We start from the raw sequence: 288,358 nt of genomic DNA on the forward strand, positions 1-288,358 counted from the left end.
GGGGAGATAAAATACGATTTTTGCCTAAATTAGATTTAAACTAGCTAACATCAGATTTTTACAACAGGCTATTTTAGAAAGGACATAGAAATGATAATAGTTGCAATCAGCAGCAGCATTAAATCAATCTGTACATGCAATTTAAACCAAATTAATGTCATTACTGTCCTACACTAGTGTCAGAAAATATGGTTCCCAGAGCTCAAACCGTTTGTCATGTAAAAACTACAAACTCATTAAAATATTGAATCTACTGAAACTTAAACTAAACAATTTTAGTGGGGTGTGTAGTTTTCTTTATCCTCAAATCGAAGCAAAACTCATTGTCCCAGTGCAGTGGCACCTTAAAAGAGAGGATGGCTGAGTGGAAGCAGCTCTGAATGAGTGGAAGAATATTTAATAGCTGTGAAGGAGTACCCATCTGTTTGCTTCCGATATCTGAAATGTCAAGGATGAATATATGAATTTACTTTGTATTTCACCTGAGTGTTTACTTTCTATAAGTTCCCTCGTCCTGCGTCCTTGGTTGTGCTGGTGATAAATCCTTGGCTTAAGACAGGTAATTCAATAAGTGCGGAGGAAAGCATGTTAAATCGCGGAGATTGTAATTGGGTTTTGTTTTTTGTTTTATTATTTCAGCTAACCTCATTGCACTTATCACATTGTCTAAAACTTATAATACGTGGTGGTAGTTTCATTCCTGTGGAAAAGATTGACGATTGTAGCATCATGCACTGTGACTTTTTTCCCTCCCATGTAACTTTATGGACAAATTGTCCCATAATCAACTCTAATAATCACATTTGCATTCGAATAGAGGCCCACATATTAAATTGTTATACTTGGTGGAAAATACAGGACACCTCAAACTGATCAGTATCGAGGATTTGTTCATAGACATGTGCAGCTTTTCCTCTTTCTCTATGTTCTAAAGCAAAGCATGTTGCTGTGTGATGTAGCTTCTGCAGGTGCGCTATAGCAAAGGTGATAAATGTTAAACTTGTGATGTGTTTGTCTATATTTTCACTCTATCTCTTTGTAATGATCTGACAGCAGGAGGACGAGCACCATAGGGATGTAAAGCTTCAGGTGTAGAGCAAACGATGTGGCGCTCATGCTCGACGAAACTGAAATCTGATGTATTCTCAGGGGCTCTGGTGTCACTGTTGCTGTAGAGGATAGAGCCATGGTGGGTGTCATGGTGAGGTTAGCAGATCATGTCTATTCTCTGCAGCCAGGCTCTGATCAGATCTGGGCCACATTCCACACCTGGTCCACATATCGCATGGAATGATGGCACTGGACACTCCTGTTGGCCAGATCTAGGCCACAGGTAAACCATAGCAATACCCCATGTCAACCAAAGGTGGCCCGAATTTGTTTTGTGCTATCTGGGCCATAAAGGCACCATTTTGTATATGAGCCGCTTTGTGTTCATGTCCGGATTACATCCTGCCTTTAGGGCCAAGAAGGTTTGCCAAAAAAAGGCTCACATTTGTTTTGGGATATTTAGGCCACATTTGCTTCTTGAGGTGGCAACATCCTTGCATGAAATAGCCTACATCCTTATGCTATCAGGCTGAGGTCTTTAATTGTCTTGGCATTCATCTAATGGTCTGCAATATTAAGTGAAGCGGTATGATGACTGAAAATTAGTTTGAAACTCATCAAGTCCGTGCAGGCTCACTGCTGCTTAATGTGGCAGAGCCAAGGAAGCTATTCATTAAAAGAAAGAATTGCAAGTGGCTTAGACAACACCAAACAAGAAGGTCACAACATGATTTTGGTAAAAAAAACAAATTAAAAGGACGTAAAACGAAGACTGCCATCAGTCTATTCAATTCCAATCTACTACTAAATTAATCTTGTTTCTCAGCACTAAATATTCCTGAATTTTGCATTATTGTATTATTTTCTTTACCCTAAGCCTGCTACTTCTAAAAATTAATTATCTCCCAACATGAAACAAAACTATCAAAGTAACATGACCACAGTTGATCATAAAAAAGGTGCCCAGACATGAGAATTCTTTATTTAAATGACTCCCTTTTATTTGCCATGTCAATACATTTTTTTCTGCAATTTATTACCAATTTAATAGGAAATGCAATATGATGCATAGAAGACGCAGGCACATAAACGTACTGTGTGTCTTCAGCATCAGTGCAAGAGCCCATTTCTAAAGGCAACACATACAACTGAAAGTGAAAAAACAGAGGATCTGCTGAAGTGCTCAGTGGCCATTTGACTGATGAGGACCCACAGAGACGCTCTCACCACATGGTGCCATGAAAAAAATGTCATATACGAATAAGTGTGGCTCTCAAGAGCACATGGTGGTCGTCAGAGGCTCTTACACTGAGCACCAGATATAAAGCATTAATGTTTCCATAAGCATGCATATCCAAGGTGGAGTATTTAAGAACAAAACCAATCAACTATCCTATCTATCCGGTTTTTGAAATCAAGTACGATATTTAGTCTGGGTTAAATGTGTAATTTGACTCACCAGTTGAAACCTAAATACTTGTTAGGCTTTGTCCTAGATCCCTGTTTACTCAAAGGTCTAACAATCATTATCCCTGAAAACATTTTTTTTTTTTTTTTTAGCAGAAGCTTCTTAATGAACACTGTTTTTGACATTCCATCCATTATGCTGTTATTCATATTTCAGGAACTATTCCTACCTTGATATACTGACTTCAGAAACTCTGTCTTCATTTGACTTTTCATGGCTATATAAGATTTTTTCGAAGCTCTAAAACTACATGAAAAAGTAATTCAAGGCCAATGGATTTTAGCACTTAGCCTATGAAAAGCATAACACACTTATTTGACGACAGTAATTTCTGTGCCTTTTGGGCTGGCACCTGCTATACTCTGAGTTGAGCATGCCAGTTATTTTTTTTAGGCTTCATTTTATAGCTCGAGCACAAATTCTGCAGACATGACTTTTGGCAAATGCCCCAAACCCTGCAGTGGACCTCTTTTACAGACTTGGCACCTCCTGTCCATTATTTTTAGTGCTGAATGCAAAGGTATTTATTTTTCCGAATATACTTCCTGCAGAAGAATATCTGCCTTTTCGAGGTATGTTCTCAGTGGAGTCCCCAAAAGATAGAACAGAATAGATGCTATCGTGAATTCCACCGATTCCACCTGTAGACCTGTTGTTTACAAGTATCTGTTTTATTCTCTCTTTGTCTTGGTAATATTTTGCAATCCTATAGTTTTTTTTTTTTAATGCCCTGTTTGTCATGTCTATGTCTACAACACACCTTATTCATATTTACTGATTTTAGAGAATGAGCCAAAAAATCCAAAGGAAATCATTCCGTAGCTCCATTCCACAACACCTGCCTAAGTTATTTCCCCCGAACTCTTCCTGCCATCATCATCCAGCTGTTAACTCTTTAACCGTGGGGGTTGTTGGAGTTGGTTACCTGTTCAAGTTCTATAATATCAGCCATGAGCCAGACTTTAAGCCCATGATTCACTCCAGTTGTGATGGGAATACCAGATAACCCCCTATCTCTTATGGGCTACTGTATGGTAATGTCACAGTTTTATTGCAAAGAAATATCAAGGCTCAACACTGACACATGTGACAAACCATAAACAAACAATAATTTATAATATTAGTTATAAATAGGAGTGAACTAACGACTGGGTTACTTCTTGACGTGAATGTGGTTGGAGTATTAATTCAAGTATACAAATCCGCGCTGTCAAAGTGTCAATAAACAAAATGGGTGCACAATCACTGGTCAGCTACCGGAAACCGGGGCTCACTCTGTGATGGAGCACGTGTATCGGCTATCTAGCCTGTGCTGAAGTCAGCAGCGAGGAGGTAAGCTAACATGTAATTTAGAGGCCAAAGCAAACACGGCTCCTGCAGCAGAAGCCATCGAAAGCTCAGAGATTCAGTAGTTAGCAAATTAACGTTTGTTAAAGACCTGAGCCAAGAACAAACCGCAAGTAGAAAACACCGCCACATGGACACAAACTCAGAAGTTTAACTGTTTTTTACAGGTCATTTACTCGATTTCTGTTGGGAATTCCGTATGAACCTTTTAAGGTTCAAGCATGTGAGCCCAGAAAATTCAAAAAGGTTTATTTGCAGTTGACACACCCACATCAAGTAACACACAATGTATGTCACTCTCAACTCTCACTCATCAAACTTTGTTCACAGTGTTATTGTGATTTTAATACAGATTTGCTTAAGCAAACACAAGCATTTACATAACAAGATCCAGTGTGTTATGCATGCACAACTGTATTTTACAAAATCCGTAAATAACTGTTTTATTTTTGCTTAAATAAATTGTCAGAAGGTAATCATTGTGCCTTGTTGTGTATTTATTGAATCAAATGAATAATATTCTGGAAAACACAAACTCTTTACATATTCTTTTGTTCGTGTATTGGCTGGGTGTGTTTTAAAGCCATAAGAAGAGTGACACAGTGTGGTAGGAAGTGGGACCTGCCTCTCTACCTCCAGTCAAAACAGTCTGCTACACACTGTAAATACTAAAGTACAGAGACAGTGCTGGTTTAATAAGATCTTATATAACTGTGTTGGTTGGATTATAATTTTAAACAGATATAGAGAATACAGACAATAGTCAGAAATAGAAATGATGATTATTGTTATTAAAAACACATTGCATTAACAGTACACTCTATATACATCACTATCATACATTTGGGTTGATATATCTAAAGATTTTTTGGTGAGTGTGATTGAATAGTAGTGAATTATTAACAATTCATGATCAGGTATAGACATTCAAGAAATTTGCTGTGGTGGGTTTGTGTGAGCATAAATATATATTAGATATTTACACTTTGAAAAAATACAAGTGCATCATAAACTGTAGAATGCTACAGACTGAGAAGCAGCGTTCAGGTTTAAATGCTTCACATTTTCATTTTTTTTTTCTATATTATCTTATTGATCTACTTCTTTAAGTAAATCCTTGTTGTTGAAATGTGCTATACAAAAAACCTTGCCTAGCCTATAATGGACTTTTGGTATATAAGCTCAGCCCTTGTTTTTGGTCTGATCATAAGATAAGTTAAGATATAATAAGACAAGATAACATGTTCCTTGATTGATCCTCTGTAGAGGAAATCCACAAGTGACCCAACAGCAAAAGGAAGTAGCAGTGCAAGGGCAAAATATGGTCAGAATATGAATATGAATACAATTCATTAGTCTAGATTAGATAATATTTAGAAAATAATCAAACTCTACAGAAAAACAGACGTGGGTAATATAAAATGTACCAGATATTTAAAATATGAAAACAAATAGAAATGCTATATATAATAAAGTAGAAATTATACACTTAACAAAAGGTAATGTATACAAACATGTACTGTGTAAATGTACAGTATAAATGTAAAATGTGTCCCATTATTTGTAATATACAGTCTATAAAAATGTTTTTTATGAGCACAACAGCTGTATAGGTTCCATAACCAGAGCAGTGTGATGGAGAAGCAGGTCACACAGCGATGATGGCGCTGATGGTGCTTGACGGTGTTCGATGCTGACCCGCTGCTGCCTCGGTGCCTCCGTCTCTACTGTACAATGCATACAAGGCAAGCCCGTGCGGGACTGTCCAAGAAACCCCATCGACGAGACAAAACTCGAGGCGTGAACGTGGCAGCCATTTTACATCATCAAGAGTGAATGACTGGAGCCGGACCAGTGCCGGGAGTTTTACACTTTTTCTGTCTTTTAAATATCACATTTATCTTCCTAAACACTCAGCACCGTTCGCGTTGGTGAGCCGGCGGCAGGTAGGGCGAATGCTACTAACTGGTCACCTCATTGTTGCTGCATTGATTGCTGTAAAGTCCGAAATCGTGCTGTGCTGTTTCAAACAATGTGGGAACTGGTGGTGGTTGGGAACGAGTTCTCCAGACCGGCTTTTTGAAAATGGACTCTCCCTATGTGGCGGCACGTTGACTAACAACGCAGCCAGCGGGCTAAATGCTCCGGCTCTCAAGGCCCCGCTGGCTCTGGTTCAATCTGAAAGCTGTGGTGTGTTAATTTGCTAAGTCTGTACCGACAAGTGACGATGTAACAATGGCCTCGCCGAAAATCCGTTCGCATTAGCATGCTAGCTCACGTTAGCCTATTTTGACAGATCGCGGAGTTGACATGCTCATTGTCATTGTATGCTAGCAGGCAGCTAGCTGTGGCAAAAGCCACTTATCATAGCAATCCCGTGTTGCTGCCCTGCTAGCTGTCATTCATCTCGCCGACTGAAACACTAGGAGCAGAAGTATCCGCGCAAAGTGCATATTAGCGCCTCGTGTTATTGTCTCAATGAAGGTCCCCGGTTAGCTTGGTTAATGCTAGCTGTGCAAACTAGCCCGCCAGCTAGCTAGCCTCAACGTGTGCGAGTCGGTCCCTCCCCGCTAAATCCAATGTGGCAGTATTCTCACGTAAAAAGAATTGAATCAAATAAGTGTGTGAGCGCTACAGGTTGAAATACTAAGGTCGATTCATCAGAGGGTTTAATCTGCACTTTTAACGCTGTAGAAATGTTCTAACCACATAAAGCACGTGCTCACTGATATAACGTGATCGATTAGCAGGCACTACACAGTATTGATGGCATGATATGTTTACGCTTATATTAGCTACAGATAACGTTAGCTGAGGCAACGTTAGGCCGAAAATTAAGTTTGTCGTCCACGTTTCGCTGAGTCCAGCGTTGTCGGATCCAGTAATGGGAGCAGAGATCAGTGAGATTGCTGCTCTCCACGAGCTCTCGCCTCAGTTTCTCTCAGCGTCAGCAGGAGTGAACTAACGACTGGGTCACTTCTTGACGTGAATGTGGTTGGAGTATTAATTCAAGTATACAAATCCGCGCTGTCAAAGTGTCAATAAACAAAATGGGTGCACAATCACTGGTCAGCTACCGGAAACCGGGGCTCACTCTGTGATGGAGCACGTGTATCGGCTATCTAGCCTGTGCTGAAGTCAGCAGCGAGGAGGTAAGCTAACATGTAATTTAGAGGCCAAAGCAAACACGGCTCCTGCAGCAGAAGCCATCGAAAGCGCAGAGATTCAGTAGTTAGCAAATTAACGTTTGTTAAAGACCTGAGCCAAGATCAAACCGCAAGTAGAAAACACCGCCACATGGACACAAACTCAGAAGTTTAACTGTTTTTTACAGGTCATTTACTCGATTTCTGTTGGGAATTCCGTATGTGCATTGTCTGCTTTTGTGCAATTTTAAAACATCTGTGTCGACTGCCTATATGCAGGTTTATGGGCTTCTACCTCATGCAAGCTGAGAGCTGCAAGTGTGGGTCATGACAGTGAAAAGTCTCTAGATGTTACAGGACCAAATTACCACGATAACTTGTTTAACTCCTTTTCCCTAATTTATGCATAATAACTTGTCAGACACCCCCTTCAAAGATCATAAATGGTCAATTCTTTATTTGTATGCATTTTTTTAATGATTTACCTGTCATGTCTGAGACTTTGCAATCTCTTGGACACATCCCAAGTCTTGCCCATGACCCAGGATTAATTTGGCTCATTGCATTTACACAGATTTCTGGAGACATGGCCACAGAACATATTAATGGAAATGGTCCAGAAGATCCAATGGACACCTCTGCTGCAGTTACCCATTCTGAGCACTTCCAGACTTTATTAGAAGCTGGTTTACCACAGAAAGTTGCTGAAAAACTAGATGAAATTTACATAGCAGGTAAGGAACAATGAATTAACTTGCATATTGAAATATGCAAACTTTTGTTTATCAATTTCTTGCATGTACTGTCATTTATCACCTTTTTGAATGGGGAATTGGGATCCTGAAGCAACTTTTTGTGGTTTCCTACCAAAATGGGTACTGCAGTGCTACAGAATATTAAATTACACATTTCTGGTGAAAATGTGTACATGACGGCAGCATTTGCATTCCCAACATGGTTGCATGATCACTGGTGTCAGGTTGAATGAATTGTCATGGAGTGACTTGGTGAGCCGGTCCAATCTCTGTTAATTTCTATGTAATTTCCTCACATCCCATACAATTACTGAAGAGGGATGAATATATGTAATTATGATGTCAGCTACAGCCTGAGTATCTGTTGCTCTGATCAGATCTTAAGTTTGTATAGAGCTGCAGTGCCAAAAATTCAGGGGGTCATTTTAGGACTTGTTTGGTCGGTCAAATCTAGAAAAGTACTAGTCTGGCCTTTCAGCCAGATGGGACCGAGGCAGGAACAATGGCAGCAGCTGTCTGGTGTGTGGCTGCCTGGGACAGGTGACGGCCCCTCCACAGAGGAGAATGCAGCCCGGCTCATTAGAATCTCTTAGCCACAGTGTAGAGAGCAGTGGCATATCGAGTTGCACTGTCACATCTGTTGTGATTAGTTCTGCAAAGACATGCTGTTTGGAGAGTAAAGTGCACCCTGACCACTGAACATAACTTTGATTTGGCTGGTCCAACTCTTACCCATAATATATTATTAAATAAGACATATAACACTAAGTAGCTCCCATTTAATAAAAGAAAAAATCTTTTTGTTATATTTGCTGTCTTTGAATGACTCTTACTGGAGCTCTTCATTTCTCCCTCTGCATTTGTCCCCCTTCCTCCAGGTTTGGTGTCACACAGTGACTTAGATGATCGGGCTATTGAGGCTCTGAAAGAATTCAACGAGGAAGGTGCTCTGCAAGTCCTTTTGCAATTCAAGGACAGCGACCTCTCACATGTTCAGGTATGCGTGTGTAATTGGTGTATTGCTTAGTTCACTTCTGATGCTGTGATACAAAGTAAAGTCAACTTGTCCTTATTGTTTGATCATACTTTTTTCGATTTCAGAACAAAAGTGCCTTTCTTTGTGGCGTGATGAAGACGTACAGACAGAGAGAGAAACAAGGGACCAAAGTGTCAGACACCAATAAAGGACCAGATGAAGCCAAAATCAAAGTGAGAACTGATATTGAATCTGATGTCAAGTTTCACAGGTGTCACTGAAGCAATGAGAATATGTATTTGTAAATAAAACATGATCCTTTTTAATTCGCCATGTTTTTTGACATCAGGCTTTGCTGGAGCGAACTAGCTACACGCTTGATGTGACAACAGGCCAGAGGAAGTATGGGGGTCCTCCACCAGAGTCCGCCCACTCAGGGGCACAGCCGACCATTGGTACAGAGGTAAAAAACATCTTTTACTTTACACTTGTCAATCACTCCACGTCTTTTGACTCTGTTGGTTGTTAATCCTTTTCAAATGATTGTGTCCAAATGATGAACCTTGAATATACTCTGTAGTAACCATGGTTACACTGATAGCTTACCGCTAAGAGCTGACTGGAAACACTTTACTTAAATGCAGTCTTTTTCTTGTCTTAACATTTCAGATGAAGGACTTTATCTCATGCACTATTATCTTTGCTCTCAACCTCATAGATATTTGTAGGCAAAATCCCCAGAGACCTTTTTGAGGATGAGCTGGTTCCACTGTTTGAGAAGGCTGGCCCCATCTGGGACCTGCGTCTGATGATGGATCCTCTCAGTGGCCTGAACAGAGGCTATGCCTTTGTCACTTTCTGCACTAAAGATGCTGCACAGCAGGCTGTCAAATTGGTACGTTAACATTACTGTTATTGTTGGTAGAGGGTCTGATGAAGTTAAGTAAAAACACACAAGCAGGTAGAATTTTGTCAAGAGAACAAAGTTTTTGTATCGCTTAATGTGGTAAAGTTCATTTAAATCACAAGTGTGTGCAAGGTTGTGAAATAGAAACTAAATCTTGTGTCTTGTGCTTTTTTTTACCTGTTACTTTTACTATCCATCTTTCCGCAGTGCAACAACAATGAAATTCGACCGGGTAAACATATCGGCGTGTGCATCTCTGTGGCCAATAATAGACTGTTTGTTGGCTCCATCCCCAAGAGTAAAACAAAAGAGCAGATTGTTGAAGAATTTGCAAAAGTTACCGGTGAGTCTTTGCAATCCTTAGATTTTACTGATTTGTATGACAGCATCATACATACAATTAAGTTTAGGTACATTCTACTCTTTAATGCAAAAATAAGTGGGGAATGCTTTGAGAGTAAGGGGTTTCTGTGTTGTGTCCAAATGATGACCTCATAACAATCCCAGAGTGACTCTGGTTACTATGACGATTATACCGCTAAGATCTGACTGGACACTAGATGTAGCTGACACCCCCCCATGGTTAGATATCTGGTGAAAGGATAACTTGGTCTTAAATTCTCCACATCTGATTACCACTTACAATAAATAAATTCGTTTTTTATTCAAATCTTTAATTTCACAGTTTATCTTAAATTGTGTCAATAGTTTATTAGGTTATTGACGTGAATTGGTTTTAATTAGTGATGCAACTTAATCACCTGCTGCGTTTTTTTCTCCACCCATCTCTTTCTGTCTCCAGAGGGTCTAAATGATGTCATATTGTACCACCAGCCCGACGATAAGAAGAAGAATAGAGGCTTTTGCTTCTTGGAGTATGAAGACCACAAGACGGCCGCTCAGGCTCGTCGCCGTCTTATGAGTGGCAAGGTGAAGGTGTGGGGAAACGTGGTCACTGTGGAATGGGCTGACCCTATCGAGGATCCGGATCCAGAGGTCATGGCCAAGGTAAGACACAAGGATGGAGTCATCAGTTGCTGTTCAGTGTGTATTTTGCCAACATAAGACTCTGTCACCTAAACCTGAACCTTGTTCTTGTCCCAGGTCAAGGTGCTGTTTGTGAGGAACCTAGCAAGCACTGTTACAGAGGAGATACTTGAAAAGACCTTCAGTCAATTTGGCAAGTTGGAGCGGGTGAAAAAATTGAAAGACTATGCCTTCATCCACTTTGAGGAAAGAGATGGTGCTGTGAAGGTATGACATTCTCTGTAATGACACTAAAGTTCCTAACTTAAACTTGTAAATGCTCAGAGATTGATCCTAGAATCGTGTCTTTTGAATTGCCAGGCGTTGGCTGATCTCCATGAAAAAGCACTTGAAGGAGAGCGCATTGAAATTGTCTTCGCCAAGCCCCCAGACCAGAAGAGGAAAGAGCGTAAAGCCCAGAGACAAGCCGCCAAAACACAGATGTAAGCTTGAACAATGCAACTCAAATCTTTGACCTTTTACATATGCAGTTGTCAAATTTAAATGTTGATCTAAATAAAGAAGCTATATTTATGTTGAGCCTGTGTTTCTCCTAAGGTATGATGAATACTATTACTACGGGCCTCCCCACATGCCACCACCCGCAAGAGGTAGAGGCCGAGGAGGGAGAGGAGGTTATTCTTACCCTCCTGATTATTATGGCTATGAAGACTACTACGATTACTATGGATACGATTACCACAACTACCGGGGTGGCTATGATGACCCGTACTATGGCTACGATGACTTCCAAGGATCCGGCAGAGGGCGAGGAGTGAGGGGATCAGTCCGTGGTAGTGCCAGTCAGACCAGAGGCCGCGGTGCTGTCACACCGAGGGGCCGTCTGGGCTTCTCCCAGCGAGGGGTTCCTGGAACAAGCAGAGGTAAATAAAAACGTTCACAATTTGATCCTGTTAGTTTCAAAGTATGTGAAATCTAAGTCACACAGTGGTGACTAATAAAGCTTGGTTTTTCTGTTCCAGTTCATTACTTTTAATTAGGCAAAGTTCTTAAATGGCTCGCTTTGTTTCCACTCAGTGCTTTGTCCTGAAAAGGGACTGCTGTGCTCAGTCTCTGTATATTTATAATTCCGAGGGTCAGTTATCAGAAAGGAATGTATTGATTATGTTGAAGTTACCCTACTAAAGATCAGAAAGCTGCACAAAAGATACTTGAGTTGCCTTTAAATTAAAAAAGACACACCTGCTTATTGGCCTCATAACTAATCCCTGACAGGTGTCGTCTTTCAGAGCAGCTTGTCAACTTGTTGCTGCCAGCAGACAAAGGTCATTCACAGCATACTTTCTTTTTAAGTACAGTGGGGTCACTCCAGTAGTTGAATGCTAGCTTTATTCTTAATTGGGTGTAGTTTCACTAATTTGATAGCATGCTGATTGATGGGCAATTCATGCCATAAAGATCCCCATACTAATTTAATATTTCCTCTCATTGTTCCAGCAGGGAAACGGGGTAGAGGGCGGTCCTGACCTGTCACAGTGGATACTGACTTGATGTGTGGGGTTAACACCGTAAGCTGCAATGGATGTTGAAACAAAAGAGCACGACAAAAAGGTCCAATGATATTCCAGCCTTACAGAAGAAGCATCGCCCCTCCCCCCATGTTTTTATTTTCATTTTTTTCTGAAACTGCCACCTTAAAAAGATGACGGAGGATTCTGAATACTCGCCACAGCCTCTTTGTCCTGAATCCCTCAACCCAGCCCTGAAAAATATGGCTCTATGTATTGCCCTTACAATCTACCCCTTCCCTATCCCTGATCATGCCATTTTTTAAATAATTATTGAAGAATTTGCACTTTTTTAAGTTCTTAGGTTTGAAGTGGCTCAAAGGAGCTTGATGCTATTGTATATTTTTGTGCTAATCGCAATTTTTATTGTCGGAATATCCATGTTAATCTTAATCGTTTGATCTGGATGTTTGAAAGAGAACATTTGCAGGTTTTTAGGGTGTACCCACCTGGCATGGATAAGTCAGGCATTCCAGGAAAGTGGTTCTTTTCAGAACTTGTCTTTAAAGGGTTGGTTGACTACCTCAGTACAGAGGACTAAACCACCCGGCCTGTACTGTAAATAGGGAAACTATATTGATGAAAGCAGGGCTTGTTTTATATACAAAATATGCACAAGAGCTGCAGTGCAAAAAAAAATGTACTTAATGTTATATAGTCATTTTTGCTGCAGCTCTGACACTGCAAACAGTCAAACTGGGCATGCAAAACAATCTCATCTGATGAGTCTGAACAAGCCCTGCTTTTATCCTATTTTGAACTGAATTAGCCGCCTTGCTTCTTCAGAGTATGTAGTTACTGGTTGTATAGTTTTTCGGATAAAAATGTTACTTTTGTAAAGGCTTCATCATCACAGGCATCCAACTGCCTTTGATAAAAAAAAAATTAAGAACAAAAATAAAGCCCTGCAGTGTCCCCTTTGTGCCACTGTATAATTCCAGTGGGTTTGTTTTTATATGGATAACACATTTTCAAACAACTTCAAGATCATGTTTAACGACCTAATCCAATCATTCATTATGTAAGAACATCTCAATCTTGAATGATCCCTTCCCAGTTCTGAAGAAGGCAACTATTTACAAGATTTTAGTTATTCTTAATGGATGACTGAATTGCCCTGTTGCCCAGCCTGTGAGCATGAGTGTCTCATGTTGGCTGCTGCGATTTGGTGAGGGATCATAGTCACATAGTGGTGACAAGGGATACTGCAGTGAACGATTTCTATTTCCAGGTATAGCAAAAAGGAAACTGTGCTCTTCAATCCCAGTTTTCTATACAGTTAACTCCCTCAATAAACTCGTAACAACCACCTTTTGAAAAAAAGATGTTAGCAGTTTTAAACTATTGTTGGTGGCCAACAACGTTTTTTGCATTCCTGCAAATAAATTGTTTTATACTGTAAAATGGAGGTGAGTGTAACTTATTTTTGTAATAAAGTTTTTGATTTCTATCTGTGTCTTATCTTTTGGGTAAAAGACTCATGAGGTGGACGTGCTCTGCTAGTAACTGGTTGGCATTTGGTTCAGTTTGGCCAGAGGTCTGTCTTTGTTTAGAGTGTAACTTTAGGAACACCAGAGATGTTGAGTAAGATTTGTTAACGAGAGATTAAAGAACTGTGAAAGAACATTGCTCAGAAATGCAAGTCGAACTCGTAGATAAGATAATTTGATGGACTAAACAGATGAGTATGCACTTTCTAATGTTAGACTTCCTGCCTATTCTAATGATTCAGTAAAGAAGTCCTCATCTTCTACCTCAACCCTGAGCCATTGATACAGGAACTAAAGTGAGTATTTATATTGTTGAGAAGTATGAGTATTTTAAACACCTTGTTTTAACGACAGCTACACATTTGACCTCATTGTGTGAATCATCAGCTGACACGGAAGCTTCCGGTCGTACACACATTTGATAACTTCGAAATCTGCGTGTAACCATGGGAACAGCAGCGATGTGGGTGGCCACTAAAGCGGGAACTAATTAGTAAGCGGTAATGTTTCCAATGTTTCCTCCTTGTTAGGTAACACAAACCCTCACCAGTAATATGATCAAATGTATATATTTTAAGTATTTTCTCAACCTCAATAAACTGTCATGTGATAACCACACAGGGATATTTACATAGTTATTTAACCCTAGAACACTGAAATCGGGTGTGTTTTTTTACCCGAGCGAGTGTGGTCATGGGATTTTCACTGTGTTGCTGCTGTCTGAGTGGCGTGGGTCCTTAGGTACCTTCAGTTTCCTCCTAGACGTCACAGAAGGTAGGCTTGCTTCCCTGCTCCCTTCACCTGTTTTTTCAATAGGCACGTGTTAGGGTAATTTTCACCCTGCGTTAATGTCAGACGGTAATTTAAATATTATACAAGTTGTAAATGAAGCAGGGAGACTGCCTTGACCGGACATGTCCAAGGAACGACTGGACCGAAGAACAAGTTCACCGCTCTATTATAATTTTTTGGGGAATTTTTCACTAATTTTAGAGCTATTTTATATGATCCCCCCCATAATACTTTTTTTTTTGTTGTTTTATATGTTGTATCGGGGGAAATAAAAGAGCAGTACTTCAAATTGCCATGTATTGTTGTACAATGATATATTTTGATGAGAAGTATTTTTTATCGGGTATATTTTATCGGGCAAAATTTACCAAACGTTAGTGATGGTGAAACTAATTGTACGTTAGTGTTCTAGGGTTAAGAAAGTAGCACAAATGAAACATGGCGGTAGGTCGCTGACGCCGTCACCTGGACTCGTGGGACCCTCTGCAGGGGCCTACATGTCAGAGGCCGTTGTTCGCCTGTAAAACTACCGGAGCGAGCGGTTCTCAGAGGAAACGCAGCGGAGGTGACATCACACGCAGGCGGCGCCGGGTCCCGACGCCCCTCGGCGGACTGATATGACAGCTGGAGCGGCCGCTAGCCGAACACACGCTAAAACCCACCGGACAGCCCGAGTCTGCGCAGCTGCTTCTAATCCAGCGGTGGATTCCAGCTGTTCTCCGCACCTCAACCTCCACCCTCCGCTGGATTACACCGACACGCATTTATTCTGTTCACTCATGACGGTGTCGCTGCTGGACGACGGCGGAAAATGGCCCGTAGCGTCCACCGTAGTCGCACAGTAAGTAAGGGCTGCGGTCCATGGCTGACAACAACAACACAACCTGCTCGGTACACGAAGCAGGACAGTAGCTCTGAATGACATGATTGTGAGGTGCTGCTGCTGGCTGCACGCCATTGTTTACTACACTCAGACGGTCGCCCCCCCTCTCCATGTTTCAGTAACCTGTACTAGGCTGCACATGAACGGGCGAGGATGGGATGCATCTGCGATTTTCTGCGTAAGGTCCGCAGCAGGATCAAGCTGGACCGGGTCAGAGAGCTGGGCCGACAGTACCCAGTCTTCTGCTTCCTGCTGCTGCTCCTGCTGATGTGCACGGTGCTGCTGAACAGGTAGAGTACTCTGTAGATAATGCATCACTTTATCCAGGCTACTCCACTTGTTTTCTTGAAATGCAAATGTTTATTATAATTTTGAGCAAAGAGACAGTTCAGGATACCACACAAGGAGATACAGTACAGATTAACATGGTGGAGGACGACCTGCCAGCAGCATGAAGTTTGATTTCAAATACAACAATGAACACTATAGATACATGTCATTAATTAACATATACATTTCATAGGGTCAGCTGTCATGAAGCCAGAAGTGGTCCCATGCATACATTTTCATCTGATGAAATCTTAATCGTTTCATTCAGCCATTCCCAAACTTTTGAAGGTCGTGGACCAATTTGAAAACTGAAACATTTGTGCGGCCCACCCACACCTTTAATCACAACTGTATGATCCACACACAGGAAAATAATCTTACAACTTATTCATTTTAATCAAAAAGAATTGTATATAAACGCAGGCATATGCAGTGCAAATCCAATAACATCCACATTTAAGCGGAACAATTCGCAAAGCAACCAATGTAAAAAAAACATTAAGTGCAAATAGGGTATTGCACGACCGGGATATCCGGGAGAAGAAAAACGCATATTAGGCATAACCAAATATACATAAGGCGTTTCAACTGACATAAACTGACATCAACAGTGGAATTCCTCGAGTCGGACACCTCGGGCAATTTATCTTGATATACTTGATATTGAATCACACATCGCGTAAATTGACGTGTCACCTGTAACAATGAGAGGGGTGATTTTATCGCGTAGCTGGCTCCGATGCTCTCTGCGTATTTTTAAAAGATGCTGGAGGCTTGGAGAAAAATATTATCCATGTTTAGTTTCTAAATGGCGGCGGCACACCTTACATGGTCCCAGGGTCTTGTTAGATGGCATTTAGCGCACAGCACACACACAGGGGTTGTCCTCTGGGCCAGCGACAGGTCCTCACTTGAGTCCTTTCTGCGAGTCCTATTTTTAGTTTTGAATGATTCAGTAGGACTTTCTGATTCCCCTTCGTCATTAGCAGCTTCCCTCTGCTCCATCTTGCTCGACCTAGCATACAACAAAGTTCTCCCGTATGTGAGGTTCGGCAAATACAACGACACCTGCTATATAGGTCAAATAAAATAAGAACAATGTGGAATTTAAATCTCATGTTTTTGTTTCAGTATCTGTGATGGTAACTTTTTTGGAATCAATCATAAATGTTTGGTGGTTTCGAAACTTTTTTTATCTATTTATTTTCTGACGACCTCACGGCCCTCCTGCAATGGTTTCGTGGCCCACAAGGGGGCCGTGGCCCACACTTTGGGAATGAATGTTGTAATTGATCCATTTGTTTTGCTGTTGGGACGCATAGGATGCTCCTAGTTTTTCAACAGGAATCTTGTAGCTGTGATAAGACCAACTTTTGAAATACTGAATTTGCGGTTTGATGCATTAGGTTTCAATGAGGTTTAATGGTAGAGCTGATCGTAGCCAGTCCCCCAATACCTGATGTTTCTCAAGAGAATGGATGAACCAAGGAAAACTCCCACATTATGTTCCCCGATCACTTTTACACTTCCAGCATTGATTGTTATCATTACTGCAGTACATGTCTTCTCTCTGCACAGATATATTCACATCATGATCGTGTTTTGGTCCTTCCTGGCCGGAGTGGTCACCTTTTACTGCTCCCTGGGGCCCGAGTCTTTGCTGCCCAACATCTTAGTCTCCATCAAACCAAAGACCAAGGTAGGGCTGAGGCATAAATTCCCTTTGATTAAGTCCCATTTTCAGCCAGAGTGAATGATATGCAGGATCCCCATTATTACTGTTTTTTATTTCTCTTGCAGTCGTACCAACAGGAGCTGTTTCCACTGGGACACAGCTGTGCTGTTTGTGGGAAAATCAAGTGCAAAAGACACAGGTGAGTTACCTGGCTATGTTGTAGCACAGTGGAGGTGGAGAAGGTTTTCTGTGTAATGTTTATTTAATTAAAAAGGGAAAATACACATTGATTAACATGCCTATTTAAAGGTTGAGTGTGTAAGATTTAGGTGAAAGGGATCTATCGGCCGAAATTGAATATAACAAAAAGATAGTGAGTGTTTTTCATCTATATTGTATGAATTGTAGTTTTATTTACCGTGGATTGGGCTTTTTATATTTAAACACTCTCTATGGAGGCAGCCATGTTTTTTTTACAGTAGCTCAGACTGGACAAACTAAATACCCCTTGGGTTTTTATGACAACTGAAGGTTCCCACTGGTGGATGTTTGGAGGAGGAGGGGGGGGGGGGGGTTGAGGGGTGTTCAGCTGCAACATGCTACTTCATCACTAAATTCTACACATTGTACCGTTAAGTCCAGCTTGTAATTGTGCCAGATTTAACCCTACCGGCTAGTTTTCCCCGGCAGTCCCTGCAGGTTGATGATATAAAAAACCTGTAACATAAAGACAGATTTAGATGTATAAAAGGGCAAAACTGAATGACATGTGAAAACATGTAGGGCACAAAAGTATTGTGCCGTGTTGTGTTTTGACCCCATTGTTTGTTTCAACAAAAGTTATGATGATGAGACAAACTCTAGCTCACCCAACACCCTCTACCATCTATAACCATACTGCTGCATACAAATCTAGTTATGTAGAACAAACAGGACATTAAACTGCCTAAAGATTCACTGTAAGGCTCTGAAACAATTTCACTTGGATTTCCATGCATTCAGTTTGACAACATGTATTCTGTGTTTGCTCACTTACACACTGTTGTTTGTTATAATGCCATGGAAAATGTTACACCACCGCCTAGTGGTCAGACAGGATTCCAACGCTTTTCTCTTTGTGTAATACTGGGATTTTTTTTTTTCATTGACAGACCGACATTATTACTGGAAAACTATCAGCCATGGCTTGACCTGAAAGTTCCCTCAAACGTTGATGCTTCTCTTTCAGAGGTAATACATGCACAGATCAAACTTTGTTTAAGTTGAATGAAAAATTACATTTTAGTGTTTATTGACATTATTTATCATTTTTTGAAGATTCTAGAGCTTGTTCTGGAAAATTTTGTATATCCTTGGTATAGGTAAGCCATTTTCTCTTTTTAGTTTTCCATCATTATACAAATTGATGGCAGTAAATATATGTTCTGTGTGGGACTGAAGTGACAGCGATGTTGTTCTCTTTCAGAGACATCACCGATGATGAGGCCTTTGTTGACGAGCTGAGAGTGACTTTGCGTTTCTTCTCAGCTGTGTTAGTGCGACGAACCCAGAAGGTAAAAAAGGAGACCGTAATCAGTCAAAATCTTTGGATGCAGATTCACAGAATTTTTATTTAATGTAGTATTTTCTCTCTCAGGTGGATGTGGCCTCCCTCATCACACAAAAGCTTCTCAAAGTTTCCATGAAACATATTGAAATGATAAGCAAAGCCAGGCAGAGAGGTAATGCTGACATGTGTCACCCACTCACTCAACTTCTTAGTGTTTACCATAAAAAGGCTAACTCCTTTCCCCCCCTGTTCTTCTCTGTAGTAAAGCTCACAGAGCACCTTCAGCAAGCTGCTCTGGAGGAATATGGCCCCGACCTCCACATGGCCCTGCGCAGCCGCAGAGATGAGCTCCTCTACCTCAGGAATCTGACGGAGATGCTCTTCCCCTACATCCTGCCACCCAAGGCTACAGACTGCAGGTAACTCACAGCTGTGACAGTAACGGCCATGCAGTGCCCTCCTTTATTCCTCAAGACGAGTTATAATAATCCCACCACCTGCAGACTTAACTGTTCTAGTAGCTGAAGATCCTTCTTTAGTCTTTCACTCTCTTATTTCCTGCTGCCTTCTCCCCTCGCTCCTCTCAGATCTCTTACTCTCCTAATAAGAGAAGTCTTGGCTGGTTCTGTCTTCCTTCCTTCACTGGACTACTTGGCTGATCCTGTGAGTGTACTGTAGACCCAACTAAGGGCTCAATCTGATTTATTCTATTTAGCAAGAATGTTGATCAGTGTTCATCATGAGCATGTAAATGGTAGACAAAGATGCTCTTTGTTCGATCACCAGAAATAACAACCGTGTTCTGCATGATTTTTGTTTTTATTTCAGGACACAGTGAATCATTTGCTTTTGATATACATCGACAACTCCCCTGTAAGTATACGTTGATATTTCAACTCATAATTTCAGATGTCGGCTCAGTTTTTTGGGGTGGAGTGGCAATGATTCCAAACCCTAATGACAAAGAAATGTAATTGAAGTTAGATATTTTACAGTAAGACTTTAATATAAATAACTATTAATTAAATATACACAAAACGAAGCAAATACATGGAACTTGAACTAAAACGTGAACATAAATGCAAATCTTTTCTCCATAATTTATTCTGTAAAATAACAATCACGATCTAGCTCCAATTGCATTCACATCTATATTTAAAGTTTATACTGAGTTTAGATCATTTATGGGTTAAATGTGATGTTTTCTATCTATGTTTTCTCTCAAGCCTGAAGTCGCCACAGAGCCAGCTTCCACGCTGGTTCCTTTCCTGCAGAAATATTCTTACACCCGAAGCAAAAAGCCCTCAGTAAGTGTTTCCTCTCATACATAGAATATAGTGGTAAAGTAATTTTTATTTCTACATATATAAATACGTACAAGATTATTTAAAAGCACATCATGAGCAAGTCACTGGACACTGTGTATGTGACAGCATCTAGTCCACACTGTAAGGACAATATGCAGATTCAGCGCTATAGCCCCTGACATTGGCTCAAATCAAGATGCATCTCACATATATTTGCAGGAACACTCTACTGTGATTTCTCTCTTGACTTAGCCACTCCTCTCTTTCTTTCTCTCTCTCTGTCTGACCAGGTGCTGAAGCTTGAGTTGAAGGAAATCAGAGAACAGCAAGACCTTCTCTTTCGTTTTATGAACTTTTTGAAGCAAGAGGGGGCCGTGCATGTGCTCCAGTTCTGCCTCTCAGTCGGTAAGTGTTTCCCAGTGCTTTCCAAAAGAGGACATGCAAGGCTGCATCGGACCAACATTCCCTGAAATGTATATATTCTAAAATGGAAATTGTGAATGCTCTTAAAACAAGTTATATGATTTAAGAAGGAATCTGTACTCAAAGTGTCTAGGTTCAGTAATTTGAACCATATCCATCTGAAATCATCAGTAAAACTAACTAAAGACAGAGTTTTGAATTGTTGCACTGACACTTTGACATGTCTGACTATTCCCAGAGGAGTTCAACGATAGGATACTTTGCCCTGAGCTGTCAGACTCGGAGAAGATGATGCTCCACGAGGAGGTGAAGAAGATTTACAAGACCTACTGCTTGGATGAGAGCGTTGACAAGATCCGCTTCGACCCCTTTATCGTGGAAGAAATACGCAATAGTGAGTGATGAGGATCCCCTCCGAATCAAATTACCTAATGAGTCTTATTTCATCTTTTATTATTTGTAGAAGTACACAAACTTACTGGATATTTAATTAATGTGATGATAAATATGATTTTATCTCCACAGTTGCAGAGGGCCCGTATTCAGAGGTGGTGAAACTACAAACCATGAGGTGTTTGTTTGAAGCCTATGAACACGTCCTGTCCCTCCTGGAGAATGTTTTCACCCCCATGTTCTGTCACAGCGATGAGGTTAGCACAAACACATAATAATAAATAAAAAAAAGACAGCTTAACAACCTTCTTTTACATCTGTAGTGCTTGTTTCACTTCAGGCTGAATCTTAATATCACCCAGCGTTTGTGCTTCAGAAGTAATAAAGCGAAATCGGTCGAATGCTTGAATTAGAGCTGATTTGGAATTCACCGACTCTCCTGCGCCATCCTCTTCCGATCGCCCAGTCACCAACCGCAGTCGGCCATGTCACCAATACCGGAGGCGTGATTGGCCAATGAGCCGACGCTGGCGCCATGCCAAGCTGCCAAGCCGAATTTCACCCCTCAGTCGCTGTCTCATTGAATGCAGCTGGGCGGACTATCGCTCGGCCATTGTCCACAGCAGGCCACTGCCCTGCATGAGTAGTGTGTCTGGAAAATAATTTGAGATTGATTGATTTTTTTTGTTCACTCTCATGTTGCTGCTCTAAAATAAATTGTGCGGTCATAATTACCATTAATCAGATCAAAAGAAGTCCCTCGATAGCTTACGTTTCTGTGATGTTGTTTGTACACATTAATGTATCATACGCTGCTCTGTTTGATTGATTAGGATTCTCTGCTCATTCTCTCTCTCCATGTCGTCCTCCAGTACTTTCGGCAGCTTCTGCGAGGGGCCGAGTCCCCCGCCAGGAACTCCAAGATGAGCAGGTCGGTTTCACTTCAGCAACGTTTCTGTTTGTGTGTAACAGAAGGAAATATTTTTCTATAATGTTTACCAAGATATTAAATTATGTGACTTCTGATAATCTACTATCAAAAGTCACTGAGTCATTCTGTGTAATTTAGACACAGAATGACTCACTGGTAGTTAATTTCAAAGACAGGAAATTAATCCATGTTTGCACCCACATGCAACAAAAGTTTTGTCTACTAGAAATACAATTTTCTCAAAATTATACTGATGGTTAGTATAGTTTTGAAATGTTCACAAATCCCTGTATTAGACTGGCCACTGCAGTACGAATGAATAACAAAGCTTGTGCCAGCTGCAGCACATATTAATATGAATGCACACACATTTGGTCTCAATGGTATAAAATAAGCTTTAAATTAGCAATAATATATATTTTTTCGCTTTGCAGCACAATAAAATTAAAAGACGTACACTGAGTTGAGCCAAGGGATCGAATGTCATGTTTCTATCAGGGGTGAGGTGTGTATGTGGCCACGGGGCCCTGCCACTAACTCCTTGTGCATATTGTTCCAGAAATAGCCTGAGTATGGATGACATTCGGTGAGTATAAGGCATCGGTGTGCTGATCAGAACAGTGGCTTGCTGAGCGGTGCTGCTGCACGCAAGATTCAATCTACACTCCATTCTTGCCTGACTGCTCCGACAGATCGTTGCCTCTCTTTTTGTTTAATTTTTTTAACAAATTCACTGTTACCCGGGTCCACTGTAACCAGGGCTTCAGTTCAACAAGCACTAGTCAAGGATGGTTTATGATTTAATTTCTAATCTAGTTGAAGTTTGGTTTTACAAGTTAAGTTAATCAGCCATTCATGATAATCATGAGTCGTCATTAATCAAATGTTAACTAAGGTAATCAAAAGTAGTGGTGTTGGACATACGTAATATAAAAATTGTCCTTTGGAGGGGAGGGGCGGGAGGAGTTTAGGCTTGGGTTTTTCATGCTTTCAAAATAATGTAAGGAAACCTCTCAGGGAGGGAGAACTACTAAACTCCCTCCATGTCTGCTATTCAGTAACCCCCCCCCTCCCCCCCTTCCACTATGCCCATTCGTCCGCCTATGACTGCAGCAATGTATTACCACCACCATGCTGTGTCTGTGACCGTGTGTCCACTCTTGATTCTGCAACCACCATAATGCCTGCCTGGTATGATCCATGGTCCTCTCCCTCCTCTCGCCCTCGGGAACCTGACCCTGCTCGGCCCGTAGTCCCTGGGACTGGAGCCCCGAGTCCCCGTCCTCACTGTTCACCGCCTCTGGCAGCTCTTCACCTGCATCTTTTAATTCCCTCCATGCCCAGTCCACGTTCACCACCTTCCCGTACGGCTCGCTATCCCACCGCCACTCATCACCGAAGTAAGTCAGGGTCCATCTGTGTGTCGCAGGTCGCTCAGTGTGATGTCATGCCGTCCAGTTTCCCTCACGTGACCCCGACGCCTGCATGCTGGGACCGCTGCATGTGGATCCTGCTTTTATTTGTCACGTGTCCTTTGATTGACCCTTTTGTTTTGTTCAGACTAAACACTCCCTGTTGTTTTTGACAATGCAGTGACTTTTCAGTGTTCACGTCCTTGTATATTCGGTATGTCACTGTTTTTACTTATTTACCGGCACAGAGCACCTGTTTTCTGGTTCAACGACAACTGATCCCTCTTTATTTAAATTTTTATACCCTTCAAATTAGACATCGAGTCATGAAACCACTGCTGTGTGCTGTGTTTGCTTTTTGGCCCCAAGTGTTTATAACCGACAACCCAGACATTGTGGAATGGTTGTGAATAGATGTATTGGCTTTGGATTTTGTTTCCTTAGCTATTCTTCCAACGTACTATACAATCATAATTTTTCTTCCTAGTGCGCTGCTCCTACCTCCCCCTCCTCTCCTCCACAGTATCTTCTGTGTTACTTTGATCAAACTGCGCAAGCTTTGCTGGAGCCATGCACATCTCCTCCATTGTCCAACAACTTCTTTGTTTGTCCTGCAGGAGCACGGCAAAGAGGGGCGAGTCCTTTGGGATCAGCCGTATCGGCAGCAAAATCAAAGGGGTGTTCAAGAACACAACCATGGAGGGCGCCATGCTGCCATCTCATGGGCTGGTGGAGGGAGAGGATGACACGGTGAGACTGATAGTCGGAAAACTAACTTTTTTGTGTGATGTAAAGTGCAAATATTCACAGGATGATTGTTCTCAGGGCGGCATGGTGGTATGGGGGGTTAGCACGGACGCCTTCCTGGTTCGAATCTCCGGATTTAGTCTGGGTCTCTCTGTTTTTTCTTTTGTCTGCATGGGTTTCCTCCGGGTTCTCCGGTTCCCTCCCACAGTCCTAAGAAATGTTGATGGAAGTTGGGTTAATTAGAGATTCTGAATTGACCATGGGTGTGAATGTGAGAGTGAATGGGTTGTCTCTGCACCCACGACCCACAAAGAATAAGTGACATGATTAGAATCCTGATTCAAAGAATGAGCAGTGGAAGGTTCGCTCATCATTCTCAATATGAAATTCAGTCATTTGTAAAAATCAATTTTAAGTTATCTAGATACTGTAAAGAGAAAAAAAAAAAATTCTAAACCTGGCTGTTACTACAACATTTACCACTCGAGGGCGTCGGTTAGTAAAGAAAGGAAAGTTTAACAAGTCTCTCTCCCATATTCAACCTCCAGAGTTTTGTGTTTTGCTGGTATCAGAGTATTTAGTCCTGAATCAGTGGTATCCAGCCTCCATTTTCAGGAGTCCACATAGTGATTGAGCTGCTCTGTAAAACCAGTTGGACTGAATTTCCCAGATAATTCCTTTTTATGATTGCACTGCATGAGTTCACATGCTCATTCTTTACTTTTACATTTACCTTATTTGTTGTTGAGTGTCAAAAAATGACCTTTAAGCCCCAAACATTTTCTGACCTGTTTATTCAACCTTAACGTCACGTTCTTCCATCCCAGGTGGAGGAGGCCATGATGGTGCTGGAGGATGACTCCCCCATGGAGGCAGCCTCTACCCCCAGCACCCCTCGGAACCTCTCAGCCTGGAACATCACCATCCCGTACATTGATTTCTACGATGACGACGTGAAGAGAGAAAGGATCCCGGTGTTCTGCATCGACGTTGAGCGCAACGACAGGAAAGCAGGTGAGGCTGAATGGGACTCGTTCTCTCGTCCCGGCTCTGAACTCATCACCTTACCAGAAATGGTCACATAGAGGTAAAGGGTAGTGATGAGCGAACATCTTCGACCCTTGTCAGAGCTGGCAGGTGGATGCTGGAGTGATGGAGGGCCTGAATCGACTGGCAATGATACTGATGCAGAGTAGGCTGGGGTATGATAGAGCATAGTGGAGATTGAGGCATGTCCCCTGTGTAGAGCAGTGCAGGTTGAGTTGAGTGCCTAAACTAGATTGCAAGCATCGCTCCATGACTGTGTTTGTCTTGAAAACGGAAATGTATTATTTTTTTATTTATTAGCCTCTATTTAACCTGGTTTGTCCGATTGAGATGAAAAATATCTTGTACGAAGAATATCTAGCCAATAACAGATCAAAATGTAGATTCTATCGATGTTCGTTTCACGCAGAAACCAAAGCAGGACTCTTTCCAAACAGAGACCTGGCATTACTGCTCCAGAGCCGCGGGTTGCCAACCCCTAGTATAGAGTGAATAATGTGTTCTTATGAAGATCTTTCCTATTTTAGTTGCATATGCTGCAGCAGCAGTGGGAGCCACAGTCTGCTAGCTACAGGAAATTACCTTTTATTTACGTTGTCCTCCTCTAAAGTCTTTCCATGCACATCATATAGATTTAGAGTGGGTAACACTAACCAGCAGTGCAGTTGCTTGGTTCAAAGGTTTTACCTTAGTGTCCTTGGGCAGGATACTGATCACTCAAATTGCTCTCGACAGCTGTGCTGACAGTGTATGAATGGAGTGTAATAGGAGGATTGCTGCATATTGAGGCGCTGTATGAATCTGTGTGTGAATGATTGGATGTGACTTGTACTGTCAAGCTCTGTGAGTGTAAATCCTCAACCTATGGCAAGCACTGGATTATATGGATTCATTTTTCTTAAAGTAAAATATCTCTTCTGCGTTTCTCTGCAGTCGGACATGAGACTGAGCACTGGTCTGTGTACAGAAGATATCTGGAGTTCTACGTGCTTGAATCCAAACTCACTGAGTTTCATGGTAGGTTTCCTCATTGTTTCTCTCTAGTTGTGAGTTCTGAGGAAACGTCAACAAATTTAGGATCTCACTTGGTTATCTGGCTTTACTAAGCATTCTCCTTTTTTTTTTTAATTCAACACCAAAATGATCTCATGGACTCTTAAGAATGTATTGATCATTGCTTCCAAGTTAGGGTTTATTATAAAGTCTGAAGTAAATCAAATTGATGAAAAGGGGAGAACAAATGGTTAAGTTGAGCAGGGAATTGACCACAGTGCAGTGAATCTTAATATTTTGTCCCCGTTTCTTTCTGTGAAATATTGCGCCCTCTACAGGCTCGTTTCCAGATGCACAGTTGCCTTCGAAGAGAATCATCGGTCCAAAGAATTATGAGTTTCTCAAATCCAAGCTGAAGGACTTCCAGGAGTACCTTCAGGTAGAAGACACTGACTTTTACTAGGTTGATTGATTCTGTTTCTCTATAGATTTACTGCAAATAGATGAAGATTATTTAAACAAACTGAAATCTCTCTGCAGTGTAAGTGGGGTCATGTAATTGTCAAGCAAGTGCATGAGACATGTATAACAAATATAAATATGAAACAAGTCTAATGTCCTTTTTATATAAATATATATACAGAAATTCGACATTTAATACCTCTTTTATATAAATGAGTGGATATATACAGTTATTTTTTTCCCTCTCACCTCATTGCCTTGGCAAAGTGGCGCCTTCACCCAGGTGTCACTTTTCCTCACTGCCAATTGAAGCCGATAAAATCCTGTGTCCCCTGCAGAGAGTCAATGAGGCAGGTTGAACCGGCAGCACTGACATCAAGATTAAATGAAAACGGTCTTAATCTTTTGAGACTAGAATCCCAGCAGCAACACGTCACCGGCAGAATACAACCATTTTCTAGAGGTCAACCTCAACCTATCAGGAAAAATTATATGTTGTGACCAAACGATGGACAGATTAGAAATCAGAAATTATCTCTCTATCCCACTTGTGTGTAGCATTTCAAATCACAGTGGAAATGACAGAGAGAATAAGTGACAGAGTTCAGACAGAGGCTGGGGCCTGGGGGGGGGGGGGGGTGCGATCCACTCTTTTTCAAGGATGCTGAAAACTAGGTTTGAGAATCAGCTGTCACAAGGTTTAGAAGAAAAATGACAGAATTTACACAACTGAAGGTTGTTTGGAAACTGAGATTGACAACAATGTCTAGCTTTTCAAAGTGTCCTTGAACACACCGCCGAGGGAAGAATCTGGTCCTTCCAGTAGATTGTGTAAATAAAGATGAACTCTATGACAGCTCCTCGAAAGTCAAGCTTAAGTGTCTCGATCGCCATCCGGTGGCTGCGTGCAGTATAGGTGATAACTCGTCCATCTTTACAGTCTGTGGTCTTTCCTTGGAAGAGCATCATGACAAAGCTATCACATAACTGACCACAGAAAAACATGTGGAAAAACCCACTTGATTTTAAAAGCGTTAGGAATTAAATGGACAGGAAAGGCTGGAAATTAATTTGTAAACCTATAATCTGTAAAAAGCAATAAACTCTGTTTATAGCATTTGAAATATTTAACCCTCAAAAGTCAGTCTAGTCCTAAAATGGGTAAAATGTGTAGTGTAAAATATACTGTGTCTGCTTTAATCCAACTGGGGGCAACTGTGACTCAGGGGGTAGAGGGGGCCGGTTTGCTTACCAGATGGTTTGCTGTTCGATCTCAGTCTTCTGCATATCGTATTGTCCTTAGGCAAGATACTGACCGTCCTCTTAGAAAAACTGCTGCACCTAGCAATAAATGAATGTGTGTGTGAATGGTTGAATGGCAAAAATCTGTACCGTAAAGCGCTGTGAGTGGTCATTTCTACTCGTGTAAAATACATTTTGGATCCTGTGAACCAAAGAAGATCATAACTATTGAAATCATGTATATCCATGTGTTTTCTTTGCAGAAACTTCTCCAGCATCCAGAGCTGAGCAACAGTCAGCTGCTGGCCGACTTCCTGTCTCCTCACAGTATGGGGTCTCAGTTCCTGGACAAGATGCTGCCTGACGTGAACCTGGGTACAGTGTGAGGCAGATGTTAGAGAACCTGACGAGTACCAGAGACATGGATCGTCACGTTTTCAGAGAGTGAAAGTCGCTGAAAATGTTTGATCAGCTTGACCTTGTGAAAAGATATTGAACTTTACATCACTGAGTTAAATTATTTATGCTTTACAGGGAAAATCATCAAGTCTGTTCCCAGCAAACTCATAAAAGAGGTAAGGTGTGTCTGTGTTTGTGTGTGTGTGTGTGTGTGTTCTGCAGAATGTTATACCCTTTTTATTATTATTATTATTATTATTATTATTATTTTTCTCAAATTTTGTACAAATATCCACTCATACTCAAAGATGACCTTATTAGAATTTCTTTCACTTTTATCAACCTCCTTAAAGTCTTCACTAGTCACTTTATATATTATATGAGTTGGGTAAGACAGGTTTTTCCGCTGCAGCTCTAATTCTATTTTAAATCTTCAAATTTTTCCAAGTTTAACTAATCTCTCATTGTGTATTTAATATTTTTACACAACAAATACATCTTTAAGATAAATAAAACTCTCGCTGTCACTCATATAAATTGTGTGATGTGTTTTCTGGACAGAAAGGACAACATCTGGAGCCTTACATCCAGTCTTTCTTCAACTCCTGTGAATCTCCCAAACCCAAACCGAGCCGCCCCGAGCTCACTATCCTGAGCCCAACATCGGAAAATGATAAAAAGGTTTGAAATCTAAATGTCAAAACTCTGATGACACTTGATGGAACAGTTTTCAACTACAATCCTCGATTTGACATAATGATCATACACTGTGCAGCTATTCAAGGTTGTGACCTAGTCGTACTGAAGCCGTGTATTTCCTTCAGTAAAGCTCGGTCAGTCGCTCAGAACAGAAGATGTATGTAGGTTTTGAATGAGCTATAATATGAAAACTAATATATCTTCCTCTTTCCGCTAGCTGTTCAACGACGTCTTCAAAAACAACGCCAACCGATCGGAACTGACCGAGAAGAGACACAATCAGAACTACTTCATGGAGATGATCACTGTCGAAGGCGTGTATGACTACCTAATGTATTTGGGTAAGTGAAGTGTGTTTACTACAATCTGTCCATCACACACTGTTTATCACACATTTTATTATTATTGTTGACACGCAGCAGGATGTTACTGGCGGTTTTACGATGTCAGTGGATTTATTTGATCAGCTTGTAAAAATATTAGAACACATCATAGAATACTACTCATTTAAGTATTCACAAATAAGGTCATCAAGATTCTATTCAATTTAATGATTGCATATCTGTGAAGCACTCATAGTATGAAACATCAACAAATGAAAGATGTTGTGGTATCGATATATACCAGGATAAAATGATCTTTGAATAGTATTTACACACAGTAACTCGAATAACCTTGTATTATTAATAATAAACATTATTTATATTTTTTAAAAACGTTTCTGAAAAAAGCTCTGCAGTGTTTAAATTCTATTTACAGGAAAGACATAGATACAATTCTGTGTATATTTATATTTGTACTCTTTGCCCTTCTTCGTGGTTATCAGGCCGAGTTGTCTTCCATATCCCCGACTGGCTGCACCACCTGCTGATGGGCGGCAGGATCCTGTTCAAGAACACACTGGAGACCTACACGGATTATTACCTCCAGTACAAACTGAACCAGGTGGTCCAGGAGCACCGGCTCGTCTCGCTCATCACTCTGCTCAGAGGTACAGCCATTAAATCAGAGCTGTTGACATGAATGTCATAGCAAAATTTTTACATACAGAAAAGCATACTGGTAAATACAAGCTGTTAATGGGCCAAATAGTGTGGCAGCGAGATGAGACATTTTATTTCAGTTCAAGGGCGATGAGGAAGTTAACTCAAAGACTGGGGGCATGTGGAAACAGCTGGCTATCACATGATCTACCTAAAACAACATTTTCAAGTTTCTATTCGTGTGTACAAATTATATATATATATAGATATGTTAATTAGTGCTTTGAGGGCTAAATGTTTCCCTTTGTGTCTTAATGCTAAGCTAAGCTAATCGCCTCCTGCCTCCTGAACTCACTCCAACGTGAGAGTGGAATCTAATGATCCATTGAACAGCTCTCATTGGGAATCTACTTTGCTTTTCTAGACACAGTTTTCTGTGAGAGCAGTCCCCCCCGCTCAGCCCAGGAAAAGCAGAAGAGGGCGAAGAGGACTTATGAAGAAATGACGAGATATATTCCAGGTATTCATTCAGTTTTTAAAGGTCCTTTCCTATTACCAGGCAATTATTCTGATGCGTGAACAGTTTTACGAGTTGGTCTTTTCTGTTTAGACTTGCTGGGGAAATGTATCGGAGAAGAGGCCAAGTATGAAGGCGTCGGCCTCCTGTTCGATGGACTGCAACAGCCAGTCCTCAACAAACAGGTACAAACACACACGCTTCTTTTTCATGCCTCTGCACACGACAACAGCCAGGAACCGGTTCTCCGTCTGTCCGTTTTTTTTAGATAATTTCACAGCCTGAAATAAATTTGTCAAGACAACAAACAAAGAGCTGAGAGAAGCTGGGACTGTCAATAAGCGAATTAAAGTGAATGTGAGCCTGTTGTCATGCTTGATATCTCTGAATATGTACACTCACACCTACGTATAGGTACACACTGTTGCATGAGACACTTCAATCACAACATCCGTGTGAATTGATTGTGCGATTTCAGTGTCAAATCGCCCTTCATTTTAGCATTTGCACTTTGATTTAAAAGCTGTATTGCTGTGATACATTCGTATTTAAAGATGAAGGACCTTAATGCTCTTCATCGTCTGTCTGTTCTATGTCTTCCTCAGCTCACATATGTGCTGTTGGACATCACCATTCAAGAGCTGTTCCCTGAGCTCAACACGGTAAACTGCTGCTCATCCTGGCTTCTAAAGAAATACACAGAAGTATAGTGTAAATATTTACGCACATCCATTAAGTTTACTGGTTTATCGTTATAGTAGTGAGGGGAGAATCTGAATGGAGGAAAATTGTATTAATCTGCTTATCATTAACTAATGTAAAGTGAGAATTGTTAGAGAGCTACATAAATAAAATGTCTTCTTCTTCTTCGACTTCTTCGACTTCTTCTTCTTCTTCTTCTTCTTTTTCTTCTTCTTCTTCTTCTTCTTCTTCTTCTTCTTCTTCTTCTTCTTCTTCTTCTTCTTCGTGCTCTTCTACTTCTCCATTCTTCTTCTTCTTCTACTTCTTCTTCTTCTACAATGTGCTAACTCTGTCTTTCTTTCTCCAGCAGGTACAGAAGGAGACCACTGTGATGGCTCCATGGATGTAAATTAACATTTCCACAGACGTGCCACATGCATCATAACATACTTGTGACATTCATTAACTTATTCCACTGCTTCTCCTGCTGTGAAACAGCATCTGCTTTGTAAAATAAATTATGCAGATAAATGAGACGTCTGTTGTTTGCGTGATTCTTCCTGAATATAAAAAGCGAACAGTGTGTACATCTAGTTGACTGCTGCAGGTTGTTGTAGTCACTAAAACTGTGAATTTAATCACGTCTTTTCGATTTCACTTTGATGAACTGGTCTTAAAAGAGAGTTACAGCCGCCAGACAGCTTCATCTTATCTCACTAGGATGATGGACAGTGTGTTGCAGTCTCTGGACTTTTTTATATCTTTTAGTGAAGCATTGTTTTGGTTTTTAAACATAAGACAGCACTTTTGATATCTTTGCTTTTCAATTGTAAACGTATTCATCTTGCTCGTGCATAAGATCTCAGTAAACACGACTGTTCCCCAATGGTTTTAAATCAATCATTTAAATCACTGGCTGATTTGTGGGATATAATAAGTTACTGCCTGAGTAGTGAATCGAAACCTGAGGCTGCATTTGTGTTGTCTTCTAGTTAACCTTGAAGGCTGTGAGATGAAAAGGCAGTTAACCACGTCCTGGAGGAGCTTTCAGGCAAACCCTTCAGTTTATCACCATTTTAGTGTACAGAGCCAATCAGAGGGCCAGGGACGGACGTGAACCCAACAGCAACAATCAAAGTGTTTTTATTAAAAGAAAGTGATAAAAAGTGAAGAAAATGCTGGATCTACCGGCTGATCCGGATCCACAACAACATTTAGAGAGTTCTTTCTTGACTTGTATACTGCATCCTGACACCGAGTTTATTGAGAGTTTGCTCAGCCATTTTTGTGTAATCTTGTGCACACACATTCTTATCTAAGTAACTTAAGCTTTCAAACATTCCTCCGGAGTGTTTTCAGAAAGGTTTAAATGTCTGCCAGTTAGCACCGCCCTGGACGACTGACAAAGAAATGTAATCAATGGAAAGTGCAGATCAGAAATCTATTCAATGGCAGATCATTAAACATTAATTGTTTATTGGTATAAACATATTGTGTGCTACCCTGTAATTTTTGCAACAGTATTTTGATGAAAGACTAAAGATTTTTTTCACAACCTGGCAACATTTCAAACATAAACTGGCATATGATCGAATAGTTAATGTCAATCAAAAACTCTACAAATACATTGAAACCCATTTTATATGACCTTTTTTTTATATTTAATGGAAGTTATTAAATCAATATTTGCTTGGGAAACATTTTCAATCACACAAGAAAATCTCCTCTGTCAGTGGAGCATTTTTAAAAAGACATTCAATTACTGGGAATATAAGAATTAAATTGAAAAATTGTTCAAGTTAAATATGCAAGTGTCTATAACATTAGTAAAAAAAAAAGAGTGTATCTCCATTCTTCTGTTTACCTTATGTGTAGAGTGGATATCGGAATAAGTTGCAGAAGTAAAAATTGAACAAAATGTCCCAGATTACCGACATTCACCATATGTGTGAAGGTAAAACGGGACGAATGGAAACAGACGGGATAAATCACCACGTAAGATCACTAATGTCTCCAGTGGGACACTAAAATTAGACAAAAGCATTGGATGAGTGCAGAGTGATAAGGAGAATGTCACCTTCCTAAAGTGAATGCAACAAACAGACAACCTGGAATTTGCATCATGTTTTCTAACTCTCTAACATTTTTAGAACTAAGTCTTGAATCAGATGTTTGACAGCTATGTCCCCTTGTTGAGCCGTTCTTTCTCTGCCTTGGTTTAATGGCACCTGGCTGCAGATCAGCACTACTAATTTACATTTTATTTTTCCTCGTATATCACTTCCGGGCTGTGAGTCAAGAGCTCGTTTGTGTAACTCCAAACATGCTCCATGTCCGAATCCACAGACATCTGGAGTTCACATGTGACATCATATCACTCCGCCAATGGCACACATATTACATGCATGTGAGGTGAGCCACATTAAATAGTTCCAGAACTAAATTAAGAAGCAGAATACTATACGTCCACTGTATATCACCAGTGACCAAACATCCATTTCCTCCATTATGTATTCAAGGGTTCCTTTAAGGGTCCCAGATTCAAACAGGGAACTATTTTTTGCTGTGAGGCGACAGTGCAAACCACTGCACCACAGAATCCTCCCACAGATGGGAATCTCCATAGTTGCCAAGTACAGTTTGTTCTGAGGCACCACGGATTTGTATTTGTATTTATAAGCGCTTTTCTAGTCTTGATGACCACTCAAAGCGCTTTACACTACAGTTTCACTTTCACCCAATCACACACACATTCATACAGTGCATCTATTCCCAGCACTTTGTTATTCTATGGGGGCCATTCAGGGTTCAGCATCTTGCCCAAGGACACTTCGCCATGCGGATTGTTCAGACTGGGGATCGAACCGCCGACCTTCAGCCACATCCGCCGCATGGGAACACCAGCAGCGACGGTTTGAAGTGTGACAGCTCGTGGTCTGCAGTCGAAACTATAACAGTAAAGGTTTCATCTGTTAAATAGAAGGCAGTGTACTTTGTTTAACGGAGGAATAAGTATTCCTCAAACGCACACACAAACACACACACACACACGCACACACACACACACACACACGCACACACACACACAGGGCTCCTCCTGAATCCCTCTGCCCTCCTGCTTCCTCTGGTTCCGTGGCCCTTTGGGGGCTAAAACCACTTTACTTGTTCAGCCCCCTCGCTGTGATAACATGATCTTTATGTTGGGTAAATGTCCGGCTAATGCACCTCTAGATAAAGTGGGTTGACTCGGTGCTTCCTGCTTGATGGAAGTGGCTCCTCATGGACGGTGGGGTGAGATGTGTTTACCCAAGAAATGGTCTGTCGCAGCGGCAGCAGCTGCATTACTACCATTTACATTTCATACATTATGGTTACAGTGCTTCTCCGTCCTTGCTTTTCAGACAAAGTGATGCATCTCATGCTGCTTCCCCCCCCCTCCCAACATCAACCCTGTGACCGTCCAGCTCAGTAACCTCTCCTCTTCACACTCCACCAGCCATCACTCACACCAGAGCTGATGTGTGCTATTAGCGCCTGTCCGCACCGCTGAGGGCCGGGCCTGGTCCTCTCCTCTCGCTATCACCTTGTCTCTCTCAGCACACGAACCAGCGGGCAAACATAACACACACAGGGAGCAGAGCGCCTGTACCTCCAGGGGGCAGCAAATCAGGTCTCATCTCTCACGCTCAAGTAATCAAGTGCTGTTCTTCTTCTCTTCATCTCCAAGCACCATGTCAATTACAGTGTTAGCCGTCTGCACCGCCGGGTAATCCTCCTTTAATCGTTAAAACGGGGCCATCTGCGATACTGCACAGTTGCATGCTGGGAATGTTTAGATAGAATGATATGGATTACGCAATATAACCTCAGTGACTGACACGCTGGTGTCACTGTAGCATCGATGCCGCGGCTGAAACAAATCAATTCGACGTTGCGTTTTTAAGTCCACCTCAAAGTGTGGGACGAGTTCCAGGTCGTAAAAAAAGTGCTGATCAAACTCAAAACTGCCAGCAGTCAGTTTCCCATCTGACCATACAGGCCTTAATGGACTTGGCCGTTTCCACTCAAGCCAACGTGAGCTCGATCGCCGGCGTCGTGTCATCAATGAGCAAACATCATCACCACTTAGCTCATCACATGTTTCACCCCAGGGATTCAAATCCGGCCTATTACCGTACATTCACTGTGCATGTCTCCTCCTCCTCTTCCTCACAGATGAGTCCTGAACTGCTCCTCAAGCGATCAGCCATTCGACCTCAGGTCACCCGGTAAGGTTCTTCCAAAAATGGGGCACAGCCCTCCGAAAAAAGTGGCACAGTCCCCTGCACGATGGCACCAGCTCCTTGACACCATCATCCGATTTAGAAGCCCATATCCCGCCCGATACATTTTTAGCAGGGGACCTTTGAGAGCTGCCTGGCAGAGCAGCAGGCGCCATATGTCGTGTGAGCCGGGCCGGGGCGCACTGCAGCGGGACGGGTTGTCCAACTCAACACGTGTCCTATATTCCGAATCTGTCATTGTGCTTCGACGCAGCTTTCAGCTTTCAAAAAAAAGAAGTTCTGCTCTGCGATTTCACTCACGTAAGAGCAATTAAGTATTTATAGCAGCACGTAGGTCCATCCGATCGTTATCTATTCCTTTATGGGTTACTGGTTACTGATCCCAGTTGAAGGGGTACAGTGACAGTCCCAATCTCAATGTCTTTGCACCGTGGCCCAGTATGTAGCACCTGCAGAAACACAACAAATAAAGACCCCGGCCGAACCAGGGACCTTCTTGCTGTGAGGACAAAGTGTGAGCCCTTGCAACATCACAACACAACATAAACACAAACACAACATCCTAGTCTCTCCCCAGTATTCTTAACACATGTTTGTTTGTCATTATGCTTATGAAGTGAGACAAGTGTGTAATACCACGATGAGCATGATACAGATGCTGCTTGGGAGGCAAACACAGACGACGCTGCTGATTCCAGATCAGTTCATATACATAAGTACATATGTGATCCAGATTCCAAACATGGCTGACCCAGCTGCTTGGCCTGGTCATTCCCGGTTTCACTTCATTAACTTGGGTAAGAGGAGTCTGTTCCCCGCAGTGATGGTTTTAGGTAGACGGGGGGGGGGGTCTCATAACAACGAGGGATCTGCCCTGATTTCTTTTTGCCCTACTTGGTCTCAGTTGCTGCAGCTGTCAGTTATCAAGGAGTGAAGGAGATGAGCACAATAAATAAAAGGCCAACAACAGGCTGTCATCGCTAGTTTACAGCTTGTTACACTGCCACCAACCGGCCCACTAATGCATTATTCAGGTTTAATTCTGTTAAGTTATTGATATTGATTCATTTCCAGACTATTTTTAAAAAAGTCTTGCCAAAATGTAAAAAACTTGGAACGTAACATACTGCGCAGTTCTCAGGCGTCTTGTTCTGCAGATATCCAGGCGACTACTGTCAATACCAACATGTCTCGTCTCATTCCCGGGAAAAACCAGATCCATTTACCAAACGAGCTCATGACGATAAACACTTTGTAACAATGATGTGCCAGAATATAGACATTGATTTTTCTTCTGCTCGGCTGTAAGATGAAAATGCAACTACAAAGTTGTGTGTGTGTGAGTTTGTGTGTGTGTGTTCGTTTGTGTGTGTGCTTGTGTGTGTGCGTTTAAAACCAATAACATTATTGATACTCATTCAGTATTTTCAAGTATTTTTCTGGGAATATTAAGAAAAATCGAATTATTCTCCGAAACACATTCGATATGTTTTATGTCACATTTCCGACATAGATAAATTGTTTTTAAAATCTTCATGGTATCATGGATTGACATACCAGCCTGCTGCATTCCTTATAACTATTGCATTCAGGGCCAGTGAGCGACTGGTTGTAGTTCATCTGCAGAGCTGCAGCGATGATAACAGAAGCAGAGTCTCTGATACGCTGCTGATGATGATGATGAACTGGGTCACTCACATAGAAAACTCTGAAAGAAATGAAAACTTCACTTTCAGACTCAAGTTATATTGTTTACCTGCGTTTTCTTCCAATTTAGTGTTACATGAACAACTTTTTCCCTGCTTCCCCCCTACAGTCTGAGTTTGCAGCTACGACCCATTGCACCTTATAAAACCAGGGTTTAGAGCAGAACCGGTGCAGCACCTTGGCCTGTTGTCGTGTGTTGCTGCAGGTTTTGTGACTGAGATAAAAAGCGGGTGTGAAAAAAGAGAAGAGCATGTTTTTGTTTGCAAACAGTGGTAATGGTGTCAGTGTTGTGTCCAGAGCCGTGTGCATTAGCCGTGCCAGACAGTCACAGTCAGTCAAGGGCTACGACCATGAACCCAGTGGAGGGTCGGACGATCCTCTCTGCTGAGCCTGGGTACAGATGGACGAGGCTGCTTGTCACAGGCTGCAGGGGGAATTTAAGGGCATACCAACACTGATGGGGGAGGACATAGGGTGACTTTACCAGCATGTGTACATACGAACAGACGTGGGGGGTCCGGTGGGTGAAAAGCATTCTGTATAATCAGCACTGTGCTTGTAAACCCCTCTCTGTGACAGATGTGGTCTCCCCAGAAAGATTTTATTTCCAGCAAACACAATTACCTGGGATGTGATGTTTGAATCAATAAAAGAGATTTCACAGTGCTCTGTAATGTCCATCTCCCTGGAGAAAGGACATTAAGATGTGAAATGCATTTTTAAACCATAAATCTCTATTGTAATTTGTTAATGCAATTTTAAGTGGGTACAAATTGAAGATTTTATGGAGGAACCAGAATAACTGCCCCGTGGTTGTTTTTCCTCCACCAACCTGCGCAGTTTAAGTCCCTGCAGCTAATGCGGACATATTGACAATCACATGATGTCATAGTGACATTTGACCTTTGACCTTTGAATTCTAATCATCTCAACATTTTGCTGAATAAGCATCTGTATTCAGTGATAAAACGATTTGACCCTGCTTCCCAGAGGTGGCGCTCCCATCATCTCCCCTCTGTGGAAACACTGCGACCTGCACACGTCTTTCAGAGACTGTGGATTACTTGTTAAACCTCCGGTGAGATCAGATGCATGCATCGTTAATTTGCACCTCTGTGAGATACCTTCATGCTGCATCAAACTCTTAATGCCACTGAAGTGTTTCACACTATGAGCAACGATTGTTTTATGAGCTTGTCTGAAGTTTCTTATTTATTACAAAAGTTAGTTTCACTTCTGAGATAAACTGACATAGAGGAGGGTCAAATATGAGTTTAAGGTTACAGTTTAAAAGGCAGCATTTAAAAGTGTCAGTGTGTCAATAACAAGCTGCCCACGGTCCTGACTATGTTCAGCTCTGTTCTGCTGACAAGGCAGAAACAGGTCAGAATGATAAAACATCATCTTAGTGATGTGAATCAATAAATATCTTAAGTGCATGTAAAATGAATGTGTTGACTCCTGCATAAACATTACAACCTTCGGATAAGATTTTACACCTGAGATGACAGGACCCATAGAAATAATATGTTTTCAAGAATTTCTAAAACTGCAAATTCCATCTCTTAGCAAAACCACAGGAGCAGCACAGCTTTAGGCTTCATCCACATGTTTTAGTTTGAAAACGACATTTTCAAACTAAAACAATCTCTGTCTACAAGAGCGTTTTGGCTTTGTTTCAGTTGTAATCCCTGTCCTTACCAACACAGATCAAAAAGTACACGCACAAGGAATACGAGGTGCTTTTAGCATAGACAACACGGTCAGTAAGACTTATTGCGTTTCTGGTAGAGACAGATGTTTTTCTTCTTGTGTTTTGATCAGGTCGTCAAGTGAGAAGAGGGTCAGCGTTTCAAAACATCTCCGAATCTATACAAGCTATAAAACCACAGGGCAGTATGGACGTCAGGTGGATCAGGAGCAGAGGTCATGCGATTTTAAACAAAGTGCAGTAGCGTGGATTCAGCTTTATACTAAATGTGAATCTGAACAATACAATATAAGTCACCTGATTAAAATTAAAAAATTTCTGAGGAGTAAAGTAATAAAAAAGAGGAGATATGATCTCTACAGCAGCTTTAGATGAAAAAAGAATAATGTGTAACTGCAGATTAATTTTTTTTTGCCCATATGTTTTTGTGTGTGTGTGTGTGTGTGTGTGTGCGTGTGTGTGTGTTGGAGGATTCACCGACCGATATCATAATTTACAGCGCTACAAACTCAGAATATTCACCAGGCTCTTGGGCAGCTGATTGGTCGACTGCCGGCTCGGTGAGTGACCTTGAGAACGTGACACTAAACGATGCACTGAACGAGGACGAGGGGTTCACAGGTTCATGTGTAACTGTCACTGACCCCACGTCGATATCAGTTTTCACACATCAGAAGTGATGACAGTCCCTCGACCTGATACCTTCCATCACTGAAACATCAAAAGAGGCATCATTATTGCGTTACATGATGTCTATGGTGTAAGACGTCCTTTGTGGAGTAATAAAAATGCTAATACAAATTATTTAGATAAGTTATAAACCAATAAGGAATTATATTAATGTTGCTGGTGTTCTTGTTCCTCTGTCATCACAGTTGGTTTGTCTTTAATTGATCTATGCATGCAGATGATTATAAAAAAAAATGGTTTGACCTCTAACCCCCTAAAAAAAAAACTTCTGGGGACCAGTTACCAAAAGCTTAATCATTTTAAAAAGTGCTTGGTTGGGACTCAGAGACTTATCACCAATCGAAACACTTTAGATATCAACAGGTGGCATTGTTTTTTAAAGATTCAAGCGTTTCATTATAAATTTGTTAACTTGACTTATCCCTAACTTTTTATTTTATTCAATAAAATGTTAGGAATTTCAAAATTGATAGCGTCCAACCAGTTAACCCAAATAATCACTTGGGTGTGATAACTGTACGTTCAAGATTTTACATTATTTATATTGTATGTCTTTCCTTTGCTCAGTTTATAAAAACCTCAGCCAATGAGGTTTTGTTTTCACCCCATCTGTTTATTTTCTTAGATGCATTACACAAAAAACACGGAACCGATTTACACCAAAATCGATATATGGATGAGCCCTGGGTCAGCATGAGACCATTACATGTTAATGTGACCCCAGAAGTGTTTTTTCCCCACTTTCTTCATCATTTGAAAACATGCTACATTTTAGTATTTTGTCAATCTTGATTTAAAAATATCAGGCGTAACTTTTTTATGTTTTTTACTATAAGAACTATAGACAATCATGTGGCCCTTGGTGCAGGTATGTGCTCGACTGAGAGCCGTTCCAGTTGCAAATGACTGAAACACTTTAAATATGACGTTATTAAAACTGACAGTAATAGACTTAATGTCATCTAATAAGACTTAGACTGGGACCAAGGGTTCTTCTCCCTGAAGGTCCCTGAAGGACATGTTAGGCGTCAGTCATATGTGACAACCCACTCACCCTATATAAATGGTGACTTATAAAAGGCGGTGAGACCAGTGTGGTAATAGAAGGCAGTTTATTTGAACCCATAGATGAGTTAACATGTGACAAGTGAGACACACTGGGCACTATGACCCAGCAGATAGACAGAGAGAGAGAGAGAGAGAGGAAAAACAAGGCTGTGATAAGTGGTGCTTGTTTGATGTCAGACTGTGTATAAAACCAAGACTTTGGGCTGGTTCTCCATTCAGCCACAGGGGAGACTGGGAGACGCTGCTCTGCACAACTTGTGCCCCACATGCGGATTTATATGACTTCTTCCCAGATGTTGGCACATCAGGACGCAGCGCTCGTCTTTTACGCACCAGCCTCGCTCAGCTACTGTGAAGTTTTCTTTTATGGCTACAAAACAGAAAAGTTTGAGTTCCTGTTGGGAATGGATATTTGCTTCCACATGTCTGCAGGTTCATATTAAAACCTGATGTAGCCCATCAGAAGGAAATGAGGATGACATGATTCCATTTTCATGCTCCGGACTCGTTGTGGTGATTAATGGGACCGAGTGGTACGGATGAGGCGACGCTGACCAGGAGGAGAAAGGGCGTTGGAAATGTCAGACATCTCAACTATGACAAGAAGTGAGTAAAAGTCATGGAGCTATCCGCTTACATCGTGACGACGGAGCCGGTGAACGCCACTAACGACAGTTTCATCACGGCTTCCTCCGCCACCGAGGATGAGAGCGCAGAGAGTCTCGCCTTCCAGATCAGCCTGGCGGTGCTTCTGTCCGTCATCACACTGGCCACCACTTTATCCAACGCGTTCGTCATCGCCACGATCTCGCAGTCGAAGAAGCTGCAAACTCCTGCCAACTTCCTCATCGCGTCCCTGGCCCTCACCGACCTGCTCGTGTCCATCCTGGTGATGCCCATCTGCGTCCTGTACACCGTCATCCACACCTGGACGCTGGGGCAGGTCGTGTGCGACATCTGGCTCTCCTCGGACATAACGTGCTGCACCGCCTCCATCCTCCACCTGTGCGTAATCGCCCTGGATAGGTACTGGGCCATCACGGACGCGGTGGAGTACTGCAAAAAGCGCACGCCGGGACGCGCGGCCGGGATGGTGGCCACGGCCTGGGTCATCGCCATCTCCATCTCCCTGCCGCCGCTCTTCTGGAGGCAGGTGAAGGCGGAGGAGCTGACGAGCTGCGGCGTCAACACGGATCATATTTTCTACACCATCTACTCCACCTTCGGGGCTTTTTACATCCCCACCTTGCTGCTCATTGTCCTCTACGGGCGGATTTACGTGGAGGCTCGGAAGCGCATCCTCAAGCAGTCCCCCAAGAAGGCGGGGAAGAGACTGACCTCCGCGCACCTGGTCACCAACTCCCCCGGCTCCGTGACTTCCACGACCTCGCTGCAGTACGGGAGACACGACGGCCCCCCCCACGACAGCGCTTCCTCGGCCGGGGACAACCAGGTGAAGGTGACGGTGTCGGACGCGCTGCTGGAGAAGAAGCGGATCTCCGCGGCCAGAGAGAGAAAAGCCACAAAAACTTTGGGGATCATCCTCGGCGCGTACATCGTCTGCTGGCTGCCCTTCTTCATCTACACGCTGGTGGTGGCCACATGCGACACGTGTCTGATCCCCGAGCTATTTGACTTTTTCACCTGGCTGGGATACCTGAACTCCCTCATCAACCCCATCATATACACCATGTCCAACGAGGACTTCAAGAAAGCTTTCCATAAACTTGTGCGCTTCAGGTGCTGCAGGTGGTGAAAAACTGTTTCCAGTAAAAGCAGCTGATGCATTTATTTTTGGATATAAAGCTATAAAAAAAAATGGAGCAGTAAGAAAACAATATTTTTGAGACTCTTATAATAAAAAAAGAAGAAGCTGTGCATGCAATGGAACAACAACCAATTTCCAGGCATCTGTTTGGAGATTTGAAATGTCAGGTTCATAAAACAGAAACAGAAAATGTGGAGTGAAATCATTTCACACAACGTCCTTGTATTTATTCTTGCAAGAACGAAAACATGAAGAAATAGTCTCTCCAGCTGATGGGCCACCCTGAGTGGAAATCAATATAAAGCACAAAACAGACCTGGAAGGCTTGGACACCTTTTGGAGAGTTGTGGGTTGGAGATAGTAGAATAATAAACGCTGGAATAAAAGCTGCTTTTAATTGGCGTCCGCTCTGTATTTGAAAGTTGCTGCAGTGCATGTTATTCCCACGCCACGGCCGAGTGTGAGCGAGCAGCAGAGACCATCAACCCTCGTTTTTATAAGTCAGACGACTCTAATGAAAATATGGCTGAAGGACACAGAATCCAATTTCCATTGTGCACAAATGTGGTAGATTAATATTTTCTAAAACTCAGCTGCGGTGAGTTTTCCATCCCTGTGTGTTCTTCTGTGACATGATAACGTGCAGTAGGCGTACAGTGAGGCCCTGTTGCTGTTGCCCTGTGGTTATCTTATTTATTTAGAGAGGGACATTCATGCAGCTGAAAAAATAGCCTGAAGTCGGCTTGTTGTACCAGGCGCTAAGAAAATAATTCACACAATACCATATGTCAAACAACGAAACTGTATTTACCCTGCAGAGCTGAACACCGATGATAAGTTCAATTTTACTGAGCAAACATCACCTTGTGTGTGTGTGTGTGTGTGTGTGTGTGTGTGTGTGTGTGGGGCTCTGTTTGCTCTGACATCAAATGTGTATCTACAGTAAGTTCTGTTCACATGTGGTTGGCCCCCTCATGGCGACAGAGACTCATTTGCTGCTTTGACTGACGGGCTCTGGCCTTCAGAGCCACTGAGGTGACGCTGATTGTTCATCAGCATCATGTGAAATAAAAGTAAACGTTGTGTTAGGGATTCATCTGTTCACATCCAGAGATGCTGTGCAATAATAAAAGGCTTTCGAGAATCTTTTTTCCGGCACCTTTGATTAGAGTTTTATTCTCAAGTTAAGGTGCGGTTGGTCCATGATTCCGGGTCAGCAGTGAGTTGTTCCTTCCCTTTTGAACGCAGCACGAATAATCCCAAGGATGATTTGCACTGGGCCCTACCTTGAAATCTAATAAGAGATTAGAGTAATGGCCCCCAGAAGATCAAGATGATGTGAAAATGAAATCCGACCATCTCTCGAGGCTCTGGCAGACGTGGTGCAGCATTAAACAACACAGATCAGATTCAGAGGACTGGGCTTGGTATGGAAGATCAGTATGCCACGTTGTTGAATAAAAAGAAAAATCTCATGCGAGTCATCATAGTGAGAAACCTTCTCAAAATGGTAATGACGTAGTATCTCAAACTAGTGACATAGTCTCATAAAGTAGTGACGTAGTATCTTAAAGTAGTGACATAGTATCTTAAAGTAGTGACGTAGTATCTCACAGTAGTCATGTAGTATCTCAAAGTAGTGTCGTAGTATCTCAAAATAATGACATAAATATCTCAAAGTACTGATGTAATATCTCAAAATATTGATGTACTAACTAAAAATAATGATTTACTAACTCAAACGACTTAGCATCTCAAAATTGTAACAATAACTTTTTATCTCAAAATTATGACTTACTGTCTTATAATGTTTAAACTTACTATCCCATAATTTCTAGACTGTCTATCTCATAATTGATTGGCTCTTTCATAATCTCATAATTTCCTCATAGCGTTCTTAGTTTTGTTTTTCCTTCCCTGGCAGACATGGCCTTCCATACTTTTCACATCAGCTCCTCCTGACTGTATTTTCTGAGGAGACAGGATGAGGACGGGTGGAGACCGAGTCCCATTGAGGTTCGATCTCTCTTCTCCACCATCCTCTCTGCTGCCTCCCTGCAGGCGGAGGAGGACTTGAGCTGAGTGGTCAGCGGCCATCTAAGCTCAGTACGTCAGCAGTGCGAGCGGCATGGGCTGACGCTTTGTGGCGTGTGTACTTCACAGCACAATATTGTCCATGCACATGCAAATGCGCACACCCTTTGGCTCTCCATTTATGCATTTTCATACGGCTCATCATGCATGAAAGATGAGTGCACCTGAGCAGGCAGATGTTCCAAGCACAACGCTTTCCAAGCATTTATAGAAAGATGACCTAACATGACAGCATGTGCACCTTACGATATATATTATTTACATAAAAAGACCTTACTACAAAAAAAAGTTGACATCTTGACATTAGTGTGGTCTCTACCAGATGAAATCGTCCCTACAGAGTAAGGGACATAAAGAAAAGTCTATGGGATGTACGCCTTGAAGTTAAGTATATCAAGTTTAGTGTTTAGCCAAAAGAAACATTCAGCTTTTAAAAAGTATTTTTCTAAAGACTCATTTAGAGACAAATGTATATTTACCACTTAAAAGGAAAAATCATTAAACGATGTAAATATAGAAAAATCTTTAAGCTATAATGGCTCTCACAGGGAACCCCTCCACCGAGGCCCAACGGTCCCATCAAGCTGCACCAAATTACACACGCTCAGATGAGTTCCCTAAATATGCCTGATTTTATTTCTTCAAGATCCAGTAATTACTCCCTGGGAAAAGTGAAAATGTTTGAAAAAACTGTTGCATTTCACAGGCTCCTGCATACGCAAACAAATCATCCGTCCTTTCATTCCATAGCCGAGCTGACGACATGCCAACATCAGTCACGCCCATCTACAGACCAATCAGTGTCGAGTACAGAAGCAGCCCACGTAGGTGATGATGACAAGTCATATCAAAGTCTTTACTGTGCTCACTTAACTCCAATGTAAAACCACAACGATCCAGATCAAAGGTAAACATGTAACAAAGACCAAAAACCTTACAAAGGGTACAAAGTTTGAGGTGTGAAAAGCCCCCCTGTCATAATTTATCATAATTTGCATTATGTTTTTTTCATGCATGCAGTTGTGATGCCCAACAACTTAACAGACTTTGATGTGTATAATGAAATCCCCTTTAAAAAAGTGTGCGTCTGACTATTTTGTCCACATCATTAAACCCTGTGTAGCACGGGGGCTCGTGCTGTACATAAGTCAGAGTCCGTGTGAACACAGGGAGCGGAGGAAGTGGAGCAGAGCTGATCTGTAGATATAAAGATGTAGATCTAGATAAATGTTTCATGCAGGAAGACTGTCGATGTTCAACAAACACGTATGTGTTGTTGAATAAGTAAATAAGAACGCCGAGGCTCCAGCTACAGGGAAACGCACATGATCCCGTTGTGGACACAGGATGATTGCAGCGTTCAGGCAAATACAACAATTATACAACCACCTTTATTCCCCTTCTATAAGCAGAGTGTGCTGCCTTGCTGCCCCGCCGCAGGTCCACTCAGCAGTGAAGGACGTAACTGATGTAACAGCTACTGAGGCTGAACACATAGATAATGAACCTATAAAATATCGTCTCACTGAAAGTAGCCCTGGTCAGCTTCTTTATGGTCCTACCCTTACTGGTTAAAGACAGTTTGCGGCATTCTTCGTTTAAAAGGTGGACACACGGGTCAATCTGCTCTTTATAAATTAGCTCATCCTGGCGGAAGCAATTAACTTTGACAAGGAAGGAAAACGAGTCAGCCTTTAATCTACCAGGCGATACGGGTGGGTTAGGAGATTGAGGGTGAATAACAATTAGATATGGGTTTTCACTGATCCAGATTCTGAAGCCAGTGACCACCCCACATGGACCTGGTTGGTATTAAAGAAAATAAGTGATTTATAAGTGAGTTATAAAATCAACCTTATTTTACAAACTACATCTGCTTTAAGAGTGTGACTGGATGTTTGTCTTTGTGCGTCAGCCCTGTGATGGACTGGCGACCTGTTCCGGCTGTGCCCCTCCTCTCGCCCTATGTCAGCAGTGATTGGCTCAACCCCCTGTGCGACCCCTCAGAGGTTAAGTGTTATAGATAATGAATGGATGGATGTGTGCTTTTCGACTGATGAGCACTAATTTGGGGTATAGCTCCTTCAGGCGCAGCTCAGCATTGTTAACCCCATGACAGCCACAGCTGGTGATGGCAGTCAGTCGAGCACATACCTCTTATCAAACAAGCCATCAGCTCAGGCCACGTTACGTTTACTCAACTATTACATTACATGTCATTTGGCTTTTGTCCAAAGCGGCTTACAATTAATACACTCAACATTTAGGAGGGGCCATTTAGGGGCTCAGTATCGTGCCAAGGACACTTCGGCATGCAGATGGGGAAGAGTGGGGATTGAAACGGCAACCTTCTTGTTGGAGAACGACCACTCTACCCCATAGGCCACACCGCCATCTGTGGTAAGATTTCCGGTTCCAATTGGTGCCGTACAGCAGCTGTAAAAAGACGAAAGCATGAAATTACATTTAATTTGGATTGCACACATGCTCATCAATATCAGTCCCCTAAACCACAATCAAGATCCATTAATTATTCTCTGACAAATGTTGAAAAATGGCCGTGTCTAGTTAAAAAAAAACACTTAGGTCCTCACAAAAATCCTGTGTGGTGGTAAAATGTATTTTGCAGAACTGAACATTTTCTTTCTACCCTCGACAACATCTGCTGTTGTGGGGGGATAAAATCGGACACTGGAGTCACACACCTCCGCTCTATGTATGCATGTGTGTGTGTGTGTGATGAATTGCAGTCATCAGTCACGCATGCTCGCTTCGTGCGCCGCAGCAGATCCACTGCCATAAGCACTTTCTCCGCCTTTCAACAAAGTGGGTTAGTTTAAAGGCCCCTAGCACTTTGCATTAGCTTCACCTCCAGCTCAGCTAAACTGCCCGTCTGATAACACAGCAGCCTCCTCTGCTCGCTCCTAAACTGGGCTTCCTCGGAAATTAGAAGACACGCTGGGTTTGACCACTGAGTACAAAAAACAATCTGTTGATCCGATCTGGCTGCGTTTATGGAACCATCAGCGCTGGAGCACGGCGAATCCATCACACTTAACATCCACTCTGGAGTAACAGGCAAAACAGCCTCACATCAGGCAGTGATGTAGCGGTTGGCTGAAGAGGTGTGCGTCCTGCTGAGGTTATGATCCATCCATCCATGCTGCGTACGCATCTCTGATAATAGGCTCTCAATTAACCACAGGGAGAGAGATGGGTGTCCCTTCTTCAACTGCACATTGGGCTTGTAAAAAACCTCAGAGCTCGTTTTAAGTCGTCCTCTGAGGCCTGAGACTAACTGCGTGAATTGAAACAAAGGTAAAAAGAATCAGATTAACTGAGTTTCTCACAGTGTTTCATAAAAAACTGGGATTTCTGGAGATGCACAGTTTTTTTGTTAGTTTAAGTGTGATTTATTTAAGTGTGCAGTCTTTTTTTTACATGTTAAAGAATCACATGCTCTTTCTTTGTCTGCATTTTCTCTTTTACATTTGTATTGCATGTATCCATAGAAACAGAGAGCCAAATATAAAGGATGGTGAAAAAAGGCCATTACTGTATATGCACCATATGTCAGAGTTAGAGGGAAAAGGTTGAGGGCAGCTGTATCAAGTCATTTGAAATAAGTTAACTGGCCAATGGCAGCAGGGATAAAACAGGATTAAAGGAGGTAACACCGATGACGGTGGTGTTGACAATAGAAACAATATTCAAATATGTATATATAAATATTGCAAAACGCTCCTATCTGAGTCTGATCGGTCGTTAACACAAAAATAATCATGCTGAGTTTAGGTTCCTGCTAAAGCTGCACAGGGAGCGACACTGAAACAAATTAACTGGCTGCTGCTGTTATAATACAGCAGATTGAAAAATACTTAATTCCTGTGTTTGGGACAAATAAAATCCTTGAAGCAACAATGTTTCTCTGCATTTGATCTAATGTGAGCGACTTCCTCAGCACGTCAGCTGTTTACCGAGCTTTATTCCCTAAACCCTGCTGCGTCCTGCGACGTTGAATGTTTCCATCGCTCACTGGGACTTTGTTGCCGCTGCAACTGGGAATATGGCACGAGAGGTAATTTTATTTCTATGTGCTTCTCTCTCCTCCCCTTCCTCTACAAAGATACCTCAAATATATTCGGATTTAGCGACACATTTGTTTGGTATGAAAGAAAACATTTCACATTCAGGCGACAGGATTTTACATGCAGCTGTATACATCTATTTCTTTCTTATATCTACCTGATATATTACTTTAATCAGAATAAGATATAGTTCCATATTAAAACATTATAAGGAATAATAGGAAATAAAAAACAAAACCTGTTTCTGTTTGATGGAAAGCCTTCTGAGAATACAGATGAGGGTTCCTCCCTCACCTCGGGGATCATTTACATATTGTTTATTAACCTTTTGATATTAAGCATGAGACGGTGCATTGGGACGGAAACTTGACTTGCATGTTTGTAATTTCCCATTTTCACAAGCAATAACACCACAAAATGTCACTGAAGCCATTAGCATGAAATTTTCCTGACACAACCTAATTCAGCCCTTTTTTTCCCCTTCCCTCTCCCTCGTCTACAAACCCCCGAGGTTCTTGTCAATCCGATAAACAACTTTCTTCTCTCTCCACCGCCCGCCTCCTGTCTCGCTTTGAATCCGGCTTCCTGCTCACGCCAGACAAATTGACACCGGATTGATATTTAAATTCTGTAATAAGACTCATTTACCTTTTAAAAAAAGAGAGCTTAAACAACCTCAAGCATCCAACATCAAATCATGTGCTGGTTTCCCTCATATGACGGCTTTGGACTCCTGCTCATGTCCATACGAATGGTTTTGAAACCACTCAATCATCAGTTTATCAGATTATGAAATCTGCCACAGCTGATTGGTTCCGTTGATGCCATTTAATGAATCTATATTTACATGTTTTTCGAAACCTTTTTAATAATATGACCCTGGAATCATTTTGTTAATATCACATTGGAGTTGACTGATGTTTCACCACTTTATTAAAAGTCACTTCTGAATACTACAGTATAAAATAACCATGTTGCGAAGCCTGTGTGTTAAACTCAATATTATGTTAATAAAGCAGCAGGATTATGAAATCATGATTCTGACACTTTCCTGACCGTTCAACTGGTTTCCTCCAGCAACGGCGCAAAGCCTGAAGTGACACTTGGGAAATCATTAAATGAATGTGAATGATTTCTGCCATTGTGAGATCATATGGAAAACACCGCATCCATTGAGGTGCAGCCGCATGGACCCACGGCCTCATTAAATCGAGCAGCGGTGACTGTGGCCGGACCAGAGACTACCCAACCCCCTCCACACATGAGCAAACACAATTACACACACCTCAGCCGAAGAGGTTATGTTTTCATCATGGATTTCCACGCATCTTGGTGGAAGGAACACGGGCCGAGAGAGAAAGCTATTAAATGTTGGTGTGGATCTGGACAAAGAGATGGATCCAAGATTTTTTCATCACTCTCTGTCTTTTCCTTTTGAGAGGTGGGTGTTTGGGGGCATTTTCCAGGGAATCATTCATGGATATTGATAAAAAAGATAATCAGGCACGTGTAGGGGACAAATGTCTATGTGTGCAGCTTGATTGAATTTAAATGGGATTGTTTGGCCTATGGTCTTTCTTACTGAAGCTGAAAGTAGAGAGCTGCAGGGTCCACAGAACCCTGAAGCTGCACCACGGCTGCAGCACAAAGAGCTGTCACCTGTTTATTCAAAAGTTCAGTGAAGCTCAGTATGAGAAAATCACAAAGTCACATGGAGTCTGAAGTGAATATATTTGTCCCTGTGTAACAGCTGGAAGTTTCTGGTCTGTATTCAGACGTCACATTGAAGGAAACAACAATGGACTCGAGATCAAAAGGTCAACTGACTCCAAACATAATTCTTAAATAGTCTATTTTTGTGACTAAGTCCTGCATGCCTTTGTGGATAATCAGTATTCTGTGATGTCGTGTAAATGCTCAGTGGAAGGTTAAGATTCAGGGCACTTTTATGTTTGCGTCCTGACAGGTGCTTGTGTTCTCTTACCAACGTGGGCGCTTCACTGTGTATAATTCAAGTGCAGGGAGAAACACTGAGCATCTGCGGACATAGCAGGAGCTCTGAAGCACGTGATGAAAAACCTCTGCTCCACTTAATCTCAAAGTAAACACACACGTGAATTACAATTCACACATGAAGAGCGCTTAACTGATTGGCTATATTATCATCATATTCATAAACATGTATCCGGATCGGCACCAAATTTCATCAAATGTATCAGCACTCTACACGCCGGAGCCAATCCCAGGTGACATGAGGCGAGAGGCAGTGCACACCCCTTGTCTATCAGCGTATCACAGGGTCAACACACAGAGAAGAGTAATAAAATAAAAAAAAGTTGAGTACAGTATAAAAGCTGTGTCTCAATTCCTTCAGAGGTTCTATTTGAAGAGTTATTGAATTCCAGTGGCGCTACTAGACTTTAATCTAATACTTTAGTAGCACTTAAATGGCACTTACTTATAGCACTCTGTAGTTTGGATATCTTGAAGAAATTGTACTTTCTTGATTATTGTTGTTCTGTGTTTGTACCCTCATGGTTGAATGCACTTATTGTAAGTCGCTATGGATAAAAGCGTCAGCTAAATGAAATGTAATGTAATGTAAAAAAAGCATTCTTGCATGATTGAGCAAAATAAGCTCCACTAGGTGGATCCTTCCTGGCCCAACGTATCCCATGATAATGCACTTCTGTGACTAACTGTTTTTCAAAGAGGTAATGGCAGCAGCAAGTGAGGCGAAGACGTCAGAAATTTGATTTTATTAATCGAAGAACTCAACCAAACAGCTAATGGTACTAACGTTTCTAATCATCCAAATAACTTTTTCATAGCTTTGCTGCTAAAAAGACCAGATGTCTCACAAGGTCTATGCGGTCGATGATATAGCCGACTTCAGCTGCGTAGACCGGGTCCTACGAAGGATGTGTCCTCATACTGTCCATGAGTCGCCACACACCGAAAGTGAATGGATTCTTCATCGGTCCATACCCCTCCCTTCCACCAAGCTTCAATAATACCAGTTCAGTAGTTTCTGTGTGATTGTGATAACAGACATTGAGGAAATGGGTGCATCCCATCAGTCTGTGGATGTGATTCATGCTGTAAACATCCCTGTCAAAGACCGGTGGTACCTGCACCGGGGCTGAGGCCGTTTTGACAGCTTTTAATTCTGCAGTGGATTGAGTCATGGTTCCTGTGCCGCCTCTGTTATGCTGCCGTTGGCTCTAGGCAGGTGTGGATGAATATGCTGGGACAGAAATGCATCCCTGATGTCATTTGACCTGAACTCCCTCTCTGACTCTCACCCCCCCCCCCCCTTTGTCCCCCCTTCACACAATCTTTCTAAACGTGCATCCTACTTCTTTCCCCCATCTTCTCCTCCCTCCGCTGTCTGCCCCTTCATCGTGCCTGACTCTTTCCCTCTCCTCCTCCCCTGTGTCTTCCCCTCGCCCCCTTCCCCATTTTCACTCTTGAATTTCTTCCCCCTCCCCATGTCTCCCCCCCACCCGCCCTCTATCCCTGCCTTTCCTGCTGCTCTGCTCCGTTTCTACCAGATAAAATGAAGTCTCCCAACGGGTAAATGATAAACAGGCTCCATTTCCCTGGATACCAGGAGTCACGGTTCCATCCTCCTCTTGCCAGCGTGGGAACGCAGCCTTTTAACTCCTCTTCCGCCTCTTCTCTCCTGGGCCCGTACGCTGGCACCTCTCACGTGGAAGACACGAGTGATTCCTCTCTAGACTTCCATCTCTCTACTACAGAGAGCCCTGAGTAAAAACCCTCAAAGTGATAAAAGCCTTTTAATTGCATGTGACATTTGTAATAGCTCATTTATGTACTGATCTTAGAGCCGTTTCAATCAGAGGTTCCTTCACATGCATGAGATGCAGATGACTCAATCCTTGCTGGTTCAGGAGAGAGGTCCCGGGTGTATGTATGAAACTCATTGTTGTCTTTTCAGAACTGCAGCAGGCTTCAATATTTAATCTGATTAGTTTTTGAAAACTGCATGTGTATGTGTGTGTGTGCGTGTGATTTGTCCCTCTGCAGCATTTACATCATGAGATGTACCCTTGGATGTTTGTGTCTGTTCTATCTTTTTGATTGATTAAGTGAGTGACGGTTACCTTTTAGAACCCAAGAACCCATTTAGTTAATTTTGTTGCAGTGTTTAGTGTTTGGTTAATTTCCCCAGCGGTGCCTCATGAGTAGCAGGTTTTGTTTTTCTTGGGGGGGGGGGGGGGGGGGGGGGGGGGAATGTAACACTCGGTTTAGGATTGTCACACTATGTCAGGAGTTGTCATTTCTAACCAACATGGAGAAGCATCACTTCCCAATCTTTTTATTTGTGGATGACAAACGGCTACGTCTGAATGTGTGACGCACATATTCAGCTCTTTTTCTATTGGGGAGGGGAACAAATTGCAGGACCTTCATACTTGTCACAGACCGTTAAGCTCACCGAGTATATGGCGCTTATAATTTGCACTGTGACGCAAGCCATCCAGTCGTTTCCACTATGTTCCATTTGTATAGTGTGTACATTTATAATGCTTTCTGAAAAGTTATTATTTTCTAAACCAAATTGGACTATTGAGGCTCGCCAATGTTCCTGTGGGATCTGGCTTTCCTATTTTTATAAACATTGAATATTTTGTTTTATAGTTGATAATGTTCAAAAGCAAAGGCTGCCGTGTCTTTCATATTCCAGAGAGCATATTGTTTCCATTACTTTATGTTGCCTATGGCATGAGAATCAGATATTAGACGACAAGGTTGCATACTTGGCAATCCATCACAATCACAATGTTGTCAGCTTTTGTTTTTTTACCAGCGTCATGCTGTCATCATCTGTTTATGTAGCACTGGTGCCCAGCAATAATGTGTCAATGACAAAAAGTGTGTTTCAGGTTTCAATCCTCTCTGGATGGTGAGGATAGAGGACATATTAGATTTTAAAAGGCTTTAGAGAGCCAAGAATTACGGGGAGCTCCTTTCAGTTTAAATCAGACTGAAATGTATTAATTCTGCTGATTGCTTTGACCAGTACTCTGACAACGCAGGAAAAAAACACTGATGCGTTTTTAAATCGCGCTCACACTGTACTACTGTGCCTGCATCATTAACCACCAGGAGAAGATTACTTCCAAAATAAAATCTACTATCTATAATGAAGATGAAACATGTTTAGATATGTGTTCTTTTAGTGTTCAGTTTTTTAACTAACCTAAGGTTCTGCAAGGGCCTCCTACACATGCTCCTCAAAACGTGATGCAGTCTCCATGGTCAATCATGATGTTTCACCCTGTTTGCATAGCATCAAATAACTAATTACAACCAAAGCTTTATTTGAATTAGTTAACACTTGAACAAACAGGGTGATATGAAAGCTTTGCTGAAAAATGACAAACTATCCTTGAAAAAAATGATTATATATAAATATATAAATCCTTTATTCATTTTCTTTGACTTTTTAGTTTGGTCCATGTCCCATTCACTAACACTGACTTATGAGCTATACTGCAGCCAGCAACCAGGTGGCGATCAAGATGCTTTGGCTTCACTTTTGGGGGAACTGTAACATCATCCATCTTTGTGCACAGTCTATGGATGTGACCGGTAAACATACCACCCTCTGGTGGTGGCTGTGCAAAATGTTGATTGATTTAAAATAGAATATACTGAACTTGACCCTTGGAAAAAATGAAAGTAAATATCTTCCATGGTTGGATTCCAGAAACTCCACTAAGGTAGTTAAAATCCTAAAAAGTGTTCAAATGCAAAAAAAGAAATGTCTGCTCATCTGGAACTGAGTTGCTGCCACAGCACTGTCCTAACAGTTATCCATGATACATGCATGCAGAGTTGATCTTTACACTGTTGGCTGCTATACAAACTCATCTTCCTCGCAGATTATGGCGCAGTAGGAACTTCCTCACCTATGAACTCCAGCACCAGGTCACAGAGTTGATGTTGGCACAGGCACACAGTGCCATGTGCTGGCAATGGCACTTTCACTGCCGCAGGTGTAGAAGAGTGGATCACGCTGATAATCAGCCCAGGGTGGATTTTCCAAAAGAGGAGCATTACGACGAACATGACTAATATTAGACCGTTAGGCCCCGGGTACTCGTCTTTCTCTGCTCTTCAAGGAAAGGTTAAACCTGGTAGGGAATCACATAGGTTTTTATATGTCGTTAATCTTATGAGGTTTCCTCGTGCCTCGCTGCTCTACAGAGGGTGTGAACTAGATGTAAAGAATCTATCCAGTGAACTAGATGTAAAGAATGTAAAGCGTGTAAATAGTGTACAGATACTGAACTTTAACTAATATTGAATAAAATGACAATGATTAAATGTTTATATGAGAAGAAGAAGGTTGTTAGTTTGAATCCTGGTTTTGCTGCATCACTTCTTTGTGGAGTTTTCATGTTCTCCCTGTGTCCGTGTGGGTTTCCCAGGTTCTCCAGCTTCTTTCCACAGTCCACAGACATGTCTCTGTCTGTTGGTCCTGTTGATACTGTGACCTTTCCAAGTTGTACCACGCCCGTCAGACAATGTCAGCTGGGCTTGGCTCAATTTCAACTACTTCCCTCTAAGAACAACTGGTATAGCAATAATAATAATAATAATAATAATAATAATAATAATAACTAACGTTATATAGAGGGTGGATGAATGATGGGTCATTCTGAAAACACTTTTTTTTTAACTTAAGACTTGTAGCTTTGTTTTCCTCGTATATGCCTGCTTACTATCAATTTCTAGAATATGGTGAATCCAATATAATATGTGATTTATATATTAATATGTAAATCATATTAAATTGAATGAACTTCAGAAGAGTCAGAAGCCGAGACAACAGTCACTGCTACTGTAATGATAATAACTGTTAGAAAGAGTTTGACCTTATTCTTTTCATCCCTAAATTTAGTTTCTGTCAGTGTTAGCTGAATGAGAATGTTTTCATCTTAATTTAACAGATAAGAAAAGACGAAATCCCTCAGTTTGCTTTCACATCCTCTTTCCACAAAAATCACACTTTTCTATGGTTTTATTTGGTGAATTGAATTTAGAAGGTCAGATTCAGGCCTTAACTCAAGTTGGACAGAAAATGTGTTGTACTGGGTTTTGTCTTCATCAGGAACCTTGATTTGAGTGGTTTTACTCCTTATACATTTATTTCATAGTGGTAGTGACACTTAGACACTGTGAAAAGCAAACTTTACATCAATTGCATTAATGATCCAAATGAACAATTGTTTTCAAAAGTGTTTTGTGTTAAATCATAACATAAAACTGCTCTGTGGTTGTTAATTGTTAGACTTTCAAAAAAAGGATAAGATGTTCCTGAAATATTGAATTCACAGTGATGTGAGGTCATCTTGACCTTGACCACTGAAATCTCATCAGTTCCTCTTTGAGTCCAAATGACAAATTTCTAGACACCAAAAACATGATTGTTGGACAGGATTGACCTTTGACAACCAAATTTGAATCTGTTCATCTGCGAATGTTTGTACCAAATATGTAAGGATTCCTGAGCTATTGTCTTCATAAGGCAAGTTTGTTTTGGGAGGACACAGGAAACTTCCACTTTGGCCTTTGATGACCAACAACTTATCTCTGAGTTCCACTGAAGATTTTTACCAAATTTGAGGGAATTCCCTCGCTTGAGATATCGTGTTCCAAAGACTGAAAAGGACGTCCAGACAATCTGAAAACAAATCCCCCCCGGCCACTGCTGTCAGCGGCACAGAGAAATAACAATAACTCGCTAATGGAAGCAATACTTCACAGACACATTCCACATCCCTCACTTACTGTGCAGATGATGGCTGCAGCGGCAGAGGTGCCTTTTGCTGTGGCAGACTCGTCCAGCCAGAGACACCCTGCCTCTGTCCCTGATGAAATAACCCCTTCTGACAGATGGCAAGTACCACTTTCCCCCGTGCTGCATAATTTAAACAAACCCCTCTAATTGGACGATGATTCAAGTCATCAGCCACGTGGCAGAAGGTCAAGCATGTCAGACTAAAATCCTGCTCCAGACTGACAAGGTTTTGTTTATCTGGGGAGAAATATCAAAGTGGCTCATGAATATACAGGGAAGTTAAAAATACATTATTAATCTACAAGAACCGGCTGCGAGGTTAGGCTGCTTTCATGCATAAATGATGCTCACATTCAACAGTGATCTGTGTTGCATTAGTGTCAACTAGTTTGGACTTGAACATAATAACACCCGGGACTTGACGTCAAATTTCCTGTTAATACTCAGCGTGAGCATGAACTCTCTCAGCTTGACCGATACCTGATCTGTGACCCTGACTGTAATCCTGAAGGATTTGGGTCAAGGTTATGAACTGGAATGATCGGATTTGAATAAATAACAAATGCAAAGTGTGAGGTCGGAGACATTTTGGGAACACACAAAAACTACTTGAAAGCACAAACTTCGGCAGATGGCAGAGGAAACTGTGCATCCTCTCTCCTCCCATTTTTGTGTCTCTCAGCTCATTGTTTGGTTTTTACAGCTCGACGGCCACACACGTGACATCATTTCCTCTTTAGCCCCGGTGTACCTGCCCAGCACCAAACGGCAAGCAGACTGAGTCGCTGACTGCTCCGTATGCGCTCGAGAGGTGCACAGGAAATTGTTTGCCGACCTGTTGAAGCCACGACCTCTTCTGCAACCCCCACACTCGTTAGTTCAAGGTTCAGTTTACTGTGTCAGCAAGCAGCCCGGGTGGATGAGGGCTTATTCACTGCAGATTGGTAACAAGCAACAGGGGCTGCTAATCCTCTTCACAGAAAAGAGGTGAGGGTGGAGACTAACAACATGGAGCCCTCCCACCCTGATGCACCACAACATGAGAGGCCACACACGCCTCCGCGGTCTGTTTACTTCTTCCTTCACGGTCACTCACCCTCACCACCCTCAGCACCTGCAGAGAGAGAAGATCCTGATGCTGCCATTTTGCCTATCTGTCAAACTATCTCTGGATCTGATAAGAGGAGAAGAGTCTTATTCGCACTGTACGTGGGCATTTGAAGAGGGGGTGTTGGGTTGATTTGTCCGTAGGCTCACGGGTAACACAGCAGATAAAAGGAGAAAAGAAGGAGCAGGGTCAAATGTGGACACTAGAGTCAGAAAAGGGCATTAAAGGCTGAATTTTGCAGCAGGAGTACGAAGGCACATTGTTATCTGTGCAGAACTGAACTGCAGTGCTGACCTCATTTGACACCCAAGTTCACGGATCTGGGAGGCAGGGATTTGCCGTGGGCACACTGGCAGGAGAACTCTAAACCGAGAGAGTTAGGCAGTCGCACAGTGACACGCAGAGGCCGCACAAAGAGGCTTGGTGTGGGTGTTAACTTGGGCCAAACCGTGGGGGTGTATAGTCCTCTGGTCCAGGCCAGTTTGGCAGATCCCCAAGTATGTTCAGCTGACAGATGAGGGTCCAGCAGGTGGCTAACAGGATGAGGCCGAGTGGCCACGTGGCCCCGCAGGGATTACAAGCAGCGAGAAGAAGGTAAAGAGATTAGGCTGAGGTCGGAGCCTGCTTTTTTAACCTCGTCACTGTTATCATACTGACAGCGCAGGAGGGAACCCACCGAGCCAAAGTTCCAATCCGTTCTTTCCCCCGTCTCTTCTTCCTCGGCCTCTCCTCCCTCCCTCGCTCCCTATGCTCATCCATCCATGCAGCCACCTCGGATGTCAACAGGGATCCAACAGCAACCAGGAACTGAGGGCTGCTGAGGAGCTGAGCTGGAGTTCGGATCGGAGCGGACTGGACCTCCCCTCTCCGTAGTGGACCAGCTATAGAACGGTTCTGGATCTTATTGTGGTTTTACAACCATCTCTTTACAAATGACAACTTGGGGCTTGGAAACCACATAAATTAGCCCATCATGCTTTTGAAGTCGGGACTATTCTTCACTTTGTGTGTGTTTACCCTCCACGCAAGTCAAATCAAAGGTAAGAATCCAGGCTGGAATCCACATTTTTTGAGTTTTTATTTTCAGTTATTGAAAAGATTCAGTAGTTTCAACTTTCTGAAGGAAGGTACAGCAATCTAACTCTTTGACGCTGCACTTTGGGTACAAATGCAATTCTGTCACTCTCTGCAAAGCTCTGTCCCGACTGAGATCAAGACGAAATTATAAGAAAGTAAGAATCAAGGACACTGTGCACATTGCTTTCAGTAAAGTTGATGAGAAATCTTCCAGATTTTCTATCAGTGACAGAGCTGGTGACTCACTTCAAGGGCAACAGCGTTCTCCAGTTTAAAGTGTGTTTGAGTGACCTTGCAGTGGGGGGAAAAAAAAATTGTCTGAAAACTACAAAGCTCGTCCTCAAATTCTGCTTTTTAGAAAATGTCAAGCAGCCGACGAGCCCCCTTTTTAATGTCCTGAATATTCACCATTTGAATTTAATGGGCGATGACATATAATGGATGTGCGCTGGGGAAGATAGCATCGTTTGGCCAGTGATAACATTTGCGTCCGCACGGGTTGTCTCGTTCAGTGTGATGTGCCCGGGTGAGCTCATTATCCTGGAGGAAACAAAAGCCATTCTGTTTCCAGTGTCGCAGGACGCTAATCTTTTCTGGCTTGTAGTTCTGCTGTGAGGCCTTTTTTTTTTTTTTTTTTTCTGCGCCCGCACCGGGGCATTAGGGGCCGAGCGCTCTGATGCCCCCCCCTCCCACTCAGGCCCCCGTGTATGAGCATGTGCGAGTCATTCTTCAATCTCCCCCCATTCAGATATTTTCCTGATTCCTAACGAAAACAATCAGAACTTGGCTGATTTTCAGGCCAAATTCTGACCGAGTGGAGGGGGGAGGGTCGAGTTGGTGAGCGGCTCCGCCTGACAGACGCTAAACAGGGATGGATTTGCCCACAGGTCTACGTGGATGGCCACACATTCTTTGTATGTTCTTGGTCTTCGGCCAATTTTGGATTTGAGGGAAACAATTTTGTTCATTGTTGAGGTTATTATTGATGTGTAATTCAATGATTAGCAAAAAATGTTTCCTGGTGTTTTGAACAGTTTAAATTCTTAAGTTCGTTCGTCACACGTCAGCAACACAAACCTGTATGAGCAGGACAATGCAACGCAACAGCCACACAACTCAGTGTGTTGGCAACATAAACATGTCACTTTGACACTATGATAAACACACAATCATAATAATTTGCAACAATAATACATGATTAGGTTAATAATAGAGGATCGTTAAACAAGACAAGAGGAAAAAACAACCTCTGAGAGAACAAGTCAGTGCTAAACTATGTGTAATAACACTATAATTATATCTTCACATACTCGTACTTGTTAGTTCCATCCATTATCTTAGCATATATTATGCTTTGACGGGGCGTGGGGGGGAGATGGAGCCAATCCCAGCTGTATCAGGAGAGAGGCTGGGTGCATCTTCGGACAGATCGCCAGCCAATCACAGGCTCAACATACAGAGGGCAAACAACTGTTCACACGTAGGTTCACACCATTAATTCATTTAGAGTCTCCAATTAACTCTAATCCCAAATCTGCATGTGTTTGGACGGTGGGAGGAAGCGGGAGCTCCCGAGGAGAACCAGCGCTAACAGATGCAAAGTCCGAACAGAGAGACCGCGGCCGATCAGGGAATCAAACCTTCTTACTGTGAGGTGACAGTGCTAACCACTGCAATGCCGTGTTGCCCGTCCTAATCAAGAACTTTTACAATTTTTGATTAAACCAACAGACGAAAAGAGTTTCTCAGAGGACTATGGTGATAATTTCAAACTGTTCAACACTCTAAAGCCCAAAGATTTTCAGTCTAAAGTGATATAAAGCAAATAAACAAAAGAAAAGCAAATAATTTGTCATTTTTCTGCAAATATCCTGCGATTCAACAAGTCAGTTAATAGAGTGAACATAGTTTTATCATCACGTTACTATCAATGCAATCAGAACAAAGATGAAATCATTAACATTTTAATTCAGTTTAACTTCTGTTCTATTTCAATTCAATGGTGCAGTTTTAATGAAAATATAAATATGCTGTGTGCAGGTGTTGCGTTGCATTAGCGTGTCTGGGTGTTTGTGATGTTGTGTCCACCTCCTGCAGTAGCTACAGCACACACTCACTTACAGCTGTGCAGCGTGTCCTCGTGTGACACCCTGTGTCTGTTGCCGTGTGATGTCGTCACTAGGGGTTCGGCCTCCGCACAGTGTTACTGCGACGTGCTGAAGATCAGATAGCGCAGCTCAGTTGTCTTTATGGTCGAAGATTGCTGTCTTGTTTATCTCCTCCCCCCAAAAAAAGCTTCCCCGGCTCAAAGCTCTGACGCAGATAAAACTGTGATTATATTGTTTACACTCCATTGCTCTTTCTTATTTCTTCCATTACCTCCGCTCCTCTCTCATCCAGAGGAGGCACGGTTTGTTATCTGAGCCTGATGACCTCCGGCCGGTGTTTTGGGGCTTCTAAATCCTGGCTTATTGTCTTAAGAAGCCCTCTGAGTCTTTCCACCTGGCGTCACAATGAGAGCCTTTCTTCTAAAATAGCTTCCTTCAATGGGGTGACTGTGTTAGACAGCGTCGACTGGCACACTTTGTAATGGTTACCTCGGTGAAAGGCCTCACCCGGGCCACTGAGTTTGTTGTCTTCATTAAAGTGATCAGACAATTTGGTCAGTTCTCATCATGTCGGCAGGATCTCAGTGACATGGAAACGGGTCCGAAAAGAAGAGAGAGTTTATTTGTCATCGCACAAGTTTGTTGCGCAGCACCTACAACGTACATGTACACAATCCTGCACACACATCTGTCAACGTTCATGATGAATAAATAATAGAAGAAAGAGCATCCTATCATACACAAGGACTTTGTAAAAATATATAACATATATATATATATAAAACGCAAGAAATAGTTCCTCCTGAGATACTCTGATAATGCAGAGGTGGTGGTAACGAATCAAATCTGCTGTGTTATCACCTGTATGTGTTTTGAATCTCTTTAACGTGTGCTGTGCACCTCATGCATGCATTTCTGCAAATTCACACCTCATCACCGCCAAATACTTGTCCTGGGACTGGTCATGGGTTAAGTTGCCCAAGGGCGTCTCAGCGGCGGATCCACAGGGAGGAGAGAGTATTGCTCCTTCGCCTTCTCAACACATCTGTGCACTTTTACCAGCGTTCAAGGCCGTACCTGTCCAAGCAGCAGCTCAGAGCTCCGGGCCCCAGGTGTTTTCACACCACAGTGAAGTGTAAAGCTCAGATAAACTCATCGCACCAACACAGTAGTGGTGGCAGAAGAAGGCAGCAGTTTACAGTAAGAGGCAGATGCACCAATGTAACTTGTTAGATTAAGTGACTGTCACATTAAATACTCCTCAGCGGAAGCTGGTGTTAATTGCCTGATACCTGGATACACACTTTAAGAATCAAGCTGCTTTCAGACCTACTCTAAAGTCTGGACTTTTTCCAGAGGGGCTGTATGGGAGAAGGCAAATGTCAGAGTCAGTTGCTCTGGATATTTTCTGCAACTTATCCTGAAAAAAAAACCCTTTGTTGAATGTCTGGAGGGTGTATGAGTGAGTCTAGGTGAGAACACAGAAGGACAAAGTTTCTGACACATGATGGATGCTCAACTAAAAGAATAGAAATATCTCATGATGAACAAGAGGTGACAGAAACAAATGAGACGTTAACGAAGATGTAGAATTGGAAACGCAACGAGATTTGAGAGCTGAAGCTGGTGGATGCTCCACCCAGACACCAACCCTCACCTGAACGTTCAGGACAGTTACCTGTACGTGTTGTTGTGAACACGGCCAACCAAGACAATGTCCAGCTGTGTGTTCATATGTGAAAGACTGCTGACAGAATTTACCAGACATTGTCTAGAGTTCATGTCTAAAAAACATATAACAGCTTTAAAAATGTACACGTTAACACCTGCTTTGCTTTCTTTTCTTTAATGGTCAATACAAATGCAGCTGCAAGTATGAATGATGACAAGATTCTTGTTTAAAAAGTGAAGCATCTCAACCTCTAAACCTCTATAAACCATTGAACTAAGTTTGGGTGCCACTAACTACAAAGTATTTACAACAGACACACACACAGGGAAGTTTTGACTTTGTGTAGTCACCCTCCACCCAAATGGTCTCTACTGCTAAGTGAGAAATCTCACACATACATAATGGTCTGCACATTTAAGCTCCTTATCACAAAGTGCTCAGATGTTTAGGTCAATTTTTATTTTCTGAAAATTCTAAAGATAAAATAGGTCCCTTCATCCTAATCCTTCCTAATCTTCTGACTTCTCGTTTATCTCGCAGACCTTCAAGACCCCAGTTTCTCTGGACTGAGGGATGTGAAGTTCAGACACTTCCTGGAAGCCTCTCGACCAATCAGAAACTCTGCACATGTCGGACATCGGACCAGGAGGTCAACAATGTTCAACACAGGGGTCAAGGTGTGTCCCCAGGACACAATGAAAGTGGTCCTGGGCAGCCATCGAGCCTATTACAAGCTCAGAGGTAAAAAGTCATGTCCACTGTTCCGATTTCTAATATGAATTTTTGTTTCGTCCCTCCACCAAGGCCCAACCGTCCCCTTGATTCAAAGCACATCATATTTCATTCACTCATAGATTTCAGTTACAAGAATGTGCTAGATTTGTTTTCAAGGTTATTCTACTATCATAATTGAATGGGTTCTTCATTGACATGCACCACATCCTTCAAAAGGCCCACATGCAATCCAACCAACAAACAAACGGACAGGGGTGAAAACCTCCTTGACGAAGGTTATAATCATGACTGAATATCTTTTAATGCAATCAAAGATTCTTTACCCAAACACAAACTATGTGTTGATGAGAATCAAACTTTTAAGCCCCTTTCCCACTTGTTGAAAAAAAAACTGTAACACCCACTAACATCTGGCTTTGTCTGCAATGTGAATGGATTCAATCAGCATTCGCCCCTGGGTCAAAAGACTCTGCAGCAGACACAGGTTTTAATCAGCTACGGCTCCGGTGATGGAAATATGAGACCCAGGTGACCGTGCTAATTTGGCAAGACAGCGAGGTGCGAGAGCGCCTCAGATGTCGGTGGGTTGGCGACGTTGAACATTATGCACTGGGGGGAAAAACCCAGAACTCTACTGGCAATGGGAAAGGAATTCATTGGCTTTTTTCTAGGTTTTACCCACATTAAAAAAACCTGCGCGTACCTGCTAATTCAACAGGTGTTTGCATTTGGTAGCTGAATAAATACCTGGCTTATTTCTATTTTGTCTTCACAGATATGTATAATTCTCTAAATCACATATGCAGCGTTTGTTGTGCTGGTTTGGAGCCTGGTGACGTCAATGCGATGCCACCGGATGATGCTGTTCATTACTGACTTTATGGCTGCACAGAAAGAAAGCACTTGATATAATGAAGCTATATGCAAATATCTTTTGTCCAAGAGAGATGGATTGTGGGTGATTTAACAGGCCATTGCCTGCGTGCTACATTTGGTTGGTGATACAAATTGTTCCACAACAGCTGTTGTGCATCGTTTCAAAATGCGGCTGATTAATTCAGTGTATTGAACCTAAGCACTTTGTGATTTTTCGAGAATAAATTTCCCACGGGCATCAATGTATTGGACAATGCGGAGCTTGATTGTGTCACGGAGGCAGATGAAGCACACTGTTGCTTCAGGGCGGCTGATTTTAATATTCGCAAAAATGTCACGACATGAAATACAGTTTGACATTTACTCAAACAGGCATTACTTTGCTGTTCAAGTGATATGATATTGTATTATTCACTTTCTGATTTATTGTATCATTATGTGCTCTGCATTCATAACTGTTTTCTGATGCATTTCTGTAACGTTACATGATTTATGTGCAGTTTGTCAGGAGGCCATCTGGGAGGCGTTCCGGATCTTCTTTGACCGGGTCCCGAACTCGGAGGAGTACAGCGCATGGGTTTACACCTGCCAGCACCAGAACCTCTGCATGGACGAGCTGGCCCAGAACTTCAGCAGCACTCAAGAGCACCTGGAGTTGGTGGCCAGAGTGAGTCCGGCATAAACACAGAACAATATCTTTTCCCTTCATACTGCACATCTGTCTTCTTATCCTCCTCCATTGTACATCTGTGATCGTCAACACCTTGTTTCTAATTTCCAGAGAGTGGCAGAGGAGGCTGAACTTGAAGGGTGGGTGCAGACTTCCCTCTTAAATGTTGCAATAGATGTGTGTTTCCAGTCAATTACAAAAACTGCAAAACCATTTAAAAGTTTTTAAATAATTGTCAACAATTAGTAGTGTTTTCATTTTGTGAGGCGATGGAAGTATCAGAGAAGCTATTTACGTCTCAGCTCAGGATTCAGAACAGCTAAAGCACTGCCACATCTGATATTGAGGATTTTATACAAAAATGAAATTGGTTTTAAGCATGAGGATTCTTGATTAATACTAATTTAATCCAGAAAATGTACTTGTCTATGAATACATTGCTTATAATTATTTTCTCTTTTTGTCTCCAGAGCTGTCACTGCAACCCCAGATCATGCAAGGGAATGTGAGTTGGACACAAATTCGTTAATATTGTTCAATTAAAGCAATTCTGTTAGTTTAGGAATGCGACGGCTGTCAATACATTTGCATGATGGTTCCATAAATAACTGGCGAGATGCGGTTTTGTCTCAGGTACCTGGACGCCGCCTCTGATTCTGCTTCCAACAGACGATGACGTGGTGAGGCGATCGCCTTTGACCTTATAATTCAGAATCCTAAACCTTCACCTTCTTCTACCTGGACGCAATCCCCATAGTTTCCTGCAATGCAATGTCGATTTGTTTTTCCACATACTTGCAGAATGCCAACATGATAAAGGAGAACAACCAGGAGTACATCGTGGAGTTCAGCGTCACCATCGTGGACCCGGCGTACAGCGAGCTCCTAAGCGACCCCACGTCGCCGCATTACAGCGACATCACCCGGGAGCTCACAGACAAGGTGAGGGAGAGTCCTGAGGTTACACACCCACGGCTGATGTCGACACGTGCCTGAGCTTTACCTGCAGACACACAAAGCCCCATGAGGTGATCGATGTGCTGGAGAAGCTTTTAAACATCCCGGTCCGGGTAATGAAACTCTTCTGGAAAAGCAGCTGTTGCGCTTTATAGTGTGTGTTCTCGTAAACTTCAGCTCATGCAGCAGCTGCTGGTCGTCCATTCTCTGTTTGCCGACAAAACATAATCGTTCTGTTTTCCTCTTCCCTTATTTTACCCTTCACATATAAACCATTCTTTGAACTTTTCATGTGCTAGATGACTCGCGCTGAACTCCATATGATTGCAGGCTTCTATAATATTGTATAATTAGGTGTAAAACTTGCCCTGATTGATTTAACAGCTTTAAAGTTGCAACCAAGGGTCTTAAGATAAGACTTCTGAATTACCACAAGCCCGGAATAGTCAGATCTAATCGAGTAGATAATCTGTGACTAAGAAGGCGTTGGCCATAGCGATTAAGGATGACTTCTGATGGCGAAAAGCCATCGGCGCGTCATATCTTTTGACAGAAATGTGTCTCGGCTTTCATTTAGATAATGTAGAATAAAAGAGGAAGGTCAAAAGTGTGCTTCTTCAGGGTCGTATCGAGAAATCTAAACTGTGTGAACAAAGGCTGAAAAATTCTTAAAAGTTTACGTCCGAACATAAATGTAATAATTATCGTATTAACACCTCCTGCTTTTGTGGATTCTGGATGAAGAATTAAGATTAAGTGCATTAGGTTGTTATTACCACTTCTCAATGCTACCTGGATCTTTTGCATGCCAGTAATTCCCTCTTTCCCTGCCCTGCGGTAGTCGTCAGTGTTTTCCAGCTCTCGCCATCGCCTGACTCCCACAATCCACATAAACACACCTGTTCCCAAATCCCGTAATCCGATCAGGTGTATCCAGCTGCAGCCATGAAGGGCGAACGTGAAGCAACTTCCAAATATGGTCATGGGGGGGAGTAGGCGTGGCTTGGACTCTCCATTGACCCTTTGCAAACCCTCACCCGCCCGCACCCGCAATTATCTCCAAGTCAAACCTGGACCCGTCCGGACCCGTTGACACGTGTCCCTTGACCCGACACGTCACCCGTGATTAAAAACAAATGCTACATACACACTCCCACCATCCAATGGGTAAAGGCGTCTTTAAGTCACTGAGAACATTTTGATGCACTGGCTAGTTTGGTGTCAGTAGTGGTTATTTCAGGTGAAGGGATAAAAAGTGGTGTGGTAGGCTTTTACAATATAATAAATGCTTGTGGCTTCAAATAAGATTAACTAGATGTTAACAATACAACACAATCCATTTCTGAAGTGTTTATCTATCATGGATGACATCTAAATGTTCAGCCTTCCTGTGGGTTCCTGTTCTAATAGTTACAATACATTTTATTTGTATAGCGTTTTCAAAGTACTCAAAGACACTTTACAAATGTTAAAACTAACGTAAAAAGCTACTCACTAAAAACCTACAACACACAGCATACATCACACATTGAAATGGTTCTGTCAAGGTGAGTTTGAGACATCTGTGATTTTCTCATTGTAAATGATTATTTGTTCTCCTTGTTGAATTAACAATATTCAACATACAATGTCAACAAATTTCCAAAATGTTAAATGTTTTTTGGGGTTGTATTCATCTAATCTTTATTAATTGTTCTCTAAATATTTTTAACATTTTTCATTCTGTCTTTGTTTTTATATAGATGCTTCATGTGTTTAAAAAAGTTCCAGGATTCAAAGAGATTCGTGTTCTGGGATTTCGGTGAGTTTCATCACAGATTTCATTAAATTTTAGCACCACAATCTTTGTGTTGAGATTCATTTTGAGAAAACAATCCAGCAAATCGATTCACACCATCATTTAGTGACTTTTATTGAGACATTTTTTGCTAAAGTATCAAGAGAAAGTACAACATTACCCAAATTATTCTTGTTGGGATAGAACTCAGACTTTTGTTTTGAGGGCTCCTGACCGATTTGTTGTGTTGATCAGCACGGAGGATGTGTCTATGCGCTACGCTGTGGTCTTCAATGGAGAGACGGAGCTCAATGATGATCCTGAGGGTCTTGAGGAGCCTCAAACGGACCCGGACGAGGATGTAAACGCTCCTAAACTGAAGAGCATCATTAAGAAGGCCTTGAAACAGGAGCCGTCCCTACCGATGGACCTACAGTCTCTTAGCTTTGAAGCTGGTAAGATTAATATTGTTATACTTTTAACTGAGTATAACAACAATAACAGGAGTTTAAAGCAGTGCTTTGAACTTTTCCATTTCAGTGACTACAATTTATCCAGTCGCTGAGCTCGGCATCAAGTCGGTTGAGAGTACAGAGGACGACAACCCTGCTTACAATTTCTTACCCACAGTGGCAGCGATAGAAAACTCTCTGGAGGCTTCCACGATCGAACCAGAAAAACACACCATCGTGCCTTTCCCCCCAAGCGTCCTCAAAGAGGCCAGTCCTACTGTCCCCGACGAGACCCCTCTGATGGCCGGACCAGATCCAGCTCAAGATGCCGGAGATGTAACAGCTCCAGAAACCACCACAGAGGAGGAGGATGCAGTGTCAGAGGTGGAGGTGCTGCCACCAACTGAGGAAGACCAGGGAGGTGAGGCCGAACCTGAAGGACAGGTGACGGACGGTAAGGCTCCGTCATGTTGAATCTTGTCTTTAAAGCACAAGGTTTCATTTCAATCAGTTGCGGCACAAGTTTAAGACTAAAAAAACTTTGATCAAAAGTAGACTGTTGTGTTTCCTAATTACTTCATCGTCAGTGTCTGGTTTCAGATTCTGCTGACGTCTGGAAAATGGCAGGAGCCAATTATTGTTATTGGCAGGAGACAGAAAAGACGAGAAGATTGAGAGTATTCAAACTGGGTTGATTGGATGATAACAAACAAGGGAGAGTGGTTACAAAAGGGAAATTGATCTGATAACAGCAGTAAAAAGGAGAAAAGTATTGCATCAAAATAGGTTGCGAAAGAATGTAATTTCTTAAATGACCATTTAATAGCATTTTAAACGATCGGTCTAGTATTGATCCACATGTACTGGGTGGTGAAAAAAGTTGTACCTTTTTTACTTATGTGTACAGATTAATCAAGTTTGGCACCATTTTATTATTAACTACTGTTTGACAATTTCATTTTACAACATTCAACAGTCTCATAAAACAATTTAGCGACAAATTAAAGTTACTGGACTGATAGAGAGCGACCTATTTTTTCCCCCATGATGTAAGTGCAGAACTGTCGCCTCACAAGGGAAATGGAATCGGCAGCACAATTAGATTTGGTGGTTAGGTTTTGCTCATGGAGTTTTGCTCCCTGCCGAGGCAATAAATCATATTAAAACCCATTAACAAGCAGTAATTTGTCTGGCGGTCCAGTCATTACAACCTCACGCTGCGCAGCCAAACAAATCTCCCAAAGTTAATTTTAATTTCTAGTGGAGTTTCGAAAGATACCAAATATAGTCAGGCTTGTTGAACTGAATTTGGGGGAGTTGTGTAGTATTATGTATATATGTAGAGCAGTGTTGCCAGTTGTTCGATAACTACTGTATTGATATAATGTTTTTTCCCTCTCTAAGATGTACAATCAATGATGCCAACATTTCTATGATATACAATAATTTAGGTTAGTATTAGGCTTAATAACACTAATACTAGTATTATCAGTTGTAATCTGGATAGTGATATTCACTTAGCCATGGTCATGTGACATGAACGTTTAGAACCACGTTTTAATACAACTGCGCTTAGGTATCTCGACACAGCCACGATACCTCAACATTTCCCATCTGGCCACCTGATGTAGAGTATTACTATACTAGTAGACCTGTTTACATTACTCTTCCAAGGTATTAAAAACTCTTTCATGATATGTTTTATTTTACAAGAACCTGAACCAACTGATGGTTCCAGTGAGGAACAGCCCGAGCTACAGAATGAAGATGGTCCCTTGGAGACTCCAGACCCCTACCCTGTGGAAGTGGCGAGTGATAATCCTCATGAGGATACAGCCCAAGGTATTGAACCAGGATCAGCTGTGGAGCCTTTGCCGTCTCCTGAAGAGAGTGGCGAAGCCCCTGAAGACGTAGATGAGTCACACGGAGGGCACAGTGGGACAACGGACCTCCCTGCCGAGGGCTCAAACGTTCAAGAGGACGTAGGAACGAGTCAGAGCTGGACAGAGCCAGGTGGGACTGAGTCTCTGGGGGAGGAGAGCGGCAGTGGGTACCCCTCAGAGTCGGACGAACGCCCACATGAATCCACGGCAGCACCGGCCATGAGACAAGCCAGCACCCCTCTGATGACCACAGTGGACAGGAGCAAAGAGTTAGTGGTTTTCTTTAGCTTGAGGGTCACTAACATGATGTTTTCTGACGACCTGTTCAACAAGAGCTCCCCGGAATATAAATCTCTGGAGAATACCTTTCTTGAGCTGGTAGGTACACAAGCCTTTGTGTTGGATATCATGTTAGTCCATGCTGCATTCTCATACTTGCTTTGGTAGCCAAAGCTGAAATGTGTGATACGAGTACATTTACGGCAATGTTTACTGTTTAACTTTGGTTTTAGGTAGTGATACAGTTAATGATTTAAGAGCAGCCCCACGTTGGTGATTGATCAAAGTGTTGTTGCACGAGTGAGGATGCACTTTGCAGTAGGCCTTATCCTCACACTTGCTTTTTTCATCGTAGAAATGACAGTACATTTTTAAAGAAACAGTTTTTTAATCATAAATATAATTTTTACGGAACAAGTTTTATAGAGTTTGATAAGGCTTTAACCAGTCGCCAAAATCTTGATCTATCCAAGCAGAGCCATTGGGTCAACAGCCATTGGGTCAACAGTATAACCAAGAAGCTTGTCACATACTCTGTTTCACTTAGACACAGCACTCTGGCTCCAGAGACTCGCCAAACCCTGGAGCTTCCAGTAGATCTGGGCCTAGGAGACAGACGACTTTAGCCTCCATACCGGTATTTTTCTTTCCATATTGGAACTATTCAATGCCTCAGCGAGAGCATAACCTTTCTTTACTAATCTTTCCGAAATGCAGTTACTAACTACCTAACATTTGTAACATTTCTAACATACTCAGCTTTTGTTCATGGCTTTGATTATGTGTATAACTTAGACCACATGCAGTTGCTTTTTGTTGTTTTGTGCAAAGTGTTGTTCTATTGTATTGTGTTTTGCCTTAACTTGTGCTAGAGTTTTCACTTTTTCAAGGACTTTATAGATTCTGTGTGACTCACAATTCAATATGAATGTCAATTTGTAAAATCTGTTTCTGCAAGGATTTTTTCCTTTTCTGAAACAAAGTGACTTCTGTTTTTAGAATTGAAATATAAAATATTTGAAGAACCAAAAAAGGTAAACCTCAATTGTCAAAAAGAAATTTTACTTCTTCACCTCAAGGTTTTCAGAGGTTGAAGCAAAGCTACCACTGGATTACTGTTTTTGTTGTGTGTGCAGATTGTACAAGCTAGCACTGCTTCTGGTGCTGTAGGTTTTTGTCTGTTTAGGTGAAGGCCCAGCCTCTGAACTCAGGACCTTCCAACAACTGCTATTTCCCTCCAGTTATTTTTCTTTTTTTCTCTCTGCTTATTGAGTAACTCTAGATTCATAGGGCTCTGGGAAAAGTACACATTTTTAAAATGTATCCTCACATGGAGCATGCGCTTTCTCACATCTTCTCATTAACTTTTATGTAATTGTGCGTCTAAAATTCCTTTTCTGTCTAAGCATTCCTTTAGAGTATTGATTCACTTCTTATACTTTATTTGATTGTTCAAAATGAAGGCTTGTGTGTTTCTTTTCAACCAAGTCCAGAATTTATTTTTGCATTTGTGTTACAACATTTTCTTGTGTGTTTGTGCATATGTTTGAAGCCTTAATGATAAAGGAAGTTGAGTGAATGAATGCTTAGTACAACTAATGCAGTTCAATTGACTTTATGTTTGTAAAACAATCTTGCTGTAAACATGGTAGAGAGCAAACTACAGAGCCTGGTAATTCTGAGTCATGGGACCTGGGTCTGCCTTAGTCATTGGTTTGTGACTCGTGGTAAGAAGCTTTGAGTAATTCTGGCCAGTTCAAGCACCAGCACGCATTGTGCTATTAATGGTTCCAATCTGCTTAGTGCGACAGCAGCCAGGTTTTGTGGACATCTGTATGCATGTTGCCGAAGACGATGAAATAAAATAGACAACTGATCGGTTGAAGTCGTTCTGTTTGTAACATTCATGTGTATAGTTAATTTGAAAGTGATGCATAAATGTCTCGTTTGTCGCATTTGTGGTGGACAAACAAGCTACAGTGCGTTTTCTCTGCTAATAAGATTGTTGCACTTACATTAGCTGCTGGCAAAGCAGGTGAGGATTGCCTCTCTTTTAAACTGCATCAATTAGCTTACATTAAAGAAAGAAGCATCAGGTGACATCCCGCTTTAGGTTCAAGGCTTAGCCCGAGGGTGACATATTTTTAGGTTTGCTTAGAGGTGCCATGCGCTGTTACGTAAATCCTCAGCTTCAAACTGAGGAGGTTCGATACAAATTGGATTGTGTGTTTGCTGCAGTGCCAAAGACCAGAGGGAACGTGAACTACTGGGGCAGGTGGACTTAGTTTGTTTAACAGCAAGCTCAAAAGTTTAAACGATGGTACAGGCAGTAGAATATGAAGAGGTACGGCTGCACAGACAGAAATTAGCCGACACATATTTGAAATTTATTACCTACAAAATTACAAAGCAATAACAAATAACTCTCCATCTCCAATGTTTAATGGTTGCCCAAACCCTGTTTTCTGCAGTTGTCCTCATTTATCAATGTATTTAGCTTCCTGGCAAATCTAATGTGCTCAGAAATTTGAAGTGGTAAGTATTATATTATCTACCGTCTATTTTCAACATCCCATTGAGATATCTTCCTTTAAATGGGCTATTTATTCTTGAAGAGATACGTTCAAATAAATATGTCAAACTGGTCTAAGACAGTTTTTAAATGAGAGAAAAATGTCCAGAACAATAATGAAAATACATAACGCAGCCCATTTAAATGGACATAATGACACACCTAATGTGTCAGTGGATATTGAACACCTTTTATGATACTGTATATAGCTCTCATATATATCCACATATATGTGAACCATTAGTGCACAGTATAGTTTTCAGCTTCCCCATTTTTCCATATTCCTCTATTACTCCTGTACCTACTGGTTTGTGAAGCAACCAATACATTTGGACATGGAGGTTTGAATGACTTTATTTGCCACAGTAAATCAGAAAATGTTTAGATGGCAGCACATAAGAACTTTGCATTTCGAGTTTCTTTATTTGTCTGACCTCAGAGAAGGGACGTTTCGCTGGGGTTTCCAAAACAAGAACCAGTAGATACAAGTGTAACCTCTGAGAATGGAATGTGATCGTGCCAAATATTGCCCTTATGGTTGTCTTCTTTTCCAATGCTGTCCATATTTCTTTACAAATGTTTAGCGTATAGGCAACAGAGGAATCTACAGCATCACTACTGTTAGTCAGTACAAGACCGCACTGAAGTCTATAAGGAACTCGGTCTTGGTTTTGACCTTGTGTGAAAGGCAATAGAGCCACAGATTGGTATCTAAACGACAGTGGACATAAGTGGACATTCAGCATTAAGACAAATGGATGACCAAACTGCAGGCTGTGTGACCAGGGAACCCTGTTGCCCATTTGTCCGCGATGTTGGACTGTCTCGTACTGCCTTCTCTCAGAGACTATTAGCTATAGGGACCTAGCCCTCAGTAAACTGTCTGCCAGCGATAAGTGAAGTTACCCAATCAGGGCAGAGCTCCTTTAGGCCTCTTATCTCCTGCTCGACAGACAGGCCAGCTAAAGCGTTGTAATCTCTCCCTCTCCCACTGCAGCAGTTTGATGTTTGACTCGTCTGTAGTGAACGTGAAGTGGCTGGAAGGAGAGTGGTTCAGATCGATGGACATCGATGCAGGTCCATTACTTCTAGCAGGTTGCCTCTCCCCCCCTCCGTCTAAATATCACCACCGTCATCAGTCCAAGTGCATAGTCTTAATAGAACGGTTTCTCAGTTTCTGAGCTGCAAGTCTGAGTCTGAGGGAAAGTTTTTAAACGCAACAATGCGGAAGATCTTGAGATGTGAGTTATTTTTTGATTAGATTAGAAGTTTCTTGGCTAAAGGAATACTGTGCAAAGTTTAATACTTTAATTGTAATTTTTTAGTCTCATTGTCGTTACATTAAAGTGAAATCCATAGGCTGCAAGGAAAATCCTGCATCCATAAACACAGTTGTACGCTCACATGCACCTCCCCAAAAATATAACAACCCGTCGAGGTGACGGAGACCGCAAGCGTTACGCTTTCTCCACTTGGTAGCGTCGCATTTCCAGCAGACAAGCTGCCATTTTTTAATTGAGTTGAAGGAACAAACATTGAGGACGTCTTTCTTTTCTTCGTTGCAGTTGTTAAGAAAAAGTAATTGATCTTCCACATCTATCACCTCCAACTCCAACACCATCCGCTTGGTAACACTCGCCATTGTTCTTAAGTAAACAGAGACGCCAGAAACTGTAGAACGAACCACAAATGCATAGAAACTCTACTGCCACTTGGGTTTTGGCGGTGTAATTGCAGCACGACTCACACACACTTACACACAACTATGAATGCTGGGCACTGTGCGTAGGCTACGACGTACCTTCAACAAACCTTCGAAGCAGAAGCATGAATCAGCCTTACGATCATCGAACCAGATAGACTATAGCCAGTACAGCAGTGCGTCTTTGTTTTCCCCCAAAACTTCCACATTGTTTGGTACAATAATTGTTAGATGGTGAAAGATGTCCAAAAGATTTTTATCTGAGATTCATTTGGATTCTATATTGTTTCTGTGTTTGGACCCTTACAGGGAAGTGTAGGTCGTATAGTGCAGAGATACTTGACACAACACTATAGCATGTGTTGAGATAAAAGCCTGCACCAAACACTATATATAATAGATGGCTTTTGAACATGACATAGCTGTGATACCATGCAAGACCCTTTTAAGTGTCTGATCGTTCCATCATGGGTTCTCTGGCGCTTCCGTGACTAGAAATAACATGTTCTGTGTTCTTACACTAACGCTCATAAAACTAACCCTAATTTGGTCTGATTCTAATTACACTCTCAGTAAAGGCAGGATTTCACGCTTACATCAAAATTGAATTATGAACTATTCATAGCGTTCACACTGAAAAATGTGACCTGAATAATTCAAAATCAGCTGAGCTATGAGAACCAAGTCCAAGTCAGTGTGGTCTTCACTGACACTTGACACTGATATGAATTGAACAACATTACAAGTGGAAAGGTCCAAGGCCTGAAAATGACTCCTTTCTTATCTTTTAGGATGAAATGAATCAGGCCCAGTGCAGCCTTTTCCATGTTCCTGCTGCAAATAACTAATTTCTCTCACTCATCACTAACTGCACAGAAAACTAAACTTTTTAAATTAGAACATTTTAATACATCTGGAAAATTGAAAAAGAATAGTTGAATAAAATGATGAAATGGAACCTGTTGAAGTTCTGCAGAAAATAATTTGCCCTTCCTCTCCTTCCCCACAGCTCCTTCCGTACCTTGAGTCCAATTTAACCGGATTCAAGGAGCTGGAAATCCTCAACTTTAGGAACGGCAGCGTAGTGGTGAACAGCAAGATGAAACTGGACAAGCCGGTACCTTATAATGTCACAGAAGCCGTGCACTGCGTGCTAGAAGACTTCTGCAGCGCTGCATCGAAGCGGCTTGACATCAAGATCGACAGCCGCTCCTTGGAAATAGAGCCGGGTGAGAGAGTCGTCCTTGTACTGTTGATTATCTCTGCTATTTATGCAGAAGTGGAACTTGTCTCTAATCAAAAGTAAGTTCAAAGTTCTTGAAAAAAGCTTTTCCTCTGTCATGTGAATGAAATATGACGATCCTGGAGTACGTGATCTCGTCATTGTTTAAAAAAAGAAAAATCTAATATTGTATACTAGCAGTGATTTATGCTTATTCATGCCACAAGGTCAGAAACTCCACAACAGGAACCCCCACTCCGCTGTCTTCTGCAGTTTGTCGGTGACGTGCTGTATAAATCTGATGCATCCTTTCGAGTTCATCACTTTTTGTGACTTCATTAAAAACACCTTATTGGAAACAGACACCTCCATCAATCAAAATGCCCTTTAATTTCCCCTCTGGAACTGTAGACAGTGAGAGACTTGTGGACACTGTATTAATATTAATGAGCCATCACCTATCTGCTCTCTCCAGTTCTCTTCTCATCGGGTTCTTCTCTTCTCTCTCCTCTCCCTCCCCCCAGCCGACCAAGGAGACCCCTGTAAGTTCCTGGCCTGCAATGAGTTTTCGCGCTGCGTGGTGAACAGTTGGACTGATGAGGCTGAGTGTCTGTGCGATCCGGGCTACCGCACCGAGGAAGGCCTGCCGTGTCAGAGCACCTGCTCTCTGGAGCCGGACTATTGTCTCAATGACGGCATTTGTGAAATCATCCCAGGACACGGAGCTACCTGCAGGTATATAACAGCTGGCAGATGAAAACAAAACAGAGAGATGACAACATCTAATCTCAGTCTTCACCGATTGCCTGTTTATATATATATTCCGGAAGTTAAATATGAAGCAAACGTGGATGCTATACAGAGGATCATGTGAATCTAATAGTTCCCTGTAAAGATTGATGCTGTTTAGAAGCTGAATCTTAACTCTTAGGGTAAGCTGAGATCGCCCAACCAGTGAGCATAATGTATTGATTAGAGACGAGTGGCTTGTTCGTAAAATGCTTCTGTGCTTTTTCTAGTAGTTTTACATGTGGAATTTGCCGTTTTGGGGTTCTGTGCATTTCATTTGGAAACCAATTAAAACTTGTGTGTGGTGGGACGGCAATGAAAACGCATTTAGAAATGATTCTGCTTCCATAGTGTGTTCATGTTGAATTACTGTAGGATGTTGCATCAAGACGTCGTCGTTCAACTATTTTGGGAGATGGTCTGTTTTGAAATGGGAATCATGGAAGTGCAAGAGGAAATTTTGTGTGTATTTGTAGTTATTTTCTGAAACTGTAATTATAATCATGTGCATTTTAGGGAAAAAACAAACAAGGGCCCTTTTATTTAAGAGAAGTTTACAGTATATAGTGACCTATCTGTGACCTACATATACTGTCTCATCTCTTTCAGGTGTCCTGTAGGTAAATACTGGCATTATCACGGACACCACTGCGATGAGCTGGTGTTGGTGCCGTTGGACCCTCCGCTTATCATAACCAGCCTCGTGGGAAGTCTCTGCCTAGTTTGTGGCGTCATTGGCATTTTGATATTCTTTAACAAGAAGTGTATAAAGCCCAAAAAGGCTGTGACAGTGGTGTAAGTATGACCCCCCTCTTTTTTGTACATTACAGTTTTTGTCATTCATGGGCTGTTTCAGAAGCATTGTTCATTCACCTCGTGTCCTTTCACATTGTAGGCACACCCTTGCTCCCTATGCCTTTGAGAATACTTTGAGGGTGAACCCCGTGTTTGAGAATGATGATGGCTCCTTAACTCAAGTGTCTACATTGCCATGTCCTTCAAGTTCTTCTGCTTCTTCCCAATCCCAACAGTCTGAGCATTTTGTCTCTCTTGAGAATATACATCTGAGTATTGAGGTATTGCGGCGCCGAAAGTACAGACGACTAAACTGACTAATTACTAACCTGAAAACCTGCGATCAATATAAACTAATAAATTAATCAGTGTAACAAACTACCTTCTAATATGTTGTAACCACACACAGTAAATAAATATGGCCGACATGATCGTCCTCCTAAAGGGAAGCCAAATCAGCCAGATCGCCCCCTTCTGGCTGGCTGCAAAATAGTTCATAAACCCCAACTCCTCCATGTTGGTGGATGGGACATGGAGCAAACTAAAAAGTTAAAGTACACGTCAAATACAATATTCTTCTGGGAAGTTTGGTTTCAATTTGTTATTTGACGCTGATGGGTTGTCGTGGGTTCAAAATGGGTATCCGGGATATTTTGGCTACATTTTTATACAATGGGAGGAAATGGAGATTATCTTTATATGCAATTGTTGTAACAAAGAAATTATCCTCTTGCTTTCTTTACTTTGCCTTGTAGTTACAATCAAATTGACCATCAAATGAGAACAATTTGACCTCTTAGTATTACAAAAACACTATTATTTGCGGTTTAAATGCTAATTAAATCTAAATTCAATATCCTTGTCTATCCTCAGTAGTTGCTCAGAGGCTTTCGCTCAAAAAACAAACACAGTTTAGGTAGTGTAAAGAACAAATGATTCACAACTTTGACAACTATGTTTTTCAAATCAAACACATAACTGAGAAGTTGCCCGTCTGCTTTGTTTTCCAGCTGATCCTGCCATAGTCTAGTGCTTTATTTCCTTTCCTTTTCATTGGATCTATTTGTCTAAGTGCCTCTGGAACCATAATATATTAATGACGCACATTGTTAATGCCAAGCCCGCCTGCTCCATGTCTCCACAGATCCCCAGACAACTCTACACAACCAGATCAGAAAAGTTAGTCTCCGAGATTGTGGACTTCCATCACTGTATACCACACAATGAGGTGAGGACCAGAGACTAGAGCCAAGTTGAAGGAATCAGTTAGGATGTAACAAGAAAACTCAAGATAATGTTATTTCATAGTAGATATTCTATATTGTTCATAAACAGCATCTTATCTTGTGGTTTAAGACGATCTTGGTAACTGTTACATTAAATATTTTACAGCTCTATGATGCGTGCAAAGGTAAAACTTGAATGCATGCTGACCTCGCTGATTTTCTCTTTGACTCACAAACCAAATCGTTGTTTTGTGCATATAAAGTGATGGTTGGTAACTTTGTTTCAGAAACACTTTTAATCTTATTTGTGGACATTGTCTTTATGTTACCATAGCTATAAATAAATGTAACCTGCTCTCGTTAGCTTTTCCCAGATTACCAACCCGAGCTTTAAAGCATTCATTTATTTGAATACAAGACAAATCATTACATTACATTACATTATCATAGAACAAGTATGATATTCTAACCTTCCAATGATCTCTTTGTAAGTGTATGACTTGTGTCTCATCCTTTCATTTAATCAAAATCGCGATTGATTTATACAATGCAAGCCACGCCTAGATGTATTTACAAGTCCAATCCTGTAATTAATCATTTTTTAAAAACGGCTCATTCTCCTTCCTTTCTCCTCCAGACGTGGCTCCTGCCAAATGAATACCGAACATGTCGTCTCTTAAGGCCGTCGGATAACGCAGGTTTCGAAGAATCCGTTCTTTGACGACTCGAAACGCGAGAAACAAGAGACTTGCGTTGCTGTTCAACTGTCTATTGATGCACTGACGCAGGTACAGTAGAGCAGTGATTGAGATTATTTCTTCATAGTGATGAAAGTGTCTTTTTTTTAGACAGAGCTATGGATATTAAGGCGGACTTAGGTTGTCTTCAAGTGGAACCTAATATTTATTTGATATATTGTCTGGTAGGAACATTTCCTGTATACCCTTGGCAAAGGTTGTTCTTTCCTCACAATGAGGTATTTATTATTATTTACAAACTGATACACATGCTGGTATTTTAACGTTAGACTGTACAATGTTGTTTATGTTTATGCTACTCTCAAACTTTGTTGTGTCCCAAAAAGAGAACGAATGTATAAGCTGTTGACTATGGTCATGATGTATTGTGTATAGAAACACTGGCTGCTGTGCTGTATCTCAGTTTGTCCTGTTCAAAACAACTTCTCCCACTAATCATGTCTTTTGAGTCTTTTTTTTTACACATTTTACATTTAATAACAAAGAATAAAATGTTATTTTGCATTAATAACTTTGATCTTTTATTCGTCTTTGATTGTTTTCGGATTTGTTTGTCGGGCATGTCGAAGATGTAAGAAATGAAAAGTAGCATTACCTGTGGTTGTTTGCCTTCACCAGCCAGTACAGTTTAAGTCTATTTTTATTTTCCTTATTCATATGAGGTCACCATGACCTTTGACTCTTGACCACTGAAATACAATTATTTAATCTTTAAGTCAAGACAACTGGCCAAAATCTGAAGATATTCCCTCAAAAACTTAATATTCATATTCATGAAGCCAAACCCATATCATGGGAGGCCACTATGACCTTGACCTTTGACCACCCTAATCTAATTCAGTCAAGATTAAACAAATGTGAAAGAGTTCTCTCGAGGCATTCACGAGACAAAAGGGTTTTGTGGGGTCGCAGCGACCTTGAGCTTCAAATTCTAATCGGGTAATCGGTGAGTCCAAGTGATGATTGAGCCAGATGCAATAAAACTTTGACCTCCAACCACTGAAATCTGATCAGTTCATCTTTAAGTCCCAGTGAATTTTTGATTCAAATGTGAAGAATTCAATCAAGGAGTTCTTGAAATATCGTGTTCACAAGAAAGGGACGGATGGACAACCTGAAACCAGAATGTCTAGAGAGCCACTGGCTGCCTCTTGTACAGCAGCATGAATATTATAAAAAAGTGTTTACAGTCAAATCAGGGACATTTAAATTGAGAGTTTTTGTGTTGTTATGAATATCCAGTATCACAGCTGCACTGGGGAGACCTTTACGTCTGTTTATATCCAGCTGATCACTGGACGGCAGTGAGCCTCAGCTCGGTGACGACATCAGCCGTGCATTAGGCTTTGCTGTTTAATTAATCTACACACTAATCTTGTAAGCAGCTATTAGCATTTTGATGTCAGACCCAGTTACAGAGCACAGGCCAATAACAGCTGTGTTTCTAACTTTGGTGATATCTCCTGGAATAAGAAAGACGAGTGAACAACGTGGGGAGCATACGTTTATTTCCTACAGTTTTCCAGAGCAAAGGCCAAAGTAGAAAGAGGGAACGTATGACATTGAGTCATAAGTTACAGCAGAGTGTTGAGATGTTCAGAAAGTTCATGACACAACCAACAGAAGAGTCAAGTAATCAGATCGATAAAATATTACATGAACAAACACGCACACAACAGTTACATTATTGTCTGTAAAACAAGCCCAAACCCACATAACTGCAAACAAACCTCTACACTTCTCCTCGTACATATCAAATAAACAACAATACAAAAAACGTTATCAAGGATTCAACAGAGAAAAGAAAAATAATGAAGGCTAACAGAGGAAAACACGATACTTCAAACCAGGACATTCATCAAAAAAGATTCTCTGGAAGAAAAATACATTCTGCAACTACAGAGAGAAAGAGATCTCAAAAGATTTAAAAATGAGCCACAAAGTTATTTCTTCAATCTGATGTCAAAAAAAGGGAATCATTTATTTTTTATTATAATTGCCTCCAAGTAACACAGTGATGAATTGTATGACTACTTTTGTCCCGAATTTCATACACGTCCTGTATAGAAACATCTAAAACCAAAAGTCTTGTCAAATAGAGGTATTTGGTCTAATTTGTGTCAGTTAATGGGTCTGTGAAGAGCAAAAGATTGAACCACTGATGTAGAGGGTCCATTGATGAGAACCTCTGAGATAGAGAATTTAATTAAATACAGGAAGAGATTATATTTTGTGTAAATATAGCATTCTGTTTGTTAATTGTATGAGTGTCATGTTTAAGTATATAACATTAATCTGAGGAAGAAAACACATCCATCATCATCCGGCCGGGTCGCAGGGGGCTGGAGCCAGACAAAGTACACAAGTTTGAAAAATGAAATTATTGCTTCTAATCAAATCAGATGTATTTATAGGCAGGGAATGATAATAGTCTTTATATTCACATGACAACTACTTAAATGACAAAACTGTTTCACAGCATGTCTACAGGTTTTCTCTTTAAGTCTATTTGTTTGTCCCTATCACAGACTGTTAAGGTTCCAGGTTTAGAGCTACAGTTAAGACTTCCTTGGTTTTGTGCAGTGAAATTGCATTTTAAGGCCTCATCACTTTCAATCACAGACTAAGAAGAAGCAGTGAATGCTAACGCTGCACCAATGAAGTGTTCCACTGCAAAAAACAAAGTTATAAAAAGTGAAAATAAACCAACATTAAAAATGAGACGATTCAGTATCTTTCTCTGTGGTAACCAACAAGCCACCGATGCTCCGCGCTGCCCTTTACATGTGCATGTCTGTGAGTGTGTATCGGTGTCATGTCCAGGACCAGACTGGTGCTGGTGTGCTTATCTTGTGCGCTGTGGTTCACTTGAGCAGACTCTGGAGCATGGCGGTAGCGTACGTGGGGCGGGCCTGCTTGTTCTCGATGGCTTTCTTGAGATACTGAATCCCGTCACAGCGTTCCCAGATCTCTTCGAACTGCCTGGGCAGGATCTCCGCCCCCCTCTTCCTGGTCAGGCCCGTCTCCTCCAGACTCAGCTCGCACATCTCCATGTCGTCTTTACCTGAGTGGTGGACAGAGAGAATCCTGATCACCGCCGTGGTTAGCCACAGTGTACATTAATTTATAATATCGAATATGTAAGTCATAGTAAAGTAAATCCCTATGATTTATATCTTTATAAATTAGTAAGTTTGTGTATATATAGTTCTGACAGGGAATTGGGTATTTTGGTTATATAACATTTGCAAACCTGAGATAAATCGATGGCATCACAAGATGAAAAACATATGTAACACCATTTTTATCTCATTTCTTTTGTTAAATACTCAATACTTTTATAAGTTAGGCCTGTAAAATATTTCCTGTTTTTAATTAACCACAGACACATAACACAAAGAAACGTACAAAGACAATAAACACAAAACCTTCACAGCGCCGAACAATACCAGATATCAGACTGCTACATATATTATCACAACCGTATTAACAGGCCCGATAACCTGATTAGGTATCAAAGTAAAAAAAATATAGAAATAGACGGAAAATTATTTCAATATTATCATTAGGTTATTAGGGAGAGAAAGAAAGAAAATAAGAAAACAATATTTTTTTAGGTGGATTAGCTATAATCATTTGCGAGGCCAGGTCGACTCTACATTTCATTTGTTTGCCTCAGGCTAAAGCTGTTCGGAAACATTAGCATAAATGTTAAATATAATTGTTTCCAGAATACGACTGAAAGCTGCTGGCTCACCTGAGACCAACACAATGGGCCGTTTGTCTGGGTGAAGCTCCATCTGTCTGGCTATCCAGGGCCCATCAAAGTGGGCGTACCACCAGCCCTTCTTTTTATTTTGCGGGTCCTTGTACTGGTCTGCGGGCCGGATGAAGGGGATGCGGAAGTAGCGCTGCTGCCGGTTCATGGCCACTTCCTGATGCTGGGCCGTCATCGGAGGAGCTGGGTTCTGTTCGGCTGCAGAGGGACAGCGAGACAAAGTGCGAGCATTTTAACTTTCGATGGCTTGTGTTGACAACAAAATATCTGTTGTTTGGTTCAAATTTTGTTTTTGCGTATTTCACTTTCAGCAAAAACACACCGAGCCGAGCAGAAAACAAAGATTAAAGCTTTCAAAACATAGAAATATCACAAAGGACCCAGTAAAATGCCCAAGTAAACACTGCATGGGAAAAACCACATAAAGCCGCTTTTAGCCTCTTATGAAATGGCTCTGATAAGAACCCTGGTGCATCAGCCGAGCCGAGAACAGGATCTGAACAAAGCGCAGCCAGTGCGGCTTTCAGGAGCTGTCATATCAAAAGAGAGAGGCAAGTAAATATCGTGAAAGTAGAAGCTACAGGGAATCTAATGTTCCTCCTTCCCCATCAAGTTTAATGTTTGTTTTTCAAGACGAAAGAGAAAGGAAACGCAGAACACCTGTGTGTGTGTATGTGTGTGTGTGTGTGTGTGTTTGTGTGCGTGTGTAATGCTCCATGCTTGGTTGAGCTCAGAGTGAAATTAGCGAAGCAGCGAGCTGTCACATAAGCAGTCGCTGAACCTGACGAGCCATGTCTGGCAGTTACTTGCTAATTAAAAACAAATATTTCTGACGGAGCCAGACAGAAGGTGGCTGCATTTTTAGCTGTTTCTGCGTTTTTGACAGTTAATTGAATTTTAGAAAACACTGGCAGGCTATTTGGGCAGAGACCAAAGCGGAGAAAATAAAGGTCACCCGGAAACTGAACGTCTACTGGAGGGGAGGTGTGAGGGGAACCCAGATCAGTGCTCATAACCGCAGGTGAAGCATGTCATGAAAGTGAACTACTGAGAGGACTTTGTACCACTAACCGTAATCGGTGATAGATTTGGGAGCCCTCTGGTCACTGCCGTCATCGTCGCGCTTCTTGTTCTTGGACTTCCAGGCGTGATACACCTTCAGGCGACGGTGGAACTCCTGTCTGCACGCCGCCAGCAGCTCGATGTCTGAGGAATCAAACAGTGGCACCGAGCATGAACTCGTGGCGAAACATGAAAGTATGACAAACGTATAATGTGAGTGAAAGTGGAAAGAAAACCAAGTTTTGTGGTAATACATCCGGTTGTTGTTGTGTATCTTGGTTACAAACAAACATGTGAGGTAATACGGGGTGCGAGGGTCTCATAGGACAGTGAGATATATAAAATATGACTTGTAGAGAACATGATCAGACTCCTCACACAACTTTTTGATATCACCACCAGCACCAGCAAAGCAAAGGGGTTCACAAATTAGCCAGCTGTCTTCATCAGAGAGTGTAACACACTGTATACTGTGGCACTCATACAGGCGTCGTGGAGGGAGCCAGCAGAGAGCCTTCTGCGTTTCACACTGACTGACGGGCGGCTTTCCTGGGAACCACTAGGAGAGGGCAGGAGTCTGCCATCCGCCATAATGGTGGATAATTTCCTCTCTCCCACTAAAGCGTATGGTGATGAGCCGCAGCATCTGTGGGAACTTCCTCGAATCGATCTTTAGATTTTCTCCGCCAAGGCATCTCGTGTCCACATGTGCAGTCTCAGCTCTTTAACAGTCAGCTACTCAAAACAAAATTACCGAGAGGGAAAAGTGCCAGAGTGCAGATGGAGAACTTGTTTGTGTTTCCAGAGTGTGCTGTGCAGTTTGTGTAATAGAAAAGTGACAAAACATGAGCTGCTGCTGAATTACTTACGAGGGGGCTGCAAACTGTAATTACATTCGTAGTGAAGCCGGGTGGAGGTGTGTCACTAATATCTTCTCCACCTCGAACTGTTCTTCCCGGCTGGTTATGGTGCGCATACTTTTTTTTTTGTTGTAGAGCTTGAGAGTGTTTTGGGATTTCTCACCGCAGGAGGTGTTGATGACATCTCGCAGCTCGGCATACTTCCACTTGCTGAGATCATACTTCTTCACACCAGCGGCGGCTTTCGTGGCCTGCACCAGGGGCCCTCTGTGGCAAGGAGGAGACGAGCCCGGGGGAGAGAGGGGAAAAATATGCATGTGTCACTTCTTTCAAATTCACCATTGAGGCCGGTCAGACAGCAGGGGAGCCAAAGAGCGGAGTCTGTCCATATTCTTACAACCTGCTGTGTCAACTCCGCTTAAAATAATGCAGAGCTATTCTGATGTCACAATTTGCCAGATGCCAGCTCACTGTACATCTGCTGGCGTTGTCATTTTTTTTTTTTTTATGTTAATGAAAACGTGAAATGACTGGAAAAAGCACAAGCCCTGCATTACTTTATAAATCAAACCGACCGTGCAGAGATTCAGCTGCTCACAGGACTGCTGCTGCAGGTCTCATCTCATGTCTCCAGCCTCCCTGCTGAGCTGGAGCTGCTAATTCAATAATACAAAGGATTTACCTCCTCTATTTACAGTCAGCATGGCTGCCACTGTCTCAGCGTACAGGATTACGGATCTATTAAGAACCTCAAGCAGATTACCCGGCCATTTAGGTTTAATTCATACTGACTGGAAAGATGAATCTGAGTCTGGCTCAGACTTGCCAGCGAGTGACAAAGAAGTGGAAGTGCAACGAAGGCCGAAGGCTTTTGATTTGCAGGTGATCGTGAAATAGGTGATTCAGGGAAGAGGAATCTGGAGGAAGGGGAAGGTGGAGGAAGTCTGAGGTCTCTAGGTCAACCTTCAGCTACAATGCCAACAATGGCACCCAATTCGTGTGTTTATTTGTGTGTTTACTTCTGCATGCATGCCTTCGTGAGCGTAACTTCTGGTGTGTGCACATGCAACACTAGCCTTTGGAGCCGCTCAGCCGACTCAGAGGAATTGTATGGAGACGCATGTACGGCCCCTTGGGTGCCTGAGCCAACACTGACACGATTACAGGCTATTGGATCAAATGTAATTCTGTTTTCCCTGCACCTGCAGATACAGGAGTGCACAGAGTGAGAGAGAGAACTTCTCCCGGCAATATTAATTAAGTGACGCGGATAATGAGAAAGTATCCGAGTTCAAAGTATGAAGGGCGTGGTCCTACATTCTACTGTGTGTGGGTGAGAAACGTCAGAGCTGTCATTGAAACAGTTGTTTCAGTTTTCAACTATGAGAGCCAAAAAAATGCTTTAATATAAATAATTAAATACATACATGGAAAAGGCTATTTCTCTATTTCGATTATTTATTTCTTCTATTATCTTCTGTTTATTTCTACATTTATAATGTATTTATTTATACTTTTCTACATTATTTAATTCTGTATTTATTTATTTATATATAAATAAATAGATATATTTTATTTTTATTTTACTCAACCCTTTTGTTAGGGCATTACGAGTCAGGGCCCCTGAATAGCTCCAGATATTATATTATAATATATTATATTACATTTAACTTAATAAAGAATTACCCTATGATATTTATTCTGCATTTAGACTATTGCAGAAGCAACTTGTTCGTCGGCCAATCAAAGGACACAGCTCATTTCCCTATTGGGGTTTTCTCATTTCAATCATGAACCCAAACGTGTTTGTCAACTTGTTTAAATGTTTTCAGCTCCGCTCTTCTGGTCGATGATGCTGTTCTGCAATTAATAAAACCACCCGAGTTGCCCCCACCTTTGTTATTTCTGTCTCTGTCTGGATTGGTTGTCTGGTTTTAACTTACACACACAATCACCACCAGCGTTCAACAGAAGAATGTCATTCTGCAAATGTAATCTTATCTGAGTTGTCAAACTCAATATTGTTAGTTGTTTTTGCTAGTGAGTAAGTAAAGATCAAAATTAAAATCGACTAAAATCACAGAAGGGATTACAGGTTGTAGCAGATGGAAAGAGGCAAGTTGATTTTCTCTTGTAAATATCATACAGTTATGAAGCAGTTATAAACTATATATATATATATACCTAAATATATATATATATCTAGAGGACACCTGACAAGCTACATTTGTTAACAGTGAGTATCAGAGAGAGGGGAATCACATAGATGGTCATGCTCATCAGTTTATGTTGTGCACCAGCACTGCAAAGGGAACAGAAAAGCTTTTAACACTGCAGACTTTAGCAGATCAGAAATTATTTTTATTTTTATTCAAGATTCCTGCCACATAAAAGACCAAATATCTTAATTTGATTGGTCCTTTTTTCTGTTGGCTTTGCATTGCTGGTGTAATCTTGCATCTATTTTCATCATCTGCGAGATTTAGTGCTATGATCGAGTTTAAGAGAGACAGACAGTTGGGGGGGGGGGGATCAGTGTTGGTGTTAGGTGTGCTCGGACATGGGGGCGGTCACGGATCGCTGCAACGATAGCTTACATGGCTCTGGCTGAGGATGAGGAGATAGGAAGATCTGAAAAAGTCTCTTCGCTGGGAGAAAACACAGCAACAGGAGACGCGGTTACACATGCATGTTAAAGTCTGCACAAAGGTGTGCGTTGGGTTCACACGCGCGGTGCAGTACCTGCGCAGGCTCGGGTCCAACTGGCCCTCCTCGGTGATCAGCTCCGCCTCGCTCTGGGCGATCCTCATGGCTAACTCCCTGTCCCGTCTCTCCTGCTCCACCACGGTGGTGCGTTGGACCTGCTCCTCACGCTCCACAGCCAGCTGGACGTCCAACTCCGCCTGTATCCACACACACACAATGCACGCCACAACATATTTACTCTTATTGTGTTTATTCAATCAAATCTACCAAAATCCTAGATCCTGTCTAATTACCGGTGCTGATATGAGCGCCAGACCCTTCATAACAGTTAGAGCTCTGCTGAGCTGTGATTAGACCTGTTTATCCAGGCTGCTGATAAAGCTTTACTGATCATTTGTCTAGACACAACCGAGAAGTATAAAACAACAAGGAACATTTAGTTTGACCCATATTCAAACTCCGGCTTTTTACTTTGTGCATCAGAGAACTTATTAATTATTCTTTCCAGTGAAACTTGCCAAATAGACTTTGCTGTAAATGTATGAATCAATAGATATATGTATCCAGCAGTATCCAGTATATGCACCTTTCTCCTTATAGAAAATGAAGTGCACAATGGATCCTTTTCTCTGAGGAGCTTTAAATATGAAATCCTTTCCAGTAAGGAATACATTATTCATACTGTAGAATAGTCCGACCATCAGTCTGGATACATGATCAGACTCAAGCATTAGAAAACAGAAAACTTGGATGGTTTGAACAATGATCTGCATTTTACTTTAAACCTTTCTCTTGGTTATTTTCTCTCAGACTATACATACATATACAGTATAAACATGTATTTGGAAAAAAAATCAAAAGGGATGCTACACACCCAAAATATAAGGAAAATCCAAAAATGAAAAGATCACATATAGAACTATTGAATCAATCTTTTTCTCTTCTCGCAGACTTTCTATGAATATCTGGTTAATTTGTATGTTTCATAAGGACACAACCAAGTCTTTGACCATTACCCAGTTACAAAATCAATATCTCTACTGACTACACATTTTCAAACTCATAGTTTGCAGAATAAGAGAATAAGGCATGTGAGATGCTCACAAAACAACTAGATTAAAAAATAGCTCAGAAAATAGGAATTCCACCACTGAGGGTGATAAGGGTAACACTTGGGAATACTTTCCTGTAGGAAAGTAAGCAGTAAAGTGAAGTGCACATTAACGCTATAAACAAAATGTGTTGTATTTATTTGTTTAGAGCGATAAAGAAACTTTGATAGCTCTTTTTAATATTTAGATAATAATGAACAGCAAAGAAAAGTTTCAGAGGTGAAACATGCACTTAAACATTGAGTTTGCAAATGACAAAAGTAAAACATTTGACAAGTTGACATTATAAACTACTATTTAGAGCTGATTGTAAAATGATGTGGATTGGTTTGTAAGTGAACTTTGTCTTCTCCGACTTGCGATGACATTCAGGTGAATTTACCAAGCCGGCAACTCTTTTTCCCAATTATTCTGACATCACATGAATGCCCCAACTGCCCCATACATAACCCTACTTTTAAGGACACCGTTTCTAAAAGTTTGGAGAGAGGAGGAGTGCGGTGCCAGACGGACCTTTGACACAGCAGAGAACACATGAAGTGCCACTGAAGTTACACACTGACAGAGTTCACTTCTGCTGCTGTGAGGCTTAGAGCTGGACGATAAACAATCTCTGTCTCCTGAGACACGTGGCCTATGACGTCCTGGTGCAGAAGTCCCACTGCTGTTGACTGAATAAAAAGAGCAGTGGATGTAGACAAGGTGGGATGTGCATGTAAAAGACGGATGAACGGATTGCAAGGAAAGGCCAGGAGGGTGACCAGGTAGGGGATGAAGTATTTCAGTTACGGGGGGGAACTCAGTGGTAGAAGTGGAATCATCAATCAACAGCCCCCCCCCCCCCCCCCCCCCCCCCCCCCGGGAAACCCTCAGGGAATCAGACCAATGTCATGACCCGGCCGCTGCCATGGGAGTCCAAAGAGCAAATGAATGTTTCAGTCGGAGAGGAGAGTTTACCGCTGAGAGGAAACATGAGAATCGATCTGGTGCTGTAGCTCTGTTTTCTTCTTCTGCACTGGGATTCGTTTGTAAGCTCAGTACGGTGCCGTGTCAAATTCTTCTTCTACACTCCTGACATTTGCCTCAAGGTAACTTATTGTTATGTAGCTGCAGAAGAAGGGAAAGTTTTAGAAATATCCTTGGTGTGTGGGGATGCTTGTGGAAAACTACTTGAATAAAAATGTATTCAAACGATCATATTTTATTCGCAGATCAATTATGTGTCTACCAGTTCTACCGATCAATTAATTGGCCGCTTGTTTTAGCTACTGGGGAAACTGACGCATTGAATTCTGGGAAACCATCTTGTGTAACTGTGATAATACTGTCCCCCTGCAGGGGAGTAGGGGTCACTGGGTTTCTAAACACATGTTGTGTCCTTTTCCTAAACTTTTGTCCTTGACTTTTCAACCTTTCAGCAGGAATCCAAAACAGAATGACGAAGGTCCAAACCTGTATAACTTTCTCCTCTTCATCTCTCTTCTTTCTATCCTCTTCATCCTGCTTCCTCTTCAGCTCCATCTCTGCTTTCCTATAATGTTTATAGATAAAGAAAACAGATCTTAGATGAGGCGGACAGCTTGTAGTTTCATACATCTCCCATCATGTAAACTACAACATCGTCACTTACAGTCTCCTGTCCTCTTCCTCCTGTTTGCGCCGCTGCTCCTCCTTCTCCCTCCTCTTCCTCTCTTTGTCCATCTCCTCCTCGATGTGCTTCAGCCTCTCGCCCTCCTCCTCCTCCTGCTTCTTCTTTTGCATGGAGGAGAGCAGCTGCTCCGAGCGCTTCACCAGCCCCTGGTACTCTGTGTCGATCTCTTTCCAGGTCATCACCGTGGTCTACGATTGGAGAGAAGGAGCGTGACAGGTCACCATCACAAAATCAACACAGACTTTTAAGATTTACTTTATCTAACTTTTGAATCAATTCTCATCCTCGAGCCTCGGCAGAGTTCAGAACCCTGTGTTGCTTTGAACACCATCACTACAAGGTGTTTGTTGATAATAATCTGGTGAGATTCCCGCAGGACGCCCGGCACAGGAGTCTGAGTTTTGTTGAATACAAGTTTTGTCTACTGGCATTTAAGGGAGAACGACAATCTTTCACTCATTCTGACTCGGCACTCACTCCTCAGTTACCGTGGCACAGCTTTCCCATGTGGCAAAACAAATGGAAGCTGCTGACTGACACTCTTGCCGCCACAATGCTGAGCCCCCCCCCGCTATGCTTGTCAGACAACCGGTGAGGAGAGAAGAGGTCACAGCATTGTGAAGATTCATTAGAGGGGCACAGGGAGGGGAGATGACAAGGTCTTGTCCCCCACGTATAGCGGCCTGAATGACAGCCATTGGCACCTCCTGCATTATTCATTCGGCGATGCCATGCCGGGAGCGATTTCTGAGCACGCACGGTGCCACGAGTGTCCACTGTGGGGCTGCTAATAGGCTAACAGAGGAACACAGGAGAAGAGGGGGAGGTAGAGGGGGGAGGAAGGGTCAAGGGTCACTGGTGCGTGGGTGTCAATCAGGATACCTTGAGGAACCCATGAGCATTCCAGTCACACCTGATGATTCCATCCGGGTGACGAAAGCTAAATCAGAGCCCAAATCTCTGCATAATAATCGAATGGGTTTGTGATGATCTGCTGCACCTGGAGGGTCCAATAAGACTGGTGCATATTGCACAGGGAGAGCTGGGATTTCATGAAGCCAGTTTGATAATCTAGCAAAACAGCCTCACTAAATTAAATCATTGGAGAGGAGAGTGTTTTCTCTTCCGCCCGGCTCTTCTTTTGATCCCGGGGTGATTGAAAATATTGATTATGAGAGAATGAACAAGACAGGGACACGGGGTACTTCAGAAAAAGGCAACGTGTACAATGTTGTGAAGGGGGGGTGGGGGGGGAAGCTACAGGAAGAGAAGGCAGTCTCTCACCTTTATCTTGGCTTGCAGGGCGTCAACGGAGGAGGCCAGCTCCTGGACCTGTTTGGCCATCTCCTGTTTGCCCTCCTTCAGCACGCTCACCACCTCGTTGAACCGTTCCATCTGTTTCTTCAGATTCCGAACCTTCACCATACCATCGATGCTGTGAGGAGGGAAACATGCTTTTAAGAATTTGGAGAGCAACAAGAGTTTGATTCAAATGGACTCTGATTAAAAAAGTGACAAAAATCTTATAGAAAAATTTGAAATTCTGACAATTGCTCGGCTGTGACTGAATATAAAATACATTTCTAAAACCATTTTGGGGATTTTAACATCAAAAATTATTCCAAATATTTATGATGAGTCATCTTGAACTCAGGTGCATAAATATGAATTATTCCAATCATTTGTGACTTGGGGTGACCAGCTAACCCAGCTTATCATATATTAATAAAATTTGCTCATAGGTCATAGGAGCAAGCAGAGATATAACAAGGGTCAGAGTTAATGGAATGTCAGCTGACCAAAACTGTATCTATATCCCCATATAGACAAAATAAAGATGGACTGAAATGAATGATCCCCCATTTATCTGTTTTGTACTGTTAACAGCCTTCACAACTACATGTTCGAAGTGTTGAAACGTTTCTACTAAAACAATCTGCCACTCACAATTAAAATCGACTCCCAACAACCTTCCTTTGAGACCCATTATCTAAATGGTTGCTTGCACTGGAGCCATGTTTCCAAGTGCAACCCAATACGGCGGGTCGTGTGGTATTTCCCAAAGCAGCAGAGTGACACGTCATTTCACAACAGATTACTTTTTGGATTGATTTGAAGTCCTAAATGCACGATGTGGGAAAGCCATCAGAATTCACCCAGCGTGAAGCCATTTGAATAAAGACAGAGAGAGTACAGGGTAAAATAAAAAGGAAAAAAAGAATAAGAGGGCAAAGGTCACACAGCAGGAAGATGGTTGGAGTGATGCATGTGTGTGTGTGTGTACGTGTGTGTGTGTGTGTAACAGGGGCAGACTCACCGTGGCTTATGCTTCTTCTTGCACAACCACATGCGGACAGTCTTCTGAATCTTAATGCAGGCCTGAGCTCTGTACCTCATCTTGTTCCTGACTGTAGAGGACGCAAACAAACAGGTGTAAAAAAATACTTAAATATAAAGGAGACACCCACATATGCACAACTTGAAATGATTATATACTTTCCATACTTGTTCTTGAAGGGATGAGAAGCGTTTCAAGCCCAATGTCAATTTAAAGATTCATTTAAAATTCAAAATGCTACAGTCAAACTTTATTTTTAAAGAAAGAAATATAGCAAAGCTGTGGAAATAATAAAGTTAATAACACAGCTACTTTATAATACCATAATATTACTGCTATACTGAGTTCTAAGAGTTCAGAAAATGCACAAAAACAAGCAGTACGGAATATCGATTGTGCACTTTCCCCTCACCGTATATCAAATACACACACACACACATATATAGGTGCAAATTAAACTGTAATCACAAGGTGAAGTGTTGAAGGAAATAAATGAGCGGGAACATAAATTTCCTCGGGTCGGGTCATGCAGAGGCAATGTTCTGCTATCGACGCTGATGTAGCTTTATTTGATGCTTCCAAACAAATAAGCAGAGGCAAGCCTGCACTTTGTTAAATGGTGGGAATCAATAACCTGGCACGGGGTGTAATGGTTCAAGGAACTGCTTTTGAAAGAACTATTCTATATCGCTGGAGGCTGCTGCTTTCAACGCGCAGAATGAATGGAAAAGTGTGAGATATAATTTGGTACGACTTAAAGAGCCGTAAAACACTGTGAGGAAATATGAAAGGATGTAATTACTGCAAACTTAAATAGTTTAAAGGTTCAGTGTCTAAGAAATTGAATATTAAATAATCCTAATGATGTTTTCACTAGTGTTTAATCACCATAATCAGTTATTTTGCAAATTTCAGAAAATGCTGGTGCAGCCGATGAGCGACCTGATCTAAACACATGCAAGATGGTGTTCCACTTTCTTTCTCCGGACTGTGGCGTGTCGGGGGGGGGGGGGTTTCACGTACGTTTGATGACGGACAGGCTGCACCACTGGACTTTCTTCCAGCAGCTGCACATCAACCACTTGTTGACTTTCTGCAGCAGCTCGGCGAGGTGGTCTGGGTCAGACTTCATGATCTGGTCAAACTCCGAAAACTGACACACACACAAACACACACACAGAGAAACGAGCACAGGAATGAAGGCAAACACTTGTGATATCAAGAGCTGCAGCATATGGTGCAGATAATGAGCTGGTAACTAGCCTAGAAGACCTTACTGTACCTTTCCAGGGCGGAAGAACACTCTGGTCAGTCCAAACTTAAAGTCAGCGTCGTTCAGCCCCAGAGCTTTGAACAACGCCTGCAGAGAAACAAATTCACATCCAGTGACACAGCAATATTTTATAAATGGTAAAGAATTAGGGCACTGATCTGTTTATGTTTGTTAATCATATTACAAATATCAGTGTTTTTTTGCTTCGTACAAAATGCGCAACTAAATTGGATTTATTTCTGTTTGATATTATTTTAAACAGATTAACTGGTTATTTCAACCCCACGGCAATTTCAAATGTTTCCACTGAAGGAGAAACCGTTCATGAAAACAGGTTGTGTTGTCCCACCTTGCAGAAGAGTCGAGGGTTCAGCCGCGTAAGTTTATCTGGCATGTACTGTTTGTACATGTTGTAGAGTTCGTGGAAGGGGGCTCTGGAGGGGAACCCCCCCTGCATCAGGTCCAGCACTGACACCATGCCTGATCGAAACAACCATGCAAACAAAGAAAACAGGGTATTAACAAGGAAACTGGTTCACCTGAGGAATTACAGTACACTAAGGACAGGTTTGCACTGTTCCTGTCAGTAATGCACATTTTATAGTCACTATTTTAATTTAGCAGAGTTTTATCTGGTTTTAAAGCTAAATTAAGCATATGACACTGCAGTGTTCAAAACAGATGAACCGCACTAAAATTTAATACAATAAATAAAGTGAAAAACATTCTAAGGCTTTTTCAGTCAATACTGTTTTGAGACCATTTTGAGAAGCAGTGGGAATAACGTAAATTTACATATCCTACATTGCTGATTTCCTTTTCGAATGAGAGTTCAGGATTTAACTTCAATTGTAGACCCTGTTACTTTGCTCTCGGACGTGCACTTAAGTCTGATCAGTGTCCTGAATTTTTCCAGAAGTGCTTTAAGTGAGAACACATATGTAAGTCGGCTGCTCCGGACCTTGGTAAAATATCTGGAAAATGTCAGAGAGAGCCCATGTGAGAATTTCTCCGAACTAAAAAGAGGTGTCGTACATAAGTAAAGATTTCAACTTGAAAAGAAAACGAGATTCAAGAACACACATGATCTCTTTAGCAGAATTTATGTTGTGTCATGTCTCCTGAAAGTTCAGGACATTTTCTGTTGTTGTGAATTTGTCTAACCCAGACAATCTCCTGCTGCCTTCTCCATGTGTGACAGACAAACGTTTTCCGGAGCTCATGTCAGAAAATGGCTATAGATGTTTCAGTGTTGTTACCTGAGCACTGCAGCTGGGAGAGAATCAGAGCTCCTTCAAACTGGTGGCTCACCATCTTCAGGTTGGGTTTCACACAGCGGATGAAACTTGAGCCCTGCACACAACGAACATTAGTCGGGGAAAAATTGATCTGCCTCAACCCTGACATCTCAGGCCGTGCCTGACTAAAAACATATATATTCAATTATAGTCCTGCAATAAGCTGACATATTCCATTACATGCTTTTGATTGGGGTGATTCAAAACGATTTTTCTACTGAATATGAAATGAAAGAAAGTGAATTTGACTCACGGTGCTGCGAAGCTTCTCCAGCAGCAGGTTCAGCTGAGTCTGTGGAAGCAAACAGACGAAACAAACGACTTCATGACGACTTGTTTAAAAAGGTTTTGTCATGAACGCAGCAGAGACGGGAGGGAACTGGAAGGAAAACCTTTCATGCTTTAAACCAAGTATGCACACAGGTAAATTAAATAAATTCTGCTAAAAACTGAGATAAAAAGCCAAAATGAAGGGTGTGTAGCTGCCAACAGTTTTAGGAATCAAAAGATTTAATTAAAATGAACTCATCCGGCACATTATCTCCATGCTTGAGTCGATGTCTCATGCATTTGTGGAGGTACATAACGAGTGATGAAGAGAAGTCAAATCTGAAGGAGATGTGCAGCACATAGAAGTCAGTGACAAGCCTGGAAACTGGAGTTGGGTGAACGCCACGTACTTCTATCTCACTCCGCACACTTCACCTCATTTTTTCTTTCCCTTGTTCTTTTTTTCCCCCACTCCTCCTATTTTCTGACTCCTGCTCTATTATACCTCAAGCTGATTTTATCCAGCTTGAGCCACCAAGGAAGGTTTTCTCAGAGGAAAGGGGGGGGGGGAGCTGGTTGTATTCCTGGACACAACCTGAAAACATACATCGTTTTCCCTATTCTTTTTAATATATCGTATAGTTATGTCTTAAAATGTCCAGTAGGATAAATCTCTGAGAAAAAAAGATATCCAATAAAAATATTAAATATATTATATAAAGGCCCCTGAAGATAATATATATTTTATTTACTAAAAAACATTTATTCTTCCTTTCAGACTTTTTCAAAGACAAATTAAAAGTTATTATTATAGAGTAAAAATCAGCTCTCGGGACTTTGACAACGAGAGATGCCAGGTGTTGACTCTACCAGTCGCACTGACCTTGAACTTGTTGCCGACGCTGATGAAGCCCAGTTTGCCTGCCTTCTGTTTGGAGTCCTTGGCGGTGCTGGAGTTCTCAAACAGCTCTCGAACAAACTTGTCTTTGGATTCGGACACCAAGCACTCCAGGGACATGTGCAGGGCATCGTTATTCTTCTCCACAAACCGGGTCTGCGGACACACACACATGCATACGCACATTAAAATGCATGTAGCTGCAGAGCTTTAGAATAAAAATCGATTAAAAATACAAATAAATAATCTGTCCATCCCTGCAGCAATCAAAAACACCTCACCAAAGCTAGTTTTTATTTGCAGAGGAGACCTATTTCTGGTTTGTCATTGTGAGCATTTGCTGTTTTGTATAAACTGAATATCCTTTGAGTTTTAGATACATCACCTTGAGCTTTAGGAAACATTTCATGGGATTTTATGACATTTTGTTTGTACCAAGTGAAAAACACTGTCACCGTTTCATAGCAGACGGCTCCAGCAAAGTGCCGGACGATGAAGCCCTCGTCATCCCGGAGATTCCTGTGAATGGTCAGCTTGGACTTTCTGGGAACCTGGGTGGGAGAGGAAGAAAGCAAATCAGATCTAATGAGTGTGCTGAAACACACAACCATGCATATATTGATTTTACTCTGATCAAATCCATCAGCATCTCTACAGCAGCGACCAGGCATCACAAACTTTCTACAGGGAAATTGAACCTGTTTAATATGTTACCTTGCATGGATATAAAGGGAAACAAGTGGACACAGTCAAGATGTGTTTTGTGAGGGTGTGCCACAATCATCTTGTGTCTCAAGGATTATAAAGAACCACTTAAAATGTTCTTCCTGAACAGAAAATGTAGCAAGCAGCATTGTAAAGCTCAAAAAGCTTCATCAGAGAGGAATCCATAAATCTTTTTTCCTTCAGGTTTAAAAACTGAATGGTAGAAATGTCAACTCACTGCATATTGAAGCACATTAGCATTCATGTCTTTTATGCTATTTCTATTTTATGAGTGTTTGTATTTGAATGTGGCTGCGGCACCTCTTATCTTCAGCCTGAATCGGTGTCAAGGCTACATTTTCATGCTCGCCGAGATACAGGCACTGACAAAGAGGGAGGGAGTGGAACTGTGTGACAATCACAAAACCTGCTGTAACGCACAGCCGGAGTGAAAATCGCCACAATGGCAGAGCCGCAGTGCAGCTAAATACACAAAAGAAAGTGAATAATGGCAGAGGAGCGGAGAGAAATAAAGGACAAAAGATGAAAGATAATAAGGAGCGCGGTGGAGGAGAAGGGAGAGGGAGGGAGTGTGGGAACGAGGTCTGACCGTCAGTCTGAAGTGGTCTTTGTGTTTGCTGTGAACGACCAGAGCAAAGTGTTGGTCGCTGGCCTGCGGGAGTCGGTTCTCTTCATCCAAAATGTCCAGGATTCCCACCAGCTTTGCCTCCACTAGGTCTGGAAACAACAGATATTCATCCATCAACCACAGCGCCATGATTTGTGTTAATGTACAGTATATACGGTAAGAACTTCAAGTTAGCATGTCGAAATCCATGAGATCTCTGCTCTCTCAAAGTATTGAGGGAATTTGTGATGGAGGAATAACATCATCCGTAAGCTGTGTTTCAATTCAGGGGCCGCATGTGAAATCCGATACCGTCGGATCGGCGCCACGTAGGCTGTTCAATTTCAAAGGCTCCTCGACTGATCACCACATAATGATCGATACTTTCCTTTAATTGGGATCTTTCCTCACGGCTCTCTCTCTACCTCTCTTTTACTCGCTCGTGCCAACACACATACACACACACACACATCATCGGACACACTTGTGTACTCCGACTGGGTAAGAACAATATACTTTAGTCTCCGTCAACACAATTGACGGACACGTTTTTTGCAGGGAGGTGATATCCGATCACGAGCAGTATGACATTATTCCGTTCACCTCGCTTCCCACCATGAGCGTGATGTCAGAGGAAAATGGCCGCCTTGTCAACATGGTCTATTATAATGTACAAAGACCTTTGACTCGACATTTAGTTTCTGAAAATGAGATTTCTCGGAGATTTCCACTGTTTACTGTTTCTGAATGGGAATATTCCGAGCGTGTTGATCAGGACGCTCATTGAGCCTCATATCTGAATAATTCATGCGTCTCGCTGTGTTTGGAAAATAATCGAATGGCCAAGGACCTCGGGGGGGGGAAAAAACAAAATTTGCATGGCCAAGCACCTGGGCATAAATCCCGGAGATTGAGGGGGAATTAATGACCAACCCAAACGGACATTTGCAAGTCATAAAAGTTATTCACGGTTGTCAGTTAACCTCGCACCCGAATGATCACAGCCCTTTGAAATACAAATCAAACTGCTTCACCTTGATACACTGACGACTTCATCCCATTAATGTGAGGATGCATTTCGAGGACGGGGACAACAAAAAACAAGGTGCTATCATCTCTCCGGGTTCTCGCGGCACAAAAGGGAACATGAACCCCCGAAATACTCATCACGCCTGCTCCCTCCAGACGGATATGCCAGCATCTTGGATAATGAGCCGTTGGTATTTTGGTCCCGATGACAGGTGTATTTTCTGCTGCTGTGACGTGTAGCCCAGAACCCAAGGAATGGCCCAAATGAATGTCATGCGGTTGACCTGATATCTCACTTGAACCAACCTTAGTACATTTGTGGCGTGCCGGCTCTGTGGACAGCCACGTCTCCGTCACTACACTAAAGGCAGCGCTTCATCTTGATGATGTCCCCCCGCGTGTCACACAGTGATGTACCCATGGTGCGAGATACATGCAGATATCAACACGCATTCCCCAGGACACATGTTCCTTTTGGATCATTTGAAACCACATGAAGTCAGCCGTCCTAGAGATACAGTAGATGTGTTCAAGGTCTTTTTTTTCCTCTGCTCAGGAGGTGTGTGTTTTTTTTGGGCCACTGTCGTCTGTTGATTTGTCATCAGGATTTCGCAAAAACTTCAGAATGGATTTACACAAAACTTTGCACAATGTTGGGACATGGGCCAAGACAGAACCAATAAATAATGGTTTAGATCTGGACATTGCATAATTTCAAGACGTTTTCACCAATTTACCAGGAAATAATCAAATGGATCTTTATCTTGGCAAATTTAGGGACTAATATCTATGAGTTTGGGGAATTTGGTGCAGTTGGTTTGAATTTAAAGGGACTGACGGCCCCTGGTAGAGTGGGGGTTATGTTTTGACCCCTGTCCGTTTGTTGGTTGGTTGGCTTGTATGTTTGTATGAATTTTAAGCAAGATTACACAAAAAAAAACAAAAAGGACTTCCACGAAACTTGGTGGAAGGATGCGTCAAGGAAGAAGCCATACAATTTTGGTGCAGATCTGGATCAGAGGGCGGATCCAGGAATTTTTAATCTATCTTTAATATTAAAAGATTCTTTTTACATTTTCCCCAATTTATCAAGGAATAATAATGAAGAAATCTGGTCTATTTAGGGTACTCATTTCTATGAGTGTGTAAGCCTGATGGCCTGATGGGGACTTAAGAGTGATCTACTGAATTCTAGTATTCAGCCTTGAAACTTTTTCATTTTCATCATTTCCATCATTTTAATCAGACAGTGACAGAGACATATCTCATCAGGGAAATCATGAACTTCTGAAAGGAGTCTGTCCACACAGAAACGTAATAAAAACCAAAAATCAATGCACACGGTTTGAGGGTCAGCCGGGGAGGAACTTACCTATGCAGTCCTGATTGTCAACGTAATGGACCTCATTCACGCCCAGCCCTTCCCTCTGATACAGCTCTTGCTCCTGCACAGAGAAGTCCCAAAGTCAAACATCAACGCTGGAAATACCGGTTTGAGAAAGAGGTTTAATAATCAAATATTTAGTGGCACTTCAAAAAAAACAAAAAAAAAACATCAAACCCATAATACGTGATCCAGTTAATGAGAAAGAGGCCGAAACCAGAATTGTGGAGCATTAATTGGAAACCTTGGAAGGGAATAGCGCTAAGAGATCACAGGAGGAGGAACAAGCCTCGTCGTGTCCCTCGAGAAATTAGCATTCTAATGAGAGAGCGCACAGGAGAGAGAGACAGGAAGGGAAAACATGCACGGAGGGAAAGACAGAAAGAGCTCGGAGCCCCCACCACCTCCTACTGGCAGGTGAGGGTTTGGCTCGTGAGTGACATGACATGGCAGGTTTCCCAGGACAGAAGAGGTAAACCACACCGAACCACCCGAGTCCAGACGGCGGATCACCCACCTCTTTGAGAATGCGCTCGTTGAAGAACTGCTGCAGTTTCTCGTTGCAGTAATTGATACAGAACTGTTCAAAGCTGTTGTGCTCGAAATACTCTAAACACGGGGAGCAGGAACAAAAACACATTTCAATTAAATCCAAAATGAAAAACATTAAAAAGGCTGTGTTAGATATGGCAGAGGAGGAAATTAATTCTCTAAGCAAAGTGGCCTGGTAATGAAGTGTGTTTGTGTGTGTGTGTGCGTGCATGAGGGTTTGTGTATTAGGAAACATGCTGGATAGATAAGTGCATCTTTGGACTGAACAAACCAATGGGAGCACAAACTGCATCTGGAAGCTGCAAATTCACAGATTGGCAAAACTTCGCTGAGCTAAATCTCCATTTTGTAGACGACTGGCTGCATTTCATTACCGAACCCAGCGATGTCCAGCACCCCGATGAAGTGTGACGAGGTCTCGAAGGGGAAACACTGGTTCACCCGCTTGACCACGTGATCGAAGAGCCGGCTGTACATGGCCTTGGCCAGGGCGTCCCGGGCGTTGTTTGCTTGTTCCACCTTGAGAGGCACCCTGCAGGGGACACACAAAGTGGGGCAGAGACCGTCCGAAAAAACGGGGTCATTGCCGGGCGCCTATTAAATCCCTCTCTTTTATCTATTTATTTTTAAATCAACCCAATTTCCCTGTGACAGCAAAAGTTACGCTGTCTCAACGTGACACATATTACAGCTTGTGCACCATTACCCTTCCCAACTTAACAGTCAAGTTAGGCGACCGCTTTAAAACGAGGGTTTCTGAGCCGGAGAGGAACGTATTAAAGCTAGAGTATGAACCCTGAACCCGACAAGGCTCTCTGACGACTCCTCAACACCTTTTATTTTGAATTATTGACGGGGGTCGGCTGTACGGGCAGGGTGCAGATCCTCAGTGGCCCAGAGTTCAACTCAGCTCCCCCAGAGGATGAAGAGGATGAATTTAAAATGAACGGTCTGTTTTTTTTGCTGTTATGATCGCTCTTTACTCACTTTGATCCTTTTCTCCTTTTCTCATCTCAATATTCCTCCACATCCTGACTTTCGTGAGAATACACAAGCTCGTTTATGCAGCAAGTCTTTTTCGAGATCCTTACACTTAACCTCAGTGGCAGGCTACTTCTTTTTCTTTTTTTTATCAGATACAATGCTTCATATGCACACTAGTTAGATACACCCCTCATCCCTGGTACCATCACATCAACCCCCCCCTGTTACCCTCAGCCTCCCATTGGGTAGACTGGGGCTTAATGACAAAACCCCTAAGCTCCACCTGCTCCCCAGACACCGGGGCCTCTACTGTACCGCGGCCATGCTCGCCTGCCTCCTCAGATACGAGCTGCATTATTTATGTGGAGAAAACACTTCCAGGCCAGGCAAGCATCTGGCCCCCCTGAAATATTTATCCACCAAACGTGCCCCCCCCCCAGTCACTCAAACACCACATCTACACCACAAGTACACAGCAGCAGGGACGGTACTGTGCCATATTCCCCCTCCGTACATTGTGTCTTTTAACCTGCGAGTAAAACACTTTGCAATCATGCACAAAATAAAACCACTAGCTCTATCATATACTCCTCTCTCATACTAAGACCGTAAAACAACAGGGTTAATTCAGTGTCATAATTTAATCTCATCATCTTGCTCGATAAATACATCTCAAGACTTTGCAGGCTTGTCACTGATAAGTACAGGAAACAACTGCTTATCCAGGAACCGTGCCGTTTAAATTCCAGTTGGTTAATCTCCGTCTAAGGAGAATAAGCCGTTTTCAGATTATGAACTCATTGCCTTCACTTAGTTCTGTTCAACTCATTTCACAGATTGTTTTTGTTTGTAAATGACGGCAGTGGCTTCTGCAAAACTCCAGATGATATTAAAATGATTTCCTCCATTAAAACCCAAGAGAACTTCCAATACGAGTCTTGAATCGTACAAGGCTGAAAACCACTGCTCTTACTTGATAACTGTTCCTTTGGCGCCCCCTGCTGTGGTGAGCATGACTCTCGTTGTGAGGCTGACACGCAGATCGTCCTGGTCCAGACCGAGCAGATCAGCACAGTACTCCAGAGTCTGGCTGCACTGATTTCTTAAAACACATCCACCTGAAACACAGTAGATATAAACAGTAAGAACCCCCCACATACAGATTGTTGTTGAACAATGTGCAAAATACGTATATTGGCTTTCCTTCCAATGCATTTTCAGGGACGTCATTACATACACATGTAATTTAATCTCTACAAAATGTGATACATTATGAGCTGTAAGCACCTTAGAGCCCTGAAGTCAGGACATATTTTGAGATTATTCAGAGGGGCCCACGGTATGTGAGAATACAAATGTGCGAGACAGTTGCTCTGGAGATTCTCCAGATCTTTTCCCACCGGCCTCCTGGTGAAATTTACTGAGAATGTCTTGAGTGAGTTCATGTGAGAATACAGCTGTAAAATGTTGTCAGCGTGTGAGTGTGTTAATGATGGATGAAAAAGAGGAGCCTCTCCTTGAACCGTCACCTTATCGTGGTGGAGAGGTTTGCGTGTCCCCGTGAACCTGAGGGCTGTGTTGTCTGGAGCCTTGTGCTCCTGGTAGGGTCTCCCATGGCAGAGTGGTCTCAGGTGAGGGGCCAGACTAAGAATGGTTCAAAACCCTCAATGAATATCGACGAAAGAGGAGATGGGACCCAGCCCGGAGGAAGCCCGGGGCCCCCGTCTGGAGCCAGGCCCAGACGGAGGGCTCGATGGCGAGCGTCTGGTGGCCGGGTTTGCCACGGAGCCCGGTCGGGCATAGCCCGAACAAACTACGTGGCACCCCCCCTATTTTCATCTCATGGGCCCACCACCTGTGGGAAGACCCGTTGGGGTCGGGTGCGCAGCCACATGGGTGGCAGCGAAGGTAGGGGGTCTCGACGGACCAGACCCGGGCGGCAGAAGCTGGCTCTGGGGACGTGGAACGTCACCTCGCTGTGGGGAAAGGAACCGGAGCTTGTGAGGGAGGTGGAGCGCTATCAGTTAGATCTGGTGGGGCTTACCTCCACGCACAGTCTCAGCTCTGGTACCATACTCCTGGATAAGGGTTGGACTTTATTCTTCTCCGGAGTTGCCAAGGGCGTGAGGCGTCGGGCGGGTGTGGGGATACTCATAAATCCCCGGCTGAGCGCCGCGGTGTTGGAGTTTACCCCGGTAGACGAGAGGGTCGCCTCCCTGCGCCTAAGGGTTGTAGGGGGGAAAACTCTGACTGTTGTTTGTGCGTATGCACCAAACAGCAGTTCAGAGTACTCGGCCTTCTTGGAGACCCTGAATGGAGTCCTGTATGGGGCTCCAGTAGGGGACTCCGTAGTTCTGCTGGGTGACTTCAACGCCCACGTGGGCAACGATGGAGACACCTGGAGAGGCGTGGTGGGGAGGAACGGCCTCCCTGATCTGAACCCGAGCGGTCGTTTGTTATTGGACTTCTGTGCTAGCCATGGATTGTCCATAACAAACACCATGTTCGAACATAAGGGTGCTCATAAGTGTACCTGGTACCAGAGTACCCTAGGCCGAAGATCAATGATCGATTTTGTGATCGTGTCATCTGATCTGAGGCCGCATGTTTTGGACACTCGGGTAAAGAGAGGGGCGGAACTGTCAACCGACCACCATCTGGTTGTGAGTTGGATCAGGGAGTGGGGGAAATTTCCGGATAGACCTGGTAAGCCCAAACGAGTAGTAGTAGCGGGTGAACTGGGAACGTCTGGAGGAGGCCCCCGTCCTAGGTATCTTCAACTCACACCTCCGGCGGAGTTTTTCTGGCATTCCTGTGGAGGTTGGGGGCATTGAGCCGGAGTGGGCGGTGTTCAAAGCCTCCATTGCTGAAGCTGCGGCGGCTAGCTGTGGCCTCAGGGTCTTAGGCTCCTCAAGGGGCGGTAACCCTCGGACACCGTGGTGGACACCGGTGGTCAGGGAAGCCGTCCGATTGAAGAAGGAGGCCTTCCGGGATATGATATCCTGGAGGACTCCTGACTCGGTTGCAGGGTACCGACAGGCCCGAAGGGCTGCAGCTGCTGCCGTGTCGGAGGCTAAGCAGCGGGTGTGGGAGAAGTTCGGAGAGGTCATGGAGAAGGACTTTCGGTCGGCACCAAAGTGTTTCTGGAAGACTATCCGGCACCTCAGGAGGGGGAAACGGGGAACCATCCAAGCTGTGTACAGTAAGGATGGGACTCTGTTGACCTCAACTGAGGAGGTTGTCGGACGTTGGAAGGAACACTTTGAGGAACTCCTGAATCCGAATAACACGCCCTCTATGTTGGAGGCAGAGCTCGAGGTTGATGGTGTTTCATCGTCAATTTCCCTGGTGGAGGTCACTGAGGTGGTCAAACATCTCCGCAGTGGCAAGGCCCCAGGGATTGATGAGATCCGGCCAGAAATGCTAAAGGCTCTGGGTGTTGAGGGGCTGTCATGGTTGACACGCCTATTCAACATCGCGTGGGAGTCGGGTACAGTGCCAAAGGAGTGGCAAACTGGGGTGGTGGTTCCCCTGTTCAAAAAGGGGGACCAGAGAGTGTGTGCCAATTACCGGGGCATCACACTTCTCAGCCTCCCTGGTAAGGTCTACTCCAAGGTGCTGGAAAGGAGGGTTCGGCCGATCGTCGAACCTCAGATTGAAGAGGAACAGTGCGGTTTTCGCCCCGGACGTGGAGCTACAGACCAGCTCTTCACTCTCGCAAGGATCCTGGAGGGGGCCTGGGAGTATGCCCATCCGGTCTACATGTGTTTTGTGGATCTGGAGAAGGCGTATGACCGGGTCCCCCGGGAGAAACTGTGGGAGGTGCTGCGGGAGTATGGGGTAAGGGGGTCTATCCTCAGGGCCATCCAATCCCTGTACTCCCAAAGCGAGAGCTGTGTTCGCGTCCTCGGCAGCCAGTCAGTTTCGTTCTCAGTGGATGCTGGTCTCCGCCAGGGCTGCGCCTTGTCACCAATCCTGTTTGTGATATACATGGACAGGATATCGAGGCGTAGTCGGGGTGGGGAGGGGTTGCAGTTCGGTGGTCTGAGGATCTCGTCACTGCTTTTTGCAGATGACGTGGTCCTCATTGGATCATCGGCCTGTGACCTTCAGCACTCACTGGATCGGCTGGTGGCCGAGTGTGAAGCGGCTGGGATGAGGATCAGCACCTCTAAATCTGAGGCCATGACTCTTAGCAGGAAACCGATGGATTGCTTACTCCGGGTAGGAAATGAGTCCTTAGCCCAAGTGAAGGAGTTCAAGTACCTTGGGGTCTTGTTCGCGAGTGAGGGTACTATGGAGCGTGAGATTGGCCGGAGAATCGGAGCAGCGGGGGCGGTATTGCGTTCGCTTTACCGCACCGTTGTAACGAAAAGAGAGCTGAGCCGCAAGGCAAAGCTCTCGATCTACCGGTCGATCTTCGTTCCTATCCTCACCTATGGTCATGAGGGCTGGGTGATGACCGAAAGGACGAGATCACGGGTACAAGCGGCCGAGATGAGTTTTCTCAGAAGGGTGGCTGGCGTCTCCCTTAGGGATAGGGTGAGAAGCTCAGCCATCCGTGAGGAACTCGGATTAGAGCCGCTGCTCCTTCACTTAGAAAGGAGTCAGCTGAGGTGGTTCGGGCATCTGGTAAGGATGCCCACTGGGCGCCTTCCTTGGGAGGTGTTTCAGGCACGTCCAGTGGGGAGGAGACCTCGGGGAAGACCCAGGACTAGGTGGAGAGATTATATCTCAACACTGGCCTGGGAACGCCTCGGGATCCCCCCGTCAGAGTTGGTCAATGTGGCCCGGGAAAGGGAAGTCTGGGGCCCCCTGCTTGAGCTGCTCCCCCCGCGACCCGACCCCGGATAAGCGGATGAAAATGAGATGAGAGAGAGATGAGAAAAAGAGGAGCCCTAAACGTAGAAGACGCTGACAAAGACGTCAACTTGGAAAGACAACGAGATTTGAGAGCTTGAAGTGATTTCAATGGACGCAGGAGTCGACGTGCTGGAAAGAAGAACACGTACTTTCCGCAGCAGAATGAAAACATCAAGTCCCGCTTCCTGCTCCCTCTACCCAGACTCCACCCCTCGCCTGAATGTTCTGTCCTGGATAATCTCCTGCTGTGCTCTTCATATAAATATATAAATATTCGTTTTCTATTTTCTTTATTCAATTTTTACAAACTAATGTGAGTGAAGCAAAGAGGTCATAATTAATGGCACCTTCCAAAATCAGAGGTCTAAAGTGAAGGTGAATGCAGAAATTCAGTTGTGGCCATTCAGTGTATTGAGGAAGGAACTGTTGACAACTTCCCTTTAAAAAGCCGTTGACATGTATTTATTCAAACCTAAGAGACATCGACTGTCTAGACAGAATATAAAGAATGAAGAAGAAATGAGAGGGAGATAGACATCGTGGTTGCCGAGGTAACAGAGGTCTTATTGTTATCACCAGTTTGGAGTAAATTGTTATTGTGTTGACAGACAAAGCTCTGGTTGAACAACACAACCGACTTATTGAGCCACAGAGAAAGTAAAAATGTTCTACTTCTACTTTCTAAAATAGGCTTAAACTAAACTACCCCTGCAGTGAAAGGGGTTGCCAAAACCAAAATATTGATCATCTCATTATCCCAACAATTTTTTTTTTTCCTTCCTCACCCGAGGAGCTGCCCGTCTCTTCAAAGTCGATGTTGCCCAGATGCAAGACGCCGGCGACCACCCGGAACAGGTCCAGCTTCTCGGTGTCATCCAGGCCAATCTTCTTCATGGCCCCGCACATCCTGTTGAAGTCGCCCTGGTCGTCGAGGAGAGGGTCCTTCAGGGCGCCGACCTTCAGATGCTGCAGAAGACACCAGAGAGTTAGAAACGGTCGCGAAACTGGAAAAAAAGTGTCAAAGCGCAATTCAGATCAGGATTTACTCAAAGAATCTGTGAATATCTATCTGTATTTTATATTATTCAAAGTCTGATTATACCATTTGCCTTCAGATATTGAGTAAATGTGATTCTAAACTATAAAAAACACAAGTCAGAGAAGAACAAACCAACAAAAATGTAACCAGTAAAAGCCTCCACCCGCAGCAGCACACAACAAACACACCACCCTATAAAACCAAGGCTGCTCTGCTCCAGGAGCCATGTGTCCAAATGTCTGGTCAACTAATGTATTTATACTTTTAAAGAAAAGACTAAACCCATCCGAAACATTTCAATATCTCAAGAGAGGGGAAAACAGAGAGGTGAAACATGCAGCGTGAAAACATGACTGGAACAAACCACTTCAAGAATCGTCAGGGGTCGAGACTGTATCTTGAACGCAGAGTGACAATTAACAAGGGCTGCACAATTATGACTAATTCTAACTATTGTTAGTGTATTGATGGGAACACGTTTGTCATGGTTTTGACCCAGTCACACAAATATCATGGGTCAAAGTTCACCGGAGTAGAACTACACGTGAAGCCATTCTGCTAATTTCACCGGTGTGACTGGAGTCTGAGACAGCAAGTCTGCAAAATCAAAAAACTTAAAGTATCGATTGTGTCTACGGCAAATAACTGTGCAGCCCTTCATCGTCCAGTCTGCCTGAAACCAGCAGAACTAGCATCCTTTGTGTTTATCTAACCCCGCCCGGCTGTGGCAGACACATGCAGAGAAGAGGAAGCGTCCACTACACACAGCAGCATGTGGAAAACCTTCAGGAGGAACACAGGAGAAAGAACAGCAACACACAACTCTGATAAAAAAAAGGAACACGTCACCTTGTTGTCCTATATACAGAAACAGAGACGTGTGGCAGGACACACAGAAGTACAACAATGTGTTAATAACACACAGTGTACTCACAACCAGAGCTTACAGGGATTCCAAAGATTACTAGACACTGTTAAAGATTTTGTTAACACACACAAAAAAAAACTGGAGCACAGATACAGTTTTTAATCTGTGACTGGGTGCAAATATTTCAATGGAAAAATGTAAAATAATTTTTTTTATATTAATACACAAACTAAAGTACAACTCAGCTAATATCATATGGTACATGAGTTAAACATCAGAGCCTGACCGATACTAGTAAAAAAAAAATCTGGGATGTTATTATTATATTTTACAGTTTAACCATAAACGTTATGATTAATAACTATTAATATAAACAAAAATATAAATACAACCAGATATGTAGAACTTCAATTAAGAAAATAAATGCAAATGCTTTCTGTATTGTTGATTCTGTTAAAATAAATATATGGTCAAAGTAAACACAGACCCTGATATGTCTGTGAAAGATGGGATGAGAAATCTGTCTGAAAGTCAAGGGAATAAAGGATTTGATTGGCCTTCAAGGTGAGGCCACTTTAAACCATTACTCTTCTTTGCTCAATAAACTCATTATGAGTAAACCCATTAAAAAAAAGGTGCTGAAAGCTCCTTTGTTTTCCACCACTTCATCTGGAAGTTTGATCAACATAGAAGGGAGATATTATTCTGTCTTCGAAAAACAACAAGTGAAGTGAACATGTATAATTAGTCCCTGAGAGAGCGACCTGTCACACTTATTTTTCTAATTGTTTCATGATATTAATTACACATCTCCTGCAGGCTCTGCGGCGCAGCTCGTCGGGCGCCTGGCTCGTGCTCATGTCGTACATAATTCATCAAATACGCAGACTTGAACTAATTTCCCGGCATAAAATATCACGATTGACCAGGTTTTTTTTTTTGCATATCATTTCACCTTGGCAAAAAATATTTTGAAAAATACGGTCTGGGATTTGCTTTCACTCCCATTCTCAGTGATTGTTATTGCATATCTTAATGATTCATCGCAGAGTGTTACATTTTCTGCCCTTGTCCTCTTGCTCTCAAAAAAACTTTGCCCCCAAACAAAGACAAACGCAACACAAGTGTCAAAAATAATCATAACAACTGAGATCCTAGTAATTGAACCAGAACAGGATGTGACATTACCTCAGGACTCTTGCGACTCTGCATGATTTGTTTATCCGAGTCTTTACTGGCAAAGTACCTGGTGCATCCGCGGTTCAGATACTGCAACAGAGAAAACAAACTTTTAGAAAACAATTACACATAATTAGCATTTTGGCGAATTTAATTCAGACACATTGCCGGGGACATTTGTATTGATTTCCATTGTCGCAACGATTTACTCTGCCGTCTTCCAATATTGCTCCACAGCTGACTGGTAGTGAATTGCACAAAGTAATTGCCTCTGTTGATGTGGGCATCACCTCGGGGATCTGATATCATGACACCATGATAAACATCTAAGAGGGAACAGCTCGAGCTGCTTGTTGTTCCGTTAAGTGTTGTTTTGCAATGCGTGCAGAAGAAAAATCCCGTTTGGGATAAACACCTTCATGCTCTCTGACTCTGCCCCTGCTGAGTTGATAATTGCTTTCGAACAGGCCAAAATTCAATTTTTGTCCTGTGATTTTTTTTCAATCACGCGGGGGGGGGGGGACTTTCAATTTTCACTTAAGAAAGTACGAATAAACAGCATCTAATTTTGACAATTCCGATTATGCAATACAAATGAAGTAAGGTTTGTGCTCTCTTTCAAAAAATAGGACCCCTGTTTCATTTGCTTTCATGCTTTAATTGTATCCTCTATCACATGGTCCCTGTTCAGACCTGCTGGTATTAATATCCATCCTGAGAGACCCGATCGCAAGAGCACGTCTGTTCACACCTGATATTAAAATACGTCCTGAATGTGTCTCGTGTGACCACTTGGAATCGGATATTACTTCCCCGCTCCTTAAGCAAATACTTGTTATTTCTGTTATCAGAGACCGACTTATGTTGCTTTTACCGTGTATGAGTTAACCGATCATCTGATGTCACTGTGTGTCTGTGTGTGTGTGTGTGTGAGTCAGGAGGGGCTGAAAGAATCTCAGGCAGCTGCTATGAAGAAAGATTTTACCAATTTAAGAAAAGTATCAATCATTATGTGGCGATCAGTGTTGATATTATGACGTTGGCCTCAAACAAATCGTGTAAAAGTGTAAAAATACTTTAGATTTCTGATGCAGGTCAGAGATTTCAGCTGACAGAGCAAAAATAATGTGGCTCCATGTGTCCCTGACCACCTTAGAGTGTGTCCTGGTGATGTCTTTGGGTGCACTCATGCCTGTTCTCAGTGCTTTCCACTTGTGATCACACAGGATGGATGTAAATACCAACTGTGACTGGGGTCATATATGTTCTTCTGCTGAGAAACATCCAAACTCCCTGGTTGTCCCTGTGAGCCCACTGACCCTGAAGCTGTCTGGAGAGTCCAGGTGCAGTTTCTTCTTGATGTCCTCAGATGCTCCGGCACACAGTCGGTAGAAGATGTGGTAGTTCCTCTCCTCGTTGCTCTGCATGCAAATCCTCGACTTCTCCAGCAGGTAGTGGGACACAAATCCTCCCACAACTGCATTCTGGTCAAACCCAAAACAGGGAATGAAATCAAGTCTTAAGAGCAGATTTAAAAAAATGATAAATCAACTCAGACCGGCGATCATCCATTACCTTTTCATTGAAGTGGATTTCTACAAACTTCCCAAACCGGCTGCTGTTATTGTTCCGAACTGTTTTAGCGTTTCCAAAGGCCTCGAGAAGAGGATTCGCTGGATGAGGGAAAGAATACACATCAGCATCACACAGCCCTCAAACACAACACACACAGGGTTTTCACTGGTTATAATGAATTACCTTCTACAATTCTCTCGTCAATATCCTGACCGCTTCCATATGTTGTGGTCAGATATCTATAGTATGGGGGGGAAAGAATGGAGGAGAATAAAAACAGTTTAAAAGACAAAAATACACAGTTTACACAGTTGAACACTTACTACAGTTGCCTTTCCTTATGACAATAACAAAACAGAAGTAGTGAATGCCTTCCTTTGAATTCATGTGATCATGTAAAGAAACATATGAGAAGTCATTGTTTTTGTTTGTTTAATGTCAGAATGCCTCCAGGTAAATATCGTATTGTTCATCTTTTTGTGGAACACGTCACAATCGTTGGGTCTCAATAAGGTGTGAAGAGTCTAGGTTTGATATGAGGAGCAGAATTTGGACGCAGTATAGTTCCGGTGAGTTCCTACCTGAGAACAAACTTGGTGTTTTCTGTCTTCCCGGCACCAGATTCACCAGAAACTATGATGGACTGACTCATCTTGAGAACCTTCATGTCCCTGTAGGCTTTGTCGGCTGAAGAGAAAAAATAGAACCCATTACTTTATTTTCAAGCATAGTCAGGATTTACCCAGGGAACAGATTAAGATAATGCAATGATGCAAACTTTATAGTGTCTCATCAGACTAGAATAAACAAATGAACTGAACATTGCATTAGTTTTCATATATCTTTTGTCCTGTTCACATTTTTTTAAGTAGACAACAATGTGACTTTAGGTGTTTTTGTAAAGCATTATTTACAAAATCTCGGCTGATATAATAATAATACAATGTACTACTAACAATATATAATATAAAGATACATTTTCTGTAATAAACTAATAAAATCCATGTATGCATCTTAAGATAATATTTAGGATACATTTATTTATCCCAAGCACATGCACAGACATGCACAGACACACTCATTTCGTTTTTTAGGAAGTTTAACCTCAGCATTTAACCCATCTGGTGCAGGACACACAGAGCAGTGAGCGACCATGTACGGCGCACGGGGAGCAGATGTTTGGGGAGTAAGGTGCCTTGCTCAGGGACACTAGATAGGGGTAGGGAGAATCCTCTTGGATTTTTGGACAGATCAATCCAGGTTCATCTTTTGTTGTTTCTCCGTGGAGTCGAACCAGAGACGAACCAGAGACCTTTTCTGCCCATAGTCCAAGTTTCTGCCACTAGACCACCGCCTCTCCTATTATCTAATACTAAAGATAAACTCAGGATAATACCAAATCTTGTTAATGTTTATGTAACTGGACTAATATTACTGGAACCTGCAGATATACTGTGCAGCTGTTAGCAGGTGTTTGCTCTCACCTATAGCATAGACGTGAGGTGGCAGCGTGCCCAGGGACTTCCCCCGGTAGGACTTGATGGTGTCTGGGCCGTACAGCTTGGGGACGTCAAAGTAAGGATTCACAGCTATCAGGATGTTCGCTACATAAGTCTGTGCGAGATGTAAAATACATGTACACAAAGAGAAAGTTCATTAAACAGTGGAAAAGAAATGCACATTAATTATTGAACAATGCGACTGCACAGGTGAAAATGAGACACCCCCTGACTTGTTAACTTATCCTTCCTTTCTCATCTACCGGCTGTCCCTCATTCCCCAAGTGACGGACCGGGATCAGAGTCGGGTTAGACCGTCTGACTCTGTGACCCTGCGCCTGGTTCCCTTCCCTCTTTACCACCTGGTACTTCTCCACCCCCCGGGACAGAAGGAGAGAGAGGATCTCTCTCCTTATGTCCCCTCACTTGTTACTGTATCTCCTTATGATGCAATTCAATAGCAATGTCTTTAAGTGATTGCAAGAGGATATGCAAAGGTTTCTTACTCTAGCTACAATAAAGAGTACAGGCGAGGAAGAGAACGTACATAAATGTGGTCTTTGTTGTAACGCACTCGAACGTTGTTGAGAAGTGTCGCTTCATTCAAGTACATGAGGGAACCTGAAAGAACAGGGGAGAACAGAGACAATTAATAATAATATGAGTATGCATTTAAAGCACCTTTCAAAACACAGTTACAAGTTGCCTTACAAGTTAAAAATGGAAGGCGAGCTAGAGGAAACAATTTAAAGGTCACACGGCATCGGAGCACAGATATAAAACTGATAGAGATGAGAGAAGAGGCAAAACATTATAAAATGAATAAAATTGAACATAGAAATATTCCTAATGTGTCTTTAGGAGGGATTTAAAAGAGGATGAGGAGTTTGCCAGACAGATCTCCACAGGGACATTGTCCTGACAGTCCTCAGCCGGGTATTTGACCTCAGGTTGAAATTGACTGTGGTGCAAGTTCAAAACGGGCCTTAAATGTCAGCAAAAAAAATATTTAGATATATTCTAAATCTGAGTAGTATGCATAAAAAGAAAAAAAAGAAAACGCATGAGAGACTTAAACTTACAGTTGTCATCTACAAGTTTGTTGACATCGTCCTCAGCCGGGAAGACTTGGCTCATTGGAGCAAGAAAGGTCTGAGAAGACAGAAACAGTTTTCCTCACTAATCAATTCCCTTTCAGGACACACATACTTGCTACATGAATCCCTGACAACTGCAAACAGATGATTATTTACTATTTAGTTATTGTTTGGAACGCTTATGACAATAAACACATTTTATTAGCATCCTATTAAGCATGAAACAACAGCTAAACAAGCATGCATAAACATGAGTCATTCATCACGCTTATAGACCAGGCTGGTGATGTTTGGTGCGACGACGTGTTCCCAGGCTAAATTAGTTACTGATATTCTCACTCTGTTGTCTGACTTAATGGAAATAAATTCAATGGAACAAGCCGGCTGTGAGAGAAACAACGAGAAGACATGGCAGCATGATGAATAATTTGGTGGGAGAGCAACAGGATCGGAACACCTGAGCGAATAAGTGAGTGTGTTTGAGTGTGTGCGTGAGTGTGTGTCTGTGTGGAGGAAAGACAATGGTGGAGCGCTGTACCAATCAAGTTATTAAAAACCACCCACATATGAACAAACTCAAGAAATGTACTGATGCTAAACAAGACAATGACATGTCTGATTATTCCCTATAATAAACACTCTTCTACATCATTAACATATTCATTACACTCGCTGTAGCAAGAGCCCTGCTTGTGTGTGTTTGTGTGTGTGTGTGTGTCTGTCTGTGTGTCCCAGTCTGAGCCAAGACCCTGGCTTTATTACCACCAACAGCCTGTACGCATAAACAGAATCGGCTTTGTGTGCCAGCGACAATACCTTGGCTCGATCTGGACATGCCCGTCCACAATAACAACCGTGTGAGAAATGTACCACCGATAAAAATTGACAAAGAGGAAGAGACAGGCCGAGCCGCTAATGAGTTCAACGCTGCAGTAAAACGACACTCAATGGGCCTTTCATTCCCTCGCTGAATGGAGCAGAGTTACAGTCCTGCAATGGGGCATCAACTCACAATCTTCATTCGAGGGCTCTTACAAACCCACAAAAATTGGGTTTGTGTTTCACATATGAAGAGAGCAGCAGGAGAATGTCCAGAGCTTTCAGGTGAGGGTTCTCATCTGGAAAGCTATCATATCTCATCTTCTTTTCAATTTGATGTCTTCTGTGGCGTCTGCTAATTGTGTGGCTTCTCTTTTTCAGCCTGAGATATATGTATTCTTTTTCGTTTTCAGTTTTTTTACCTGTTTCATGTTCAGACACCATCAACAGACTAACTTTTCAATCATTTTCATGCTGTATTTTTTACATAGGCTCACCTGCACATTTACCCAACATTTTATACAGAAACCTGTGGGGAAAGTTTTAGAAAATGTCTGGAGCAACTGACTCGGGCAGTAGCCTTCTCACATACAGCCACTCCAGAGAAATGCAAAAGCAGCTTTAATGTTATGTAGTCAGATAATTGCCGGTTTCCAATTTAACATTTGATTCTCTCTGGTTTTATTGGGATTAAAATGAAGTTTTACGAACTAAAAAATATTGAACCTCCTGAAAAATATTTCAATAATTCCCCAAAAAGATAGATTCTGGATTCTAACATATTCAAAAGACAAAAAAAAAGATAATAAGACTTTAAATTAGGCAGATATTGAACGATGTCCTACATAACTTTTTAACATAGAAAAATGAGAGCTGTACCAGTACCACGGCTCTAATTTAAGCTGCTTACTGGCGAAACTGAATGGAAATGTTGACATCTCCACTGCTTCAGACTCAGTGTGGTGCTGTGGTGCTTAGTGGGACACCTGAACAAAATGAAACCAGACACACCTGCCAAAAGGTCTGGGACCACGAGCTGTGGCGTGAACGTACCGAACACAGAGAGGGAACTGCTGCAGGTCGGCTGCAAACCTCCGAGGGCCCGGTGCTTGCAGGGCAGGGGACGCGTGACGGCTCAGGTGTAACAGGTGGCCTTTACCTCCTAATGAGCAGCTCTCCCTGAAGGCAACACTATCGGCACACCTGCTGCTGCTCGCATTATTTATTCATGGCGCCTCTCGTGTTTCTCACATTTTACACGTTGCCGCCGACGCCTTTTTACCTGAAACGGCCCTCAAGACACACAGAAAATATATAACTACGTTTTCATTGCCTGCCCCGTGCGTTGGGATTATTTCATGAAACCCTCGTACGTGAGTTTCTGAATAAGCGCACGTGTGTATGTGGTGATGAACCTCCTGGGATTAAGGTGAACAACAACCAGTGAATGTGCAACTCTCTCATTGACTTGCAGAGACATGTTAAAGAAACGCAAGCACCAATGCCACTGTTACCTCAGCCTCATTTCTCCTACCGCACGCTGCCTGTAAATGGAAAGCAGGGGTGAGGCTGTGTGCGATAACCCACCTTGCCCCTCTGGTTCAGTGGTTCTATGGTGAGCGTGTCGGCTCCTATGTCCACGATCATGCCCAGCTGGAACCCGTCGGCCGGGTGGGGCGCCCATACCGGCTTCCCGTCCTCCATGGCTCACCTCCCGTCTGCACGGCTACACAACTAAGAGAAGGAGGAAGACAGGGAGAAGGAAGAGAGGGATTATGAATGTGCGGCTTAAAACAAACATGCAAAGCACAGTAGACCGTTTTGCATTTGTACCCTATACAGCCTGTTCCCTATGACAGCACAAAGTAAACTTTCTCTCCAAGGCTGCATCGGTGTGAAACAGAAGTTGATGTCGACATTGCTAATTTGAGACAGAGAATGTTATATGTCTTGTAAGGGTATAGGTTTGTTTTCGCTGACCTTATTCGTCATTTCACAGTCATTTCCTTCTCAGTCTTTGACACCAAAAAAGTTACTTTAAGGACTTTTAATACACTGACATTTTGCCATAAACATTATCCCTCAACTGACACGGAGACTGAAATCAAAGTACTTCGGTCTGACTGATAGATTTTTCCAGGATACCCCCCCCAAAATACACAAACATTTAAAAAAATGCATGATCTAACTGATCTATGATTGGTTTTCTCCCTCTAACCATTAACCTGATATCCCTCCTACTGATCTTACAACAACGAATTTCCCATTGGACCGGGACTGAAGTTTGTCTGCAATCCAGAGTAAGGACACCACTCCCCCAAGCGACCTAACATGAATTGCCCCAAACAATCCCAATTGGACTCTTCCGTGCTGCCAATAGGTTGAACGCCGTCTCCTTAACGGACCTTGAGGTTATGCCCACGCATCCAATTAGGTTCAGGGATTGAGTTCAGATGTCAATGAGGATATGGTGCTGAGATAACTGCTGATGCATCCTTGGACGAGGACTCGCAGTTCAACAAGTGCATCACATCAGCTCAATGCTGGAGCCGGTAACCTGTACTGACCAACACCATTTAATGTCTCTCTAGATCGAGATCTTGCATTATTCATTACTCTCTCTACGACAGCTTTAGTGTCATTACTTCTACTTTCCAGGTCACATTATATCTTCTTTTCCTTCCAAGTTACATTACTTAAAGGTTCAGTGTGTAGAATTTAATGACATCTAGTGGCGAATTTGCATGTTGCAGCGGAACACCCTCACTTAACCATAAACTATAAAAGGCCCATTGTAGTAAAAACATCATTATGATTATTTTATATTCAATTTCTGCCAATTGATCCCTTTCACTTCAATCTTACACACTGAACCTTTAATGGAACATCTGAGAGACTTTTACTGCTTTGTTATCAAGCTTGTGTCGCTTCTGGTCAATAAACCTACATCTGGCGAATACCCTCTGTGTACTTTGTCACTACACAACTGATATTTCCCATCAGGCCTTTCACTAGAAGGACTTTGTAAGGATGTTTTATATTATCCCCTCTAATGCTTATATTTCTGGACGGAGGAAAACAGGATGATATGAGGAACCGTCTCAAATACTATTGTCAATGAAAAACAAATGATACCTTCTGAAGGAATGCTAAATGGTTTGTATTTATACGTCACTTTTTTGTGTTGATGACCACTTAAAGAACTGTCCAGCACACATTTGCCATTCACCCAGTCATACTCATATTCATACAGCGCATTTCAGTTCGTTCAGTGCCAAAAGACACTTCGGCACGCAGAATAGAGCAGCCTGGGATGCAAGCACCGAACTTCTTGTTCGTTGGCAACACGCTCTACCTCTTGAACCACAGTGATCCACCATACACCCTTAATAATTCACAATAGCATAAATGAATGATCTTCAGTAGAATAATAGTAAAATGCTAATGAAGGGCGACTGTTCAAACTGCTTCCACAGAAAGTGAACGTAACTTGAGACAGAGAATCTGCTGTTATCTCAGTTTATTGCTCTATGGCTCATTTATTACTAGAGCAATAATCTTAGGTTCACACTCTGTGCCTTTTCTCTGTAGAGGCCATCAGCCAAGGCCTGGATCAGAGATCTTATATCATAGAGCCCGACGCCACTGTCAAGGCCAAAACAAGAGCTAAATGAACTGTGAGAACCGAAGAGCATGAGTAGATGTGAATGCAATGTGTTGCTTTTAATATCTGTACTGGAATATCATCTGAGTTTACTGTAATAATGGAAAAGGTTTAGTTCGTAACGTTGAGAAAACTGAGACACGTTCCTTGTTTGCGTTTGTAAATTTGTAGTGATACTCATTTGACTATCAAATACTGTAGGACTGTTAATGATGAACCTACACAGTGTGTGTCTGTCTTTAAACCACATCTAAACATGCATGTAGCGAGAAAGAGGGAGGACAAGATCAGTTCTCTGTTATCTTCACAGTCTAGTGTGATCTCAAGGCTAGTTGGGTCCCTGAGTCTTTGTTGGATCGCTGATAACAACAGTGTTTTCTCACAGTTTCAAACTTCTGGTTTACAAGATCTCAGCACAGCTCAAATCTACACGAATGACACAGGCCTACATGACGGCATTCATCTTGCCATAAGATCAGGAGTAATCTTTATCTTGTTTAGGACCACGCTGTCCATACAGTCTGCTGCAAACAAGGCTCCGCACACAACACATCCGTCTTAATCAGACTCGGCTCTGCTCCCTGAGCCAAACCCTGGGAGATCCGCATGCTCCTTTCACAGCAAACCTCCAAAACAACCTACTATGGCACTTAGACAGGGTGATGCCCTCAAAAGTCTTTCCTGAAAGTCTGCACCTGCGAAGCGGAGAAATCGCTCGCCGCTCTCAGCCACACTGAGACCAATCCCTCATGAGTAACTGACTCTGCAGCCTCCAATCCTCTTAGCGTTTGACCCCAATCCAGACAGAGAGGTGAGACGCTACATGTGGGATCTAACCCCTCATGTATAAAAAAAGTCAGCTATCAGAGTGTTAAATGGCGTCATGTGTCCTGGGAAACAGAAACAGAACCACAGTGCAGAGGAGGTAGGAAACATAAACACACACAAAAGTACAGTGGAGCTCTGAGTCAAAGAAGGCCGCACACAAACACGCCTCTGGTTTCCTGCCTCTTGCTTCCTGTTCTCTGGAAGGCGAAGGGGACATGGGGGGGGGGGGGGGGGGGGGGGGGGGGGGGCACTGGATGTGGAGGTCAACAGATCAAAGAGAGACACACACATAGGTCCCACGGCCAGAGGTGCACCTTTTCAGAGGGCTGTGGCAGGAGGTTAGAGACACAAGAATTTGAATAATTGTAAATAATTTAACTTATGAAATTAACCAAATGGGAAAACATTACACATCTGAAACTAGAGCCTGGGCGATCAAACAATATCAATAATTATCACAATATATATTTCATCTATGGAAATATTACAAAAGATATATATATATATATATATATATATATATCAATATAATGCTTAACACAGCAAGGAGGTATAACACATGAATGATCTGTATACAATATTAATCAAATGTTTATCAAATCAACCTTCACTCAAGTTTTTAAACTCATAATGTGAAACTTATCATGATGAGCATGAATATTTAATTACTTTTTTTAAATCCTTAATATTATTTTTGGTCATATCTTCCAGCCCTACCTTTATATTTTGTTATCTGTGTAAATAGTTTTTTATAATTTACTTTTTGACACTTTCCCACTGTTTGTCTTTACTTTTTCATTATAAACTAGTTGGCCATTTTGTAACTGTGTTATGAATACATAAACATTATTCCAGAGACTACTTTACAACCAAACAGTAATTTGTTTGAACTTCCTGAAGCTTTGAGACTTGCTAGAAGACAACTTCATGATCAAAGTGCAGTTATACAGACCAACTCCAGACTGAAGGTTCTAAGCCCCTTAGAAATAAGCCATAATAAGCACTGTGCGACTCAGACAGTAAATAAACACTCCTACCAGTACAAGTACTAGAAGTAGAGGGCTGCAGCAGCTGCACCCCCCCTCCATCCATCCAAGGAACCGAGCAAATAACACAAAGTACCTGGAGCTGACTCTTTGCTGTTCACTACAAAAGTTGGGACAGACGCGTTAGGCACTTACGACTCGTGTCCTTCACTCGGTGCAGAGCAGGAAGTTTAAAGTCCCTCATGCGGACTTGTTCGCTGTTGTTTTTTCCCGTAAAGTCCAACTTCCTCTCGGCTCGTCTCTCCTCCTGCAGCGGGACAGCACAGGACAGCGCGGCTCGGCACGGCACGGCACGGGACAGCTCGGGACAGGATGGAGCAGCAGTGTCTGGACGTCACGCTGCGCTGGAGCCGCGGTGAACGCAGCCCGGTGACGTCACCCAGGACTGGAAGGTGCGTTGAGGTGCGGCTCGTAAGTTTACGTGTCAGGTAGATTCATGTGGACTCCACTCACTGTACACATTATCACACTGTAACCTATTTTTGGGTGATCTTATCTTATCTTAACGTTGCAGCGAGGCAAAACCAATAATAATGATAATAACAATAAGAATAACAGCAATAATAATAACGACAATAGCGATAATAACAATAGTTTATTTGTATAACACTTATTTAAACAGGTTATGCTAGTACATGCTTCACAAAATGCATGGGAATAAACAACACAGAATTAAACAAGACAAAACAAAAGTAAGAAAGGTAATAATAAAAATAAAATATTAAATACAAACTAAATCTATTAAAACCAAGCATTTAAAGGCTTTCTTATAAAAAGAAATGTTAAAAGAAATCCTTTAAAAACAGGTAAAGTGGTGGTAAGTCTAATCTCCATAAGTTATCTGACATGCTCAACTTCTGTTAGCATATTGGTCTAATTTTGGAATCATGGTCAGAGTTTCAAATTTGATACGGCATAGAAAGAAAAGATATTCAAAGCAACAAGTCGTTGGTGCATCTGTACTACACCCAGGCAGGATCCAACACAAATGTATACTGTTTACATGATTATTGTGAGTTTAATCATTATAAAACAGGAGCTACAGTATCAATTCAGTGCCAACTGGACCGCGTAACTGGCTGCAATGAAAAGACAGCAAATGTTGCCTTTACTCATGAATATTTGAAAAGCAGGTAACACAAAGCTTTTGGGGGGGATTTTTTTTTGAAGGAGACACTCGATCCACGACTGAAAGCAGCCTGAGGGTGAGTAAATCTAATTAGGACATTTGATCCTCCTGCATCAGACCCTATCTGATTACACACACTAGATGACAGCATACAAACTTTAACCAGACATTTATGTTCAAAAGTTGAAAAGTCAAAGATATTTCCGTGTTTCCACTTCAGCATAAGACACAATTATATTTTTCTTGTCCAGAGCAAATCGTACAGCAATGACTTTTTCGAGATTTAACGAGAACAATTAATTTACACTGAAGTCTTTTGAAGGATCCAAACTTATTTTTGTTATTATCATCATCTCATCTGAATTGCAAACAAAATAGAAAAAAGAAACAGAACTGATAGAGAGCATTTGTTATTTCAAATGATGCTTGCATGGAGAATGGCTCCATCCTGTGGTGAGTTTGGGGAGAAGCAGATAAGCGCATCTAAAGCCGGATCGCAAACTCTCCTCCAGGTAGAGACAGAGAACATTATGGAGCAGGGATGGACTGAGATGCACTGGAGAGAAGATCATCACAAGGAACCTAGTGCACTCTGGGAGAATGACGTGGCAAAACTCCCTCTACAAAAATAAACTACAGTAAATCATATAAAATCATAATTTCTAAATTTTTTCAACATTAAATTAAAGGATTACAAATGTTTGTAGTCTTGTCTTAGACAATGATGACTCAACTCTTATATGTACAAAGACAAAAAAAGAAATCGTAAAAGAAATGCAATAAATTAACAATACACAAATATCAGCTAAAGCATACACAATACAGCCTAAGTTGTTAAGTAACATAGTTGAGTGAGAATTAAATAAATTACTGCTCGGTGAAAGTTTTTCAGAGGCCTGGGCATCAGTGTCTCATATTCCATTACAAAGCTTTGCAAAGAATCTCGACTTTGATGTTCAATTTCTGTTTATTGTCTTGGTTAGTTGTGCGCATCCATTTAGGCTACATTAATTTTTAATTAAAATTAAATCATATAAGATGACAAATACGCAGTGTGGCACTTTTTTTAATTACACAGACCCTATACATCAGGAGAACTGCAGAATAGTGCAGCAGCCAAAATAAATGTAGATTCACGAAGAGGTTGACATAAGTTCAGACAACTCACACAAACTGAAACACAAGCAAATTGATGGTAAAGTGAAGTTAAGTTATGTAAGCCAAGGTAAGCCACTTTATTTGTTAAAATAAATACAGCAATAAATGATGTACAGGCCAATGGAAATTATTCTCTTCAAATGTTTGTAATATCTTTCCTTTCCCTGTCTAAAGCTCTGATAGACTTTGCAGTTCAGTCCGTGTTTTTATCAGACGCCTCCACCGTCAATCACTCGACTGGTTTCCCAGCCAATTATCTGTGGAGCCCCAGCTGCTTTGGACTTTATCTGTGAACTGTTTATCCCACACATTCTGTGCTGCCTGCAGAGGAACATGAAATGTTTCTTGTGTCCACCACTGTTCAAGGCTCCTGCAAGTCCGTGCACGTTGAGAATACGTTTCTCCTTCTGTCTGGGAAGTTCCTCTACAGGTAGGATGTCCATATTTCTATTTTTACATTCTATATTTCTGTTAAGTTTTTAAGGACTTTTTATTCTGTTTAGTTACTTCTGCTGCCAATATGATCTAAATGAAGCTGAACCGGTCTTTCTTTGGAATAAAAATGAATCATTAACAGATGTTTATATCAAGCTTGAATTCATCTAGTATGAAAAATAAGTTTTATTGTATTTTCCTTATTATTAAAAGTCTGTGTTTCCAAACGTGTGGTAGATATTTATGTAATGAATGCTTATTGTCATGAACAATAGGTTTATTTAATAATGATATGGGATTAATTGCAGTTTTGTGACTCAAACAAGTGATTCCACTTTATCAGTCAGAAATTCTGCATTTTCTGTGTGACATCTAAAGTCAAACTTCAGCTATTTAATGAATAATTCTTAACATTCCTTAATTCTAATCTGTATTTTCTTAATTTCTCCAGTATAGCTCGTTGACCAGTCCATGCAGAAGAATGAGAGGAGAGAAGCTGTTTCTACACACGATACTAACGTCTGTCATGATGAGTCTCTTACCGATACAGACGACTCACGGACAGCAGCACTATACAGAGGAACCCTGCACTGTTCAGATCCTCGTCCCTGGACTCAAAGGTTCTTCAAATAAATTCAATACAAAGTGAACATGGTCTTTATATTTTTTCTGATTTTATATTTTGCTTCTGTATTTTCCTATAAAAGGAGAACCAGGAGAGAAAGGACTAAAAGGAGCACCGGGCAGACCGGGGAGAGTCGGCCCTCCTGGAGAAATCGGTATATTCTTTGCTCTTTCAGAAATGGGAAGATGACAACAGAATCTTTTGTTTCTCAGGGCAGAGGCAAACATTTACCATTAACCCAAGCTTATACATCTCCTCGTTTCTTCAACACAAAAAAAAAAAACTAGGCTAAAGATCACATTGCTCAGGCCTGATAATGTGCTGATACGCTAACAGGCCACCCGGAGATGGTGGAGTGTTTACGTTTGGGTGAGAGGTTGGTGGGGAAAGGATTTGCAGAATCCAAGTGTTTACTGAAGACCTTAATGAGGAGTGGGGGATGTGCTCACACTTTAAAAAGAGATTAACCAGGCTCATCCTATTCATTTACGTGATTTAATGGAAGTAAATAGTGGGTTGAGAATTTCAGTCATTTTTTCCCTTAACTTTAATGGATTTGTTTTACTTTCTTTCAGGCAGACCTGGGCTTAATGGACAGAAAGGAGTTATGGGACGTTACGGAAAAGTGGGCCCCAGTGGAATGAAAGGTCATTACAAAATGAATTAATGCACAGCAGATGTCGCTGTTGAAATTAAATGTACAAGTGTTACAGTATTGTACTGTTGTTTTGAGATGAGATCAACTTTATTGATCCCCCGCCAGGAAAATTCACTTCAGCAGCAGCTACTCAAAACAAGGTCGACAAGAGAAAGTACAAAATAGAATAAAAATATTAATATATGTAAAATGTATCTACACACATTGTAGTAGGCAAATATAAGGAATACTTTAGTTGGCATGTCTATAAAGTAAATAAAGTATAGCCTATTTCATGTTTTATAAATAATTAAATTTAATTTCTCAGGAGTGAAAGGAGACCTGGGGGATCCAGGTCCAATGGGCCCTAATGGAGATCCAGGTGAGATATTATCTTATTCAGTTTGTCAAACAGACTGTAGCTGGATTAAACACACACGTGTTGGAATTTGAGAGAGAGTTACATAGTAAATCCCCACATCTCTTTCTTGTCAGGTGTTCCATGTGAGTGCACACCAATGAGGAACATGATTGGAGAAATGGACATTCTCGTGGCCCAGCTATCGTCTGAGCTGAAATTCATTAAAAATGGTAAGATCTTAGCCCAAGTGATTGTGCCTTTTGCTTAGGTAGGATTTGTGACTCTTCTTATCTGACTTCCTTCCTTTGCTTTACTTGTTATCTTTAAAGAAAAACTGCAAATGCTGGGCATGTCAATGTGAAATTTATAGAAATACAAGTGCTCATTTTTCAGCACTGCCCTCCCCTGCAGCTGTTGCTGGCATAAAAGAGACAGACAGCAAAGTCTATCTGTTGGTGAAGGAGGAGAAACGCTACTCCGACGCCGAGGTCTACTGTCAGACGAGGGGAGGGCACCTGGCCATGCCCAAGGATGAGGGAGCCAACGCGGCCGTCGCGGGGTACATCTCTGAGGTGGGCCTGAGCAGGGTCTACATCGGCATTCACGACCTGGACCAAGAGGGCGTTTTCACCTACGTGGATCGCTCTCCCATGACCACTTTCACAAAATGGAGGAAAGGAGAGCCCAACAACGCCTACGACGATGAAGACTGCGCGGAGATGGTGGCCTCTGGAGAGTGGACCGACGTGGCTTGCCAGCCCACCATGTATTTTGTCTGTGAATTTGACAAGGACAGTGTCTGAGTTATTATAATATAATGCAACAAAAGTTAGGAATATATATATATATACATATCTGTATGATGTTTTTATGTGTAAATATGACAAAATGACGTGCAAGTCGTGCAAACTTGTATTTTTCCATTTTTAGTTCACACAGTCTATTTAGCTATTTATTTTTATTAACTCACATAACAACATGAGTTTTTATTCTCTTTTACTTTTTTAGCACAGCCATAAACTCATACACTGTGAAACCCCACTGTTCCCGGCAGCACGCAGGGCAATAACCTCGGTGTAATAGTTTTTATGTTTAGCAAACTATACACTAAACAATATTTGCTACAGTCATAAACACACCAGGCAAATGAGCAAATGCAGAGGGCTGTGGAATTTGTGGAAAGTTGGAAATCATCGCTTTTAATCAGAGAAATGGAAAACAACTATAATGTTCACTTTTATAATAACAAGTGAGACGATGGTTGTTGTGCAATAAACATTCACTACTAATTTTAAAAAGAGTGTCTGAACATTATTGTCTGCCCCTGAGATAATAACTGTGTTGTACTGAAGCTCTCTGACAAAGGGATGTGTGCTTTGTGGCATTTGCTGCTTCACTAAACACTAAACACTGTTCTGTTGAAAAGAAACAGAAAATGATATCCTTTTGAGTGTTTATCGAAACTGAAGGCTACCACAGGTTCTCTTACATGTTTGGAAGGGGAGGGTTATTCAGCTGCAAACATGCAACTTCTCTACTAGATGTCACTAAAATCTACACACTGAACCTTTAAGTAGCCTAACACAAAAAACTTTCATTTATTATCTAGTGAGCAGTGTGTCTACATCCAAGTGACCTCACATTCACATTCCAGTTTCTAGCTTTAACCAAGTGTTGACTAGATGACCCTGGAGCAGCAGTGATTACAGACTTTAAAATGGGTGACACTGACTGAGTACTAACCACAGTTCCTCCCTGATCTTCCACAGTGACAATACCCAGGAACATCTCTTTGGGTGACCACACCCCGCACTTCTGATTCTGGAGAAAGATGAATAATGCACTCACTCTAAAACCAAGAGATTTAACTCTGATGTTTTTATCTACATTGAATTATTGGATATTTTTGGGGATATTAATGTTGCTTCTAAGGAATTGTTAAATTGATCTAAGGCAGAGAATTCCCAAAAACAGAGAAACAGACACTGAGATGCGTTGGTTTTTCATAGGAAGTTAAATTAGTACAGACATGACCGTTATTAAAAAAATAATGTCTCATCTTAACACAAGAGGGTTGGCGATAATAATGAATTAATTACACTGGGTAATTGTTCGGCGGTGCAATGTTTGCTGAATGAGAAAAACAAGACATTACACACCGCAGGTTCGCAGGACATTATCTCCTTTGAAAATCCTCCATGGTTCATTTGTGTGATTAATAGAAGTTGTCTTACAACCCTGGCTGCTATTGTTTTTTGGGATGGGAATCCCCAGCAGAGATAATATTGCGTCCCTCTAAGACGAGGTATTTGAATATTCACGATGCAGTTCTCCTCATAAAACCCCGAACTGGTCCCTGAAGAAATGAATAATTAATGCAGATATGAATTATGCATTTAATTGACCAGGAGTTGTCTGGCCTAAACCAATTAAGTGCCATTGTTGGTGCAATCTCTGGTTACCTTTGTGGTAAACAATTTGGACAGCGCTGTCTAACAGTGGACTGGCAGATAATCTGTGGTGAGAGGAGCGGCCTGGGAGTGGGAGATATGGAGACAGAGCAGGAAAATAAGAAAAGAAAAAATCACAGCCTGAATTTGATGTCTGGACCTCTAGACTTCTATATCCACCGTGGAATTATCAACATTGTGCTGTAGCAGCGGGGTTTGAGCCTGTGCTCATTTCCCATCATCCCATATATTTTGATAGATCTGGCAGAAGGCAGTTGGGTAATGTTTGTGCTGAGGATAAAGTAGGCTTACTTTAACCCTGCTCGGATGCAAGAAAAGTGAATTTGCGTGTGTGTATCAACGGCTTGAAACGTCTTTATTGACAGCCTCCACATATACAGCACAAAGTTGCTTGCACACAATTTGAATAAATAGTGAAGAGAGTTAAAGATTAATCTAGGTTGGCAGAGTTGTTTATGCCATTGTTTGTAGGATATATACCTGATCTGGTGGCTGCATATTTTTATAGTCCAAATCTTTCTGTTCCCAAATGATGGCTCTAAAGCAATAATGAGGTTATGTTAAAATATAAAAGCTCACCTTCAGCACATGGTGCAACAGTCAGTCTTCAACATGCACATCATCTCTGAATGATGAATGTGGTTCAATGAATTGAAGTCCAGCAGTTAAAAAGATATGGGCCGCTGACCCAGTCCTCAAATAACCAGCCTGTAGCAAAGAAAGAGAGGAAATTAGACATTTCATTTAAAAGGCAGCATCACATCACCCTGATCCTTGCTTGTCATTGGCTCCCTGTCCAGTTTGGAATTGATTGAAAGATTTTACCCATGACATTTGGAGCACTCTGGGGTCTGGCCCCAAGCTATATCCCATAATTGTTGACCCCCTTATGTGCCTGAACACAGCCTGAGATCCTCAGGTGGAGGCTGCTGCCTGTTCCTGTTCAAGTCCAGGTTGAAAACTAAAGGTGCCCGTGCTTCTGCCATCAGGGCCCCTGGGCTTTGGAACGACCTGAGGAGATGAGGCTCGCAGAGTCAGTGACTTCTTTCAAATCACTTCTTAAAACCCATTTTAAAGGCTTTCAATGAAACGTCTTTTTTTATCATTTTCTTTTCCCCTGTAATTGTACTTTTTCATGGCTCATAGCTCTGTATTTGTTAATTGAATTTGAACACTGTTATGTCTCTCATATTTATATTTCTTGATTTGCTGTCAGAGCGCTTCTTAATTTGTATATTAACTGTTGTAATGGAAGTTTTTTATCATTATTATTTCAACACAACTATATAAGTAATCAAATACACAACTTGACCCTTTTTAAACTTGAATCAAATGAACTCAAGTTAAGACGTCATGTGGGCCTACATGTCGAATCTGCTGCGGTAAAAGTCACGGATAAGTAAATTAATTATTTGCTGTTGGCTCGATGCCTTGGAAAAGCTTACGTTATGGAACCAATCCCCAGATTAAAGTTAGCATCAAACAAAGGCAAGGTGCTAACAAACTAGCTCCCAGTTAGGTTGGGTTTCTTAACGCTGCTCCTCTCGTGTGGAGGAACTGGTTTCCATGTCACCTGCTATCTCCTGTTACGTCTCCGGACACAAACCTGACATATATATACAGTTGACAGCGGACAGCGCCATCATTGTTTGTTTGTTATTGTTGTTGTTGTGAACATCACCTGTTAGCCAGGTCCCAGAATGCCGGGCCCACCGGGCAGAAGAGGCGACCCACCTCCAACCAGAATAGTACGGGTCTACCGGAACGGGGACGCCTTCTTTCCCGGAAGGACGATAGCGGTAAACCCGCGGCAGGTGTCGACCTTCGACGGCTTCCTGACCTCGGTGACCCGCGGAGTGGAGGCTCCGTTCGGCGCCGTCAGGAGGCTCTACACGCCGGTGCTGGGCCACACGGTTCGGCGTCTGGACGAGCTGAAGCACGGGAGTCTGTACGTCGCCGCGGGGAACGAGCAGTTTAAAATGCTGGGGTAGGCACCAGGCTGATGTGAGGTGTGTGTGTGTGTTTGTTTGTGTGTGTGTGTGTGGAGGGGATTCTTTAACCGAAGATGAGCTCCAATCTGGGCCCTGAAGTCGTGCCTTCCTTTAGCAAGTGAGCTCCAGTCTGGAAACGTCACTGTCCCTAAAACATGCCTCCCTTCACTCTCTTTACTTCCAGCTACAGCGAGATCACAACCAAGAAGCCGGAGAATAAGAAAAGAGAACAGGTAAAAGCTCTGACATGTTTGTATTTTCTTTCCACTGAAATGAACTAAACTAACTTCCAACTATAAAACGTTTTTTGATAAATATATGATGAGGAGTTTTTCCAAAGTGGTTTGTTATTGGGACCAAACACTCAAACACCATAGTGCTTATGCTACACAGGAGATCAGTTGGAGTTGAACATTTAAAGAGACTCAAGCAATTCCCTATCCATATATGAATCAGGACAGGGGATTAAAACAATATCAGTAATTCTAGATATTCATCAGTAACAAATTAACAAATAAATAATAAATATTGATATATTTTGTATGCCTTGCGGAAGAACGGTGAGGAGCTATAACACAATTGATCTACATACGATTTGTAAAATGTTTTGCTCTTTATCAAGTGTTTGTCATTTTATGCTCATAAAGTTTCAAGTTTATTTATGTCATTCCAGCCGAATCTCTAAAACAAACAGTGGAACCAAACTGCATTTCCCGGGACTTGTCTGCACACACAAAAGGGTTAAAAGACAAAAAGAGTAAATAAAGTTTGAAGCTATGATTTGGAGTAATACAAAACATATTGCTAGTACAGGTTTTTAAAATAAAGGAGAAGTGAAGTTTGGTGAAAGCAGATTTATTCGGCTGATGTTTGTCATTCAGGTTTGGGAATAAAGGAAGAGTTTTAAGTTGAGATGTAATGAAATGTTGATGGACTGCTGCAACTTTACATGATTGCTCGATACTTCTGTGTATACATGTTTTGAAAAGAAAATTCTCACCCCACATCTGGGATCTGCTGCAGCCACTCTCCCAGTTAAGGGGTTGCAGCCCTAATGCTCCTACTGTCATTGTGATCACTGTCCCAGTAAAAGGCCATATACGAGTATATTCCCTAATATTATTTATGTATTTCTTTAGATCCAACCTGTTGTTCACAGCAGAATAGCAGTTTCTGCTCGCTGGAAGAGAACCGCTGATGAGTCCTGCACAATAAAGTGAGTATGGATTTTTAGCTGGATCTAAAGTTGTTAAGTTATTAAAGATGTTCTGTGTTGTGGAATGTAATTCATAAATATATATATATATAATTCAGTCTGTGTCTCATACGTTGCTGTGCTTCTCAGTGTCTTTACAAACGGGGACGTCTTGGGGCCTCCAGCTCGGATACGGATCCCAAAGTACACTCTCAGAAGCTGGGAGAATGTTTTAGCCATGGTGACGGAGAAAGTGCATCTTCGCACCGGTGCTGTGTACAGGTGATGACTAATGTCACTTTATTGTTTTAACGTAGTCATTTAACAGGGAGTGGCTAGCACAGACATTCAAAATATACGTCCTGACTGTAAAGAATATATATTTTAATTATTTTTAAAAATATTTTTCCATGACAGAAATGATGCTGTTCATTATGTTTTTCAAATAACCGCAGTTTATTGAAAATTATACACAGTCATATGGCTTGGCTCTAGAGACTCAGCTTCTCTAATACGGATGAAGGAATGATTAGTGGAGGCTTTCCTGTCAGTTTAAATGCATTAGCAGAGTGGAAAGATTTCTCTAATTAATAAGTGATCGTGAGGGTTGTGATGTGCTCACTGCAATTCATCTAAAGCTGCTTGATAGGTGAACACTGCCTTAATGGATATTTTAAAATATGCCTGCATTAAATGTAACCAGTTGGGCACTATTTGGGACATCTAACAATCTAAAACACTGATATTCATAAAGCAAACACTTAGAAGATGCTGTGCAATTTCTTTATTTGCATTCACAGGCTTTGCACATTACATGGACAGCCTGTCTGCGCTTCCGCTCAACTGGAGAACCACCAGCACTACGTTGCAGTTGGTGCAGAGAGGTTTAAAGCTCTCCCATATGATCGGTGCGTCCCCAGGCCTTCTATCAGGCCAAACAACTCAATTGAAAGGTATGAGACTGATGAGGAGAATGACTTTCCACTTCAGCAAATCAAATAACTATTAGATTCCTGTATTGATATAGAAAGGAAAGAGAAAATGTATGAGGTTTCCCCTCTTTCTTCTCTGCAGTCAAGACGTCCTGCCTCCTATTAGAAAGACAAGACATGCAAAGGATGAGGTGAGTGGAGTTGCTTCAGAGTCTTTCCCTGCTTGTATCAGGCTAACTTGTCATATTCCCTCCTCAGTTTATTGTTGTAACACTCGGTCGCATCACGGTGGAAAAGTGGATCCTTGTGCACACAGCATTTCAATTAACATTTCCCACGTGCGAGACTTGTCGTGGGGGTGTAATTCGTTATGAAACAGTGCTATCATCAATCACTGTCTGCGGGAGGCATTGAGTTACCGTTGCTTTTCACTTTGATGGGTAATCCCCACAGAGACGGGCTGGCCCACTTGATCAAGTGCAGTGAGCCTCACAGACAGATCATATGCACCAGGGGGACTTTACTGACTGAAAAAAAACACACACACACAAAAAAAATCTCTTATTCAAACCAGAACCGGGACAATTTGTATTGTGATTAAGTAGACGGTGAAATGCTTTGAATCCATGTGAGGATTGCGCTGTGGCGGGGCCTGAGATGAACACCAAATCACACGCTGAAGATGAGAACATGCCCACTCAGCAGGTTGCGGTAGAGGTGGCGGGGGGGCCTGTGAGAGATGGGTCTGACATCTGATTTTCCTAACCATGAAAGATGACAATGTTTTGGCGGATGCCTTGTTTTTTTTGTTTTTTTTTTCAGACACAGAAAAATACCCCCAACCATGTCTCCAGCTGTGTATGTGGTTGACTTTCATTATGTTCAGAAGCATTATAAATATCTGTTAGCAATATTATGGAATCTTTTTAAATGCTTCTATCTAAGATGTCTCCTCCATATTAAAATGTATTCAGGCATAAAACAGTAGCTTAAACCACATTGTTATCAAACTTTGCTTTGCTGAGGTTCGGTCCTAACACTAAAGATGAGACAATCTGAATGGATACCCGTAAGACCAGAGCCCGTGCCATTTCTCCCAGTACCATGAGGTGGAGACAGAGACAGGGTTATGGCTGGTGTTTTGCATCCAGCAGCTCATTGCATTATTAGTCATTCACTAGACATGATGCTGCTGCATTTTACTCCCTGTGCCTCTTCGCCTGATCCCTCATGAATTTGTAAACATGATTTGACCAGTTAATAAGGAGCTTTCAGAGGGGAAAGAGACATGTGACAAATACAGCCCACAGTGTCCTGATCCTTCAGTGGTTGAGCTTACTGATTATACATACATTTATGGGGTCGTGCTTGTCATTAATTTCAGTTTGACCTCACAAAACAACAGCAGTCTGGTCTGAAACGCCCGTAAAAATATCTTTTCAAACATGCACAGCGAGGCAGTGTAAAATGTAACCTTGTCTGCACTGGCGGCGGAGCATTTCGACTCTGCCGGATGGGACATCTGGTCTGGGAGCAGCCACTGAAGTCTAAAGTGACGGCTCTGCAGAGTGCAGCATTGAAACCCTCCAGTATAACGTGTTCCCGCTTGGAAGCGAGCACATACGCTGAGCTAGGTGTTCCCACACATGAAGAGGTGGAAAGTTCCCGAGGTAGACGCGGCATTAAGAGAAGATTAATAGGGGAGAGGGGGAATGCAGAGAGACGGAGATAAAAAAGAATAATGGTGTGCATCAAAGCAATGCTTTCATATTACAGTAATCGTAATGAGCGGTGCAATTGTGCCGCAAATGTACTTCACACTAAGCATCCTGTGAAAACAGCACAGAGCGTCTGATTAGAGCTTTTAATAGCCGCGCTTCTCTGACATCAGCAGTGACTGGCCGCTGCTCCTCATTTCTCTGCTTCCCTGTGGATGATGTCATTGGTTTGGGGAAGCAGCGATGCCCCGTGGAAAACTACACCCCCCCGCCGCTGCTGCTGCTGCCAGCATGTCTGCTCGCTGAGGACCCGGGCCATGGGAGTGGCTCGGACTGATACCGCAGCCAGTGTGGCTGGGAGCTGGTCGGTCCAGTTGGTCGGGACCCCCTGTTTTCCCCTGGCTATCATATCACAGTGTCCTCTTGCTGACTCCTGTTCTCTGCCACTTGAGAGGGGCTCCAGATTACATGCTGCTCGGTCCCCCCCGAGCCCCCTTCACACTAACTCACTTGCTTCTACTGGTCCCTCTCTCTCTCTCTCTCTCTCAGCCCTCCTGATACACACAGTTGTCGGCTCCTGCAGGACGTGGTACTGTAGATATGTAATGCAGAATGAGAGGGGGATATGACCTCAGCTTTTCCACTGCTGTGTTTCCACTTGTAACGCTACTTGTACTGTACTCTCCTGGCTCCGCAGCACCCGCCGTCCTCTGCCTTCTCCTCCCAGAGTGAGACGCTCTTGATTTAACCCTGTGGATTTAAATAAAATCTATTTACATCTCACCACCAGGCTGTAAACATTGGAAAACAAGCTGCTCAATTTTGGGCTTCTCGGATTCCTTTTTGATTGTGACCTTTTACCGTCAAGTTGCCTCGCGTCGCTCGCAGAGGAGTCGAGGTTATGAAACTGAATCAACAGCTCGCCACTGCGACAGTGCCACTTCTCCTCCGGCTTTGATCTAGCGTCGTTGTGGACACTACCGCGCTGGAGTGTGAACTCCATTTCAACCCATCCTTTCGCTGAACACACCAGACAAACTTCACTCTGCTTTTGTTGTTTTATTTCTCTCCCTCGGCCCACCAACGGCTGTAGAAATTCAAAAGAATATCAACAGACTTTGCCTCTGCATTAAAGACAGCAAACAAGTGAAGAAACAATGCGGTTATTCCCCAGACTCCATGTTAGTGAGCTTGCAAACACCATTGCCAGAAGTGTATTCTGGTGGAAGCCTGAGATCACTACACTATCCCCCGAGCCAGCCCAGGGATCCAGCCAGGCAGCTGCAGTAAAGAGCACTGTAGCTGAAAAGAAACATTAAGTCTGCTCTCTCCCGCTCTGTGTATCTGTGTCTCTCAGTCTCTGTGAGGGAGACATACCTCACCTTGCTACCTACAGAGGGGATGAGGAGCCTGTGAGAAGAAAATTGCCTTTTGTGGAAGCATTAATTCAGATGTGTACCTTGCTGTCTGAACATCACTCTGAACTCTCCCGTCTGCTCTCTCTCTCTCTCTCTCTCTCTCTCTCTCTCTCTCTCTCTCTCTCTCTCTCTCTCTCTCTCTCTCTCTCTCTCTCTCTCTCTCTCGCTCTGGCTCTGGCTCTGGCTCTCTCTTTCCTTCTCTCTTTTCCTCTCTTGCTCCTTCACTCTCCCACAATGCTACTAAGTCCCCAGCCCGTTTCCCCCCCCCCTCCCCTCTCCATCAATAACCTTCCACCGTCTACTGCCGAAGAATAAGTTATTCCCTACGACTCCCTCCCTTTCCCTTTAAGCTTGTTTTGATTTTCATTGTTTGATCTGGCTTGATAAATAAGACAAATGCAGTTAGAAATTCATGGCTGCCCCATTTCATCAATAAATGATTAGTTTGCCACGCTCCCTAGTGATTGATAGGTTGTGCAAGGGATGTATTGGAACCAGATGAATTCAATACAGTAGGAATCACGGGGGAGCTACAAAGCACATCAGCTCAAGAAAAATTGAGGTCAATGGAAAACGTAAAAAAGGGTTGAAAAGAAGAGAAACAAGTTTCGCCTCAGCGTGTTTTGTCTGTTTTTTTTTCTTCTTCTTCCTCTTAAAGAGAACAACAGCAACCAAGTCAATAATGAATCACAAAGAAATCTAAGGAAACACGCCTTAATCTGTGGCCTCGTTTTCTCCTCTACTGTGTCTGTCCGTGTAGTTTCCTCACACAGGCTTTAGCGCGGACCCTGAACACACAGCCAGGGGCCACATGAAGAAACACACGGCCAAGCCAGACGGAACCAAACATCAGAGGCGGGTGTCCAGAAGCACAGTTCTCCACCCAACAGGGGGTAAGCAGAGCAATTCTATAAGCACATCTCTCCTGCCCTCTCCTGTGTATCATGGACACATGTATAACGAGGGATGACACGTCTCCACTTCCTCCCACCAGTCAGAAATCTAGCCAATATATACCATAAAGGAATGCTGCCATCTTGTGGCAAAGACCCAATTTGGCGCCAGAGTCCGCTGAAACACACTCTCGACCAATCACAAGTCAGTCTGAGCTGTCAATCATTACCTTTCACTCTTTTAAAAAGGATCAAACAACCATTTAAAACTGAACTTATTGGAAAAACGAAGACTGCCTAAAATAATATTTCGACTTTTTTAGCTTGGGTCATCTGCTAATAACATAGAATGTATATGGCTAACATGGAGGAGGCAGGGTTCATGATCCTACAGCAGCCAGCCACTAGGGGGCGATCAAGACATTTTGGCTTATTGGGAGCTCTCATTTCATCCATCTTTATGTACAGTTAATGGCGTGTACGGGTGAAGTGTGCATGCGTGGGAGTGTGCAAGATGAAAGTGTTGTGTGTGTTGGGAGTAAAGAGGAAGTCTACTGTTCGGTTTGTCCTGGAGCTTCCTCTGAATGATCAACCTGTTCCTTTTAAAGTCCAAACAGAGCACAGCTCCCAGTAAGAAACACGACTCTTTTCTGTGAATATTAAACAGAACAAGACTTCAAACACCGTCAAGGGGGCTTAAATCATAGATGAATTCAATCAGGCCATTTTGTTGAGTATGAATCCAGAAAGCCCCGCTAACTATGTGGGGGGAAACAAATCGCTCCAATTTTCTCCTGATGTGGGAATCCAAATGGTAATAAGTTATTAATCACAAATATCGCTGACAGAAGATCATAAAAGTGACAAAACACCGCTTTGGATTGATGGTTTGGAACGTTTCAGCAGTTGGCTGTTTAAAAGTCATACTCTGTTAATAATAAAGAGACGGCGTGTCTTTACTTCTCCTGTTTAGTTATTCAGGAGGTGTTGTTTCATGGCTGTTTGTTTTACCATCTGTGCTCAGTAATGCACTGACTCGACTTGAAAGACTCATCCTGTGCCACAAACAATGTTATGCGGTGGACTAGATTGGATAATTGCCACAGTTTGAAACCTGCCATGTTTTCTCTTACTGAGAGAGAATATTTGTTTTTTCGTGCTCGTGTTGGGCTCGTGTCAGGATAATGTTGTTGTTTGTAGCCAGACCAGAGTGGAGTTTCTTGGCCACACTTTTTTTGCACCTGACCTTGCTTATATAGTGTGGTTTCCTCTCACAGAAGTCATTAACCAAAGGCCGGTCTGTTAGATAAAAGTCACGACTCTGCTCCAGAATGAAATCACCTCCTGAGAACACTTAATAAAGGCAGGGTGCGTTCACAAGCGTCATCAGGTACCGGATCAGAGCTTTTGGCATCAGATTTGTTCCATCATTTTCTCCTTTTTGTAAACACAGTGAGTCTAGTAGGAGATCCAAAAATAATACCCGACTGAAATACATAATCAAGTCTACATGGTTTTGCAGTTATGTAATTTCGTCTTTGAGCTACGAACCGAGTTTATTTTTCTGCACGTTTTCCCTCCGCCTTATCTGTGATTAATCTGCATGCTCGGTTATTTACTATTTAGATGAAAATACTTAAGGCCGTCGAGGTGGATTCAGGCTCAATAGTGTGTTTCATTTATCACATTCCTGACTGCATCAGGTCCAGCAGCGGCAGAAAAAAAAAGGGAGTTTGTTTTCATGGAGAGAAAACCGCTGTGACATTGCCATATAAGCTATTCCCCACATGCATCAGGAGCAACCTGTCACTGTCAAGAGCTAACCCCCCCGGTCCGAGAGTTCACTCTGAATGACCATATTTGCGGCGCGGCAGCTGTGGCTCTCCGTGGCGCTTTCGTCTGTAAGACCCGTTTCCACACAAATAAGTGGATGGACAGCGACATTGATCTCTTGTGAAGTTGAACAGGGGAAAAAAAGGGGGGGGGGGAGAGGACAGGAGGGCAGTGAGGGATGGAGGGAGAGGAAGGGGGGGGAGAGTGGATGAGAGTGCAGAAGAATGAGAAGGCGACTGCCAGCCGATGAGGTAATTGTGATTAATCACTTTTCACAGAGGGCAGTGTGTTCAATGCGCAAAACAAAAGAAGGGAGACGGCGGGAGCGGCCGAGGTGCAGGAGGACCGCCGGTTGGAGGTGGACCTGCCGATTGATCAGGTAAAACACCGACCGCACACAGACCTGCAGCCTGTTGACGTGTTCAACATGTCATCTTTGAACAGCTCGGGCCTTTTTTTTTTTTTTTTTATCTTACGAGAGTCATCCCCAAAGACAAACACTGATTCCAACTTTTCCAACACGCCTCGAAGACAAGCAGAAGCAGAGTGTAAATGTCGATTACGCAACACAACAAGCTATTTAAAGCCGCTTTGATGTGAGATGAATGGATCGGATGGAAACGTGTGTCTGCTGCTACATCAGGGTTGTAGTCAAACAGAGAAGATCTAGGTCGACTGAAATCTTGCCGACTCTCAACCAATCAATTGGTCGCAGGAGAGAAAACATCTGCACATGACAGAGTAACTAAGCAGTGCATTGAGTGCCATCTACCTGATTGAGCCTTGTTAGCCTTAAATAATTAAAGTTAGGATCGGCAAGTTCTTTCTGAAACTGTTTGCTTCTTACTTATTGAAATCCTCTTAATTTCCTGATAGCCATCAATGAGTAGACAGCAAGCTGGTGTTTGTGGCCCTGACAGGACTGTAATAAACAAAACCCATTGAATGGACTGAATGAAATGAAACGATTGGCCGGCCTCCCCATCTGTCCCTCACCATGTGCTTGTCTATGTCAATGAAAAGGGGAGGAGGGAAAAAACGCACCTTTGTTTTAAAAGGTATTAGTTCTTTATTGGCTATTACAGTCCTTAAGGCGATTAATGTAGAGGTTTTGTTCTTATGAAAGTAACACCTCCGATTGTGTGACAAATGAGAATTTGTTGAGCCACCAGTCTATCAGAGGCCACTGCCCTTTTTACTACAGTAGCATCATCTCCTCCTGCTGAGCTTGACCTTTCTGTGTTTTTCAACTTCTAACAGAATAAAAAATACACTTCTCTCATTTTCTTTTCACTCTTTTAGTTGTTAACTTGCGATTCCTTACGGTCGTTATTTCTCAGTTATTTCTGCCGTCGCACAAGCTCAGTAAGTTTAAAACAAAAAAAAAGGATTATTTTCTGAGCGGAATAAGGATTATAAATGCTCATGCGAACGAGTTGCATTAATATATAAATATTTTGTAAAATCAATACAGCAGTACAGTACAGCGTAAGCCAAGGGGGATCTCTGTTTCCCTTCCTGCAGGTTGAGGCCAAGATAGTTGAAGAGGAGTACGGAGATGGGAGCTGTTCTGCGAGCCCTTCCAAGGCCCCCCCGCATGATTCACACGGCTGGTGTCTGCAGAGGTCTTCGTCTGCAGGTTCCCGGAATGATGTAAGTACCCTTATTATAAGTTTTATACAGTGAGTATTTCACTTTTAGTTCATTTTTACTTTATTATTACGTCCAATTTTTTCATTTGCTTTTTGATTAGGTCACATAAAAATGGTCTAACCAGCAATTATGGTAATCACCGGGCCCGTAATTGCATGAGCAACACACAGACCTGCTTCCGGCAACAATACCTTCACATAATGTGTGTGTAACCTGTTTTTCTGTAGCCATGGTTGTCTCTGTATATAATGTCCTGTGTATTTACCAGTGCAGCCTTTCTTCAGGGCACGGAGAGTCAGTAAAGAGCATCAGGCCACAGCGCTGCTACTGGAGACTCAGGATTAAAGACGCCTGAGCCTCAGGTTCAACTTTTCATGTAGCATGAGTTTTTTTTTTTTTTCTTTTTTTAAAGCTTCTCGCTGCAGCCAAAGGTACTGTGTGTATCACAGAGAAGAAACACATAAAGTGTGTGTCTGTAATTTGTCGAGCTCCACAAAAGCACGCGGCTGTATTTGATGTCTGTCCTCACTCTGGTTATTGTGTAATGTTCTCTGTGATGGAGTAGGGCTGAGCTGTGCATGTTTTTGCATGGGTCTGTGGTTCCTAGAAATTACACTCATTTAAATGCACTTATTTTTGCTCTAATAATCCTCGAGAGACGACAATATGGAGCAGTGTAACTGTGATGAATGCACACAATAGTTGGGTGATATTACCATTCCAAGCAATTTCATTTGGCATTGAAATGAGAAGATATTGAGTCTTATTTAAGCAATCAATAACCTTGAACATTTTGTTTTAATGAAAACTATAATTTCAGGCAGTGGCAATCACACCATAGGGGAATGTTTTGGTGTGGCGATGATTTTGCTGCCGTATGCACTTTTGCAATAAAGATATTCTTATCAGGATAATTATTGACTTCTGGGGGCCAGTTATGACCTGGGCTAAAGACCTCATCAATAGCTTAATTCATTACTTATTGCTTGTAGTCATACCGGAATGTTGCTGATTCAGATTGGCTATGGATTTGACCATTAGATAGTAGAAAGTAATAATAACGATAATAATGATCCGTGCGAGGACTCAGCTACTTTTTGCAATAATTAAGTTGTAAAGCAGTTTTTGATTCGTCAGCCAATGAACACTGACATGAGGAGAAGGAGGTTTTTTTGTTGCGAGCTCTCCATTTGAAGACATCATGCCAGAACACATCCTCATCAGGACTAAGTACAGTTTACACTACAGTTGTCAAAGCTGCGTCAGGTCTGAGGACATTAACTGAGCCTGACATAGAAAATTAAAGTAGACATCAGAAAAGGGGGAAACCAGCGTTCTGAGCCTCACCAAAATCTTTCCCTGCAGCTTTTCTGTTTTATCTTTTATCCATGTTTTAACAAGACCCGCATCATATTTTTAAACGTTGTTGTCAGACTGGAAATAATGATGCTGCAGGTGAGACCTCCTTACTTAAAGTCTAACCATCACTCACGCGTGCTCTCCTCTTTTCCCTTTGAGGCCAAACAGACTGTCGCTGTCTACGTTGTCGGCAACCTCATCATTTAGAGGGCTGTGAATAATAATGAGGGATAACTGAACTGCTATGACTCATACTTTGAGCTGAGTTCGGACAGATTTCCTCCCACTCCGGCGCTCATACGCGCTTGTGAAATGCCCCCCATCCCCTCGTATAGGTGCATGTATATAGTAGATATTGATGACCGAATTCAATTACATGATTACATTTTCAGCCGAAGCTTTAAATGATTTATCGCGGGGGAATTTAAATAGTGAATACATTTGCAGACAGTACACCGGCGAGGCAGCTGCGCACGTGTGATATTGACCTGTGTGGTCCGGGCCAAATAAAGAACAACGAGATTCAGCATCTCCGCCAAGTGGAGATGTCCGCTGGGAGTGAAGTCAGGCTATCTGGGTGGAAGAGAGCGAAGGATGGCGAGCGCGAGTCTGATGCACATTTATTAAAGCTTTTCTTATAATCACTTGACTGACTTTTGTTGGGCTTTTCCGAAGGTTGGCTTTTCCTTTAGAGTGCACTTTGTTAAAAAGCTGATTGATTTCATGCTGGGGAGGGGGGGGTCTGTCTATGTTCTGGATGTCATACACTTTGAGGTAATGTGGACAAGGGTGGATTTGCGCTCAGCGGTGTCGGATCACGTTTACAACTATCATTTGTTTTGATTTGACTCATATTGGCTGATTTATCAACCAGTCAGCTAAGCATTTTTTCTTAATTAATATTGTTAGAAATGCCAATACGACGAGGGACGTCTGATCAATCGTCTTCCTCTCCGTAGGAATTTTGTGATCAAAAATCGAATCGTTATCGAGCGCCCCATTGATCCATCCTTTCCTTTCCCAATACAGGTCCATTTCAATTGTCTTTCAGCTGTTTTCCCGTGATCCTATTCCCTGAAGTTTAGGTTAGCCATTTCAAAGGCCTTATTCACCCCACGCAAGGTCAACTATAATCAACTCTAGACAATGTCATCGCCTGGCTTTTCCAGCGAGCCAGGCGGAGGAAGACGATTCCTCTGGGCTTTTAAGGACTTGCTACATTATACTGCTCAATTACTGTTCATTAGACAGTGTACAGCCATTAATCAGACTGAGATGTTCTGCTAGTTCTCAGCAGGGACGATGAACTGGGGGGAAATTTATTCCGGCTTCCTGTCTGGGCCACTGTTTAGTAGTAAGGGGAGAGATGGCACTTTGGAATGCACTGAAGCTCTCAGTACAGAGACATCCTAAACTGAGCTGCTACTCCTCTCTGTTTTCAAGTCAAGTTCTCCACTCCATGCAGCCCTGTCTCGGAATTTTTTAAAAACACAGGCTTTGTCAGAGATTTACTGCATATGTGGGAGAGTATTACGAATCTGATATATCACCGAAAGGGGGGCAAGCTGACAGATTTACTGATTAGAGCTTCATATGCATTGAATATGACTAGATGATGATATGAGAAACTGATTTATGTTTTCCAGGAGGCTAAGGAGAGGGAGGTGTCTTACAGGCTCAGCAGAATACGGTCACGGATGTCCCGCTTTTTCAAGGGTAGGTTCATCAAAGCATAAAGCCTGGTAGCGGCGGCGGCGGCGGCCCCCGCATTCCCCTCCGCAGCACCTACTGCACCCATAAAGAGACCACTAATACACTCCGCATTACCAGTTCCTCCCTCACATCGCATGTCACCAGATCCGCGACCACCTCTCAACATCTGGGAGAGCTTTACGCCATGCTTTATGGAGACCATCTGGTTGAGTGGGTTTCTTTTGCCTCTCCTATCTCAGATGACTTATTCCGGTATTAAAGGCACCAGCACATCAAGGTGTGCCACGCTGAGAGCCTGGGAGTATTCACCACTTTTTTTTATATCCCGTGTCCTTTGTAATTTGGAACCACTCAGACAGAATGAGAAGGATATGCACCTTGTTACTATGAAAATCCTTGTTTTTCTCCACAACTTCTTATTCTAAGTAGAATTACATGGTCCGGCTTTTATTCGATCAATCTGGCGAAGAACACATCTGCAACAGCAACAACAAAATAGGTGCTGTACACATTTGATTATCGGGCGCAGAGAAGATAACATAGGGATTTAAAACACAGACCAAAGCAGTGATGTAAACTTGACATTCTCCTTTGTTGGGGGAATATGCCTTTCAGTTTGCTCAGGCAATTTCATTCTAATTGCCGACAAAACACAGGCTTTAGTAGCGAGGCCCATTCAGTGGTTTCCCAGCATCTTCTATTGTCCCTTGTGAAAATTCCAAAGGTGACTAATGGAACAGGATGCGAATCCCTGCAGGTGGTTATCACTGTTTGCCCTTCAATCTGAGGTTCACTCTGTCAGTGTGACACCAGGAAAATCACTGCATCCTGTGCTAACAGCAGGCTCCCTGCCCCACGCACATGTCAGCCGTGCTCTAATAAAGGTACACAAATACACATCCACGTGCATTCACAAAGGCACATTATTGAGGAGGAGCGGCAGTCCGCATCGAACGTTTCTGCCACAGACGTGTGCATGATTTCTACCTACAAATATGTATTTGCTCTTGATTATCCTCATATTGAGAGTACTAGAGGTCGAGATGCAGCCTCGTGCTCTCTAGCGCTGCCTATGATTTCCCTGCAGAATGCCAATGGGCACTGTAGGGGGCATTCGAAATATATCACAGCACATCATTGCTTGCCTAGTACACACTGACGTACTCATTTTTCTGTCCCTATCGCGTAATATATTGTTGTTGCTATTTATGAATGGTTTGGCATCATTCATGCCTCACAGTCCCTCGCTGTCACTGTGGATCTGCAGATGACTCAAATGCAAAGCATAACTGGAGACTCCAGCCACAGAGGCGAGAAGCAGGGAGTAGAAGGGAATTGGAGTGATCTGTAACAAAATCAAACCTGCCTGCCACTTGTCTCGCCTCCGAATGTCTATAGCCGGGGCCAGTTTTCATCCTTGAAAGGCATTTTTCGGCTGAGTGAAAATAGTTGACCTTTTTCTTAAAAGCAAATCCACCATTAAAGTACTTACTGCACCCTGTCGCCTTCATACACTGTACTTTACAAGGAGTATGCCATCTTGACTCCCGTGTATAAAAACAGGCGATACTACTTTGTTCAGTTTGGCTGAGATTCTCCTTCAAAAGTTATTGGCACCGTGTACAATGGCCTTGTAATTTATGGGAACTGTTAGGGCCTCTGACAGAAGTTGTAAAGCATCCTGACTGATTGGTTAGATGGGAGATGTGTGCACTCATGGCATATTGTCGCCTGTATGTGCGCGCGCGACATGCAGGGAGTTGCACGGCTTGCTCTGTCACAGATAAATTACTCCACACAGTCAAATTAAGTTGTTGTAAATCACCCCGCGGACCCGAGACTAGTCCTGAGTGACGACCTTTACGCCTATTTGACTTTAACTCTTATTTATGTTAATCACATCTGTATTATATCGACAGTAAAACTGTGTCATATTCTGAAAGGTCATTGTTTTGCAGCACAGCCTCTGACAGGAGCAGAAAAACACACTTGTTTTGTTGATTATGAAGTGTTAGAAGTATGGACATGCTAGAGAAAATATATTTTCCAGTATTTCCCGGGGAAAAAAAGAAGCAAACACTCCCTATTGGTATCTGATGACTGTCATTAAAATGTATTTAATATACAAATAATAAGGGACTGATTTAACTTAAAATACCCACTGATTTCAAATCCATAGAACGTAGTAGATCTACAGAGCAAAGCCGTGCTCATCAACCATATGTGGACACAGCATGCGCCATGTTATTTTATCGCATTATAAGAAGATGTGAGCATTACAGATGCTTGGTGTGGATATTACAAACTTATGAAATCCCATTACAAAGGGCTCCGGTTTCATTGTATTTACGGCGCTTATGTAAAGCCCGTGTTCTGTGGATGTTAGCCTACTACACTGCATCTTATCCTATGTTGCCTCTGCTTCATTCTTCCCATGTAAAGTTTTTATTCAGGCAAAGAGCAGCCTTGGGGATGGCTTCGCCGAGGGAGCATTAGAGCCTTCGTTAACTGTACTCTAAAGTTGGAATAAAATGTATGCTTTTCTTCTCATTCATCACATAGATGTCATGAAAGGCCTTCAAGAGACGCCAGCTCCCAGTAGCGTCCTTTTTTTTTTATTACATGTACATGGTGAAAAATAATAAGTTCTAAAGGCTGTGTGTTGAAAATCAGCCATTGTGATGTGAGAGACGCTTCTGCGTGTGATCTTAGCTGCACTCGAGACGACAGGCCCTGTGAAGTGCACCACTGCCCAGTTACACATTAGCTTTGATTGCCAGTTTGTTCTGCGCGCAGCCTGTGGCTTTGAACTGCGTCTCGAGATGAAAGCCAACCTTGTCCACTGTGTGTCCACTGTAGGCCGCTGCTGTTGCTTACGCCGGGATGAGCATTATGTATAATTTATTACACAATCCATCCTGAGACGGCGCCCCATCTCTGCTCCATTTGAATTTAATGCCTCTTCTTTCTTTCTGCATCATGTGATGACTGTGGTCAATACATGTTACCACTAAGGTATGCCTTTGTTGTAGCCAACAGAGAGACTTTGATATCTGCAGCTCCTGTGGCAAGGGGAATTCGTCGTTCAGTTCTCATTCTCTCTCTTTCTCGCTTCCCGTTTCCTTTAACTACCAGAGGCTGCGAAAAAGTGTCAAACTGCTGAGGACCAGACGTCCGCGTTCACTTCTGTCTCCAGCAGCCAGCTGCTGCTCGTGTATGAGATGAAACGGTGTTATAAAGCAAATAAAAATGTCTTGCCTCTTGACAGCCCCACCGTGAATATATAGCCTCTTATTTCAGTGAATATATTGCATAATTATGTATGGTTATGAATATTGCATGGAGCCTCACACTGAGCGCATGGTAAGATGCCTAATTGCGGAGTTTAATTATTAAGAAGCAAAGGTCCTGAGCGGATTTTGCGAGAAGCACTTTTGATAAATTATTTTTTGCAATTTTTTCTGATGAATTATTTTGGGGGCTTGTGTCTCATCAGCCGGCATAGTGGACGGCGAAACTGCTCTTGAGAGAGACTTATCTTCCCGTGGAGAGGCATTACCATGCTGATTAAATCCACTGAAATCAACTAATAACTTAATGATATTGGAGTGGATCAAAAACAGAGTCATTGCCTCTCCCAGCGAACGCAGGGGCACAGCGACGGCACGAGGGCTGTTGCCATCGACCTCGGGGCACAGCTTTAATATTTCTGTGTAGAATGATGGCGAGAAACGGGCCGAGTGTGTGATGGTATGTGCTAAAGCAAACCTCATTAAGCACAGTGTAGTACTGTAGTACTTTTATACTTCATATGAAGCACTTCAAGGAAAAAGTCCAGAGAGGCTGACTAAACAAGGAATAATAAACTAGATCTCCCTCAAGAACTGCCAAAGCCACTAAACACAGCTGCTTGCGTAACTGCAGTACTGCTGCTACTGCCACTTCTTCCCACAGCGTGTACTTTAAGCGAGGCGCCCACACAAAAATATTCCTCTGTAGTTATGGATTCAGTTCAAGTGCACTTAGTATGCAGAAAAAGTTTAAGGCTTGACCTCGGCTTTGTATCGAAAGCTATTTGAAAATGAATAAAACAGGCTGCTCTGCATGTTACTTCAAATATAGAACGAGTACAACTGATGTATTCCCACATAAAAGCTAATGGCTGTAATGCAGACAATAACAGTCATTGACCCACTTAAACGCGGTTGTGTGTCGCGCTGTGACAGTGCGAAAAAGTTGTTCCACCGCAGCCGTCGGATCAAACGCAGGGTAATAGCCGGCTCCCCTCCAATCCCCTCCTGAAAGATGCATGGCGGTCTGGCACTTGTGAAAAGCAGGCGAGCAGGTTTTTTTTTTTTTTTTGCGAGCCAGCACAAATATGTGAATAATTGATTGATATTGATGTGAGGATCACCTCGGTGTATCCAGGAGTTGTTTGGTTTGGAAGTCTCCCGTGGAGGGCAGGTGCATGCGTGGGCCATCTGTCAATAACACGTCAGCGGGTCTCACATGGCGAGGCACTCTGACCGGCTCAGACGCTTCAGTGAGCAGCCGAGCAAATGTCCTCAATGTGACTGACGGAAATAATTGGGCACATGCTAAATCTGTGCGCTGATGTGATGTGATGTAATTGCAGTGATTATAAATGATTGATCGGACAAAATAATAGTCGATGCATTTAGTGTAAACCAGTTACTGCTTTTAATGTTGTGGCTGATGGGTTTAGATTGGACAGAGTTTTCTTGTTAACCTTTAGAAAACTTGCCTTTATCAGTCATTGTAGGTTAAGGAATACATGTATTCATTCTAAGTATTTACAAACATTAGTCCAATTAACTTGAAAGGGCAACTAGAAGGACACTAGAGTGGATTCCCCTGACTATAGGTCCAAGAGTCCCTGATTGAAACCCCCTTTGAATTCACTGGATCCAAAAATTTATTTTGATCTGCATCAAATTACACTCACTCACCCTAACACCTGACTGTTTTTCATCCAGAATCATGATATATTCTTATTATTTATGTTGAAAAACAATGTCAATGAATGTGAAATAAATAAAATAATAAAATAATGCTTCATCTGTTCCAAATGTTTTGGGTTTTTTCCTTGACCCATACCCGCTCCTTCCACCAATGTCATGGATGATTTGGGGGTTGATCCTGCTAACTAACTGCCAAACAAAAGCAGACAGAAACATAGGCCCCTTGGTGAAGATAATTACCTCCTTGGTGGGGCTAATTGGTATGACTATAATAGAGGTTATCTTAACTTGGATTCACGAGTTGAGTTACTGTTGAAGTTAATATATGTTTGACAAGATAAAGCAATCAAGCCCCATTGTTTAAACAGCGAACAATTAATAGTTAAACAACTGAACTTCCTGAGTTGATAGAAAGCTGATCTTCATGTTGAGTTCAGTCATGTTTTTCGGCAGCAGTTAAACTTTAGTTCCTAAGTTAAACCAACTTGAGGTTTATTACAGTAACACTTCTTTACTGTGAACAATACAATGATGTAGATTACCATTACAATAATTCTGCATCACAAATTAAAACCGTTTCATGTTCAAGTCTGTGCTCAATGGCACATTGTCGTCGTTATGGCAATTTTACAGCAGGCTCAATCGGACAGAAGTCTCCGTGAACATTCTGTGTCCTGTGTGAGTGAAATGAAAATTGTCGAAGGTCATTTCATACAGAGGCTCCACAGGCCTAGAGCCCCGCACCGAGCCTGCTCGCACACAGGATGGTCATGTGGTGTTATAAAAAGACCTGCTCCACCACTTATATCATCCAGAGCCACCAGGAGGCCACTTTCAACCCCTCTCTCTCCCTCGCTCTCTCCTTCTCTGTGTGTTCCAGCCTGGTAGCCCCCGACTGTCTGAAGCTAATGGCTGGAAGCATGGCTAAAAGCTCTCAGTGTGATAAGGTAATGTAGAGGGAGAGAGGGCGAAAGAGTGCTACAGCAGTGGGGCCATATATACTGATTATACAGCGATGAGGAAATGGTCTAAAAATAAAAGCAAATGGAGAATGCTACATGATATCACCGCACCCAGATTGCTGACTGCGGTGTTCGGACTCGCATCCAGATGGCAACGATGCGGCGATGATGGTGGGAGCGGAGACTCAGTGCTGTCCTCTCCACTGACCTTCCTGATGTCACGCTTAATAGAATAAAGGAGAGTAACATTCTGTTTTCGCAGATGCATGAATGGATTATGAACATTACTCTCAAAACATTGCATAATTCAGCAGTGTTATTCTCACAGGGCTCCTCCAGTTGCTCCGTGGTGTAGTCGCATCGGGCTGTTGTCTGTCAAATTAAGCTTTTAAAAGAAAAGTGGGCCCATACGTTTAGTAACTAACAATCCAGACTTTATCCGACTACCTATTATCATTCCGTGCCGCAGATGGCTTTGAAAAGTCTGTAAGTGATCACAGCAATATGAGAACAAAAAATACACTCTGTGCTTGTGTGATTTCAGCGTCTGCAAGTGATGCCCCCGCAGTATAGATTTCTGTTGTTCCAGCCTCTCTCTCTTCCTCCTTCTCTCACCTTGTCTTCACTCGTTTGCTCCTCTGCAGCTTCACCACACACATTTTTACATTTCCATGTTTTTGCCTCCTTTTTCTGTCCCTCTCACACTTCCTCTCTCCCTTGCTTTGTCTCTCTTTTCCCCTGTTGTTTTCCTTTATCTGGTCCCAGACTGCTTGTCCTTAGTAAGATGGATGTGTGCGTTCCTAGGGCAGATGGCCCTGTTGTTACTCCGTTGTACCCTGCTCACACTTTAACACCCGGCCTGCTTGTCTGGTCTGATGGGCCGTTGCCTGGGGAAAGGACTCGAGTTCTACACTGTGCAGCAAACGCGGGGCTGTGCAGCTGACCGCATGGGTGCTCACATCCTCCTTTTATGGGAGTAGACCCCAGCAGTCTGTGTGCCAAATACACCGATGGGCTTTTTTTTCTTTAAGGATCAGAGGTTTTGTTATAGTAAAAGCTTCAGTAGTGCGTAGTGAGCTATTTATTTTGGTGTCATTTTCTCAAAGGTAAATCAGAAGGTTTTCAAATTGCCTAAAGGTAACATACATCGTTATTCATGATGAGAAAAGATGGGGCTCCTACTGTAAAAATGGAAAATGGAATCTAGTAATTACGATAGATGGTTTTGCTTATTGCAGCCTTTTTGTTTGATTTTCTTGCTGTCAGGGACCTTTTCAAAACGGATAAATCTCGGCCCAGTCAGTATTTTAATGCTGGGTTCGGGTTCAGAGACTTGATCCTCCAAAGTCTTTTTAAATAACTTTTTGACTGAATAAATTGTAATACTCCGACCACTTTGGTCACGTTTCAAAGATCCCTCAAAGTTCTGGCAAAAAAAAAAAATGCACTGCTTTTTCCTAAGTTTTTAGGACACAAAAAGTTTGCATTCTTTTGTCGGAATCCTTAAGTAAATATGCATTTTTCTGTCATTTGTGTGTCTCAAGTGTCAAATATATTCATTTCTATTCTCAGAGAAATAAGCTATTACACTGAAATTGAAGTTAAATGGAACGATTCACTGTTATCTGGTTCAGTATCTGTCAGTTTTCACATTGTGTAGTCACAATTCAAAAACCTTGCCTTAGTTTCCCAAATGGACTTTAAACCTTGTTTAAGAAAGCTTTAAATAATAAGGTCTTGTTTTCTGTAACCCCTTAAAAACACCAACTCTCCATTTACATTGTACACATCAACTTGAATATTGCATGTGATATTCTTTCTCACATACTTACCAAGTAAGTACAGCGTTTACATAACTGTTCCTCCTCATGTTGTATGTATAGTTTTACATTTCAGTCAAGTATGTGAGCAGCAGCTGGTCTTTGATGTTTGGTGTTGAGCTGACCGGACAGCTGTGTTCTGGACATTTTTGATGTCAGTACATGTACGTTAAATAGAATCAGCAGCACATCTGCTTCTTAGAATATTGCTACTGTCTGAAACTTGCGGTTTTGCCTATCATTATACTGCAACTGAAATATTCAGTTATAGTGAGTATTCTGATTGATTTTAAACAGGAAAAACAACAACAAATGTTTCCGCGTGAATAGTGTGTACATGTTCAATCATTGTGACCCCCTCCTACCCAATAACTACCTCTGATTGGGCACCATTTTGCATGACGGTAACCCGGGCCTTTTTGATTGATTCATTCCATTTCATAGCCATGATAAACTTTTATAACAGCTATCATTTACTGGCAGCATGTGTAGAAGCTCTTTGGGAGATCTGGGCTTGATTTCTACATGGTGATCTAAGGATGATAAATCACTGGCCTACACATAAATTACATCAGTGGAATCACATGCGGTATTGGCTTTTTGTGGGCACATATGTAAATCCAGCCGGGGATTTTCCGCGGTGTGAAATTGCAGCCTTTGTCTCCCCTCTAACCATACACCTCCTTTCATTTCAATCTCAGCATGCGATTGGAATATTGTCCCTTAGCTGCTCCTATCATATGTAATGAATGTGCTGCCCCAAAGGTGAGAGCGGTAATTGATTAAAAACCATAATGTTTTCCATGCCTCAGTGTAGTCTGATAAGGATATCTGTGCTGTGTGTGTGTGTAGGTGTTCTGTTTGCCGGCCTGCGCGCAGTGGACATCAAAGTTGCATGCGCCGTGGCTCTGTTTAATCCTGGCTAATGAAGAAGCTGCGCGTGTGCTCGTGGGTCACTGTGGGAACGGGCGCAGCGAGGTCACTTCAAAGGCGGGATAATGACGGATTAAGCCTAAATCATGGCCGTGCTTTCGCCGCTGTCTCACATTGAGCCTGTCGCTTTGCATTTTATTAACAAATCATCGCAACATGATGCGGTACAATGTGCCCGCCCTAATTTCCCTTGTCCATTTTTTTACCAACGCAAATCCTCGACATCCAGATTAATGGCTGCTGGTGGGTAGAGTGGTGGGCCTTTTCATAAACCCTTGATGGTGATGAAATATTCTTTCATTAGTGTCCATATATATCCCCATGTCCGCATGTTTTAATGCTCTGCTGTCTCTGCAGTTCCTTATTGCTTTGTGTTGTGTGCGTGACAGTGATACAGCTTTTCATTTATGGTAGCCCTATCTCTTGCAGCCGAGATATTCTATCCTTGGCTAGTTCTGCGCCGCGTTCAGAATTAACTAACACACCCGCAGGCCTGAGCGCTCACTCGCCGAATAGGTACAACGGAGGAATTTCTGGTTCGTAAAGCAATATCATTGCTCTAACCCTTAGAAAGGTGTGTGAACAGGAGATGGTTCGGAAGAAGGCGATTCTCGGGGATTACGTTGCTCTTAGCACTTATGTGTAAGAGGATGGCACATGAATATACTGTTTTACTGCCATTCGTCTTGTTTCGGTGTTAACCCTCACAATCTCTGACCTCGGGCCTGCTGTGCTTGTGGAGTTACAGGTACGTAGGAAGTACTCAGGGAAGTGTAATTGCTGGTGGAGTGATGGATCCCCCTGTAGACCCTCCAAGAGCACTCAACCACTCAGAAACGCTGGTCAACAACGCACCCCAGCAGTTATAATCAAGAGGCCTCGCCGTGGTGTCAGTCACCAACGTGCTTGTTTGTGATAAAGAGGTCAGGAACAATTAAATACATTACGTCTGTCATTTGAGTGAAGCAGCTTTGCTGATGTTCAAGGTTCAAGTCACCTTCCTCCTCAATATCATGTTGATGAACGAAGACTAATGCTGAAAATTCGAGGATTACATTTTTTGAATTCAAATTTAAACTTTCTTTTTTAAAGGACCCCAAAAAAGTTGGTTTCAAATCATGGAACTGTACACCGGATACTTAAAGGTGGAAAAAATATGTCTCAGGCCAATGTAGGTCAAGTTTAATAGAGTAAATTTGTTAATGTGACCTATTGGACCTATTTTGAGTCAGGTAGTGTATTAGTTGATGCTGATTGGTGCATTGAAATAAAGGACATACATGTATCCCACCGATTCCATTTCACTTTAATAGGACACACAAAAATACTAGTTCAGTTATTTCTTAAAAATAAGTGCTTGTGCTTTTTTCAACTTGGGAACATGAACATTTCTCAGTTCTTAAAATAATATGGATTACTTTTTTATACTATTGAAATCATGTGCATTGGGCAAAGACATCACTTGTATTGGTCACTTAGTACTGTTATACAGCAACATATTTTATAGACTAAGTGAGTGATCTTTACAAAAACAATCGACAAACACACACATACACAGATAATTGAAATAATCCTGTGTTGCAGCGTTTATGCAGTCTACTCTGTATGTTAATGTACACATTTCTGCTTAAATTAATTCACCCAATACGGGCACTTAATCTAGTACTCTACATACATTAACAAGATACATATAGATCGTAAACTGAACACATAGGAGAGGATTACCGGAGCTGACTCTGGGTTGTCCAGCTTCTGTCCGGAGAGGGAATCGGCCGAGCCTGGCTTCTACCATGTTTAATTGGCCTCATTATGTGATTAACTTAGCAAATTTACCTCCTACCCTCAAGGCACAGCTTTGAACACTCGCAGACCACAAACCCTCCTAAAATCACTCCATCACTGAAACCACAATGTCAGCGTTTAGGCTGGCCATCACATTCCACTGGGAAGTTTTCATTTTCCTGCAGAGATGCCTGTTTGCCTATATTAACCTCTACACCTTTGACTCAACACACCGCTTTTTTTAAATGCAGTAATTCATTCTGGGATGATTAGCAATATATCATTGTTTCCTTAGAAATGCTCAGTATGCATATTATGTTGCTTATCATGCTTTATATGCTCGGCATGATTTCTGCAAGGTCTATAAATTGTTGTATTATGCATGACCTGTGTTGTATCGTGTGGGTAGTGTTCAGATATCAGCCCCACACAGAAAATGTGAGAAGTTGAATGCATTGTATATAAATCAGTTTTATTTCAGGGTACAACCAGCACATATTGTAATGCAGCCGTCTGTCACTCCTCAGGGAATTAGAACGATTTAGGTTTTGCCTTCGGCTTTCAAATCAAGCCCGACCATGGAGCGAGTGGAAAGGAAACGGTAAATTGTCCAATCCAGATTCAAAAGTCGAATATTTGGAAAGCTCTAGTTGTTTGTTTGGGGGTTCATAGATATTGGTTTCAGTCCGTTGATGTCCTTGGAGCATAGTATGGAAAATGAAAGGAAGATGAAAAAACAGAAGTCCATGATGTTGATGCATCCTGTCACCACAGGAAATCTCATAGGTCCTCCGCGGGGCCTCTGCCAGTCAGATGAAACAGCCAGTAAAGTGCCAATTTTACCACACCACTTGCTTTTTGCCAACAAAGTCAAAGATTTGCTACCTTGTTTAGTAAACAACGGCGGAGAAGGTGATGAGGTGTGCGTGCATGCATGTGTGTGTGTGTGCCTGCGTGTGTGTGTGTGTGTGTCTGTGAGCTGGTGTAGAGGAAGAGAAGAAAAAACAAAGAGAAGTTTCCAAATGGGATCCATCATTTTTCATGCACAGGGGTGACATCCCTCCGTCAGCCAATTTCGCTCCGATAGCCCGGTCCCCTGGTTCATTGATATCTGCATTAGGGACCTTTGTTAGAGGTCTCATCTAAATGCATTGAAAAACGCCCTGCTCCCTCTGTGTACCTCCCTACTGTTAAAAGTGTGTGCACGCATGCATGTTGCCTGTGCGAAGACTTGCCGACTTAGCTTTGTCTACAATAAGGTTGGTCTCTGTGGCAGAGCAATGTGGTGTCACTGGACCTGGAGGGGCCGGGGTGGAACAGCCGGTGAGAAAACCATCAACAATGCCACAACAACAGCCAACAGCTCCGAGTGCTCTCAGCCCAGCAGCCGAGTGTTTTCTCTCTCCGTTGCTACTGAGTAAGTCTTTAGTGGCTGTTCATGTTCGTACTGTAATGAATTTAATAAATCTATCCAAATTAAAAAGGGGGAAAAAAGATCGGAGCATGGCCTTGAAACTTGTTTCGAGAACAGGGCAGAAGGCATTGTGAAGGAGCTCATTTCAAATTTGTATAAAGATGACAGTGGCCTCCGTGCTACGTTGGCTTGAGTACGACCATTAACCAAAACACTTCACAGCCTCTTGATTTTATCCCACTAAAAGCAGCGCCCTTGATATCTCGCACTCACACAGTCACGCAGTTCAAACCAACCTGACTGTACATCCCTTACTACTATTAAGACAATTTAATTTGCTATTCCTGTCCATCTATTTCACGGAGCCATACTGCGATACGGCAGCGGTACCGTATCGTAGAGGTGTGTGTGTGTGTGGGGGGGGGGGGCTAATGTTGCCGTCAATCCACCATCCCCTCAGCTACCATCTCGTGGCTTAATTTCCACACCGATCCGAGCACCCTCGAGCTTCAAGTGATCTCATTCACACACTTGAATCAAAATTGCCCCAAACTCAACACTTTGGTTATAAGCAATGTTGCTCTTTGAACAGTTTGAGCAGGTGTGCCTCCATTTTGATTCGCAGACTTTTGAGTAAAAGGTGAACTACACACACGCCCATCCTCATATTTCATTAATATGTTTAATATAAATGTATGTCGAACATTTCATTTGCAGCTTTTAGGTAGTTAGGCTATATCTCCTGGCACTCTCATTAGATATATTAAGAATAGTAATTAATAAACCTGATCATCTTAAATTGACTAATAATTTGGTGCTTGAGGACATCCCCACCGTGTGGTCCCATAGGGATCCCATTAAAAGTCCTGCTAACTATAATCTATAGTTGCACAGTTGTGCTATATGAGTCAACTATGTTGCCCTTGCAACATTATTGAAATCCACTTTGAAATGACTTTGGAGTTAATAATTTACATTACGTTTATAGACCTTGTGGTACCTCACAATAAGTGGTCTTACATGAATGATAGTGCATCTCTGATTGTTTACAAAGAGAATTGCACTGGGAGCGTCTGTCACTGCCTGTCACTGGGTTGAAGAGGAATTGTGAGTGTTTGACACAAGCTATTACTGTTTTGTTGTTGTCCCATTTCCAGATATGGTCAAGGAAAGGACAGGCTTGTGTTAACGTTCTTTAGTCAGAGTCCTTAAATTCATCGGACTTACACTTAAATATAGTGAATCAAATCAGATAGGGATTCAAAGGAGGCACTCTCCATTCTTAAAGCTCATGCTGATCTGCTCTCTTTTAAATAAACTTATTGCTGCCGCACGCTTTTATCATGTGAGGCAGAAATGTCAGCACCAATCCAAACAGGCCCCGGCAAGCCGCCCGAACATGGTGAGATTGGATGTGAAATCAGTGCAAGGGTCACTGACAAAAGAGATTGGGTATTATGCAGCACGTGCCTCGATACACAACACTTCCAAACCAAAGGTAAAAGCAAAGCCCTTACCGGCTATTTTCGACCCATCATTATTTCTCATAAATCCCAAACTAGCCAGGACCAGTGCCTTTGACAGCATGACTGATGAGTTTGCTGTCGTGAATGTCAAGAGAAATGGTCTCCCGCACCTTATCTCCCCTATTTCTCTTTGTGAGTGAGACTTGGGCTTTTTTATGGAGAAAAGCCACGGCCGTTGTGATGAGCATTACCCGGTGATAATGAAGGGCACGCTGCTGTACTGTCAGCCTCTACAGACGGACAGGCAGGCAGGCAAGCGAAGCGGGCAGGGACCTGCCGGCTGCTGAGAGACGTTTTCCATTCAAGCGTTCACGTGCCCTTATGTCTTTATCTGGAGACCAGGATAGATGAACATATTTATATATTTACACTATGTCAGGGCTGTGATTGCCTTATCTACCGCTGCCTTCATTCATGGAGGGAAATGTCAAGAGGTAATCAAGTCAGATGGGCCTTTTGTCCGCGCTATTCATGGATCTCAAATTGTATACTGAAAACATTTGGGTTGATGGGTCTGAAAAATCCTCCTCTCTGACACATTTGCTTTAACCCGAGATGTTTCCATACTGTTTGATTATTCATATCATCCACCTTTAAGCCACATATGGATCCATACATAATGGAAAAAAAATAGAAACCATACATACTTAATGTTTGGGTTTCCACTCAGAAAGTCTTACTCCTCATTGAACAATTACCTGCTCGGAACATTTGAAATTTAACCAACCTTCACCACTTAAGTTTTTTATTTTTTTTCCAGCACTGCTGACTGTATATTATTGAAAAGGTGGAAAAATGTATCTTAATTTGATGAGCCTGGTTTCTAGTGCCGGAAGGAAGCCACATATCCCACTGAGCCCAACATTAAATGGTATTTCTTTTTTTTTTCTGTTATCCTGCCTGTAGCTTGGTATGCAAACCTGCCAGTACAGACGAAGGGTAATGTGGTCGGACTTCGGTTTGTGAGGCAGGCAGCTGCATATTTCTTACAGCTTTAAGAAGCATTTATTGCCTTGTTTCCATCAGAATATTGTCTGCTCAGACCTGACAGCCTTCTTTGGAGATTACCTCCTGTTAGGTGGCAGTCGTGCCTCCCCGCTGATCTGCTCTCTTCCTCCTTTTCTTTATTTTCTTTTTCTTCTTCTTCTCCTCCTCGTCACGACTTTTCTCTCTCGGCGCTTGCCTCCCCCGATCTATCCCAGTATTGTCTCTTCCCTCGCTCCGTCTGTTTCTCAGAAGCTTTCAGCGCGTTGTGTCACTTTGTGTCCTCTGGTGACACCGATACAAATCAGGGTTAAAACACTTGTTTACTTTCAAGGAGGAAAGGCAGAGAGAAGCAGCGCTGTGCTAAATGTCAAGGATGATGAGGTGGGTCAGGCCGGCAGTGCAGGCGCGAATATGGCTGTCTTTGCACGGCATCATCACAAACTCTGACAGCTGTGAATCGACTGCACAATTTATGCGAGGGCCAAGTCTTCCAGTTCCGCCCGTTTCCCCAAGAAATTAAATTCACATGTTATCTTTGAAAACATCATTACCCTTTTCCATCCCATACCAGCGTCAGGAGTAAAGTGTCATCTCAAACTGAGCAGTTCAAACCGAAGAATAATGGATTCTGGCAATCTGTCTTCCTGGCCAAACCACATCCACAAACCTACTCTTATCTGCCCACTGCTGATGTCTGCTTGCTTCAATAGTTAACCAGATGTATAGGTGCTAACAGCCATTCGAAACACATACGAAAAGTTTGATATCATTTTTTAATAACTTTAAACCACAGAATACCGAGCAGGTTGTCAACTGTTTTGCCTGCAACATGACGAGTTCGAATGTGCTCACGCCTCCACGCCTGTATGTTTGCTGAGTGCCTTGTGTATGAGCTATATGATTCTTTCATGAGCTGTGTGGTGGCTGGCCTTTCATAGGCGTGTTCTCATTGAGCACTTAATCAATACCTGTCATCTTGAACTCATCCTCCGAAGCGGGCTGCTGTTCTCTGTCGGCCCCATAATCCATCTCCATACAGCTATTTGAATTTGTATTACACACTAAGAGGCTCCCTTTTCATTCTCAAAAGACTTAACAGATTGTTTAAGGACAATCAGTACGCATTTTCATAAGCAAAAGACCTGGTTGGAAAAAATCTATACACGTGGCTGAGGACCTGAGGCATTGTGGCAAGCAGGGTAAGCCAGGAACGTGCAGCGAATTTCAGATTCAGAGGTTGGCCATTTCAAATGTCTTGGTTTTTCACATTATTAGGTTTGAGCAGCATGGTTTTCATTGAGTTCCCTTTTCAACTTTTTATAGTTTTTGTTTTTTCCAGAGCAGTATTTCCTGATTTCACCTTCAGATTTTGCATTGCTCTTTCTCAAACCCCTTTTCCCTCGCTCTCAGATAGCACCTGCTTGCATGGAAAGTTTCTCTTGAAGCAATAACCACCCATAAGGGACACCGTAAAGCTGCTCCTCTGCTCACCGCTCCTGTCCTTGTGTATGAATTTACGCTTTGGCAGAAGCAATGTCATTTCCGTCATTCCTTTCGGCTGGTCGCACATTTCCCAACTTTCTTACTCACATTGAATCGAGCACTACATGGACTGAGCTTGAGGCGAGAGTCTGCGAACAGGTCCGTCTCTACGGTCTCTAAGGACATTTTTATGATTAATAAGGAAGCAAAGAGTTTCCCAGATGGCTCCTGGAAGGGGATTGCAGAGACTGTTGGTAAAGACAAGGCATTCTGCAGGAAACTATGGAAACTATACTGCTAGAGGAAATAGGCCAGTGCCACAACTGTTCTGTTCTTCTTTGTCTTTTCTCTTTGTTTAGCCGGGTAATAGTATGTTTCTCAGTGGCAACACCTTGTGTGTTGAGTTTATATGTCGGGATGCAACGGACATTTCGTCAAGCAAAACCACGGCTTACGAAGTAAAGTGAACGTGCCGGCAAGGAGGTGTGACCATGGCGTTAATTTCTGTATTTAAGTTTTGAGAGTACACAGACAGACGCAGCCTGCAGGGAGCAAGGCGAAGAGTGAAACTGAAGCACAGAACATTTGTGCAACAGTTTATGTCTGAGTGGAACAGTTTTGAACAGGAGCAGAGCAGATTTCCATGCAAGCAAGTTCTGTATGAGAGAAAGAAAAAGAGAGGACAGGGTTTTTTAGGGAAAGCATTTCAAAATCTGAACATGAGATGAAGAACTAATGCGCTCAAAATGAAAGACCATGCTCTCGAATGAAGATAGGAGAGAAACTCCATAGGTTTTATTGCTGTTGCTGGGCTCCTCTGTCTGTCTGTTTGCTCTGGGTTTAAGGAGTCACCAAAGGTAATTTATAGACCCCCCCTCCCCAGGAGAGTATAAGATAAGGCACCTCTAAAGCTGCTAGACTACTGGCTTGAAAAAAGGGAAGACTTTGGATTCCACATGGGTCCGCTTTATAAAACACTGGCAGCCTCTTGTGATTGTTCTTATGTGAGTCTATCTGTGGTAAAGACTTATGGTACCCTGGGTCCAAGGCTGGAGTGATTGTAGTTTGCAAGTTTATCTGAAGTAAACATTGATAGTATTGGAAGAACAAAGACACTATGCATTTAAGTGTGTCCCCCCCACCCCACTCTACTTCTGTGTTCCAGTCTCCCAAGCGGAGCCTCCGCAAATGTGCACTGATCCATGTGCTTAACACAGTTAAGAAAATAGTTTTTGAAAATTGGCCCTTGAAGAATTCAGAGCTGGTTAAGTAATGGGAGGTCAATAGAAAGCAATGCTCCACGACAGAGCTGAACCCGCAGAGAGAGAGCGCGAATGAGAAATAGAGAGACAGAGGGAGGAAGGGAGAGCAAAGAAAGAGAAAGAGAGAGTGAGAGAGAGAGGAGCCAGCAGAGTGTCAATCAGCCAGCGTTTTGCCCGCATTGCCCCTTAATTTAATCACTGTTTAATTACTGCTGTCCCCTGAGGGGCCGCTCTGCTAGGTTCAGTTACTGAGCTGTTCCTCTCCCTCTGCCTCCGTCTCCGGGTGCATATTTAGCCCTTGGAAACTCTCTCTAAAGCAGGCCACTCTCTCAGAAGCCTCAGCAGTATTTCAACCTTACCTCTGGGCCCCTAGCACAAATCTGCTGATGATAATGTCAAGGGCAAGCACATATGCATATGTGTGATGAAAGCTGCCTGCAGGAGGAGAGACGCCACAAACACATAACTTTACCCAGCAGGGCAAGGGCAGGAGGAGCAGCTACCCACCCACTGTTCACTCCTCCTGGTCCGCCCCCTTCCTCATGTAAGTGTCTGCACCCAGGGTTGGATGCAATGCGAGATCCAAGCGCTGTGCAACTCATCATTAAAAATCCCTGCTGGAAGCGGTGGTCAGGTTTACAAAATAAGCTCCCCGGCACTGCATAATGTGCACCGCCATATCTGTGGCCAAACACAGAGCACATGTTGTGGTTTCTCTGGATTACCAGGAGCCCACTACCACAGATCCTACACAGCGACCGCGCTGGGGGAATAACTCACATTTAGCTCTTAAGCTGCAGCAATCAATATAAATTTAGCATGGTAATGATCAGGTGCAGGGGATATAGGTCTCCTGTGCCTCTCTCTCTATCTCTCTCTCTCTCTCTTTTCCCCGGTACTTGCCATGGCGCCCGAGCTCCCAGAGGCCTTTAGGTAACACAGCTAAGGCTCTGCAGTGCACGTCAAACCTTAGCTGAGGATTACAGCAGGGGAAACAAACAAACAAGGCTGTCTCCGGGTCTTAGCGACAGGCAAAAGCAATAGCCTATGCTAGTAATGAATCCACTGAAGGCACGCAATTCGGCACACACACACACATGCAAACACACACACACACATACACACACACACACACACACACACACACACACACACTTGTACCCACCTCATCCCCTCCACACTTCCTTTCCTGAAGCAGCAGAGGTATTTTAGACTGTGTTAAGGATATAATGGGACAAATAGAGATGTTGTGATGAGGGGTGTGTTTGTGTATGTGTGTGTGTCTGTGTGTGTGTGTGCGTGTGTCCAACTGACTGATAGATGAGATGCTGTCTCTCCGGAGAGTGTCCGTGATGATGACTATCGCCATGGGAGGAGAGTTGAGACAGTTGTGGCTCCTGGGTATTCAGATTGGAGTGTTGACAGGTTTATTATTGAAGTTTTTTTTTTTTCCCCCATTCTGTCTTTCACTGGACGAGTCGTGTCAGGGTGTGATAGTCACCGTCTTCTTCTGTAGTTTCGCTCTTCATACACAACAGGTCTGCCGCTTCTACACCAGCTGGTCTCTTGCCACTCTGGCAGCAATTTCAACATATCAGGAGGGAGGCTTACTGAGACACCAATAACGTAGATTAATTGAACGGCATAACACTTAATGTTTTGCAGTCTATTTTTATACCAGAAGTTGTAAAGAATTTAACGCTTTCCGAGGCAGTATCGATGCCAAAGAGCAAACCGAGGATCGTGCCTAATTTAATCCCTTTTACCGGGCCCCTTGGCCTTGTTTGTTTCAAGCAGGATGCCTCGCCAGACTACCAAGGCCTGTAATGCAATTGGCGACCTGCTGCCTGTGACATTAATAAAGACGGAACATGTACAGGAAATTAAACTCTCACTTTCCTACAGTAATGAGATCTTATCCATCATGTTACTGTTTACCTCACAATCAGATAAAATCATCAAATTGGAGCTCAGTCAGGGCCTCATGCAATGCCATCACTGCAACCTACTGGCATTACTCTTGTAAATGGATGGACAAGTGAATGGGATTTAAATAAAGACTCTATATGTTAATGGGGAGGGTTTAGATCCCCTGGTGATCCACTTCCTACAGAGACACGGGAGAAGAGCTGCGGGAGCACAGTCTGCACTGAAGATGAATGTCAGTGGAGTGTTGTTGTGTTATACACTTTTCTAATCTGCCTCTCCTGGCAAGAGGGAGGAAAGGGAACATGTTGACCTCAGCATGTGTCTCAGGGATCTCCGTGTCCTGGCTGTCCACAAGAGGGAAGTAGCTAGCTGCCGAGACGGGAGACAGGCCACAGGCACACTGGAGAGATGTGAGGTGTATTAGCTAAAAGCTATTGTCATTTGCTTTACTTTTATACATCACCGAATTTTTTTTCCACCTCCTCTTCATTACATGAGCTTATGATCTTTGATATAGAAGAGGGAGAGAGTGCTGCGGACTCTGAGGTGAGGCGATGCAAATTTGATGGCATTGGCTTTTATAGGTAATATGGGGGCACTGATCAAAGGTTCACAATACTCCAAAGCAGCTAGGTTGCACTCAGGAGGGGGAACAAGTGCTCTCCAGCCAGGCTGAGTAAATTGCCAGATCAGCTCATCAGAATTCAACTGGAAGATGTAAGTTAGTGGAGACTAATTGAAGACACATTTAAGGGGCATCCATCTGGATATGGCCAGGCTCTCTCCTGCTCTCCTTAGTAATTTCTTGGTGAATATTAATAAAGTTTTTTATATAATAGTGTATGTAAGGAGGGGGTTAAGGGTTCTCTAAATGAAGCCCCTGAAACCCCCCCCTGAAACGTACAGGGTGAAATTACTCTGAGGATATCTCAAGCAGACCATCCATTTTCTTGCCCTCTTTGCCTCTCGTGCACAGGGAGGGCGACGGCACACTTGTGAAAAAGCCGTGCATGTGGGATGTTATCAGCACCTGCTCTACATGGCTATATGAGCCAATTAAACAAGTATGGGTGTATGTTGTCCTCCCCTGCATGATTAGAATCACAATCCCCGGCTGTGTGGTCCTGCTTGACCTGGCTCATGTTAAGATTGAGTATTCCCTGAAAAATAGGTTCAGTTAATGAAGAGTATTGAGCCACACACTGATCAAGAAGTAGGCCAGAAAGGATGCAACTACAGATTAATGAAGTCGTGGAGATGAGAGCAGGTTGAATTTGCATAAGACACTCAATAAGAATTAATGATATTACATATGTAGTATGGGTAATGTAAATTAAGTCCTACCTGGCTGTCATATATGTATGTATATATATGTAAATACATACAGAAATTAATCAAAAAAATGCGCTTCAGATTGGTAACATCAAGAGTAAGTAGAAAGAAGCCTTTTTTTCCATTGAATTCTTATTGTTCCAGCCAGAAAGCTGTTTTTCTTCACATTGTCTTGGTGTGATCCATGTTTTCAGTTTCCATGGATTCACGTCTGTGACCCTACGACATCATTCCTTCCCTGTGCTTTACGGCGGATCCCGATCTGTCAGTGAAAACACCGGGGCAAAGAACATCGTCAATATGGCATTCACAACTGCTGTTATTTCCCCCAGGACCTGGAATCACACATTGGAAACAATCCTCTGGGGACGTATTTAGACAACAGACCAATCCACACGGCTGGTAACTCAAACCTCACTGTCACAGCGCTGCTTTTAACAGGCTTTAAAAGGGAAAATGATAAAGAGAGGGGTATAGTAAGATGGTTATACAGTCCCTATCACTTGCCACTATCCGCGACTTTAAAAAGAAAAAAAAATAATGAGATATAATATACAGCAGGCCCCAAGCCTGTTATTGAGAGATGCATATTCCTTTTGTACTATTCCACTGGAATGATCCTCTGGTCCTTATGGCACACTGACAGAATAATATAGAAGTATTTAGCGCAAGAGAAAAATCCCCCAAAAGCTGTCACCATGGTGATTCCACTGAAGGTATGATTACTGTCCCAGATGTCGGTGATGATGGAGGCAACAAGAAGTGTCATATTAGTCCCCAATGCCTGACAACAATAATACCTTTCTTCTATTCAATCTAACTTTCTCTTACGCCACTGCTTTCATATGCCTGGCTGCGCGGTAGCTGTTGCAGCAATGAAAAAAAAAGAAATTCCAGCAGTGCCGACAGGTTTCTGATTCATATTCCCATGGCGCAGATAGATGCAGATTGCCTGTGGAGATCACCATTTGTGCAAAAATAATAGTGTATCTAAAAAACACTGGACCAGGGTCAGAATATGGGCGTTCAGATGAGACGTGTGTTTGAGAAGAAATGACACAACAGTGAGGAAGTGATTGCTATAATGATAGACCGCTAACCAGACATCTTTCATAAATGGAAAACTTGGATTTAGGCCTTAAAAGGACAGAGAATTGGGAGAGCGACTTGCAAGACAATTTAGAGAAAACCGTTTTGGGGGTAAATTGCTGCATCATCCATGCTTAAGATGGTTTCAGGTAATAGAGTTCACGTCAGTCAATCCATTATAGTTTGAAAAGAGCTTTGCAGAGAGTCAAGAAAAAGTTTTTCCTGGATATTCTTTAATCATTTTTTTGGCCGATGGTTTTACATTTGACATACTTCACTTGATGAATAAAATAAGATTTTTTAACATACTAAACACGTATAGCTAGGCTTTTCTCTCAGTGCCATTTCCTTCTGGTATGTAAAATGGAAAGGTCTAACCTGAGGGTATATGTACAATATGATTAGAATGGGAAGTCATTCTCCCTCCTTCCTCACAGCCACTGTGATAAAAATATTACAGAGTGATTAGGGGGGTAGAAAAAGCTTTGGTTCATTTATATTTTATACCATATGAAAAAGTAATCTGACCTATAGACACTGTGGCTCATGCTGGATATGGAAGTAAGGAAGCCTACGTCTTCATTTCAATGGAATTATTGTATTATTTACGTCATTAAGAACCAGGGCCACTGCATAACCCAGATCCAGGGGACAAATGCACTAATACAAGGTTGGAGATGGAAATAAGGTGACAGCCCGAGTACTTCCATCTTGAATCAGTCTGATCAGTCTTGCATAATGCGATGGTTATTACATTTAGACTGTATATATGGATATCTGTGAGGGAAGATGGCATGCTGTTAGTGTGGGATCACATTAAATATAGCCTGAGAGTTTGACATCAGGTAGACGTTGGTTGAACTCCATACATTATTAGTGTTGGGATGTGTCAGTTTCAGTTTCCACTAAGCTGCCCGTGTGGCTGATGGATGTTTTGCAAACGCGTTATACAGTCAATTATCAGAGTCAAAAGCTAGACTCAACAAATATCATGTCAGTAAAGATTTCACAATTATATTTTTAATTATTAACCTTGCGGTAACTGATCATTTTCTGGAAATATGGGAGCAGCGCATATACAATATTATCGTCACTTACTCCATCCACACTCACATATTCTATCTCTAAAATGGCATTTTGAATTCCGTCCGGTATAGATGTTCAGCTCTGCATTAGAAATAATTTCTGTACATTTGAACAACCCTGAAAACACATGGGTGGGCAAGCTGCCTGTGGCAAGATGGCCGCCATGTTGGGACGATCGACTCTGTTGGCCGAGACATCTAGACTTTATATATATCTATGAATACAACTGTCCTAGTGAGACGCTCCTCCGTATCTGCAGACTTCCTCCGCCTGACCTTAGAAATCCAGGAGAAGGCGATATGTTTACACAGCAGGGACACCCCCCGCTGCATTCACAGCGATAAAGTGGGGGTAGATGATGGTGCTAATGCATGACAGATACGAAAATGAAAGAAACCAGATATCTCCTGGTGAAAGAGTGGTGACAAACACATAGAAGACACAGACCAATCCTTCTAGAGAGTTTATGATGATTAGAGATGACCCGGTGTCTGTGTGTCGTAGAGAAAATCACGTAATCTACGCAGCAGAATCACTTCCTGCCTCTGTCTGCTGCACCTGGCTGCTCCACCCCTTGCCTATATAATGCAAAGGTTTTGTAGCTGATGTGAAGATGTCCGTGTCGTGCATGTGTTAAAGGCAAACTGCGGGTAAACTCTTGCCAATTCTCAGGATTCTATCTGCAGGTCATGTCTGATAACACCTTATGTTAGGGGTACTACTTCTACTACAAAGTATTGTTGTGGATGAAGCCAATGTTAAGGTCTGACATGGTGAACAGTTGCCCATGTCCACGCCCAGCAAATACGAAGCATTAGCCTTCCTGTGGAGTCATGTTTCTGGCAATCTGGTGAATCCAAATCCAATATTCTCTCCCCCTTTTATCTCCATTTTTGGTCTCCACCGTCTCTTCTGGGAAATATCTGGCTCTTTAGCTGCTGAGCTGCCACGTTAACCAGCAAGGGGCTCACTTTCCTATGAGGAGCTGGGTAGGCTCTCTACAGTGTTTTTTTTCATTTGAAGCATCTGCCTGCTCTGCCGGAATAACAACTTGCTATTAACCGCACAATAAAATTGCCAGCTAGAAAGCAGCAATATTTCCTATAAAATGATATAATATTAATAAAATCTGAGAATAACAGACGCATCTCAGCTGCTTTAACTTGTTATTGTTTTATAGTCACCCTCACCTATCAGCTGGCACGATCACTACCAACACACTTGATAGAAATGTTGTCCCATAATATAACATTGAAAGATATTATGTGAATTAATATGAAAATATTAACTATAGCAGCTTTCAGGCATTTATGTGATATTTTTCATACCATAGCATTTGCAATGTGCAAATGTGTCACTTGTTACTGCAAATTAATTCAGCTGTAACACACAGTATGGTGCTGTTTTTATACAACACACTCTCCCAGTGTTCAGTGTTGTGTTTTGGCGTTGCTACCCCCATACACGTTCTGCTTTGCATCCCCCAGCCAAGGTGAAGCAGGATACTGAAATGCATTAACTTTGACCCTGCCCAAACATTTACATACACAAAACACAAACTGCGTCGGTTGATGCCCCCATAAACATGACACAATTGTGATGTGCCTGTCACACAAGGGCCGTGTCACTGTGACTCTGTGCCATTGTGACAGGACTTGTTTGCCTCCGTGCAGTTTGTGTACATGCGTGACACAGGAGCGTGGGGGGGGGGTTTGCATTTTTGGGTTCTTTGATGAGTGTGATTGTGTGGCCGCATTTATGCTGCTTCACTTTGACAGCACTTGTCCGGCTCCATCCTGTAGGTCGGCCGGGGTTTAATTGCCGGCCTTAAATATTCATGGGCACATTGAGTAGATAAATGAAGGTATAAGCAGACTGTAAAATTTCCAATAGGTCAGGTGCCACTGACTTCACCGGATACAATTTACTGTATGATCCGACATACGCCGTAATGCCAATTAATATGTTAAGAGCATGAAAAGAAACCCTAATGGCATTTTCCATTTATGCATTATGAAGTAATCTACAATGAGATGGATACGCTTAAGACTAAAGGTGCACTGGAATAAAATGGTGTGCTTTATGAGGGTGTTTTATATAGGTATGAATCTATATAATTCTAACATAGACTCTCACCTTTGATGCTGGCAGTCATTACTTTTTACCTGGGCACATGTTCCCTCTGGATAACCTGAACACAGTGGTCAATTATAATGCAATTTCTCATTATACAAAAATCAGCAAAGGCACTGCAGGCGGCCAGGTTGTGTACTCTTTATAAGTTCAGGTTTAAGTATTTATTAGGTGTAGATTTACACATGATTAGACTAAAAGCAGTTGAAGCAAACAAACCATTTCACATGAGATTAGTTCTCACTTAATATTTTTAACTCAATAATTGCCATTTTTATAAGGTTGCCATATTTTCAAACCTCTGGAACCAGCTACATTAAAGCTAGGGTTGGTAATCGTGGAAAAGCTAGCAAGAGCAAGCTACGGCCCTCGTGAAAACGCAAACCGCCTCACAGCTACAAGAAGCCGACTCTTCTGTCACTCTTAACTTAGGCCTTACATTTATTCGTTGGAAGTGATGCTACAGTTTGTAATAATAAAGATGCTTCCCCTATTTGGTGGGTTGTAATGTATTTTGATTGCTAGCTAAAACATTTCTTCAGTTTCAATGGAGCAACCCAGATTAGTAAATAACTGTCCCCGAATTAACTTAAGGACTTTAACCATACACTTAGATGAACGGTTGGTCCAGCTCAATGCTTTTACGTTGAGTTGTTTCATACCCAGCCTCACTTACAAACTGGAACAGCCACTGCACCCTGGTTGTAGCATCTACAGTGTAGACACCACGTTTACACAAACATGACCAACTTTGTGAATGGAGTCAGTATCCTAGCAACACAACCAAAGCCAACCTAACTCTGCCACCCAGCTGTCCCTCTCTTGCCAAGGTTAGTACCCCTCATCTTCTGCGCTTCAATCCTTCTCCTTAATGGCTTATTTGACGATAATTAACCCTGAATCCTACAGAGACAGGCCAGCGAGAGATTGATGGCCTCGTCGGCCTGCAACACCTGTTCTGCTACAAGGCTCACAGTTACCAAACCATGGCCAAATATGACTGCCCCGGAGCCCCGCATGTTAATGTCAAAGACAAACACAGGTCCTCCCCAGTGGCCTGGGTGTTCTGTATAGGGCAACATTGTGACCACAACCTCTGATTACACTCATTATTCCATTCAAGCCCGGCTGCTCCGAGGGGCCATCCTGTGGTCCCTTTTGTCCCAATTAGCTACACTGTACCTTAGAATGTCTGTTCATCTGCTGCTACACATCTTCGGGCACACAGAAGCTCTGGCTCACCAGAAAGCATATTTCACGCGGCCAGTCCTTTCGTTAGTGAATCCATTTAGGGAGGGAAACAAGTGCACACTTGGGAATTTCGCAGCACATGGGGACTGTATAATTGACAGCTGCAGTGAAGAGGTGGTGAAAGTTCTTTTACTTTTACATTGGTTGCTGTTTTGCAGACCTCTTCTACATTAAATTATTTTCCGTTTGCCTGCAGCTTAGCGAAACGCACATTGTAGCTTGATCAATTGGTTTTGTTGTCACTGTTTATCAAACTGTTTTTGCTGTGGTAGTTTGATGCTGCGAAAGCACATCATTGTGCCACTTCCAGGCTTCGCTCTACTGCTCATTATTGCCATGAACAGATGTGGATTTCTTCTCTTTTTTTCACTTTAGTTGACATGTCCCTCACTACTGAAGGTGGAAATCCTGGTTGTCTTCTTAGCATGTCGGGGGTGAAGCGCGGGCTTCTGTCTTGTTTGCTGCAGAGGGGCTCCGGGAGTAGGGGAATAATCGACTGCAGAAAAGTGTTTAATTTTTCATAAACAGAGGAACCACCAAATGCACACAACTAACAATGTACCCCAAAGCAGATGTAGAGCGTTTTTAATTTATGGAGAACTGAGCGAAATGGGCAGATGGAGCAAGAGGAGGTGGAGGCATGCTGAGGGACTCCACTTTTCTCTCTTCTCACCTCACAAACAAGAGAAGCCTGTGAGCGTGTGCCACAACACACGCAAACACACTCCCACACACCGCTCAAAGACACAAGCACATGCACAAATGCAGACATGTTCCACCCCCACCATTTACACGCATACACCCATCGCTGCCATCACTTCCACCGCAGACGCACACACTTACCCCCCCCCCCCCCCCCACACACACACCCATTTCCAACACAACAAAACACACATGGATGCATCCCCCTCCCACACACTTGCAATACAACCAAAAACTATCCCACCACCATCAGGGCCTCCCTCTGTCTCTCACTCACTCACACACGCACCTACATACAAATACACACACACACACACATATACCGGCAAATCCTTAGGGTTCGACTGGACCCAATTGAGAACACCCAGTAATGAATTGCCTCATGCGCTCTGCAGCATGCAGACAGGCTTCATTCTGACGGGCCATATGTAGGTATGAATATGCATGGGAATCTGTCACACCGGCAACAAGCACTACATATATATGATGCCAAAGGTCACCAGTGTGAGGAGTGAAATTAGCTCTCTGTTGGGCATTTGGAGTCATGTAAGACTGTGTTTGGAAGGCGTGGGTGGACTGTGAATCATGCTAATGTGTGGATGCAGTCCTTGGCTCACTTTTAGAGGACAACATTGATTGAGAAGTTTGGCCACTTACTATTATCTGTTTTCATTAGAGGTAGAGGAAAAATGGTGAAGTCACTGGGTGCATGCTGCTCATACACCAAGGCCGTGCTATATAGAGGAAATAGCCCATTAATGTGTATATATATATATATATATATATATATTGACTCCCTGCTACGATCGTAAGTGAAGTTGCTTTTTAAAGCCAAGGTGATACTGTATGTAGAACAAGTATTCTATCCTACAGTTGCATATCTAACAAAGAAGTGAAATGTGTATGTTACATTAGTATCAGCATATACATATAAGTCGGCCACATAATAAGAAATTAGAGTAGACAGATGTCATTATGGTAATACCTCTTAAATAATCTCTTCTAATATAGGAACAGTGTCCCTAACATAGGTACAGTGTGAATAGGGGCAGGTTTATTTTTCAACATTAAAATAAGCCACCATAAACAGCACTGGCATGCGAGGAGATTATGTTCATGTAAAAACTAAAATTAAAGAAAAATGGAGACTGCTAGCTCATAGCAGCGCAGGCACTCTGCATTTGGAGGCTTGAGTCCCTACCCGGCCCTTTGCTTCTTCCCAATTCACTCAAGAACTCTAAAAAATGTTCATCTCATTGATATCTGAGGAATCTGCATCTGCTCTGTTGGCATGAAAACACAGATTTATCTTAAGAAACCACAAGCATCATCCTAGAACCCCCTGCTTACTGTTCTTCAGACAGTAAACGGTTAAATGTGCTGCCCCTAATTTGAGGCAGGTTCATCTGAAATATGCTTTTATTTTGAGTTGAATAGCAAAAATGAATCCATGTTTATTCATAGGATATTTCTGAACTATCGGTTACAGACTCAAAGTGGCGTATTGTAAAGTGGTGTTATTCTTTATAAAGGGTACATGGCCCTGATCCCACTCCTCTAACATACCTGGTTTTCATCCGTTTGCTTTTTAAAGCAACATGCGCTGCACTGCACTAACATGTGTTCATGAGTTTAGCTTTTTCAGCATAGTCTTTGGGTTTCTATTTTGGTATTTTTCATTGCACAACTTGACACAGTTTTGTACGAGTACGTTTCTGCTTTGCTGTACATATGTTTCATGTTTCCCCACTGACTTGTCACTTCATCTCTAAACCCAAATTCTTCTAGTAAAAATATAACGGGAGAAGATGTTTTCGTGAGGCCGGCTGTACTTCCAACGAGCACAACTATCTGAAGCTTGTTAACTATTTATTTGCAGTGACATTAGACCAGCATTATGCTTCACCAAAACACATGTGTCCCGAGGCATGGCCCAGACGGCCTCACTGTCCCGCAGTCTTTCTGCTGTAAATTCCCCACTTAAAATTTCATGATCTCCGCTCGGCAGGATACCACTTCCATCATGAAAGAGTTCTCAAACCTAATAACCGTTACTACTCTGGCGGAGCCATCAAAAACCTATTTGTTTCAACAAAAGCCCTCTCCCCCATGCAATGCTGCTGGGTAATAATGCCGGATAGGTTTTAAGGGCAATGAATTGTGGAATTACCATTTTCTCCTCTCTCTGTCTCTGTCTCTCTCTTACTTCCTCTTCTCTCTCTGTCTCTCTCTCTCTCTCTCTCTCTCTGTCTCTCTCTCTTCCTCTCTTCCTCTCTTCCTCTCAAGATCATTATATTAAACACTTAATTATTCATTGGTAATGCCTGTCATGGTGAAATATTGTCCTCTGCCAGTCTGAATGCATCATACTGCCTAGGCCTGCCTCTCTTTCCGAGGTTAATGGCACAGCCGTCACTTGCATTAGCTTGGCTAAATGCAGTGCACCTCATAAGTCAAAGTTCCCTAAGTGAGTGGAGAAGTCATCACCTCGAGTGCTCTCTTTCTCTTTCTCCTTCAGCATGTGGGTCAGTGAGATCATCTTCACATGGGAAGTGACTCTGGACACACACACACACACACACACATAGTAGTTCGCAGTGGGTCTTTATTGTTTTATCTGAAGGGTGGTTTGGTCTTGACAGAGCAGGCGCGTCAGGATGAAGCTCGCCATCAGGGCTTTTTAAAGGTGAAGGGTGAATGGATCACTATTCATGCTGTGCACTCATGGACTGAACATCCATAGATGGCCCCTATAGGGTACAGAGTGTTATGACTAAATTATGAGACTGACATTAGTCATTCCATACCACATGTTCAATTTGGACGGACATAAACAGTATTAAACAGATTACAGGAGATAGTGGTGACAAGGATCTCTCAGGTCTGAGGCTAAGATTCATGGCATCCTCCTTGTGTTAATACTCCCTGGCATGCAATATTTCTTCAGCAAATACGCAGTGCCAACAAAAAAGATAGTTTTGTGCACTTAAGCAAATTGCACGTTGATTACATCTTCCTGATAACGCTAAAATGAAATTCATTTTATCATTGGTTAACAGGGTATTACACGTAATAAGAAATCCTTCCGGAATAGAAGAAAAATGCAAACATTCACTCGTGTGCCAATAACAGGAAATGCTGACATATGAGTAAACATTTTACCGCCACTGCAGCTTTTCTCTTTGGCAAATAATACCAAAAACAATTAATTTTATTTGAAGGGAGGTCAATCTGTTTTAACCCTTGCTGAATGAAGTGCCAGAGAAATGGGGTAAAAGGATGTCGGAGATTAATACTTTGTCTTAAAAGCCAATATGGATCATTATTTTAGAGCCTTCTACTTACCTGCTTTAACATGTATGACTTTATGTCAGCACATTATTAAAGGTGCCAGTGGAAATACTCCTTTGCTGCCCTGATGCCTACCTCAGTGCTCAGACATCTGGAGAAAACTGCCCATTGCAAAAAAAGAAAAGTTACTGGAAAACGTTGCAGTCCCTCTCAGCAGATTAAGAATAATGAGTGTGCTTACACACAGTATAGGCCATTTGATCTGATTCTTAAAGGCACATAAATTACTTGTGCTGTGTTAATTTCCAGTTACCATTTAACTTCAGAGGAATTGTTTAATACATATGTTATGAAAAGCATGTGAAATCAGACTGGACAGGTCCTCTAAAATCAATAAAATTCATGAGGTGGAACTTTTTCTTCTACTTTCATACTTCAGATGCTCATTAAAACAGAGAGGGGAGAGAAGGTCTCAGGGGACCAGCAACAAAAAAAAAACATCGCCGGTCCCTTTAAATCATTTGTTTGTTATTAGTTAACGACTCCTGAAGTCCAACAGCACATTTGGGCGATGAAATTTCTGACCTTCCCTTCACAGTTGACTCTGCTCACTGTAGAGCTCATTAGTGGATCATCTGATCTCATTAGAAGACGCTGGGCTAAGATGGCACCGCGACAAAATAACCAGTCTCCCTCTTCCTGTCTCTGGTTTGGACCAGTAGCAGGAACAGGTGTGGATGCGGGCGTGTGAGTCTGGGACAGGCGGAGTCCTCGCTAACCCTTCTCCTCTAATTGCTGCGGATGCCAGGATGCTCGCTCTACGCTGCCTTTCATAACAGTTGGTGTTTGGCAAGGGGCTTTTATGTTGATTTTAGCTGATGCTTTGCTACTTATTGTGTCTCTGTCAAAAGAATATTTTTGCATCCTTAGTCGAGCTGAAAATGCGCTCGTCCCTTGTGGACGCCAACTGCTCCGAGACACATTACTGCGGAACAGCCATTCTGCAAACTTCCATCAACAATCCGATGTTGATTTAGTGTTTTTTTGCTGTTGCTATTTACAAGGAACTTCTGCACATGGAGAAGGAGATGGCGGCACTGAGGATGGAGGGCAGCTGTGGGGATTAACGCTGTGTGAGCAGCCTTGCTGGTTTCAACAGCTCCGTAGCCCTCAGGCATACACGGCTAGTTATTTCCATGTTGACAACAAAGATAATCAAACTTTTGCCTGCTGTAACACGTTAAGATCTACAATCAGTCCTATCACTCACTTCCTGTCATATTATACTTGAGCTTTGTTCTGCAGCCCAGTCTCTGTACAATAATGAGCTGCTTCACATCACTGACATTTGTTACTCTCGACCCTGATAACCTCGGCTCCGAACTTAGAGTTTCACTCCTGTCTGTTACAGTTCCTCTTTGAGGCTCATGTTCCAGATCATGTGGAGCCGTAGTTATTGTCGCAGCTTATTTAAATAATCACCGGCGTGTCGACACACATTATGGCCCTCTGTCAAGGTAATAACACATTGCCATTGCTGTTGGGGAGCAAATATTAAACCATAGATCAACATTTAACAATGTATAATGGACTGGATCTACATGTTCCCCCGTTTCCATTTCAGTTGCCCTGCAGCTATATTAGAATAATTTAATGCTTGGAATAATATGAAAAAAAACCGTTGGTATTATTGCCTTTTTTGATAAATAGTTAAGGGAATCGGTGTTACACGTATTATGGAATATGAGGTAGTTTGCATGTGACAGTCGTTTGACTATGATGTGATTGAGCCTGTTCCTTTGCCTTTTTTGGAAATAGTAGAGCAGCAAACCGTGTAAACCCAAAACACACATATCGACGACACATAAATCATTCTCGTTGATTTATATGTCTCGTTGTGGTTTGTGGTAATGTGACATTCAGGGCATTCTGGCACATGCTTCACCAAATGTTGTTATTTCATATGAAACATTTGCGCACATACTGTAGAAAAGATTTAAAGCTGCAATAACAGTTTTTTCCCGTCAGTGGAGGAAGAGGAAATGAGCTGAAAACACTATACTGACAAGATATCACCCTATAAGTTGATAAGGCAGAGCTGTTATCGAGCAGGTGCCTACGTGCACACCCTGTGGTTATTTCGCAGAGTTATCATTCATTGGGAGCTGTGATGTGTTTCTGAGCACCTGGCAAATGTGAGCCTGTTAAGTGTGCAAGTCCGTGCCCACGGTTTGTTCAGTTCTTCTAAATGCTCCATTATGTTCACTAAGTTTGTATTATCACCTGTTTGATGGTGGGCAAGTAGCATACAGATCCTGTATCAGATCTTCTCTGCTGTGAGAGTGGCAAGAGTTAAGAAAGTGCTTTAATTTCTGGGAGATAGAAGAAGCTAATTTTGTCCCCTAATCTTCTTTGGTTGCTTGGTCCCCTGTGTCTTTGGGCTTTACGGTAAAAGCTTCAGCGACATTAGCGGAAGGCAGGGCAACTGATATAGCCACAGATAAAGTTCTTATTACACAATTTAAAGGCGACTTTGGATGATGTAGGTACATGTCAACAAAGTCATTTTTTAGACATTTTAAGAAAATAATGTTTCATATTATGTCTTTAAATTAGCTTGCAGTCATTTGGAGAACCCTGAAAATTATGGAAACATTTTTGTTATATCCAATACAAATTCTGAACCATTTAAGTTGGTCTTAGTTATGCTGATGTCCATGTAACAGTTCTTTCCCCTTGCTTTGTAAAAAAAATAAAAGTAAAGGATTGCGTAGTTCGGAATGTCTCTGTCTGTTGTTCTTCTGTCTTAACTATAGAAATTTTATCACACTGATATAAAACTACAAACAAAACCAAAGTGGAACTGATCAACAACCTTATTCATAATGTGTCTAAGTGCACTTGGCAAAGACCATGGATATCTACTGTCACCGTCTGTACTTTGTGAGATAACACAACGTTTCAAGGGTTACTCTCTACTTGGCTACTTCAACTTATCTTGAATTAAGGGGAAGTCTAGGTAATCCTAGTACTCTGATATCCCTTTATATCTGTCGTGCTTGACATAGGTCTAAATTTAATTTATTATCGTCTTTAAAAGGTCTTATACAGTTTTAAATTCCACTTGTTGAAACCTGCAGAAACCCTCATATTAAAACCTGAGTTTTCTTTGCTTTTTACCATTCAGTCCTTACAAAAACGATTCATTACCTAGTATTAAATTCACCGTAACATAAAGCGCTGTGTCTTTAAAACACTAAAAGTACAAAAAGTAAACATAGTTTTTCCAGGTGCATGTGCACACACACACACACACACACACTAACTCCTTCCTCATCATGGATATGTGGTGACTCCGCTGAAGGTTTAATGAACCATCAGTTGGGAAATCTTCCCCGACTGATCCTGTGTAGGTGTGTGTTGGGTGCCAGGCCCACAGCGCTGGCCCCGGGGACTCCTGCTCGGATCAGCTGTTGCGAGCTGAGCCAGCATCTGACAGAGCGCTGGGGAGCTCCAGGTGGGTCTGATTAGCTCTCCACGGAAGAGACGGGTCACGGGAAGGCGGCTCGGGTTACCTCCGCACAGGAGGCAAGGAGGAAGGGGAGGGGACAGAGGGAGGCGGTGTGTGGCGGACAGGCAAATGAGTAGTTGCAGGGCAGCGAGTGGGAAATTAGACACATGTCGGCCGAGGTCTCAATTTCCCCGCTATCAGCACGACACCTGGCCTCGTCTTAATTGGTCAGGATACCTCACCTAATCCATCGCCTGTCCTCCTCGGTGTCTGGAGCCCTCTAAGCTCGGCTGGGCGCTGTGGCGAATGGACAAAAGCTCTGGAAGAAAGAGGGGGCCTCTCTTTGAGGCCTAATCCAATTAGGTTACTGTTAGGAAACCGTGAGTAGAGTTTCACGTCCCTTTAAAAGTAGACACGAACTCCGGCAACCTCCGCGACCTCGGAGAATGCCATCTTGTTAGGAGTCGCAGCGGGGACCCCCGATCCCCCTCTCCTGGTCCCTCGGACCTGAGGGCGGGTGTGTGAGCGCACGCGTGTGTGTGTGTTTAAGCAAGAAACAGAGAGAGAGGGAAGAACAAATGGTCCCAGCTCATACGGCAGCTAGTCAACATCTCATCCAAGTCTAAAATAGATCGGTATCTGAGGGCTCTCTCCTGATAGTTGTGTAATGGAGCTTGTGTTTGCTTTCAGTTTAAACTTAATTAACTCTTTAATACTCTTATGTAAACACAACAGCACAAAATAAAACAAAACAACTCAAGAGCCACTGTAGCATACAAAAGTACAGAAACTGCACTACGGGGAGCGATCTGATTTATTCATATTTGCAGAATCCTGATTGCCTTAGGTGATTTCTGTGCCCGTAAATACATGAATATGTATCAGTGCTTTTTGAGACATGCTACGACTTACATATTTTCCCACACACCGCCCGATTTTATCGGTGCTAAAAGGCGTTTCGGGCGTCGCATTAAAAAGCCACTGATTTCCATTTGTGAAATCGATCTAAGTATCGTAAACCTGTGATGTGCCCTGCCCAGGTTGCACGGCCTCAGAGACTGCCCCTAAATGTTTGCTAAAGGGGGGGGAGGATATGCAGGCCGGCCGTCCCTATACCCCATAATGTCCCTGCATAGTGATCAAACAATGAAATTTAATCAGTGGCCTCCGGTCTACTTCCCATAAAAATGTGTTCTCTAATATAAAGTTCATTTCTATGAATATTAGAACAGCATATCATCTGTTGAATATTTCATTTGATCTGCACCTTTAATAATGCAGAATCGGGAATTGAACATTTGCCCCTTTTTCCTATAGATGATGACTTTGTCCACTATTGTATACGTATATCACATATCGCATTAGACCGCGTTGTGCGTAGTTAAAAGTGGCATCTTCTGCCACGGAAATCATGACACGGCTTAGGGCTCATTTGGAGTCGTTGATATGAAGTGAGTCCGAATGATGAAAATGTACGTAAATGAAGGTCAGCCACGCGCTGCTTGGCACCTGCTCGCCCTGAATGTTTATTCGAGTGAACTTGAGGTTCACTTGTTGGCCTGAGACCTGAAGTGAAAGACCAGCAGCAGGAGATATAAGAGTGTTGTGTCAGAGATGAACATACTTCAGTGTTTGTGTAAGGGGCCGCGCAATCTCTCGAAACAGCGTTGCTTATCGGCTGTAATTGTTTGAGATTATGAGGATGCAAATGAAGTGTGTAGACATGGCAACCCCGTTGGAAAAAGCCTTGAGGCGGTCTCCTCTTTGTTTCCTTCCCCTCTCAGCCATGTTCTAATTGTATTATCCCCATCATTTTAGTTATTTGCTTCTCGCTCGTTCTCTGTCTCCCTCCCCTGAATGTCTTTGTAAGGCACAGTCATCAAGGTGATAATTGCGTTGCCAGTCCCCAGTAAGAGACATTCTTAATTATTTCAGCATTAGGGCGGTAGTTATACAGGCAATTAATGCTTGACTTCACGATTATATACTTTGTTTGATTGCCTTTTATCAGCAGGACACAATGGGCTTATTTGCAGCTGACGGGAGGAACGCCGCAGTTTCCTACAAAAGATAAGTGATGTGACATTCGCTGTCTGGCTCCCATTCACATGCAAACATCACATGTTGCGCTGGAGTGCTTTTAATCTCGGAAAAACAATACAGCGCAGATGAGAATACTTGCATGGAAAAGCGTGGACGCTGAATGAGCCATCAAGACATGAAAAAGCCATTGAGGTCAGTCTGCTCCTTTTGAAGACCCGGTGCCTGCTTCAGACGTCTCCTCCTTTTTAAATATCTCCCCCGGTCATTAACCAGCGGAGCTTGGTCCGAATTGTTTTCACCTTTCTTGGAACACGTGTTCCTCGCTCGTACATGCTCGGCTCTTTATCTCCAGACAAGCAGCTTTCACCCCTTTGTAGCTAGTTGTTGAGGTTTTTAGTTTTTTTTTCTCTATAACATTCCTCGAGTGTCTCCGATCTTAGTAAAAGTAACACACTTAGAATATGCTGCTAATAAGTGGAATTATATTTTACATGCTGCTTTATAATTCGATGCAGTCCTAATTACACTGTGGTGTACACCTGGCAATAGCCCCCCACTACCACATTCCTCTGTCTTTAAAGTCTTGGCCTGGGCATCAAAGCCGTCTGGTTTTGATGATATTTTGGCACTCATCTGTGTTGGCTGCAACTTAAATAGGATTACAGTGTTGCATGTTAAAAAGGCCCCTGCTCTTCATCTCGGCATAACAGGATATTATAAGTATTTTTCAATGTCAAAACTTATAGGGGGAAAAACGGTAACATGGTAAAGGAAATTGCAAACAGGAAAGGCCTCTAAATATGCAGTATATTATCCTGTAGAAGTCTTTTTTAGAAATTCCTCCATTCTGAGCTATTGCTCTCCCTTGATATCATAGACAGATGCAGTGGACTGGATTTAGCACACACCCCTTCAACAGACCAGTACACCGACGGTTCGGTCAAGTGCACCTCTGGGCAGAAACTGAACCGAATGCTGTTTGCCTGCCAACATTATTACAAGCTAAATTGGGTTCAGATATTGCGAGACAGCACACCAGATGTCGGATTTAATAAGAAGTCTTTTCGTGGCCCATGATGGGATATTCAGAAGAGACGAGTAAAGGGCAGAGGCTAATATTCAAATGAAAGGAAATTCAGGACAGAGTGTTTACAGCTGTGCATTCACATTGTTTACTAACTCCCAGTTCATTGCTTATTGTCGTGTTAATTATTGTGTGTAACTGCCAAGTCTGGCTAATTTTTGCAGTAATATTGATGAAGGTAGAAGAGCGCCATTGAAGTAGGATGGATCACTCGATGTCAGTGAGGAAAATTTAAATTAACATTATTCAATGTTGATTGTTGTATATAATAGCCTATATATAACTATAAGGCTGACTTTTATTGTGTATTTTTTCTAATCAGGATAAAGGCTTGATTTACATCAAAAAGGAAGTGTATCTGTTAGAATGTAGAAAGAAAATACAATTTTTGTTTTCCCAGTTAGCTACCGGTAGCTTTCCCCATCGGCGGAAATGGCACTCTGGGAAAACTCTTCCCTCTGTGAAGTGATGCTGCTCTCCTCAAATCACAGGCTCACAGAGAGGGCCGGTAAAGAGACTGACAGAGAAGTTAAAAACTTTTTGGATTATATTTTAATGCGGAAGATTTGTGGCTATAATCTGAATACGAAGAGAGCTCTGGGACTTTAAGCTGGTTGTGTTTCCACTAGATCCATAAGCATTTCAATTTGCCTGTACTTAATTCAACCAAGTGTTTTACACCGGGTGTTTATTTTATTGTACTGAGATCAAGGTTCCTAGTTGAAGAAGTTGCACGGCTGGAAGCAACAGCGATGTTGCTGATACTAATTGAACTTTATTTTGGTAGTTATGACTGCAGGGTGGAAAGCGGACAAACGTGACGGAACAGCAACTAACTTGTTGTGCCCCCAGATAAACAGAGGAATATTAGCATTCAAATGAACAAACATCAGTTTGTTGTTTACCCTTTTGTTCTGAAATGGTCCAGAACTCTTGAGTAAAATATCTACAACTATAGCTGCCGTTTGAAAAGAGTATAATACCATTTTAATATTGTTACTTTATTTATTGCCACTGCACAGATATTATGCTTGGCATGCAGGGAGTGACTTAAGGAACAAAACTGAAAAAAAACCTAAAAGAAACTAAAGAGAAAATAACACGAATAAATGAATAAAAAGGATCCAACAAAGACTTTTAGAATAAGTGGAACTTGTATGATTTATTATTTAACATTACACAGTGTGTGCTCTGTTGATGATATAAAGGTCTAAAATGCTTTTGCTTTTTATTGACAATCATCATTTCGCCCGAGCTGCTGTGAAGGATTAACGGTGCAAATAGTCGACGCTGAACCAATCAGGACTGAAATGATTTAATCCTCATTAACATGCAATACATAGTATCTGCAACAATTAATTTGATTCATTATTGATAAACTAGTTCCAGTAGCTTCCTGCTGTTTTTGTTTTGTATTGAAGTCAGAGTCGATGAATGGCTGCAACAAACATATTTCTGATAAAATGATCACAGAGAGCAAAGTGATTCTACGGATCTGTAAACATGTCGCCCAGACTGCCTTAATACTTGACATGTTCTTGTAAATATAGTACTTTTGTCTATGCCAAGCTGTGGTATCATTAATTCATTTTCTTGAGTTTTTTGGGGGGGATGAACTGACCTGAACTTGTCTCAGCAAGTATACAGCCCCAAAGAAATTCAATTGTCAAGAGACAAATCCATCTTGCAGCCGAGAGGAGCAAAGGAGGAAGTGTGATGCTGTTATAGAGTGACTGTCAGGATGACGTGGGGGGGAGGATGGATGGACTTTAATCTCTCTTTAGTGTGCTCTTTATTTCCTGTTTCCAACTGAACGTTAATACACTTCCCTCTGAAGCACGATTACATCATCCCTATCTCTAACTGTTTGTGTATAAAGTAACTGTAACCACAACACTGCTCTCCCAACCTTACGTTAACCCAGACCATGATTATTCTCTAAACCTCAACATGCTCTTCTGTGCCTAAACTTTTCTTTCCTTCGATGTGCGTTATTAAAAAATTGCATAAGTCAGGGATGGATGGAAAATCACCCTATACATGTCACTCTAGGCAACATAAACAAACTATATTGTCTTTGCTTCCTTGTCCTAAAGATAGATTATTGCACATCCTAGATAATTGTGGAGAGGAAAGAGTGGAAAAATGTTCTACTCGCATGAAAGCCAGGAGGGAGCCCAAAAAACTGGTTGGCTAAGGAGTTATCTGAAATCATCATATCCAACAATAACTCTGTACTTTTCTCACATCTTCAAGTTCAGGTTCGTACAGAGATTATAATTGCAGTTTTTCCTCAGTCAGTACCATATATATATATAGATTTTGTGTCACTGAAAGCAATAACTGCTGACAATGAAGAAGCGGTCGTCTCCTGTGGGTTTACAACAGAAGTTCACCTATTTTCCTTCTCCTGCTGCTCACCGGGTTCCCCGCTAGTATTTCATAATGAGAGTGGGATTATTCTTTTCACTATTTACTCATTCTGGGCTTGAGGGGCACTTCACTCTAGAAGAGCAGTGGCTTGAGTCACAATAGCCACTATTATATCAGAACCCCCCCCCCTGCCTGATATCTACCCACAGACAAACTCCATTCACACTGGCATCTACACACACGTACGTAACAAACACATGCACAGCAGTCATTGCCCATGCAGCAGGACATACATCAAGACCACCGTGTGGACATCAAAGATCAAATTACACCTCCCAGTATGAGACGCATTGATAACCTCGATGTCAGTAGGAATCCAATCAAAATCTAAATTGTAACCCACTAAAACGGCCCCCTTGATTAGTTCTCCAATAAAATCCATTTCCTGCCCTCATGCCTATTTTAGGCAGTTTATTTCCCCCGTGGTATCAAGCAATAGGCCCTACCCAGGACTCCCATCTCACCAGGCCCGGTGTGAATGCTTCTCTGTCTGGAGTGCTTTAGCCGTACAGTGAGCTTTTCCAATATTCAACCTTTTGTGTCCGCCTTGTGCAGAACTTAAACGGGCAGGGCTTCCTGACCATTGTGGGACTTTTTTGTTTTACCTTTTATCTTTTTTTTCTTTAAATCTCACAGTGCTGAGCTGCATAGCTATTATCTTGCAGACAGGCAGAGAGGAATAGCACAGATGTAATACAGAGCTGTGGTCTCTCTATCACAGGAATGCTGCCATGAATCACTCACGTACAGAAAGTCCTATCTGCTGATAAGTGGTCTTATATTTCAAAAAGATTCGGCACGCAGTCTGTTTCTGTAATATCATTATTACACGCTGCAAGTTTTATGTAAATTCAACTGTGGCACTGGTAATATTTCTCTTTGCCGTGTTTTCCTTTTTATTACACTAACCTCTTTGTCGGTCCTCTGGTGCCGATATCTGTGCCCGGGGGGGGGGGGGGGGGGGGGGGGCGGGGTTCAGGTCTGTGCCACTGATGCTCCTCTTTATTTCTGACCCTATAAATTGCTGTTAAGCACAAAGCATGTACTGGAAGTGACCTCAGAGCACAGGAGTGATGGTTCAATTGTCTCAAAGGGAGAGTGAAATAGTAGGAACTGATTGCTGATTGGAGGTACATGTGTAAGCACTCCTATAGTCGGGCACATATGAGCATTATACTTATTATAATTATGGACTTTGGCTTGCCTTGTGGTTATAGGGGCACTTCACCAATTTTACATGCAAAATTTATCATGGGAAATATGTGCGAGTCTGTCACAGTACACTGTCCTCTGACTGTAGAGAGAATAAAGTAACCATTTATGAGGCTGATGAAAGATGCTAATGAGTTCCACTATGGAAACTGAAAGATCATGTTTGGAACCTATGTTTTGGGAGAGTGGAAGTTTGGACATGTCAACCACAGCTGCTTTGTTTTTAACTGTTGTAGGTAACATGTTCACCTATAAATCCATTACACAACTAGGGTACATCTTTTCTGTTATTTAACTTGTAAGACAGGTTGTTAATGAGCAAGGTTTTAAAGTAGTCAACATCTCTCTAATCGACCCCCTGCTGTGAACATCAGAACTGTCACCTGCACGGATGTAACACGTCTTAGTTTGTAAATAATCTTCGGCAACACTGCTTGTTCATGCACAACCAATATAAATACTAACCACGAATTAAACACAAAAGGTTTGTCAGAACCCGTTTTAACAAGGAACAGAAATAAACATGTGTAGTGTCCAATTGACCTTTAACTCCGCAGAGGCGAGGTAATAAAGGGTTAAATGGCCCTAATCCTCCATCTTTTATAGAGGAGTGATTTACCATTGGACTTGACAAAAGGTGATTTGTTTACTCATAGATCCGCCCCTCGAGATATACATCCTGCCGCCCGGGCCTGATTCAATCGCTCTGTCCGGTGCAAGTGTGTGACAACTTGACAACTTGACATGCGTACGTAATTGTGTGTCACGCATATAAAGTTTACTAAAATGGAAATTGACCATCCCGGGATGTTTTACAGCAGAATTACCTAATTTACTGTATCGACATTATTGACCCCTCTGCGGGCCGGAGAAGGGATTCTGGTGACCTCAGCCAGTAAACAAATGGGGGAGGGATCAATACGACAAAGTCAGAGTTCACTCGGCTCCCCCGGCTGCGTTTATTGCAGAATGAACTCCATTAAAAGTTTCCAAGGCACACAAGTCAAACATCATTTGGCTCCGGTGTCAGAAAGCGTCTGCAGGACGAGTCAAAGACAAGTCGGCGGTAATGGAGTTTGCTTTGGGGGCTTTAATTGCAGGTGCACCCATGCCAATAACTCAAAGAGGCCTACATGGGGCAGGGACATTTGTTAAAGGGAGCAACTGTGTCTGAGATTAAAGTACAAGGCCTGTCCAAACCACCGATTTCTGGCCCAGTGACTTGTGCGTCTCCATTGACAGCTGTCCTCTTAGATCTGTGGCCGTGTCGCTGCAGCCGGACACGGAGCTCTGAGTCAGTCTCTTCTCTGCAACTCAGTGGTTTTTCTTTTCTTTTTTTTTGTTTTGTTCCAGCCATGGCACTCGGAGAGGAGTTTTTTTTTGTGCCACCTCCTCATGTGGTGACACCTGTCATAGTCATTACTCTTAATTGTCCATTTTATCTTGTTGAATGAAGGGCATACAGAATGAAATTAGGCACTTTGGTTGCCACCGCAGTGTTGATTCGATTCAGTAGTCAGACTTGGGAGGTCTACAGTAATTGCGTTCACGAATTGAGCGAACCCCCCCCCGTCCCAATCTCCTCCTGATGAAGGCGGCATTTCTGGACATGTTCCCCCTCCTCTGCCACTTTGTGTATTCTTCCCCTTTTTTCTCCACCAGCCACAGCTCCGCACTCTCCTCATCAGTCACCTCACCCACTTCCTCTCCTTCCCTCTCTCCGCTCTCTCCTCAGTCATCCCTTCATTCCTCCGTCTGCAGCCAAGACTCACTTTCCCCTCTATTTACAAAGATAAAGCCATAATGGCTCTCTTTGTGCTACTGACGGCCACTCAGCCGTGGCAGCCCCCGTCAATAGATAAATATTTCTTCTCTTTTTATCGCGAGCTGGCTTCAATTATCACAAGTTACAGTCGTTTAATGAATGCCCTCTGTGACCTTTGCTCCTTTCAGGGATTTGACTAATTTAACTTTGTGTGAACGCTGTGCCTGCGGATAAGTGCGTGTGTGGCGTGAGCTGGTGGGATTCAGAATGAAGGGGGGGGCGGGGGGGACTCGACATGTTTTGTTTGGTGACTGATAAATGGATGTATAATGCAAGTAGATAAAGCTTTTGCAAAGGGGATGGGCCCGGCGTTGGGATTGGAAGTACATCTACACCCCCTCCCCTGCATCTTCCCCAAGCTGTCCAAAGCTCTGACATGGGGGCCGACACTCTGTCCCTCTCTCCGTTTCTCTCTCTCTGTCTCCTCTCTCCCTCCCCCTCTCTCTGTAGATAGATATTTTTATTCCTTGGCACCTCACCGTAGATAGGCCATTGGGCTCCTGTCTGCTGGGGCAGCTGGCTGGGGGTTGGAAAGGGATGAAGGATAAGTAGATTCAATCAGGCGTGGCAAATCAACTTTTCCACCAGCATCCTGGGAAGACCTGATAATACAGGTTTCTAATATCTGACCTGTCTGGCGGGGAAGAGAGAGAGAGCCAGCGAGAGGGAGGGACAGGCTGCGGAAATAAAGAGGAAAGCAATAGAGGCAAAGAGAGAGCAGTGAACACATTGATTTGATGTGGCTAATAGTTCTGCAGTTGATAAGCGCAGTGGCGCCAGTCACATAAATGAAAGGTTTGCAGGGTGAAATAAATTGGGTCCAGTTTTTTTTTTGTCCCAGTCCCATCAGAGGCTGGACGTGTATCAGAGGACTTTGGCAGACATGGCATCAGCAAGGTTTCCTGTTTGTGTCTCTCAGCTTTCATCCACTCCTCAATAAGAATACTGTTTTCAATGCTGTTTCAAAAACCACATTTTACGGCTGCTGGTGTGAGTCAAACTGCTGCTGTGGGCATTGTGGCAACACTGTGTGTGTGTGTGTGTGTGTGTGTGTGTGTGTGTGTGTGTGTGTGTGTGTGTGTCTGTGTGTAGTGTGTGAGAAACGGTTTTTAAAATGGTGCAGATTAGTTTAATTGACTGTGATACAGCAATGCATGAGCCCAAACAAGATGTTGAAATATAATATCAAAGCCTTTCTGGTTGTATATCACCTCATCACATTATCAAAAAATTCATGTTTATGATGATGGAGGAAACTGTAACACGTTTCAAAATAAAATGTTTGCACAGTTGAAGTTAATGACGAGGTTAAGCAAAGACCCTGATAATTTGCCACACTGTATTTGACGTGGACAATCTGTTTTCTCGCCTAAAGGTCAAGATCATGGTTCATGTTTTTGTCACATTGATCACTAATGTGATTATCAGATTTGTCCTTATAAGCTCTTTCCTTATGTATTTAAAGTCAAAGTTGCTGCCTCACTTTTTCTTTAGACAATCAGTAAACCTCCATTTTTCTAAGCATGTGCCTCTAGCAAACACACAATCTCAGATTTACTACCACCGGCTTTGCCATTATGCCCGAACTCCCACCATTACACCAGCTGCAAATCGTATTGACCCTCGCTTGAGACCACACAATTGCCCTATTAAAAAATGACAGTCTCGTTATATCGCGTTTAGAGCTGACAACTTGTAACCAAGCAGAGCTGCTCCTCTCTGAGGTGTTGGTGTAGAAAAACTCAGCCTCCCTGGATCGGGCTTGCCGTGACCGACAGGGAAGAACCTGCTCTGTCTGTCCAGCCTGCGCTCGGTGTGACAGAGCAGACACTGCCACTCTGACCTTTCCCGATTCACCAGCTACGACGGAGCCAATACCACCACTAACGAGACACTGACATGGCTCGACAGCCAGGGGTGGCACGCAATTATTCTACTGAGGAAAACTGCATGTTGATCTGCTCGTGTGTGTGTGTGAGTGAGAGTGTGTGTTTGTTTGAAGCCTGGGAGAAAGACTCAAGAGAGCGCATGCCTGTGTCCCCATCCCCTGCCGTCACTGCGAAGCCGACAAAGCTGTATTCGTCCTTATTGATGGTTGATGTGTCCAAATCTCAGCAGAACTTCCCTGTCAGGTGCCAAAGCAGGTGAGTTCCATCAACATAAACCCAGTCACTTGGAATGGCTCGCGTTTGGTGAGGGGTCCTGATCTCAGAACAGCCTGGCCTTGTCTGCTCCCGCGACTGCCTGATGTGACCCATTTATTGACTTTGTTGTCAGCTGTGCTGTTTGAAGTCAGGGGGTTCTGGCTATAAGCAATTTATTTTTCTCCATCCCTGCTATCGAAAAAATCCCACAACCTTGGGAAGAATAATTTGTGGCTTCACTGAATCCACGTCGATGCTCAGATACAATAGGGGTATTAATAAGAGAGCTGGTTATTGCGTCACATCGCATTTCTACACTGCAGACAAACAGAGTCATCACAACTGCTGTTTTGTTGTGCTTTGCTTTGTATCAACATTTTTGTCGGAGGATTACCTCATAAAGAGATGATTAGTTTCATCTTCATCTGATTAACACTGGTTAATTAGCAGGATAAGCCACTCGAGCGCGGCAGCAGTGGCGTCGCTCGTCTGGAACAGTTCCGATGAGGTGACTTTGAGAACAGTGTCAGCAAATCAATTAAGTCCTCAGTCAATGAATTAAACTGGCAGACAATAATAAGACGCACGGTATATATACACTGCTGCCACCACCTACTCTTGAATTTGACTTTGACAAATTGATTGAATGATTCAATCCATACCTTTTAAACAGATTGGCTATATGCAAGGCCGTTATGTTTATTTGTATTGTATTCACTTAGAAGTTGCTTCTTACTCAGTGCTGCATGTTCAAGGTCATTAATTCCTGCAATGGACACACTGGGCTGTTGGGAACGTAACGTGATTCCCTTGTAAAACTGTTATGTGACGTCCACCAAACCGTTGTGTCTTTGTCCAGAAATATCAAGGAAACTGTAAAAAAAATCAAATTCAAGTCCATGTAACAAAAAGCTCTGTATTTCCTCAAAACCCCTCCAATGGTTGGATGCTAGTCCGAAACGTGCTCTCTCATCTGTCAGGTCATTGCCTCATCCAATTCCGCACCAACTGCACGTTGCACATGGTTATTACATCAAGGCAAGTTCATAGAGTATTACAATAATCCAAGAAGGGGGGGTGGGCGGGCATCAAACATGGAGGAAACTGCAATAGGGAAGTGAGGTCAGGACCTTCCGCTGCCGCCTGGATAATAAAAGAAGGATTTGTGCTCGGAACAAAGGGGGAGAGGTGGAGGACTTTGGAGTGACAGTGTCTGAACAACATCCAGCAGCCAGTCAGCTGGAGATAACAAAAAATACACTGAGGAGCATTAACTGGTTTTAAGAGGACAATACAGTTCAATTTGTTAACGGCGAGTCCACATCGGAATATAACACAGAGGCATAAACACGGCGTCGGCCCCGTCGCTGCTCGCTAAGCATCGGAAATTAGCTTTATCAGTTTGAAAAGAATTAAAATCAAATGCATCCTAATCTATTCACTAAAGCCCGTCTCATCACATACTTTGATCTCTAACTCTGTGTGAATTAAGTTTAACAATTTTGCTTAACATCAAGCACTTCAATCAGATAGTTAGACGGTCCTTGGTGGGAATATGTGCCAACTTCCAAGGGCATAAATCAAAGGAATGAGAGGGAGCTGCTATTCTTTTGTTGCAGAGGCCACTTGGCTCAGCTCATAAGTGGCTGAGCTTACAGCAATACCTCAGAGGTCTCAGTGCTCGGCGTTCTTATTGATCAGTCTGTGTAAAGTTTCTGCAGAGTTATTCTGTGTGTAAAGCATCCATGCATTTTAAAGGCAAGCTGGAGTCCAGACTGGTCACGTAACATTTATCTTTACCCTAAACCCTGTTTATACCAATTCCACACTTGACAAATTGTCAGGCTTCTTTAACGCTCAGCTGGTCAATGTTTTCAGAGGTCCTCCCTTAAATGCCCTTAATTAGTAGTCTTGCATTTGCGATTGATGGAAATTTCAGCTTGTGGAATGGGAATGGGTTGCAGCACTGACGGGAAGCAGTCCCTGAATTGCTATTTCAGAAATAGCTCACCATGATCTCAACATTCCCCTCCTCTCCTCTCTCTGTAAGTGCTGTATATTCTTAACAGTGATCCATTGTGGGGCCTATGACAAGAAAATAATGTATTTCTACCAGAGTCTATCAGAGAAATGACTTTGGAGGTGGAGGGAAGAGGAGCGAGATCAATACGTTTCAGGCAGCTGTGAGTGTTTTTGAAACTGAATTTCCACCTTCCTTTGAGTTGTTTTGACCTTGATCTCCAGAGAAGATACGTCTCTGCTGCTCCCCAGCTTTCACCACTCCGTGATTATCCTGTACAGCATGAAAGATAACCTGCGTGGTGAGCTCCACTTTTCCTGGCCCCCCTCGCGGCAGCCTTCGCCATTATCTTGCCAATCCGAAAAAGCGGAACAAAAGATGTCGCCATGCGGCCATCGCGCACCTTCATCCTGTGCACACCCCTCATTATTATTATTATTCCCTCGCTGTCAAACTGTTCTCCCCGATAATTGAATTTAAATAAAGAAAAGGCAAAGGAGAGTGTTCTTTTTGTGCTGCGTTAACACGCTGTCATTAAAAGCGCTGCTTGCTTTAATGGCCAGGTCTTAAACTATCAAGACTGTAGAGAACTGGAGAGAGAGAGGTAAAAAAATAGCAAGGAGAGTGAGCGAGAGATTAGAACATTTGATTATAATTAGTTTACTGCTGCAGCAGTTAAAAGCTGGTGGGGATCTTCAAATCGTCCTGTCCGTGCATGGCTCCGGCTTCCCGTATGTGCATATTAAATTCTCAGTTTAGTTTAACCATGACATGCAGGCCCACCACTCGGACCAAGAGGAAATGGGCATGAATGCATGATGGGATTTCTGCCAAAATAAACATCCAGCGTTAGTCCCCAGATGATTGCTCAAAGAGAGGTGCTCATCGAGGCGTCAGCAGACAGAAACACATGTTGTGACAGTTCACACAGAGCGATTCGATGCATGCAAAAATCAAATGATGTGCCACAGCCAGGGAGCCCTCCCAATGAAAACAAAATCAGGGCATTAGCATGTTTCAGCTGTGCCTCAATCAAGGTTGTCCTGTGGTCTCCGGTTTTTCATGTCCCTCGGTGGGATTGAAGACGGGCAGAGCACGAGGAAGAAGAAGAAAAGAAAGGAAAAGCAACACCTGTGTGGATATTAGATGTTTTTTTTTGGGGAAGAATTCTCTCCCTGCGCGACTCGCTCCCTTCAACCTGACTGGTAAGCCAAGCAAAAGCAAACAAACAAATGCAGTTCCATATGGTCATGCTGTGCCAGGATACAGGGAAGAGCATTAGGCTGACACCGGCTCTGATAGATGTATGCCTCATATTGACGGCTAGGGTTGACGGACATTTGGAAAGTTTTTTTTTCTATTTTTCGGCTCCAAGAATCGGAACAAGCAAGGCAATCGCCAAAAAAACAAAACAATGTGCAGGAGAAACATGTCACTATGATGGGACCACGAAGCTCACAAGTAGGTTGAATTGAATTTTAAAAAAGAGACAACCCGGACAGTAAGTTCACACATACCAAATATTGAAATGTCTCTTTTGTATGGCCGTCTTTTCTCGGCACAAATTGGGCAAGTTACACAAGTAATATCGACTGTGTCACTTGTGTAGAGTGCGGCAGCGATGGCAGCTGGAACCCAAAATGCATTACATTTTCATTATGACCAGAGCTACGTGGCACATAGTAAGGTGCACTCTCGGTGCACCCCATTTATTCTCAATGAAGAGGTGGCGGCTGCAGTTCAATGACCTCTTATCTGATGGTGTGCCGCTGTCATTGAAGCCATCAGAGTGAAAGGATTAAGCCGGGCTCATATCGATATAAGTCCCGAATGGAGCTAAACATACACACATACAGTGGACACAAGCGCACACACACACACACACATACTCACACACGTACACACACATGCAATATACCATGTCCTTTTGAAAAACATTAGAAAGGCGTATTAGGTCAGTGCTTCTGGGTAGGGAGATATGTTTTCATCTTGGGAGCCGATGAGGAAAAAAGGAAAGTCAATAGAGTTCTCTCAACTAGATATTAAACAAATCAGCCTCGGCTGCCGGTCCATCGCTGGATGTCGATAGTACAATGACATCACATTAAATTTGCACCGCAGAGCATTTACATCACTCGCCGGGGGGGAGAGTTAAGGCAGTCCCTGCTTTGCTGCACTGATGGAGAGGTTAGAGAACTGCTAGGGTGCATTGATCACTTCAAGGATGCAAATAACTATTACCCTTCTATACGAGTGTGGACACACTTGTGCATACACACACATTAGATTTCAACATGGTGGCACGTTTGGATTCTATTGGCATTTCCTCCAGTACTTGACCTATATGCCCTCGTTTTTTGCTTTATTTTCAGTAAAGGTGAAAATGTGCTGATGACACACTACATATATCGGGTTTCCTACGAGCTTTGTGGGGATTTGTTGCAGCACCGAAGACTCGGCCCATGTGACACTTAGATCTGATGACCTTCAGGAAGTGTGCTTCCCGAGCGAAACGTGGCCCACGTGCATCGCTCCGGCAGCATATCAAACATTTATGTGCCCTGAAATCCTGAAACCGTTTGAAAGCAGTTGCTCAAATAATGAGATGAAGGGGTTTTAATATTCAGTTCCAGTCGCTTCTCTAATGTTGCACCATTGTCACCTCGTGGTGGAGTAACACAAACAGCGTAATGGTTAGAAACCCACAATGGAATGCCATGCGAAGGAGCCGGGAGCCCGTGCCTCCTTGTTGATCTTTCTGTTTCAGCATGCGTGGTCATAGTTGCGTGAAGACCTGCCTTTGAACCTACCTGCTTTAATGTCGGCTAATGCAGAATTTCATCAGATAGGACTAAATTACTTCTCTCACATGCATAATGTATTGTTACGTCTTCACACATCTGGCTCAAGATCAAGAGAATGTACTTATGTAAAAGAAAAAGGGTCAGCTGCCTCCCGCTGGTTTCCCACTGAGTGTAACCTATTGTGTTTCCATCTGGAATTTATTTGTCCCAGTGAAATCACTTCCAATTTTACGACTGGGGTTAATCGTGCATTATTCTGAATTTGAACTTTTTACAACTGCTGGCTTTTAGCACCCTTCTGTGATTTACATACATAACGATTAAACTCACAGCACTACAGCTAGAACTGCAGAGTCGGAAGGTTATTCTTCTGCGCCTGGTTCCTGATGTTATATTCCCACTCATGTTTCCCATAGAGACATTAGTTTGGAGAATGTGATTCAGGTTTGGAGAAGTTCTGCTGCTTCTATCGACATGTTCAACCATCAGCAACAGATTTACAATATCTGGTTCTTGTATAAAAAGTATTGTACAAAGGATTCACAAGGGAGTTAAATCAAGCTACTTTCAGACAGTCACTGAAGTCGAGAGTTGACCTGAACAATCCCCTGCTGAGTTGTAATATGTAATATGAAGATACAGGAAAATGTCCAAACCCAATATTTTCTGGATTTAACCTCCAATCACAGAGTTTTACATCCTCTCACATGTGCCTCTGACAGTGAGATTATTGGTGAGAAACCTGAATTTAATATCTTAAATGAGTTTAATTCCAAATTAACTGACTCAAAGATTTCTCTGACACTAATTTGAAATAATTGGCCACAACAAACTCCCTTGTGAATTAATACCTTGTCTGTGAAAGTCCCTTTATTTGTGTATTTGAGGATATCGCTCTTAATTAGGTTATAATGTTTGCTGTCATGTCATCAATCTCAGGTTTGAAGTGGGTTAGAAATAGTCAATTAAAGCATAAAGTACGCGCACAATGCCCTAGAACACAATTTTATGTTTAGGTGCTTAAATGGAAACCTAGGGCTAAATTAATTTAATTAAACAGTGAAAGATTTTGATAGTTAAAAATATCGAATGCTTTTCATTTTTTTTTCTTCTTCTTCTTCTTTCAGTAGAGTCTGCTTAGCCCTAGGCTGTGAGAGGAGCCATGTTTGTTCTCACAGATGAGTCCCACCGAGAGAGCTATTGGGCGCCGGCCTTGTGCCAAAAGAGAAGGTGATTTTTCAAAAGAACTCTCTCGGTGCCGGGAAGCCCGAAGTCCATCTGTATGTCTAATGTAATCTAAGAAATCCTGATATGACCTTCCTCGTGGCGAAATAAATCTCTGCGGCCGTGGTTGGCAGTCAGCACAATCCTAATATGTATTTTTCTCCTTTGCTCTGCTTCCAAATCACTCTGTTACATCGGTTTACCCCGAAAAACAGACATTGGTTCCACTGGGTTCTCGGCGTGATCCCTGTTTTTTCTTGTAATATTCCGCTGTGCATCCCGCTGCCTTGTAGATGAGGTGTAAAGTTGTGTTCCCTCAAATCAGGATTGCTCATCTGTTTGCCAGCTCAACACGTTCCCATTAAATGATACCAATCTCAAAGAGAGACATATTGACTAAGACAGAACCTTATGGTGTCATAACTAATAACTCAGCATCTTGATTTACCATCCATAATTCACTCCAGCAGGGCACTTACCGTCTTGGAATAAATTGGAATATTTAAACAAACAGATATATGCCTTGTGGCGTTTAAATAAGTAATACGCCTGCCTCCCAAGTGTTCTCAATTCTGAAAAAAGAGTGCAATCTGGTATACAAGTTTGATGCAGCCGCTCACCAGAATGAGTGTTTTATTTTTCATGCTCTTGCCATCCATTAGCTGTGTTTTTGAACCAAGTTGACACACTTTGAGATACAGATATTGAAAATGTTGAGTCAAAATTGGCTATGCTGAGACATGCAATGATGCGTATTTATGGATGCATGCATCCCGGGCTCTGCGTTGGTCTCTGCAGAGCAGGGACGCTCATGGACAGATAGTGAGAGCGTGTGGAAGAGCACATGGCAGCATCGGGAAAGTCTCAAAAGCCTCACTTATTATTGTGTTTTCTCAGAGAATGGAGTTTCTGGAAAATAATTATAGAGCCCCAGCTATATCTCAAAATGCAGCCGCCCCCCCCCCCCCCCCCCCCCCTTCCAACATGTTGCTCAATCTATAATCATAAGCAACACTTAAGATCTTTGCAAGCCAAGTCCTTATGTTTTGTCCCAAATTATTGCGCGTCTGAAAATAATTACAACCCCATGATGTGTCAAAAGCAGCACGTTCACACACTGTCTCTGAAATGTTCCTCCGTCATTTCGGTTTTCGGAACAGGTTTTGATTCCAAGGCCTCACAGAGACTTGTTTGAGCTGTTTGGGATAAATCACAGAAACGTCTTTTCAAACATGCGTTCTCAGAGCTGATATATCAAACTGCACCCTTCACATCCTGAAATAGACTCGTAGCTCCTCTAAGGAAGATGAACTTTTCCTGGTTCCTTCTCAGGATTGGCTGGTTCCAACGTTTTTGTTGGGGTTGCCGAACCACAAAACCAGTCCTCACTGGTTGACTGCAAGTCTTTGTAGCAAATGCAATAATAAAACGCATCGGACCATTTCTATTGGATGTTGGATTAGAAAAAATGCTTCAGACTGGGTGTGCAAAGACCTTAATTCAGATATGACTCAACAACATGTCCCATTCAACAGATATCTGCCTGAAAAGTGCTTAAGGCATGTGGCTGAGAGGGGCGTGTGTGTGTGTGTGTGTGTGTGGGGGGGGGGGCGTCCAACTGCTCCAAGCTCTTAAGTCACTCTCTTGCTCCGACCCATGAGTTACTCACTGAGTGAACTCCTGCCTCGCTTTTTCAAATGCTAATGACGAGTAGTGCTGAAAGCCTCAAATTGGGCCGTGCAATTCAGCCTGTGGTGTCTGGTGAGGCCCCGCTCATGTTGGGGACCGTGGTCCTTTCCCACTACAACCAACCCCCCCCCTCCAGTCTTTTGTGTGCTGCGGTAATAGGCACAGATGTTCCTCTTGCCTCACACAGGGCCACTTTCCCTCTAATCGCCACCTTGTATGCGGACGGCTTGCACCTGCCCCAGCAGCTCTTTCTCCCTTTCCCTCTCTCTCTCTCTCTCTTATTTCTGTTCCTTTCAACCCCCCCCCCCCCCCTTCTCACTCTCCTTTCTGTGTTATTTTTCCTCTCCATCTCTCTGCGGACCGCTGTAAGGAAGGCCTTCCCTACAATGCCCCCACTCCCAAAAAAAAATGTCAGACGCTACTTCTCGGCCGGCTGATTGTTTAAACATTGAACTGTAGAGCTGGAGAAAGGGAAGACAAGAATAGAGTGGATGGAGGGTACAAAAAGAAGCCGGGTTTTCCTTTTTCCTTTTTATGTGATTTGGGAATGGGTTAAAAAAAAAAGAAGGGAGACGGGCGAACCTCTCCTCACTCCAGCTGGAGAGAATTTGGAACATAATACCCTGGTGGCAGCTCAGCCAGACCTCAATGCTGATGGTGCATTTAGGCTGCCTCCCTCCATTGGGCTAGTGTATTGAGGTGCAAAGTTTTTTTTTTTAAGGGAGTGTGTGGGGGGGGGGCACGCTTAAAATTAGGGATTGGACCGGAGTGCAGTTTGCTTCGTGGCCCCTGTGGTGAAGTGTGATTTACCGTCGTCTTCAAACGGTGCTTTCCAGCCGAGTGTGGAAATGTGTCAAAATGTTTTCTCTGTAGGGACGTGGAGGGGAAGGGGAAAAAAATAGAATCTCTTTCCTCTTGCTGGTGTTTTTTTGTCCAGCAAAATAAATGCGATAAGTATCTTAATCACCTTGAAATGAAACCACGGCAGGTGCCGGTGAAGTCTAATGCCACATTCGCTGGGAGCCGTGTTGGAATTCTAAAGTAGGGGATCGAGACTCTTGTGGTAACATTTAATAAATAGCGACGGAAAAAAGCAGAGAATCACTTCAGAATATCACATTACATCATATCTTCTTACGTTTCCCCTTCACTCCCTGTCTGTCTCGTTCTCTCCATTAAGGCCTCGTGGACGTTAAATGCACATTTACTTCACTTTTCAACAGCGCGTGGGCTTATTTCCATGTCCTGCATATCTAGAAAATCTGCTGTTATCCTCCCTCTCCAGAAAGGACCTGACTTTCCCCCAGTTTGGTGGATGATTGCAGAATTGATGCACAGATAAAGAAGAGCTGCGGTTGGAGAGCCTAGGATTAAATCAATGGATCCTGTTTGGTGGCTCGCTGTAGTGAGTGTGGGCCTCGTTGTGTGTTCCTGTGTGGCGAGAGGAGACTTCCAAGAAACACCAGTCGGAGGCAAAATAATTGATCATTACTGTCCGTGGCACTACAGCAGAACCGAGGGATTTTAAAATCAATGTAGTTTTTCTATCCTCCAACACGTATTCATTTAAAGCAATATTCAGCCTGTGTCAAGTTGAGCGGGTGATGATTGCTCCGAGAGAGGGAAGTGGGAGAGGGAGAGTGAGTCTTTTTTGTTGTTGTTGCGCGGTGCATCTGACACTTTGTGATGTATTTTGACAGTTTTATGGTTCAGCAGAGACCTCTTTACTGCGTGTCTTCACCGAGCGCATCATACTGTAATCATAACTTAACCACGACCTTGGCCTAGCCCGGGGGGCGGGGGCGGGGGGGTGGATGGGTGGGTGGGTGGGTGTGAAATGTCGGCTGTAACGTTGCTTATGATGCAACACGAAACAAGCTCAGAGCTCGTGGATGTCATTGATTCGGTTTCTCACACAGATGCTCTGCCTCTTTGCGTTCCTCGGGTCTAAATCCCAAACACGACAAAACATGGAGTGAAAAGAAACTTTACTCGCATTGCATCGTAGCATCAGTCTTTATAACCAAACTTAATCTAACCGAGGAAGAAGGCTCTGCCGTTATCCCTGCTCAAAGTCATCTAACAAATAACGGGAGCTTTACTGATGTTGATGCACTATTCAGTCGCTCCTGCCTCCACACAAACACACTGGCTCATGTGCTCAACCCAGCACATTCAGCGCAGTGTGTTTATTCAGCCTCTCGTCAGCTGTTTGATTGCTCCCCGCAAAGGGCAAAGCCCCGCAGTCGCCTGCACGCAGGATAATTAGTGTAGTGATTGGACTCAATAACCACGGGTACCTGTCTGCAAGAACCCAGAGGCCACTCTGGTCAGTTTGACTCGCTGCTCACCAAAGGAACTCGCACTCGCCCGAGCCAATCAAGCGAATTATCGCAGGTTACAAGGGTTTTGATGATATATTTATGCAGCATATGTATATGACAAGACTGCTGATTCGGTTACAGCAACAACAGCCGCACCTTCCATCTGCTGAGGAGTCTGCTTGGCGTTTGTCGCGGAGGCCTCAAACTTCCAGGGTTGCCGTACAACACGTTGTCATCTGATCACTCTGAACGGTTAATTGGATTAACATCTCTCTCGTACTGCGTCTGAGTTTAATCGCAGCTTCTTATTCAGGATTTAATTTCATAAACTGGTTTGTTCAAGAATGAAGTAAAGATGCATTTCATAAGCTTTTGCTGTGTGCATTTACTGTAGGCTTCCTTCTTCTGTCACAAGCTGCTTTAAGCACTTATTGACGGCTTTGCTAGACACACAAGATGAGTATCAATATTTCACCATGTTGTGGGGTTATATATTGTTTAATGGTAATATATAATATTATAGTGGATGTCAGATATATAGTGATTTTCCGAGCACATCTTCTCCTCTGCATGTTTAACATGTATTTATTTTTTTCATTTTTAATTAATCTAGATCAGCATCAACAAAATTAGACAGGATTGAGAGAAGGATCAATGAGACGACCTGTAACATGTTTAAAGTTGATGTGTTTCTTCTTCACTGCAAAGAGACATTGGTAGAAAAAGACTTGCAGGTTGGATGTGTATGGAGTGTATCGTGACCACTTTGGTTCACAGGGACACATTTGCATTGCGTGATTAGGTGATCGACATATTTCTCTGACATCCTGGTGTCAGACAGCGCATTTGCAAAGTCTTTGCAGGCCTTAATGAATATTGAGTGTTCTATCTCTTTTGCCTTCCAATTAATGAATAGACGTTGGTAATTATTTGACCAATGCCTCTCTCTCATGACATGTCCCATATCCATCACTAAGTTAAAAATAAATTAAAATCAATAACACCGGCAGACTCTTAGGACAGTGTCGGTGCTTCCTATGGAGAGACCCATGCAGGTCTGAATAACAACTATTGATCCTCCTTGAGGAATATTCTCTTTTATCACCTCCCCTCCTCAGCATGCACACACAGGCACACACAGGCACACACAACGCACACACCACGCACACAAGATAAGTGTTTCTTTTCCCTCTTTTCTCGCGGCTACATACAATCGGCAGCACCTGGCGAAACCTCATCTTGTTTGTTCTTATCACCCTATCGCACGATCAAGAATCTGAAAAGATCGGAAAGTGGAAAAACGAAAAGAAGAAAAAGTGCTGCCGATAAAAGTGGCGCTCGTGATTTATATTTCAAATGACTCCCTGCTCTGCACCTTTCCTCCTGTCCCCTGTGTGGTAGGTAGCCATTGTGTAAACAGCTCCTTGAAAAACAAATGGCTCCCTAAATCGTTGTAAAGAGCCGTGGCAGCTCGATCCGAGCGGAGGCCCGGGGAGAGAAGGGACGGGAGATAACGTGTGTCAGCAAACATTGACTGGGCTTTATCACAATGAGGTTTCTGTGTTGGAGGAGCTAAGAGGCTGGCCAGCTAATCGTCCTCCACAGAGAGCACACATTCCTACAGGTCAGGGCTCAGGGTTATATATGTGTGTGTATGTGTGTGTGTGTGTGTGCAGAAGGACTTTAAGTGTGTTTATGCTAAGGCTACTCAGTGAGAAAGCTGCAATTTTCTATTTTTACCCCCTTCTCTCTCACCCTGCTCCATGCTCCCCTCCTACCGTTGGCTAACTTTCTATCCTGTGACCTGCGATAAGCCCGACAGGAAAAAGCAGTGTTTGCAGTTATAACTGTGATGACTATTTGTTTACCCTTATCTAAACTGCACGATAAATCATAGACGAAAAGTAACATCTGGCGTGGTAGGAGTCAGAGAGGAGGGAGCTGTGTGTGTGTAAACGGAGGGGTCACTCTCCGCTGCCGGGGAGAGGGTGAGAGTTTACTGCTCAAGGACAGGCCGGGGAATTAAGTTTCACACAGGCATGAAGGGGTTTACTCTCTTAACAAATGACATCTCAGGAGAAAGGCACACTAAAAGCACTCAGGGTGATTCCGCTTCAGCTGCGAGGTTAGCCTGGAGGCATCTTTTCATCTGGGCTCGTGACTCGGGAGTTCTGCCCCTTGTGTGTCTTTAAGTGTTTGCTGCTCTGTTCTTCTAGGGCACCAGTTCTGAAACCGTTTCATACCTCGGTGCTTTAGGATTGCGGCTGCCTGTCGTCTCCCTGCCGGCTCACTGGGATCCGGTCCTCGGCTGCAGTTGCAAACTTGGGCCAACAGAGGTCAGCCTTCCCAGCTGGTTTTCCTTTTTCAATATTGGTTGGGGGGGGGGGAGCAGCTGCTGTCAGTGCATTGAAATCCACACAGCCTCAAAACACAGCACTAGGACTCGGTATTAGCGATGCAGAGGACACCATGGTCCGAGATTTACTTTGATATACATCATGTATGTTAATGTGATTCTTTATTGATCCCTCCAGGGAAAGACTGTTTTTGCTTCGTCGCCCTCTGGGGGAGGCAGGAGGGCCGGGTCACAGACAGCATACCCCCCCCCGCCACCCCCCATCACCACCACCACCACCTCACCCCGAGCTTGTGTGGACCCACTGTCTTGTTCAATGACACTTCGTCAGTGTGAATGTGTCCTGACACGGGGGCTTGAACCCTGGTCATGGGACTGAAAATAGCCTATGGATTATTATTCAACCTTGCCGTCACAGCTGCATGGGAAACTGAGGAAAATCTGTGATTGTCAGTGTCAGTGGTCACTCTGTTTCCTTCCAGTGGGTCAACTCTGTGTTGTCTTTAAAAAAACCAAAAAACATCACTTTACTCTTTACATTGCATAATGCCAGGCGTTTAATCCTGTTTAGCCGTCAGGCCTGTGATAACTCCCAGGGAATCGCTGCCATCCTTATCGTATTTATCCAGTGATGACAGATTAGTGTGGCGTACTTCACATACAGTAGACATCGCCCCGGATTGGTACGGCGTATTTCAGGGAGGGAGGGCTCAGAGTATTTTGGTAGTCAAAAAAAAAAAAGATGAATGAAAATCCTCTCACTGAGTCGGCTGCATACTGGAACAAGATAATTCTTGGCAGAGATTCTCAAAGTGAACACTGTAATAATTTAGCAGCAGAGCAAACACAAACACACACACATACACAGCGATGCATGCAGTGTACTCTGAGGCTGCTCCATCTGAACGGGTTGCTTAAAAAACTAGTATAGTTTGCAGTATTACCTTTTTTCAAATGGAAATATATGATACATTTAACATGCACATAATTCAGGTCCTTTGCACAGCAGCTGTTGGTTTTTGCTTGCCATGAGGGTTTCACTAGAAGTTCTGAGCTTATGCTTTTCAATTATACTTAAAAAATAAAAAAAATGTGTTGCGATGCTACACACAAACACACACACACACACACACACACACACACACACACACACAAACACACACCAAATAGCTGAGTGTGCAGGGTGAGTGTGTTCCTTCCAGGCAAGGGCTTGTCTGTGCATCTAAGAGGCAGGCAGGAAGGCACAAGGTGGAGACCTCTTCAGATCTGGCTGCTATTAACACTCTTGTGATCTGCTCATGTTTACCTACTCTCACAACACTGGGACTCGGGGCTGTGTGGAGCATGGGACGCGGGGCCCGGCCTCTTTGAAGTGAAGTTGATCCCTCAGACTACGCTCTTGGTAATTGCACCCTCTCTCTTTCTCTCTCGCTCTCTCTCTCTTCTCTGACCCCCCCCCCCCCCCTCGCATGTTCACGTTCCTTTTTCCCTCCACTTAGATGAGATTTGGAGGATGCAGATGGGGCTCTTTTAATGTGATTGTTTGCCTCTCCACATCTGTGCTTTAATCTGAGTGAAGTGAAACACCCAGAGATAAAACATATATGCATTACTTTCAAATGTTCCTCTGTGTTCCTCCGCAGCTTTATTGGTACGTGTCCTGTAAGTGGAGTCACCTGAGGCGGCCCTGCATTGTGCTCGCTCTCCCTCTCTCCTCTCTACCATAGAGCCTGAAATAATCATGTCTTTCGTCTATAATTCACTCGACCAGATTCAGATTATCATAATTGAAAAGTGGATGCAAAGCAACATGAACAGACGGAGCATAAAATGTCCACGTTAAGCAGCAGATGATGAAAAATACCATTTGTTTGTGCACTCACTGTCTGTCGATAAAGTAGCCGCCGTAATGACACTTGATTTGAGTTAGTTTCATTTTGTTTTTTTTTCCTCTCTGTTCTCTTTCTTTTCCTGTGTTGTTTACTCCATCCACTGTCACGGACATGTGCTGTGTGCGGTGGCGTGCGGCGTGGAACACCTGTGTGTTGTTGTAATTACTTTGATTATACCTACTATGCAGCGTTACAGCAGTCGGGGAAAGAGGGGGTCCAATTTAACCTGCAGTGAATTTCAATTGTGACTGAAAACAAGAGAAAAAATAGCTTTCTGGCATATTTCATCAGTAGAGGGAAGTTCATATGGTTGCATGCTGTGTGTGCAAGTGCGTGTGCCCGTGCGTGTGCACGTAATAAGCAACAGGGAAGCACATTGGACTGTGAAGTTCAAGGCCCGTACTTTCCTTTGCTTTTGATCAGTTTGCCGTGATGGGTATTGGTCTGCATCCAGACATGTGACAGTCCAGGGGGCCTCATTGGTGAAGCCTGCTCTCCCAAAAGATGCCAGGTGCCTGATTCGGAACAAATGCTCACAAACAGAAACACAAACACACCAGAGGGACCCCCGCATGTGCATGTGTCTGTGTTTTCCTTCTCTGTGACTAGGAGAAGGGGATGAGGCTGGCAGGTATTGAACTGCGTTGAGGTAGAACGAGCAGCCATGGGCATCTCCCGGTTCATGACGCTAGTCAGAAAATTGACAAGCCAAAGCTGCTTTTTATTCCGCAGCTACGATGTAAATGAATCTAGCTCCCCTGTCCCTCACGCAAACACTCCAGACCCACCAACTGTACACACTCCTTTTCTTACCGTTTCCTGCAGCCTTCATACATCTCAGTCTTTCTGTCTCTCTCTCTCTATACTGCTCCCCCTTGTCTAGTTAAAGGGCAGATATACCTTTCTTGCCAGACAGGAGAAACCTATACTTTATCACTGCCGCATATGGGGAGAGGTATTTTCTCCCAAAGGGAAAACTGGCGTGCAATTATAATGTACTAGCAGCCCCAAACATCCTACACAAAATATACAGCATCCTGTTTTTTGACTTACAGGATTTTATTATCTCTTGCATGGCACCACAGTGTTGCACGTCTACCGTGGGTGTTTCCCTTTATGCCCCCTTATGGCTGATTTACTCACTCGAGCGAGGTACTGAGGCTATTTAGGTTGACCTGCAAGTTTTTCCCTCCAGCTGTTTAAAAAAAAAATTCTCTTTTTACGACAGAAAGCAGCACCTCATAACGACGGCCAGAATAAATGCAACTCCTTCTAAACATGGTTTGCCTTCAGTTTCATGCACGTTTTCATCCATATAAATATTCTCACAGAGATAGTGCAAACACACCTGTGATTAGTTGGAGTTAATTGCAGACAAATAAATTGAATGATTAAATGCACAAAATTGCAGATGACAGCACTGGAGAGATGTCTGGAAGCAGTTTCTGAGACCTGCACAGTGTGCCCGTCATACTAGCCGGCGCTCTACCATCAGAGTGGTAAAGTGGGACAGATGTTGAGGGTTAGAGAGGCCCCAGTGGGATATCGAGAATGATGGTTTGGCAGCGAGTGTGGAACAATAAAGGGAAGAGATGGAGAGGCCGGGGCTCTCCTTTCACCTGATCTGATCCCGCCCTGGAACCTGTTCAGCTGCGTCTCAAATGAAAGAAAGGTGCCCTTCTGTCGTGCCCGCTCCGCCTCGGCCCGCTTTATTTATATTTACCTTTGAAACAAGGATTCCCGATATTCCTCGCGAGAATGAAGACGCACCAGTCTCGCGGATGCTGTGGAAACCGAGGAGGAGTGTGGGTTTTCAAACATTAAAGAGGCGCTTGTGTGGAATAACATCCCCTGGAAAGATGGGAGTGGAGAGCTTCAAAGCTGAAAGACATAAAAGTGCATTCTGAAGGGTTCAGTTATCAATTCCCGATTCATCGAGGGATTGGATCAATACCTGTCCTCTTGAATTCCAGGACAAGTCTTTGAAGTGAGCAGTTGGGCTGCAGGAGGTGTATATTACTGTATATTTTGTTTTTCTCAGAATTGGTGCTCCACGGATTTTATAAACAACGTATCAAACTTCACAGCTTTTTCATATTCCCAACAGCCCTCCAAACATATCCAGCAAACGCATCATCGGTTAACTTCACTTTGGATGTGTCGCTTTGAGCTGGAGTTTGAAATCCCCCCCCCCCTCAAAAAATCCTGATGATAGAAGTGGATGCTTTAGGTTTCACTGATGTGTCGTTTAAGTTTTTTTTTTGTTTTTCCCCCCTCTGTCTTTGAAAGAAAAGCGCTGTTTTGTCAGATTGGAATTCAAGCTATCGCCAGATCCTGCATAATTGTAGGCTGCAGCTGCCAGAGCACGGCAGACCTTCCATTGGTTTTACATTTCATGGGAGTTTACATACGCTATGTTTCTTCAAGTGGAAAATTGTTTTCTGCATGATGCCAACAGGTGGACTCATTAGAGAGTCAGCATAACCGTGGCAATCATTTCCTTCTCTGCAATTAGAAGTATTGATCATTTACATATTATCCCAAGCCACAGTGGACTTTATTGTTTTCACTCACTTGTGCTTTTAAAGACAAACAAATGTAGCAAAGAGTCAGGACTGGCATGACAAACTTGGACTGTGCTTCGTCTTTGTATACCAGTGTTTGGCCGGATTTATTTGATGCCTCTTAAAGGTTTAAAGTCGAGAGGCTGAATGTATCACTTACATGTACAGTTGGGTTTGACCAGATTTTCCAGTGGTTTGAGCATAGCAAACTAACTTCAACTTTATCCCTCATCATGTTGGGCTAGAAGCATCATCTCAGAGCCAGATATGTCAGTTGATGCTTCACTATTGAATTGGAGAATGTTGTGGTCATTACAGGTCCTGCGAATAAGAATCGGAACCGTAACTTTAAATACTAAATTAGTTTGCCATAACCACAAACTGTACCTTACTTTAACCTTACCAATAGTGAGTCAGTCTCAGCTGTCAATCATGACGTTTCACCCATTTTTTTTTTGCTTCGAACAACTAATTAATATCAAACTTACCAGACAAACATCAATGTGGTAAAAATAAGCAAAAATTACAGACAACTTTGAAATTGATTTAAAGTTATGAAAATTTTGTTTGGTCCATGTCCCATCCACTAACTTTGAGGATGTGGGGTTAATGACCTTCTGTAGCCTGCCACCGGGGGTGATGGGGACATGCTGAATCCACAACAATTTGTCCATCATTATACACAATTTTAAAGTTGAAAGCAATCATGGTTTTTTTTTTATGTCAACATTGGTCTTAAAATTGTTTCGTGGGTTCTTCCAGGATTGACATTCTTATTTATTTATTTTTGGCTCAAAAACGCATCTAGCGTGAAAGGCCCTGTTTAGTATTATTGTTGTTGTCTGGTTAGCCACGGGTCGAGTTTCTATGTCCACTTGCACCATTTCTCTCTGCCAACCCCAATGGCTTGCAGATGTCGTCCGGGGCCAAAGGTTAGCTCGGGGCATTTTAGTTCTCTGCACCTTGTCGGCTATACCTCTCACACTGCGAACAAAAACCTCTCCGGTCTGGCCTCGTGGGTCAACCACAACACTGACTGACTCCCGGCTTGTCAACGTGTCAGGGTGCACACAGGCGTGTTGGAAGGGCTGAGGCAAGGGGAGACAGACACATGAAAGGTTTGCGTGTCGTGAAGCTGGTGGTTGAAGATGACCCCTCTGAAACAATGTTCACATTATGCTTCCGCCTTGAGAAAGAAGGCAGTCCAGTGGAAATGACCCCTCCGGACCTGCCGTCATGTGACATCTCTGTTTTGCCGAGGCCCCCGCGATCCAATCCATAGGTATAGCTCAAACACAGTCCAGCGGTATTCATCAGATTTCCACTCTTCATCTAGTGATTGCTTGACAGCTTTGGATCAACATGTCAGTAACTACTTGAACCGTCCATTTTACTGCAACCCCAGTATAATCTCCTCATGTCTCCAGCAGACACCACTAAAAAACGTTCTCACGTCCAGCCCTGTCGCCCTGCTTCACCAGAAAACATTTTCAGCGTCTCATCGCATTAGATCACAGAGAAAATAACAGACAGCACACATTAAAAACATTCCTTTTTTTAAACACTTCTTTTCTTGTGGGCTTAAGCAGGGATTTAAAACATGAAACATTTAAAGAGGATTTCCACCACAGGGAAACAAACAGGTCTATTTTGTTTTTTTGGAGTCGTTCATTTAGAACTATACGCCACAGTCGCACACAGCACAAAACAGATGTTGCCCTGGCCAGTAGGGACAGATGCACTGGTGGACATAACCACTGGGTCCCCTCTTTCCATACAGTTTGAGGCACTGTCCAAACAGGATTAGTGCCAGCTTGGAAGTGTCAAAGCAATTACAACAATGACATCAGTGTGGTTTGGGGGTTATGGCTGATGGAGTGTAAATGTGTGCGGAGATGAACGCCTACCAGCTCTCTGCCGTCACCGCCCACCTCTCTCCACTTCCATCTGCTGCTCTTTCTCATTCATCAGATTTTGAATTTTTGGGACAAAAGATGCGCCGGTCCATCAGAGTCAAGGCACTTTGAGCTGCTGGGTAGATTCAAGATGGCTGTTGGTCCACAGTGAACCCACTTTGCATTTGTGTATTCACAGTTTTATCCAAATTCAGGAGAAAAATGCTCACGGTGAAGAAAGTTTGATGAAATTAGATCAGAAGTGGTGAGGCCGAAAGGAAATAAAATGGCCCGGAATTAATTGTTTATTCTTCAATTAACATCTTGAACAATTGGCCTAAACGATTGGCCTATCTCCACCACTTGTGCACATACATTATCTAACGTATGTACTATCAGAGAATCACAGACCAGGCCTTTCTTCACTCCATGCTAATCTAACATACTTCAACATTTGTGCAGTGTACTGAAGAAGTGACGCGTTCCTTGATATATTCTGCGGGGGGGGGGGGGGAAGTAAGTTCATCAGTTGATGAAAAATGAATTGCTGAAAAAAAAATGTACCTTGAGTGTCCCGGACAAATACATCCATAAGCCACTTACGTAGATAAGCTAAGTGGCAAACCTTACTCACTCCTTTTAATATGCCTCGCTGGTGCTCAAAGAAAGAGGGAAAGCAGTACAGATATGACGTACCCTCTTGCTCCCCCTCATTAATCTTAATAAAACAATTGACCCCTGAATAGCTTATTCCTGCCCTGGACCATTAGGCTGCATGACCGAGGCTTTAAATATTAAGCAGGCTTTGTAAAATTTGATAAAATGTTTAGTAAATGGCACAAGGCACGGTACACTCCTGGGCTCTTACCCTCGTGTTGTAAATGATAGATATGTTTTTATTGGACAGAATGCTGTTTTAAGCAGCATTGCGGTATTGATATTTGCCTTCAGCTTGCATGATTTAAGATGGCAGATACATGCAAAGCCATCAGGCTTTTACCTCCCCTACCTTTCACAGCTAACCACTCAGACATAATCTTGCAGTGACTGTTCATGATTTAAAAAAAAGGAAAAGAAAACACCCCTCGAAGGATACTACGCCATTTCTCGTCGGTGTAATGCTGCGCTATTTTTTTCCCCTTTGCCCCTTCAGACTGAGCGATGGAGCACAGTATTCCACACAATATACAGTAATTTGTCTCTGATTAAAATTTCTGCTGAGCTTTGAAGCCCATGCTGGTGTTCAGTGCTGAAGTGGTCTTCCTTGTCTGGTAAAAATTGAAAGCCTTTTCATCTCAGAGGGCTTAAGGGGTCAAAGGAACACCAAATAACCCTCCCTGTTGTGTTTCTTTTCCCCCCCCTCAGAAGCTTGTAACAAACTGCACCTTTGTCGGACGCGGCCTCTGTCAGGCCGGGGCTGGGGGGACTGCCCTTGGGTTAAGGCTTTGGAGACCCTGTCAGCTTCAAAACGGGGTCTGCTTTATTTCACCCCCTGACCCTAGGCCTGAAAAGAGCCACGCAGGAAAAACAGAGAGATATATGATACATCAAGGCCCAGTGAAACTCCACTGCTGGGAAATGAGGAAGCTGCAAACTGCAGAGTGAGCAGAAAATGAAGGAGCTTATTGTAGGGGGATTTTTAACGCTACAATTCCCATTCGGGGGCGAATCAAGGTTGCGACATCGTGATATTGAATCCAAGAAGTTTTTTCCTTTTTGATAGTTAATCCATGTCCAGTGTAAAGCAATGTATTGACGCAATCTATCTACTCTGTAAATAACCTGAAAGTGGAATCGTCTGCCACTAGCTTTGCATACAATTTACACGTTTCCTTACTTCAATCATTTACAAATTAATAAATAGATGACACTGAAACAGAAAAGAGGTAAAATTCATTAATGATCCGGGGAAATGAGAGGTGTACAATTCCATTAATAGTGAATTTTTAAGATAATGAAGTGCAGCATTTCCATGGATGCGTTTTCAAGTTTGGCGCATCTGCATTAAATGAATGGAATTGATTGACTTGGATATGTTGCTGCACAGCCAATCAATCCAAAGAAGGACAACCCAGGGGGCGTCCATGGGGATGTGGAGAGGAAGGGCCTCCTATTGTTTTGGGGCCCGATGTCAGCCAGTCCTTGACCTTGGAGGGGGGGGGGGGGACTTTGGACCCAGGCCTCGGCACTCAGGCCTGCATGGGTGAGAATACTGGGACAGGGGTCTGGATGGGACGGGGAGTGCTAGGCTTTCAAGCTCAGGGTCACGGGGTCAGCATTCATGCTCAGGAGTATTAATGAGTGACCTTCGGAAAATGGTGGAGGAGGACAGCGGGATGGAGAGAGGAGGTGGGAGAAAACATGAAGGAAAGGGTGGGCGGGGTGAGTGGCAGAGAGAGAACTGTAAAGCCCTGAGAGAATGGAGGCTGAGACCTGTTTCTCCAAGATAACAGAGATTGGCCTATGAAAATGCATCCATCACAAGGCCACTAAGCCGGAGCCTTCTTTTGTGCGTCTGTGCCGGCTGAGAGCGAGGGCTGAGGGGGGAGGCGGCGGGGGAGGGACGGGATGGGATGGGGAGGAGGGAGGGTCCATCTGTGGAGATGGAAACAGGGGTTAGGGGAGGGGACAACTGGGGGGGGGGGAAGGGGTCGCTCAGGCCATCCTGGCATGGACAAGTGAAGTGGGGAACGCTCCATTGCTTATTCAACAGAGAGCAGATCTCTAAGAAGATAGAGGCCCACCAATCTTTTGAATTGGGGGGAGTGGGGTGGGGGTGGGGGTGGGGGGGCAGCAGCCAATGCACAGGAGATTTCTAATTTTGTCAGCGAGGTCTTGGCCGAGGGGTTTGTGACGGAGCGGTCTGGATGAGCGGAGAGCGGGGGGAGCTGGAGAGCAAGAGCTGTTGCTCTAATGGTCTCAGCGGTTAAAGGCCTGGGTGCTCCTCTTTCAATGAGGTTTTCAGAGCGTGTTCTGAGATAAAAAGAAATTAGCATCAAGAGCATGTATTAATTAACCTGCTTTTTATTTTTCTCATTTAATTTTATGGGGCAACTAAACTCAAACATTGGTTTCATTTCATACTTTTTTTCCTCCAATGTATTTCCTTACCTCAGTTTCGTCAAACTTTGAAATGCGTGCCTTCCTCTGCTCTTGTCATGTTTTGTCTGTAAAGTGCACTGTTTGAGTCTTTTTAACACATTTCCTTCACAGCGACGAGCTTGTCATCCAGAGTACAGTGTGTTTTCATCTCCTTCTACATCGCACATCAATGTGTCTGCAGGAGTGCGGGGACGGACTCATCTGCTTTAGACTGACTTTTGGTTTTACTCCCCATCACCTGCTGTGCTCCCCCCGAATTTCCTAGAAAACATTCCCCTTTCCCTCCGAGTCACTGCATGATCAGTTCCTGATGTAAGGAGCAGGTTGACACAGATGAGCAACAGACGAGAGAGAGAATGGGGGGGGGGGGGGGGGGGGATGTTCAGGGGGTGGGGTTTGCAAGCTCCGGGCTTGTGCTGATGATTTCTATTCTGCATTGGAAGTGGCACATGGTAGCAGTCAAATTAATGTGACTGCCTTCAACTTTTCCCTTTTTTCTATCCCTCTCCTCCTTTACCCTCAGGCCTTTTAATTTTCGCTGGTTCTTCCCATGGCTTCCGTCCATCCTGGAGACAGATGCACCATGGGCACTTTAAAGCGCCGTAGTGTATACATTATTCATATCGCTCCACAAAAGGTGCTCATTAAACTTTACATGGCCAATGGAGGAGGCAGCCATAGGTTGAAAGTGTTGCCCATATCACAAATGTCACAGTGGATTGACAGAGAAAGGAGCGAGAGCGTAGCTGGGGTTTGATTTGAAGATGGCTTTGATTTAACTCCGGGCTTATTTGCATCAAGCTTTATCCATCCTCCGTTTCCAGTTCACCATCTATTCTCTCTTGGGCCCATGACTTGTATATCTGAGTTGTTCACAGAAATATACTGGGATATCAACTCAGTTTTTTATGCAAAAAATTCAATTTTAATAATTAAAAAAAAACGTTTTTTATTTAAGATTATAACATATACATTTGAATGATTTGCCAAGCATGATGCATACACACCAACAGGATAAAGCAGGAAGCAGCAGGTCTATAAAGTGCAGGAGGTTTGATGCATGTATGCGCGTATGCATAAACTCCACATACAGTAATTCAAAGTCAAATGCATCTTTAAATCGAAGCCCCAGCAGTGTCTCTCACAACACAAACAAGCTGCCATGGAGGGCCCTTTGGGTAAGACCTACACGCTTTGCTTTTCCTTAGCCCAGGTCTCTACAGAGCATTCATCCCTTAATAATACAACACTTAACCCTCCCTTATTGTCCATAAAAGGCTCGGCTGGCAGGTACAGTAAGCTGGTGGGACTAACAAAAGCCTGGTGCCGAGCTGAGAAAAACATCCACACAGGGAAATGAGCTGTCATTACAGTAGCCAGGCAGCACTCAGGCACTTCTCTGTGTGTGCTCATCTCTTCTGCTCGCTACCCCCAAGGTCCTCTACTGCTCATAAATACATAATTACGCCCCCACCGCCCGCCATGATGATTTCTGTTTTCATCAGCTGTCAGAAATGACCTGAATTACCCATCACTGTTTGACCCAAATGCAGCCGTCAGATATGTTAATCACAGCTTACATAACCACTCAGGCCTCTTTCCAGCGACTTAAACCGCAAGGATGTGAGCGCTCGACAAACCCCTTTAAATAGCACCTGTCACCGACACAACAAAGTGAATAAAATAAAATAAATAAAAAACAAATAAAAGGCATTTAAAAGTCATGGTGAGGTATTTTGCATCCGTGAATTAACCTTGACTTTGACGTCCCTCAGCGGGAGGCGTGCTGAGCTGTAGGTTCTTAATGTTTAACATGACGGAGAAGACAGGAAGAGGCTGATGTCCCTGAAAGCTCTGACCCGAAGCCATCCAATATGCACAGCGAGGAGGGAGAAAACAAGAGACATGTTTTGTTGACGACTGTTTTCTTTTTTCTTTTTCTAGAAATATTTTTGACATCGGTAATTAAATATGTATTTATGGAGAAATTTTCAAGATAGTTTAAATTAAGTAAACAGCTCTGTTATAATGGCTCCAAAAACGAATACTAGACATATTTCCACTGGAGCCGCTCTAATACTGACTTTATTCATGACTGTGTCATAAAAAAGAAAAGACAGATCTTTAGTCGAGCAGTCTTCTCCCGATGTTTCATGTTGTGTCTCACCATAACCTGACTTGAGTGTTTTAAAGTCAAGTGTGTTTGACATTTCCCAGTTTGAACCCATGTACCCACGTCCAAGAAGACGGTTATCCTCAGTCATAACATGACTGAGGTCACCATGGGATTTGTAGGTACCATGCTGCAGACCGGTGGCATTAATATTTCGCTGTAGAACAGCTATAGAACAAATCCTGAATAAGAATTTACATCAATATATTATGACAAAATTATGTTCCTTTTTCAAGTCCACATAAATTCATAGCCGGCGGTTATTTGCATTATGGGTAAGATGTTTGCTTAGTGTAACTAACTGATCATTTTGTAAAAACACCAGTCGCTCAAGTATATTACATTATCTCACACTTATATCTGATGTATGTGCTCGTGATTGAGCAGGACCTAATCGGCTCATCAGGAGTAATATACATGTACGAATGTTTGCTGTCAGCGCAAAAGCATCACGGCAACAAGTTACAGTGAAAAAGGCTTCTTGCGGTGTTATCTCATTAGCGGTAATTATAACAGATATCATCCTGAATTATTGTGCGAGCCAACATTTCCCCAAGCAAAAGTCCTTCCCCCAGCCCAACGCCTGTTTCCACAGAACACTGGGTAGATTTCGCCCTGCCATCTTTTCTTTGCATAAACAGTGCCTGCAGTCAGAGTCGGCTCTGATCAAAGGGACAAATCTATCCAGGAGCAATCAGGTTGCTGCGCTAGCCCGGGCTGCTGACAACTCCAGGCTCTTTGATCAGAAATACATCATCTTCAGCAGGCTGCCTGCCTGGGTGCCTTTGTCTGGGGCCAGGAAATAGGGGAAGTGATAGCTCCCTCTTGGTGCTCCTCTTCGTTGCGCGCCTTTTGGCAGGCAAGATGAAAGCTACCCCAATTATAAGTGAAAATACCCCCAGTGAACTCAGCTGAGCTTCTAGGGTGTAGCTAGAGCCGCCCCCCCCCCCCCCCCCCCCCCCTTCATATCATCACTAAATCTCTATACGCCGTCTATGCATGATGGTACAAAAGATATTGTCAATTTCTCTTTTCTCTTCCCCTGTCTTTCCCGGTGAAATGAGACTTTGGTTGAGATAGTGCGCCAGTGCAATTGAGGTCACATCCAAAAGCATCGGTCTCCCTCCTCCCAATTTAGTAACTGCAGTTCTAATAACATGGGCTTGTCGGCATAGGAAAAAGAAAAGTGAATGTCTGGGCCTCTCAGCGCACCACCTCGCTCCCCTCCCCTCCCCTCCCCTCCCCTGCTTCAACCCCTCCACTGTGAGCTAAAGCACCTCTTTTTTTTTTTTCTTCCTCCAACTCGTCTTCAAGAGGTGGAACAGGAGATGTTGAATGATGGACAGGTGTGCAGGCATTGTGCTGTTCTGCTCTGCACTGAAGGAGATCATTGATTTGCATTGCAGTCCCACACATAAAACACAACCCCGCACACACACGCACACACACACCCACCCACACACACACACACACACACAAAACCCCATCCACATCCTCCTGTTTCACCCCTATGCCTGCGCCGCCTCCCACATGGCGGCCCACACCGCTGCTCCTAATCAACGGGAGAAGGTTTATCTCACTTCCTGTCTTTTATAGGGGTGGAGTGTTATCTCCGGCTTCTGGTACCACCTCACCTGGGCTGACCTGAGAGAGAAAGCTATCATGCCTCAGTGGAGACTTTACAAGCCCGGCGCAGATGATTTCAAAACCATACATTACCTCGCAGAGAATATACATCTGGATGTATTAAATCAGGGTTGTTGCGGGGGGGGGGGGACGTAACCTTTTCTCGCTGTCAGGCTCGGCTCATATCTCGGCTCAAACTATTCAAACCAATTTCACTTTAAAATAAATTATCCAAACTGTTTTTTCTTTATTGTTTTGTTTTTTTCTTACTTGAAACACATAGGGGAAAAGGAAAAAAAAAAGAAAACACTCAGAGGAGCCGATGCTGCTTAAAAGGTGTAATCCCCCCGCGTCAACAGGCTCAGGAGCATATCAGGTGTCTTTAAGCTCAGCCACCTGTCAGCGAGCTCTCCCTGCAATTACACATCTGTCAAGTGTCACCTATCGCAGCTCTCACTGACAAGGGCTATGTCAAGCAGTCAGCCATTACGTCGGCCCAAATGGAGTCTGCATTGTTTAGAGCCAGCAGGAAGTGGCCACGGCATGGAAGAGTGAGCAGGGTCTCCACAGTGTGACTGGGAAGCCGAGCTAACTTTTAGTTTCGGAGATGGGGAGAGGGGAGAGGGGAGAGGGGGGGCGGTTCTGTCCAGATCTCTGTTCTTGCGTCTCCTCGTATTTCTCAGAGCTCAAATGGCAGCAAGTGTGTTTTCTTTTTTTCTTTTTTTCTTTTTTGTTCGTTAACGCCGAGCCTCGAGACCCATCCGGGCTGGTTAAATCTTTTCCCAGGGCGATGGCTTTTATATGCATGAGCTTGATTTGACCTGTCTCCAGGCTGTGAGGAGGGTTATGCTGAAGAGAAAATCAGGCAGAATATTAAATATGATATCGGGTTTAGCCTTATCACATGCTTTAACATTGTCAGTCCTGTTGCCACAAGATGTGTGCGTGTGTTTTTGTGTTTTTAATTTCCCTCTATGGAGTTAATTAGGTCCTGTGGTGGATGAAACACACTTTAAACACATAAATACAACAGGCTCTCATTAGCTAGTTTCATGACAAACTTAAAGCAATAGATTGTCAATTTGTGAAATGTGTTTAGTTTAGTTTCTGATCAACATTTAGATGAAAGCTGGACACCAGTACAGCAAATATGAGGCTACAGCCAGCAACCAGTTAGCTTGGCTTAGCATAAGGACTGGCAGCAGAGGGAAGTATGGCTCTGTTCAGAGATGACAGAATCCTTCACAAGCACCTTAAACTCTTTTGTTTTATATTTACGAAACAACACCGGATAGATTGTATTATGTTCCAGATCTAGTTCTTATTTACCAGCTGCTACTAAGAAATTAAATATCAAATCGATCTTTGATTTAAAAAAACATAATAATTAGAAAAATTAATCTTTTTGCAGCAGAAAGCCACAGCTCAACACTTTGTATGTTAGTTTTGACTTCATTATGTTTTTTAACATGTGGCAGTAAATGGGCATATCTCCAAAACCATTTTGGAGATATAACGTTTACATATACCCTCCATCTAGATTAAATCTATTTTTCATGTTTCTATATTCAGAAAATCTATAGATCTGCATGTTGTATTTGTTTACTTTGCTAAATCTGATGAAAAACCGCATCTAATTAATTACAAACCTTAATCATTTTATCATTTATAATGGTTTATATAAACCTTTAGCTGAGTTTGTACAGAGTTTAGTGAGTTAAAGTATTTGAAGGTACTCCAAGAAATGAGATCACAGCAGGATTAAAATACCAGAGACACTGGAGGACCGTCTCTCTGGCAGAGTTCAAACAGTTAAACACTAACACACTTCTCTCCTCCTCTGCATAATATCTGAATAGACATCGTGTTAACACTGCTGACCATGGACTTAGAATCTTTTCAGGTTTTTAAGCAGTTTTTAAGGTCTTAAAAAAAAAGCTCTTCAATATTTGAGTGTATTTTCAGTGTGAGATGCTCATCAGATCGTGTCTCGTGCGTGTGGCCGGTTGTAAAGGCCGTTAACACCCCGGCCCTTTGTTGCTCTCTCAACTGAATTGTGTATCACAGGTGCTATGCTCGGTGTTAAAAGCTCGCAAGTAGAGGAAAGAAAGATTGAATCTGGGTCACTTTAATGCTCTCGTCCGTCACACCACTACATCTCCTCAGGCCTGAGACGTAAGGCACATTGTCAAGTATTAATGAAGAAAACGTCCCTGTAGGGCTTGTGTTTGTCAAACCAAATTACATACATTCACTTGGAAAGGTGAGGATTAATCTTTCAAATCCCTTCTGGATGTGTAGGATGCACCGTACAGTCCCACACTGAAAATAACCCCCCTGATGCTGACGCGAATTGGCTGAGCAGAAGCATTGTGCTGTTATAGTATACATACTGCAGGACGCGATGCCAGTAAACTAGTGAATATGCTGACAGCAATACAAGGACCTCTATAGCTGCAGCAGCTGGTAGATATGCACACACTTAAACAACAAAATAACTGGGACAGAATGTATTCAAGCAGTACGCCACTGTTTGGCGTTTTCATTATTGTGCTTTCCAGTTTTTGGGCCTTTCACTGAATGAATAATTCTGACTTGGGATTTAAAGAAATTGCGAGAATAAACATAACAGAGAGGAAATAGTCAATTTAAAATAATAATAAGAAAAATTAGCGAACCCGCTTGACAATAGTGTCTTGCTCAGGTGTTCACCCTGCAATAAGTATTCTATTTGGGCTTTTAACAAATGGAAATGTTTCTATTATATTTATTATAATCATGTGAACAAAAAGCTCATGAAAAAATACAATCAAACAAATTGTTGCACAGCCAATGATGTGTCAATCCGACTGTTTCATAAACCGCTTAATATCGACGGTTGAAGCATTTGTCACTTGTGTTTCTTTCGGTTTTTGTTTTTGGGTTTCGGGCAAATTTGAAAAATAATCCTCCACCAATTAAATGCCATCGATAGTACAGACACAGACCTGCTGTGAGAACAGCAAAGCAATCCACATCCTCGCTCATTTATGGGGGGGATTTGGTCTACCATGGGAAAGAAGCACTGAAGGTGGATCTGCAGATTCCGCACCCCCCCCTTCCGCCCCTTCTCTCGCTCGTGCTAGTGTCTTGCTGAGATTTAAATAAGCCTAAAGATTACTGTAGGGCCTTTAAATGCAAATTTGGGTGAGTGTGCAAAGCCCCTCCTGTAAACCTCAGCCTTATCATTTGCCTCCCAGATTAGGGCCTGTCTGAGATGGGAAGCTGCCTCCAGGCCCCCCAATAAGCTGCAGGCCAGGGGCCACTCCTCAGAGAGAGGGATGGATGGAGAGGGAAGGAGCCTGCTATGGATATGTGTGCCAAGGTCAGTGGTGGCTGCACTCACAATAATCAGCAAGTATCAAGAGATTTACATCTGCAGGTTTGCTTATCTCACTGTGTGTTTGTGTGTCTCCATGTGCCTTGTCTGTGTGTGTGTGTGTTTGTGTCTCCCATGTGCCTTGTGTGTGTGTGTGTTAACTTCTTCCAAACACAACACAGTACATCCAGTCATAAGGGCTCTGAGCCAGGATCTCTGACAGATTAGGCGATAATCAATTAACAAATTAAGAAAAAGTCAGCATAACTACCTTGTATCCCATGTATTATAAAGCACTTTGATGTGTAGCTACAGTGACTGGCCCACTTTTTCAGGGGGAGTAACAGATGTTGGAAATGGCTTTGAGAGGTATATTGGCTCTGAGGAAAAAAAAAAATTAAGAGTATTTATGGTCGTGGACATGAAAGGGTCCTGGCTTGTGGATGCATTTATATTTGAATGGCACCCACTTCATTACTTAATGATTTGAAAAGGCTGTTAGGGAGCTGAGCTGAGCCTGAGCCAACGAACCCATGACCCTGCTGAGTCAATGTGCTAAACAGACACAGGCTCTGCTTCGGGCGCTTCGGCACTTCTGGCACCATGGCAATATGACATGTGCCTACAGCTCTTCATTACACCAAATTAAAATACACTGATTTGTGCAATGACCACAGATCAAATAAATTGCCTGTGCAGTTAAAGGGACAACTTTTGTGACAGATTCCCAGGGAACTCACTGCATTTCTCTCCGGCACAGTTTGGGTTTTCACCCTCAACTCTTTGCTGCTCTTGTACAGTTTTTGACATTAGCATTCAACTCAAAGTGCTGTTGTACCAAAGAAGTGTCTTGTACTGATTTATTTGACATAACTACTTGTCTCTTATAGCCAGAAACCGAACCATGAAACTGAAAATGTTGAGTGAGTGAAAAACACCCAACAATTGTATTGGTGCTCTGATGGTTTGAAACTGTTACTGTCACAGCTGTCTCCACCTCACATTAAAGGAATATAAAATAACCTTTGAGGCTCTAACTTTGAAATCCTAATGTACTTACTTCATATGTCAGGAGTTTTCCTGTTTCAATATGGGGTTGTCTTGGAGCCAGCTTCTACCAGCCGTTACTGGAACTGCTCCTTAAGGCAATTCTGCACTGGCTTCTGTGGCGAGCTGTAATGGTTACTGTTGCTGCTAAGCAGTATGACTCAAGCAGTTCTGTTGCTCAAGGGCACTACCCAAAGTTGTTATTTGGGAGTGTGCATTTATTTCCCTGCTCTGATGTTTCTAGGTTGGATTTCCATGCCCCTGATTCTCTAACCGCCAGCTTGCAAAGGTCTTGCAGAGCTATCCCTTTTCCTACTTATCACAGTATCCGGAGCGCAGAGGTCGGCGAGTTGCACCCCTGTTTTTGCGTGTGCGTGTAGAGTACAGCACGTTACGTCACGCTAGCCTTTGATTCCTCCGCCTCAGCGTTGCCACATTCTGTACATCTGGCACAGTGTGCGAGCGCAGCCGCTGTCAACAAGGACCTGCGCTGTCAAAAAGCACCAAACTCAGGTCAAGGTCACGGAGGGGAAAGTTAGTGATCGTGGGAGGAAGGGTGGCAGTCTTGACTGATGTCATGGTTGACTGCTCTCGCTTTATAACCCCACCTACTGCCACCTAGCAAACACACACACACACACACACGCGATCCCCCTTTCATCCCCTTTTCCTCTGCTATGTACCCTTGTCATACAGCCCCCACCCCCTCCTCCTCCCTCCCAGGTGTTCAGAAAGGATGTGGATGAGGTCGAGGACATGAGGAGCCCACCGGAGAGAGAACAGATGTCACATGCCTCTTGCACCACGCGCAGGGATGGGTGTGTGTTCTGCGCTGTGACAGGTAGCGTGTCGTGGTTGAAAGGTAAAGCTGGGGCCCTTCTCCCAGAAGGAAGTGGGGGGCCAATATGGGGGAAAGGGGGGGGGGGGGAGAAGAAATGTGCGAAAATAGGTCCTGTATATCAACACCTTGTTTTCTGGTTTTCTGGTGTGAACTTTACATGAGTCGGTAACAGGGCTGTAAAATGTCAGGCTGCGTGTGGGAGGTTTTCAAACAGAGCTTTGGGGGGAGGAATCCCCAATAATCAATAAATAAACAATAAAATGTGTATTTGCTTTAAATCAATAAGGGAGTAGAAAGCCCCTGTTACAGTGGACAAGACAAGGAGATCTTCTGTCATGGCAGCATGCATGCATTCAGCTATCGGCCCATTAATGGCCATATCATATGCACATACACATTCAATAGAGGTTATCTTATTTTTAAAAAAAATGGGGGTAGTGCAATTGAAAGCATTATTAGTGAATAATTCAAAAATAACTGCAAATGCTTGATGAGGATATCGTGTCCTTGTGGCACGCGTGTGGTCCGCTAAATGTACACTCACCTGTGAATTAACTGATTAGAAATCACGCTGATAACAGACATGTCATGTCCACCTACCACATGGAAAGTGATCCGCTGCGTCCCCTGTGATACCTCCCTCTGTGATAATGTACATATTCATTATTCAACACGGCCTGTCAGATTAACAGAGTATTCGGCAGATTAGCTGGTTAGCTGTCTGGTGGTCTTGTCTTTTATCCGGTGACTAGAGTGCCCTGACTAAGCACTTCATAATGGCTGCAATCCCAGGTGGTGTGTAGTGCAGGGGGGGGGGGCTCACTTTTGATCTGGCCCGAGGTTCTGAGAGGTTTGGATGGATTAGGGCCGTCTCCAACTGTTTGCATTGAAGGCGGACTGATCATAACTACACTCATGTATGTGTATGAATATTTACATGCCGCGTTTGGCCACAAGGGAAAAGGATTTACCCTTCACTTGGAGTCAGAGGTATCTGTGAGCCAACATCGCCTATACCTTCCAGGTGCTGCAGCCTCTGCACGTCCTGCAGAGCTTAAGTGTTCAAAGCCACCTTCATACTGTGGCCCCTGAGTCCTGCATGATAAGCAGGCATCTTCCTCCCGCAGCACCGTCCCTGCCGGATGATGAAGACATCAGAACCGAGAGATGACTTCTGAGCAGAGGACTGTTTCCCAGAAAGGCACACTGTGTACACACTGGGGTAAATACATGCATGTGTGTTTGTGAGTGTGTTTATCCAAGTGTGTTTGTGTGTGCTAACCAAACTGTTTAATCTGAACCAATCATTGCGTTTCGCATGGTTTTGGCAGCTTTTAGTCTTTCATTTTGAAGGTGACATCACTCTGAGGATTCCTCCACATGAGTCTTCTCTCTTTTTTTTTATGTGTGTGTGTGTGTGTGTGTGTGTGTGTGTGTGTGTGTGTGTGTGTGTGTGTGTGTGTGTGTGTGTGTGTGTGTGTGTGTGTGTGTGTGTGTGTGTGTGTGTGTGTGTGTGTGTGTGTGTGTGTGTGTGTGTGTGTGTGTGTGTGTGTTACGTGAGCAGAGCTACAGAATGTGCATGTGCTGCCCATGTGCTGACAATTATGCGTCAGTTTCCACAGGGAAAACCAGTGGGCAGGAGGGAAAGTGTATTTGAACCCTACGTCGACAATCAGCGGGTATGGTAGTGATTCAAACTATGGTAAACATGTTGGCAAAAACTAATCAGTGCATCTTTCATCTTCTACTGTTGCAGGCAATTTATTCATCATTCTGGCAGAGCACTGTACACTGTAATGTTAAAGTCCAGAGGGGGGACTGTTGGAGTATATAACCTGTGTGTGTGTGTGTGTGTGTGTGTGTGTGTGTGTGTGTGTGTGTGTGACAGGGAGGGTGAAGGAGTTTGAAGGTGCACAAACATGTCTATCCCCATAAATAATTAACATCACCCATTTTACAGCAGCATTACAGGCTACATCACTTTTTTTTCTTCTTAAGAACAGATGAGGCCAGCTCCTCATCAAACCGCTTGTTCCAAGAAACACTGAGGTTAAAATCATTAATTGTTGGTGCAGATTTCATTGGACAGCCCGGTATTAATGTTTTACAAGCGGATTGCCTCATTCTCAAATTACCATCTGGCCTGGATGTATATCGCTGATTTAGCCTTTGGTCTGGGACCAGTGCAACACTCCTCTCAGTTCCATTCGTCGGGCCCCCTGAGTGTTTACAATTGCCTTCCGTTGTAAAAAAATCTGACTAGTCTGACTCTCCCTGCGGTTGACTTTTGGCTAACTGTGATGTGCCATGTACTCGGCCTGTATATTGGGGAGATGAGGCTGAAAAAAGCTCTGCAGGGGCCTCGTAAAAGAGCCTCACAGGATATAGAAATAATGGCCTTTGTTTGCAAAAAAACTGGATAACCCAACTGGAATCACAGCCCCGTGTATTTGTCCTGGGAGATCGTAAAATCTTCCCGAGAACACTAAAAGTTGTCGGTGGTCTGCTAATCCAATATGGATTGGAGCACATGGAAAGGAAACGTTGCCTCTAACTACAAAGTTATCTGCCCGGGTCTGCCAAGCAGCCGGAATCTGCTCAGAATTCTGTCCTATCAGTCTGGAGAGCGAGGGCACAGGCAGTGAATTAATGGTCAGGAGATTTATTTGTTTGGTGTAATAAGGACTGTAAAACAGTAAGAGCTCTGTGCAGCCTTGCAGGCCCCCTGCCCCGTGGGTACAATCAAATGTTGCCAGTAAATCAATAGAGCTGGAAGAGGTTTTTATAACCTGAGTTTAACACCAGGCTCTAAGTGCTCCAGGTGGCAGGTCATTTGTTCATTATCCCAACTTATCACAATAAACAATGGCAACTCTGATTGGACTCCTCTGCTGCTGCGAGGGGGGAAAAATTGGAGGGGAAGAAGACAAAAATCTCAGGTGGGCAGAGGAGGGCTAATAAGGAAGGCAGAGAGTGGGCAGGAGACAGGGGAGAGGCAGAAGATTAACCACTGTAATTACATACAGGAGCACAGAGGAGGATTGGGACAGTATGAGGGAACAGATAGCGTGAGAGCTCTACAAGCTGTCAGCCTGTACCGATGACTCCTCTGATGCCTGCCTGATAACCGTGCCTCTCTTATCGGCTCCACCTTAAAAGTCTGAGGTTTTCTAATATCACGAAAACAGAAACGGTGTCGCCTGGTTCTTCTTTTGAGGGCGAGGCTGCAAATGTACGTCTCAATGTAGAAAGACAAAAATATGAGGGGCTTGGAATGCCCGGCTGGGCTGTGAACAGAAACAAGATGAATTGCTCCAATAATTCCGCGGCCGCTCTAAAGCATCGCAGGCTGGTCCTGAATGATATTGCTAAGGTGAGTGAGAAGGATGTAATGGCGAGATATGACAGCAGGCCATTAAAAGCCGCCGCGGAGATAACAGCCCAGGTACAGGCGTCGCTTCGTGCTGTTAAAAATAAAGAGATGTAAACACCTTGCTTGTGCAGTAGGTAAACCAGTAAAATCGGCCGACATGCTGTTTGCAGATGGCTTTACCCAAAGGTACTTACAGTAATGTGAGTGCGCTTGTGACCCCGCTGGGAATTTAACTTCTAACCTATGACAACCACATGCGTTACCGACTAAACCACGCTGGACAACATGGTTTCGGCACCTTGTAAAGGTGAAGCAGCGTGTTGGCAAGAACCGCCGCAGCTTATAGGGACCACATGGAACTCCATCGCCATAAGGTACAGTGTGCAATTGCCCCGCTCTTAGTTATTCAAATTTTGTGTGCTTAATTTATGACTCCTGCACAGGAGCGTGGCAGCTGGAGTTTGTAATTATACAACACACTCCACTCCTTTTCTCTTTTTTTTTTTCTCCTTCTCTGCTGCCGACACACTACTGCATAATTTACGTGTCTGTTAGCTCATCAATTACGGTGTAATTAGTTAGATGCACAACTAGCTTTTTACCATATTATAAAGCAAGTCATCAAATAAATAAGGGAACAAACAAACAAACAAGCGAGCAACTAAAGGCGGTAAAGACGGAGCAAACAGAGACATAAATTGAAGGGCTGGTGTTTCCAGCGTGGGACACCGAGTCGCTGCCGATCCTCCAGCATTGTTTCCCTCCTTTGTTTTTAGTCTGAGAGGGGCCTTGTCCTCTGCTTATCATCTGCGTTTGTTTACCCCCCCCGATTCCACTGTTCTGCAAACCGTCTGATGATTCATTACTGTGATTAATAAGCCTATCATGTGAAACAAAAATACTGTAGCGTCGCATCTCAAGACTCATTGTCTCTCCCATAAGCTTTGTTCGGGGCTGCATAATCCAGCAGCATGCATCTCTCTATCCTCCTTTCGCTTTCCCTCACCGTCCCTCTGTCTTTCACTTTTTTGATGAATTAATGACAGAGTGATTTTTTTTAGGAATGCATAATGCATGATAAGAATTGCATCGTAATGGAAACAAACAGAGACCGTGGTGTAGGTCGTGGTGGCAAATCTATTGACCATCAGCGGCACCTCATCCAGTATGCATTACTTATAGAGGATAGATTTGTTTCTGTGCTGTGAATACTAAAACCAGAGCCAACACAAGACACGCAAAGTGCTGATGAGCCCCTTTGCGATATGGCAGTATGGTTTGAGTCCCTATCGTTTCAATAACCTGACTGTGATGTGACTGACATGAAGCTCTCCTCGAACTCAGATGGGTTTGTGTTTGGGGTTACGCTGGGAACCCGTCGTCCTTTCCATTTGTGATTGGTGTCAGTTTCAAACGGTGTTTGGCTCTTTACATGTAGATGGAAAAACCCATGAATGGAGTTTAAAGAAGGAAATGGCAGAGATCCCATCATGCACTCACTGGGAGCGCAGTCTCAATCAGAGACATCTTCCCTGCAGCTCCTCCACGCTGCACACTTATTCTTCCTTCTGCACTGCACACATGCGACACTGTCTAGACAGCGACAGCTTGCACAGAAGGTATCCGTCAAGTACATGTTTTAATATGTAAAAGGCCTGGTTGTCTTTGCAGCATTGGTCTTTAATTGAGCCTGAACTGAGTCACAACAGCCCATTCGGCGCTCAGCGCATTCACACGCTGTTGTTTTGGCTGCTGCAGGTCATAGCGGTGATAAATCTGTGGAAGTTAGCCTTGGTAATGGACTCCAGAAGAGGTCTGGGAGTTAAACAGTGATGAGCAATGGAAACTGTGGTCAGCGAGAGAGCAGCTGTAACCCTCTAACAGGCGTGGACAAGTAGGGAGGAAGGAAACAGCCAAACGTTGGGAGGCCCAGCGATGGGTTTATTTTAGGGAGCAGCAGCACATGTGGGTATGCTATCGCTGCCCGTGTTGAAGAAGCAGCAGGAGAACAAGAGGGTCGCAGATTAATTGCTTTTACAGTGGCACTGTATAAAAAAGAAAAACTAGTTTGTAATGTTGGGTGTGCCTTGAAAGTTTTTGTAAAGGGTAAATTGAGCTACACGAGGACAGCCCTGGAAAGAATAGAAAAAAAAAGATGTGTGGCAAGCCACCGTTGCATAATCCTCTAGAGACGTGGTTAGAAACTCGCAAAGGCAAAGAAGCTATAAAGAGAGTGAGGGGAAGAGAGAAAGTAACCTGCTGCTTTTTGTCATAAAGTTGTCTTGTAAGTGCTCTCTCAGGTTCTGCCCTCTCCTTTTCACCTTCATCCCTGTGAATGCACAGGAGGAGTGGCTCCCGTATTGATATGTATATTAGCCTCCACAGACTCCATCTTCTCTGCAGCCCTATTGACGAGCATTTGCTGCCACTGCAAGTTTTTGTCCGAAATCATTGACCTGATTGATCAGACCCGATGGAAATCGACAAAATGGGTGGTTTAATAGGTGGAGCTGTTCCTTGGGAATCAATGCTGATTATTACTCCAAGGGACTCGGCTGTTGTTGCAGGGTCATCTGTCGGATAGCCTCAACTGTTTACATTTTGATTTGGCTTTTATTTGTGTTTTGAGTTCCAAAGATTCCTGTCGTGAGACCAAAATCCCCTCGTCTGGTTTGTGTCTTGACAAAGTAAATAAATGATTCGGTAGCCTCGCCGGTCAGGCTGAAATGTCAAAGGTCAGGGGGGTCAGAGCTGAAAGCAGCCAAATTAGGTTTGAGGACGCCATATGCTCCACTCCCCTCTATTTGATTACCGCCTAGCCATGTGCCCTAGAACATGGACAGACAAGCCCGAGCAGACCGCTGGTGGCTTTTAATGTCGGGAACTTGAAGGTGAACACAAGCGTAATTCAGTCACCTTGATGTGTTCGATCCTGAACTTTTCAGCTGGGCCGCTCCTGCTTTGATTGAGACGTCACGTGGCCGGATTGAAGGAAACGCAGCCACGTTGAGACGGCGAGGTAAAGCAACGGGAGAAACGAGAGCGCCGCGTGACTGTTATTGTTGAAAAGTTCGGACTTCTCTCTGTGCAATCTGTCGTTTGTTTTCAGGGCAATAGAAAACCCACAGGGACCGGATCTCATTTCAAACATTAAAGAGGCTTCCAAGGCACTTGAAGTAAACAAATTAGACTTGGTGGTTCAGATGGCTCAAATGACAATATTTCTCAATAATTGGAAGTGATAAAGGACGCCTTTGATATGTTGGTGGCTTCACCATGTCTGGGAGGCAGTATGAAGAGAAGCCTGCGGTTTAACTACACAATTTCAGTCTCATTATAAATCTTCACAGCGATACTTTTTCATAATGCGCTGTTTGGCTGGATAAACAGTAACGATTTGGCACGAAGCAGACGCGGCGGACTCCCGACTCCATCGAGCTGCCAGCTTCTCTGTGTACTCGTTGGGAAGCAGGGAGCTGAGGAGACTCTCCAGTGGAAATTGTGAATATAGTCATGCATTATAGATTTGCAGGTGAATTTATTTATTCCCTCAGAAAAGTCGGAAACGTAAGCCAGACAAATCAATGCGGGAGAGTTCATCTCTGTCCACCTAATCATTTTGCTAATGGCCACTATCAATTGTCTGCCCACGGCTCCTGCATCCAACACTGTTGCAATTAAAGTCAACAGGCACATACTGTACTGTCGACTAAAGGTGCTTCAGCATGGGATTCCAGGTTAATGTATTGATTATCTTCTACATGGTAAATTGGATTTATTCCACATCATCAGTCTTGTTTATTTATATACAGCCGCACTGTAATTCATCAAAAATGAAAGATTTCCTATCTCGCTGATGGCTGAGAGTGTTTGCTGTCAAGTTAATCAAATGTGTTATTTTTAACTATCGCACACTCCACCCTTTTGATTTATGAACCAAATTTGGTGAAACAATGAATTAAATCAGAGGAAACAACACATATAGCAAAGTGAGTGGTGGAGAATAAAAGAGCAGACCTACATTTGCAGCAGTGTGGTGATGTAACTCACCGGACACCCCTGGATGTCACACAGACTTAACAACAGCTTCCACTTTTTTCCACACTTTACTTATTTATTTATTTGCTCGCCAGTCAGCCCTCCACCCACACACTTGTTCTTATGCCAGCGTCGACATATACAACAGTATACAAAAGAATGCTCGGCTTTGGAGTGTTATTATTAATTCACGATGCCCCGGAGTCTTCCTGTCCATCCCAGACATTATTTGAGTGTTTCTCTGACTGTTTCTCGCACTGTTTTTGTAAAGACAGTGACATCGGTCCTACTACTTCTCCACATCCCATAAAGGGAGGTAGTAGTGTGTGTGGCTTGTGTGTTTCCACCTATGTGGGTCTGCATGCGTCCCTACACACTTGTGCAGTGCTGCTATATTCTATATAATTCACATGAACAGCCTTTTTGTTTTTCTTATCCAGGTCAAGGAAAGTGTACATAATGCATAAGAAACACAACTAAATATTTCTTCAGATTACACAGATTAGCCACAACATTTCAAAAGGTAACTGGTTTTAATGTTGTGAATTACAGTGACATCATTAGAATGATGTTTTATTTTAAAACATATATAAAGAGTAACAAAGTCTGTATTAAGTCAAAAGTGATGGGAAAAACAACAAATGTTCAGTAAGTAAATTGGACATTCATTTGAACTAATGGAGTTCACAATAAATTACAATACAGGACATTTAATGTGTTTTATTTTATTTTGTATTCTCTATATATATATTTTCATTCTGTAAAATATGTGTATAGCTCCGTCAACCACTCGGGTTGCAGCTTGTGTCTGTACAGACTCTGATTATACTCTGTGTAGTGGAGACCTTGTGGAAATCTAATACAAATTCTTGAGCTTGTCATATGTGTAAAATCTGGATCTTGAAAGTATCTAGTAACTAAGTTGTCAAATAAAAGTAGTGCAGTAGAACATGAAGTGGAGTGGAAGAATAAAGAAGCATCAGTTGTAGATGAGGTGGCCCTGTATGAAGGTGATGCTTCTTCAGTCACTTTCCTAGGTGCACAACACACTGTGTGGTTTTCTACATTGTAATCTCCCCTCCTCTGGTATTGACGCACACTAATGTACTCCACCTCCCCTCGGGTAGATCTGTCCGGATCATCTCATCAGAATCCCATATACCCATCCATCCCATCACACGCAGCCTCACGCCATCGCCATTGTCCGTAATAAAATGGTTTGAGCCGAGAGATGCTGTTTGATTGCCACCGGCCGGCGAGGCAGCTATTCACCATAATGTAATATTCCCCCTGTAGTCTGCACTTTAAACCTTTCTCCCACTGACAAGTGTGCATCACCCTGTTGGGTCAGTGGGGTCTCCCATCACTGTCCAACCAACTAGTCTGACTGACGTAAATCCTATAGATCTGCCTGTTTTGAACTTAAGCACGTGTCCTCCCTTGACACCTCCAGCACGTCTGCAGATCGCCAGTAACAATATCACCTATAGAATCAATCTCCGGGGCCGCTTTGAGGCCTATGGCAGCCATTGATCAGCGCGCTGATGTCATGGCCTTTCATAAATTTCGACCTTTTTAATATTGGACCGCCCCGTCACCCGGGGAGACAGTCGTGCTCGTGTGGGCAGAGGGAGAGACCAGGGCAAACCAGTGCGGTGTCACAGGTGTCGATACAGCTGCTCCTTATTGACAATTAGGCTCCTGCGGCCCTCTGAAATGAAATGGGAGATGACAGGACCCGGACTTTCATCCTGACCCTGCATCCCATCCCAGCTGCACTGGCCCTTCATGGGAATTCAGTTTATTTATTAAGAAATATAAAAAAAAACAATGCTTGTGGAGACTCTCGTAAGGGGGGTAGGGGGGTAGGGAGGTTATGAGAAATGAGTCTGTCACTGTTGTGTCACTCAATAATCATTCCCTTATAATTAAAAAAAGAGAGACATTTCCAACGGTCAGCGTTATGCGTTTTATGTGCTCTCCGTCCTTTCCAATGATACGTGGCCATCTTGTGCTATTCTCTTCAATGCTCTGAGCAGAATGAGTTTCCAGGAGAAGGCAGCAGTCAGAAGTGCTTCAGCTTGTTAAAATTGACCATAAACAGCTCCCAGTTTTAAGAGGGCCGGACACGGTCATTTGATACCTGCACTAGACTGGTTACTCGCCCCTCAGCTATCCTGATATTTCACTCTAGCAGTGCACGTGGGGCTGTATGGATGAAGTATTGGCAGTTTAAGGCAGGCTCGCTCTCCTTGGGAAAGATGTGCGGAGGGAAGATGTTAAAAGCCCAGACTGAAGAGTCACCGTGGATAATAACGTTACGAGTGCATTACAACAGTTGTTTTTTTTTCCTTCTCTTTCATTTAAAAGGATGTCAGCTCTATCGAGTACACTTTCCCACAGTGCCTCTTCATATTTGTGTTTTTCTTTGAACATTTTCTGGTCACCCAAAAAAACAACATGCAGCAAAACAAGAAAAAAAAAAAAGCACGATCAAAAAATGACACTAACATTTATTATTAGAAAACAAAAACAATGTTTGTCTGTGAAGATAAGAGATCCATTCCCCCCCCCCCCCCTTCCACAGTGTCTCCCCTCCACTGCCTCCCCTCCCTCTAGTTCTCTCTTTCATATTCAGCCCGTCATCGGCGGTCTGATGTGTTCTCAGCGTGGCCCGTTACATGCACATGTCAGCGCAGTTGAATGAGTCACCCGAACTGACAGCAGATGGTGCTCTTTGGGTACGAGAGGCCTGATCCGTCAGCTCAGCCCACTCGCCATGCAATCTATCATCATTCTCCTTCTCTGTCTTCTCCCCCAAGACCACTGAGGGGACTCTGGACCACCATCCTCTGTGCCATCATTTACCTTTGTGCAGGGGAATGTCAGCCTGCTCAGCCTTGGGCTTTTTATCCGGGGAGCTGGCGGCAGCTTGTCGACGTGCAGTTTAGACAGGGATCCATGGGGCACTTCTTAATGATGTGGTTCAGTGATAAACCTGGGAAGGCTGGCTGACTGAAAATTGAAAAAGAGAGCAGGAGAGGAGGCACAGGGTAGAGGAAAGCATATAGGGAGAAGGTAACTGAGGTTCAATGCTTTAAACTTTCAAACTTTCAAACTGTTTAGATTATCAAGTGTTTGAAGGATGGTTTGCCCACAGTATCGGCATACTTTTAAAAAACATCCCGAAGCGGTGTCAGCTAACTTCAAGAACAAAATTAGGGAACCTTTCGGATTACCATAAATTAAACGTGAACATGATGACTGTGTCTATAACGTTGTATAAAAGTAATCAAGAATCCATTTGGGAGTATGATTTGCAGTGTGTGGAATTCCAGTCGTCCACAGGCTCCCATCTCTGCAATGCAAATGTTTTAATATGCTAGAGTGTTGGTGGTAGCCAATCAGGTATATTGCAGTGATTAGATTAAAATCTGATTTTTCCGTCAACTCAGCAAAGCTGTATCGGTAGTCAATTAAGATCTGTCATAATGTGATGGAGGACAGTTTGAAATGATCCCCTGCTCTGCTAAATGTATGACAGGCCACTACTAAAAGGGTCACTGCCGCGACCTCGATTCACCAGAGGCTTTAAATACACAATCTGCTGGTTTCAGCATATGCAATATTTCTCGTCGTCTCCAAGTGAAACGTCAATGAAGTGTGTCTGCAGGCGCCTGTGCCGACGGTTCCTTACACATTTCCCATTTTCCCACACAACAGAAATCAATGCACAAGTAATTCACATATTCATTAAGAAAATATGTCCACCGTTCTAAACCTATTTGTGAATTAGCTGACAAATTATTCCCCTTCACATTAGGGCTTTGACTGAGCGACGGGCAGTGGAATTCAGACTTGGACACTTTTCTTCCTCCCTCGGTTAATAGTCCTACTTAATACTCATCAATCATAGCAGTCAGAAGATATTGATTGCTGGCTAGATTAAATCAGAGTTATTCCATTGCAATGGCTATTACAAAGTACAGCTATTACAGTGAAACAGTTCTTGATTTTCTATGAGAGGGGATCTGGGCCCTTTTTGTTGGTTATTGTTCTGTGTTTGTGTGTGTGTGTGTGTGTGTGTGTGTGTGGTTGCTTGTGTATGCTTGTGTATAGTTGAATCCAGCTGATTCCATCACCACACGGTATTTGGACATACATTTTCTTTCTGCCGCAGCGTGTGTCTCTGCACTTCCATTCACCTCCCGGAGCTTTATTACAAAATTACTATGCATAAGAATCAAATTTGATTTGTCAGGGCAAGTTCTGTTTGAGGGACCACATGAGGCGGATGTTGGACAGGATGACTGCATCTTTGCATAATGCGGATGACCTATAATAAGCCTGTGCGTGCATGTGTGTCAGAAATGATGTCATGGTGGCATTACTAATAGAGCTCCAACACCTGTCCAACACTGCATTGATCATTGCTGGGTCTTACAAACAAAAATGTTTGCTATAACTACTCAGCCAGACTGGCACAGGGTTCCTACAGTCATGGAAAACCTGGAAAAGTCATGGAATTAAATAAAATCCCCAAAGTTTTGGAAAAGTCATGGAAATTTGTTATATTCATATTTTCATATACGCTGTTTTAAATAATTAATATGCTTTAAAAGAAATACGCTAAAAATATAAGCAGGCATACTTGGGTTTGTGTCATTTAAGGTATTCTGTATGCTTTGGAGTTATCATTGTTAGTTTAAATACTACATTTTGGATTTCACAAAAATGTTTGGTCATGGAAATTTGGTTTAAAGTTATTGAAAAGTCATGGAAATCCATTGGTGAAAATGTGTATGAACCCTGCTGGCACTACAGAACCCACACAGGACCACTGTTGGGGATGTGCTGTCCGCTCCCTGTCTGACCTCTGTTGGCTTCATCACCGGCCAGCTATGAGAGCCCTGTGAGTAGCGGGCCTGTTCTGCGCCGCAGTTGTGTGGAGCTGAAACGCCTTCAGACAGGTGCTGCAGAGTGTGGCTCAGTGCGCCCAAACAGCTGGGGCCGGTCATCAGCGCTCACTGGAGATGACATCACCTGACAAGTGTTCATCTGACTCATCTCCCGCGCTCTGGCTTCATCTCAGAGCCCCTGACACATGCTTCACCTCCGAGCCGCTTGAACATTGAAAAGGAGGGGCGGACCGGCGGAAGGGGATTGGCCGCGGCTGCAGGCGCTAAGTTCAGTCACGCCGCAGGGCCATGCCAAGAAAGAAATAAGAGGTGAGGTAAGAGGGCAGAGGCAGGTGATGCAGCCCGACTCATCATCCCTCTTTGACAGGAGCAGTGTTTTTCTTCTGTGAGTCAATAGCCCCTTTTAAGATCTCAAAGAAGACTGCTGAGCTCCTCAAATCACATATTAGGGCAGTCGGGAAAGAAATCAGCCCGAACACAAAGGGCGATCAAACCAGAGGAGTCAAGAGAAGGAACAAGGCTATTCCACTTTAGTGTGTGGGGCTGTGAATCAGGGACGGTCCATCCCTGCCTAGGACATAAAACAGTGATCTCTTTAATTACCCAGCATAAAATCCACAGTATAATATTCTCACCCCCGTGTTATACAGGAGTGGAGTCGTATGATTCTCTGGAGGTGACTGTCTCGTATTGTGCCAGGCGGAGAGATGGAGGTGGATGGGCTTCTCGGTGGGTCGCTGTAAAAAGCAATCAATTAATCTGGTCATTTATGTTTTCCAGTAAAGAGGGTGAACTGAGTGGAATATGCGATTTGCCGTTTAACTGTCCGACACATCATTCTGAACTTTAGATGGCTGTGGGCACTCTGAATATCTGGTGAGTCTGCTCTGCATTCTCATATCGGATATATATATATGTAGATGTACGACACATTTATCTGATCTATTTCAGACTAGTGCAGTGCAGGGTATAAAGGAGCTGTTTGCCCTGCCTGTGGTGAGGCTGTTTACAGTTCAACTCGTGAAACTACAAAAGTGACCTGCAGTCATTCATCCACAACAAGTCCTGTGGCTGGACCCGGTCCACGAGACCCTGACCCTGCAGCAAACCTCTGTGTCATAATGAGCCTGTTTATTTAAAGTTCGGTGAACACTGGGGAGTCGGTTGTCGTTGGGGGGGTTGTGGAGAATCAGTTGTCGTTGGGGGCGGGGGGAGTGGAGAATGCGCTGCTGTTGTAATCAGCATTGTCACTCACAATGATGATTCCCAGCCACTGCCGCCACAGAGCACTGCTCGTTTATTTGCATTAATAGTGAACGTATCACGTGTCCAAATCGTTCCTTGGCGCTTAAAAATACACAATACACGGTTGTGAATATACACAAACTACAGTCAAACGACAGATATCTAGAATCATTAGCAAGATTAAATATAAAGAAGATACGTCCATGATGAACGGAAGGATGCTCCATAAACTCACATTATAGTTTTAAAACATCCTTTTGATTTTATGCCAAAATGACCACAACAGCTGTGATTACGTAAACGCATATATAGAGTATACTCTGTTTGTATACGTATATTTGTACATGCATATCCAGAGTGTGATGATGAGGGTTACAGTAATCACGCTTCCAGTATGTTAAAGATGACGATGCCCCGTAAAAAACCATGATGTCGGTGTTCTTATCGCATTGGCTCCTCTGCCTCCTTCCTCCACGGAGCATCTGATAAGTGCTCTCTGGTGCGGCGCAAACAGCATTACATCATCCGGCTCCTTCCCGGCAAAGTGAGCTGTGGCGCGATGAGATCAGAGTCCCCCCCCCCCCTGTTAGCCCAGTAGCAGAGCAGGCTGCTGCAGGACCCTGAAGGATACTCTGCCACAGTCAGGGAAACTTGTGAGACACTTGTTTGTCTGCAGCCCACACAGCTCCCCCCCCCAAAAAAAAAAAAAAAAAAAAAAAACAACAACAGAGAACAGAAAAGAGCAAGCTCAAGTTCATCTGCAGGTGAAGCCTCTATTTCAGGTGCGGAGCAGAGAAAATCTGTAAAAATCTTTAAATACATATCCACGCACACACACACACACACACACACACATGCAAACAAACTGGCACAAATGTACACACACAGACGCTTGGAAAAACTTGCAAAGCCCCAAAACACCCCATGGTGTTTGCTGTGTGATCACAGAGCATATAAATCATTCTGCAGATCAAAGAGTCTTTGTAAGTTAGGGCTTATTCAGTAAAAAATATTTTTAGATCTCTCTGAATGACTCCCAGTTCATCCAGAGAGAACAGAGTAATTTTATTGGCTATAGATTCACTTTGTTGTGAAACCAAAACAGATTTCAGCCTCGTAGCCGGCTCTCAATGAAAATGTAGTCCTATCTGATGCATGTTGCTCTGGGCGCTGCTCTGTGACCTTCCCCTCTGGGTAACCAACTGCTCAGGGGTCATCTGGGTTTCAGGCATATGAAGATGAATGGACAGATGATCAGGTTTTTTTTCTTGGACCCAGGGCGACTCTTGCCCCGGCTCCAGTTACACTCTCCTCCCACTGACTTTCCTCCTCCACACCCCCTTTCTCTCCCGGTCTGGTTATCGTGTCTGTGACACTGTAACGATGACCAAAGACCAACCGGTGCACGGCGGCGTCCAGCTCCACCGAGGCCCCTTTTTATGGCCCAATGAAAGTGAGGGATGAAGCACGGTTGTCATCCAGAGGGGGAAGCTCCAGCAAATCACAATACACGTCAGCGCACGGCCCGGCAGCGGGAGCAGAGATGACCACGCCGGCGCTGGCATCGAGTTTGAGCTGTTTGTCCACAATCAATCGATCTGTCAGCGTAAAGCAGCGCAACACATCAGCTGTGCCACCGGTCTCTGTTCGCTGCCAAGTGGGGGTGGGGGGAAAGAACTGTGTCACGGCGGCTGGAGGCTGTAAAAGAATCCGCTCACACACTTTACTCTGACTTGGTCGCACTAATGAGGGACAGATCCTACATTAAAGTGGTGTCAGATTTACAGTGTGAGCAAGTTTTCCACTTGGTGGAGCCTCAATAATGCTTTGCTATGATGTCTTCAAGCATCATGAATGAGTGTAGGCCTTCTCATCGTGATAAGCTGGCTCTTTAGACCTCAGATTTGTTTTTCAGAACACAGACTGACAGCTTGTGGATAACCAAATGTCTCTTTCATCCCCTCGTTGCCCATGCACTGGTGCCTACTTTTCCCTTTTGTTGCCCGTCCCATGCCAAGTTTCAGCAGCTGTGACACAGCGAGCGGAGAGACTTAAAGAGATATATTGTTAAGCACCAACCCGTCACGCATGCTGCCGTTCAAACACACGCTCTAACTAGATTAACATGTTGCCAGTACTCCAGCACAACTTACATACTTCCCTGTTATGTGCGGAGGGAGCAGGGGACGGCATGGTGACCTCATGCAAACTGACTGGCATGTTCACACTGTGCGTGTGCATGAAATCGGTGCTCAGACGCTGTGGCCACGCTTGCCGTTGTCCCTTTTCACTGCCTTTACTATTGTTGACTAAAGGGCCATTGTGAGTCCAAAAAGGATTAGAGAGCGCGGAGTGCGAGCGAGCCGCATACATTTGCAAACTTCTTTAAGACGCTGCCCACGTTGATACAATACACCATGGCCACAACACAATGTGAGCCGGAGCTTTGGGGGGGGAGATGTAATCCCTCAGGTCACCGGTTACACATGGAAAGACATTCTTAAACACACACACACACACTCAACCTTGTATTTTGGAGTGTGGATGCGTGCGATTAGATCCGTATTGTCAAGTTCGGGGTTGGCACATAGTTATCAATATTAATCATCAGCCGGGCATATGGTCCTCAATCACTGCTTGATTAATCAATATATTGACATTATCACACCTGCGCAAGATAAATCACCCATGAACATGAGCTTGTTGTGCAGTTCATTCAATATACATGAGATAATCATTCAAGAGGTAACATCCCCGTGGTACAGCTGAGGACGGCCTGAAGGTGATGCAGCATGTCGGAGGAGTGTGTGTGTGTGTGTGTGTGTGTGTGTGTGTGTGTGTGTGTGTGTGTGTGTGTGTGTGTGTGTGTGTGTGTGTGTGTGTGTGTGTGTGTTTGTGTGCGTTTGTCACAGGCACGCGCGCCGCTCAGCAGACAGCGTGCGGAAAACGCATGTTCCACTCTGATGACATCACCGCCTCGGCTAGGTAGCTGGGGCATTTTCCATAGGCTGTGCTCTGTTGCTGTGGAGAGGCCTCCGCCAATCCCCGCCCCTCCCTCCTTAATGTATACAACACCGGCTCCATGAATGATCTGTGACATCGCTTCCCCGGGCCGATCCAAAGACAACATTGTGTGACTGTTCAGAGACCCCCCCCACCCCCCCACACCCACACACCACCACCACCACCGACACTCCACTCCGCCCCTTCTGCCCCCGCCCACTCCTGCAAAACTCCCTTTCAGCTCTCGGATTGCCTGATGCCGGGTGTTTATGGCTATTTGTCGCACGCTGTGTGAGCAGAATACTGAGCGGGCCTGACGAGGGTCTGATATGACATGTGACAGCTCATCATCCCAGGGTATTTATGTTAACTAAGCATTTTCCGTTTAACTCAATCTCCTCGTCTTGGCTCGTACGTATTATAAAGGTGTTCCGCGTGTCAAATTTTGTTTTGGGATCTAAAGCGTGATACGTTAAACACTGAATGCGGCAGCCCGGAGAAAAACCCGAATTGACCGGCTTTGTACACAGTCTGTGATTTAACACTGAGCAGTGCTCATAGGAAAAGGCCTTGCAGAGAACTGCTGACAACACTGTCTATTACTCCGGGCTCACCGCAGCCCATGCACAATACATGAAGTGTGCATGCTATAAGTCCTCGGCTGCTTTGCTCGATACCCATACCTGACACCAGCCGAAGATCTATACCTGTCTTGAAATGTCTCTCTACCCCCTTTGTCTCAATAGCCATGTCCCCTGGTAGACATTTAAAGAGGCGTGGGCAGCTAAAGCATTCTTTCTCTAGGGCATTCGGAGAAGAAGGAGTTCAAGAGGTCAGAGTTATGTGTTATTTTCCCACCGGTGCAACACTCAGGATGTGTCAGAGCCATGTGTCAGGGAATGACAGCGGAAAAGAAAGACGGCAGCAGAGGTAGATCTGGCAGACAAAGGCCAGACTTCACAGAGAACGCCTGAGATCAATGGATCGGCAGGCTGTGCACCCTGCGCTCACAAACAAGTGCACGCTCGCGCACACACTCCACACAAACACACGATGCTGGAGTTTGATGCTGAGATTGACCTATCTGAGCCCGTCAGGGAAAAAAACTTGAGAAAGACGTACACGTGAGTAACCACACTGTAACACACACAAATGAAATGCTTCCACCTCTATATCTCCAAGAGAACATTGAGGGTGCACCTCACCAGTCCCCCTCCCGGAGCTTGTCATCTTGACGAATGGATCGGAGTAACTGTCAATTAAAATGAAAACCCATCTGTGGACTGCAATGAGGAGGACATATTCAATGAAACACACACACACACACACACACACACAAATACAAACCTCAGCTCTGGAGACCAGTCTAAGCTTCTGCCCAGAGACTGGGGGTGATCCACACGCTGGGCTTCAAATGGGTAATACATCAAACAGACAACATTATCACTGACTACACCTCTGAAAACTTCAACATGATTAATTATAATTAATTAGCGAAATGCTACGAGTTAGCTAATTTATCATATTTGCATTATTCAAAATCCATCATCAAACTGTAGCCAGCAGCAGCGGGCCTCCTGCTTCTGCTTTTTTATTATTATTTTACAGCAAAGTGCTAAATCAGCAAATTGCAATTCGTGCATTTTCACTCGCTCCCTCGAGATGAGTGCAGACAGTCGTTGGTAAACAATTTAGTTTCAGCCTTTGTGGAATTCCAACTTGGACTAAATTAATTTGTTTTCGATGGGTGTGCGGCTGATAATTCACTTTAAAGCACATTTGTCAGTTTTATCGATCGCTGACTGACATTTTTTAACCTTGCTGAATAAGGTGTGCACGTCAATTTCAGCCGTTTAATAAAATAAAACGTTTGAATCTTAACAAATGACCGGAGAAGACGAGTGAGGATCATTAAACTGTAGAAATATTTGCTGAAGTATCATATGAGCTTTATTTCAAAAACTTTATGAAGAAGCTCGTCTAAGGTTCTTGTCTAAGTGTTTATTTAAAGTGGAACTAAATGACAATCATACATTGCTAATGACTTCAGCCTGGATTTTAGCCAATCCCCTTTTATGCAAAATCATCACTATATGAGTGAGACCAAAAGTGGTGGTGAAAGTCAGCGTGCAAGCCTCATTACCCCAATTAATGGCAATTCCTATTGCATAAGCAAAACTCATCTGAGGGTAGAAGTCAATACCTTTTTCATGGTTGTGATAATGGCCTTAAATAGTCATCTGTAGTGATGTGCCCAGGCAGAACTTTGGAGCCTGCCACTGAAGGACATCAATGCAGCAATGTAGGTGATTAAAATGACTCTGTCTCAGCCGTTGCAATTAAACCAGGAAAAGTGTGTCAGGGCCTGTGTATGATTTGTTTCATTAATTTTCATTACCAAGTGTTTATTAACCTTTTTATCTTGTGTAGCCCTGATGTTAGTCTGTTCACTGTGTATCTTGACTGTGTGTGTGTGTGTGTGTGCGTGTGTGTGTGTGTTGGTCTCCTGGTGTTTTTCACCTCCTACAGAATGCTCCTATCATGGGAAATTTCACGTGCGGCCCAGGGAACAGTAAATGTTCCTGTTTTTAATACACAGCGCATTCATCAGCAGCGGGGAACTGCACAGCATTAGCAGGCGGTCCAATGGAGGAAATGTTATGGCTCGTAATTAAATTTGAAATTAAGTGATATTTCATCTCTTCTCATTAATTAGAAAAGAGGTCTTCTGTGATATAATTATTTATTTTTAGCAACCGAGGAGGACAATCATAGTGCTCTCGGGGTGTCAGGTGTTATTACATCAGGTGAGGGTTCGGTGCAGACAGGGGTTTATTTGTGGAATGTATGCCACAGTTTCATCCGGGCATTAACACACCTGAAAATTCCACGCCTTTGTTGCATTGTTAACATTTAGTCCTTTAAGTTTTGGTTTCTCTTTGTAATTTGCGGAGTGTTCAACAATGTTTGTATGACTTACATACGCCTTGGTGTCATCAGCTGTGTGGGCTTCATCTACCCACTTGACATTGATTGGTTTTTAGTGTCGGACGTCAGAGTGTGGTGGGTGGCAGTCTTTCTATTTGAACCAAATGGGTTAATGACCGTATGGACTTTAATAATTTTGTTTTATAACTATGGCTTCCCTACCACCTTCACAAATTTACGGCATAGTACTCCACATTAGCTCAAATGTGCCAAATCCTCATCGTCCAAACATCATATCCTATCATCCTGCGAGCCTGGTGGTTCACTCTGTGTGTGGAGACACCAGTAAGGCTTCCTTGTATTTGTCTTCCTATATTGTTCAATGCTGTCTCAACTTCCTGTTATTGGTCCAAAAGTTCTAACGATCAGGTTTCACACTGCCAATCTGGACAGAGACCCCCTCTCCTGTCCTTTGGTCCGGACAGTGGTCTAGGGCAACTTTAACACTTGCCATTTTGGTTTGGACTAAACTGTAGAGTCTGTAGTTCCGGACCAAACGCGATCGGTGTGAACGAGACCTTAAACCTCCGAAGGGCCAAAGATTTGCAAAGCTCATTCATCATTCATACCTGTGTGGTCGCTGAGGTGCACTTGGGAATTAACTTTCATCCAGCTGATAAGATCAGAGGTGGGATCCTGAATGAGTCGAACGCAGGACAAAAGAAAAAAAAGCAATTGAAAGGATCCTTAAGATGGCACTTGTACTGTATTAATCAGGCCACAATGATATCAGTCCACTTCCTTTTTGTGCATTTGTGAGGGAAACGTGTTCTCCGGTAGAGATCACTATCGGAGCTTAAAGTGGCGGCGCCTGCTAAGGATGCATAGAGGTATGGATAGTGGCTGGTAAGGGATTAAGAACACTCATTTCATTCCAGCACCATACATTCTTGGTAATGTCAAGAGGGGATCTGGAGAATAAATACCTTTGCCCAGATACATGGATACCAATGCCACCCTAGTCACCTGGTCTTAACTTTGATCAGTAATTTTCTAGTAACGAGATTTCTCTGATTTCATTAAATAGTCATTTCGCACCTGGAAGCCCAAGGCTTTGCGGAGAGATCAATGATCTAATCACGTTACCGTTAAGCCAATTGGCTTGAAAGTCCTTTGTGATATCCCTTTACTGTTTTAATGACTTAGTTCAGATTAAACAGGTTTTAGGAGCCAGGGATTAAGGGACACATCCATTGGGGTGGAAAAAAGCTTTTTCTGATGCATAATTTATTGCAGAGAAAGGGAAAGGATTATCGAAGGCCGCGTGCCCACCTCTCGACATCCACTGGTCAGTGATTAGAACAGGGGCCTCAGGACATGAGAGGCGTCATTGGATTGGAAAAGATTTAATTCCTCCCTTTTCTCTATTGTACTGAAAAATAAGACACAACATTAACATATGTGCTGGGAGTGTCTCTGAGCCACAGCTTTGCCGATGTTGATGAGTGACTCTCCGCTCCCTCTTCAAAAAGCATCAGTGGGACATGTTCAAACCCTCAATGAGTCAACATCATTACCCAATAACCCTTGACAATGATTTACTCACCATATACAGTAGAGTGTGATGATTACCTGACTCAGTGAGAGGTCCACAACATCTAATTTGCACAATTAGTGTTTTATTATTCACGTACCTATCTCACCTGAACGCTGCCTAAGGTGCAGCGATTAAAATGAAAATAGATTGCTTCAGGAACATTATGATTTTCAAGTGCGAGACGCAGAAAAGAAATCAAGGGGAAGAAAAACATTGTTTCAGAGGTGAACTCGGTTATTCTGTTTAGGAGAGCTACAACCCATTTACCATTCATTTGTCTAATGACTGTTGTGTTTGTCCTGCAGACAAAGTGTGCGCTATTTGGCCCCTCAGGCAACATGTGTTCCCTCAGACTGCTCATGTATGGCCGGCGTTGGGAGAACATGTAAATAGACATAATAAAACACAGCATAGTCACATCTGCCAGTGAGAACTAATAGCTCTGTTGGCATGAGCCCCGCACCCGTAGCCTTGTGAAGGTTCTGAAAAGTTAATTATGAATTGGAGACATGCGGTTGAACACTTTCCAAACATCTTATGTCTTCTTCCTCTCCTCCGTGATTTCTCTGGCTGCAGCTTCATCCTCATCCCTGAACCTTTTCTGTCTTTTTTTCTTTCTAGTGCTGTGTTTTATTTATTTTCTTTTTTCCCTCTGTCCTGGCAATCTTCCTCGGGCTCCTCAATTATGTGTCCATGGGCAGGAAGAGCCATTTGCTCCCGCTTGAATACCATGAATAGCAATAACACTGCTTCAAAAACACATTACCAAACACAATTAGAGCAGACAATGCTTCTGTAACCTGCAAGGTCACCAGCTCTGAGCCCTGAAAACATCTTTACTTTTAAATGAAGTTTATTCCCCGTCTCTGGTGTCGGAGTCCTGTTTTTTCTGTCTCCATCATAAAATGCATGTTTTCCTCTGAAGAGTGATTTTTAATGTATGTAATTGGCTGTAGTGGGAGTGCTGGGGGAAAGAGGATGTATGACAAAATATACACAAAAATGAAATGCCCCTCAGGTGGGATGTTAAACAGAGTTTTCTCATGCACTTTCTGTTTGTAGATGAATTGCCTTTCTGATGGCCTGGGGATACCAAAGCTGAGTTTTTTTTTTTTTTTTTTTTTTTTTTTTTTTATTGGTTCACCTGGTGCCTATAAAAACCACTGGTAGGCCGTTACTGTGTTGGTGACAAATGGCTGATTCACCATCCACTGACTAATCCAGGCGAGAGAGACGGCCTGAGAGCTTCATCTCCTTCAGACGCCCTCTTCTAGTGAAACACTCCACACGCTGCCTCTGGCTGTGTGGGGAAGGAGGATTATGAGTACACACTCTCACACTCGTTCTCACTGTGTCTGAAAGTGTGGGAGAGCTGAAGCAGGGAGTGGAAGTGAAACGTGATTACCAAATGATAGGTAGCATAATTACTCATGCTTAACGTCTGAGTCATTTGTTATTTTCAACACACAATCAGCAGGTTCATGTATCACGACTAAAAATAACTTATGGCAGTTTGTGAACCTTTGAGGGAGTATACAGTGTTTTAACCATAGCTTGTATTTAAAAATGGCTTTTTCACAAATTAAACCAAAAATGTGCCTGATAGGAAAGCTGCCATCTTGCGCCCATTACATAATTTGCTATCAGAGTCTGCTAAGTGGCAGTCGGGGGGGGGGGGGGGGGGGGGGGGCCACTGCAGTGATTGTCATAGGGTCAGCTGTCCATCATGACTTGTCACTCTATTTTTATAGCAGCACATAATTGGTCAAAATTGGGAATATGAACACTTAAACAAACCTCAGTGGGATGATACAATGTAAACTTAAACCAACTTAATGTTTTCACGTGTACTATTTAGTTTGGTCCATGTCCCATCCACTAACATGGAGGAGGCAGGGTTTATTATCCATACTGCTGCCAGCCACCAGGGGGCGATCAATATGCCTTGGCTTCACTTTGGGGAGCAATCGTTCCTTATAAACCGTCCAGATATTATAAATATGTCATTATTTTACTTAACGCTTGCTCCTCCGTGTTTAAAAAAAATGAAATCGTCAGCTCTATGTAACTATTCAGCAAATATATATTAAATGAATCAATTAACTGGGAAAAGAAATGCAATTTTCATTAAAACAATTTTATTCATATTCCAAATGCAGCTTGTTGTGACGGTATTTTTTTTCGCTGCAGAGACGTCCTTCATTTAAGTGACGGCCGTGTCTCTTCCCGGGAAAAACATAATGAGTTAAGACCTGACTTAATCCACCTCAGGGAACACAGCCCAGGATGCACCATTAATGGAGGCATTTCTGCTGCAGAGCACACCTGCTAATTTTGTGTTGTCATATAGTGCGGCTTATTGTCAAGCTGCATTATTGCACCCGTCTGAGGAGCGACATGCAATAGACGTGCAAGACGCTGCACACACCGTCGTCTGTCTGAGCATGCCAGCGTTTCGGCTTATCATGATTAATTATCTCATCCAAACGTCCACATGTCAGGTTTCGACTCGGAGATACCAACACGAGTGTGTCTTTGTAGTGCAGCAGAGTTTGACTCACGCAGTGAAGTTATTAATCTGTTCTCCCCAACTCATCTCATTGTCCCCTGCATAATGACAGTCTGTGTTAATTGTGACTGTTTATAAAATGGAGCTCGACGCCGGAGCCAAGCTGCGCTAATCTCATCATCCTCGTTTTCTTTCTCTGCACCACTAGGTTTGAAAATCAACTATTGATGTCCCTTATTACATTAGGTGAGCTGCTTGATGGCAACACACAGCTGCAGGCCGTTTGTATGGATATCCTATTGATCTGATTTACATATATAGAGAGTTTGTTGTTTGTTGCTGAGCAGACACTGTGTCTCTCCAAGTGAACTATTGAAAATGTGACATTCTCTGTCACTTTGAAGAAGGTTTTTTTGAATCCACCTGCTGACAAAAAGATGTCTCACAATAGCTACTATAGTCCTGAAACGTGTACATGCAGAGTATCTAAGGATCTAGATATGACAGACGTTATATCCCTGCCTGTCTGAGTGCTCATGGACATGTTGGTCTTGAATGAGGTTTGGTCAGGTCCCCTCCAACATGAAGGAAGCAGAATGCAATGTGCTTTTGACCAACAAAAACCTGGTCTGAAGCCAGTGCCTCAGAATCTTATGAAGGTAGTAATATGCCCCTACAACACAGATGATCTGCTCGTGCAAAGTGAAAACATTTCCTCTGCAGAGAACTATTCTCTAGATCCGCCCTTATCAGGGGTTCCATCAAGGTGCAAGCACACCTGGCTTTTACAATGAATCAGAAATGACACTAGGAATGGTTTATAGCAAAACACACCCGTAATTATTTAGACTAAGTCCAACCCTTTTGAGCCATGAGCCAGGCGCAGCCACCTTCATGGATGTTGACACACCTTAAATGCACATGCGCTATGCACTTTAGACCATGCATCCCACATCATAACAGTTTAATGGAGAATATATTTATTAACATTTCTGAAGAAAAAAAATATTGCAAACCAAACAACTTTACGACCAATGATCATGGAAACATGCTGTGTTATCGCTAAATGACATACATTTTTGGAATTATGAGAAAGGGAAGGTGAGGCCTGCCAATGTTAGTGGGTGGAGGTATTTGAAGCAGACCAGAACACAACAAGCCTTAAGGTAAAATATTTTCAACATGGTCCCATCTTCACCTTACCTGCATCACCTCTAAAGCTTTCTTTTCTTGAGTCCAAAGACACCAGTTTCCTCTCAATTGTGGCTCCGGGCTGTTGGCAAGATGTGGACATTGAAAATGAAACTGTTGCCTCGTGTAGCTGTCACCTCGGTACCCTAAGCAGTATTTGCATATTTGCACCATTGCACATAATTGCACTATTGTTGTTTTATTTTCTCTTCAGCTGTATATATATATATATACTTTGTTTTCAATTTTCAATTTTGATATTCTATTTTATTCTATTTTATACTATTTCTATTTTATTTTTTGGGGTTGTAATTACTTGAGCATTGCTAGAAGAGAGCCTGTGACTCAAGCATTTCACTGCCAGCGACTGCTTAATGTTATTGTTGTGCATTTGATAATAAAATCTTGAAAATCTTGAATCAGTGGCTGGAAAACAGCAAGCGCAGAGACAAATTAGGAAATAAAGACGTTCACTTGAGAAAACCTAAACTTGTGCAGAGCAGTTACTATCTGTGATAGTACAACTCGCGGACAGCAAGATACTGCACAATATACTGTCACTGACACTTCTAGGAGCATATTTAAAGTTGCATTAGTTTGCTGCTGTGATGGGGTACTGGTTGTAAATGATGCTGCCCTAATTCCAGGGCTTTCCGGGGCGAAAGGAGGAATCCTGCCTCATTTGTCTCTAATTTGTTCCCAGTGCACATATGAGAGGGGTTATAAATACATTAGTCCTCTCCATAGCGCTGCGCGTTGGGGGGCCTATGGGCAATCAAGCTGCTTGCTCTACGTGTAGTGCTGCTTTTTACCCAGTCCAACAGTGGCAGCGTGCGGATGGGACAGCATGTACCATCTACCTCATGCAGGGACTGCGAGCAGGTTGTGCCGTCCCAAAGGTGGGCTGCCTGAGCTGTGCATTAAAGCCTTGAGCGCTGGACAAATCGGATGTGAAACCGCTGCAATAAAGGGAACTGTGGGCTACACAGACACAAAACTACTCATATCTCCAAATCCCCCTGATGTAATCCACCGGTGGTTTGAGTCAGCGGTGCGGAAACATCAATTAAAACATGACGATTATCGCTAAATTTGTCATTAGCCCTGAGGAAGAAGCAGCCGTAGCCAGAGTTGCAGTCTTCCCTTACACACAGACACAGACCGTTGCCTGCGGGACTTTACAGAGCGAGAGATAGGTCTGAACTTGTTCCCCACTTGGGAGAAAATCAAATCCTGGTGCATTTCCATCAGCTGTCAGTATCAGACAGATATTTCTGCCGGGCTGGGCAGGAAATTAGGCTATTAAATTACAGCTCTTCACAAGGCCCTCGTCCTGCCTTGCTACAGATGTTCTATCAATGCAAGTCATTGTAGCCATTTATCTTTCCCATGGCTAAATACCTTCTTTCAGCAGACCCAAAGTGCAGTTCTGCTCTCTCTTGTCTTTTTTTGTTTTCCCCTCTGCCCCTCTCTTTCTCCCCGTCTCTCGCTCTCCGCTGATATCTTGGCTTAATTTGCGCCTGCTTTGGGTTCAAGCACAAAATCAATTCGGAGGAGGTCAGCAGGGGTCAGCGGCCAGGCCAGATCCAGAGCAAAGTGGATTACTGATTATCATGCAGGCTACAGGGCTTCTATATAGGGACATCCATGACCTAGATATCACGTCTGTACAATGCACTGTCTGAGAACCAGTCACGAGATTTGAAATGTGGAAAAGAAGTGGATGATAGAAAAAACAACAAAACCCCCCGCATTTTTTTCACATTCATTCAAACCTAATTTCAAGAAACAGGTGTTGGAGTGATGCCTTTCATTCCAATAAGGAAAAGGCAGACGTATGAATTTCATTGTTTTGACAATGGTCAAAAGAATATGAGAGGCTGTAACTTATCCATGAACAAATATAGAATAAGGGTTTCTAGGACTTTGGTTGCGATGCACAAAGAAAACTGTCCCATATTCTCATTCATTACCATTCACTCTGACACCAGAGACAAAGCCAACTACTCTTTAGTTCTATGCAGTATTTTTTGGCCGATTCAGGCTGTTGGACAGTACAGGATTTTATAAAAAAAACAACTTTGAATTGAAGCCATTTTCTAAAACAAACAAAAGAAAACATTCAGTAAGATGTTTGGAACAATGCTCGGCCTTGTCAGAGTAAAAGACACAATCCTGCACACACTTACTGTGCTGTTATGTATCTTAGATTGTTCTCCAACGTCAGCAAACAAAGCCCCTTCTCTCAATTGTTAAATAACAAAATGACCAGTAGTAGTTGTAGTACTCTGTACCTTAAACATGTAAATGAAGCCAGCAGCAGGTTAGCATACCTTAGCAGCAGGACTGGAACAAAAGGGGGGAGAACTACTAAACTTGCATACAAGCATAATAAAATCTATCTATCAACATTGATAAGGCTCACCAGTGATAATGATAATGACATATATGGAAACAGACAGAGTCCATAATCTACATTCATTTCTTCGTGTTTGTGCATGTCTTCTGAAAGCTTATGGAGGTAAGCAGTGCCACCAAGCCTACATAAAGGCTTAAATGAGTCTTCATATTGAATGGCCACAGACGAGGGCGGTATTATCTTCTCATCTAACAATATTTATGAACACGTTAACCCCGTCCAAAGTTGTGGACAGTCTGTAAATGTGCAGGGACGCTACTACTACTCCATTTGTACTTCAGTTAATCTGAATATCACATAGTTTCTACAAAAAATGAACTAAAGAAAATTAGACTTGCCTCCCGCAGACAGGTCCTCCCCACTGACAGCACCCCCCCCCCCCCCCTGCTGATTGGAGAGGTTTGATTGGAAGACACAGTGTTTGACATCAAGGAGGCCGAGCATCAACAGCAGATATGTTTGTTTATGTAAATTGTGACATTCCCTTCCCTGATTTATGAGTTTATGTTGCGACAAAGCACACATGATGAAATGCCAATTGAAAGATTTGCACACAGATGCACGGCCATCATTCCTCTATGCCTCAGAAGCTCTGACATGCTTACTTCAGCGTCGTCGTATATCTTTGGCTCTGTGCCCTCATACAGTCTGTTTTGCAGGCCACAAACTGGATAATTGATTTGCTTTCGCATTTTATTTTTAGATTTGAATGACATTCCAGGGAATTTTTCCAATTGTCATGATCTCATTTGTACTTCCTCCTTTTGCTTTTCTTTCCGAGATGCCGACGAGGGATCTGGAGGTACCACGGCATTTCAAAAAGGGGGGGGGGGGGGGGGGGGGGGGGGTTACGTTACGCAGCACTTTTATCCAGGCTGATGGAACAGCTGCTGCTCCTTGGTTTCTTTTTCTCCTTATCTCCTTCTCTTGTCAGAAACCCTCTCAACTAATCTATCATCCCCTCTCCCTACTTAAACTTGACTTTACTATTGGAAAGGCATAGGTAGAAAGAAAGGGAAATAGGATCTCATTATTTCAGGCCCACTACCCACTTCGCTCATGATTGATCATTACCGAAAGAAAGTCTATTTGGAAGCAAGTGATTTCTGCTTCAGAGGAGAAAGAATACTTGGGTCAATTAAAAAATGATATTCCAAGGCCTCGCAGGATAAAGGAAACTGAACTTTTCCTCTGCAGGTGCTGAGATGGAAATTATCAATTGTTCACTATGCACATAAAACATGCTGGTTTAGTTTTTATGAATGTTGAAAAGCTGCAGTGTGAGCTTTAAGTATGTCAGTGTATTTGGGCCATGTATATTGAGAAATTGCTTATGTATAAGGATATGTGATATGAATACGAAAATCTGATTTCTTGTGAATCGATACCTTGATAATGTAATTAAATGCTTAATTTCACTGAAATGACGAAAGTGTGTTCTTCCCTAGAAGCTTTTTGCTCACAATGGCACACCGCCCTTTAAAAAGTGTGTAAAATGTATTTCATTGTTGATTTACGCTTATTTGTGTCACAGTGACCAACATCTCAGTATCCCTTGGAATTACATCCACATTGGACAATTCCTCACCTTTATGTGCAATGTCAATATAAAAGTGTGTGCAGGCCGGGAGCTGCTTGGCCATGTGTTCCTCACGCAGGAGATGAGCGCAGGATCGCAACCCCATGAAAGACACACAGTCAAAGTTCACCTTCCGCTGACTGCAACCAAGTTTTAGTTGCCCAACACAAACCCTGCACTACATTAATTAGAGAAAACCATAACAGAAGACCTTGTTTGATGACTTTGTGAAGCAGTGTAGGACGATGGGGGGGTTGTTGTTTTGTTGTTGTCCACCATTGTCTCTCTGTTGTCCATCGGTACAGATGAAAATATATACCTAACTAGCCCGACTCAGACGCAAACCATGTTCACGAAGGAGGTCATGTATTCAAGTTTTATTACGCAGCAGACGGCGATTGATCCATTATGGGTGACCAATACAATTAAAGGAAACAAATGTCCCACTGGCGAACTGGCTGGCAGTGAGTTTCACCTTTGACAAGTCGTTTGACCCTGAAGTTATAAATGAGATAAAGCAGATATGATGGAATTAGCTTTAATAAATTTGGGAATTTCTCTGGGTTTGAACATTGAAAAAAAAATTGGGACATATAAGTATACAAGTCAACACAACATATGAAGTGGGTCTAGTTGGTATTAGACATTGTCATGAAGAACTGTTCATATCATGTCTTTATTCAGAAGCAAGACATTTTAAACATTCAGGATGGATATAATTATATTTTATCTTCAACGATATAGATGCCAAATGGTTTAATTTGTTGTTACTGATGCAATGTTGTGGTTTGAGCTCATAAAGACTTCCTACTCAAACAAAAAGACTGTCTTCCTTCTCAGAGAATTATTTGGCCAATTCTAGTTTTTATTTTATTTGGCAGCTGCTACTTCCTGCAGTGATGCTGCCAAAAGTTAAGTCAGTAAAAACAACTTGGCTACAAAGTATATAGGTTATATTTTCTTGGACAGTCTGAACAGAACCATGACCTCGGCTTCTTCCCTAAAGCAAGTGCAGCGAGCACCATCTTTGGTCTGTGGTCCCAAACTGTATGAAAGATCACAGCGAGAAACACACTGAAGACAACAAAAGGCCACGTTGAAAGAGCACTTTTATAAACTCAGCTCTCTGACCTGTCATGCAGCGTTCTGGGGGTCCTGGCCTGTCTGCCAGTAAATATGACAGGCCACCAGGGAGCACGCCTTTTGGGATCAGTCTCAAAATACACAGTTGGAGGGTTAGATTTTGACTTTACACACACTACCTGTCAGCTAACACTGACAAACAGTGAGCAGCTACGATGATAACTTAGCTTTAGCTGCAACAGTCCTGTCACATCTCCAAGTAACCATCGTGAATACACAATACTTCCACAACTTTAATTGCATGAATCCCAAGTTGTACAGGGATCGCTAGCAGCTGCAATTCATATCCACAAGTCCCACTGATATCCCCAAAAGTGGAAGAGGGAAAGTATTAAATGATCCATGGAAATGGAGCCCATCAAATCCAGAACGCAAGCAGCCTCCGGCACGCCACACACTTGCTGACCCCACATCCCACACCGCACCCCAGACGCCACACACACGTATGCTCACTCATGTAAGACCGGTGCCTTTTGCTGCAGCTTAATTTGAGTTCCCTCAGACCGAGCACAGTGGCAGAGTGCGCCGGGGAGGGAGTGACACACCCAGGTGACTGCTCGCCAGTTTCCAAGAAAGTCCAGCCACTCCGGGAGGGCATTTATATGCACTCAGCACATCTTTATCCCACAGGCCGGAATTCACAAATAGATTTCAAATTAGAGCCCCCTGCTTTAATTTTCTAATGCAGTGACCCATTCTGAAGCAGTGTAATAGCAGGTCCCAGTGTGACAATTAAAATAAATCACGTCTGGACAGAATTCGCCATATGTATTCATGCCTCATCAGTAACTGAATTGACATAAATGATTTATCCCAGGGAACTTAAATACCAATGCTCACACCACACAGGGCGACCACCCTGCAAGTGCTCAACTTCCACACGCTTTTCAACAACCCTGCTGCGAATAATAAAATTCACTCGTCTCAGATAAATGAATAAATGTGAGAGGACAGACGACAATGTTGGTTCTGAATAGACAGAGATCCATGGGTCTCCCAAAACATTATATAGATTCAAAATACCTGCAGACAAAATCTCACTCAAACTTTTCTTATCGAATGAATAAATATAAATATTAAATATAATTTTCTTTAAATCACTTTTTTATTATTATTAAGCTGCTGTCAGACAGGCACTAAGGTCCGGATTTGTTCCTGACATTTTCTGTAGAGGCTGTTGGTAAGAACGCAAGTGTTTTTTTAAGTCAGTTGCTCCAGGCATTTCTTTTGAAGGTGACCTGCCATTCCCCTAGTGACAAATCTGGAAAATGTCTGAGTGAGCCCATGTGAGAATACAGCAAGGAAATATTTACAATTTCCACAGTGAGCCAGTTAGCTTGTTGAAGACGTTTCCAATACATGATGGACACAAAAGCAGTTTATTTTTATAGCTATAAAAAATGCTTCACACTAGAAAAACACACAAAACAAATAACAAGTACAGACTGCACACAAACAGGTCAAACAAAGCAACTTACCTGAAAGAAAGTTTTCTAAAAAGTAAATATTACAATTATCTCTATATCTATTAAAAGGGGAGGTCTTGTCCGGACCCGATATCCCAGACATTCTCCAGCAGTTCATGTCCTCAAGTTTTTGTTCGTATAAGAAGCTCTTCAACAAACTAAGTCTCACTTTAAAGACGATGTTTATTTTCCTTTCCTACAGAACATAGCTCCCATAATGGCTAACCCATATTTTAACCTTAGGCTGTAAGGAAAAAGGTGGGATACCATGGGATAGCTTCCAGTGTTATTAAAATGACAGGCCCAGAGTGAAGACACGTACCTTTGATTAGAGTGGGGGAAACTCCAAGCCCTAAATATCATTATGCTCCGGTGTGGATCTACTTACACTGTTTTAGTCACAGACCCCCACCAGCTTTTGGAATAATGTGAATATGTTGCCCACTGTGTATAACTAGGCACCTTCCTCCTGATTTGGATATCCTCATCCTCATGCGGCGCTTCACCCTCATCAGCTTTACTTTCTCTGCTTTTGATTAATCCTGTCTCATTTGAGATTTTGAAACTATCAATGGGAATTATTCAAATCCCCGAGGTATGAAATAGCTATGAGGAGGCTGTGGAAGACACTCATTAACCCCAAATGGAGGGGAGCCCACAGTAAATCTCCACAAATTCTCCCCGTCGTAGGAATCTGATTAGTTACGGCGGCTGTACTTAATCCCTGTTGTAAGGTAGAAGTTAATTTTGTCCAGTGTGTGTGTGATAATTTGAGATGCGGCAAGAAAAACATTATTTACTCTGCGGTTGCTTTTAAAGTACGTATTACCGGGCAGTTGTGATAACATATACATTTTAATGAAAACAAAGGTGTAAAATAATGGGGAAATGTAATTTATTGTGAAATAAATAAAGGGGCGAAAAAAGGAAAGCAACATTAAGTCATCAGCCGACTCTGTGACAGTGGGTTTCGACGATTTTGGACTAACAACAGGATACACTGGTATGGATTCTAATCACTGGAATGTAGTGACTTGTTCCGATTGCATTCTTCTATCGATCACTCCCTTGTCGTTAGTTCTGCATTTCCATCCTCAGAGGCACGTCTTTATCCCTTTCTAAAACAACGGCATGTTTTTGCGTAAAAGTTGTGAAATGCACCGCGGATGCCAGCTGAACAGATCAGAATCTCACCATATAAACCAGACCCAGACATTCCGTCCCCCCCCCCCTTCCGGAGGGACATGTTTTAGCTGTAGCACCACATCCCAATTGGATCAACAGCTGCTGTATATGATTCCATAATTTGAGGCATAATATGTCCCATTAATGTCGGAGCACTCACGGGCGTCGCGGAGACAGTGTGATGCAAACCTCGCGTGATGTGCCCTGCTTATTCTCCGCCGCATTTCCCAGAAACATGGCACAGACCGGTGCCGCTGCCATTCTCCTACATGCAGATGTCAATTACCGAGGTGGCAGAGAGTGGTGAGCTGTGCACATCTGCCAGCGGATGATGTCTCCCCCAGCACCGGCACAGCCAATGAAGCATGCATTTCAACCATCAGTTAGCAAGCTTCACCTTAACAGTAATGTCTGCGAGGCGCTGCCAAACCAAGCAGCTGGGCTGGTGTGTACACAGCGAACATATTATATGCAGGATTCTTCTTCTTCTTTTCAGAGTCTCTCTTTCTTTCTTTGATGTACAGACACTTTTTTTTTTCTTCATCCTTTGTCCTTCATGGGTCACATGGCCTGTAGGGTATATGGGGCATGTCTGTATGTCTTCTTCGGGGGGGTTTGCGATAGGCGGTGGGGGGGTTCTCCCTCATCACACCCGGACCTCTGCCGCCCTGCTGTGTTATTAGGCAAATACAGTACATTAGGGACGGGCCAGCTCCACCACTGTTGTCATCGGGAGCATCTAGTTATCACATCTCTTGCTCAACCACCTGCTGAGTTCACAGAGCTATCAGCATCCCCCGTGACCCGCTTGTGTCTCTGTGTGTCTCTGCTGGAGACCTTGGATATGTTAAACACCCCCACACGGCCAAACACCAAGTTTTCTGTACGCAACATCACCCTCAGAAAATAGCTTGCGCACAACACTCGTTTACACACACATTTTGCGCACACAACAAAGAAACTTTTTTTCTGATTTGAACATTGTTGTGAGCGTGAGCCTACCTCCAGAGCCTTTATTGACTTGTGTACTTGTTTGTTGCCGCGCTGCATCGGAAGCTGTTTGTCAGCGACAACATGGCTTTTCCGAAAGCATCAGGCTCTAAGTGTGTGGATTACAGCGGTATACATTTGTATAATGCCTGTGATAATGGGATAAAGCAGCTTCCGTGGGAGAAATCTGTATGGAGAATGGATTATTCCAAAGCTCTGCCTATGGGACGTTGAACCCAGGAGTTATCACAAGCAGTCAGTATCTCAAGTGGGTGCAGGGCCTCAGAAAAATGTTCTGATGCTGCATTTCATGTCCACGCTCTATTCTCCAGAGAGCAAAACATGAGATGAGGACTCCACAGTTGTGTAGGTTTTTAGTCCGTAATTACCATAGGAGCACACGAAAGCCTGAGATACCGTGGTTCTGTTTCAAATTTGCATTTGCTTTACATTAGGACTGCGCGCCGGGCCCGGATTTATTTATTGTTCTTTCATCCATGATACAGGAAGCCACTGAACTAGTTTGTATATTTCTCTTGATAGCTATTATAGAGGGAAATTTGCATTTCCATGCATACAAAAGCAATTACCTTCAATTTATACACATTTCATAGAAACATGTCACCAATTAGAGGGCCATTTCAGGGGACTGATAAGACGAGCAGCTCTCACGTTGAACATCTGAGGTCTGGACTGACGGTGTGCCCTGTTCTCTCTCTCTCTGTCTCTCTCTCTCGCTCTCTCCCTCTCCCTGATCACTATCTCTGTCCACAGCTCCACCCTCGTTGGGAGTTCAGCACGCGGCTCCCACTCGTTTCAAGCACAGCTAATTTCACCCTAATTAATAAGGGGGCAGTGGTGACAGACAAATGTTGCTTTGCTGATAGTGATGCTTTGATTTCCCCACGACAGACACGCGCAAGCCAGACGACTTTATTGTCTACACCCAACCAGCTTTAAATGCCTCATCCGTTTACAATAAGGTCGCATGCGGATCTTAACAAGATTTTTACATCATACCATTAATAAAACTATATATTCTATAATTATTTGATTGAATCTAATTGATTTATGTGGGGACACTTGTGTGCCCTTCCTCAAGATGTCCTGCCGACGTTCACGCGAGGGAGAGAAATCTCAGATGACATCTCGGAATCTGCTCATTCATTAGGCCAAACAGGCTTATCTCCTTTAAGTCGGTGTCTAAGACCCCCTTTCACACAGAGGAATGACTCACCTCCGTATTGCCTCGTTATTCACTAACAGCAACACTTACGTCACTCTGTTACTGGCTCTTGGAGATTATGGAGTTATTTGTGCAAATCCTCTTTTAACATGATATCAAACGCTCGGCCAGAGGTCTGTGTGTGTGCGCGGCAAGGATAAAAACAATCAGCCTGTCTGGGCCCTTGAAGAACACGAGGGTTCAACGATTGGGAAACATGCTAATCTGAGAGCGATAGGAGAATCAATCGGAAAATATGAGAATCCTCCAGCCGCTCTTTAAATATGGAGCTACTGCTTGGAGATAGATAGTTTAATTTAGCATAAAAGCTGAAAGCAAAGTGAAACAGCGCTGCAGCCATCTCTGAAGCTCATTAATTAACATGCTTTACCTTGTTGGTTTTATTCACTGTAGCCGATGTGTTAAAGTACAGTGTGTGTTTTTACCATCAATTGTTTATAAAGATTCGGAGCTATTAAGAAATGATGCCAAAAGGTTTCATTAACAAACATCTTGCACGTTTGGAATTTGGAGCCACAGTCAGTGATGCACAAGCTAGACCAATCACGAGTCAGTCTCAGCTGTCAACCATGACATATCAATATCAACGTTAAGCAAGTAAAAACAAACAAATAGATAGGTAGTTTGTACTTTATTGATCTCAAATTTGGGAGTTATCGTGTTACAGCAGCATTTCAAGGGTCTTATACTTGGAGCGAAGAACAAGAGACTAAATACAAAAGATGACAAAATGAGACAAGGGTGGAAAATTGCAGTAGTTGATGCAAAGGTAAAGGTAGGAACCTGACTCAAATAAATAAATGAGTATAAGGTGTGCAGTAAAATATGAATATAAGATTGTGCGGACAGAAATGGAAAATTAACACCTAAATGACAAAAAAAAACATTATGGTAATAGTCACATATTATTTGACTCCTACTTTAATTTTTGATCCTATTCTGTCCCATCCACTAACATGGAGAAGGCATGGCTTATGACCTATACTGCAGCCTGCCAATTGGGGGCGACCAAGATGCTTTGGCTTCACTTTTAGGAGGCAGTCATGTTGACTGTTGTATACAGTATAACATGGATATTATAGGTTGTTAAGTCCTCCTCGGTCAGGCACAGTATAATCCTCCATGTTGTTGACACCATGAATTGCTAACTTGAGGTCCGCTTTGGATTTTCAAGTATTTCTTGACATTCTGTTATTTTGTATTGATTGAATAATTACATAATTACAGACTTTGGCAGACAGATTAGTCTTTACCTCTGAACAGGCTGTTGTCACCAGTTTCCAGACTTTCTGCAAATCTTCTGTGTCCAGTAACCAATTAACTGCAAGACCTACCTCATCATGTATAATATAAAACTAGACAAGCTGGATTTATAATTACGCAGATGTATGAGCATTCAAAGTAAAATGAAATAAATCATAGGAAAAAAAAAATCCTTTTCGCAGATAATCTTATCTGGAATGTCGGTGGATATATCCCGGACTGTTACAGATACACTGTATTGCATTTGGGATCTCATGATTCCACCGTTTATTTATTTTGGAGCCACACATACTTGGGGAGGAATGGCGCAGGATTGCGAACTCAATCACAGCGCGAGGGGATGTCAGTGCACAGGGCGCTCCCCGTGAATCACACACTGAAAGGCTATCACCCAAACCTCCAAGGTCCACTGCCATCTCATCAGTCATCGTGGACCAGACCAGGCCACAGACTGATCAGCCATGCACACACTCCGCTCACTGGGGACATCCACCGGCTCAGCCCCCTCCTTCCATCTCCCCCTATAGTCATACCAATATCCATACTCTCTGCCGAAACCATAGCATAACATATTCCAAGGTCTGAGTGTGACTTTGCCTCTCAAAATTCTGTCACTCCGCCTTGATTGTGTGTGAAAGTGAAGGCCACGGGGGCTTGTTTTGTCACACTGTCTGCTCCTCTGAGATGGATTTTCCTACTTTCATTTATTGCTTTAATGTTTGCAGTTAGGCAATATAGTTTGTCATATAGTTAAGCCTTCAATTATACAGTCACACGTGGATTTCACGCAGCGTACAGGTTTAGTGTTTTTATCTTTGCATTCTTTTTCTCTATTTTCATTGCAATGTGGGCTTATCTGTGTGTGCAGATTTTGAGTGCACTCTTATTTGTTTGAGGGAAATAATTACAAATCTAGGTGTTACATCAGACTGACCAGACTTTCAATAAGTTTTCCCCAAAGAATACCCCAAAACGTACAATATGAAGAACATTATAAACTTGCTGTCATGTTCATAGCACACACGGAAACAAGATCAACAGGATTTAACATGTTAACTCAAAATTCAGTTTACTGTGACGGGAATGATTGTTTTCACCTTCGTCCGTTTATATTGGTGGGTTGGTTGATTGCTTAGTGATAGTGATTTCCACCTGGGCCAGGACAGAATCAATACGATTTTGGCATAGATCCAGACAAAAGAGTGACTCCAGGATTATTTTTTGTAACATAACATTGTTAAGTTATAAAAGCATATTAGGTTTTTTTGAAATTTTCACCAATTTCCCATAGAATACTTATTGGATCTTGATAAGAAAAAAAGTTCTCCTCCAATGACGATTATGATTCCATGATCTGTTGTTGTTTTGTTGGCTTGACTTTGAGGATTGATTAAATTCAAGGGGACTATTGGGCCTTGGTGGAGATATATGCGCTCAACTGTTAAACGATTTTTAACTTGTTCGCATTAGATGAAGGGTCAGAGGATCACCAAAGTCATTTGCATCCATCGAGAACGTCTTCTTCAAATTTCGTATTAATCCATCCAGTTGTGGAGATCTTGGACCAACAGACTGTTATTCCCTGTAGACGCTGTAAACACTTTTTTGTGTTTTAGCCAGCGCCTGTTCAACAGGATGTGGGCGATGAGGTACGAAGAAAACATGCATAAATGAGTGACAAGAGGTGTGCAGGACATGAGGGATAATACAAATTTGCATGATTACACGGACACATGAGTGATTTACCCGCACTTACACCTGACAGCCATTTTACATGAAGGACGTGTGAGTGGCATCTGATCCTGTATTCTTTAACCATTGCTCCTGAACCGAGCTCACATCATACCCTGTAATTGCTGTATGGCCATGAGGAGGTGCCTGATATATGCAGGGAATGATGTTTATCTAGCGGATTTCACCACTGGGACACAGATATATTATGGGATGCACCATGCGGTTGATCCAGTGCTTCGCTCGAAAAAAAGCAGAGAACAAGAAAACTCCTTTGTGATTCAAAACACTTTGCAAACAGATTTTTCCACTTAAGATTACAGAATGATCCCCACATACTTATCTTAAATCCCACTTAACTTTTTCTGGATCTCCGTACAGTATTTGACGTGCATTGGAAAAGGGAGAAACGGTGGAAAAAGCGTTTATTCCCTCTGCTCTACATCAAGAATCACCTTCTAATACTAAGTCCTGAATGCGCACGGGGACAGTCGACCAATATTCTCTGAACCACTGCTTGCCCCTTCTTCTGTGCAGTTTTTTTTGTCAAGTTTTCCAATTACAGTTTTGAAAGTTTCAAAGTATTATCTGCCCAGTTCACTTGCGCTGTGGCTTATTCAAGCCCACTGGCCCTGTGCACACTATACAGAGCCTTCTCTGCCATGCACGTCCCTCCCATTTGGCACACTCATGCCCGGGCCTGAGCCACATTAGAAAATAGATGATATGACAATTTCACACATATAACGTTATCCTTTTTTTCCTCACTCCGATTCACCTGTGGCCAAGCAATCTTCCTCAAGTAAGCACAATAATAAGTAAACAGCATTATTACCATAATGTTTGAATTAAAAAAAAAATAGAGAAGAAAACTCTGAATGGAAGCAAGAGTCGGTGGGGGGGGGGGGGGGGGGGGTGCAGGGGAGGAGAGATATTTGATTAATCTTCTTAACACGTTTCATGTGCAGATTCTTTGAGTTAATTTCAAGGACCATGCCTAAAGGAGATTACCTCCCCATGCTCCTGCACATTTGCTCATGAGTGATTTTGTTTATTCATGTTTTATATTATAATGCTCCTCCTGCTGTCTGCAGCCACAGAACCACCGGCAAAAATGCAATTTATTTCCCGCTCTGCACATGATGGAGACAGCTGATAATGTCGCCAGGAAATATGAAGACTGCTGGGATGGGACCAAACAGCGTACTATTTATGTATGGAATATAAATAAAATATTTTGTGTGGGTTCTCCTCTAACAAACAGAGACCCAAGCACCCCCCCTAACCTCCCAAGAAAAAGTTGCACTGGTTAGTGTTATTGAATTTTTTTTACCGACACTTCAGGCACTGTGTGTGTGTGTTTCTGTTTATTGAGGTAGTCATTTACATATCTGTCATCTGTCAGTCGATCAGCATCTACATTAACATGGATCATTACAGGGAGTCATATAAAAGGTCAAAGATGCGTTCAAGTTCTCAGGGGTTGCAGATGATGCCTCTGCTCGGTCGCCAATCACACTTATCATCAGCAGTTTATGGAAAGCTCATCCCGGCCTGTGTGTGTACCTCCCTCATATGAAAACCCATCTACAGTATGTTGTCATGACATATATGACACAGCCCGCTCATATTTCAGGGATGCGACTCAGTTATGACCACGCATCAAAGTCTTTTTCATCACTCCGGCTAATATGGATTTATCTGTGCCACTGGCAGTGATGGGGGGGCTGACGTAACTGTTTACAGTGACTCCCCCCCCCCCCCCCCCCCCCTCCCCCCGCACCCCACATGACGAGGACGATGATGATGACGACTGGCGCTCTTTGCCCAGCGGACGGCCCGGGCGGCGGTGGATTTATGGCCCGCAGTGCCCATCCGCGGCACAAAATGCATTGTCTCTGGGTAGATCGTTCAGCCTGTCCTTGCTTTATTGATCTCACTCCTCACAAGTTCACAACTTCCGCGTTCCCGGTGCTTCACTTGACAGAAGAGAGATTTAGTGGAGGGATGAGGTCAGATAGAGGAAGAGGGATGGAGGGAAAGTGGGGGGGGGGGGGGAATAAAAAAGAGGGTGGAAGAGGAAAGGATCGGGGAAGGAGAGGAGGTGTGATGGTGAGAGAGGGAGGAAGAAGGAGAGAGTTACTTCCTCTGGGAGGAGGCAGCTCCAGGCCAGGTCAGAGAAGAGTGTTACTTGTGAGTCTGTGGAGGCCCACAGAATTAGCCCCCGGTACAGTGGAAATCCAGCGGTGAACCCCCCCCAGCAGCTCTCCAAAGTGTTCACATTAATCTCTGCACGCTCGTTTTGCACACACATGTCTCTGTGTGTGCTTGACTCACTGAAGTGGTCAGTGAATGACTGTACCACTGTACACTGGATCCAAACATGGCTGAGTCCGACTTCACCACCCGCTCTATCATCTTTTCACCTGCTGATTTTGCTTTTAGCACTTTTAAAGCCACAGACATGCATGTGCAAGATGTGTGCACAGGCGTGTGCACACATGTGTTGACAGGCTCTAAGGTAACATACATTATGTTTCAAGCGTTCACCACTTTGTGAGGTTTGGATCACAGTAGTCCCTGAAATCCCCTTCCAGACATGACTTTGAATGACCTCCTGCGGTCTCCTCTGCCTTTCTTTTCTCTCTTTACTGAGAGAGCTTTGGCTCCCCCCCCCCCCCCAGAGTCCACAAGATTATATTAGACAGCGACTCTCTACAGTTGGCAAAGCCCATAGGGAGTGTGAAGAAGGCAAGGGAGGCAACTTGCATAAGACGGGGCCAGACTCATAACCCACCAGCCCTCGGGGAGGACAAAGCCAAGGCTCAGTAATGTTTATGTCAACCCTTGTACAGACTAATTGGCCTGGAAATCATGGAATATGTATTGTTTGTGTGTGTGTGTGTGTGTGTCTGTCTGTCTGTGTGTGTCAGCAGATTGGTGGATGGGTCTTCCTGCATATGCGGGAGTAATCTCTGTGTATTTATATAATGCACTGTACATTTGTTGTCTGCATGTGTACACTGTTCATTGTTAATGACTTGTCTGGCGCCTCATTCACCAATCCACTGTCGGAACATTCATTAGCGGTGCATGAGGCGCCGCTCGGCAGCGTAACCCTTTATCTCTTGAACTCAGACACTTTGATAAGGATTTCAGAATGACTGGAGATCAGAGTGCAACTCCATTCAATTACTTCTCTGCCATTTGAAAAGCAGATAGACTTCCAACTGAAGCCGGAGAACCTCAAAAGGGAATCGTCTAGCTATTCTTTTTCAACAGAGGGAAAGAAAAAAAAAAGAGAAATAAAGTTGGGGACATCTCATCGAGGTAGTGAACAGGAAGATACAGTGAAATGTGCCTGTGTGCTGTGCCGTCAGCACGGAGGGCCTTTGATAATCAGACTTTGTGTACTGTTACTGAAGTCGGTGAATGCAGAGTATACGCACAGAGCAGCACACATGGGAGAGGAGCACAGAGATTGTGGGTGTGTGATCCAAAAATAAAATGGGTCGTCAAATTACCCCTGTGATTGCGTGTACCTGCCCAATTATGATTGATCTTTGCAAGAGAAAACAAAGTGGTGTATTTTATTTGCATGTTAAAAGATACTCTCTCTCTCTCTCTCTCTCTCTCTCTCTCTCTCTCTCTCTCTCTCTCTCTCTCTCTCTCTCTCTCTCTCTCTCTCTCTCTCGTCCTCGCTCCCTCTCTCCCAGCACTATAATTATCTCAAATGTGGAATGCTATTTAGGTATTCATAATTTATTTCTGTGTGGGGAGGACACAATAGACAAGCGTGCAACGCTCTGCCAAGCCCCAGATTTTTTTTTTTTAGTTAATTGAAAATCTCATTTGCATGAGGAGAAAATCAAACACTCATTTCCATACATGAGATTATAAAAAGATAACTGCTAGTGTTTGTTGTTCCATATTTGATCTGAGCATTTCTACCTAATTGCTAAATGCTGCAAATAGGGCTAGCGTGTAACCTCCAAACTAATGTTCACAAGGCGGCTGGATGTTATGTTTCGGTTCAGATGCCTCACCGTGTTATCTGTCTGTGTTCCGCAAAGTTTGTATGTGCAATCAGCCAAATGTGTGTTTTTGTCAAAGCCCCGGTGACTCCACATCAAAAACACATGAAATGCATAGCTGCCTAGCTGGGTATCTGCCAACTTCATAGACAGCGACGGCAGGCCCAGCTGGATGTGGTGTTGTGTGTGTGTGCAGCAGTCAGAGCCAGTGATCCTCTCTGTGATTTGTGTGTCAGAGATCAGAAGTGTCCTGGTTCACACCATACAAACAACCCCATGTATTCCAACTGTTTCTCTCCCCTCTCTCTCTCTCTCTCTCTCTCTCTCTCTCTCTCTCTCTCTCTCTCTCTCTCTCTCTCTCTCTCTCTCACTAACCCCCCCCCCCCCACACACACACACACTCACACATTCACACACAAACACAGCCCTGTCTATTCCAGGCGGACACCATTACCGACCCGGCCTCAGCCTCTGTTCCCTACTTGAAGCTCATTAATGCAGCCTCCAACATGGGCGGACACCAGGAGATTTCCATCCCCTCCCCTCCCCTCCTCACCCTCCCCTGCTCTTCCCTTTCTTCCTTTACCAAAAAAGAAAACATGATTAATGGATTTATTTAGCCGTCTGAACCCCAGGTAAAACTGGCCTGAGCGCCGCTGCATGACTTAGTGCAGCGCTGACACATTTCTGTCTCACACATTAGGAATCGGTCGGGGGGGGTATTTTCAGATGAGACCGTAAACAGCGGAGTAAGCTGTTGGCCCGATGAGGGAGTTCTCTAACTGGGGCCTGTGGGGAATTTGCTGTTGATGCAGCATGTTGCACACTCACTCGGAGTCTATACGTGGACAAATTAAGACAGTGGTTTAGTCGTCTTCTTATTGCCTGATCCGATTCATTCTGCTTGTCTCTCCACACCTTCACCGCTCTCGATCTCTTCTGTTTGTTATTGCCTGGCGTGCTCGTTAGCGCCTCCTGGGTGTCTCCCATGTAAGCCTCAGATGGCGTGTGTTCCGTGTCATCTACCAGGTGCACTGACTGCGTGGGGTAGTTGCGAGCGTTCAGGTTTTTTTCCCGCCGCTAATGATCAGGTTACGATCTGCGCGCGCTTCACGGGGAGGACACAGGAATCAAACCTCTGTGGTTTTGATGAGGTCATGTTGTGTTTGGGAAAAAATGTTGTTTATGGGTTTGTGCAGTTCCAATGCTAAATTCATGCACCAGTGATTCACAGGCACTTGTGCAGTGATTGCACAAGTTGCACACATCCACACGCGGCTACGCCACAGCTGCACATGTGGCGACCTCTGCTCAATAGCCGGGAAAAGGAAGAGTGTCGAATTAAATGACATAAGCTATATTTTATTTCTCCGAGCGTCTGACCTAAGCATTTTGCCTCAGAAATATGTGCTACGTATTTTTCTTCTCGGGCCCCAGCGCAGGTAATTGAAAAGCATTGCCTAGTGTAGCGTCTGAACTCAGACATGCGATGAGGCCACCATTATGCTTCAGCATGGCCCGAAGGGATGAGGGGATAGATGGATAGAGGGATAGAGGGATAGAGGGATAGAGGGATAGAGGGGCTGCGTGCCACGATAGAAATGTTAGATAAACTTGCAGCCTGACACCTCGGTCTGTGTCAGTGGGTGAACAGGAAATAACATGTGTGTGCAAATGGCTCCTGGAATCTCAAATCCCCAAAAATATGCAGCATTTTGACAGTGTTGTTACAAAGGAAACCGCTTATAGTGATCACGCTTGTCTTCACCAAAATGATCACTATGAGCAGTTGATTACTATAAACAAAATGCATAGCTACTGTATGATAGTCTTGAGGGGAGTGTAACACACAGACACACAAACACACACTGGCTCTGCGGCTCACTTCTCTCTCCCTCCCTCTCAGACACACACACACACCTACACCGCCTCAGCTGACGTTCTCTGACCCGCTACAGTTTAAAAGTTGATTTGTTTGAAACGACGCGACAATATCAACACTGATCATCACAAAACGATCCATGCTTTTCTTAAATGAGTCAAATCTTTCTTTATCGGTGCGAGCGCATTCATCAGCCCGTCCAGCTAGCGCTCTTCCTCTCTCTTTCTCAAACACTCAAACAAGTGTCAATGCACAAATGATAAACACAGACTGGGTAGAAACAACAATATTTAAAAACTTAGATAGAGACACAGAGCTGTAAAACATAACTTTTTTTCTACCGTCCAAACCTCTATGAAAAGCCCCAGAATGAACACTGTAAGCCGATAACTTGATCACTGTAATCAAATTATGTAAACAGAATTTGGAGAGTAACGATTCTGTCCCAACCTTTTTGATCCATACAAACGGCTGCTCCATCTATCCGTGCTCACTATAAGCATATTTCCCTGTATTATCATTCAAAATAACAATATTGTGGTAATAACAGTAAATTGATCTCTGTCCGGTGGCTCTAATGGAACCTCACGCGCAGTACTTAAGACTTTAAATCTGCCACTTAAATGACTCACATGATTTTTTCCTCACCTTTTTTTTTTTTTTTTTTTCTTCATGGCCTTCACGGAGAGTGTGCAGTAAATGGGCAGGGAGCGTGAATACTCAGTGCCTCATGTAATAAGCATATAATTAAACTCCTCTGACAATTACATCATGCATTATCAGCCTAAGCCAGATCCATTACTCCTCTCGATCAATGGCTCGGCCACAATAGGCCTCCTACTCTGACCACACCAGGGACCGGCGGCCAGGCAGCTGCAGGCTTCTTTGCTCTATTGCAGCACCAGTAAGTGCTGTTAGTGACATCCAACACCAATGGTTTGAACAGGGAGAGGCAGGAGGGCAGGCTGCTTAATGCTAGGTAAAGGGGGAAGAAGGAAATGGGAATTAGCCGCGATGAGGACGGCGAGGAGTTGCTGCAGCTTCTTGCTGAGGCTCTAGTGTGTAATGATGAGTCATGGTAGAGTGAATTAGAGCGCGGCCCTTTTTTCCTTCTGCAGTATTGGAGATTACTATCTCTAATAATGAAATCCTCAAAGATTGCCGAGGTCGAGCAAAGGCTAGTCCACTGCTGAGTTGCATAATGATTATGAATTAAACATCAGAGGAACTTCCAGCCGAGCATGCGAGCTCACAGATATATCTTTAAACTGTGGGTGCATCAACAATTCAGGTAAAGAATATTTTAAAGTCGGCTCTTTTATAAGGCTGTGCACGGAATCATTTCAGGATGGAAGAAAGGGAGTAGCGTTGCTCCTTGGATGGTGTCAAACCCAGGCCAAATCAAGCACCTCCTTTCAATAGATGATCAACTATTATCACGTATTCAATGGTGCCGTTGGCTCGGCACAGTGACCACTTGCATGCCATCTGCCGATGTGATGTGAGAAGAGTATGAGATTATAATTTTGATCAGTGTGCCAAATCCTCCCCTGCCTGTCGGAGTGGTCTGAGAGGAGCAACCAGAGGCCCTGCGAATAGATTAAATCAGCCCAACCTCTTTCTGGCTCCATCTGCTTTCCCCCCTCCTGTTTTCCCCCTTTCTCACTCTTTCAATGGCTGCCTCTCACCCTGCCCTGAATTCATCTATCCCCCTACTCAACCATCCATTTCATCTTTTTTCTTTTTCTTCTTCCTCCTAGACTCTCCTGCTCCTTTTCACCAAAATTATTACATTACACATCCAGGGGACATCCATTACCTCGGAACATGTTCTTTCTTCTTCTCCTTCGTCTTTTCCTTTTTCTCCTCCTGCCCTTCCAGGAATTGGCTAAGGCAATGTTATTTCAGATTATACAGTTGTTAAAGCTCATTTTAAGCTAACAACAGGACATCAAAAGTGGCGAACCCTGCACAGAGGGAGAGGAGGAGGTGTTGATGGGGTTTCTGGGCAGGTGAGAAATGGAGAGGGGCTGTGAAGAAAAGACCTGATCAGATGGAAGGGGGAGATTAGGGAGGGAATTATTAATGGGGCCTGGGCCCTTTGGAGCAGGAGATTTGTTTGGAGTAGGATGCAAAACTGCGTGCAAGATAAATCGAGAGGGGGGGTGGGGGTAAGAAATGGGTTTCTCACCTTTCACACAGTCTGAAATTGGAAGATATGAGGATCTGAACTGAATATTTCGTTGTTACTCTTTCACCCAAATCATTTCCATCAAAACACACAATGCGGGGGATCATGAAATTTAAAGAAAGTACCCTAAATGGATAACGTGCATTCTGCAATCTATGCTAGAAAATGGGCTGGAACAAACCTACCCATGCCTGCTGCCTTCCCCTGGCTTATATATGCTGCTATTTTCCCTCTTTTCTTTTTTTTCCCACTCTATGCTTTTCAGGAGCAAGCAGGTCACCCCAAAGGGAGTTTGAGTGATTGATGTCCTGGTGTCATGCTGATTGACTTCATGGTTGCATACCCTGGAAGAAGGGATGAGGTACATAGTGGTGGGGCAATCACAGTCGCCCAGGACATACTTCATTTCTATAGGCCCCCTTTCCCCGATGGATCAGTCCCCCATCCACCCACACACCTTGCAGGTTGAGCGGGCTAAAGGCAGGGCGGTTCTCAGCCTAAACTGTGAGTCCTGCGTGAGCACACTTGTTTTGCTTTCGTGTTTGATGGGGAATTCAGGGGTCAGCTGGTCTCGATCCCCCCTCTCCCTGGAGGTCAACGCGGCCATTGTGTCCTGACATGGAAGGGGTGGCAGACTGGGGAGTTACCTGTGGTGTCATTCATCTTGTTGTGGATTTAAGGCCGGCACATATTGTACGAACCTACACTGCACCGTCCATTGTGATTCCGCAGCAGCCTTGGCTTCCTTGTTTCCCCTTGATTTGTACTGTAATCCTCCCATGTACCCGGTGCACTACACAGGCCTGGTACTGTATTTATATTGGGGTTTCACGTGATGAGAAGCAGATGGAGTGTGTCAAAGATAAAAGGGAAGGAAGTATGAAGTATGACTAAGGTTATAATGATGGGGAGCCAAGACCCAGGAGAGCAAATCCACATTGCTCTCTCTCTCTCTCTCTCTCTCTCTCTCTCTCTCTCTCTCTCTCTCTCTCTCTCTCTCTCTCTCTCTCTCTCTCTCTCTCCTGCTCTCTGTTTTGCATTTGCTGATTTTCTTCTTTTTTTTCCACCGACTGGGTCTCGAGATGTTTGCTTGTTTAGCCTCAGACCAGATTCACACCAGATCAATCCGTGGTACCGCCGGAAAAAAGAAACTGCCCTCCAGCTGTTATTGGTCTGTGTGGCGGAGATGGGAAAAAGCTGCAGGAAGGGAAAATCTTAAGTGGCCAAGAGCCGGCTGGTAGTGAGGCCAGACTAATATCAAGCTCGCTGCTCAGCTCTTCAGCCAGTATCGATCTACCGTAATGTATGTTTAGCTGATCCTGTTCTGAACTCCTCTCTGTAAACAGGCTACAGTCCATACTGTCACACCACATTGGACTAGCCCCTCTCCGATGCCACCTCACAGGCTCGCGCTGCGTCTCAAGTGAGCTGCCTGCAAAACAACCGACCGGCAGCTACTTAAAAACACCCGCCTGGCATTAACCTACACCAAACTGGGGCCGGCGGCAGCGGTGGCGATGCTAATGGGCACCAGAGTCCCAAACTGTCATGTAGCGGTGTTGTTTGTGTCATCTCCGAGAGCCAGCCCCCCCCCCCCCCCCCCCCCCCCCATGCGCACCTGCTGCTGGTGGGGTTCATTATGGATTTCTCTAATGGCTTTTAGAGTTTTAATAGCAGGGTTTTGCATGGCGCGGGTAATGAATCACTCGTTGTCGTCCCCGTGCCTAATGAGAGCGCCCACTGTTTCCCTGAGACACGAGGAAGAGATGAGCGTGGCAGGCGGCTCCCTGGAATCCGTCTGTATGTATTCGCTCGTACGTATTTGTTTGCGAGATGGATTATTTGTTAAACTCTCTCGTTTTGGGGAGGGGGGGGGGGATTTCACAGCCTCATTGACTTGATCAATCCTTTTTTGTTTTTTTTTCTGTTTTTATCGAGAGTCGTTTATTGGGGGAGAATTACATTGCTGTTTACCTGCGAGCAGAGGATCCTTAGCTTCCTCTAACACTTAATATTCTTCTCTTACACACGAAAATAAGCCAGGAAACATCGGGGGGGGGGGGGGGCGAACAACAGGGGAGGGTGCTGGCATTACACACCTGTGGTCCTAATGACTCTGCCTGCGCTGACATTACTCATATCCACTAACTGGGTTTCCAGCGTCCCATTTCTATTAAATAGGAAAATTAAGTTGGAGAAAAATAAAGTAATCAGTGGCGGGATCTGAATTTATAGCTGTGCAGTGATCCTGTAACCTGTGAGAGGGGCGCACACCTTTAGATTAATTGTTCTGTGTTTTGCTGGTGCTCTTATATAACCACATTTTCCACTTATTCTCTGAGTGTGTATGTGTTGGGTCACATCACTTCGGTCAGATAGTGAAACTAGGAGTTTACCTCTTACAGAGCCAATCAATATGACCTCTGGAAAAACCCGCGCGGCATAATCAATCACTCACATATCTGTTTTTAAATTCCCTCTTTCAGCAGCAGGTGACACCATGGATTACCATTAAGACCACTCATTCGCATACCTGTGCAGCCACCACCTCACAAGGGGGTGGGGCTTTACTTTTTTTCCGCGGCTGAAATGTGAGATGAAAAATAGGCCGTGCGGCAGACACTCTGCTCGTCAGGCAGTTTTTCTGATGAATCACTGTTATGTCGGCGGTGTTGTCTCTTCGTGGAATGAGCCGGTTCGATATTTTCACTCCGTCTCCTCCAAAGCAATAGACAGCTGTCTGTTCTCACAAATTGACTGCAGGTGCTGATGTAATGAAAGCGTCGCGGCGCTGGCTTCTGCAGAGCAGGAGAGCCGACCCGCACTGAACCAAAGGTCATATGCAGAAATGATGTAATTTGCACGGCTCAGATAGATATTGCGCACCATATGCATTAAATGATGGTGGATTTTCTCTCCTTTTCATGAAGTGGTAAATTTAAAAAGGTAAGGCAGCTAGAGCAATCGTCCGTTATTGATTTCCCTCCGTGAATTTGTTCCAATCATAGCAGAGGAGATGTAATGAGAGGAAAGCACTCACAGAGGAATGCAGTTTTGAGAAAAGTGAGCTGTTGGCTGTGCAACACATCTCACAGATATTGACATCAGGCAGACGTTCTTGATGTTGTGTTCTGTGTGAAGCTGTCAGACCTCAGCAACGGCTCTGAAAATGCAAACTGTTCGCAGCTCAAGGAGGAAAAATATGGAACTTACCATGGAATTCAAACTAATGCTGCTCTATCCTCATTTTCAAGGTGACACGCCTCCTGCTACATAATGCATTCCCTCTCCTTAAGGTTTGCCAACAATTCCTCCTGTAAATATCGACCCTCTACTATTCAAATGCACTGCGATGAATGAGAATAAGGCTTCCTGGAAAGTGCCCTCTCTGAGACGGACCCTCCACATTAACTAATGTGTGACATATAGTGGTATGGGCATGTTGTCCCCAGCGCAGCATGTGCACTTTGTCACAAGAGTTTTGAAATCAATCAGCCCGTGTGAGTAATTCACAGTCCAACATCAAAACGGCATTACTTATCTAAGGCTTTTAATTTCCAATCCATCTGTCAAGCGAGTTGAAATATGGAATCTCATTACTTTGAACAAGTGGGGAGGGGGACAACATAAATCATTTTATTTTCATCTTACACTGACAGAGTCTTTTTAGAACTGGACCAGGGAGGAATGGCAGGGAAAGTGGGAGATGTGTGTGTGTGTGTGGGGGGGGGGGGTGAGAGTGACAATCAGAAAACGAGAGAGAGAGAGAGAACTGAAGTGACAGAGAGCTGGAGAAATGAGCGGCATTTATTTATATTTGTCTTCTCCAGCCCCTAAAAAACATAGGGTCATGGAATTTAAGAGTGATCTAGTACAACCTGCTAATGAGAAAAAGATTAAGGATAAATATGACAATCAAACAAGTGGATTGCTTGTAAACACGTGTATTTAGATCAGCCACTGTTTAACTCTTACGATGCCAGGTTTTGCTCTCAAGAAAAGGACAGATAAAAGTGGGACATATCAAGAACATACTAAAGTAAAGAGAATATAATGTAAGTATATATCAAGAGGTTGATCATCACGTGCAGTGGCCGTAAGTTCCGCACACTTGAAGGGACTCACAGCAGGTCCCACTTCTCCACCAATTATTCATGTCACCCTGGGAGGGATCGGGACACAAATTGAGTGTAGTGCCCCTTTAAATCCATCACTGTACCATAGTCTAATAATTCATGTCTATTACAGACCCTCTAAATTATTCATTTGCCAAGATAATGAAAATATGCTAATTAGAGAATTGCTATCGAAAAATAATGCATAACACTCCTCAGCCATCATAATTAGGACAAGTAATTATTTAAGCATTACTTTGTGAAGTTGAGTTATTAGGGCCTGTCAGGTTCCCATAAAAGGATCAGAACGCCAAATTGTGTTTGACTGAAGGCAGCGGATTTGATGACTCATTTCAGGAAAATACGGCGCTGACAGGTTTTCTGTATGTTTGAATGAACCTTGTGAAAATGATTTGGGGGAAATAGCTAATGTTGCTACACACAGACGTGATGTTTATTGCCAGCAAACAGCTTCGCTCTCTGGTCGTTCATAGATTTAAAAAAATATTTTGAAACATTGTGCCGAGGAGTGACACGGCACTTGTTTTCAAATGCAATCGCCTCAGCTGCTTTCAGATTAGGCAAACGAAACCCGTCAATCCCTGTCCTTCACTCCGCTCTCTTCCCTTTGTCTTCTGTCACGATGGGGCCACTAAGCCATTTCCAACAGGGAACTATTCTGAAAGTCCATCAACAGCTCCTAGTCAACCCACTGCTCCTTCTTTGTGCTCCCAACCCCCGGGTTCCTTTTCTCCCTCGTCCTCCTCCTTTGCCGCCTGCTAGAAAGGGGAGCTCTGTCATGGCCCTGTGGAGAGAAGATGGCGGAATTCATCTCATGCTGTGTCGGTGATAACACTCGCGAGCGTGAAACATCCCGCCTCAGATTACAAGCTGAGGATTCATTCCTTGCATTCTCCTTGTCACCTCGGCTTCAATGGCCGCATTAAGCAATTTGCCGTACAATTATGGGCTCTATCAAAGAAGAGGCCACCCTCTGCAGAGGGCCGGGTGTCTGTGCAGCTGTCATGTTCCAGGAATTGACAATGAATGTGGTTTGCATTCCCAGAGTTTGTAAACACAAATGTACACCAGCAGCAAGCCCCGGGGACGATAAAACAAAGCGTGTCACGCTGAACGTACGCTACCTCCATGGACGGCCCTGCTATTAAACCCCCTTTCCAGACAGAGACATAAATGCCCATGGATTCTACATCCAAACTTGACAACATATAATATAGCGGTCGTAGCCTCCGATGTGATTTTATAAGTGGCCTAGATTACAATAAGTGACATTAACTATGAGTTATCAGCTGATCATTGAACCCCCCTGCCGGATGCACAGCAGTAGCTGTAGCCGGAGAGGGAATAGTGCTGACTAATGTCTCTCTCTGTGTGCCTGCCTGGTGCCAGAGCTGATGCAACTCTGCCAGGAAGCAGTCTGTTAACAGATATTTGAGTCGAAGCAATTGCCAGCCAAGACTGAGTCACAGGATTTCTTTTTTTTGAACTCGCAAGATCTGGTGTATGAAGAGAGATACAATTTCCAGTCAGCAACTAATGAATGATGTCATTTGTTTGAAAGAGAAGTTGTGTACAGGGGAAGAAAAGTGAATGGCAAGGCACATTCAATAGCAGGTTGTATTTATGGCAGCTGTATGTGCACCATAAGTCTTACATGGACAGCAATAGATAAATCCTATAGCCCTGCCATGACTAACCACAGCCTCACATTGCTGCTACTGTTTATTAAGATGCACAACATGGCTCCACTTCCTCCCGTGGTAGGTAAGTGGAGCTAAAATATCACAGTTGAGGTTGCTGCCATCTTGCTCTGGAGTCTGTGCCGTAGTGATGGTGGTGAGGAGTCGTGGTACCAAAGTCGTGCCGACACACACACTCTAGACTTTTGCCAGTCAGTCGTAACTGTCAATAATGACGTTTCACCCTGTGCTATAGCATTAAATAACTAACTAAATGTCATGTCATCCATTTATAAATACAGTCTATGGCTTGGATTTGTCGACCCAATGATCAAGACGATGAAGATAAAGTCAATTAAAACTCCAGTGAGTGCTCCCCATTAAACCGTCTTCAACGTCTATCACAATACGTCTATAACAATACCCTATTCCCACAGCTCCCATCACCAAAGTCAGCTGAGCTCAGTCCACTCGTATCTATCCAGACATCCAGTTAAAGCCTCACAATGACCCTATTCACACTTTTATTCCTTGTTCTGTTCCTTTCGTTTTAATGCCAACACCCTTTTCCCGCCTTCCTCTCTTCCTCCAGTCCTCTGCTTAACAACGCTGACCCTCGCTGACCCTGACACAACCTCACTGTCTTCCACTGAGTAGCTAATGGCCAGCAGGCCTCATCTCTCTATTGACCCCTTGCCCATACTGAGGTGAATTATGGCACCTGAGCGGTGGTCTAATGCAGCGGGTCCTGACACGGAGACATCCGTCCAGAAGGGCTGCACCAGGCAGACTAATGATGCAGACATTGGTAAATGACGGCCAGTGTTAGAGAGAGAAGGAGAAAGACACAGGGAGTGAGAGTGAGAGAGAGAGAGAGAGAGAGAGAGAGAGAGGGAGCGCTTATTAGGGCTGATTGCCTCATCATTGTATAGGGGAGACAAGCAAGAAAGACCACAGAGTTCATTTCTCCAGAGTGACTCCTTTTCTGCCTGACTTCATCCCAGGCACTGATCAATGAATTGATTATGGTCTTGATATGAGAGCTAGTTGCAAATCTGGCAGATACCGAATACCACCGCTGACTAGCTGACGTGGCAGTCTTTTTGAAGTGACGTCTCACCTTTCTCGTTATCCAACTGAATGTAGTCTGTGAAGGTGATCTCTTAAAGAAGAGGAATGAGATTTGAGTTACACTCCCTGAAGGTGAACACAGTTTGTTAGTGTGTGTGTGTGTGTGTGTGTGTGTGTGTGTTTGTTCGCTGCACAGGCTTATGTCCCACGTTCAGCGGTAGATTCCCTGCAAGGTAGACTGCATACACAATGAGCTTTTCCTGTGGTGTCTGGACACATTCTGCCTCCTGCTGTCTGCTCTGGAGAGACCCGCTCCCCTTTTACCTCCACCCCCCTCTCTTCCTCCTCCTCTTTCCCCCTCCTCCTCCAATCCCCCGTTCTCTCCATCTCCCCCTCTTTCCCCTGGCCTGAGACGGAGGACGTGTGATGACAGAGGTGTCAGCACAGGTCACAGTGATCCTGTCCTGCCGTTCTTTTCCCACTGGCCCCGGGAGTCGATACATTCCTCCTCTTTTCTCAGTCTCCACCAATCTGCTCTCTGTGCTCTCAGGGTCCACATTCCTGCCCATCAAGAGCTTCCAGTGTCCAGCCTCACAGGGGTCCGGTTACACTGGACTATAGAGGGAAAGGAGCCGGTGTTAATGTATCTCTCTCTAATCCTTCGTCTTCCAGTCGTCCTGATTAGTCATTGTGTGTAACCCCTCTTCTTTTTTTTTTCTACCTGCAAATCTGTTCTCCCTTCCTGGTCAGTGTTTGTGTATGGTGTGGGTCACTATCTCAGTTTTATTTATTTTTTTGTTTTGGCCAAACCTTTCAAATGTGTATTGTAGATTAGTCGTCCCAGTGTTAACCCTCCACCCACCAGGGGCCAAATAGCAGCAATTGGTCAGTTGGTAGTCTTTAAACTACTGGTTTCCCTAGCTGATTTATAATCACATTGGGTTTAGATACAAGTTTTGAACTAAAACTGTGTGTATGTCTCTTACCCATTCAACTGTACCTGGATTTTTTTTTTTGTACAACTGCTTTATTGAGCCTATCCCAGCATGCATTGCAGGAGATGTAGTAGTTATCAGTCCCTCACACGGGCTCAGACAAACTGATAAACCCTTGTGTTCTCGGTTAGAGGCAGTTCAGGATTTCCAGTTCACTCAACCAGGGGTGTCTTTGGACTGAATGTCAATGAAACCTTGAAGCCAATGTTTGAGTGGTCAACAAAAGGAAAGTGGCCTCTCTGTGTCACTCTCTGAATCACACAGGTTGATCATTGGCTTCCTGCTTTGCACCATACTCCTAACCCACCCTATACCCAATTTGCATCACAACAATTTTTGTCTGAGCCTGGCGTGGGGCTTGAGTCTGGTATCCACACACCACTCTGCTGGTTCCATACAGACATAGTCCCTCACCTTACAAATCAATACTACATGGAATGAAAAATATTCTCTGTAAGTAAATGGTTTAACTGAGCTAATTCTTTAATAAATCTGCACAAATCAATGTTTTTATATTAACAACAGGCCAAAGATGTAGGTGTGATGTTAAAGATGTTAACAGGCAATTCCTTTTTTTCACTCTATGTGTAACTACTTTACAGTTTTGTTTCTCTGTGTTGTTTCAAGCCATATCATGCTGCTGTTTACATAAAAAATTAAATGTCCTCAACCTTAAATAAGCTCAGCAGGAGACAGCGAACATGTTTCATACGTAGAGTCCATGAGTCTGCAGCTGTCCCAAAGTTTTATTAAAGTTCCATCTCTTTCATACTTCAATCTTATCCAGTATTACAGCCTTGCACAGTATCCACTCGCCCGGGGCAATATTAGCGACAGTCTGACAGAGGGTATTAAGCAAGAAAGCTAAAATCCGATTCCTCCCTCCCCCTGAGTGCTCACTTTGCTAAAGTTGTCATCACCTGAGGGAGACAAGGGATGAGAGAAGTCTCATTTTAGCAAGATTTCAGAAGCCAGGTAACCAGACCTTATATCTTTATATTCAACGTTTCAGATGCAATGTCCTCCACACCCTCTTCTCCTGGTTATAAAATAACCCCGGCTCCAAATATGTTGGCTTTTCCCCCTTGGATAATCTCACATCATCACATCAGGCCTGTCGTATTGATTTCTGGGGAAAGGAGTCCTAAATTGCTCTTCCTTTGTCAATCTGAGGCTTGTTACCAGGCAACAGTATGACCCAACTCTCTTAAGCCCCTTCACCCCCCCCTCACCCCACCCCATACACACACACACACACATATACACACACACACAAACACACATGCTCAATTACAGCATTGACACGGTGCCAAAAATGCAATCGGAGAGCACCTTTCCTCCTCCTAATGTGAGATATGAAACGGTTCCCGGTGACAAATGTGTTTCGGCACATGCAAACACCGTATCAGTGTTGGAAGGCAGAGCCGTTGCTTTTATTGAAGGTATACGATTACTCGACTTGAACATTTCTCGGATTAGAACCATTTAACTTCGGATGTGTGTTTAAGGGAAGAGAAACTTCAGCATTAGCTCCTGCTGGAATAAGGAAATGGTGGAAATGTGCCCACCCTCCGTATTTTGATTAAAAAACGTGTTGCAGCAACTTTGTGGCATTTTGATGAATGACAAAAATAATGGGGGGAAATTTCAGTTAGAAGCAATGTAGTGTACGTAATAATTTAATAGCCTAAATGCGCTGCTTTAGGCTATTTGGTTAAATATTGTGTTTCACATTAAAAGCGATGAGTGTCAAGACGAATTCCGCGAGAGGAATTCTAGCTGAGATAAATGATCTCTGGCTTCTTTTGATAGATCGACCAAATATTCAAATACAATTATTCAAATACAATTCTTCATATTAATCACATTTGGACAATGCTCCTCTGGTCTCCGCGCTCCTTTTCTCATTTATCAGCGCTCAAACTCCTTCAGTCTAAAAGTTGGAACTCATTGAAATCATGTCTGTCTAATTCAAATATTCAATCAGATAGATGCATGTGCACACTGAGGCAGACACACCCATAAACACACACACATGCATCCGCAACCTCAGAGGGGTTGGGACAGCGTCGGTTGCTGAGGGGTGGGGCGTGGATGGGGGATTAAATTGTGGACCACCTGCTTCTGTCACCTGGGACATATTTTACATGATTGAGCCAAATGCTTCAGATTGGATACACATGACAACATTCAGGCAGCTAGGCCGAAAGAGAGAACCCACAGTTCTGGCAAGCAGTGTGTGCAGCACGTGTAAATGGGTGCTCCCCTCCTGTAGTATCTCCCGGTGTGTCTCTTGCACTAATAAGTTCTTCCAAGCAAACGGAACGCTGACAGATAAGGATTGAAGGTTTTAATGAGGAATGGGCGGACAGAAGGGGAAATGAAACGCTGGTTCCCCATACAAATAGCTGTAATAACCGTATTTACATTAACGCTTTGTAATAACTTACACAGCGTTGCTTTATTGAGGTGGGGAAGGAAAAAAACACGGGGAAATAAATGCCTATCTGCAGTGTTTCTGAATTAATATCTCATTATGGTTCCGCATCATCATTTTGTTGCTCTCACGTTAAAAAGGCAGGGGATTATACACTAATTACATATTGCATGGTGGGAAATGGATCCAACTGCTCACACGGAAGTGTTCCTATTTCATCGAGGAGCTAATGCTTATACTTTATCAGTCAAGTTGGCTCCACAGACCTTTTGATCCCAGTCGTCTCTGTTTATTTGTCACCGGAAGCTTCTTGTTTGTCATTTTATGGAAGAAGATAAAAGCTTCCCGTTGGTTTTTGAGGAGCTTATTCCAAGATGCAACAGCGCGAATGTCATTCCCATATCACTGGTTCCTATCCTGATTTGCTCCAGCACATTTCCTCTCTGTGTTCATTAACGGAGTTCTGTATCCATGCACGTTCCCCGACTCCTTCATCTCACAAGGGCTTTATCTCGTCCTCCCTGCACATATTCAAAACACAAAACTGGGGGAAAAAGAAATCCCTCGCCATCACATGTTTCCACTGATGAAATTGGCTCCTTTTAGAAATGATTCCAAATGTGACATGGGTCTGTGAATGTGTGTGTGTGTTTGTGTGTGTGTGTGTGTGTGTGTGTGTGTGTGTGTGTGTGTGTACGTGTACGTGTACATGTGAGTGTCTGCATCGCAGGGAGGCTGCAGTGATAGCCTCAGGCTGCACTCCTCTGTATGTATCTGATCCAGGCCTAATGAAGCTGAAAGCCTGGCAGTTGTGAGGAGCATCTGCAGAGCCACAGAGTGATGGGCATCTCATTCTGCTGCCTTGTCCCAGGGGGGGCCACACACATCTGAGCACCCTGCCTGCTGTTTGCACAGTGACTCGGTGCCCCTGTGTACCCATGCTGCAGAAGGTCATGCCACATATGCTGTGGGTGCCATCTGGAGGGTCTGCTTGACTGCCATGGCATCTTCTCATGCCACCGTGGACTGGTGATATAACCGACTCAAAGGCATTTATGTGTTTCTGATGAATTAAGCTGTCTTTTTTATTGTGTCATTTTGTCATTTTTATTTATAGTAGTGCATGATGGTTGTAGCCTTCTTTGTGAAACTGTAAAAGTGATCTGCAGAAATTGGACCGTAAAGTACACAGTGCCTGCTGGACTCCACAGGACCTTGAAGCACCGAGAGCTGTTTACCTGTTTATTCAAAATTTTGTGAAGCTCAACCAAGGACGCAGAACCCCTAACTGGAGAATTTGTTAATATTGTCGAGGATGTGCTTTTGTTGCTGCCCCAATCCTAGCTGCCATGGCTAAAGAGAGCTGGACACCTGTTTATTCAAAGGTTTTAAATGTAGAAATTCTACAGATGCACACCATGAACTTCAATGTGTGTGTTTTAAGTGGCAATCAGCAGACATAGTTCATGATAAAAATCAGGACAAACAAGAGAGGAAACAGAATTTTATTTTGTCTTCATTACAGTGGATTAAATGTGTGTTTTGTTTGGATGAAACTTATTTTAATTGGCTGCGAGGGAAATTAACATGAGCATGTACACTAGATGTGACTCGATTCACAACTGTGACTATTTAATAGCACTTATTCAAGGGCTGTCTTATTTTTGTAATATTCCAGTGCTTTATCCTACATGGAAAAGTCAGTCGTGTTCTCTTCTCTCTCTCTCCCTCTTGCTCTTTTCCCCTTTTATTATTATTATTTATTCTTTCATGTTGACACTTCCCAGTTTCCACGGCCGGGAGATGATTAAATTACAGGCATTAATATGGCAAGTGAGTCCCATGCAACAGGGTTTGGGTCGCTACACCCTATACATCTAAATATATATTTAATAACAGTGGCTGTTTTTTTCATCAGTGGTCCGGGAATGCTTACAGTGCAATCTGCAGCTCGCTCTCTCAGCCCCGCGCTCACTCTGCATATAAACATCAGGATACTCGTCTGAAAAAACGAGAAGAAGTACCACGGGTTTGTCTCCCTCTCATTCTCTGTGTCTCGCCGTAATGAGGGCTGCGTGGAAGAATGGATGTCTGACCATTTGCTTTTCGAGCTACATTAACCACAGAGCCAGGGGAGACGCTCCCTGGCAGATTTCATAACAGTGGTATAATAAAAACGGGACCTCTAACCAGTGGCGTACCGCGGTGAAGGCATTTAGGCAAAATGACGAACTGAGAGGCCTCCTTTTTTTTTTTTTTTTTTATGGCTTCTCCGCCGCTACTCTACCTCCACTGAAGCTCCAACTCTGCAGATTCTCCAAAGTTCTCTGTCTTTGCTCATGTGCAGCAGCGTAATGAAGAGCGCTCATGTTTCCAAATACACAAGAGAGAGAGAGAGAGGACAGACGTGCCGTGAGAGAGACAGGCATCACACAGGACAAGATCTGAGTTATTCACTCCTCCGCCCTGACACGCTGAAAACATCTCGCTGTGAACGCTGTGCCAGGAAGCTTTAGCATCAGTGTGCAGCTCGCTCAATTCTCGTGTCAATTAGTTTAGATTACCTCACAGGAAATCAAATTACCGCCCTGATCTGAAGGTATTATTTGTCAAAATTTGCACACTCGCGGCGCAGTGAATTCATAATAGATCTGCTGAAATCTCCATTGTCTCTCCTTTCAACCACCGTATTCCTGTGGTTCTGCATCTGCTTAGTGCGTAGACAGCCGGCGGTTCTGTTTGTCTCCGTGCAGCCTCCGTACAGTGTATTGAATGGGTCTGACCCACTGTCTGTTTATGGAACGTCTTCCAGCGGCTCCTAATTACCTTTGGGTTTTATGGTCGGACCTGTGTCAGTCCCCGGCTCAATTTGTCCCGGTGAAATATGGCTCGGCCTTGGGTTCAAGTAGGGGAGAGAACACGGCACATTGATTAATCCAGGCGTGCAGGTCCAACCTCTGTTCCTCGGAGAAGTCAATTCAATGACATGTTTTCACCTGGGGGCACATTCCAGTAGACTGAAGTTGCTTCCTGTCCGTAATTAATTTCCTTATATCTTCCCTTCATCTGCCTCCCTTCCTCTTCCTTCACGTAACTTATAATGTGAAAAAGCTGGTGAACAATTAAAAAAGCAAATGCTCTGTTGTGTTGTGCTTGTTCTCTGGTTGTAGGACATCCCGTGTGACCAGGGGAGGACACGACAAAAAGACGGATGATGTTTCGATGGAGTCTGGGAGTGATGCCCGGAGGACAGCGGAGCAGTGCACGTGGTAAACAGACTGTAAACACGATGTGATTTGCCATAGCTGCGAAAATTACAGGCCTGGTCGACTTTTATCGTGCAATGCTAAATACAAAACTGCTTTGCGTTGTTGTCGCATTCATAGATATTGACCTTATTGCTTTACAATGCTAGATACCCACATATTACAGTGTTATTTTGAGAAAACAAAAGGAAGACGCTGCAGGAAAGACGTTTCCCATTATCTCTTCTCATTTTATTTTGAAACGTTCCTTTGTGTGTGTGTGTGTGTCTGTCTGTGTGTGTTTTGAGCACACAGAATGTAATGATTAGATTAAAATGAAAGGGATGTGCTTCAAACGCTGAGAAAAAAAACACAAGCAAATGAAATAGGGATAGTTGATAAAATGTGGAATCGAAAAACATTTGGGGGAGCAATTTTGCTCCGCGAGGTTATCTAAGTGCCTTCGATGTCTCCTTAGTTTGGTTTATTAGGGAAGTATCTGGCTTACCATGAGCGGTGGGACAATTACAAAGACAATTTCACGGGGAGGGTTTCTATAATCATCAATGCATGCTGGGAGCCCATATCAAAGTATAGTTTCATTTGGACTGAGGAGAATTCATTTGTAGTTTATAACTCCACAATGCAGCCATTAGCAACTGCACTCAATCAGCGGTTTTAGAAGAGAGAGAGAGAGAGAGAGAGAGAGAGAGGGAGGCAAAAAAGTGGTGATGAAAATGAGAAAACAAAATGCAAATTAAAGCTTTTGAGCTCAAGTAAATGAGCAACCTAAATGATTTATCCAGTGCGCATTAAGTGCTGCCTTTTTAAGTATGGATTGTTGCGTCTCTGGATCCGATACGAAAAACCAAATTCATAATACTCATTCAACATTTCTCACAGAACAACCAGAGAGCCACCAGCGTTACTTAATCCTGTTATCACGAACTAGACTGGAAGTCTGTGCTCGCCCGGACCGAGCTGACTTTTGAACGCGATGCTGTGGAGAGTAACCGGAGCCGCCCGGCACCAGGGCCACCTACAGTAATCCCCATTATGCATGCTTACATCAGGCTGCAGTGTTGTTTTGATGAAAACATAACAAGTCATTATGAATGGAAATGAATGTATGTCGGTGGGTTCAAAATAGCACATAATTACACTATTACCCCTGACGATACAGGTTTGCCCCCATCTAACACCGCAAACATCAAGGTCTCTCCGGCAAATATTTCCTCGCGGTTAGTTTGTAAACAAATTAAATTCATTAAAGGGGGCGACGACCGGAGGTAAACACCAACATTCCTCGCGCGTTTGCTTTTGCAGTCTTCACAGGGCGATGAATTATCCCCGCCGAGGAAAAACATAATGCAATTCAACACGTCATCGGAAATTAAAGCGTAGCTGGTGACCTCACATCGTGGCTAGATGATGCACAGCGCTGATTATTACTCGCGTGTGTTTTCCCTCAGCTCCGAGTTTATTGTGTTTAGAATATGGTTGCGTTAATGATGGTTTGTGATGAATGAGTTTGTGCCACGCCGTGATAGACGTGGCTATTAGGGCTAAAAGGGGGTGGGACCCACACCCACAGGAGCCACAGCAATTAGTTTGAGCCAGATCAGAGGGTGCTGGCATAATGACCCGATTCTGGCAGCTTATTCTATTCCTGATCTCTAATCATGGCTGCCACTGGCATCCTTCTGTCTCCCTCCGATCCTCCCGGCCTCTCCCTCCCGGCCCGCGGTATATGAAATAATGAAATAATAAAGACTAATGTGAATGTTGCGGGACGAGTGACCACTCACACGCGAGTAATAATCAGAACTCTTGCTTTGGCGAGTACAATTACACAGTAAGTTTGATCGGCGGTGATAGACAAAACAGCAGGGGCTCATAAATATGGATGGAGAGTCTGAGAAAATAAATTAACAGGGCCTGGCCTCTCGGCTGCCCCACTTAGACTGTCAATTACGGACCTGACAGGAGCCTTGCGAAAGAGAGCCACACAACGATGGCACACCCACACACACACACACACACACATTCGCTTGTTTGTACCTATATCTTAGTGAGGACACTCATTGACATAAAACATTCCCTAGCCCCTTACCCTAACCCTAACCATCCAAACTGAATGCCTGACCCTAACCTAATTCTAACCCTACCCCTAACAGCAAGTCTTGGCCCTCAAACAGCCCATTGAAAAAGTGAGGCCCGGTCAAAATGTCCTCACTCTGTAGGGCGTATGCTTCAAATGGTCCTCACAAAGGTATATGTATGGGAACACACTCACACACACACACACACTCACACATACACAAACACTCTCTCTCTCTCTCTCTCTCTCACACGGTCATTAAACTGTGCGTTTGAGACCATTCTGGAGCCATACAGGAGTCACCTGCTTCATTATCAGCAGACAGAGTTCATGCTTTATGACATGTATCAAGAGCTTACAGTTATTGAGTGGTGTCAGCCGCTGCACACAAATCCAATACAGGGGTTAGTTCAGGGGAGAGAAGACAGACATTCTCATTTTCACATAATGTGAAATAAAAAATGAAAAATGGATTTGAGGCAGTTTCTCCCCTGGTGTTTGAGACCCTGCAAAAACATTTTTCGGGGGGTCAGGGGCCAAACATGACAAAAACAGAGTGGGACTCCTGCATTTTAAAGCGGGTATCGGGAGCTAGGTTGCACCCTTTTCTGAGCGGGGTCACTGTTTTTGTTTTGCGTTTGATTTTAGAATGTGACAATAAATGAAAAATTATGCATGCTACAAGAGGGCACAGAGTGGAAGGGCAAACAGGCAGGGATTCAAGACCAATTTGGACCATGTCTGTGCACACGTCCTCTGGATTCATGCGCTGAGTGAAAGGGTCAACCCTGCTGCTTTGATACCAACAGGAAAAAAAGTCACCTTCTGACCAAAGTCACTGGCTTAGAGCCAAATTATTGGGGTTTACTGAAAGAAGGAGTGAAAACTGGTCAATTAGTTTGATGCATTGATGTAGGAAAGTTCGCCTTGTTTATTCATTTTGTGCGTCATTATTTGTTTATCATTTTAACAACAATATTTTCCCTTATTGAGCTCTTTATCAACTCAAAGTACACAGTAGTGCACAACAAGGACACAAATGATTAAAATACAGAAGGATGTTTATACATAAATAATAGTGGTAATTATAATAATAGAGATAAAAGACCAATTATAACCTGGCACCAAAACTAAATTAGGGAATACGCCTTGTGGAAAAAGTAGAGATTCAAAAGAAGACGTCTCAGACGGCATTATTTCCTCAGCATTTGATTCCGGAGCATCTGGGCCCTGATGGCAAGCACTCTGTCCCCCCTAGTCTTCAGCCTCAGGAAGTGAGAAGAGCTTTATGAGTTGCTGTATTCCAAATTGTATTAACTACATGTACAGAACCATAAACGAGCATAAGAAAAATCCATACATGTTGTACTTGTGTGCACATGTTGGCGGCTTTGATTAGCATTAGCAAGTTTGTCTATGTGAGAAGGGTTTGACACGAGGGGGAAGGGGTCATGGTCGGTGGGTGTAAGAAAGCAGGCGACCGAGAATGATTTGGGGAGATATCGATTTTCCCTTAAAGACCTTGATGTTCCAGAAATATCAGCTGCCATAATAATCTAAAAGCAATAACATTGCTCCTGCCAACACTCTTTTTTTCTGTTTGGAGCCAGAATGTCTGTGTAGATTATCCTGGGTCTGCACTGATAGGAGAGGTTGGATTGAAAATCCAAGCTCTTGTAAACCTCAGGGATCTGAATTAGATTCTATTGGCAGGTTCGGCCAGAGGGAAGAAAAAAAAAAAAACACCTCTTTCAGCTTCTGCAAATAAGAAAATAATTTGCTTCTAAGCATTTGAATAATGAACCTCACAATTTACCTTTGAGGAGGCTGGGTTCTGAATAAACAGTCGACTGGGTTAACAAAGCAGACACCAGAGTATTACGCATCGTACAAAACAAATGCTGATTGACTCACCGCCTCAAACAGATTTCAACTAAACTAACAGGTATTTCAGGATGCTTGGATCTATTTATTTTATACTCTTTAACAAGATGATGTGTATTAAAGACAGAACGTATCAAGGGATGAATTCATGTACATTTGAGACACACGGGAAGGGAATCTTTGGAAAAGGGCTGATATCTTTTTTTTACCCCAAAAAATTGACATTTAACATTGTGGTTCAGCCAAAGAGTAAATTAGACAGTTGACAGTAGAGTTTAACAAGATACATGAGTTGAGAAATGAACTGCACATATCAGTTTCAGCATTTGCTTTAGATTCAGCCAGACTCACTTCATACTGTAAACAGCACATGAATCCAGGAGACTGGGACCAATTGTTCTTTATTTATTATGAGACAGGGACAGAAATCAATCCGACTGTATCCGAGTAGCTTTAGCCAACAAATAGCTTCTCAGGGATTCACATGTTTCTCTCAATTCCTGTGACTACCTTTAACAACTAGGTCAGCCCTTTTTAAGACAAATAATTTCATAAACAACTCAAATACCCTCATTTGTGTGCACGTTTCCAGTCTGTTGGAGCACTAGGGTACTAACACAGGGGCACCTCTGGTTGAACGACATAGATTTTGCACCACCTGCCACTCAATTACATGTATATTCACATTCCTGTTGGATTGTTTCATGAAGTAAACATCAGAATTTCTGCTTGTGGTTATTTGCAGTGAACTTCATATTTTCTCTGGATGAGGTGCATGTGTGAATGCAAATGTCCGCGTGAGAGGCTCCCTAGTTTCTGCGGACCTTATCCGCCTGCCCCCCTATTGTAAAGTCTGTAGACATCCAGGATAAGTCGATGTGTGAACACAGCAGGGGATCCCCCGCTGGATTCACTGCGAGCGGGTTGATTAGGCTGCTAACACACAACAGATGCAAACAATTCAGTGATGGTGAAAAATAGGTGACACACACGTAGAAGACACTGACGAAGATTGCAGGAGAGTTTGAGATGATAAAAAGCCGACGACTGTGTCGGGGTGCTGTAAACATGATCACGTGATCTCTGCAGCGGAGCTAACACACCGCTTCCTGTCTCTGTCTACTGCACCCGGCTGCTCCACGTCTTGCCTGAATAGCGCAGAGGATTTGTTGCTGTTGTGAACTTGCGTCTGTGCAGAGAACCTCCCGCTGTGTTGTGCATGTTGGAAACTGGGGGTAAAGTCCCGAGCTAATTCACCGGAGTTTACCCAGAGGTCAGGTCTGAAAACGGCTTAAGAATTGCAAACCTTTTTTGCCTAACCATTGACTACATATGAAGATGGACGCCATGACATTAGTTGTATGATGCTAGTAAAACAGGATGAAACATAATAATTTACAGCTGAGACTTATTGGTGATTGGTCAAACCAGTACCTTGATTCTCTCTCGACCACAATCACTTGTCAGACATCTTTATAATGCAGTCTACGGGTTAAGATTCTGTGCACTAGTCAATGGAACAATCTGGCAAAGAGTGAAGAGATGAGCTCAGGTTAATAAAATTGTATGGGTGGAGTATGAGGAACATCAGATGTGCAGGTGAGCTGCTGGGAGAGGAACCAGGCAGCCACACCCAGCTACACACACACACACACACACACACACACACATACATACATACAGTACTAGTCCCTGAACTGTTTTTGCTCTGAATCACCAGCTGTCATCTTCCTTTTTGTAGGAGCTGGAGAAAAGACTCGGCTAAAATTTCAACTTGAAATTATAATCTGTCTGCAACATTTTTTCTTTTTTCTCAAGATCTTCTCCTTTGTAAAAAGGGAAATCAAGAGTTTTCAAGACAATTAGTTGACACAGGTGACAAAAACAAGATGATAAAATGAGCACAGTCGCTTGGTAAAGATTTTACCTGTGGGGACAATCTGGAATCAACTGAAAAACCCCAAACCTAAACTTTCACCATAATGGTGTTGGAGGCCGATTTAAATGTGCAGCAAGTAAACTGGTTTAATTCCAGTGTCTCCGACTCGCAGACAGTTCTGTGTTGGTACGAGCTCTTTGTTGTTACCGAGGGGAGCGAGCTCAGCGCCTGCCAATAGAAATGAAAGCATTAGAGATGGATTGCAAAGCGGCACGCTCTGCCAATTCTTCATGATCATTAACTCATTGAAAATTTTGTCAGCAAACTGTGCGTATAGACTTCATCAGCTTTCCAGGCAATTTCCCTATGAGCAATCAACTTGTTTACCTACTGTGTTTGCTGCTCAAAACTGTTAAATCACATGGAGGAAAACATCCTGGGAGTCAGCCATGCTTTTATTTGTGCTCAATTTTGTTCCCTTGTTTAGCACAGTGGCTTCAGAAAGTACTGTGCTTGCATACTTAAGTGTAGTGGATGTCAAAATGGTTGGTTCGTCCCCCTGTGGGCACATAGAGCCACTGCATGTCATGGATGACATGTGAAAAATATGAAGTGGAACTAGGTTGAATTGATATGGAGACGATTTATGTAGGAAAAATAAACTGATTTTATCGTACTTACGTTTATTTCAGTATAATTTACCTTTTTATTAGTTGGATCCCCTGTCAGAGTTAATGGTTGATAGAAGAAGTGAGGTGCTGGGTGGTGTTAACTATTTCAACCTGTTTTCATCTTCTCCTTTGGAGGGGGGGGATGCCTGAAAAGGTTTGAGAGCCACTATGTTCTAGATTTGTTTGTAAATCAATAAAACTTTTAAACAACCTCCACTTAACTTATCATGACCAATGTTTGCAAAGTTATTAAAAGCTCAAAAGTAAAATATCTCATTTTAAAATACCCTTGTTTTCAGACCATTGGCTTTTCGACTCAAAATCCTGGTCAGGCAAATCCAGTTTGCTGTAATTATCCTTGAGATGTGAATAGAACTTGATGGGAGCAAACTGAACCGACTGGGCAGCCCCACATTTTACACCGCATGTCAGTAAAAACCAAGCCATGAAGTCCCCAGAACTCTCTGTAGACCTCCACCATAAAACTGTGTCAAGGCATAGATCAGGAGACGAGTATAAAACCATTGAGTGCTCTGAGTGTTCCCAAAAGCACAGTGGCCTCAATAATTCTGAAATGAAAGAAGGTTAGGACCACCAGTGGTGTCGCTAGGGTTGACCATCCGGAGAGGCTGAGTAACAAAAGGAGTGATCAAGATTAGATCAGATCAGAAAATGGCCGGAGGCACGCAGCCAAGACAAAGTTAATGTGGCTTCAGGACAGGTGACTGAATGTCCTTGAGTTGCAGAGCCAAAGGCCGGATGCAGACCCCCACAGGATGAACCTGAAGAATGCAATTTACACATGACTCCTATCTAGTCTATCAGAGCTGGAGAAAATCGACCAATGGGATTAACTGCTAGAATCCAGGTGTGTAAAGCTTCTGGAGACTTGTCCAAGAAAACTCGCCGAAGTTGTAATTGCTGCCAAAGGGGGCGTCTACAATCCACTGAGAAAAGGCAATTGATTCCTTTCCCATTGCCAGCAGCGGAGTTTGCCTCTCTGTTTTTTTCCCCAGATGAGTCATGTTCAACATCACAATCGTGCCAGAAACCGAGAAACCGAGAAGCTCTCTAACCTCGCTGTCTTGCCAGTGTTGCATTCTGCGAGATGCAAAGAGGAGTTGGCTGTTGAATGTTGTTGCAGAGATGTAAAATAATACATAAGTACACATTTGCGGCTAATTAAGTGGCAACGCCCGGAAAGTCGGTGTCTAGACTGCCAAAATAAGGAGCAATTAACGCGTTCACACAGGTGTCACATTTCCATCACTGCCGATCGTAGCCGGAGATGAAAAAATCCTGTGTCTCCTGCACGGCCATTTGACCCAATTGTACCCATTCCTACAGCAAAAGCCAGTTGTTAGTGGGTCTTTTGACTATTGGCTAAGGGGCTTCACTGATGCCATTGTGTGTCTGTTAATCATCTTAACAACTGATTGCTCGGGTCCATATTGGGAACTGAGGAGGACAGAAATGTCGACCACATGTGGTATCGACATACCACAGAGAATAAGTTGCCATAACGGAATCATATCGATCCGAATCATCGACGGCATACAGTGTGTTTCACTGCCTTGTGGACAAATTCAATTCTATTGATGAAAGCGCGCCGAGAGGATCAAGTGCATACTTGTGCCACACTACATGTAAGAGGAATAGGGGAATGTTACACAGCCAATTAATCAAGTGAAGACATACCAGTCCACGGAAGCTGCATACAAGCGGTGCAGTAGAAGACTGTAAAGAAATATAATCACATAAATGCACTGTCCTCCCAAATCTCACATATATATAGATTTTCAAAAAGGGGAATTAATTATCTGCTTAAGCAATAGAAACATATAATATGCACATTTTAATATCTAAAAAAAGCCCCTGTGTTTGAATGGCTGGGCAGATGGACAGATTTGCGTAGCTGTAACTAAAGGCTAGATTAGTCTTAATCTTATTGTGGGGTTTCTTCTTTCACTCCGAATCATTCCAGGAAACAAGAGCAGATTTGAAATCCATCCAAATCTAATTAAAACACTCCAACACAAAGGACTGGGCTTTTTTGACAGTTTGATTGGAGGGATGTGAGATGCGGTGAGGGAGGTCCTACTGTAACCATTTCACAGGAGGCTCCATGCAGTGTTGCTCTTTAGATGGGGTGCCTTTTGTTGTTACCAGAGACAGATAGGCATTCCTGATAAACGGGAAAATGTGTCAAAACTCAGGAGGGAAGCAGGGGAAGTACCAGAGGTAGAGTTGGCCTACTTGGGCATCATTACAGCTATTGTGTGACAGTGAGTCAGAAAGCGCACCCACAATGTGCTGTGTTTGTGCTGATGTGCTGAATTGCTTTATCTTTTCTTTTTGTGCTACCCAATTGTGTATATTTTCTGAAAGCAAGTTCAAATTCACTTGTGTTTCTACTGTTTTAAAGAATCGTTTTATTTTTCCAAACGTTCCACAACATCTGAAATAACCACTGCTGAACTGCAGCCCCCTTAAAAAACGAGCGTGAAGCCACAGGGCAATAAGAGAGAGCAGCCAGCTTCACATGGACAGGACTTCACATGCTGTCTGACCACAGGCAAAAAAAGAGAAATCAATATTTCTTTACAGGCCTGGGAGACTCGGAGGGCTTGCTTAACGCCCTAACAACATGCTTTAGAGCGCTGTCTGTCCCGTAAACCTATCGGATCTCTGCAATCTCCAACTCTGCCCGGCGACAGGCCCTCCCGGGCCCCTGCTCTCCCTTCACTGTCTGGCCCCTGCAGTCCCTCGCAGGCCCCTGCCCAGGTCCCCCGCAACCTCTCTCGCTCCCCAGCCTCCGCAGCAGCAACAGCAGTGCTGTTAGCATTGTTAATGGCTATTGTTATGAATGAGGACCTCTGCTCCTCTTTCTTCATTGGCAGGCCCGGGGCAGGCAGATGGATAGGCCACTACTTCTTCTCTGCTATCAGGACAGCCCAGACACTGGGCGCAGGACTGGCGGAACAAAGTAGGAGGAATGATGCCCCAGTGGGGAGAAAGGGGCGAGAGAGACCAGAAAGGCAGAAGGGGGGGAAAGGGACGAGGGAGGAGAGTCGAGGGAAATGGGCGTCAGAGAGGGGGAATAAGAGCTGGGGAGGAGGGGGCAAGAGACAAGGGTGAAGGAGCAATAGGAGGGAGCAGGTCTCTCCTCCCCTGAATAAATTGGGAGCTCCATTGTAAAGGGTGTAAGAGAGGAGTGTGGCTGCTGTCTGTGGCAGAGGCCTATATTCTCAGCTGCCTGTGGAGAAGAAAAGAGGAGGAGGTTGAGGGGCACACACTGCCCCGTTACTGGCCCCCTCCAATCCAGCACCCCTGCCTGGTGATGAATGGTGGTACTTGCTGAAAGTGAAGCCTGCTGGTGAGCCTTGGCTCGGGCTGGGAGGGGGAGGGGGGGGGACTGCTTGGAGGATCACGGGGACAAACTCAGCAAAAGGCTGCCCTTCAGTCGCCCATATACTCCACCAAGATGGCAGGCCCACTGTTGGCACACTACCACAGAAACAGCTAACGGGGGAAAAAAAAAAATGGAGCCTCAACTCGTGCCCAAAGAGAATCTCTTGCTTTCATAAAGGGATTCGGAATCATAATCAAATCCACTAAGGCACATTTTGGTTTTGTGCATTCTCCAACACTGTGTGCGAGGAATACTGGCAACGAAAGTGCTCGACACTCGCAACGGATAGCAACTGTTACCATATGACTGCATGTAGTGAATTAGTGCTGCAGTCGAAAAAACCCGTACAATCTTTTTATGTTGTTTCTATCAGGTCAAAGCGTCCCCGCTATTGATCATGATCTCACCTCTATAAATTACTTATTGTGGCCGTGAATGTCAGCGGAGACATTCGCTATCACCGCAGTAAAAAAAAGAAGAAGATGGAAAATGTTAATTGCTCCGTCGGATAATAAACGCGCTGTTTGCTGACTACATCACAAAATATGCTGCTCTGTAGACATGAGATTCTCGACAAGAAAAAACAACTCTCGTGTGAACCAACACTTGTTTTTCTTTAAATCTCTCTAATGAGTGGTCCTCGCTACACACTTCCGCCTCACGCTGCCTTGTTTGCTAGCTGTCTCACACACACACACACTCACACACACACACACACACACACATGAAATAAGAGAGTCGATCCTGCTCTAAAGCAGACATTGGGAGAGGAAAGTAGGAGGGGAGATGGAGGGAGCCTGGGGGCTGGCCTCTGTCCCGGCTCCCCCAGCCTCTCTGGATCCCAGCCATCTGCCACAGCTGCTGCCTGGCTTTAACTGCCACTCTAATTGACAATGAACCCAGAGCCCTGTGATAATTGTGGCTGCTTGGTGACTTGGGCAGGTAATGCCTCCCTTTCAGGATTTATCAGGCCCCATCTGTTCCTCGTAGCGCTATATGTGGCAGAAAAGGCCCCCTACCAACCATCAGCACTCACCACTACTTCATCCCCTTCCTCCTCCTTCAGTGCACCACCACCACCGCACCCCTCCTCCGTCGCCTCCATCCATCCCTCAATCTGCCCCCCCCCCTCCAATCTTGCTCTGTCTTCATGTGCCCTGTCATAGCCAACCAATATCCTGCTCCCTAACGGCTCTTCCGCCGCCTCCTCCAGTTGCTGAGCAAATATTGGGGCTTTTTTTGTTAGCGTGAGGGGATGCTTATTAGAGAGCGGCTCCCTGGCCTCAGGGTGGCCACACCCACCGGAGGGCACCGCTCGGAGGCGAGGATTGTTTGTTCAATCATTAACCAAAAATAAAAGGCTCCTTGCCTTAACACCCCTCCCCCACGTCCCCCTTTCCCTGTTTTCTGTGAATGTTTTGTGTGCTGTGTCAGGAACCACTGGAGGGGGTGGTGGTGGTGGCAGTGGGGGGGCCATAACCCTACACCCTCTGTAGCACCACGCCGCCCCTGCTCTGCCGAGTCTTTACTCTTGTGTGTTTGTGTGCGGGGGGGTGGGGGGGGGGGGACAATTGATATCTCTGCAGTGTTAGCAGGTGTTGCGTCGAATGGTGTTTGATTATTGCTACGCTCAATCTTGATCAAGTCAGCTCACCCCCCCCCCATCCCCCCATGTTCTGAACTGACACTGTCAGCAACGCTGCACATTTAGCATGTCAGAAAAAGTTAATGCTGATGAATTGACAGATGATCCCTGTATCATTCTTTATGTAAATAATTGACAATTCCAATATGGGGCTTATGACTGGCTCAGTGCAAACCAAAAGACGAGTAGTAAGCAGCCTGCTTGTGTGTTTTTTTTCTTCCGCTGTTCTTCAGCCGGGTTTGGAAAAAGATCAGGGCAACAGGTTGTCTTCACATCCACATCAAAAATCTGTTTTCATTCCAGCATATAGGCTTAAAAAGATATTGTCTCAGATAGAGTGTCGAACGCGAAGGCAGACAGGAAGCACACACCACTACGGGGACCGGAGGCCGTGCCAAATGCTTTTTTCTATTGCCAGATTAATGTCAGATACTGGCAGATAACTGGAAAATATGTCAGCTTTACTTTCCAGAAATGGACAGATCTTGGCCATGTGCTGCCTAATTGTGGGCAGTGTTTTACCATCTGTTAGGATTAGATATCATTTTCAGACAG

General features: G+C 43.3%; 7 protein-coding genes and 1 long non-coding RNA gene across 20 annotated transcripts; 6 read left to right on the forward strand and 2 right to left on the reverse strand.

Annotated features, from left to right (window-relative positions):
* Positions 1 to 5,670: 5,670 nt before the first annotated feature.
* On the forward strand, positions 5,671 to 13,654 carry LOC133961791 (heterogeneous nuclear ribonucleoprotein Q). 2 transcript variants are annotated; one of them, XM_062397147.1, is made up of 12 exons: positions 5,671 to 5,811; positions 7,586 to 7,745; positions 8,645 to 8,763; positions 8,868 to 8,975; positions 9,092 to 9,205; positions 9,461 to 9,637; positions 9,857 to 9,992; positions 10,452 to 10,657; positions 10,754 to 10,903; positions 10,997 to 11,118; positions 11,234 to 11,559; positions 12,134 to 13,654. In XM_062397147.1, the coding sequence occupies exons 2-12, from the start codon at positions 7,598 to 7,600 to the stop codon at positions 12,160 to 12,162; spliced, it is 1,635 nt and encodes a 544-aa protein (XP_062253131.1). In that variant the 5' UTR covers positions 5,671 to 5,811; positions 7,586 to 7,597; the 3' UTR covers positions 12,163 to 13,654. The 2 variants fall into 2 exon arrangements, with proteins under 2 accessions (XP_062253131.1, XP_062253130.1); XM_062397146.1 differs by lacking the exon at positions 7,586 to 7,745 and having other exon boundaries at positions 5,693 to 5,811.
* A 1,317-nt stretch (positions 13,655 to 14,971) lies between these two features.
* Positions 14,972 to 31,695, forward strand: LOC133961768 (sorting nexin-14-like). Of its 6 annotated transcripts, none has more exons than XM_062397105.1 (31): positions 14,972 to 15,327; positions 15,489 to 15,659; positions 17,278 to 17,398; positions 17,500 to 17,573; positions 18,526 to 18,604; positions 18,692 to 18,735; positions 18,840 to 18,927; positions 19,011 to 19,095; positions 19,186 to 19,342; positions 19,511 to 19,586; positions 19,752 to 19,796; positions 20,150 to 20,230; positions 20,521 to 20,635; positions 20,892 to 21,047; positions 21,179 to 21,303; positions 21,919 to 21,977; positions 22,537 to 22,563; positions 23,231 to 23,377; positions 24,007 to 24,139; positions 24,964 to 25,150; positions 26,117 to 26,200; positions 26,515 to 26,615; positions 28,144 to 28,255; positions 28,415 to 28,455; positions 28,841 to 28,960; positions 29,196 to 29,319; positions 29,805 to 29,969; positions 30,386 to 30,481; positions 30,572 to 30,663; positions 31,084 to 31,182; positions 31,527 to 31,695. In XM_062397105.1, the coding sequence occupies exons 2-31, from the start codon at positions 15,523 to 15,525 to the stop codon at positions 31,566 to 31,568; spliced, it is 3,012 nt and encodes a 1,003-aa protein (XP_062253089.1). In that variant the 5' UTR covers positions 14,972 to 15,327; positions 15,489 to 15,522; the 3' UTR covers positions 31,569 to 31,695. The 6 variants fall into 6 exon arrangements, with proteins under 6 accessions (XP_062253089.1, XP_062253091.1, XP_062253093.1 ...); XM_062397109.1 differs by having other exon boundaries at positions 14,973 to 15,327; positions 31,084 to 31,140; positions 31,530 to 31,695; XM_062397108.1 differs by having other exon boundaries at positions 14,975 to 15,327; positions 31,084 to 31,140.
* A 9,340-nt stretch (positions 31,696 to 41,035) lies between these two features.
* htr1b (5-hydroxytryptamine (serotonin) receptor 1B) lies at positions 41,036 to 43,415 on the forward strand. Its single transcript, XM_062397626.1, has one exon. It carries the CDS (start codon positions 41,238 to 41,240, stop codon positions 42,372 to 42,374), a length of 1,137 nt encoding a protein of 378 aa, XP_062253610.1. The 5' UTR covers positions 41,036 to 41,237; the 3' UTR covers positions 42,375 to 43,415.
* A 14,757-nt stretch (positions 43,416 to 58,172) lies between these two features.
* impg1b (interphotoreceptor matrix proteoglycan 1b) lies at positions 58,173 to 79,557 on the forward strand. Of its 4 annotated transcripts, XM_062396599.1 has the most exons (19): positions 58,173 to 58,550; positions 62,908 to 63,108; positions 64,479 to 64,645; positions 64,760 to 64,788; positions 65,119 to 65,153; positions 65,282 to 65,328; positions 65,450 to 65,590; positions 67,348 to 67,406; positions 67,638 to 67,837; positions 67,923 to 68,288; positions 69,548 to 70,095; positions 70,544 to 70,633; positions 75,280 to 75,499; positions 76,017 to 76,227; positions 76,891 to 77,076; positions 77,177 to 77,357; positions 78,221 to 78,304; positions 78,469 to 78,487; positions 78,940 to 79,557. In XM_062396599.1, exons 1-19 carry the CDS (start codon positions 58,484 to 58,486, stop codon positions 78,957 to 78,959), a joined length of 2,871 nt encoding a protein of 956 aa, XP_062252583.1. In that variant the 5' UTR covers positions 58,173 to 58,483; the 3' UTR covers positions 78,960 to 79,557. The 4 variants fall into 4 exon arrangements, 3 of the variants coding, with proteins under 3 accessions (XP_062252583.1, XP_062252584.1, XP_062252585.1); XR_009922021.1 differs by lacking the exons at positions 70,544 to 70,633; positions 77,177 to 77,357; XM_062396600.1 differs by lacking the exons at positions 70,544 to 70,633; positions 78,469 to 78,487.
* A 994-nt stretch (positions 79,558 to 80,551) lies between these two features.
* Positions 80,552 to 120,443, reverse strand: myo6b (myosin VIb). 2 transcript variants are annotated; one of them, XM_062397269.1, is made up of 33 exons: positions 120,201 to 120,443; positions 116,115 to 116,261; positions 113,694 to 113,763; positions 113,159 to 113,232; positions 112,597 to 112,726; positions 111,694 to 111,799; positions 111,296 to 111,351; positions 111,113 to 111,210; positions 110,857 to 111,021; positions 109,547 to 109,627; positions 107,237 to 107,417; positions 102,562 to 102,706; positions 100,979 to 101,136; positions 100,570 to 100,661; positions 100,041 to 100,113; positions 97,622 to 97,749; positions 96,762 to 96,857; positions 96,292 to 96,462; positions 95,392 to 95,430; positions 95,100 to 95,193; positions 94,190 to 94,320; positions 93,850 to 93,927; positions 93,591 to 93,720; positions 92,547 to 92,637; positions 91,514 to 91,664; positions 90,209 to 90,417; positions 90,031 to 90,109; positions 87,503 to 87,663; positions 87,358 to 87,408; positions 84,924 to 85,027; positions 83,910 to 84,044; positions 82,818 to 83,036; positions 80,552 to 82,124 (listed from the first exon to the last, which is right to left on the reverse strand). In XM_062397269.1, exons 2-33 carry the CDS (start codon positions 116,229 to 116,231, stop codon positions 81,925 to 81,927), a joined length of 3,813 nt encoding a protein of 1,270 aa, XP_062253253.1. In that variant the 5' UTR covers positions 116,232 to 116,261; positions 120,201 to 120,443; the 3' UTR covers positions 80,552 to 81,924. The 2 variants fall into 2 exon arrangements, with proteins under 2 accessions (XP_062253253.1, XP_062253254.1); XM_062397270.1 differs by lacking the exon at positions 87,358 to 87,408.
* Positions 120,444 to 122,605: 2,162 nt separating this feature from the next.
* colec11 (collectin sub-family member 11) lies at positions 122,606 to 125,708 on the forward strand. Of its 2 annotated transcripts, none has more exons than XM_062397273.1 (7): positions 122,606 to 122,782; positions 123,244 to 123,407; positions 123,495 to 123,566; positions 123,988 to 124,059; positions 124,378 to 124,431; positions 124,545 to 124,640; positions 124,804 to 125,708. In XM_062397273.1, exons 1-7 carry the CDS (start codon positions 122,691 to 122,693, stop codon positions 125,211 to 125,213), a joined length of 960 nt encoding a protein of 319 aa, XP_062253257.1. In that variant the 5' UTR covers positions 122,606 to 122,690; the 3' UTR covers positions 125,214 to 125,708. The 2 variants fall into 2 exon arrangements, with proteins under 2 accessions (XP_062253257.1, XP_062253258.1); XM_062397274.1 differs by having other exon boundaries at positions 122,609 to 122,782; positions 124,822 to 125,708.
* On the reverse strand, positions 125,049 to 128,756 carry LOC133961900 (uncharacterized). Its single transcript, XR_009922052.1, has 3 exons — positions 128,616 to 128,756; positions 127,461 to 127,589; positions 125,049 to 125,185 (listed from the first exon to the last, which is right to left on the reverse strand). It is a non-coding gene; the product is annotated as an uncharacterized LOC133961900 (long non-coding RNA).
* On the forward strand, positions 128,582 to 215,801 carry LOC133961897 (doublecortin domain-containing protein 2). Of its 2 annotated transcripts, XM_062397272.1 has the most exons (12): positions 128,582 to 128,868; positions 129,057 to 129,105; positions 130,012 to 130,088; positions 130,218 to 130,349; positions 130,868 to 131,020; positions 131,142 to 131,190; positions 134,896 to 135,028; positions 137,140 to 137,240; positions 138,386 to 138,514; positions 141,520 to 141,589; positions 214,710 to 214,834; positions 215,011 to 215,022. In XM_062397272.1, the coding sequence occupies exons 1-11, from the start codon at positions 128,582 to 128,584 to the stop codon at positions 214,712 to 214,714; spliced, it is 1,185 nt and encodes a 394-aa protein (XP_062253256.1). In that variant the 3' UTR covers positions 214,715 to 214,834; positions 215,011 to 215,022. The 2 variants fall into 2 exon arrangements, with proteins under 2 accessions (XP_062253256.1, XP_062253255.1); XM_062397271.1 differs by lacking the exon at positions 141,520 to 141,589 and having other exon boundaries at positions 215,011 to 215,801.
* Positions 215,802 to 288,358: the final 72,557 nt, after the last annotated feature.

The sequence above is a fragment of the Platichthys flesus genome, chromosome 10 (assembly GCF_949316205.1).
Source record: "Platichthys flesus chromosome 10, fPlaFle2.1, whole genome shotgun sequence".
Taxonomy (NCBI): domain Eukaryota; kingdom Metazoa; phylum Chordata; class Actinopteri; order Pleuronectiformes; family Pleuronectidae; genus Platichthys; species Platichthys flesus.

Coding starts and splice junctions, on each gene's coding strand:
- LOC133961791 (XM_062397147.1), top strand. CDS start 7,598: ATGGCCACAGAACATATTAATGGAAATGGTCCAGAAGATCCAATGGAC. Junction 9,638..9,856: donor CACAGCAGGCTGTCAAATTG/GTACGTTAACAT, acceptor ATCTTTCCGCAG/TGCAACAACAATGAAATTCG. Junction 10,658..10,753: donor ATCCAGAGGTCATGGCCAAG/GTAAGACACAAG, acceptor TTCTTGTCCCAG/GTCAAGGTGCTGTTTGTGAG.
- htr1b (XM_062397626.1), top strand. CDS start 41,238: ATGGAGCTATCCGCTTACATCGTGACGACGGAGCCGGTGAACGCCACT.
- LOC133961897 (XM_062397271.1), top strand. CDS start 128,582: ATGCCGGGCCCACCGGGCAGAAGAGGCGACCCACCTCCAACCAGAATA. Junction 130,350..130,867: donor CGCACCGGTGCTGTGTACAG/GTGATGACTAAT, acceptor TTGCATTCACAG/GCTTTGCACATTACATGGAC. Junction 138,515..214,709: donor CTGCAGGTTCCCGGAATGAT/GTAAGTACCCTT, acceptor TTTGCCTCCCAG/ATTAGGGCCTGTCTGAGATG.
- myo6b (XM_062397269.1), bottom strand. CDS start 116,231: ATGGAGGACGGGAAGCCGGTATGGGCGCCCCACCCGGCCGACGGGTTC. Junction 101,137..102,561: donor GCCAAAGGAACAGTTATCAA/GTAAGAGCAGTG, acceptor TGTCCCCTGCAG/GGTGCCTCTCAAGGTGGAAC. Junction 96,463..96,761: donor GAGCCGTCTGCTATGAAACG/GTGACAGTGTTT, acceptor GTGTGTCCGCAG/ACCCGGTTTGTGGAGAAGAA.
- LOC133961768 (XM_062397105.1), top strand. CDS start 15,523: ATGGGATGCATCTGCGATTTTCTGCGTAAGGTCCGCAGCAGGATCAAG. Junction 20,231..20,520: donor CCCGAAGCAAAAAGCCCTCA/GTAAGTGTTTCC, acceptor CTGTCTGACCAG/GTGCTGAAGCTTGAGTTGAA. Junction 28,256..28,414: donor GCTGCCTGACGTGAACCTGG/GTACAGTGTGAG, acceptor TATGCTTTACAG/GGAAAATCATCAAGTCTGTT.
- impg1b (XM_062396599.1), top strand. CDS start 58,484: ATGCTTTTGAAGTCGGGACTATTCTTCACTTTGTGTGTGTTTACCCTC. Junction 65,329..65,449: donor TTCCAACAGACGATGACGTG/GTGAGGCGATCG, acceptor ACATACTTGCAG/AATGCCAACATGATAAAGGA. Junction 70,096..70,543: donor AGAATACCTTTCTTGAGCTG/GTAGGTACACAA, acceptor TGTTTCACTTAG/ACACAGCACTCTGGCTCCAG.
- colec11 (XM_062397273.1), top strand. CDS start 122,691: ATGTTTCTTGTGTCCACCACTGTTCAAGGCTCCTGCAAGTCCGTGCAC. Junction 123,408..123,494: donor CCTCGTCCCTGGACTCAAAG/GTTCTTCAAATA, acceptor TTCCTATAAAAG/GAGAACCAGGAGAGAAAGGA. Junction 124,432..124,544: donor GGGCCCTAATGGAGATCCAG/GTGAGATATTAT, acceptor CTTTCTTGTCAG/GTGTTCCATGTGAGTGCACA.